A 224,523-nucleotide genomic window follows, 5' to 3' on the forward strand; every position below is an offset into this window, starting at 1 on the left:
TTCCCAGTGGTAAAGGTCTTGAATGGCTGTTTTTGTTTTATTTCTTACACTGTATGAATAAATATAATATTTGCTTTTGTTTTGATCAAATAGTCATATTCTTCTTGAATGCTTTCGTCATAATAGCCTAAATGTTCACGATGAACAAACACTTTTGACTGGCAGTGTAAATAATTTTGGTATTCCTGTAAATCGTACCTACTGGTAGAAAACAGGTGCTTACCCAAACATGTTATTTCACCTACCATTGCATTATGTACACAAAACCATTAGAAACGCTGCCAACTCGTGAATTTCCCTGTAAACCAATTTGAACTTTGTTCTTGACATATAGAAGCTGCCAACTAAAACCCCACACATAAGTCTTTATTGAAGGACTGTTTGGACAATGCTACCTAATAAATTCTCACCTTCACTGCATGGTCTCTAATGGTATCATGGAACAGAGGGTGGTGTGTCTTCTACTGCTGTCCTGTCTCATCGGGTCCTATGTCCAACAACCGTGAGTAGTTTTTAATTATCACTCATGAAGTTAGGATCTTATAAAAAAAAGCAGCCATATATTTACTGATATACTATTGGAAGAGGGCAGGCATATACAGGGAACTGGGTGAAAAAGTTCCACTCAGACCACCATACCCATACCCAAGTAGTGCTGCAAACTGCTGCAAAACCAATTTCCACACATGATCTAGCCCCTTGGCATAATCTTTCCGAACACGACTAATTTCCTGCACTGCGTGAAAATTAGTTTACAGTCCCTTAGGCCTCTCCCACACACACACTACTTAGTACCGTTATTAGTGTGGTGTCCCGAGCACTGTTCTAACTGCGGTACAATGCTCCAATTGATTTTAATGTGGTTACTCAGACATGCGCTCAAATGCAGTGTTTCTATCACTGCAATTTTCAAGAGCTGTTTTATTTTTGCATTTTGTTCAACGCACCTTCTCACACATTACAATGATGGGGTGCATTAAAAAGTGCTGTATCATGCGTTCAAAACCGCCACTCGAAATTGTGGTAAAAATGCCACGATTTCAAGCTGTGTTTTCTGAACGCATTTGTGAGAGTGGCCTTAGCGTGTGTTCATGTTTTTGTTGTACTTTTGAACCGCAATAAAGAAAAACACATTTAAAAAACCTGCATGAGGTATTCAAAAACCACAAATGTTTTTAAGAAACTGCATACACTGTTAAAAACCACATGTGTTTCTGATGTTTTTTTAATTGTGTGTAAATGTGCAATTATATACAGTATATACAGTATATAACTTATACCAGCCATAGATAGATATGAGAGAGAAATACAGGTAAATAGACAGACAGATATATAGATAGACTAGCTGATATACTTGGCTTCGCACGAGTTAATTTGGTACAGATGTTTCTCCGTTCGCACAGAAAAATTTTATGAAGTTGGAGTTACTTCAGAGGAATAAAATGTGTGTACACATAGAGGAGCATTAGATTCTCCTCAGACTGTACTAATGTCCCTCTGCAGAATGTGCCACCCCTCCCACTCTCCTCACCTTTTACCTTTAAAGGTAACGCCCCTTTTTATTGAAACAGAACCCCAGACTGCAGGTTGCAGCCCCTTCTTAGCCTTAAAGGCATGCTCCATCCCTGCAGTCCATAGCCACTTCCTTATGTACTTTATAGCCTTTCAGTATATGCACACAGAGGTCAGTTATATTCTCTTCAGTATATACACATAGAGGTGAGGTAGATTTTCCTCAGTATATACACAGAGGTCAGTTATATTCACCTCAGTATATAGCCATAGAAGTAGATTCTTCTCAGTATACACACACAGAGGTGAGGTAGATTCTCCTCAGTATATACAAACAGAGGTGAGGCAGATTCTCCTCAGTATATACACTCAGAGGTGAGGTAGATTCTCCTCAGTATATGCACACAGAGGTCAGTTTCATTCTCCTCAGTAAAAACACAGAGGGGGGGGTAGATTCTCCTCAGTGTATACACAGAGGTCAGTTATATTCACCTTTGTATATAGCCATAGAAGTAGGTTCTCCTCAGTATATACACAGAGGTCAATTAAGTTCACCTCAGTATATACCCATAGAGGTAGAGTCTCCTCAGTATACAAATCATTTCCTTAGCATTTACGGTTTGTGATACAAAAACAAAGTCATGGACCTTTAACAAATAATGCAGGAGAAATCATTGAAGATGATGGAGGGAAGGCAAATCTATTAAATAGTTTCTTTTCAAGTGTATTCACAAACGAAAAGGAAATGCCACACAAGATGCAGGGGAATAAAATGAACCCCTCACAAAATATGTCATACCTAACGCAAGAGAAAGTGCGGAACCTATTAAAAAAGATTAAAATCGATAAATCACCAGGCCCAGATGGAATACATCCAAGGATACTAAAGGAACTAAGTGATGAGATAGCTAGGCCGCTATATCTAATATTTCTAGACACTATCAAGACTGGTGCTGTACCATTGGATTGGCGCATTGCCAACGTGGTTCCAATTTACAAAAAGGGGACCAAAAGTGAGCCTGGTAACTACAGGCCAGTAAGTCTCACTTCAGTAACGGGAAAAATTTTCGAGGGGATTCTGAGAGACGCCATTGATAAGTACCTCAAGGAGAACAAGGGAATAACTCCTCACCAGCATGGATTCATGAAGGGTCACTCATGTCAGACAAATCTGATCAGTTTCTACGATGAAGTAAGCTCTAGGCTGGACCTGGGAGAATCTATTGATCTCGTATATCTGGACTTCTCTAAAGCATTTGACACCGTGCCACATAATAGGCTAATATACAAAATGAGACAGCTCGGATTGGGTAAAAATGTGTGTAATTGGGTAAAGAATTGGCTCAATGATAGAAAGCAGAGGGTGGTAATAAATGGTTCATACTCTGATTGGGCCACAGTCGCTAGTGGGATGCCACAGGGTTCAGTATTAGGCCCCATTCTGTTCAATATATTTATCAACGACCTGAGAGAGGGGCTGCACAGCAAAATATCAATATTTGCAGATGACACAAAATTATACAATATAATTAATGCAACGGAGGACAATGTACGGCTACAAACGGACCTGGATAAGCTTGGGGCTTGGACAGAAAAATGGCAAATGAAGTTCAATGTTGAAAAATGTAAGGTTATGCACACGGGCAGCAAAAACGGATGTCACCAATATACACTTAATGGGGTACTGCTAGGGAAAAGTGATATGGAAAAAGACCTGGGGGTATTAGTGGATTGTAGACTAAACTGGAGTAACCAATGCCAGTCAGCTGCTGCAAAGGCAAATAAAGTCTTGGGGTGCATTAAAAGAGGCATAGGGGTGAAGGGCGAGAACATTATCCTTCCATTATATAAGGCACTAGTCAGGCCCCATATGGAATACTGCGCACAGTTCTGGTCACCGTTGCTCAGGAAAGATGTTACAGTACTGGAGGGGGTTCAAAGAAGAGCAATTCAACTAATACATGGAATGACGGGACTGGAATACCCAGAGAGGCTATCCAAATTGGTATTATTTACTCTAGAAAAAAGACGGCTAAGGGGTGAACAAATAACTATGTATAAATACATTAGGGGACAATACAAGGATATCTCCCATGATCTGTTTATACCCAGGACTACGACGGTAACAAGAGGGCATCCGCTACGTTTAGAGGAAAGCAGGTTTCATCACCAACATAGAAAGGGGTTTTTTACTGTAAGAGCAGTTAGACTGTGGAACTCTCTGCCTGAGGAAGTGGTGATGGCAAAATTCATAGAGGAGTTTAAAAGTGGACTTGATGTCTTTCTGGAGAGGAAGGATATTACAGGTTATAAATCTTAGGTTAATTGTTAATCCGGGTATACAGGCAGGTAGGAACTATTAGGGGTTGATCCAGGGAACAGTCTGATTGCCATTAGGGAGTCGTGAAAATTTTTTTTCCCCAAAAGGGCTAATTGGCTTCTGCTCTTGAGGTTTTTTGCCTTCCTCTGGATCAACAACACAGGAGGATAGACAGGCTGGACTAGATGGACATTGTCTTAATTCGGCCTTACGAACTATGTTACTATGTTACTATGGCAGATTTTCAAAGATTCTTATGTTTAGAATTAAATATTGAAGTTGCAACCCCTTTACATTTCCTATTAGGACATAAAAGAATCGTTGTGTCAAATTTCTTGCTTGTACGACATCGGGAAGTTAGAGAATTAGATTAGGTACATTACAAAGGGGTGCACTTACTTTTGCCCTTTGCGTTGAATAATCAAGTTGCAATCCCTTTACTTTTCCTAGTTAGGGCCTATAGAATGCTTGTATCACATTTCAAGTTTGTACGACACAAAGAAGTTAGAGAAACAGACTACATACATTTCATAGGGGTGCACTTACTTTTGCACTTAGAATTGTATGATCAAGTTGCAACCACTTTACTTTTTCTATGTAGGACCTAAAGAATGGTTGTACCAAATTTCAGGTTTGTACCACACCAGGAAGTTAGAGAGATAGATTAGGTACATTACATAGGGAGCACTTACTTTTGCACTTAGCATTGAATAGTCAAGTTGTGACCCCTTTACTTTTCCTATTTAGTACCAAAAGAGTGCTTTTGCCAAATTTTACGCTTGTACGACATTGGGAAGTTGCATAACATAGGCGGTCTCTCAATTTTGCACTTAGCATGGAAAAAGCAAATTGTAACCCCTTTACTTTTCCTATTTAGGACCTACAGAATGGTCGTGCTGAATTTCAAGTTTGTACGTCACCGGGAAGTTAGAGAAATAGATTATTAATAGAGATGAGCGAACGTACTCGTCCGAGCTTGATGCTCGGGCGAATATTAGCGTGTTTGGGATGCTCGTTACTCGTAACGAGTACCACGCGATGTTCGGGTTACTTTCAGTTTCCTCTCTGAGACGTTAGCGCGCTTTTCTGGCCAATTGAAAGACAGGGAAGGCATTACAACTTCCCCCTGTGATGTTCCAGCCCTATACCACTCCCCTGCTGTGAGTGGCTGGGGAGATCAGATGTCACCCGAGTATAAAAGTTGGCCCCTCCCGCGGCTCGCCTCAGATGCCTTGTGAGATAGCTGAGGGACAGTGCTGCTGGTGCCGGAGCTGCTGTAGGGAGAGCGTTAGGAGTTAGTGTAGGCTTCAAGGCTTTTTTTGTATATCGGCCGTGCAGAGCATTGCGCCCTGCAGTAATTATACAGGGACAGAAGTGGTGGTTAGGCAGGGAGAGTGTTAGGAGTTAGTGTAGGCTTCAAGAACCCCAACGGTCCTTCTTAGGGCCACATCTAACCGTGTGCAGTACTGTGGAGGCTGCCTTTTGCAGTGGTGCACATTTTTTTTTTCCAAATCGGCCGTGCAGAGTATTGCGCCCTGCAGTAATACTACAGGGACAGAATTGTGTAGGCAGGGCCAGAAGACATATTTTATTGATTGAATATACGCAGTGGGCCTTTCCTTGAAAAAAAAGGGAAAAATTTCTATTTGGCCTGCAGGCTTGCGCCAATTTATTTCCTGCCTGGGAAATCGCCGCTCTGCTGTAGTTAATAACTCTGCAACCCTGCAGTTCTGTGACACATTTGCAGGGCCACCACAACACATTTATTATTGATTGAATATACGCAGTGGGCCTTTCCTTGAAAAAAAAGGGAAACATTTCTATTTGGCCTGCAGGCTTGCGCCAATTTATTTCCTGCCTGGGAAATCGCCGCTCTGCTGTAGTTAATAACTCTGCAACACTGCAGTTCTGTGACACATTTGCAGGGCCACCACAACACATTTATTATTGATTGAATATACGCAGTGGGCCTTTCCTTGAAAAAAAAGGGAAAAAATTCTATTTGGCCTGCCTCTGACAGTCCTCAGCGTTCTGGGTACGTGTGTGCTGGGTGGAGAACATAAACAAAAATCATACGCAGCCAGCTAAGTTTAACAGCAGGCTTGCGCCAATTTATTTCCTGGCTGGGAAATCAAATCACTGGTAATACAGCATGCTGAGGGGTAGGGGTAGGCCTAGAGGACGTGGACGCGGCCGAGGACGCGGAGGGCCAAGTGAGGGTGTGGGCACAGGCCGAACTCCTGATCCAGGTGTATCGCAGGCGACTGCTGCGCGATTAGGAGAGAGGCACGTTTCTGGCGTCCCCATATTCATCGCCCAATTAATGGGTCCACGCGGGAGACCTTTATTAGAAAATGAGCAGTGTGAGCAGGTCCTGTCGTGGATGGCAGAAAGTGCTTCGAGCAACCTATCGTCCACCCACAGTTCTGCGCCGTCCACTGCTGCAAATCCGAATCCTCTGTCTGCTGCTCCTCCTTCCTCCCAGCCTCCTCACTCCACTACAATGACACCTGCTCAGGAGCGGGAAGACTCCCAGGAACTGTTCTCGGGCCCCTGCTCAGATTGGGCAGCAGTGGTTCCTCTCCCACCAGAGGAGTTTATCGTCACTGATGCCCAACCATTGGAAAGTTCCCGGGGTCCGGGGGATGAGGCTGGGGACTTCCGCCAACTGTCTCAAGACCTTTCAGTGGGTGAGGAGGACGATGACGATGAGACACAGTTGTCTATCACTGAGGTAGTAGTAAGGGCAGTAAGTCCGAGGGAGGAGCGCACAGAGGATTCGGAGGAAGAGCAGCAGGACGATGAGGTGACTGACCCCACCTGGTTTGCAACGCCTACACAGGACAGGTCTTCAGAGGGGGAGGCAAGGGCAGCAGCAGGGCAGGTTGCAAAAGGCAGTGTGGTGGCCAGGGGTAGAGGCAGGGCCAGACCGAATAATCCACCAACTGTTTCCCAAAGCGCACCCTCGCGCCATGCCACCCTGCAGAGGCCAAGGTGCTCTAAGGTCTGGCAGTTTTTCACAGAGACGCCTGACGACCGACGAACAGTGGTGTGCAACCTTTGTCGCGCCAAGATCAGCCGGGGAGCCACCACCAACAGCCTCACCACCACCAGCATGCGCAGACATATGATGGCCAAGCACCCCACAAGGTGGGACGAAGGCCGTTCACCGCCTCCAGTTTGCACCGCTGCCTCTCCCCCTGTGCCCCAACCTGCCACTGAGATCCAACCCCGCTCTGAGGACACAGGCACTACCGTCTCCTGGCCTGCACCCACACCCTCACCTCCGCTGTCTTCGGCCCAATCCACCAATGTCTCGCACCGCACCGTCCAGCCGTCGCTAGCGCAAGTGTTTGAGCGCAAGCGCAAGTACGCCGCCACGCACCCGCACGCTCAAGCGTTAACCGTCCACATAGCCAAATTTATCAGCCTTGAGATGCTGCCGTATAGGGTTGTGGAAACGGAGTCCTTCAAAAGTATGATGGCCCCGCGCTACTCAGTTCCCAGTCGCCACTACTTTTCCCGATATGCCGTCCCAGCCCTGCACGACCACGTCTCCCGCAACATTGTACGCGCCCTCACCAACGCGGTTACTGCCAAGGTCCACTTAACAACGGACACGTGGACAAGCACAGGCGGGCAGGGCCACTACATCTCCCTGACGGCACATTGGGTGAATTTAGTGGAGGCTGGGACAGAGTCAGAGCCTGGGACCGCTCACGTCCTACCCACCCCCAGAATTGCGGGCCCCAGCTCGGTGGTGGTATCTGCGGCGGTGTATGCTTCCTCCACTAAAGCACCCTCCTCCTCCTCCTCCTCCAACGCAACCTCTGTCTCGCAATCAAGATGTGTCAGCAGCAGCAGCACGTCGCCAGCAGTCGGTGTCGCGCGGCGTGGCAGCACAGCGGTGGGCAAGCGTCAGCAGGCCGTGCTGAAACTACTCAGCTTAGGAGATAAGAGGCACACGGCCCACGAACTGCTGCAGGGTCTGACAGAGCAGACCGACCGCTGAGCCTCCAACCGGCCATGGTCGTGTGTGACAACGGCCGTAACCTGGTGGCGGCTCTGCAGCTCGGCAGCCTCACGCATGTGCCATGCCTGGCCCACGTCTTTAATTTGGTGGTTCAGCGCTTTCTGAAAAGCTACCCACGCTTGTCAGACCTGCTCGTAAAGGTGCGCCGGCTCTGCACACATTTCCGCAAGTCCCACACGGACGCTGCCACCCTGCGGACCCTGCAACATCGGTTTAATCTGCCAGTGCACCGACTGCTGTGCGACGTGCCCACACGGTGGAACTCTACGCTCCACATGTTGGCCAGGCTCTATGAGCAGCGTAGAGCTATAGTGGAATACCAACTCCAACATGGGCGGCGCAGTGGGAGTCAGCCTCCTCAATTATTTTCAGAAGAGTGGGCCTGGTTGGCAGACATCTGCCAGGTCCTTCGAAATTTTGAGCAGTCTACCCAGGTGGTGAGCGGCGATGCTACAATCATTAGCGTCACCATTCCTCTGCTATGCATCTTGAGAAGTTCCCTGCAAAGCATAAAAGCAGACGCTTTGCGCTCGGAAACAGAGCCGGGGGAAGACAGTATGTCGCTGGATAGTCAGAGCACCCTCCTGTCTATATCTCAGCGCGTTCAGGAGTAGGAGGAGGAGCATGAGGAGGATGAGGAGGAGGGGGAAGAGACAGCTTGGCCCACTGCTGACGGTACCCATGCTGCTTGCCTGTCATCCTTTCAGCGTGTATGGCCTGAGGAGGAGGAGGAGGAGGATCCTGAAAGTGATCTTCCCAGTGAAGACAGCCATGTGTTGCGTACAGGTACCCTGGCACACATGGCTGACTTCATGTTAGGATGCCTTTCTCGTGACCCTCGCGTTACACGCATTCTGGCCACTACGGATTACTGGGTGTACACACTGCTCGACCCACGGTATAAGGAGAACCTTTCCACTCTCATTCCCGAAGAGGAAAGGGGTTCGAGAGTGTTGCTATACCACAGGACCCTGGCAGACAAGCTGATGGTAAAATTCCCATCCGACAGCGCTAGTGGCAGAAGGCGCAGTTCCGAGGGCCAGGTAGCAGGGGAGGTGCGGAGATCGAGCAGCATGTACAGCACAGGCAGTGCAACAGTCTTTAAGGCCCTGGACAGCTTTATGGCTCCCCAGCAAGACTGTGTCACCGCTCCCCAGTCAAGGCTGAGTCGGCGGGAGCACTGTAAAAGGATGGTGAGGGAGTACGTAGCCGATCGCACGACCGTCCTCCGTGACGCCTCTGCCACCTACAACTACTGGGTGTCGAAGCTGGACATGTGGCCTGAACTCGCGCTGTATGCCCTGGAGGTGCTTGCTTGTCCTGCGGCTAGAGTCTTGTCAGAGAGGGTGTTTAGTGCGGCTGGGGGAATCATCACAGATAAGCATACCCGCCTGTCAACCGACAGTGCCGACAGGCTAACACTCATCAAGATGAACAAAGCCTGGATTTCCCCAGACTTCTCTTCTCCACCAGCGGACAGCAGCGATACCTAAGCAATACGTAGGCTGCACCCGCGGATGGAAGCATCGTTCTCTCTCACCATCCAAAACGGGGACATTTCTGCTTCATCAATCTGTGTATAATATTCCTCCTCCTCCTCCTGCTCCTCCTCCTGAAACCTCACGTAATCACGCCGAACGGGCAATTTTTCTTAGGGCCACAAGGCTCACTCATATAATTTTTCTAAACAATTTTTATACGTTTCAATGCTCTTAAAAGCGTTGAAACTTTAACTTGAACCAATTTTTCGTTCAACTGGGCTGCCTCCAGGCTTAGTTACCACTTAAGCCACATTAACCAAAGCGATTAATGGGTTTCACCTGCCATCTTGGTTGGGCATGGCCAATTTTTTCTGAGGTACATTACTACTGTTGGTACACCAATTTTTTGGGGCCCTCACCTACAGTGTAATCATAGTAATTTCTATGTTCTTCGCCTGCACTCATGGTACAGAAAGGTGTGTGGGGTTGGCCTACACTTTAGCTACATAAATGTAACTGGGGCCTTGTCTATACTGCAGCTACTGAAATGTGAAAGAGACTGTTATCTCCCTAAACTGCTGCAATGGGAATGTTACTGGGGCCTGTCTTGAGTGCTACTATTACTGAAATGGAACTAAGACTGCGCTCCCCCTATACTGCTGCTAGTGATATGTTAGTGGGGCCTGTCCCTAATGCTACCGCTGAAATGTTAATAATTCTGGGCTCTGCCTATACCGCTGCTAATGGTATGTCACTGGGGTGTGGAAACAGAGGCTTCACAAAGACATGATGGCGGCGAGGCCATTTCCCACCAACGCTGTTACTGTTAAGGTGCATATAACCACGGACACGTGTAGAGGACACATAGTGCCTCCAAAACATCCCCCTCCTCCTCCAACAATGAAAACATTCTTGGCAAATACCTTTGCATTGGTCCGTCTGGTGGCAGTCCAAGAATTTCACCTTTAACGACACAACAAGAGAGCACCACCACCATCCCCCCGCCACGGCCCACTTAATCCTGGCCACATTCCGAAAACCAACTACATAAAACCGCGCTACCAGGTCCGCAGTCACCACCACATTACCACCAACGAGGTTACTGTTAAGGTACATATTACCAGTCTGACTGGGGCATGCAGTGTGGGCCGAAGCCCACCTGTATTAAGCACGACATTACCTCAGCTGTAATGGGCAATGCAATGGGATATTTTTATGTACCGCCGGTGGCTTCCTGGCACCCACCCATGCTGTGGGTCCACAGAGAGTTGTTACTACATCTGTCCACTTGTAAAGAACCCCAGTCAGACTGGGGCATGCAGTGTGGGCCGAAGCCCACCTGTATTAAGCACGACATTACTACCTCAGCTGTGTTGGGCAATGCAATGGGATATTTTTATGTACCGCCGGTGGGTTCCAGGGAGCCACCCATGCTGTGGGTCCACAGGGAATTATAAATGTATCTGTTTCCACTTCTAAAGAACCCCAGTCAGACTGGGGCATGCAGTGTGGGCCGAAGCCCACCTGCATTAAGCACGACATTACTACCTCAGCTGTGTTGGGCAATGCAATGGGATATATTTATGTACCGCCGGTGGCTTCCTGGCACCCACCCATGCTGTGGGTCCACAGGGAATTATAAATGCATCTGTTTCCACTTCTAAAGAACCCCAGTCTGACTGGGGCATGCAGTGTGGGCCGAAGCCCACCTGCATTAAACATGACATTACTACCTCAGCTGTGATGGGCACTGCAATGGGATATTTTTATGTACCGCCGGTGGGTTCCAGGGAGCCACCCATGCTGTGGGTCCACAGGGAATTATAAATGCATCTGTTTCCACTTCTAAAGAACCCCAGTCAGACTGGGGCATGCAGTGTGGGCCGAAGCCCACCTGCATTAAGCACGACATTACTACCTCAGCTGTGTTGGGCAATGCAATGGGATATATTTATGTACCCCCGGTGGCTTCCTGGCACCCACCCATGCTGTGGGTCCACAGGGAATTATAAATGCATCTGTTTCCACTTCTAAAGAACCCCAGTCTGACTGGGGCATGCAGTGTGGGCCGAAGCCCACCTGCATTAAACATGACATTACTACCTCAGCTGTGATTGGCACTGCAATGGGATATTTTTATGTACCGCCGGTGGGTTCCAGGGAGCCACCCATGCTGTGGGTCCACAGGGAATTATAAATGCATCTGTTTCCACTTCTAAAGAACCCCAGTCAGACTGGGGCATGCAGTGTGGGCCGAAGCCCACCTGCATTAAGCACGACATTACTACCTCAGCTGTGTTGGGCAATGCAATGGGATATATTTATGTACCGCCGGTGGCTTCCTGGCACCCACTCATGCTGTGGGTCCACAGGGAATTATAAATGCATCTGTTTCCACTTCTAAAGAACCCCAGTCTGACTGGGGCATGCAGTGTGGGCCGAAGCCCACCTGCATTAAACATGACATTACTACCTCAGCTGTGATGGGCACTGCAATGGGATATTTTTATGTACCGCCGGTGGGTTCCAGGGAGCCACCCATGCTGTGGGTCCACAGGGAATTATAAATGCATCTGTTTCCACTTCTAAAGAACCCCAGTCAGACTGGGGCATGCAGTGTGGGCCGAAGCCCACCTGCATTAAGCACGACATTACTACCTCAGCTGTGTTGGGCAATGCAATGGGATATATTTATGTACCGCCGGTGGCTTCCTGGCACCCACCCATGCTGTGGGTCCACAGGGAGTTGTAAATGCATCTGGTTTCCACTTCTAAGGAACCCCAGTCTGACTGGGGCATGCAGTGTGGGCCGAAGCCCACCTGCATTAAACATGACATTACTACCTCAGCTGTGATGGGCACTGCAATGGGATATTTTTATGTACCGCCGGTGGGTTCAAGGGAGCCACCCATGCTGTCGGTCCACAGGGACTTCACAATAGGGAGTTGTACCTGCCTGTGTCTATGAATTAAAAAGCCCGGTCTGACTGGGGCATGCAGACACCTTGACAGAATGAATAGTGTGTGGCACATAGGTTCCCCATTGCTATGCCCACGTGTGCAGCTCCTGATGGAGGTGGCACAGGATTATATTTCTCATTGCTTCTGTACAGCATTGTGGGCTATCGCCCCGCCCCTTTTAAAGAGGGTCGCTGCCTAGCCGTGCCAACCCTCTGCAGTGTGTGCCTGCGGTTCCTCCTCATGGCAGACGCACTTATAAATAGACATGAGGGTGGTGTGGCATGAGGGCAGCTGAAGGCTGCGCAGGGACACTTTGGTGTGCGCTGTGGACACTGGGTCGTGCGGGGGGGTTGGGCAGCATGTAACCCAGGAGAAGTGGCATCGGAGTGTCATGCAGGCAGTGATTGTGCTTTGTTGGAGGTAGTGTGGTGCTTAGCTAAGGTATGCATTGCTAATGAGGGCTTTTCAGAAGTAAAAGTTGTTGGGAGGGGGGGGGGGCCCACTCTTGCCGGTATTGTGGCTTAATAGTGGGACCTGTGAACTTGAGATGCAGCCCAACATGTAGCCCCTCGCCTGCCCTATCCGTTGCTGTGTCGTTCCCATCACTTTCTTGAATTGCCCAGATTTTCACACATGAAAACCTTAGCGAGCATCGGCGAAATACAAAAATGCTCGGGTCGCCCATTGACTTCAATGGGGTTCGTTACTCGAAACGAACCCCCGAGCATCGCGATAATTTCGTCCCGAGTAACGAGCACCCGAGCATTTTGGTGCTCGCTCATCTCTAATTATTAACATTACATGGAGGTGCACTAACTTTTGCAGTTAGCATTGAATAATCAAGTTGTGACCCCTTTACTTTTCCTATGTAGGGCCTAAAGAATGGGTATGTCACATCTCACGCTTACTTTTGCATTTAGAATTGTATAATCAAGTTGCGACCCCTTAACTTTTCCTATTTAGAACCTAACAATGGTCGTGTCAAATTTCACGTTTGTACGACACCGGGAAGTTACAGAATTAGATTAGGTACATTACATAGGGATGCACTTACTTTTGCACTTAGCATTGAATAACCGGGTGGTGACCTCTTTACTTTTCCTATTTAGGACCTGAAGAATGCTCCTGCCAAATTCCAAGCTATGTCTCAATCTATCACATATCTATCTCTCTCATATCTATATATGTGATAGATGTGAGAGAGGGAGAAAGATAAGAGATAGATACATATGAGTTAGATAGATTCACATAACGATAGATAGATAGATAGATAGATAGATAGATAGATAGATAGATAGATAGATAGATAGATAGATAGATAGATAGAACCAGAGGAGGACTTTAAAAAAAGAATCATAGAATGATAAAGTTGGAAGGGACCTCCAGGGTCATCGGGTCCAACCCCCTGCTCAGTGCATGATTCACTAAATCATCCCAGACAGATATCTGTTCAGCCTTTGTTTGAACACTTCCATTGAAGGAGAACTCACCACTTCCCGTGGTAACCTGTTTCACTCATTCATCACCCTCCTTGTCTAATATCTAATCTGTGTCTTCTCTCTTTCAGTTTCATTCCATTGCTTCTAGTCTTTCCTTGTGCAAATGAGAATAGGACTGATCCCTCTGCACTGTGACAGCCCTTCAGATATTTGTAGACAGCTATTAAGTCTCCTCTCAGCCTTCTTTTTTGCAAGCTAAACATTCCCAGATCCTTTAACCATTCCTCATAGTACATAATTTGCAGACCACTCACCATCTTGGTAACTTTTCTATGAACTTGCTCCCGTTTGTCTATGTCTTTTTTAAAGTGAGATGCCCAAAACTGGACACAGTATTCCAGATGAGGTCTGACTGAGGAAGGGTAGAGGGGGATAATTACCTCACATGATTTAGACTCTATGTTTCTCCTAAGACATCCCAAAATTGTGTTTGCCTATTTGGCTGCTGCATCACATTGTTGACTCATGTTCAGCCTTAATATTAGTATAACAAAGTATTTTTCACATGTGCTGCTTAGCCCAATTCCTCCTATTCTGTATTTGCTTTTTTCATTTTTCTTTCACAGATGTAGGACTTTGCATTTCTCCTATTTAAATACGATTCTGGTAGTCGCTGCCCACTTTTCAAGCTTTTCTAGATCTTTTTGAAAACTCTCTCTTTTCCCTTGGGTTAGCTATCCCTCCTAGCCTTGTGTCATCAGCAAATTTGATCAGTTTTTCATCAATTCCTTCCTCCAGATCATATATAAAAATGTTGAACAACACTGGGCCTAGGACAGAGCCTTGTGGTACCCCGCTTGATACATTCTTCCATTTGGATGTGAAGCCATTTATTACCACTCCCTGAGTACAATCACCCAGCCAGTTGTGAATCCACCTAACAGATGCCTTGTCAATCCATATTTGGTCATTTTTTCCAATAAGTATGGTATGAGATACTTTGTCAAATGCTTTACTAAAGTCAAGATATACTATATCCACCGCATTTTCCTGATCAACCCAGTCGGTGATTCTGTCATAGAAGGAAATTAGATTAGTCTGTCATAACTTAATTGTTACAAACCCATGCTGGCTCTGGTTAATTACTCCATTTTTATTCAAGAACTTGCATATATGCTGTTTAATAATTTGTTCAAAGATCTTTCCAGTTATGGAAGTCAGTTTCCTGGATCTACCTTCTTCCCTTTTCTGAAAATAGGGACATTTGCCTTTTTCCAATCTTCTGAAACTTCTCCTGTTCTCCAAGATCCTCGTGAGTGGTTCAGCAATTACCTCTGCTGCTTCCTTCAGCATCCTAGGATGTAATTCATTTGGACCTTGAGACTTGAATTCATTTAAGTTAGCTAAGTGTTCCCTCACTATCTCTCTGCTTATAGATAACCTGCATTATTTTATTCCCCCAATAGCACAAGGGAGATCAATTGATGTTCCATCGACTTTCTGAGAGATAGACATGAGATAGTTATTAAATAAATAGATAGATATGAGATAGAGGATAGATATTAGATGGACAGATATGAGAGAGAGAGACAGACAGAAAGATAGGCAGACAAGCAGATAGATACATACCTCGGGGCCCGGACCACTTCTCTGTGTGAGGAGAGTAGCTGTACACTGTGTCAGGAAGAGGGGAGCAGCAGGGAGAGGACATTATCATCCCTGTTCCACTTCATGCCGCACCTTGTGTCTGTGTCCCTCCTCCTCCTCCCTACACTCTGGCTCGTACTATCGGCCAGACCGCACTAATCATGCGGCCGGCAGTGTAACCTGAATGTGTATTTGTATATGGCAAAGAGCAGCCTCTGTGTCCCCTTAAGAGAAGGGGCCAGGTCACTAATGCGACCCCTGATTGTACATCTATGTATACACCATTTAGTTAAACATGTGAAGGACATTGACGAGACAGACAGCCACTCAGAAATCCTCTGTATACTGTAGGGGTGGCTGCAGAGTGCTTATTCCTACACACAAGAATAGATACAGGGTGTCAGGCCAATAATACATGTAGTGAACCAAGTAGAGGGTTTCACAGTAGCAGGGTAAACACCTAGATGTCAATAATATTTTTCACAGAAAGGGTTTAGTCTATCCCTCTTAAAACATAACTTTTATTGGTAAAAAATATATAAAAAGGATTTTTTGGATCCTAAAACAGACACAGATATACACAAAAAGATTCAATAGAGCGTGACCCCCGTAATGTCCCGGAAAATGTGAATCAAATCCGGTGTCTGGGAAGAGGGTTTTGCGAGAAAAAGCCCCCTTGACAGGTAAGTAGGCCCTATAACCCAGTATCCATACAGTCTTTTATTGGCTGGGAAACCTTCAAGGGTCACTTTAGAAAGGTCAAGTTCCTAGCTTGTATATACTTATTTATAGAGAGACAGCTAACAAGCTAATCAAGGGAAGAGGTTGTGCTGCAAAAAATAGTGCACAGTTTCCTCTTATATATGTCGCTGTCTAATTATCAGGATACACAAACATGTCATCAGCAGCATCCAGGGTTGTTTGAATAGATGTATAGAATTCCTTGAGTTTTAAAACTTCACCTTTAATCCATTTCGCATAAAAGTACAGCAACGTTTCGACTGTGCAATATACAGTCTTTATCAAGCCCATGCATTGGCTTGATAAAGACTGTATATTGCACAGTCGAAACGTTGCTGTACTTTTATGTGAAATGGATTAAAGGTGAAGTTTTAAAACTCAAGGAATTCTATACATCAATTCAAACAACCCTGGATGCTGCTGATGACATGTTTGTGTATCCTGATGTATTTTGGATGTAAGGTCTGCGTCCATTCTCAGCTTGGCATCCATCAGCCCATTAAGCTCTAGTGAGTATATTTCTCCTATACATCTGTTGTGCTGCGATTGCCTTACTATATTTGGAGCTGTCTAATTATCCACTTATCTTGGACATATATCACCAAATAAGGGACCATTAATTCCCAGATATCGATGCATGTGCCAAGAAAAAAAGAAATGGTGGAGATGCCGTGGTCACTGCCACTCAAGTCCCTATGTTCCTTGTTGTAAAATCAGCAATACCCGGCTTCACCCGAGTTAATTTGATACAGGTGTTTACCTGTTGCTCACACGAAAAATTTCATGAAGTCATGGTTACTTTAGAGGAACCAAGGAATAAAATATGTATACATATAGGGGAGCATAAGATTTTCCTCAGACTGCATGTACCAATGTTCCTCTGCAGAATGTGCTACCCCCCATTCTCTTCACTTTTTACCTTTAAAGGTAACACCCCTTTTTATTCAAATTTAAGCTCAGACTCGAGGTTACAGCCCCTTCTTACTCTTAAAGGCATGCTCCATCCCTGTAGTCCATGGCCGTTTCCTTATGCACTTTACAGCCTTTCAGTATATACACAGAGGTCAGTTAGATTCTCCTCAGTTTATACACATAGAGGTCAGTTAGATTTTCCTCAGTATATACACACAGAGGTGAGGTAGATTCTCCTCAGTATATGCACACAGAGGTCAGATAGATTCTCCTCAGTATAAACACATAGAAGTGAGGTAGATTCTGCTCAGCATACAAATCATTTCAACAGGCTTTATGGTTTCTGAGAAACTACGTCATGTATCCTGGATTTTCACAGGTTTTTTTTGCATAGAATTGAATATTGAAGTTGTTAAGAAAATTGTAGATCAATGTATCAGTTAATTGTTCTTTTATTGGATTGTAGACTCGAAAGATATAGCATGATGCTAGTATAAGTAGTGAAGGGGTTAAACGAAAGCTTTCTATAGCGTTAAAGGTACTGGGACAGACAGGAGGTAAGTCAGTCTCCCAGACGCCCCTTGCATTCCTTTTCACTGAACTCATAACGGTCTTATTGTATGTTATAGTAACACCTCAAAAGGTGTAACTTATGTTAAACATTTTAGTTTCAACCTATTATGTATTATTATTAATCTTGGAGGTGTATACTTTTTCTGTGATGTTATTTATAGTATAAAAACTAAATACACCTTAGAGTAAATTAGAAATCATCTGATACCGCACAGGCTGGTGTGATTTGAATTTCTCCTGGGTCCAGACTTCTGCACGAGATCTGGGATCATCTTCTCTTTGATAAACACATAAATTCTCCTTACATTGGTTTACTCTTGCCTTATAAGCTATTTATCAGAACACTCTCTTGACCCTCTACAGTCTGGCTTGCGCCCCCTACACTCGACAGAAACCGCCCTGACTATTGTGTCAAATGACCTCCTAATGACCAAATCAAGGGGTGACTACTCCCTACTGATCGTCCTCGATCTCTCCGCAACATCTGACACTGTCGACCACAAACTCCTCCTCAGTATGCTTCACTCCATTGGACTAAAGGACACTGCTCTCTGCTGGTTCTCCTCCTACATATCTTACTGCTCATTCAGTGTTACCTTTGCTGGCAATACCTCTTTTTCTGCGATGTCATTTATAGTATAAAAACAAAATACACCTTAGAATAAATTAGAAATCATCTGATACCGCACAGGCTGGTGTGATTTGTATTTCTCCTGGGTCCAGACTTCTGCACGAGATCTGGGATCATCTTATCTTTGATAAACACATAAATTACATTTTTGGTCCTTCAAGCCGGAATGACTCACTGCAGAGGGAAAGGACAGCCTGGCTGTGAAAAGGTGGGTCTGAAGTACTCTCCGATCATTAAAAGACCTCCGTCTTGCTTAGACGTCATTAGAAGCCAGTTGGGCATCCTGTCTGAAACAGTGACGTTTTTCCGAACTAGCCTGAGAATTTAGAAGCCTCCCAAATAATGTGTAGTAAGTACAACAATGGTTAAATTTTTCTTTTCTCTTCTTCTTCTTCTGTATACTTTAGTGTTAGTAAAATTTACAATGTGTATTGTAAATGAGAGGCAAGTATAGACGAATGGGTTGTCAAGGGATAATAGCAGTAGTCTATGTGCAATGTGTATTGTAAATGAGAAGGAAGTATAGTCAAATTGGTTACCAAGGGGCAATAGCAGTAGTCTATGTGAGACCATAGCCATTGTGAGAAGGCTACAGGAAAGAATTACTCTGTGCCACACGTTAAATAAGAGGCTAAATGATGTCTAATGACACATGGGTGTCACCAAGAGTACAACGTTGTGATAAGTTTTGTGTTGAGGGAACTTTACTCATTATTTTCTTGCTACTTCTTTTTTTCCTTGATATTGCGTTATAGAGTAACTAAGAATATAAAGAGGGCGACCGCTTACTAACATATTGTAATATTTATATTGTTGTCTTATACTGCATGAAGCGAATGTGTGAGTGATTGAGATAAGCGTATCCGATACGTGGGCACTGACCTCTAGGACACCTAAAGGACCAACCTCGCTGTGCAGGTTGTTTTCGGACAAGCCCCTTATTGTGTTCAATGTTCACAGGCTCTACTTGGTAAAGCAAAAAGGAGTCTTCGTGTATATAGCGAAGCACTGATTCTGGTAAGGAACCCCTGCGTTTTCACTATATATTTTAGTGGCCAGAGGCTTGTTTTATGTTGTTTGTCTTGTAAATCGGCACCAAGAACATAATTACTAACAATGGGAAATACAAACTGTAAGGCATTCTCCTGTGCATGTTTCTGTTGTTACCAATGACAGGAAGTCCTTGTAGGGGCTAAGAAGTACATGCACAAGTTAGATCCTGACTATGTCAAATATTGAGAAATAAGTGGGAAAAGAAATATGGATTTAAAAAATAAATTAAAAGTTTCTAGTTGTAAAGAATTATGTGATAAAATACGGACAAAAAGAGCTAAAGATCAGCAGAAATACGGATTATCCGCTGCTGAAGCCTGGTTAAAAGAAGCCCCAAACTGTCACGCCCATATAAAAATAGACCCCCGACAGTTTGATAAACAATTCAAAGGGTTAATAAGGGGTTACAATTGAATGAAAAATGGAGAGAGCAGATAGCAAAATCCTAGGACCAGATTGGAGTTCTGTAGAAGGAAATTAGAATGGGAGGGGAGGAGATGGTAGACCCCTTCCATAGGATAATCAGGGGGAGAGAGATGATCCTAATGCTGCATATAATCAGCCATTAAAGAATGCGTTTGTAAGCGGAGTAAAGAAGGAAATAGGAGGTTATATAATGAGATACATGGTTACCCTTAGGATGGGATCATTGCAGGATGTTTTGGAATATGCTAAAAATTCAGAAAAGTTTTACAAAGAAAAGGGTGAGAAAGTGAGAGTTTTTATGCAGGGAGAGGAATGTGATACGGGGGTTCAGGAAAGTCATTGGACAGCGAGAGGATGTGAAAGTAAAGGCAGAGGAAGAAGCAGAGGTGGGATGCAGCTCGGGGATTTACATGTGTGTTTGAGCATGGACTGAGTGTCTTGTTTCACCTATTATACGGCTTGAAAAAGACCATGTAAGGTTGAAACGTTGTCCTATTTTTAAGATAAAAGTGTCTGCTGTTTTTTTATGTCAATTTGAAGCATCGTGTATGTTGCCGCCTTCGCTTCATACGTTTGATTGATTTTGAATGGTTGAAGATCCACAACCTTTTTGGTGGCTTGGCATCTTTTTGCGCTTTTTTAGACGCATTTTTTTGCTTCTCCCCCGGTCTGGCTAGTCCAACTGGGTTGATTTGGGTGCTGCTGACCTGCTCATCAAGATTATATGGTAAGAGGGGTTAATGGCCAGACCCACAGGGAATCCCTCTCTGAACCAGTTATAACAGACCTAGAGACAAATAAGCCTGTGAATGTCAGATTATATTGTCTCGAATATGTCCAGTAAAATTGTTGAGATGAGATATTATGACAAAATTAGGTATACCTTCACCAGAGTACCTCAGGGCTGCTGTGAATCTCCAACTATTTTCTCCCAGGCTATGTCACCAAACTTAGCCCAGGTCCAGCCTCCTAGAGGTAGTCAGCTACCTCATGTTGGTAGCTACCCTGTTTCCCCGAAAATAAGACAGTGTCTTATATTAATTTGTGCTAAAAAAGATTTAACTTTTTTACATGTATAGCTGTATGGACACTATTTAAATTGAGTTTTTTTAATTAACTGTAAGCAGGGCTTAATTTTGGAGTAGGGCTTATATTTCAAGCATCCTCAAAAATCCTGAAATATAATTTTGCATCCGCAGAAATCCTGGAAAATCATGCTATGTCTTATTTTCAGGGAAACAGGGGTAGCAGCAGACAGTGGAGAGAATTGTGGGGGACACAATCGCACCCTTGAGGTTTCTTTATGAGCAAGGCCATAAAGTAAACAGGTAGGAACTCCAATACGGTCAGCAAACGGTTAAATATTTGGGGTATAACCTGTCAGATGAAGGTAGGCAAGCAATTCTGGAGGTCCAAAAACTACAAGCAAATTATGTCCTTTTTGGGAATGACAAACTTCTGCAAAGCTTGAATCCCAAATTATGCATCTGACAGCGCTTCTTACCAGACTCATCTATGATGAACCTCTGGCTGCAGCTGACAGGATCCAGTGGGATGCACCCTCTGAGAAAGTCTTTGTCAGGTTAAAGCAGACTCTGGTGGGCACATCAGTCTGGGGGGCTGCTGAACTACAGCAAGCCCTTTGTGCTAACTGTTGATTCAAGGGAAGGATATATGACCTCTGTGTAAACTCAGAAACATGGTGGGAAACAGACCGCTGGCATACTACTCTTGCAGACTAGATCCAGTGGCCAGGCACTCCCACCCTATGTACAATTGGTAGTAGCGGCAGCTAAAGCAGTCAGACCTTCTGCCACTATAGTGCTGTTCCCCCCACACACTGAAAATACCGCATGCAGTTAGTTATACTCATAGCTTAGTCTTTGTAGACTTCCCTCCTGCATGACACTACTGCTCTCACAGCCACACCTGACAATTGAGGGATGTACTACGCTCCATCCATCTACCTTACTGCCTATTTCTTCAGAAGGTTCTCCATACAACTGTCTAGGAAAGATGGCACATAAGGTGTTACTCAGACCAGATCTGCAGGATGTACCTCTTGTGGATGCTGAATACACTCTTTGTAGATGGGTTGTACATCTCCGTAGAACAGAAAAAAAAAAAACTATCTTACCAAAATCGTTCTTCAGATGTACATCAGTTTTGAGCCATGGCCTGTGTCAAGTCTCATCAGCGGGGATGGTAACATTCATATGGAAAGTATTCACAGCCTATGAGTTTACAAACTACTCTAAAAAAAATTTTTTTGTTTGTCTTGTATTAGTTGTGCTAAACACAATGCATAAGGGAATATAAGACCAAGGAGGGGCGCTGTCCTACACCTCAGTATCCCTTCCAACACATTTGTATAGACTACATAGAATTATACAAATGTGAAGGTAAGAAATACTGCCTAGGTATCATGGATGCTTTAGCCAAGTGGATAGAAGTGTTTTCCACAGGTCAGCGGATGAAGCCACAGTGGCTAAAGCATTACTAAGGGAAATAATACCAGGTGATTGGGTTCTCATCAAGGTGATAAAGAAAAAAAGAACTGGAAGACCCCAAAGTGAGAAAGACCTTACCAGGTACCACTTGTACTTACCAGGTACTGCTGATTACTTTTACTGCAAAAAGGATTGCTGAATGGCAGATCTAGATTCACCATTTTGCCTGTAATAAGGTAACACAGGCAGAGCAGGGACAGTGTGCCGAGGGGTCTAGTTTAGCCCGCTACAAAGGGGGGGGGGCACATTAGGTGGTCTCCGTCTCAACCCAGTGAAGAAATCCACATCCCTTCCCCAAGGGCCTCCTCGGTAAGGACAAAAATGACAGGAATAGCATTTCTTTTCAGTGTATTGGTGGGTCTGGGGAACGCCATTGATGACAGTCCTGAAATTGTCAGAGGTCATCATAATATTACCCGATCCTACACGATGGGGGATGCTGGGAGAGCTCTGAATGTAACTTTTATAGAAGGAGTGACAAGCAGCATACTGTTAGATATGCTCCCTGACTTACTGACTGCAATCCTTGCTAGCCGTCATAAACAGCTCCTGCAGTCATACCGTTTCTGCCGTCACACCATTGTCTATGTGTATAGCATCCCTCACTCTCCACCTCGCCATACCGTGCACCCCATTACTTGTAGTATGTAAGCTCGTTGGAGCAGGACCCTCACCCCTATTGTTTTCATCAGTTGCGGAATAAGTTGGCGCTATACAAATAAAGATTATTATTATTATTATCAGCTGATTACTATGTAACCGTGGTTCTGTAATTTTGTACTTTTCTCTTTCTGTATTCCCCTTGTCTATGTAAGCGCTATGGAATATGTTGGCGCTATACACATAAAGATTATTATAGATATGTGTCAGATGAAGGACTTGTTGGCATTGTACACAAAGGAATAAGGCGTGGCTAGATGCTTACCTGGCTTGATCATACTCTTAGTCAGGCCACGTCAATGGTGGCCATTTCAGTGCTAGTCATGGCCTGCGGCCATTTTAGTACCTGCTGTAATACCTTTGGCTGCCGCCCAGGCGCCATCTTGGCTTCTCGCATCCCATAGATGTACCTTTTACCTAGCATCCCAATGCTTGCACTTGTAGTACGCAACACCAGTGATTAGTGCCTTCTCTGAATTGCGTAGGAATAGTCAGAACCCTCCATCAGTGTCCTCTGTGTCTTGATGATATGTTGTCTATCTTAAGTGTGTGCTATAAGATAGGGTCAGTATGATACTGTGGGATATTTAGTCGTAGCAGAAGAATATGTATGGTCTCCTTCAGAAAAGTGTCAGGTAGTGAGGCAACAGGTTGCTATGGGTGACGGTAGTGCTGACAAGGATCAGGGATAGTAGGCTGCAGGACAGAAGGGATGATTACATGATGTATATAGTCCTGGGATGAGACAGTGAAGGAATGAAAGTTTACAGTAGTATTAAAGGGGTTGTCCCGCGCCGAAACGTTTTTTGTTTTTTTCAATAGCCCCCCCGTTCGGCGCGAGACAAACCCGATGCAGGGGTTTAAAAAAAAAAACAGATAGTACTTACCCGAATCCCCGCGCTCCGGTGACTTCTTACTTACCTTGCGAAGATGGCCACTGGGATCTTCACCCACAGTGGACCGCAGGTCTTCTCCCATGGTGCACCGTGGGCTCTGTGCGTTCCATTGCCGATTCCAGCCTCCTGATTGGCTGGAATCGGCACACGTGACGGGGCGGAGCTACGAGGAGCAGCTCTCTGGCACGAGCGGCCCCATTCAGAAGGGAGAAGACCGGACTGCGCAAGCGCGTCTAATCGGGAGATTAGACGCTGAAATTAGACGGCACCATGGAGACGAGGACGCTAGCAACGGAGCAGGTAAGTGAATAACTTCTGTTTGGCTCATATTTAATACACGATGTATATTACAAAGTGCATTAATATGGCCATACAGAAGTGTATAGCCCCACTTGCTTTCGCGGGACAACCCCTTTAAATGAAGTTGACAGACAATGGCTTGAGTGCTGGCTCTGTGTGGCGGGGTTAGCTCACAAATGGTTAAATCATCTGTTACATTGGAATGCTTGTTTCACATTTTCGGCCACCTTTCAGCTTTAGAGTTCAGTGAGAAGAAGGGAGGGGAGTGTGACTGACTCTAGCGATGCTCTGTTTGCTTGAAATGAATAGACTTGTAATGAAGATGATCAGGAATAAAGTTTATATATATATATATATATATATATATATATAAACATGCGTATATATATATATATATATATGACATGACATTGTGAGCGAAATGGAAGTTCTATGATATTATTATCTTTATGTATATATATATATATATATACATAAAGATAATAATATCATAGAACTTCCATTTCGCTCACAATGTCATGTAAGAAAAAAAATAATAATAATTAAGTTGTTGATAATGTGAGACCTGAGTGTTCCTAGTAAGGGAAAACTATTCCAAGGATACTGCAGTTAGCTGTAGGAGTCTAGACACAGTTAAAGCGTTGTTTATCTTACTCCATCACCTCTCCTTGATAAGAGAAATTCCAGAGGGGGGTTGTTTAGGTTGGAGGATCAAGCGACTCTGCAGATGATTGGAGTAGTAGTAGTTGTGTGAATCTTTATGTTATGCAGTAAACATTGTGTATGGAGAATTATATGTTTTTAATAATTATATGAGATAGAAAGACTTGACCCCACGGTAGATAAAAGTTAATGACAAGTCCTCAAGCTGTGATGAACGTAAAATGTGTGAATTAAGCTTCTTAACTGTACCTACACCCCACAGATAAGTGATCCATGTTATATATTGAGTTTGCTGTTTCCACCTGTGGGTGGGGACCAAGTACCTGCTGTTGTCTCCGATCCTGGGCTTATACTTCCTTCGCGCTACCTGGTAATGGGACCAAGGCAGACTACGGGAGACTGCCTGAGGGATACTGTGCGGAGAGGAGAACCATGGAGGCACGCTGTTTTCTGGGATATGGCCTAAGCTACAGAGAGCACGCACAGACGTGTGATGGTTGTGTGGGGACAGATGCCTAGAACAGGTGCCAGGTACAGGCCCTAACGGTATTGTGCTTTGGTACAACTGATAATGCCTGTGCACCTCATGACCTCCGAGGGCAACAGCGAAGGCCGTGTCCGGAGAACTAGGAACTCCTCTCCCAAAGGTTCCTTTGACGCCATCGGGGTCCCAAGGGGGGTACCAGACGAGTGTAGGGCAAGAAATCAGATGGCTGCAGGGGGTTTGAGTCTCTTCTTGCATAGTGGGCAACAGTGGATAAAAATGTAGACTGGATTAATTACACATACTATAACCAACAGAGATTTGTTAATTATACAAGAGATGCAATCAGGGGCCTAGAGGAACAACTAGGAAATACCTTACTTATGGCATGGCAAAATAGAATGGCTCTTGTTATTGGTTACTAGCAGAAAAAGGAGGAGTTTGTAAAATAATTGGAGGATATTGTTGTACTTTCATTCCTAATAACATAGCACCAGATGATACCTGAGCACTGGAAGGGTTAAATGCATAATAAAATGAACTAGCTGATAACTCTGGCATAGACGATCCATTCAGGGACTGGTTGAAAGCTTGTTCGGACACTGGTCACAAGTCATATACTCCACACTAGTCTGTGTCAGTATTTGCCTTCATTCTAGTACTCTGTGGTTGCTGCTGTATTCCATGTATTCGGGGACTGTTACAAAACCGTATTAACACTTCTATCACCAAAACTATGATCCAAAATATACAAGATGACGGAGAACAAGATGACTTACTGCGTCAGGTGACCACCTCTGTCTGACAAGTGATGGGTAAAAGTTCTACGAAGGAAGCACCATTTTACTTTGAGGATTCTAAAGTGTGACATTTTGATTCCAGTCTGTTCTGATTGTACTGGAGGATTGCTCGACACTTCAATAAGTAAGATTTTATATCATGATGGACAATCATTTATATATGAAGAAAAAAAACATTAATTGGGTAATAAATCAAGACCAAGATTCTCTTGGGGGCGGGCGTAATTTTGGATACAATTGGTGGAAGAACTATATAGATATATATGCATCAATGTAATACTTTTATATGAAATAATTACATACTTAGTCTTGGAGTGTGAACCAAAACCTTCTGGTAATAAAGCTTCGGGCCTGCGGAAGCCAGGGGTCTGTGGTAGAGTCATTTTATATGTGTATTTACTATTATACTGTGTTGATGTATTGATCTAAAGTGGGGAATGTTAAGAAAATTGTAGATCAATGTATCAGTTATTTGTTCTTTTATTGGATTGTAGACTCGAAAGATATAGCATGATGCTAGTATAAGTAGTGAAGGGGTTAAGCGAAGGCTTTCTATAGCATGAATGGTACTGGGACAGACAGGAGATAAGTCAGTCTCCCAGACCCCCCCTTGCATTTTTTTTCACTGAATTCATAACGGTCTCATTGTATGTTATAGTAACACCCCAAAAGGTGTAACTTATGTAAAAGATTTTAGTTTCAACCTATTATGTATTATTATTAATCTTGGAGGTATATACTTTTTCTGTGATGTTTTACTTATAGTATAAAAACCAAATACACCTTAGCATAAATTAGAAATCATCTGATACTGCACAGGCTGGTGTGATTTGTATTTCTCCTGGGTCCAGACTTCTGCACAAGATCTGGGATCATCTTCTCTTTGATAAACACATAAATTCTCCTTACACATACCCCTTCACTTTACTTAGGACCTAAGGAATGGACGTGACAAATTTCAAGTTTGTATGACACCGAAAGTAAGAGAATTAGATTAGGTACATTACATAGGGGTACACTTACTTTTGCACTTAGCATTGATTAATCAAGTTACACACCTTTACTTTTCCTATATAGGACCTAAAGAATGCTTGTGCCAAATTTCAAGTTTGTACGACACCAGGAAGTTACATAACATAGGGGTGCTCTCACATTTGCATTTAGCATTCAATAATTGAGCTGTGACCCCTATACTTTTGCTACTTAGGACCTAAGGAATGGTTGTGTCAAATTTCAAGTTTGTACGACAGCAGGAAGTTAGAGAATTAGATTAGGTACATTACATAGGGGTGCACTTACTTTTGCGCTTAGCATTGAATAATCAAGTTGTGACCCCTTTACTTTTGCCATGTAGGACCTAACCAATACTCAAGTCAAATTTCACGCGTGTACGACATCGGGAAGTTACATAATATAGGCGGTCACTTACTTTTGCACTTAGCATTGAATAATCTAGTTGCGACTGCTTTACTCTTGCCATTTAGTGTCAGGACCAGCGGTGCACGGGATCTCCATGCCCATGCCGTCGGTCCTATCAGCTAGGCTGGTAATCTCCCCTGGCCGCAATATTCATGGCCGCCGCCGGGTAGCTAGGAATGCGGCAGGTGCCGTACTGTGCTGTGTCCTCATTGCTTTGGCAGCTGAGCACACCTGCTCTGTCACTCTCTGTTAGCAGGGTCCGGAGGCTCGTGCTCCCAGTTTCCCTAATTGGATCTTGTTGCTGTCAGACTCTCTGCCCCAATCAGCTGCTGGGGCGGTAGTTGTGATAGCATTTAAGCTGCTCAGTTTCAAGCTTTATTGCCAGTGTATGTTAGGTCTTCCAGCTGCACCCGCGTTTACTTGTATTGACTCCCGTTTTTGACTCTCTGCTTTCTGGACCCGACTTTGTCTTTTGCCTGACCCTTGGTACTGCGTTCTTGCCTGTTGCCGAGCCGAACTGTCTGACCTGCCTCTGTGTTGTTTGTCTCCGTGTTTGTTTGTGGTCTGACTCCCTGGGATTTAGCCCAGGAGGGCAAGTAGGTAGGGACAGGGGTTGCGGGCAGTTCAGGGACTTCCCGTACCTAGACACTACCTTGACACTTAGGACCTAAAAATTTTCATTAAACCCAGCTTTGTATGAAGGGGTGGAAGAACATCTTTTGGGTTCACGAGAGGCTTGGCAATGACATTTTTCTCGGTAGAGAATCAAGATTTCCTGCAGGCCAATCTTCTTGAATGTAATGTGATTTCCTATCCCTACTGTCCCACATATATAAAAAAGCAACAGTATTTAAGGTACCCCAGTTGCATTTCTAAGAGTACAGCGATGACTTTTATATCGCCACAGATTTTCCACTTGTGTTCACCATATTTGATTGAGTCAAGGAGGGCTGTCATGTTTGCATTACATTTGCACTTAGCATTGAATAATTAAGTTGTCACCCCTTTATTGTACCTATTTAGGACCTAAAAAATGCTCGTGCCAAATTTCAAGTTTGTATGACATCGTGAAGTTAGATAATTTGATTAGGTACATTTTGTAGGGGTGCACTTACTTTTGCACTTAGCTTGGAATAATCAAGTTGTGGCAGCTTTACATTCCATATTTAGGACCTAAAGAATGGTCGTGCCAAATTTCACATCTGTATGACACCAGGAAGTTACAGAATTAGTGGCGAATCAGTCAGTGAGTGAGTCAGGGCTTTCGCCTTTATCTATATATAGATAAGGTGATAAGGTAGGTTGGTCTGCACCTCACAGGTGAATCATACTTGGCACCCTGGGCTCCCCCAGTGTTGAAAGACTTCTATATCTGCTTACTTCGTATTCATGGTCTAATAATCTTGGCTAGTGAATCTTAGATTTATTCACCAGCCTCTAGCTGCCTTCTTTGGTATATACAGGGCAATTGAGCCTCAGGTATATATTAGGAACTCCAGGGTGTCAATGGAGATGATTGGGTCTCAACCCTGCATCTTTTTAAAGACATGTTAGGGGGCCTTCGTTTTCCTTAGGAGTTACCTGATCGTGGGTTAACATGACTGAGTTTTGGATCCACCTAAAACCACATACTACATTAACTATAAAGAGTGCTTCCGTGATATTCTCTCCACATTAAACCCCTGATATTCTGTTGCTATGGCCAGAGAAACGCGTCGAGCATTCTAAATTTCTGTGGATTTTAAAATTAGATTATTGAGAGCTCGGTCATTCTTAACACAGCATCCTAATATCATACTTTGGAACTTAAGGGACTTTTTGAGCATCAAATGTATCTACAAACTGTTTAAACATCAATCCAATAGTTATTAAGTATACTGTTCAGTCTGTACCCCTCTGTGGGTCTGGTTTACTCGTCCTCGGTGTCCCACTGAGGGATTTTGCTGGACACCGCTAAGGGTGTTATGTGCCTCCGAAACAAATCAAGAGCCTCTTTAGCGTATATGATCAAGCATTTTTTTACATCTTTGGCTCCTTGGTTGTGGATCTTTGGCCACAGTCCTCATCCTCCAATCTGAGAGATGAGGTCAGATACCACAACAAGGTACTAGCTAGCCTGGTGATATTTATGAAGGTACCAGCTAGCCTGGTGATATTTATGTGGTTGTGGAGGGTGTGGGGGGGTGTGGGGAGACACTAAGCAAAAAAAGTGTTAGTTCTTCCTACTAGCTATACCTCTCCTTCAGTAACCAAGCTAACCAGCTTGCATGCAAGTAGTAGGAGCAGCAAGTAGGATATAAACAGGTTAAAAAACTGTAAGCCTTAACCCCTTAGTGACAGAGGTTTTTTTTGCTTTTTTCCTTTTTCTTTTTTCCTCCTCCCTTTTAAAAAATCGTAACTCCTTTATTTATCCATCGACGTCGGTGTATGAGGGCTTGTTTTTTGCAGGACAAGTTGTATTTTTCAATGGTAGTATTTGTTGTACCTTATAATTAGAGATGAGCGAACGTACTCGGATAAGCACTACTCGTCCGAGTAATGTGCCTTATCCGAGTACCGCTGTACTCGTGCTGAAAGATTCGGGAGCTGCCGCTGCTGACAGGTGAGTCGCAGCGGGGAGCGGGGCAGAGCGGGCGGGAGAGAAGGAGAGAAAGATCTCCCCTCCGTTCCTCCCGGCTCTCCCCTGCAGCTCCCCGCTCCGCAGCGCGTCCCGAATCTTTCAGCACGAGTACAGCGGTACTCGGATAAGGCACATTACTCGGACGAGTAGTGCTTATCCGAGTACGTTCGCTCATCTTTACTTAGAATGTACTGAAAAACTTTTAAAAAATTCTAAGTGGAGAGAAATGGAAAAAAAAAACAACATTCCACCATCTTTCGGTGCATCCTGTTTCCACGGCGCACAAACTGCAACATAACTTTTTTCTATGGGTCAGTATGATTACTGCGATACCAAACTTAGATAGGTTTTTTTGCATTACTACTTGTATTTTTTTTCTAAGATATTTAATTTGTAAAAATTATTTTCTCTCTCCATTTTCTGCGCACAATAACTTTTTTATTTTTCTGTTGACATAGTTGAGTGAGGGCTCATTCTGTGTGGTACGTCCAGTCGTTGCCGTTGGTACCATTTTTGAATGCAAATGACTTTTCAATCGCTTTTTATTACAATTTTTCTTGGAAATAGGATGACAAAAAAAGCGCACTTCTGGCGTTTTTTTTCTTTTTCGGACGCCGTTTACCGTGTGGGGTAAATAATGTATTATTTTGATAGATTGGACTTTTACAAACGCAGCGATACCATACATGTATTTTTGCTTTATTATTTAGATAATTTTATTGCAAATATGGCAAAAGGTTTTTTTTTTACTTTTATTGCTTTTTTTTATAATTAATAAAACTTTATTGTTTTTATTTTTACACTTCCTTTTAGTCCCCAGAGGGGACAACAACCAGCGATGCTTTGATCGCACCTGCAGTATGATGTAATGCTATAGCATTACATCATACTGCATTCTGACAGGCAGCCTACCAAGCCACCTCACGGGGATGGCGTGATGGGCTGTCTGCCAAGACACCAATGGGGCCTTTCAGAAGGCCCCGGCTGCCATGACACCTGCACAGCTTCCCCAATCTCACCGTGGGGGCGGGCCATACAGGACCCCCAAACATCTCTGTTCATACACTTCCTACAGTGGCAGGACATAAAAAGACTATGGGGCCGTCACTAAGGGGTTAAACAATGTAACAGAGTTTAGAACTTTATGTGCAACTCCAGGGAGGTATATCCTCAAGGTTCGAACGAAGCCCATATTGTGAAGAGCAGATTCCCTTAAGTGCTTGGCGGAGAGATAGAAGAAAGGTAAGACGATGTCTGTTTGCCCTTCTCAGTCAGCTAACAGGGAGAGTCTAATGCCAGCTCTGTATTCCCAGAGTCAAAAAGGTGACAACTGTAGACCGATGAAAGGAAAGGTCTACCTCATGCGGACACTACGCTATAACTAGTTAGCTTGGTGTCTGCAGGAGGAGTACAGCTGGTAGGAGGGGATAACACTTTTTTTGCTTAGTGTCCAGTAGCTATAGCCATGGTCTTCAGCGGTGTCCCCCAAATGCAATGGATCAGAAATGTAACCCCTGAAGAACCAACCCCAAACTTTTAAATATCAAGTGTATGTTGGCATAATGTCCCATGGGAAATTTTTTCTTTCTTGCGTCACCACATTCAAAGAGCTATCATTTTTTAATTTTTTATCCAAGTAGCTGTATGAGACCTGTTTTTTGCTGCATAGGTTGTTTTTCAATAGCACAATTTTGGTGTACATATAACTTTTATGGGGACGAGAAAGGAAAAAAAACAATCCTGCCATTGTTTTTTGCATTTTAAATTAAGTGTCAGGACTCAGGGTCCGGGAAACTGAAAGTCCCTGAAAATATCCGCAACCCCTGTCCCTGCCTACTTGCCCCCCTGGGCTAAGCCCCAGGGGCGACAACTGGGCGACGGTCCCTACACTCACTAAGGAAGGGGAACACTGGGACTAACAAACGGACAGACACTGGAACAAACAACAACAAGGAGAGTCAGACAATCTGGGTCGGCAACGAGAGGGAACGCAGTACAAGAGGGTCAGGCAAAGGCAACGTCAGGTCCAAAAGCAGAGAGTCAATATCAGGAGTCAGAACACGGAGTACGCTGGTGTAGCAGGAAGACCAAACTAACACTGGCACTGGTCTGCAGACACAGGCAGGTTTAAATGCTGTCTGAGCTCCCACCCCAGCAGCTAATTGGGGCGGGGAGTCTGACAGCAGCTGAGTGCACCCAGCAGCACTGCGGAACACGCCCCCAGCCCTGCAGGAGGCAGGAAAGGAGACACATGCCTGGTTGCCATAATACCGAGGACACGACGCGGGGCAACACCCACCGCGTCCCTAGCAACCCGGCAGCGAGGAGGAGCTCGGCGGCCAGGGGAGGTGACGAGGACTGAGGCCTCCCTGAGCCGCACAGCAGCCGCACGTGTGACAGGACCGGCGGTGCGGGCACGACGGACCCGCGAACCGCCAGTCCTTACATTAAGACGCTCACTGTGTGGCCTAACTAACATGCTACTTTTATTCGTAAAAAAAAAATGTACGTTGTACTACTTCGGCACAATGATGACATATCTCATTGTTTTTTCTGAGACGAATCAAAAGATTTGATACTGTTTTGTGTTACAAATAAATTATTGATTAATTTTTTTTTTTACTTTTTTGGGGGGATGAATAAGTAACAGCAATTTCTCCTTGATTTTTATAGAATTCACCATGTGGCATAACTAACATACCATTGTACTTTTTATTGTATAGATCAGAACAATTACAGTCATAAATATGTATAGTTTTTAAAAAATATTTTACAACCGTAAATTTCAGCACCTCTCATGCCATCCAGAGTACAGATGAAGAAGAGAAAAAGACAGATACAAGCGGATGCCGGCTGGGCACAGGGTCGGATTCTACTGCAGATTCCAACATGCGGAATCCGACTTGCTCGTATGCAGCAGGTCTTAGAGAGAACACCAAATCCATCTTTAGATTGCATCTGGGAAGCATACTCAGTTTTATTGATATCAGTTGAGCTATGGAAGCTTATGGCTCTGTCCATGAAAACAGGATTCAGATGGAAATCCAGGATGGAACCTGGGGACATACACCAAAATGTAGTATGACTGCCTCCTACAGTAAAGTCTACCTTGGACTGCAAATTGGGGATCACACGTTGGTTGGGCCCTAAGTGGAGATGCCCCAATTGAATTCCAATTTTGGAGTCATGCATTTTACATTTTTTCCAAAAAGTTGACTAAACCTAAGCCTGCCACTAGCATCATTATCAGTAAAACATCTTAACAGAGGATAATGAAATAATTCTACAGTGACTAGAAGAAATCGTTGGAGATATTTGAGCCAAGACATTCCCTACCCATATCAACTCTACGTCAAATCTGCACATTGTAAAGTTTTCCTTTATTTCTAGAGACCCCTCCAGGTCTTATTTTTAGTGTTTCCTTTCGGCACAGCAGCTTACAGTTTTGTCTCCTCTGAACAGATGCACTTTGATTACTCCTGGCATCCTACGTGTCGACACTAAGGAAACCATCGTACTGGATGGACACAATACTGGATTTGAGGCCGAAATCAAAGTCCAGGATTTTCCACAGAAGAAACGATTGTTTGCTGAAGGCAAGATCTCTGTCAACAGTAACAATGATTTCTTGGGAACCACTACAATAGAGGTAAGTTGCTGTATAGGCAAGAAGCAAACTTTTAGTATTCATTGGACTCATTATTTGTTGTGCTGGTGGTGCCTTCAATAAACATGATCTCTGTATACATCCTACAGTACACCACTGGAAGACTCACAACTCTGCAGCCTTCATGCATTGGGACAATATTTACTTCCCTGACCCCCATTTCTGCAAGTATAAGCGGCTGGCTGTTTTTGTAACTCACATGTTCAATTACCTCTTTGGTTGGTCATCTCCTGGATGCAGCTATCAGCCACCTTAGCTTGCAGAATAGGTGGTTAAGGAGATTCCAGTCTCCTGGAAGATGTGGGTCCCACTCTGAGACTTATGGCATTTCCTTCTTATATAAGTCTAAAGTAGGACTACTCTAGAGCAACCCGACGATCGTGGTACAAAATTTTATCCCAGAACCACAGGAGGTTAAGCCATCAATCTGTTGGTTCCTACGGCCCCACTTACGTGATCCAAGATAATATACACCACTTCTTAGGCTACTTGATGCACACTGTGTATTGGTAATGAGCCACTTCATGCTGTTTTATGATTGGGTAGGACTGCTTAAGTGATAGCGTAGTCCAAGAAACAATGAGGCCATCTGGGATCAGCGAAGCATTCGGAGCTGGCAGATCATCGACTTTATGGCAATTAAGAAGAACATCAGGTAATATGACCCACTCTCTGGCTCGGGGTGAATCAGAAGGTCACTTTGAGGCTGTACACATGGTCATATTACATCTTCATGCATAAAGTGGGGCAGGATTGGATCCCGTTCTCTTAGACTATATTATTTCTATAACTTCCATAGACTTCAATAAAGTTATATGTGTGTCTACCTTTGTAGTTTGTCTCCTCTTGGATGCAGCCAACGTCAGCCACATCTGTTTACAGAATGGGGGTCAGCAGAAACCTTGACTTTATTATTTGGCTATTTGTACTTCAAGTACAAGGTTCTTCTTGATTTAGTGAAGGATCTACGGATTATTTTTTATTTTTTCCAGCATCCTTGTTCCCTTAATATTTTGGTAAACCAAATGTTGCCCACAATAGTTCTTCCTAGTAATGTCAAAGATCACACTTCTCCTACCTTCGTGATCCACATAGATATTTTCCAACCATACAATTACCCTATGAGTGGGACAATAGTAACTGTATGGCCAAGATGTACAATATATCAGCTCCATACCTTATGAAGCCACGTCCTCTTTTCTGACACAAGGAGCAAAAGACTGTAAAAGTGTCTAAAACACAATATAAACGTGGTTATTGCAGAAATCACACCAGAAAACCGAAACATTCTTAATAGTAAATCTACCCCATTGTATTTTTTATTGTGTATTATATACTAAATCAAATTATTTTTATTGAATAAGGGGTTTAATGGAATTTTTTCTTTAGAACTTTTGTTTGCTTGTAGTTACATTTTATTAAGTCCCTTTAAAGATGTTGTCAGTTTTGGCATTAGAGGGGTTCTGTCTAGAGATGAGCGAGCATACTCAGTTCGGGTGTTTTTGCACTCAGCACCGCTTTTTCCGAGTAACTGACTACTCGGAAGAAAAGATTCGGGGGGCGCCGCGGGGGGCGTTGTGGTGGAGCGGGGGTAGCAGTGGGGAACAGGGGGGAGCTCTCTCTCTCTCTCCCCACCCCCACTCCCCTCTTCAACTCCCCGCTCACCCCCGGCGCCCCCCGAATCTTTTCGTCCGAGTGGTCAGTTACTCGGAAAAAGCAGTGCTTGAGCACAAAAACACCCGAACCGAGTATGCTCGCTCATCTCTATTTCTGTCATTAGAATCTTAGAATGGTAAAGTTAGAGGGGACCTCCAGGGTCATCGGGTCCAACCCCCTGCTCAGTGCAGGATAGAAAAAAATCAATACTTACCTATTCCTCCCCAGGCAGTCTTCTTACCGCATCTTCTTCTTACCCATCTTCTCTTGGCTCCTCTAGTCCCCAGGTCACCTCACCTCCAGTCGGCTGGTTCTTCTATTTCTTGTGATGAAGCATACATTTGCGGCATTCTGCTTCCTGTGGGTCAGTGTAGGTTACATAACTAGTGACGTAATGCTCACTGCGTAGCGGGAAATGCCGAATCTTATGTCGGACTATTGATTTTTTTTTCTAGTTACAGAACCCCTTTAAGGTATGTTCCCACATAGGTACTTTGGCGCACCGAAATCCACAGCATATTTTGCGCTGCGCATTTTAATGCAGATCAGCACCAAAAATTGCATGAAAATTTGCACCAATTAATGCAAACTTTGATGTGTTTTTTTACTACGGATCAATTGAAGGGGTGAGGTCTGTTGCTGATCTGCGGCAAATTCTGCAACAAAATACGCACCAATGGTGCTGAATTTTGTGTGGATTTTGGTGTCGAATTTCCAGGGCAGGAATTTTGCAACATTTCTGGTACGTGTGAATGTACTATTAACCCCTTTAGTGGAACGCCTGGAAAATCTCCTTAAAATCAGTGTTGAAATGTGCTGAAGACTACCTAAACCTGCCACTGAAAGGGTTAAAGGAGTTGTCCCAATATATAAACCTATGGACCATCCACAGGATAGAATACAAGAGTCTCATCGGTGGGGTTCAACTCTGATTATCCCCACCCATCACGAGAACGGTGAGTGTGTGTTCCCCCATATGAATGAAGAGGCATCCAAGCACATGCACAACCATTCCATACATCTCTATGGAACTGTTAAAGAAAGCTGAGTACACCACAACTAATAAGTGTATGGGGAAAACTGCTATTCAGGTGTAAAGTGCGACATATATTTTGATGTAGAAATAAATATATAATCAGATACAGGCGTGAACTGATACTGCATTGATACCATAATGAATGTAACTGTGAATACAGGAGGAAGCACAACATCAGATATTCACTTCAGACATTACTTTAACGGGGTTGTACAGTTGTATATTTTTGATAGCCTATCCTCAGGATAAGTCAGCAATAGTAGATTTGCGTGTGTCTTTTGCCTGGGCCCCCTGCCATTCAGTTGTTCACTGGGCCGATGCACTTGTGTGCTGAACTGAAATCTGCAGGAAGCAGACAGTTCTGTTCTTACTGTAGTGGCCATGCTTGGTATTGCAGGCCAAGCCCCATTGAAATGAATGGGAAGTTTGCCTGCAATACCAAGCCTGGTCACTACAGTGGGAATAGAGCTGTCTGTTTCCTGCAAAAATCAACTCAGGGCATGGGCACACGCCTGGCATACAGTGGACTGGATCCCACAAATCTAGTATTCATGACCTATTCTAAGGATGGGGCATCTATAGTTTACAACCAGGCAATCCCTTTAAAGTTTTAGATTTCAGCCTTTTCTATGTTTGTTTGCTTGTGCTTTTAGGTCTTATAGTTAAGCTTTACATCAGGGGTGTCAAACTCATTTTCACCGAGGGCCATATCAGGTTTAAGGTGACCTTCAAAGGGCCGATTGTAAGACTGTACAGTAAGGGCCTGTTCACACAAGCGTATTTGTGTACATAATATGCAGTGAATAGAAGCCATTGATTTCAAAGAGTTAATTTACACGATGTATATTTTCACATAGCATGACATATTTGTTGCGTACTGCGCACCCCAATAGGCCATTGAAGTGAATGGACCGCGCAAATACGTGGTAAATGCGCAGGAAACCTATGTATTCACTGCATACTTGCGCACAATTTCAGTGGGCCCATCTGTGTTCTTTTTTGCGTGCCCATATATGCAAGCATAAAGGATTTTCGATTGTAGTAATAGTGACCCCTATAGTGCTCGCAGTAGTAATAGTGACCCCTATAGTGGTCGCAGTAGTAATAGTGACTCTCATAGTGGCCCCAGTAAACATATTGACCCCCACAGTGCGCCAATTAGTAATAGCGACCCCCACAGTGGCCCCAGTAGAAATAGCGACCCCCACAGTGGCCCCAGTAGAAATAGCGACCCCCACAGTGGCCCCAGTAGAAATAGCAACCCCCACAGTGGCCAAAGTAGAAATAGCGATCCCTACAGTGGCGCCAGTAGAAATGGCGACTCCCACAGCAATATTATCCCCGTCAGTAATATTAACACACACACACACACCGGCAGCAATATTAAACCCCCATCCCTGCCCCCAGGCAACAATATTAACGCCCCCCCTCGGCCAGGCAACAATATTAACAACCCCCCCAGGCAACAATATTAACATCCCCCCAGGCAATATTATTAACACCGCCCAGGCAACAATATTAACCCCCCCCCCCCAGGAACAATATTAACATCCCCCAGGCAACAATATTAACAACCCCCCCCCCCCCCAGGCAACAATATTAACACCCCCCAAGCAACAATATTAACCCCCCACCCCCAGGCAACAATATTAACCTCCCCCCAGCGGCAATATTAACCCCCCTCTCAGCAGCAATATTAACCCCCCCAGCCAGCAGCAATATTAACCCCCTCCCCCCCAGTCAGCAGCAATATTAACCCCCCCCCAGCCAGCAGCAATATTAACCCCCCAACCCATATACTTACCTCCTCCTACCTCCTCCTTGCTGTCAGCGCTGCTCCCCCTTCCACACGCTGACGTCAGTGTGTAACCCGGAATGCTTCCTCCATAAGTCCTCTCCTGCGGAACTGTAGAGCAGGGGACTCAGGGGAGGAGGATCCAGGCTGCACACTGACGTCAAAGTATGCGCCAGGATCAGCGGTAACTTGACAAAGGCTCCTTGAGCCGAAACGTCGTCTGTCTGTGTTGGGAGGAATAAAGGATTTCTTCATTGCACCGCCACTGCTGCCTTCATCTTCATTTATTGGACAGTTTATACTTTTGGTCTGCGTTGGATCCAGACCACATTGGGCGCTGCACGATCCCTGTCTGGCCCAGCTTGGGCATAGGAAGTGCTGCTGACAATCTAATTGTGTAGGATTAGTGGTAACAGCGTGATTACCAGCGGGGAACTTCAGCACCCCAGCTGTTAATCGCTTCAGTGGTGAGCGGCCGTCGGCACGCCACAGGCCACATAACATGAGGCAGCAGGCCGGATACGGCCCGCGGGCCTTGTGTTTCACACATGTGCTTTACATCATCCCATATAATGTACTAATAATATTATTTTGTTGTTTTTGTGAATTAAGATTAAATCTCAAGATCTCCTGAGTGAACCAAAGAAAACTTATTATGTATCTGTCCAAGTGAGTTCATCGCAGTGCACCATGAACAAGATCATCCTTGTGTCTTTCCATAGTGGTTACATCTTCATTCAAACGGACAAAACTATTTATACTCCAGGATCCAAAGGTAACAAACATCCACCACCTTCTTGTACCAGCGCTATCGGCCTCAGGGTCATAGGTTTAATGTAATTCAGTGATGGGATGCAGGGAATTTGCGTACGAAAAACAGAGCTTCGACCCCTAAACAGAATGTGCAGCTTGGCTGGGAGCCTCCAGTAATGGGTAACAATATATTTTGATAAATGTTTTTCAAGACCCAGAGAGTACAAAATGCCATGGGCTATTAAAGGCATGGATGGCCTTAACTACAATAGCTTCAGAAAGTCTCTAGAGCCTTACACTTTTTTTTACATTTTTTTACGTTGTGACCTTTTACAAATACAAAAAAAATGTTTTCCCCCATCATTCTGCACTCAATACTCATAATGACAAAGTGAAAACAGAATGTTAGAAATCTTTGTAAATTAAAAATGAAAAACTAACATTTTGCACTGACAAAAGAATTCAGACCCTTTGGTATGACACTTAAAATTTACCCCAGGGGTCTCCCATTTCTCTTGATCATCTTTAAGATGTTTCTACACCTTAATTGCAGTCACCTGTAGTAAATTCAGTTCATTGGACATCATTTTAAAAGACACACCCAGACAAATCATTCGAAGGAAGCATTTTCCATGAGCTCCCTGAAGCCGTGTGGAAATCCACTGCATCCAGCAGTCTAGAGACTCCAAAGGCACGGGATTTGAGACTCATCACCTTCCCACAGCACTAGGCAGCAGAACGAGGGGCATATCAACTCTATATTCTTAATCAAAGGTCAGAAGACACACAAGGCCTGATGAGGCCAGCCAATCCCTAAATTTCTACGGCCCTATACAGAGCTGCTCCTGATGCAACCCCCTGCTGGAACACGGTACTGTTGAACCTTGATGCCACTGGAAGCTAGGGGTTTGACAGGTTTGGCATGGAGAAACGCCCCTGTCACGCTCCTAGCTTCCGATTGGCTCAATTTTCGAAGGTCCTTGAAGGTTCTAGCAGCGTATCTATTAATTTGTGCCTGGGTTGGAAGGTTAGGGTTCCTTTTTCTGTTAGGCTTACATTAGGAGCTCTAATGTAACATGGAACATGGAAGCATTTAGAGCTAATCATGTAGGGATAACAGGAAAACTATCCCTAACCCTCCAGCCCAGGGAAAAATCAATACACATGCTGCAGCTCTGGGTGCCCCACTCACTGTCTGTCCCAATGTGCCTCTGCCGCCACCGCCGACGATGACGCTGTCCTCCCCAATGGACTACCTGTCAGGACGCCACCTGCCTCTGCCGATACTGTCCTCCCCGACCGAATGCCCTGTCCGGATGGCACCTGCCTCTGCTGTCGCTCCTACAGTTGCCACTGTCCTCCCGAATGCGCCCCCAGCCAATCAGAAGCTGGGGGCATTATTAAATTTGAAGACTGCTGCATTATGTCGCCACCCCTAACTTCCAGTGGCGACATACAAAATTAACCTACAATAATATGTTAATGCATAATTAAGCACTGCACCAACATGATTTCTGAGGGCGGAATGTCTAGTACAACCACATTTTAAGAAAAAACTGCCATCCTGATCCTACCTGAATAATAAACGCTCATCTCTCTACTGAAGCAGGTGAGACTGCATGGCCAATTTACTCTTTGGAAATCTATGCTCCTGGGGCTCACAAGGAGTCGGAGGCATCCTAACACAATTATCTATCAAAAAAACCTGATCTTCCCCTGACCTAACAGCCCCCATGTATACGAAATAGCTTATATCATCAAGAAGTCACATCCATACCATGAGCCTCCGGACAACTCTTTACTGAACTCAGAGACCAAAGGACGCCTCTCTCCCCTACATATCTGGCGTGACTCCGTCAGGCCCAGAGGGGTTTAAGCATGGACAAATATCTTAGTGAATGCAACAGCGGCAAACCGAAATGATTAATCTGACAATCAGAGTCTAAGAAAACAAGCACAGCTGGAAAACAAGAAGCCAAAGCCTCCAAAAACACGAAGGAAAAAGAACACAAAAACTCTCAGCAACCCTCATTTCCCCCTAAGCCTGCACCACCCAGCAGTACAGACGCATCCAAACAAAATGGAAGAGGAAGAGAGCATCTTGTCCCCACCGGCTTTTCCATCAGACGCCTGGTCGCCTGAAAACATGGAAACAACAAAGCAACTCTGGTGTAACAGGAGGTGTCAAAACTACTCCTACCCCTGTTTGACAGCAGACTGGAAACGCTGCACAAATCCATCAATTCAGCATTATCACAACGCCCAAAAGATTGCAGAATTAGAGGCAAAGTCTCAAACCATAGAACAAACCATCACAACATTGGAGGCCTCACTACAAAGACAACAGTCAGAGAGAGAAACCCCACAGGAAAAAATAGATGACCTGGATAACAGACATTGCCGCAACAATTTACGCAACAACCTGCTCGCTGCATACCTGGTGAAAGACCTAACACAGGCTTTACAACTCGACCTGCCAGCGGATCCCTTAATGATACAGAGAACACAGTGTATAGGACCACCTAGAGGTGAACAGCTCAATGGAAGAGATAGACCACAACCTGTCATCGCTAAGTATATGCATTGGGCGACCAAAGAAATAATCTTGCAAACATACAGACGCTAAGGAGACTTGTCAATACAGGGAACAAAGATCTTAATCTTCCAGGTCTTCTCAGCTGCTGTCTCGCAGAAATCCAAATAATTCACTCCAATATCTCATATTTTACACACGTTTCCACCTTCTGCAGCCCGCAAAGCTCCGTGTCCAAGAGGGAAACAGAACCCTCATCTTTAACACCCCAGAGGAAGGCAGAAGACACATGCATCTGGAGGATGTTGGAGACTGATGTCCTACAACATGGGGAGAGGAGTCTTTGATATCATATTTGAGCTCTAAGACACATGGATGTGGCAAATTATATGTATAGTAATGATAATGTTAATTGTTATGGTTTTTCTTTGTTCTAGCCCGACCTGCTTAATCCTCAGAGATTGGTTTTACTTAGGAGATATGGACTCCTTTCTGTCCAGTACGAGCTATATTCTGTTGTGCCTGCGGCTCGCTGGGACCAAAAGGGACAATGACAATCACAAGGCTTACACAGAGGTAACTAACTCCACACAACTCACATAATCATGCCCACTCAAATAGGAATAGGTGAACTCCAAATACTCACAACCCTATGACTTCTACTTTGAAAGGTTGCGGGGCTCAACACGCCGATTAAATGGAAAAGTAGTCACACATCTAAAACACTGGAAACAGGGAGGACGGGGCGAGCTGCGGGCTCCAAGGATAGATTCATGCTGCACGTCGGCAGTTTGAGGGGTACCGACACTAATTAGGAAAATAATGGCATAGGTACTAGAGAACTTCATAGCAGAACCGCAGGACAGATAGCTCATACTGCGAGTAAGTATAGACTCGCAAATGTACTGTTTGGTGAACATATATGCCCCTAATAATGGCTAATCAGTAGTTTACTCTGTCGTCACACAACTATTACAACTGTACCTGACAGACGGTTTAATCATCAAAGGTGACTTTAGTGGTGTGCAAGATAATTTACTGGATAGGACAAATCCCACCATACAACCACTGTCAACGACATACACATTACTACAACTGTTTGATCAACTAAATTTATGTGACCCCTGGCGACTGCTTAACACCACTAGCAATGAATATACATGCTGTTCTAATGTGCACCACACCTTCTCACATTTCGACTTTTTCCTTATGTCAAGTTCCCTGTTTGATCACCACCATCAATCCACAATTCATCTGATTATCCTCTCAGACCATGCACCGGTCTCACTGGAGCTTCGGATGGTCCTTTCTCAGTGATTGTCAAAGATATGGAGATTCCCCACTTATCTGGTAGAGTCAGAGGACTTTCGGGACTACCCGAAGCTCCACTGGAACAACTATGCAGATGACAATAGAGAACACAAGGAAAACTTAGCGCTGTTTTGGATGGCTGTCAAGGCAGTAATGCAAGGTCATCTCATAGGCTATATTTCCCACAGGAGGAAAAAATTATACGAGAAATTTGCCGAATTTGTTGAGGGCACAGACAGAACACACAAACTCCCAAACAGCACACTCCTACCAAAACATTCTTAACAGCAAAACATCTCTTTTATGCACACTCATTCACACTGGTAAGTCCAATTAACAAAGAACAAATTTTATAGATGGGGCAATAAAATAGGCCGCCTACTAGCTAGTCTTACCAAATAATGCCAACCGCACAAACCGATCTTGACGCAAAAACACCCCACTACGGGTAACATTGTGACTAACCCCGAAGAGGTAGCTCAAATATTCTATAACTATTTTGAAAACCACTACAGAGCAGACACTTCTAACACACAAGACATACACACCTTTATAGACATGGTTGGACTGCCTAAACTCACAACAGAACAAACACAAACACTGAATACTGAAATACTGGGGGAAGAGGTGCGTAGGGCAATAGCAACATTGAAGCCTGCTGGTGGTAGCATCATGCTGTTGGACAGGAAGACCGGTCAAGTTTGATGGAAAGCTGAATTTAGAAAAGTACAGATATATTCCTAATGAAAATCTGATCCAGAGCGCATGGGACCTCAGACTGGGCAGAAGTTTCACCTTCCAACAAGACAATGACCCTGAGCACACAGCCAAGAGAACATAAGAGTGGCTTAGGACAACTCTGAATGTACTTGAGTGGCCCTGCCAGAGCCCTATCTTGAGCCCAATTGAACATCTCTGGAGAGACCTAAGAATGACTATCCACAAACGGCCCCCATCCAGCCTAACAGAGATTGAGATGATGTGCAGAGAAGAATGGCAGAAAATCCCCAAATCTAGAAGTGCAAACCTTATGACATTATAACCAAGAAGATTGGAGGCTGTAATCGCTGTGAAAGGTGCTTCAAGTCAGTACAGAGTACGGGGTGTGAATACTTATGTCAATGCAAAAGGTTCGTTTTTCATTTTTTAAAAATTTACAAAGATTTCTAAGATCATTTTACTTTGTCATTATGGGGTATTCAGTACAGAATGATTGGAAAAAACGTTAATTTTCTTTTTAAATTTTCAATAACATAACAAATAGTATAAAAAGTGCAATGGTCTGAAGACTTTATGGACCCACTGTACTTGCAATCTGTACAGTCACACAGGGCACCAGCCACTAGCTTCTAGGTGGGGTAGGCTGAGAGTGATTATCCACCTTAGGTCCACTTGGATGATCTTCTTCCTCAGTGTGGCAGCATCTTGTGGAGCTACATGTATCATTATCCTCCTGACTCTTTTTCCTCCCCTCTGATGTTCTGAGGCATTGCTGTCAGCTCACCTGAGCCCTTACAACAGTTGCTTAGTTCTGCTACTGTGCTTTTGTTATGAGCTTGGTGCTTGGTTCTGGTACTGTAAATTTCTGTTATGCGTGTAGTTTGTGCTGTACAGTATTTATGTTAAGAGCTTTATTCTAGTGCTGTATTTATGTACTGAGTTTGATTCTAATGCTGTATTTATGTTATAAGCTTGGTTCTGGTGCTGTATTTCTTCACTAATCTGTTCTGGTGTGGGTTTACTGCTATCATGCTGCTTTCTACACAAGCAGAATACAGGCAGACTGCTTATCCATGCAATATATATTGCTTTTTAACTTTTGATGGGACAGGGCACCAAAAGAAATTTAGCACGAAGTGCCATCTAACCCAAGGTCGGCACTGATTAAAGGCTGTGCGTTATCAATACAGATATAAGAGCCAGAAATAATAATAGGCGACCTTCTGTTTCATCAGTTCTCTGCCGTATTTACCCTCTGAACTACCTGATGCAACGGACAAAACAGACAGTAACCCTTGAGATTATGGTGAGTTCTTTCTGTGTGTTTTTTTACCCCAGGGTTGTTTCCTAATCTATGTGACTCCTTCTTAAATGTTTTAATGCTTTTTTGTTTCTTTCTCAGAACCCAGATGGGATGGTTACATTAAAAGATCAATTGTTCCCTGCTAAATCCGGCATCATCTCGAAGAGCTATGATCTGTTTGAACTAGCAAAGTATGGATTAGAGTGACACAAGACTAATTTGCCCTGAAGAGATTTCCTTTACATTACAACAGGAAGGTTGAAGGATCTTAAAAGGGTTGTACCAGGATTACAAGTTATCCCCTTCTCCCCACAATAGGGGATCACTTGCTGATCAGTAGGTTTCTCACCACTAAGACCCTCACCGATCCTGAGAATGGGAGTACCATGTCTCTGGTCCTCCTCACTGCGAGTTTATTGTATTCCCTACAGTGAGGAGACTGAATGGATAGCCAGTTGCAGATGTGCGTTGACGCTCCATTCACTTTCAATGGGACCACAGAGATAGCTAAGCGACAAGCGCCCGGGTATTTCCATCAGCCCCATTGAAATGAATAGAGTGCTGGCCTCGCATGCTTGGCCCAGGTTCCATTCATTCACTGCGAGGGGAGAAACAACCCCACAGTGACAGGCAGAAGGGCACATGGGACCCCTGTTCTTGAGATTGGGGGGGTCTCAGAGGTGAGACCCCACCAATCAGCAAGTTATCCCCTATCCTGTGGATACGGAATAACTTGTGATACTGGTACAACCCCTTTATAGAGAACCAATCATCCTGACATATCTATTTAATTAAAAACTTGTATTTCCTGTGAAATAATAACTGTGCTACTCCTCTGTTATCCCTCTTGAATATTTATGAATAAATTAACAACTTGGTGTTAGTGTTACTATTCTGCTCATCAAAGGGGTGTGTCCATATAGCCTAACACTGCCAACACTGATTGGACAGTCTCAGAGTGTGCAAGCACCCCTCCCCCACACTGGTAACACCCAGTTATTAATTTATTCATAGGTTTACAGGAGGCATAACAGAGGAGCGGCACAACATAGGGGCTCTAAGAAAAGATGCCCCAGAATTGCTATTTGATAAAGAATACAAGTATTTATTAACCCCTTAACGACCAGCCCATAGTGTTTTTACGTCCTCCCGAAGTGGGCTCTATTCTCTGAGGACGTAAAAACATGCTTCCTGCAGAGAATAATGCCCCTCGGGCTGTGGACGTGACAGCTCCATGCTGTCGGTGTCCGCAGGTAGCTGACAGCATGGAGCTGTCATCCCGGGCTGTTCGGACACCCCCCCGGCATTGCGATCGGCGCTATGCAATGGATAGCGCCGATCGCAAAAAAAGTAAATAAAAGTACACAAAAGTTAAAGATTCAGCTGCTCTGATGGATCGGATCCATCGGAGCAGCTGAAATTACTCACCCAGGTCCAGCACGCTGCTCCCCGCTCTCCTGCCGCTCCGGGGCCCGAAGCCGGTCTTCTGCGCATGCGCGCCAGGCAGCATTACGTCAGCCGCATGCGCAGAAGGCCCGGCGGCGCGGGAGATTTAAAATCTCCTGGTTCCCGGCTCCTGTAGGTAGCCGGGAGGCAGGAGATGTCAGCGGGGACTGCGGTGAGCGGTCCCCGGTACCGCGATCGCCGTTATCCAATGGTTAGCGGCGATCGCGAAAAAGTAAAAAAAAAGTTTTAAAAAAGTCAGTTTCACCTCCCCTCATGGATCGGATCCATGAGGGGAGGTGAAAATACTCACCCCCAGTCCTCAGCGGTGTCCCGATGTCCCGCGACCCGAACCCCCGTCTGCGCATGCGCGCCCGATGATTGACATCGGGCGCGTGCACAGACGGGCTCGAGCCCCGGGGAATTGAAAATCCCTCTGCTCCTAGCTGCCATGTGTAGCCAGGAGCAGAGAGATTATACCGGGGACATGATCACTGTCATCCAATGGATGACAGTGATCATGTAAAGTGAAAAAAAAGTGTAAAAAAGTTTTAAAAAAAAAAGTAAAAAAAAGTTTTTAAAAGTTTAAAAAGCGTACGTTTCATCTCCCCTCATGGATCATATCCGTGAGGGAGGATGAAAGTACGTACCTATGGCCCCCAGATTTATCCGCGGACCTTACCACAGCTTCTGCACACGCGCCCGTCGCCAAAATGGCGGGCGCATGCGCAAAAGCTGTGGATTGCCAGGATAATTTAAATTCTCCCTGCTCCTGGCTACAAAACATAGCCAAGAGCATGGAGATTTAATGGGGGTCCGCGGTGAGCGGTTCCTGGTCACGTGTTCGCCATTATCCAATAATGCCGATCACGTAAAAGTTAAAAAAAAAATTTAAAGTTTCATCTCCCCTCACTGATGCGATCGGTGAGAGGAGATGAAACTTTTTACCGGAGGCCTGCGTATTTGAATCCCGACGCGATCTTCCTCCGTGGACCTTCCAGGATTCTGCACATGCGATTGCCGGCAAAAAGCCGGACACATGCGCAGGAGTCAGGGAGCCCAGGAAACTTAAAATCTCCTTGCTCCCAGCGACCAACGGTCACAGAGAGCCTGGAGCAGTGACGGGTGGCCTCGTTGAGCGGTCCCCGGTCACGTGATAAAAAGGTAGCGATCTACCTTAGGCCGGTCTCACATGACCGGATAGGAATTACGGATTCTGCATGCTTCTGATCCACGGTATTACGCAGATCAATCGCATTGGATTACACAATTCCGCTCACATTAGTGGGTCGGAATTGCGTAATCCACTCGCAGAAAAGAGAACGCAGCAGGTTCTATTTTACTGCGGATATCGGCAACATAGAGCCCATTGTGCTCCATGGTCGCGGATATACCAGCTGCCCATACGCAACTACATTGTATACGGGCTGCGGGTACCCGCGTCATCGCTAAGCGACGGTGCGGGAAATGCAAACAAAGCTGTACTGTGCATGACCGCCTGTGTGAGTACGCAGTTATGCGCAGTACATTACGCAGCCGTACGCAGGGTCACAGCCAGGCTCACAGATGGGATCCGCTGTGGGCCTCCGCAAGCGGATTCCGCCTGCACCCGCGTGAGCCCGGCGTTATTCAGACCGCTACCTGTGATACGTATTTTACAAGAAGCCCCGGGAACGCTCGCCTTCCTGCAGTTCCAGGAGCACCTTGTTGAGCGCCTTCTGTGAGACCGCCGCACCTCATCAAGCTTACGGAGACTCACGGAACGCCACTTTTTACACCCCATACCCGCCACTGAGGTCATGAAATACCCCCAAAAGCATGAGAGGAGGGGGGGGGGGATACCCGGTTTTATTGCCCCATGGGCCCATTCCAACCAGCCTCCGTAATTACCCCTGTCTTCGGAAATACTACACAGTTCACATTTTTACTTTTATCTAAGATTTGCGAACGCCAGAAAGGGCGCGGAGGGGGAGGGGGGGAATTTTTAGGGAGTCAATCTTTATTCTGTACAAATAAGCAATGGGGCCTGGAATTTATTCAGTTGTACCCTAAAATCCAAGGTGTTCCATCTTTTATAGGCCTTGCCATGCGTCCTGTAAGTAGATTAGGGCCACAATGGGTATGTTTCTGAACTCGGGACAAACGGGGGTATCCATTTTGGGGTGAACGTCTTCATTCCTGTGTACAATGTACAAAAAAACTGTTTTTAAATTGAAAAAATTGCCAAAAAAATTGAAAATCGTAACTTTTTCCTTCTGCTTTGCTTAGATTTATTCAAATACTGTGGGGTCAAAATACGCAGTACACCCCTAGATGAATTCGTTAAGGGGTCTAGTTTTCAAAATGGGGTCATTTGAGGGGGTTCTTTATAGTTTTGGCCGCTCAATGGCTCTATAAGTGGGCAATGGGGCCTGAAATTTATTCAGTGGTACCCTGAAATCCAACGGGTATTCCTTTCATTGTAGGCCTAGCCATGGGTCCTGTAAGTCTATTAGGGCCACAATGGGTATGTTTCTGAACACGGGACAAACAGGGGTATCCATTTTGGGGTGAAAGCCTTCATTTATATGTGTGCTGTACAAAAAAAACTGTTTTTAAATTGACACAATAGCCCAAAAAATGAAAATCCTATTTTTTTCCTTTTGCTTTGCTTGAATTTATTCAAAAACTGTGGGGTCAAAATATGCAGTACATCCCTAGATAAATTCGTTAAGGAGTCTAGTTTTCAAAATGGGGTCATTTGTGGGGGTTCTCTATGGTTTTGGGCGCTCAAGAACTCTACAAGTGGGCAATGGGGCCTAAAAGGACTTCAAGCAAAATTTGTGTTCCGAAAGCCACCGGTCGCTCCTTTCATTTTGGGCTCCGTTGTGTATCCAGACATAAGATTAGGGCCACAATGGGTATGTCTCTGAACACGGGACAAACAGGGGTATCCATTTTTGGGTGCAAGTCTTCCTTCATATGTGTGCTGTACAAAAAAAGCTGTTTTTAAAATGACAGAATTGCCGAAAAAACGAAAATCACAATTTTTTCCTTTTGCTTGGTTTGAATTCATTCAAAAACTGTGGGGTCAAAATGTGCAGTACACCCCTAGATAAATTCCTTAAGGGGTCTAGTTTTCAAAATGGGGTCATTTGTGGGGGTTTTCTATGGTTTTGGGCGCTCAAGAACTCTACATGTGTGCTATGGGGCCTAAAAGGACTTCAAGCAAAATTTCTGTTTTGAAAGACACTGACTACTCCTTTCATTTTGGGCCCCGTTGTGGACTCAGATATAACAATAGGGCCACAATGGGTATATTTCTGAACACGGGAGAAATAGGGGTATCCATTTTGGGGTGTAAATCCTGATTTTCATGTAAACTATAGGAAAAAAATATGTCTTTAAAATGACAGATTTGCAAAAATATGAAATTTTACTTTTTCTCCTCTAAATTGAATTAATTCCTGAAAAAAAACTGTGGGGTCAAAATACTCATGACACCCCTCAGTGAATACATTAAGGGGTGTAGTTTTTAAAATGAGGTCATTTGGGGGGGTATCTATTATTCTGACACTCATGAGCCTTTCCAATCTCGGCTTGGTATAGGAAAACAAAGTGTTCCTCAAAATGCTAAAAAGTAATGTTAAATTTGTACGTCTCCTAAATAGTTAAAAAAAAACCGAAAGTTTTTCCAATGTGCGCCCAAAATAAAGTAAACGGGTGGAAATATAAATCTTAGCAAAAATTTCTATATTATGTTTGCACATATTTAAGATATTGCAGTTGGAAATGTGAAAAAATGACGATTTTTTCAAAATTTTCTCAATTTTGGCGCTTTTAATAAATAAACACAATTTCTATCGGTCTATTTTTTCCGCCTAAATGAAGCACAACATGTGGCGAAAAAACAATGTCAGAATCGCTTGGATATGCAAAACCTTTCTGGTGTTTTTCCATGTTAAAGTGACACATGTCAGATTTGCAAAATTTGGCCTGGTCATTAAGGCACAAACAGGCTTGGTCACTAAGGGGTTAAAATAGACATGTAAAAAAGAACTGACAGATTCTCTTTAAGGTTTTCACACCAATCAGCATTAAAGGAAAATTCAGGGAGTGAAAAAAATTATAAGGGCAGGGAAAGGCTAAATAGGATAATGAGACAAACTCACTTATCTTGGTGTCCTCTGGACCAACACAGGAGTACTGATCCTAGCAGAAGCTGAGGGGGTTACTTGTCGTTTATTGGGCACCATGTGACCACCACTCAAACACCAGTTTCAAAGGTCTTGTGCCTTTGAAGGCAAAATGAGCATTGAACTCTGTAAAATGGCATCTGGTCATATCAGCTTCTTACGGGATCGGAGTGGTGGGGACCAAGACTCCTGTGCAGGACCAGGACTGTGAAGGGCCACAAAAGAGGTAAATATGCCTTCATTTTCTATTAGCAATCTTTCCATGTCCATACAATTTTTTTCACTCCCTAAAAATCCCTTTAAATGTGATCGTATCTTCCTAAGTAACATAAAGTTATATCATTTGACTTATTTTGACCACAAACATCATGCCCAGACCAATACATCTTCCTTCTTTTATACTGCTGTGTGGCCTGTAGATATTTTTACATTTTTCAGCTAGTTTTAGGAGAAGGGAGGTCAATATTTGGAACCTTCCCCTATAATTAGGTCCATGTCCAACATGTTGCTTGACTTTGGATTACCATAGGAGTCCATGGAGTTCAACGGATAACCTAAAAATGAGTATTTCCACTATAGTTATCCGCATTATAGAAGCTGATGGTTGGGGCAAGTAGTAGAACAACCAGAAAGTCACACTAGGGGCACATAATGTGCAAATAGGTTGCCCACTAAACTTGCACTAGCGTGCGGGAGTTATTAGGAACACTGAATCTTTAATTATGCTACTCTGTGAAATGCACAAGTCCACAGTGTAGTATAAAACGTTGGGATGAGGGCTGATCAACAATCTTGATCTACAGCAGGTTTCAAAGATGAATAGAGGTCTACATCCAAGTCATATCCAAAAACCTGAACAACAAAGAGGTCTATCTTAAAATGTATCTGCAATTAAGGTAACTGTTAAGTCTGCGGCATACTTGCAGTATAGGGGACCGTGGTTGAAGAAGCTGCGAGGGGTGGGGCTGGCTTTACTGTAGCTAGGAATTGGGCCGGGTTAGGAGCTTTGGGAGTGGGTTTTTCTATGATGTGATTGGTAGGCAGTGCTTTGAGGCGGGGCTTGAATGAGGCAATCGTTTGGGCAGGAACCTACATCCCATAGTGACAGAAAAATGTGTGCAGAAGCGAAAATGAATGTATTTGAAATGAATAGGGTTTGTAAGGATGATTTATCAGCTATTGAATACTTGCGCAGCCACAAAATTCTACACAAGAAGGTAGAATGTATTCCTTGTCAATGGGAATATTCACAAATAAAAGATTCAAGTAAACGTAGTGCCTATGTGTGGAGACGTCCGGCTGCAGAAGCAAGCAGTCCGTTTTGAAGAACAGTTTGATTGAAGAAGCCAAAATTGCGCCCGCCAAATTCCTATATTTAGTGTTCTATTGGGCGACTGAAACGCGTCAGCAAACAACAATGCAGCATTTGGATATTGCGGCGCATACTGCAGTGGACTATTATCAATACTTCAGAGATATATGCTCCTAGAAGTTATTAGCGGAGCCTATTGAGCTTGGCGGTCCAGGAAAAGAAGTGCAAATTGATGAGTCCCTTCTAGTGAAAGCAAAGTATCATCGCGGCCGCAACTTGCAACATCAGGACAGATGGATTTTTGGACCCTATGATGTTGAGAATCGAAAAGGTTTCATCAGTTTTGTCACGAAAAGAGATGCAGCGACTCTGCTGCCAATAATTCAGTGAGTCATCGCTCCAGAATCAATTATAATTTCTGACGAATGTGAAGCGTATCGAAACATCGCACAACTGCCAAATAATTACTCATCAAACTGTCAATCACAGCAGACATTTTGTCGATCCGATCACGGGCGCTCATACCAACAACATTGAAAATTATTGGAAATGAGTAAAATCAATTTTCAAGCTCATGAACAGCACACAAAAAGACATGATTCCCAGTTACCTGGATGAATTCATGTGGCGTGAAAGATTTAGCATATTTTAATATGTTGACTCATATTTCTGAATTCAAACCATGTTAGCTACTGTCGTCGTAGATTATTTGTTAGCTACATCAATTGCACTACTAATTTACCGATCCCATTAAGCCCACCTCATCCTTTTCATTTCAAGCACACATGTATTTTGCCTTAGCTGCACACAGCACAGCTTCAGCTCATTCGTTTTGTTGGTTCCCGCCCCACCAATCACGTCATACAAAAGCCCCACCCCCAAAGCTCCTAACCCAACCCAATTCCCAGCTTCACTAGAGCCAGCCCACCCCCCTAGGTCCTTCAACCAGGGTCCCCTTTACTTTATAATTCATACCTAGAATATACCATCTCTGATGATTCTAGTAAATTCATAGCCCTAGGAGATGAATCCAAAACTGATAGATTTAGGAGAGGAAGGGGGGCGTAAGGGGTGAGATACTGTTAGGTCTACTACTTGTGTCTGCCGCCCTCTTGCGGTTCTGGACAGATGTGAGCGGGGTTAATAGGCATTACTCTCCTATATAAGCTGGGCTGAGGCATTTTCTCTTTGCCTGAGAGTTGTTGTGTGTTAGTCTCTAACACTCAACTTTCCTAAGTTGCCTATTCCTGTCTCTAGTGTCTATTTAATCCTGTACCTGTGTTCCCTTTACTGGCTGCCTCCCTGTCTCTGCACCTTATCCTGTTTCTGTGTTTGGCTCTGTCATCCTGCATAGCCTCCTACTTCTGTCTTCTCATTCTGCTCTTTCTCTTGCATGTTTGCTGCTTCCTGACTTTTCTATGTTAGCCTAGTGTGAGCCTGCTCCAGTCACTCATCATAGGCATCTTGTACCCATTTCTGTGTGTACGTGTTAGGGTTTGCTGCTGGTATCTGTTATTCTACATGGGCTTTCAGCAGCTTAGCCCCACAGGTGGTAGTTGATTGAGCTGGCTGGGTGTGGATTACTTCAGCAAGCCAACCTCCAGGTCTACTGCTCATATAAATAAATAAGCTCCTCTGCTAGAGGCTGCGAGTCTTTACATGTGGCTAGACATGAGGTGTCTGTGCAGCGTTAAGTATGTTCAGTGTGAACAGCATCATGTTCCTGTGTGTTGTGCACCGTTCTACATGTGTAGTGTGAATTGTATCTTGCTGTGGGTCCTTTATCATCTAGAATGAGGTAGATCTCTAGGTTCCAGCGCGGGGCCATCCCTGTTGAGATGATCTCCCCGCATTTTAGGCATGTTTCCAAGGTTTGTTGTCTTGTTAGAGTAGGGATCTGCAAGACAATGAGGACCCATGAAGTGGGCTTGCGGGCTTAAGTATCTTGGCCAAAATACGAACTAATACCTTTTATTGTATCCATTTCATCTGTTTATACATATGGGTATGCTTGGTGCATGTTTTGAGCGTTCATCAGCCGTTGGTTTGTGTCTGTCCATGAGTATGAAGTCCGTTTCGCACTTCTACTGTTTGGTCTGGTTTCACCAGTTCGTGAGTGTGGATAGCGTAACATTTATGACGGTTTCTCCGTCATGTCCGCTAGTTTTGTGTCCAGTTCGCAGTTCTGCAGTTGACGTGCAGAGTGTTCAGATCCCATTTGACATTACGTTTGTTTATCATCTGATCCTGTCCGTGATTTAATGTCCAGTGTCATCCTGTACTTATACGTTTCAGTCAGACCCTGTTCCTGACCTATGGTCCATCCCTGTCCTGGCTTGTGTTTTTGTGCATGTCTGTCTGCTGCCAGATCTGGGTTTGGTATCATTCCTGGTTCCGTGGTTTGTACAGCCCTGTCCTGCATCTTTGGTGTGTCCTCTGTCCAGTTTTTTTTTTTCCTGTGTCCCGTCAGGCATAGCCAGGTGAAGACCGTGGAGTCATACTTGTCAGGATGCCAGCCCCGTTATTAGGCAGGAGCTCTCCCATCTTTCTGTTTAGCAAAGGGTAAGATTTGTTCATACGTTGTTCTGTTTCGTAGCGACTCGTGCCAGTACCTCTGACTACAGGGGGTCAGCTGCCAACCATACTGGGATTAGCCCAAAGCCTAACCAGTTTGCTGGTCTAGTGGTCCACACTCTGTGTCCGTAGCAGTAACATGTCAAATTGTTTTCCTACTTTTTTCATTCTGGAACACACTTTTAATGTTTACTCCTTTGCTTTGTCACTCGAGCTTTACCGGTCTTTAGTCTTCACTCATTGATTACAAAACCCCATCTAGTGGCGCTTTGTACCTACTTTGGCTGTTATAACTACAGCAATTCATCATGACATCTATCCACAGGTATCAGAGCACCAACGGTGTGCCAAGAAAACCTTCCCCACTCCATTACTCCACCTCCACCAGCATAACAGGAAGGGGTCATTGATTCATGCTGCTTGCACCATATTCTGACCCTCCCATCAACACAATGTAACAGAAATGTGGATTCATTTGACGATGTTTTTCCGCTGCTCGGTGATAAAATTTTAACACTCTTTTTTTCCACTGGAATCTCATTTTTCTGTTTCTCTTAGATGTAATGGTGTAGAAACTGATTGTCTGCTGTTATAGTCCATCTGTGCTAAGTATCGATGAACTGTGCATTCACACACATTAGCTGGAACACCAGCATTGTATTCAGTTACTCTTGATTATGCATCACTTGTTGGTCAAAACAATTCTTGACATCCTCCTCTGATGTCTTTCAGCAAAAAATTGTTTCCATACGCAGGATCTCCTATTGCTGAATGTTTCCCTCGATCACATCATTCTCAATATATTTTGACACAAATGTGCGAGAAAACTCTACAAGGCTGGCAGTGAAATCCCGGCCCTGACTAGTCTAGCGCCGATGATCGGCCTCGTTGGAAGTCACTCAGATCGCTGGATTTTCCCATCTAGTGTGGATTCACACTAAATCCGATCCACAGAAAACTTGTCACTTGATTTTAAATTGCACTCAACGCTTGTGGGTCTAATTTCCACACAGGGAAGTTCAAGACGTGAAAGGGACAGAAGCTCTAATAAATTAGCCATTTAGTGTTTAACAATAGGGAGAATTGTCATTGAGGCACCAGATTATCTCTAAATTGGGACCATACAGAAAATTAAACTGTAATACTTAGTCATATCCAAATGCTGATGGAGTTTCCTTTCCTTGCAGGATTGGCACCTGGAACATCACAGCCCATTATGACAACTCACATGAGCGGTTCACTGCACACTTTGAAGTGAAAGAATATGGTAAGGAGAATTTGTAGGTGAAATTGATGATTAGCAGTTTATACAGGGATTTCAAACTAGCTTTCTTATAGTTCAGTTTGGCAGGTATGTAGAATTATGATGGTATACAGATTCAGCAAATGTTAACTTGACATTTAACATGTTAACAATGTACTACATTGCTGCAAATTGAGTTATCACGATGCGCCAGTCATGGTAAATATTGCTACATCTGAACGTGAATGTTGGGATATACAACCATCAAAAATAGATAAACTTGGTCTTAGTGAGTTTGGCCCCCTGCACATGGGCTGAAATTCTGTGGCGGGATTTCCCGCAGAATTTCCGCCTGTGGAAGCTGGCATAGGATTGCGTTAAGGAAAGCAATCCTAGGCAGACGGCCGCAATTTGTCTGGCTGAAATCACACGCAGAAAACAAATCGTGGCATGTTCTATTTCTGTGTGGGACTGGCAGAGCACAGCACAGAAATGTCACTCCTGGGCCACCGGCTCTGCTCTGCCCATGCGCCGGCACATCAGAGAGCCGGAGCCGCGGGAGAGGTAATCGCCGCACTGGTCCTTGCAGGGGCGCGGGTCAGGTCCCGCTACGAGAATTCTCACAGCAGGATACAACCCAGCCGTCTGCAGGCGACCTTTGTAAGAACTTTGAGAACTTTTTTGCAAGAACTTTAAGGGTGAGTGCACACACAGTGGAATTGTTGCAGAATTGCGACTGCAGAATGTTTGCTGAAATTCAGCAACAATGCAGAGTATAAAATGAGTGAATGGGGTTTTAACAAACACAGCAGAAAAGATCCACAGCGGAAGATAGACATGCTGTATTTGTCCTGAAAAAGTCACAGATCTTCAGTGTGGATTTCATTTATTGCAATGCAGTAAGTGAAATCTGCACAAGAATTCAAAACAAAATCTGCATACAGATAGTGATGTCAATTTACTCCGCGATATGTGATCACAATCTAATGGTTACTATGATGTAATCTGACATTCCACGAAATAGATATTATATATTTCATTACAAAGGGCAGTGGGATCCAGTAACATATAATAAGAGCCAATTATTTATGCATCTGTATTTTTCCCCCAGTGTTACCAAGTTTTGAAGTTACCATAAAGGCGGAGAAAAGTTTCATGTACCTGGATGATGAAACATTTTCTGTAACAATTGCAAGTCAGTAAGTAAATGTGTGATCATAGTAACAAAGTCCAACATTATGGATTGGAGAATTCGGCTGATGCAGACTGCATTTGGGAAGTCTTCAGATCCCTTCACTTTTTTTTTACCTTTTCTTATGTTATGGCCTTGTGCAAATTTAAAAAAACTCAAAATTCCCCTCATTATTCTGGACTTAACCCTTTCCAATCCCCTGTCTGATGTCTAAAGACTTTCTAATTTAAGGCTGTACAGCTCCAATGTCAGAAAACGTCCGGCAGGGTATTCTTACTGTAGATTACTGTCTCCTCTGTTGTCGGGGGCCTCTCCATCATGTCCCAGACCGCAGTACTGGCTCTAGCCAGCAGATGGCGCCATTGTATAATGGCAGAAAGAGAAAGCCCCCTAGGAAACCCTGATTACAAAATTGGATTGCAAAGGGTTAATACTACATAATTACAAAGTGAAAATCCAGGCCATGAGGGGGAAAGAACTGCCTGTAGCGCTCAGAGACAGGATTGTGTAGAGGCACAGATGTGCAAAAGGCTATAAAAGACTTTTGCTGCACTAAAAGTTCCCAAAAGTACAGCGGCCTCCATAATTCTTAAATGGAAGAAGTTTAGAACAACTAGAACTCTTCGTAGAGCTTGTTGGCCCACCAAATTAAATAATGGGGAAAGAGAATTGACCAAGAACCCAAAAGTCACTCTGGTGAGCTGCAAAGATCCTGTGTGCAGATGCAAGAAATTTTCAGAAAGTCAGCCACCACCTCAGCACTCTGACAATTTGGGCTTCATGGCAGAGTGGCCAGAAAGAAGAGCCTCCTCAGTAAAAAAATAAATAAAAAACATATGAAAGCTGCCTGGTCTTTGATAAAAAAAAGCTCATAAAGGACCCTTAGACTGTAAGAAACAAGATTCTCTCGTCTGATGATACCAAGATTGAGCTTTTTGGCCACAATGCTAAGTGTTATGTCTGGAGGAAACAAGGCGCCGCTCATCACCTGCCCAATACCACCCCTACAATCATTCATTGAAGCGGAAGTGACGTCAGACGCCAGGAGCAGCGGCACGAGACGGAGGCACGAGCGAGCAGGGAGCTGAAGGGGACAGCGAAGCAGCTCAGCAGCCGAAGCAGGTGCGGGGGCAGCGGCAGCCGAAGCAGGTGCGGGGGCAGGAGTGACCAGTGTGACCGGAGCACAGCAGCCGGCGCCAAGAGGCCACCAGGAGTTCAGCTGAGACAGGAGGGCAGAGTGAGCGGCCGCCGGGACAGCGGGTGACGTCACCAGGAGGAGCGGAGGAGCTGAGTATCTACCTCTGTGTGTGTTTGTGAGCTGTGTGTCTTCTGTGTATCTGGTTAGTTGTGTCTTCTGTGTGTGTGTGTGTATGTGTGTGTGTCTGGGGGTCTAAGTGTTTGAGGGGGAAAAAAAAAAATAAAATTTTTTTGACTGCTTGCGCATAAGTGTCAGCGGGTAAGAGGTTGCGCGAGAGAGGCAGCGGGTGAGGGGTTGCAGCAGCGGGTGAGGGGTTGCGGTAGCGGGTGAGGGGTTGCGGTAGCGGGTGAGGGGTTGCGGTAGCGGGTGAGGGGTTGCGACAGCGGCACAGCGGTTGCGACAGCGGCACAGCGGTTGCGACAGCGGGTCAGCGGTTGCGGCAGCGGGTCAGCGGTTGTGGCAGCGGGTCAGCGGTTGCGGCAGCGGGTCAGCGGTTGCGGGTCAGCGGTTGCGGCAGCGTGTGAGCGGAGTGTGAGCAAGTCTATCTTCACTACTTCCACAAGTAAATTGTAGATCCCCATTAGGATGAGCTCCATGCCTGGCAATGTCATCCAGTGTGCTACTTGTGCAATGTATGCGGTCCTTGATCAGCCGATCGAGGGTGCATACTGTTGCGCAAGATGCATGCACGTTGCAAATTTAGAAGCCCAAATTCTGGATCTAAATGGGCAACTGGCAACACTGAGAGCCATTGACATCATGGAAAGGAGTTTGGTGCTCACTGAGCAGGCACTCGCTGGGGTAGAGGCGGGGGCGGATGGTAGTACGGAAGAGCAGGGGGAGCAGGCAGTCAGCTGCGTGACAGAAAGAAGGAGGGATAGAGGGAAGAGAACCAGGGAGGCTAGTCCTGAACTGGCACAACCCAACAAATTTGCAAGATTGGCAGATGAGGGGGATGCCATTACAGAGCCAGCACCGCTGCAGCACGACGCACCCTCTGAACGCCAGGGGGATGACTGCTCCAGTGAGACGGGGACGGGGAGCGCAGGGCAGGCTAGACAGGTTCTAGTGGTGGGGGACTCAATTATTAGGGGGACAGAGAGGGCAATCTGCCATAAAGACCGGGATCGTCGAGCGGTGTGTTGTCTTCCTGGCGCTCGAGTTCGACACATCGCGGATCGGATTGACAGATTACTGGGGGGGGGGCTGGTGAGGATCCAGCAGTCATGGTGCACGTTGGCACCAATGAACAAGTTAGAGGTCAATGGAGGGCCCTCAAAAATGATTTCAGGGGCTTAGGGTCCAAGCTCAGGGCGCGGACCTCCAGGGTAGTTTTCTCGGAAATACTACCTGTACCTAAAGCCACACTAGAAAGGCAGCAGGACCTTAGGGAGGTAAACAAGTGGCTCCGGAGTTGGTGCAAGAAGGAGGGATTTGGGTTCCTGGAGAACTGGGCTGACTTTGCGGTCGGCTACAGGCTCTACCGTAGGGACGGGCTGCATCTAAATGGGGAGGGTGCAGCTGTGCTGGGGGAAAAGATGGCTAGAAGGCTGGAGGAGTGTTTAAACTAGGGACTGGGGGGGAGGGTAAAATGAGAAATAGTGGGGTAGCCAGTGTAATTAGCGATCTGGGTCCAAGCAAAGGGAATGGGGGACGGACGAGCAGGGGGTGGGGTTAGTACAGTTAGAACTGATAGATCAGCCATAAGTACGAATAGCAACAAAACAAATTTAAAAAACAAAAAAATGAAATAAATTGTATGATCACGAATGCACGAAGTCTGATTGGTAAAGTGGGCGAGCTTGAAGCAAGAATGACTGATGAAAGTTATGATATAGTCGGAATTACTGAAACATGGCTTGATGATAAGTGCGATTGGGCGGTGAACTTGCAGGGGTACAATCTCTTCAGAAGAGACCGAAGGAACCAGAAAGGGGGAGGGGTATGTCTGTACGTCAAATCGAACTTGAAGCCGAGGCTATGGGAGGATATAGGGGTAGGAGACGAACAGGTGGAATCTCTGTGGGTAGAAATACAGGGAGGAAAAAATAACAAAATCCTGATAGGGGTCTTCTATCGACCACCAAAAGCAACAGAAGAAACTGAAGACTTACTACTAAGGCAGATAGAAGAGGTGTCAAAACGATACAAAGTAATTATCATGGGGGACTTTAATTACCCAGATATAACATGGGAGAACGAAACCTGCAAATCTCACAGGGGTGATAAGTTCTTGAGAGTAATTAAAGACAATTACCTGAACCAACCTGTGCAGGAACCAACAAGAGGGAGGGCCATTCTGGACCTAGTGCTAACTAACAAACCGGAACGTATAAAGGGGGTGCAGGTTGAGGGGCACTTGGGGAACAGCGACCACAATATAATCAACTTCCAGCTGTCAATCAATAGGAAGCCTTATCAGGGAGTGACAAAGAAACTAAACTTTAGTAAAGCAAAATTTGATGAGCTTAGAACTACTATCGGTAACATTAATTGGGACAACATCCTCAAAAATATCAGTACGGAGGAAAAATGGGAAAAGTTCAAAAGGATCCTAATCGCCTCATGTGAGCAGTTCATTCCCTTTAAAAATAAAAGAAACTCAGCTAAAAGGAAACCAATGTGGCTCGACAAGACGGTACGAGGGGCAATAAATGAAAAGAAGAAAGCGTTCAAACTACTAAAGCAACAAGGCAGCGAAGAAGCGCTAAAATCATACAGGGAAAAAAACAAAATATGCAAAGATACGATTAAAACTGCCAAGGAGGAAGCAGAAAGACGGATCGCAAAAGAGAGCAGAAACAACCCGAAGCTATTTTTCAACTACATAAACAGCAAAAGGATTTGCAGGGAGAGCGCTGGCCCTTTAAAAAACAATGCAGGAGAAATCATTGATGATGACGAAGGGAAAGCAAATCTACTAAACAGTTTCTTCTCAAGTGTGTTCACCAAAGAAAAGGAAATGCCACACGAGATGCAGGGGAATAAAACGAACCCCTCACAAAATATCTCATACCTAACGCAGGAGGAGGTGCGGAAGCATCTAAAGAAAACTAAAATTGATAAATCACCGGGCCCAGATGGATTACACCCAAGGATACTAAAGGAACTAAGTGACGAGATAGCTAGGCCGCTATACCTAATATTTCTAGACACTATCAAGACCGGAGTAGTACCATTGGACTGGCGCATTGCCAACGTGGTTCCAATTTACAAAAAAGGGAGCAAAAGTGAGCCTGGTAACTACAGGCCAGTAAGTCTCACTTCAGTAACGGGAAAAATTTTCGAGGGGATTCTGAGAGACGCCATCGATGAGTACCTCAAGGAGATTAAGGGAATAACTCCTCACCAGCATGGATTCATGAAGGGTCGCTCATGTCAGACAAATCTGATCAGTTTCTACGATGAAGTAAGCTCTAAGCTGGACCAGGGAGAATCTATTGATCTTGTATATCTGGACTTCTCTAAAGCCTTTGACACCGTGCCACATAATAGGCTAATATACAAAATGAGGCAGCTCGGACTGGGCGAAAACGTGTGTAAGTGGGTAAAAAATTGGCTCAACGATAGAAAGCAGAGGGTGGTAATAAATGGTTCGTACTCTGATTGGACCACAGTCGCTAGCGGGGTGCCACAGGGTTCAGTATTAGGCCCCACTCTGTTCAACATATTTATTAATGACCTGATAGAGGGGCTGCACAGCAAAATATCAATATTTGCAGATGACACAAAATTATACAATATAATTAATGCAACGGAAGACAATGTGCGGCTACAAATGGACCTGGATAAGCTAGGGGCTTGGGCAGAAAAATGGCAAATGAAGTTCAATGTTGAAAAATGTAAGACTATGCACATGGGCAGGAGAAACGGATGTCACAAATACTCACTTAATGGGGTACCACTAGGGAAAAGTGATATGGAAAAGGATCTGGGGGTATTAGTGGATAATAGACTAAACTGGAGTAACCAATGCCAGTCAGCCGCTGCAAAGGCAAATAAAGTCTTGGGGTGCATCAAAAGAGGTATAGGGGCGAAGGACGAGAACATTATCCTTCCATTATATAAGGCACTTGTCAGACCTCACATGGAATACTGCGTACAATTCTGGACACCGGTGCTCAGGAAAGATGTTACAGTGCTGGAGGGGGTTCAAAGAAGGGCAACTAAACTAATACATGGAATGACGGGACTGGAATACCCTGAGAGGCTATGCAAATTGGGACTATTTACTCTAGAAAAAAGAAGGTTAAGAGGCGACCAAATAACCATGTATAAGTACATGAGGGGACAACACATGGATCTCTCCCGTGATCTGTTTACACCCAGGACCACGACGGTAACAAGAGGACATCCGCTACGATTAGAGGAAAGTAGGTTTCATCACCAACACAGAAAGGGGTTCTTTACTGTAAGAGCAGTTAGACTGTGGAACTCTCTACCGGAGGAAGTGGTGATGGCAAAATCCATAGAGGAGTTTAAAAGGGGACTTGATGTCTTTCTGGAGAAGGATATTACAGGATATAAATATTAGGTTAAGTGTCAATCCTGGTATATAGGCAGGTAGGAACTATTAGGGGTTGATCCAGGGAGCAGTCTGATTGCCATTAGGGAGTCGGGAAGGAATTTTTCCCCCAAAAGGGCTAATTGACTTCTGGCCTTGGGGTTTTTTGCCTTCCTCTGGATCAACACAGTAGGATAGACAGGCTGGACTAGATGGACAATGTCTTCATTCGGCCTTACATACTATGTTACTATGTTACTATGTTACAGAGAAGCCTGGCGGTGGAGCATCATGCTGGGGGGGGGGGGGAGTGTTTTTCATCGGCTGGGAGTGGGTAACTGGTCAGGGTTGATGGAAAGCTGAATTTATCAAAGTGCAGAGATATTCTTAATGAAAATGTGATCCAGAGCGCCGGAGACCTCAGACTAGGCAGAAGATTCACCTTTCAACAAGACAATTACCCTGAGAACACGGCCAAGACAACACAGCGGTGACTTAAGGAACTCAGTGAATGCCCTTGAGTGGCCCAGACAGAGCCCTGACTTGAACACAATTGAACATCTCTGGAGAGATCTGAAAATGGCTGTCGACAGACGACCCCCATCCAACTTAACAAAGCTTGAGAAGATCTGCATTGAAGAATGGCAGAAAATCTGGGTGTGCAAACCTTGTGGCGTCATAACCAAGAAGACTGAAGGCTGGAATTGCTGCCAATGGTGTCATTATGGGGTACTGAGTGCAGAATGATAAGGAAAAACTTGATTTATTTTCAATTTGCACAAGGCCACAACATGACAAAATGTAGAAAAGGAAACGGTTTGGAGACTCTTTGAATGCATTGTATGTTATATTAGAACCATCCCAAGTGAACAATGACTTCTATAGAGATGTCCACGCTGGGCTATCTAAAGACGTATTCCAATTTCCAAGCAAGTAAACTTATGGCATATCTACAGGATATGTCATAAATGTCTGGTAGATGCAGGTCCCACCTCCAAGTCCGTCACCTATTGGGAGAGTGGGGGTTCTTTGACTCCACCAGCCACCACATTCAGATGCAGAATGAATGAAGAGGTGGCCAAACATGTGCCTGGCTCTGTTCATTCACATGAGAGTTACAGAAATAGCCGAGTCAGTTCAGGGTTGAGGGACCCCTTTTTCCCAAAGGTAGGACCTGCATCTATCAGACATTTATAGCAGATGTCCATGGAAATGAATTTGTTTAATGTGACAGCAAAAAATTGTCCATTTGAGCACTGCTTTACCATAAACTGCTTTCTGAATTACAAGAGTATGTGGTTTTTCAGCCTACATAGACCTGATATTTCTCCAATACTTAGGTACCTTTACAAGAAGCCCGTTGACGGTGTAGCCTTTGTTATCTTTGGGGTAAAGAAAGGTGATGAAAAGAAAAGTCTCACAGACTCACTGAGGAGAATTGAGGTAAGGTAGATCAGTTTTAGGGAAAAGGCAACTATGAGAGGAAATGAGAGCAAAACCCATTAGCCATTGCATGTAATGCGACTGACCGACTAGATCAGACGCTCCCAATCTTTTGCACCTTGTGAGCCAAGTTCAACTTTGAGTGACAGCTGAAACCGACATTAAGATAAAAAGGGGAAGACGTTATAGCCAACAGCCTTTTACAATTAGAGCTGTCCGGTATGGAAATTAGACCGGTTACCCCGGAGTACAGCATAAAGCCATGTGACAAGTTTTCCATGGATCAATTTCAATGTGAATCCACATTATGTGGGAAAATCCAGCGATCTGACCAACTTTCAAGAAGGCTGGTCATCAATGCTAGACTAGCCGAGGCCAGGATCTCACTGCCGACTTTGTGGGGCTTTCTTGTGCAGTGGTGTGGAGAATATACCGAGAATGATATTATCTAGGAAAAACATCCAGCAAGAGGAGATCCCATGGAACTTTGTGGTGAAAACGATCAAAGGAGGATGTCAGGAATTGTTCTGATGAATAGGCACTACAGAGTAAAGACATTGCATCCAAATACAACTCTGGTGCTCCAACTACTGTATCTTAACCCAGAACTCATCGCTCCTTAGCACAGATGGGCTATAATAGCAGATGACCAGTTCTAGCACCACAGTTTCCAAGAAAAACGGATTTGTGAGACTCCAGGGGGCAAAAGAGTGCAAAAATGTCATTACTGAGCAATGGAAAAATATCACCTGGTCAGCTAAATTGGTGACCCGTTCCAATTAGCTGTTCAGAACATGTGCACTGGATCATATTTTTCTCCAGCAGGTTTCAGGGTATTCTGTAGCTTCCTAATTGTATAGTGTGCACACATAATGAAAGAAACCAATCGGACACGTCATCAGCCTTGAATCTCAACCAGCTCTCTGGAGTTACAATCCCAGAGCCCTAATTTATTGAAACACATAATACCTGCCCTTTATGGGCGTTTAACAGATTACATCAGTAACATATATATATATTCTTATTCGCTGGGTGGTATAGAATTCCCCGCCCCCCCTCCCCACACCTCTCTCAAGTCCAGTGTGTAAGCCAGTCTTTGTTCTATCAACATGTGGTCAGTTAAAGCAGTTATTTGTCTGAGAAGTTGGAGAGTGGAGGAGGGGCTGGATACACTTCTTCAGTATTGGAATGTGACTTAACTCTTTCCTTATGCAGTGGAGCTTTATATTAGGCTGAAGTTATAAAACACACATCTTTCACCATGCCATTGTCCAGCAATTACCATAATGAAATTATGCAGCCATTAGCCTCTACAGAGTTAAATCACTACAGCTGCGCAATACTTCTAGTTTATTACAAATCAATAGACATTTTACGCTAACTAATTATCATGTCTACAACAATCCCCCCTTAAAATGTCTATTCTCTAACTCTCCCCGGTAATTTATATAGTTCTCTGCCCGTGAGCCTATAACTGGAGCTCGTTGAAGGTTCGTTTTAGGGTCTTCAAGGGGGTGTAGGACTTGTCCACTCCTTCTGGACATACATCCAGCAAACTCATTGTGGGAGCGGCTTTTTCCAGTGGCAGTTTCACAGGTCTCTCTGACATGGGATAACACAGCAGACTAGAATGGAAAAGATAATCAGTACACATACAACAGCGACGCCCATCTGAGCCAGAATCCTCTGCCACCTGCTCATCCATGGCAAGTACTGGTCCCAAAGGTTAGTTCTTTTTAGTTAGTGCGGTCAGCTTCTTAATGGCAACTGCATCTTTACCCGTGGGTCCTGTATTGTCTGGGATGTAGGTACAGTTTCCCCTATCATCTTACAGACACCCCCCTTTTTAGCTAAAATCATACCTAAGGCCATTCTATTTTGAAAAGTCATAGTCGAGGTAGGTCCTATTGGTCGACTAGTCCCTATAAGGCATCTCTAGTGTAATTTATAAACCGCTGCTAACTATAATAAACATAATTAATCCAGTCAACATTTTATTTACCATAATGATCAGAAAAATGGACTTGAATCTAGCTTTAACTTGGTCTCTAATTTTTAAAACTCGTCAGGTAGCCCCCTTGGCTGTCCTATGACGTCAATGTACACGTGTAGATCAAAAATACCACCAGGAGTCTCTCTTCTCGCTCTAGTATAATGTTACAATACTAGTAGTGTGCACAGGTACGCACGGCGTGGGACTCCCTGACCTTCACCCACACCAATGTCCCTTCCTGGAGATAGCCCTGAAGGTGGACAGGTCCTGGCCGCCAACACTGACCCTACACTGCCTAGTGACAAGACTGGAAGGAACCGCCGTACCTATGCAGAAAACAAGGATAGACCAACATGACAAGAAAACCACAAAACACAGACAGAGTTGGATCAATATAAAGTAACTATTGGGGGTAACCTCATCCTCAATGCTGTCTGACAGGATGTGGAGGAGCATAAGGGCTTTACTAAGGCACACTCCCTGTCCAATTACCTTCCAGGCGGGTCCTCCACCTCATGTTCCCACAAAGCCAGTAAATATCTCCTAAGGACTGGACCTGATCCTGCTTCCATTCCCCTCCTATCGTACTGTAGGAGGAGAAATACCCGTTAGTGAGTTCCCCAAAAATCTCCCTCCACCCTGCCCCTTTGCATGTCAGGTGTAGTTTCCAGGGTAGTCAGTAATACTCTCTCCAGTGCAAAGCACTTAAGTAGTTATAGAGTATTCCTTTTTCCACTTCTCACATGTAGTGTAATTAGTGGAAATGTTCATGAAGAGACTAAGGAAACACTCTTCAGCATCTACAGGGAGATTTAGGGGGACCATCCCCGAGTGTGATCATGCACTACCGCACACGCAACAGTTAGACTTGTTGCTCTTGTTAAGCATTGTACCTCATCAACTCCAACCAGAGATTCTGGTCAGAGTAGCCAGTCTCTACTGTCAAGGTGTCCTCAAAGGTAGGGTCGGCTATGACCATCATGTTCTTTTAAAGTCTTTATCTTACGGCGGAGGGGGTTAATTATGGGCACAGGACTAAGTGAAGGCCTCCATTCAGGAGCATCTACCATATCCCTTATTTTAAACTTCCCTAAGGGATCTGTCCTCCCGTACCGGTATGTCCCCAAACTGTAAGTCCCCCGGGCTTGGATTTTCCATGGTTAGTGTAAGAACCATATTAAAACCAAGCAACATACTAAGTTCAGCCTTCCAATTCCCGCTTTCCTTATTATTCTAAAGGCTAATTAGGGATTTCCCGCTCTTATCTTTCTTATTTAAGGCATTTTGCCATTTATAGGACCAGTCTGTTCCTGTGTTCCATCCCACTGATCCCCAATAACGGCAGTCTTCTCCCCAGACATTATCAGTGGCGCAAACATATTGTATTCCCCGGGTATATAAGTCATATAACCAGCTGGACTGAGCTAAATCTGGTCCGCGGTGGGATTTTGCGCCTAGACACGGGACCACAGTACAATAGTCGAAGGAATATGCGGCTACTTGAGTGTTGGACGAGTTATACCAGAAGGTAACCATACCCTCATATCCTTCCGACTAAGGATTCCAGTTGCCACCCTCCTCTCTCACTAGCCCTAACCATGTCCACAGCATAACTAAGACTGGTCTCCAGGATCTGAGGCTTTATTACAGTATGAAGCGTGGATACATGTAAGTCTTTCGGCTAGTTTCACAGCTGTGGCAGTAGTCAGAAGCACCTGGTAGGGACCATCAAATCGGGGCTCAAGTGGGTGCTTCCTGAAGAACTTCTTGACACACACCCAATCCCCAGGCTGCAAGATATGTGTCCCAGTGTCTGCCTCTAAGTCTGGAAGAGAACACCTGTGCATAGGCTTTGGTTAGTGCTTTAACAACGGAAATCACATACTTAGTCAACACATCAGATTGTAATTGTAACTACTGAGGATAGTAGCAACCTAGCCTTGGGGCTAGCCCAAACAATCTCGTAGGGAGATAATGCATGATCCCCCCTGGGTTCATATCTAACACTGAATAGGGCTATTGGATGACAGTCTTTCCAAAGCAGCCCCATTTTCGGTGTCATTTTAAGTATCTTGCTTTCTAGCGTGCCACTAAGTCTCTCCACCTTTCCACTACTCTAAGGGTGGTAGAGTGTGCAAAAAGCCTGGGATACACCCAGAGCAGACATGACATGTTACATTCACCTGCGAAGTTTGTACCTCTGTCTGACTCTGAATCACTTCTGGTAATAATAATAATCTTTATTTGTATAGTGCCAACTTATTCCGCAGCGCTTATGGTACCCCATATTCACAGTTTACCTCGTTCATGAGCTTCTTTGCGGTTACCTACTTGTTTGCCTTGGTAACAGGGTAGGCCTCCAACCTGCAAAGACATCAACAACAACAAGCACATATTCATACTTCCCAACAGGGTGGGAGCTGAATGTAGTCGATTTGCAATCCCTGAAATGCATAGAGTGGTCTAGGCAAGTGTGATGTGGCAAATTTACTTCTGCCCTGTCTCACCTATGGCATAGATCATGCTAAACTGGACAAATGATGCAGCAGCTACAGAGAACCCAGGAGTCGCTCGTCCTCTTTCAAGCCTCGACGTCATTGCTGCTTTACTAGGTGGGTCTTTCCGTGCGTCAGCTGGGCCATCATGGGATACAGGAACTGTGGTGGGAAAGTGCTGTTGACTGTTCACCATACACGGTCCTGTTTCTGCTGCTCCCATTTTAGTCCATTTATCCTTTCCTTCCTTGCTGGCTTGTAACTGTAAAGTCTTTAGCATATCAAAGTCCAAATTTTGTCAATATCCAAGTTTTTGCCTCTGACTCATGCTGTCAGTATCTTTTTTTCTTTCTTCCACGACTTGAGGGCCGCTGCCTTTGCTGTGCTGTCGGCGAGGGTGTTGTCTCTCGCTTCTCCATTGTAGGAATCGGTGTGAGCTCTCTCCACTGCCAGGTAGTAGTAGGGCCTCCATTCTAAATTGGTTGTCCTGCTAAGGTAAAAAACTGTCTGGCTCTCCATATTGGGCCATAACCATGAGCTATGCCAAATGCATACCAGGAGTCAGTGTAAAGGGTTGCCGTCTTACCTTTCGGCACTCTACATGCCTCAGTGAGGGCCTTCAGTTCTGCTTCTTGCACTGAGACATGCGGAGGCAAAGCTTCTGCTTCTAGGACATCTTGTTGTGTGAGCACTGCATATCCGATGTGGAGTCGTCAATCCTCACCCTGGTACCATCTGCAAAAAGCTCAACATATGCATTGTCAACAGGGGTTGTGGTAACTGTTTGCATACCTACAGTTTCTTGCTGTATCAGTACTAAATAATCATGTTGATGTTCTATTTCACATGGATCAGAATCCTGTAGCACAAAATCATTTATTTCCTCTTTATTTTATTTATTTATTTTTTTTAAAAAACCCAATAGCTGATCTACAACACCGAGATCACCTATGACCTAGATCACCTATGCCTCCCCCCTTTTGAACCGGAATACTCAATTGAAAAAGGAGTGGTCGGGTTCAAACTAGTACAACGTTGAAAAAGGAAACCAAGAGGCACAAAAACAAGCACTTTGTAGGTCAAGGTCACATTATATGCAACAAAGTCTGAGCAAAAATATCCTTTAGATTTTTTTTTTCCAAGTCGGAGTTAGCATTTCTAACACAAGGGGGTGCAAGGCAAGCAAAATTCACAGCCACCCAGTCGCAATGGTATCTGGGAATTGCACCACTTTAACTTGGACCATCCTGTCTAATTAAAATTATAGCTTCAGTGGAGACTGACGCTAGAATATACAAAGACATAAAGAAAAAAAACTAAAAAAGAATGCGGATGAATTGACATCCTACTTTGAGCAATTAAGTCCCTCTTTCTCACATAAAAAATCAAGACTATTTTGTCAAATTGCGTGAAAAAGTTTGCTGGGTGACTGAAGGGAAGTTATTCCATCTGTAGGAGCCTTCCTTAACATCATCTGTCTGAACATCCATTGGAGAAGCAGGCAGCGGAAAACAGAGCCCCTGGGAACACACCATGAGAGGGTGTCCCCTGCTCATGGGTCCCTGGCCTCTGTCCCCCATGCATCAACTCCCATCTTCTATACACTATAAACCAGCTTAGTCATCTACTATGTCCAAAGCTGTATCTTCACAAAGAACAAAGGTTTGTTTCCCTGAACTTATCAAACATCCAAGGTGGCCACATTTTGGAGTGTAGCAAAGTCTGGTCAAACAAGACCTTACTTTGGACAATCATGATGTTAGCACTGAATACAGTGGCATTGGGAAATGTAGGCCTCCCAAGTGCAGCAAGATGTCCGCCTGAGGCAGAAAGGGGCGGGGCTACAAATCTCTGAGGTGAGGCAAGAAGGCTGCGGGAGGAGGAAGGGGCGGGGCTTAGTCCTGTCGCAGATTGGAACGTCACACACCTTGAAAGTGAGCACATGGGGGGAAGTAATTTCAGGATGGGGGCAGGGCTCACCACACTTGCTGCAGAGTCACACTATGTGGGGGTTTTAAAACATTGCAAGTGCGGCCGCCATTATAGTGATGGGCTATAGTCAACACAAAGGCACATTACATTGTTCATGATACAGGCAATACACATCCCCCACTACACTCTCTCCTCCTCCCCCCACCCAATTCTGCTCGTGAATCCCTTTCCTATATTATACAACCTCCTAGCAATCTAAAGCCCCTTTCTGTCTGCCAGGGCCCCCCTGCTTATCTTCTGAAAACTTTTCTGCGGTCTGTCTACAACCCAACATTCCTTTCTTTTACCAACTAAGTTACATGTTCTATGCTTCTTATCTTTGCTTGCTTTTTTTTTTTTCGCCATTCTCTAAACAACCTGGATCTATGCCGAATAGAGATGAGCGAACGTACTCGGATAGGCACTACTCGTCCGAGTAATGTGTCTTATCCGAGTACCTCCCCGCTCGTGCAGAAAGATTCGGGACGCGCTGCGGAGCGGGGAGCTGCAGGGGAGAGCGGGGAGGAACGGAGGGGAGATCTTTCTCTCCTTCTCTCCCGGCCGCTCTGCCCCGCTCCCCGCTGCGACTCACCTGTCAGCAGCGGAGCGCCCCGAATCTTTCTGCACGAGTACAGCGGTACTCGGATAAGGCACATTACTCGGACGAGTAGTGCCTATCCGAGTACGTTCGCTCATCTCTAATGCCCAACCTTCTCAATCTGCTCAACTCTATTCTATTTGAAATTTCTGGACACAGTAAAACTCCTTTACCAAATTTCACCTATCTCTTCTTATATCCCTCGCAAATCACAATGCACATTAACACTATAAACACAAAACAAAGGAACAAACGGGTTTACTAGGGAATGCTCAGTGGCTTATCATCAGCCCACTCACTATTAGTAAAACTCCCAGTAATAAACACTGCACATTCTTTAAACAAGACCTTTGATTACACACAAAGACTGACGATTATATTCAGTGACCAAGACTTCAACAGTATTTGGAGCCTTCAGCCATCTAACACCACGGCTATAATCCCCGCGTATCCCTTTCTACATATGAGAACATAACACTATCGATCATACAGGTAAATACGCCTATTTTAATCACTGCGTATCTCTCCTTACGTATGAGAGCACATACCACGCTCGATCATACAAGTGCATACACCTATTTTAAATTTTCCTGGCCTCGCTCTCCAAGTGTATTAGTGCAAACTGTCCACTATTACATAGGAGAGTGCACCCCGGGCGCACTCCCTCAGGCTTATACAGCCAAGTCCGCCCTTCTGACACATTAACACTCACAAAATCTGTCTCTTGGTCTTGTATACACAATCTTTAACCGTCTCAGACACAACATTCCCAGCATACAGAATCCCCCTAGACAGGTTACACGGTGATAATCGGGTAGACAGAACTAGAGTTATTACCTGCCTTTCAGTGAACGGACTAGTCTGGATCAGATATAGGCAGATTAACAGTTAGAAGTCAGCTGACACAGGTAGATTAACATAAAGTAATCTTACCGTGTTCTGTAGATTTTCCGGCCCCCGAGTTCCGCATGTTATCTGCCGATCTCCATATTTTCCAGACTCCGACTTTCACAAATCCACCCGCCCACCCAGGGACGCCAATTGTACTGGATCATATTTTTCTCCAGTAGGTTTCAGGGTATTCTGTAGCTTCCTAATTGTATAGTGTGCACACATAATGAAAGAAACCAATCGGACACAAGTCATCAGCCTTGAATCTCAACCATTTCTCTGGAGTTACAATCCCAGAGCCCTAATTTATTGAAACACATAATACGTGCCCTTTATGGGCGTTTAACAGATTACATCAGTAACATATACATATTCTTATTCGCTGGGTCGTATAGAATTCCCCGCCCCCCTCCCCACACCTCTCTCAAGTCCAGTGTGTAAGCCAGTCTTTGTTCTATCAACATGTGGTCCGTTAAAGCAGTTCTTTGTCTGAGAAGTTGGAGAGTGGAGGAGGGGCTGGATACACTTCTTCAGTATTGGAATGTGACTTAACTCTTTCCTTATGCAGTGGAGCTTTATATTAGGCTGAAGTTATAAAACACACATCTTTCACCATGCCATTGTCCAGCAATTACCATAATGAAATTATGCAGCCATTAGCCTCTACAGAGTTAAATCACTACAGCTGAGCAATACTTCTAGTTTATTACAAATCAATAGACATTTTACGCTAACTAATTATCTTTGTGGTGGAGGTAGGTCAGTGTGTTCTGTCAGGACTGCTGAGTTGTGTCTGACATAATAGCGGTTTAGTTGTATTCTCATTTTGTTATTTCTGTCCTCCCATTTTCAAGAGCCCTAACTGTGGTGTTCTTCTGTCGGTCAGACTGTGTTTTATAGATGTTGTAGGACCTTCAGTGATGTCACCAGGGGTGGAGCATAAGAATCACACACACACACACTCACAGACAAGTGGTCCTTAGTAGTTTGATTGTCTGCAGAATTTATTTGGGATAGTAAAATGTAGCCAGTAGTGTTAACACATATTTAACAGTAGAAGACATGCTGAGTTTAGTGTGTAGCAGAGGTGCAAGTAGTGTCACAAATAGTAAAAAGCGTCAAATTGGATGTTGGTTTTCTGAGTAAGATAGATGTAAATATTAACAACACATTTAAATATATCAAATTGAAACCTTGGTGATAAAATAAAAGCTTTGTCACTTATTATAGAAATATCCAATGTATTAATATGTTTTTGCATAGAACTGAACGTAAATACTGCAATACATATTTTTACCACTAGGCGTGGTAAAATATGTCGCATTCTGAATAGGCATATTATATAATTACAGCAATCCGTGTGGTTAGCCATGGCATTGCAAATGAAATGAGTGCTGATTTTATCATAATTTTGTGATGATTATGGATTATAATATTAAGGGTTCTCAATAACCGATTGATTCCTGCCACCGCTGTCTTTACTTCACATCTCAGTTATTTCCTTTTCCTGAGTGTTCTCTAATTGTCTAGTTTGTTGAAGGAACTACTGGACCTGTACAACTATTGCGAAAAGACCTCATAAAACCTTTCAAGAATCCCGAAGAACTGCTGCAGTACAAGCTCTACGTTTCGGTGACGGTCATCACTGACTTAGGTTAGAAAATTGATTATTAAAGGGAAGTGACTAAGAAAATAATCGGCAAAGGGAATGAAACCACTTCATGGATGTAAAAGCTGGACAGTAAGATGATGTTCTGTGCTGAAGGTCATCAACCGGTAGATTGCTGAACATTCCTCTAGTTCCCTTAAAGGGGCTGTCTCGCGAAATCAAGTGGGGTTATACACTTCTGTATGGCCATATTAATGCACTTTGTAATATACATCGTTTGTCACCGTGACAGAAAGGAAAACCCTGTGTGTCAACAAGCCTATCACCGAGGGAATCACTAAAATATAACTTTTATTAGGTAAAGATAAAAATAAAAATGTATAAAAGGCGTGGACTCTTATTCCAGTTACACTCCTACTGGACAAGTAGATATTCTAACAGTAGTAAGTCCATATAAGTATATACCAGATGATGCGCTAGGTTCTAACTCCACAACCACAATGACCCAATCTATATTGTTGGTGCATGGGTCGAGATATATATTATGGTTGTGTACAGCTCCACGTGTATAAATGGCCACAAGGGCTAACAAAGCACAATGTAGGTTATATTTTTTGTATTTATACGTTGGAGCCGATAAATGGGTAAAGGCCAGAATAATAAATGTAACCCCCGTCTGGCAGAGTATTGAGGCATATATTAATGCCCAGGAAATATAGCATCAATCAGGTATATACTATGTGGTATATCCCCTATTATGATGGATTATACCCTGATGCGATAACCAGCTATAGTAAACACGGTCACTAATTTTATCTATATAGTGACTCGCTTGACTGACGTCATTTAGCGTGTTTATCTAGTTTATATAAAAGCTGGCAAATAGACTGCAGCGCTGAGTGGTCTGTAACTAGGAGTTAAATGGTGCAAGAACATATTACAGCACCAAACGTTCCTTTGGTTTTACCACATTCCCATTAGGGACAGACACAGCGGAGAGTCTTAGACCAGGGTCATTATCTCATAAGACCCTGTCACATGGACTAAACACTGCTGAGTGCAGCTAATAAAAACAGCTGATCACTGCTTCACTAGAGATGAATGCTGCTGTTTGTGAGATTTTATAATCACCAGCAGCTACGAGCAGCTGAACTGAAGAGAGTTCAATAAGATGTATAATGAACCCTCTTTGTCAGTAACTGCTGCATTCACTATCACCATTTAAGCATAGATAGCCCGATATACAATGATGTGGACATCTGTGGCATGTCAAGCACAACAATAAGGCTATCTTAGGCTGGCTAACACCATCTACGCGTTTCCGCGGTCCTTAATGCAGTGACCGCATCATCAGGACGGTGAGTCTAGCTTATAGAACCGAACAGCCTGAACGGCTGTGTGAAAATGAGCAGCAATTTCACACAGCCGTTCAGGCTGTTCGGTTCTATAAGCTAGACTCACCGTCCTGATGATGCGGTCACTGCATTAAGGACCGCGGAAACACGTAGATGGTGTTAGCCAGCCTAAGATAGCCTTATTGTTGTGCTTGACATGCCACAGATGTCCACATCATTGTATATCGGGCTATCTATGCTTAAATGGTGATAGTGAATGCAGCAGTTACTGACAAAGAGGGTTCATTATACATCTTATTGAACTCTCTTCAGTTCAGCTGCTCGTAGCTGCTGGTGATTATAAAATCTCACAAACAGCAGCATTCATCTCTAGTGAAGCAGTGATCAGCTGTTTTTATTAGCTGCACTCAGCAGTGTTTAGTCCATGTGACAGGGTCTTATGAGATAATGACCCTGGTCTAAGACTCTCCGCTGTGTCTGTCCCTAATGGGAATGTGGTAAAACCAAAGGAACGTTTGGTGCTGTAATATGTTCTTGCACCATTTAACTCCTAGTTACAGACCACTCAGCGCTGCAGTCTATTTGCCAGCTTTTATATAAACTAGATAAACACGCTAAATGACGTCAGTCAAGCGAGTCACTATATAGATAAAATTAGTGACCGTGTTTACTATAGCTGGTTATCGCATCAGGGTATAATCCATCATAATAGGGGATATACCACATAGTATATACCTGATTGATGCTATATTTCCTGGGCATTAATATATGCCTCAATACTCTGCCAGACGGGGGTTACATTTATTATTCTGGCCTTTACCCATTTATCGGCTCCAACGTATAAATACAAAAAATATAACCTACATTGTGCTTTGTTAGCCCTTGTGGCCATTTATACACGTGGAGCTGTACACAACCATAATATATATCTCGACCCATGCACCAACAATATAGATTGGGTCATTGTGGTTGTGGAGTTAGAACCTAGCGCATCATCTGGTATATACTTATATGGACTTACTACTGTTAGAATATCTACTTGTCCAGTAGGAGTGTAACTGGAATAAGAGTCCACGCCTTTTATACATTTTTATTTTTATCTTTACCTAATAAAAGTTATATTTTAGTGATTCCCTCGGTGATAGTAATATACATCGTGCATTAAATATGAGCCATACAGAAGTTATTCACTTACCTGCTCCGTTGCTAGCGTCCCCGTTGCCATGGTTCCGTCTAATTTCGGTGTCTTCTTGCTTTTTTAGACGCACTTACGCTGTGCGGTCTTCTCCCTTCGGCTCCGCTCGGCAGCATCGGCGTTTTGGCTCCGCCCCCTTGTGCGCGTCATCGCGTAGCTCCGCCCCATGACGGAGGCTGGAACCGGCACACGTCATGGGGCGGAGCTACGCGATGACGCGTACAAGGGGGCAGAGCCAAAACGCCGATGCTGCCGAGCGGAGCCGAAGGGAGAAGACCGCACAGCGCAAGCGCGTCTAAAAAAGCAAGAAGACACCGAAATTAGACGGAACCATGGCGACGGGGACGCTAGCAACGGAGCAGGTAAGTGAATAACTTCTGTATGGCTCATATTTAATGCACGATGTATATTACAAAGTGCATTAATATGGCCATACAGAAGTGTATAGCCCCACTTGATTTCGCGAGACAACCCCTTTAAGGATTCAAATCTTTGGGGCTTTTCTTCCCATTTTAGGACAAAATTCTGTCCCAGGACCAGAGGAAGAGGTATATCACCTGCAGTTGTTCTTTCCTCTCATCCCTTCAATCCCCTACTTTCAGACCCCATTTTGTCTGTCAAAGCTAACACAATCTTTAGACTCCCTAATTCCCACAGGGTATTGGTAGGGTTAGACTACTAATGCACTATTCCTGTTCTCTGATTGGCCAGTGCTGCTCACATGATGAACCCTGGCCAATTAGAGCACAGTGTGTATTTGGTAGTGAGAAAATTGCTGATGCCGATGGCTGAAAATGCGGATCGGAACCAGTGCATCGGAGGGGCAGCAGTGAGCAATTACAGGTACTATAATCTCCTTATGTCTTGGACAAAATTTTGTCCCAAAACCAGAGGGTCACTTTAATGAGGTGGCAATTATTTGTTCATACTTGCTTTCCCAGTGCCATGACTTTGTATTTTTAGATTTGCATACTTGCATGAGGGTTCTTTTTGTGCAATGCGTAGTATTTTTCAATAGTACAATGTTAGGGTATATATAACTTATTGATTACCTTTTATTAACTATTTCTGGGCTGAATGAAGAGAAAACCATCTTAAATTTTGAGTTGCATTTTTGAATTTCTGCTCGAGATCCTCTTTTCCTGGCCAGAAAGAGAACAGTTAAAAAGAACATCTCTGACTCTGGAGGACTTGTCTTCTCCTGACTTAAAGAGAAAGCCCACTGATTTGTATGGACGCTGTGTAATACTTAATTTCCCATGTGGTGCTGCTGTAGGAAACGCTTACTGTTAAGTTTACAACAGATTACTGCAAATCACTGGGGGTCCCAGCTGGAGACACTTTGTGATCTGCTTATTGCCAAAAGACCCTTCTTTTTCACTTGTAAATGTGCAGCATGAATGCAAGCAATGAATGCGATTCTTTCTATTGTAGGCAGTGACTTTGTAGAAGCCGAGTTGGATGACATTTACATTGTGAATTCTCCATATAAAATTCTGTTCACCAGGACATCCAAATATTTTAAGCCCGGAATGCCATTTGACCTCATGGTTTGTGTTTTCTATATATATTCTATTTAAAGTACAGTATCAATTTTCGATCAAGGTTGGGATTGTCCCATAGAGCCGTCCAAAGATATACTTATCTGAATGCTGCTATTTTACAGACTATCTATTGGTGCTACAGCCAAAGTTTGGGCTATTCATGATAACTCGAAACTGCTGAGAAGCCTGGCATGTAGAAAAGGAAATTCTACAAAAGCCAATGGACGTGGCTGTGAATTGGAGTATTTATTAGGTAGCCCGCCAGGGGGCTCATGCTGGTGTTTAGGTGCCAAGTTCAGCACAGGCTTCAACTGCTGCCTATTAGAGGAAAGTCAGGGATCTCCATAGTGAAATAAAACATGTTGTGCCAAGATGGCATTCCCTGTTGGTATCCCCTATTAGGCATATGAACAGGGTCCCTGTCAGGGTTCCCCATCTATGACCCAAAACAGAAAACTGCTCAGAAAGGGGGGCTTTCCTCCTGGCAGACCTTGTGTGGTTGGACACTACATTTCCCCCACAGTGGCCACAGCACGAAAAATGCTTGGATGACCGCAGCTTTCCCCAGCATAATCAGTTTATTAGTGAGAGCAGAACCCTGGATTATCAGCTCATCATCACAGGCCCTGCATTCAAGGATGATGAGCACAACCCTATAAGTAGGCTAAGGTGACAGAACAAATTGAAAGTAGTGGATAGGGACTATCAGGGAAAACTACCAGTTTCTTGGGGTAAAAACGTCACAAATTTGCACAAAAAATGTGCAACTTTTTTGTGTGTGTGTGTGTGGGGGGGGGGAGATTCTGCCACTCTTGTCACTTTCCAAAAATGTTCGAGGGTCATGACCTCTCACAGACTTACTAGAATTTAAACTAGTAACTGGCATACAATATAGCGCAAATCTATAGCTCATAACGTTTCTGGCACAGGTACAGAACTCCTCCATGCCTTATATTTCTGTACATTCGATGCGGCATTACCTCCCTGCATTTATAAGGAGTTATTTTGTATTTTTCTTCCATGCAGGTGATGGTAACCAACCCAGATGGTTCTCCTGCAAATAATATCTTGTTGGTGGCAAACCCAGGTGGTAATACAGGTACAACTCATCAAGATGGATCGGCAAGACTGAGGCTGAACACAGCTGTAAATCTGAAATCTTTACATATAACTGTAAGTCTTACTTTATTGCTTTTCTGATGGACTTGACACTACTAGACCTTACCAGAGAGCTACATTTAGTTTGATTAGACCCAGCAATCTTGCTCAAATCTCCCCCATTTTTAATGTTTCTGTAATCTGAGTATAATGTAAAAAAGTTTAATCTCAAGATCAAATTCCTCCATCAAGATCAAATTCCTCCATCGATTGTAAGAATGTATTGGGCTGTTTTCACACAAAGACACGAAGACTGACTGGGTTCAGTCGAAACGTTGTCTAGTTATGCAAAGCTGTGGCAATAAATAAAGAAAACTGGTGAGAAGATTCTATTTGCCTTTTGTAGGTTTTGCTGTACCTTTGATGCTGCTCTACTATTACAATTATACTCCATAAGGGTAGGCACAAAAAGGTAAAGATCCAAAAAGAAAAAACTAAAATCCAGCGCTCAGCAGGAGACCGATGTAGCGACCCTTAGTCGGAATATTTATAAACTTGTTTATTTGCAACGCCGCGTTTCGTCGCTTTCAGGCGACTTTTTCAAGTAAAACATGCACAAATACATACACAATACTTATATGGAAAACTTACTTTTGCTTTAAAGTAAGTAAAAATAAGAAAAAATGTAAGTTTAAAACTGCATTTATTACGAAATACATTTCGGATTATAGTCAGATCAAAAAAAATTGAAGAATGATCCTTATCTAACTGGAGATCTTAGGGAAAATCCAGCAGTTATTTTCCATTGTAATAAAACATTAAAAAACATATTGGCACCTTCGTGCCCAAATGGGGAAAATAAGAGAAAGACGAATGGCAATAAAGATAAAACACAGTGTGTGGGGAATTTCAAATGCAAAAAGAAAAAATGGAAATGTTGTGCCCATATAGAGCATGGTAAAATAGAAATAGATATTAACAAGCCCGAGGGTTTGAAATTTAAACAACACCTTTCATGTGATACCAATTTGGTAATATATTTATTGGAATGTGGGAAACGCTACGTGGGTAGAACTATTAATGCACTATTTACGAGGATGTGCAAACATAGGAGGAATATAAAAATTGTTTTTTTGAAACAGAGTGTGTTAAGACACTATAAAATGCACCATGACAGCGATTTTTCAAGTGTACGCGTCACCCCTCTAGAATATGTATTCATACCAACTCTGTAAGCAATTTGCAAATAAACTAGTTTATGAATATTTCGACTAAGGGTCGCTACATCGACCTCCTGTTGAGTGCTGGATTTTAGTTTTTTCTTTTTGGATCTAATAAAACATATGTGCAGATGCTGTGCCCTTAGTACAACCCCCTGGGTAAAGCCAACCGTTCTTTCTATGGAGGTTTTTTTTCAAAGGTTTCTATGTTTTCCCCCTTTTATAGATATTTCTGGTATACAAACTGGGTGGCACAAAAGTGCCAAATTTCCTTCAGTCTCGAAACAGAGTCAATTTACATTTTTTTCCCAACAAGGGTTACATGGTCTATTAAGGTGACCATATTGTTAGGGCTGGCCAGGGCAGATGGACCAGGAATCCCTACGCCAACCCTCTCCCGTGTCCATACCTACTTGCCCCCCTGGGCTAAGCCCTACGGCGAGAACTGGGCAACGGTTCCTGCGCTGCACTAGTGTCAGGGACCCCAGGAAGGAGGGACAGGGAAACAGACTGGTGGGAACCTGAATAGCTAACAGAAACCAAACAGCAACCAAGGAATAGTCAAAGCACGCCGGGTCAAGACCAGAAAGCACGTCTGCAGTAAAGAGGGATAAACCAGAGACGAAGTCAGAGGAACCACTGGAAGGACGTACCTCTTGAGGAGCGATTTGTGGAACACCCTGTGGATTCTCCACGTGTCCGGTAGTGCCAGCTCGTATGCCAAAGGACTAATCGCTAGAGATGAGCGAGCGTACTCGGATAAGCACTACTCGCTCGAGTAATTGGCTTTATCCGAGTATCGCTGTGCTCGGGTCTAAAGATTCGGGTGCCGCTGCAGCTGACAGGTGAGTCGCAGCGGGGAGCAGGGGAGAGCGGGCGGGAGAGAAGGAGAGAAAGATCTCCCCTCCGTTCCTCCCCGCTCTCCCCTGCAGCTCCCCGCTCCGTGCCGGCACCCGAATCTTTAGACCCGAGCACAGCGATACTCGGATAAAGCCAATTACTCGAGCGAGTAGTGCTTATCCGAGTACGCTCGCTCATCTCTACTAATCGCTTTAGTGATAGGGAAAGGGCCCACAAATCAGGGAGCCAGCTTCAACAAAGTAACCTTTAACTTTAGATTCTTCGAAGACAGGTACACCAACTGGCCCACAGACAAAGGTTCAGAGATAGCATGAGTACCTCTACTCCTCCTCAGCACTGCATCCCTGGACCGCTCCAAGTTGCCCTGCACCTTCTCCCACCCCTCCTGTAGGTCCTGAACCTGAACATCAGCAGACAGATTGTTAGAAGAGGAGGGGAAAGACACCGAGAACCTAGGATTAAATCCAAAATTACAGAAGAACGGAGACGCACCAGACGCCGAATGTGTATGATTGATAGCAAATTCAGCCAACGCTAGATAATTGACCCAGAGACTCTGACTATCACTCACATACATTCTGAGGTACTGAACCAGTTCCTGGTTCATGCATTCCATCTGCCCATTGGACTCCAGGTGAAAGGCAGAGGAAAACAACATTCCGATACCGATATTCTTACAAAACGCCCTCCAAAACCGGGCAACAAATTGGACCCCACGGTCGGAAACAATATCCTCAGGGACCCCATGCAGGCACACAATCTCCCTGACAAATATGGTGGCTAACTCAGGTGCGGACGGAAGCTTCTTAAGAGTGGTAAAATGCGCCATTTTGGAAAAATCGGTCGATGACCACCAAATGACAGGGCACCCCTGGGATGTGGGCAAGTCGGTTTATAAAATCCATCGACAGATGGGTCCATGGCCTCTCTGGAATCGGAAGAGGACAAAGCAGACCTTCAGGTCATCTCCGTACACTCTTGCCTCGAGCACAGATCGGGCAGGACTTGACAAACTCCCAGATGTCCCGAGACATTTGTGGCCACCAATACAAATGGCCACACAGCTTCAGGGTGCCTCGGACACCTGGATGTCCAGCTAACACCGACGAATGAACTTCCTTCAGTATGAAGAGCCGCAAGGCATGGAGTACAAATAGCCTCCCTTCCGAAAGGCCTTGGGGAATCGACTGCTGGGCCGAATGGAGTAAAGCAGAGGTGTCAGACGTAAGAGCGGCGACAACCACGCCCGGACCTAGAGTGCTCTCAGGCTGAGGCTCCTCTACCTCGGAAACCCCGAAGCTGCGTGACAACGCATCAGCCTCAGGCATTCTTAGACCCCGGCACATATGTGACAACAAAATTGAAACGCGAAAAACAATGCCCACCTGGCCTGATGTGCATTCAAGTGCTTAGCGGACTCCAGATAAACCAGATTCTAATGGTCAGTGAGGACCGTAATATAATGACAAGCGCCCTCTAAGAAATGTCTCCATTCATCAAATGCCCATTTTATTGCCAATAATTCCCTGTTGCCAATACCACAGTTGCGTTCAGCCTGATTGAACTTTCTAGAAAAGAATGCACAGGGTTGGAGACCAGGTCGGCCAAGAGATTCCTGAAAGAGAACTGCTCCCACACCATGCTCGGAGGCATCTACTTCAATGATGAATTGGCGATCCAGCTCTGGCTGAGCCACCACCGGTGCTGTGGAAAAAGCCCTCTTGAGAAGTGCAAAGGCCTCCACAGCCTCCCGCGACCAGGAATCCACTCTAGCCCCCTTCTTGGTCAAGTCAGTCAAAGGTTTGGCCACCACTAAAAAGTTCTTAATGAATTTCCGATAGAAGTTTGCAAACTACAAAAAGCATTATAACACCTTTAAGTTGGTGGGTTGCACCCACCCAATCGGTGATGGCCTTGACCTTGTCCTAGTCCTCCCAGATGGCCGATGGGGAAATGGCAATATCCCAGAAAGGCAATTTCCTGTACATCAAATAGGCATTTCTCTAACATAGCATACAATTGATGGGCTCGAAGACAGGACAGCACGGTCCTTAAATGCCTGACATGGCTTTCCCGATCAGGAGAGAATACCAGAATGTCATCCAAATAAACAACCATAAACGCGCCCAGAATGTCATGGAAAATGGTATTCATAAAACCTTGAAAAATAGCTGGCGCATTACATAACCCGAATGGCATGACTAGACATTCAAAATGCCCCAACGGAGTATTAAACGCCATCTTCCATTCATCCCCCTCTCTGATACGGATGAGATTATAGGCCCCCTGGAGGTCTAATTTGGAAAACAAACGGGCCCCTACAACCTGGTTGAGATCAGGGATCAGAGGCAAGGAGTACTGGTTCTTAATGGTTATCCTGCTCAAGACTCTATAATGAACACAGGGCCAGAGCCCACCATCCTTCTTTTCTACAAAAAATAACCCTGCCCCTGCGGGTGATTCAGAAGGACTTATATGTCCCTTGGCGAGGCTCTCAGTGATATACTCCTTCATTGCCTCACGTTCAGGGACAGTTACGTTATATATTCCCCCCTAAGGGATCTTGCTCCCGGGAATAAGATTGATCTTACAATCCCATTCCCGGTGCGGGGTTAATGTCTCAGAAAGTTGTTTGGAGAAGACATCAGAAAAATCCTCAATATACGGGGGTAACCCCTTTACCATACACTCTGTGGAGTGCACCTGGACGGAGACCAAATGCTCACCCCAACCTTGCCCCCACTGTATTAATTCAGAGGTGGAACAATCAAACTGGGGGTTGTGCTGCCGGAGCCAGGGTAACTCAAAGACCAGATCCACAGAAAGGCTCTCCATCACCAGGATTGAGCACACCTCTGAATGTAGCACCCCTACAGAAAAAACTAGTTCAGTGGTCCTTGATTAACTGATTAACCCCGCTGATAACAGGGTGGAATTGATACCCGAGACCCGGATGGGAGGGTTCACTGGTAACAGGCATGCAGACATAGACTTAACAAACTCAAAATTAACAAAGTTCGTGGTGGCCCCTGAATCAATGAAGGCCAGACCATTAGGGATATGGGTGTTATACGTAATAGAGAATGGCACCAACACTTTAGAACATTCTGGAAGTACCTGAGCTCCTAGGCGATCCCTCCTGACCACCTAGGAGCAGAAGTTTTCCGACTGCTGTTTCTTGGGGCAGCTGGCGACCCAAAGACCTGGACCTTCACAATATAGGCATAATTGGTTCCTTGCGCTCCTTCGGGGACAAGGAGCCCACTTCCATTGTCTCTACTCCGTTGGTAGTTGAGGTCACAGGCAGATTCTAGAATCGGGTCACAGCCAGTTCGGTCTGAGTCTTGCGTCGAGCCCTAAGACGACGGTCGGCCTTTACAGCAATAGTCATAGCTTGTTCTAAGGTCTCGGGTTCCGGGTACGACAACAACAGATCTTTTACTGACTGACAACCCAGTCAGAAACAAATCTTTCAGAGCACGGTTACTCCATCTAGACTACACACAAAACTGCAGAAACAGAGAGCAGAACTCTTAAGCAGGACGACTACCCTGCCGAAGACCTAACAACTTGCTCACGGCATATCCCGCTCTATCTGGCTCGTAATATATCTGCCTGAGGGCCATGAAAAAGGCATCGATCGATTGGCGGGATGGTGAGTTGGAGGACAGCGAAAATGTCCAGTGTTGCGGGTCGCCTCTCAAGCGTGAAATTACTATGCCCACCCTTTGGTATTCTGAACCCAACGAGTGGGGGCGTAGATCGAAGTATAACTTGCACACTTCATGGAAAATGAAGAATGACTTACGGTCACCCGAAAACACGTCAGGTAGCGCAACCCTAGGTTCGACCCCCAAGTCTGGAACTGCAGCTATGGTGCATGGAGTACCAGCACCGGTCTGCTCCTGATGCTGAAGCCGAGTGGACAAATCTTGGACCAAACCAGTTAAGGCTTGTACCTGATTAGCAAGGGCCACAACAGCTTCCATGTCAGGGTTTAAACGGGAAGGTCAAAACAGGTTCCCAGCAACAGTAAGGCCAGTGTTTCTGTTAGGGCTGGCCAGGGCAGATGGACCAGGAATCCCTACGCCAACCCTCTCCCATGTCTCTACCTACTAGCCCCCCTGGGCTAAGCTCCAGGGTGACAACTGGGTGACGGTCCCTGCACTGCACTAGTGTCAGGGACCCCAGGAAGGAGGGACAGGGAAACAGACTGGTAGGAACCTGAATAGCTGACAGAAACCAAACAGCAACCAAGGAATAGTCAAAACAGGCCGGGTCAGAACCAGAAAGCACGTGCGCAGTACAGAGGGATAAACCAGAGGCGAAGTCAGAGTCAAGCAGAAATCAGAACACTAAAAGTCAGGACAATGATAGCGGGTGTCGGCAGAACGGAATCAAAACCAAACACTGGCAAAGAAGGACTGGCTGAGCAGGTCAATATGTATATTTCCCCGCCCACAGGTGGGGAGAAGCCACACGACCACCAGGGGAAATCATGGAACCACCTCCCCCCGGCAGCGCACACTGACCAGGGTGCCGCGCAGCCGACTAGTACATGGGCGCGCCCGCATGCGATGCGGGGCGCACCGCCGGCCGCTGCGACCAACTACCAGAGTGGGGGAACCCCGGACAGAGACACCAGCCCTGGTCCCCGCATCCCTTGTGGTAACCCCAATTCTAACACATATACATGAAAGAAAGTTTCTTCGTAATTGAATGATTTGGGACATTTTTGGTGACCATTGGCTGCAAAATTGACGTGAAGGATAATTCACGATGGGCTATGGCAGATTATAGTCTGCTACAGACACTCTCGATCCTGCTAGAAAATTAAATCTGGCCACAATTAAAATTGTGAGTGTATTCAATGATTGGCCGAATCCAGCTGATCCTTTGCCATAATGTTCAATCTCCGTGGAGTCAGTTTTATTTTACAAATGACTCCCCGATCATCCATCTTCATGTACAGTGTTGCTGATGGGATCGTTCATACAGATGATCATTGTCCAATTGATATCTTAAATCTATGTTCAGCTTTAGACTCTTTACACCAACCTGGCGCTCTCTATCTGGAGAAACAATCAACCCCTCCCCACACATAAACACAGCACAGACCTTCATGACTGGGTGTTTTGTACTGTAACAATGGTAGACTCCAGCTCCAAAAGTGAAAAAGAGTCAAATGTGTAAATCCAAATTGATCTGGAAATGTGTCAATTTGGTGTTTTATGGTCTGCAAACCATGAGTTCCTAAGCCAGTTTACCAAGAAAGCATGGAGTTACGGCATTTCCTTACCTGGGAACCAGCTCAGTGTTTATGCCTTCTTGCATTGGACTTGCACAGTGTGTATCCTCTCGTACAAGTGGCGGTGAGCTGACGTGGTTTTACCTATACATGGGGGGTTTTGTGTCTTCATTGTCAAAGTAAAAATTCCCCTTTTCAAATGCTGCATTATAAAGCGATATTTTATTATTTCTTGGTTAACCCCAAATTTTTTGTTCCTTTTTTGGTCACATAGGACTTATTTAAAATTAAGGCAAATATCAATTACATTTGATTTCCAAAAATATTAATTACTCTTTTCTGCAAAGCTTTCAGACACAAGTGGACAGAATGATATTTAAAGGGTTTTCCTATGCCTTGCAATTGTTTCACAATCACTCTATCCTTCCTGGTAGCTGCTTAACAGAACCTGTGACCTTCTAAAGTCAGTGATTGGCTGCAGCAGTCACATGTCCTGGTCAACAGCAACCAGGAAGGAAAGAGTGATTGTGAAGCAATTTGGAGTAATGGGAAAATCCCTTTAAATAATAGTTCAAGGAAGATTCTCCATCCACAAGGCAGACTTTGTCTCTCTGATGTATTCATTGCTCACAGGTAAGGACAGCTGTGCCCGGGTTACCTGACAACTTGCAGGCATCTGGAGAAATGACAGTGACAGCATATAAGACACCGAGTACACAGTACAATTACCTGCACATTGGCGTCACCAATACCATCCTGGAACCCAGAACAAATATTTTTATAAACTTTAATATCTTGAATAGCAACATTGGAGTTCAGAATCAGATCAACCACTTCACCTACTTGGTAAGTACACTTTTAAACAATTACAGGTAATTCATTTAGAATAGTAACCGCAAAGATTATGTAGTACTGTATTTGTTGGTGTAATGTAAGCACTGTACTGTTGAGTTCTGTTGAGTTGTTTGGCCAAGCTACAGCAATCTTATTTGGCCGCTGTCCTGTATGGCTGCTAAATTCCCTATGTATTCTAGTCCAGGGTGTACCTGGATGCTGGTAACTGGTGGGCTGGCAGCAGGTATGCCAATAGTAGGTATGCCAATGGACAGGGAAGGAGAGTTACACAAGTGGAAAGTGAGGTCCAGTTAGACTTAAGGGTGTTAGAAGAAGTTTAACAAGAAGACAGGTTGGCAGAGGCTAAGCTGAGCAGCAGAGACCCGAAGACCATTCAAGGAGGTGTGGACTTTACTGGACAAGAACTAGGATCATGGTCCATAGGATAGTCCCCAAATGCGGGTTGCAAACAGGCAGGTGAATGTCAGGTTCAAAAGTGGTTTTGGAAGACAGTCTGAAGGTTAGGGTGAGGTCAGTATACAGGATATTCAAGAACAGTCATGCATATTGGGTCAAACACAGGAAGATAGCCAAGAAACTCACCAGAGAGATGATAACAAAGCACTGAAAAAGTGGAGCTGGCGGTACCCCTTTAAAGGTCCTGAAAGAGTGACGTCACACACCATGCAGGGTCAAGGATGTTGCGACTAGATTATACATTCCGAAAGGCAACAAACAATCCTATCCTATTGTCATGATGATGTCATGGCTCAGGACAGGCCAATTTGCTGACCGCTGAGCAGAGAAAACTCCATAGTGGCTCCTGACGGCCAGTGGCTGACAAGAGCACTATTAGTAATCTCCATATGTTGACTACTACCTTTTAATACATTTCTCGCTTATGTGAAATGCAGGTCTAGGTAAATAACCTCCAATACTCCTATAATACAACTCCCACATTCTACATGCTTATGGCAATACTCTATAGACTTCCAACAACAATCCAGTAGCGTGCCACCAATGGGAGCAGAACATATGACTGCTATGGGGCCCATGTGGCAGGGGAGCGCATAGACAATTGGGGACATAATAACTTTGAGCGACAAAGAGAATGCTATAACTTTAAGGTGCCACTGTCACCACTCGATGGCCCATGGCTGACAATGACGCTTATAGTTGGTTCTTTGTACACTGTATACTAGTACATACAGGTGCAACAAACTTTACCTTTATTGTGATAGCATGGTGCAGAAAGTTATCTTATCCTAAACTCATTAAAAAGCTATTGTTCTCTTATCATAACCATTGTAAAAGGAATTTATAGTGTAAAAAAACACCCTGATAGCAGAGCACTCCGTGATATCACATTGTCTCAAGAGTCAAGCTAAAGAAAAACTTATCTGTGATATGAGCGTAGGGCACCAACAGATAGTACAGCAAAGGACTTCATCCAAAATAAGAACAACCAGATAATTACAATAAGGAAACAAATATGTTCCCAATCCTAGAGCTGATAAGGGGTAGGTAATAGCAAAAATATACAGTATTTGAGTCTAATAATTACTTCATATTTCCCCAGATCCTAAACAAAGGCCAGATAGTGAAAGCGGGCAAGCAAAGCCGACTGGTGGGCCAATCCCTGGTCACCATGTCACTGTTCATCACTGAGGATTTCATACCATCTTTTCGTATTATTGCATATTACATAGTTGGAGGCGAGATAGTATCTGACTCCATATGGGTGGATGTGGTGGATAAGTGTATGGGAACGGTAAGGTTATAAAAGGAAAAGTGCATGAGTCAAATTATTTGGGATTCTGTTTATAAAGTGCAATTTTTCTCCTTGGTATCTTAATGTTTCAGACAAAATCTCAATTTTAATTTAAAAAATACTACTTGTAATGCCATCTAGTGTGCTGTTAAAATCAAACATGCTTACAAACATTACAGTATAACGCCCTGTAATTCATATATGTATATTCCTAAGGGCTCATTCACACAGGAATATTTGTGCAGTGTATTATACGTACGTGTCAGTGCAATGGAGCTCTATACATATCTTTTTGTGTTTCAAATCAGGGTTAGTACGAGCTCTTCTGAGAATCACAGACAAAATCTAAATTTTGATTTCTAAATTTTAAAAATACTACTTGCAATATCATTCCCAGCTATGTAGTGTGCTGTTAAAACCAAACATACTTGCAAACACGCAAGGTACACACGTTTCAGCGCAATGGAGCTCCTTAGGTATTTTCTTGTTTTTCAAATCAGGGTTAGGACGAGCTGCACGGATGTCACACAGCATTTGTGTAAATTGGAAATGATTCCATTTATTTGTTAACAAGCCAAAGTATTTATAGTCCTTTTAGACAAATATATTGAAAGCGAGACTAAAGGTCACCTGACTTATACATACACATAACTTGTTACGCCTCTTTTTTGATTACAAAAATGCAGCATGGGCTGTTTGCTTACTGTCTGAGAACGTTAATTTGTAATCTTTAAGCATTCCTGAGCTCAGTTAAGGTTTACATATATTAATAGATCAAATAAAAAACGTCTTATCTGTTTTACTATTTGCTAAGCAGAGTACATTTCTAAAACAAAGCTCATATTTAATTAGCCTTCTTCTTCCCCTGAATAGACATTTGTGTGAGTGAATGTCAGTCGCAGCTTTCTTCTTCAGGCCTTGTAATCTTCTGATTGGCAAGATGGTGTTCAAACACTATGGTCTATCTCACACACGTGATACACTAAGCTGAATCCCTATTGATTTACATTGGGGTATTCAGACAAGCGTATTTTTCAAGCAATTTTTAGTCTTGTGAAAAAATATGTAGCATATCTTATTATGGTGTGTGTTACGTACCATAAAAGGCCATAGACATGATGAATGGGCTAGTGCAAATACACATGAAACATGTATTTACTGCTATTTGTGCATCAAAACAATGGACCATTCTGTGTATTTTTTTCCATGCGTAAATACACTTGTATTTATGCAACAAAACCCGCAGAAGGGCCAAGATACACAGGGAATAGGCATCTTTAGGTTCGGGATTACGCTGCACATTCAATAATAGGTGTAGAGTCCAACAGCACTCACAGAAACAGCAAAGAGCCCATACAGGGTAGAGAGGAAAAAGAATGCAGAACCAGAATAGGGTTAATGAACCAAAACCCAATGTACAAAGACCTACGCTGCACATTCAGGGACCAAAATATGTTTATGCCCATGTGAATGAGCCCTTTGTATGATACTCCACCACCTAGTGGGTAAATAAGGTAGTAATAGATGATAATTTGGCAAGTGATGCAAGATGAAGTTCTCTAGATGAAGCATGATTAGTTTCAACATACATATCTGAATATTAAAAATATCACAAGCCTGTACAAATGTTGGGGTTCCTGTATGACATATAGGACTGTAGGATAATAAGTTGCAGAATGGCATGCTACCTTCTATGTTCTTAAAAAACCATAATCACTCCTAAGGCTAGTTTCACACAGGCAAGAGCGATATCAGGCTGTGATTCACGGCTCAATATCGCACTTTCCACCCTGCAAAAGCCCTGTGGATGCAAGGTGTTTTTATAAGAAAACAGCCTCACATCACTATGGGGAATCCCTTCATCCCATTACTTTCAATGGGGTGGCAGCATCGCTGGCTCCATTGAAAGCAATGGGAGAACTCTGCGATCCTGTCAGCAGAGACGGGGGATTCTTTCATCTCTGTCGTGTCTGAAGAGATTCCCCGCAGGGTTTAAGGATTCCCCTGCTGCTGCTGTCAGAGGATTGTGGAGTCCTCTCATTGCTTTCAATGGGGCTGGAGACGATTGGGCAGACCCAGAATTTGTACAGATAAATTCATCCTCAGAAATAGATGCATGGTTTTGGTGTAGGACTGGTATATATTCTGTGACGTTGCTGTCAAGGGAGGAACATCCTGTCCAGCAACAGTGCCCCAATCTGGATTTGTGCTTGCTACTCTGGTTTGCAACCCATTGGGACCTCAGGTCAGTAAGTACTGCACACTACAGAAGCACTGCAATTAATGTTGTCCATGGTATGGACAATGGAAGGGAGACCATTTTTGTCTTGTCCCTGTTAAGGCCCTTTTACACAGGCTGACGGTCTTTTAAGCGACTGCACGAGCGCAGACGTCACCGCCTATGGGAAGCATTAAACAGGGAGCATTTACACAGGACTAGAAGCCAGTGATCTAACTAGGTTTTTTAGAGCTGACTGAAAAGCTTAAACAACCGCTAACAACTAGTGAGCGGGTTTTTTTTGGGTTTTTTTACACATTCACACTTAACAATTATCACTTAAAATCGTTCTTTTGACGAATTTTGAGCGATAATCATTTCATGTAAATAGGGCTTAAAGGGCAACATGATCACAAGGCTTGACTGGGGGAAGAGCTTCCATCAGCACTGAACTAATACTATGGTAGACATGTTGAAAAGTAGATGAATATTATTTGATCCCATCCAGTCAGTCTCTGATTATCATGGCTATTTGTATATTTAAACCTCTTACCCATAGCTGACACTGGAAGCTGATAAAAAAATCGGAAAACCTCTGGATTCTATAACACTGACCTTGAAGGCGGACTATCATTCCACCGTTGGACTGGTGGCAGTGGATAAAGGTGTCTTCACACTAAACAGCAAGTATAAGCTGACTCAGAGTAAGGTAAGAACTTGCACATAGTTTAAGAATTAGTAACATCTATGGGATGTAGAAAACATTTCTACCATTGATTGCATGGGGTAAGAAATGAGGAAACAACATGGGATTTATGCAGTTCTATAATACCTGGGTGACTGTGTGGCAAAATGTTAGCCCATTAGCTGCTAAAAATGATGTCGGTAGCTGAAAGACTTAGTGGAAAAGAAGAATAAGACTAGAGCCCTGAAGTAGGGTATTGGATGAGCTTACATGGGGTTGGTTTGCGGTTGTTCTGGGCCTGGCAGGGCATATTTCAGGTTATGTGCGGTTTGCAGGAAGTGATGGAAGAACTCCCGGCAGCCAGAGTTCTGGGATCTCAGGCAGTGCAGAGGTACAGGCATGTCTTGGGCCACATACTTGCAACTTTCATTGGAAACCAGAACACACTCCAGCTTAAACACCCAGTAGATGACTTCAGTAATAAATCTTGGGTAGCAGTTTCAGCGTTTAGCTCAGGAATCACAGCAGATTAGATCAAGTAGTTCTGTGTAACTTCTGTTCAGCAGACTTGTACAACCACAGCCCTTGCAATGGCCTTCACAGCCCCTCACTGTGCCCTCACACTACATTCTGCTGATTCACACCACTTCTAAGTGGCATTTCATAACAGTAGAGTCTGCCCGTAAGACATAGGTGCATTTATACAGGCAAGTGCAATATTGGGCCGAGAAAGTCGCACTTGCAAACCCACAATCTTTTATGCCACTGCGATGCGTTTTTCTAGGAAAAACACATTTTAACGCTGCACTTGCAAGTTCAGCTCTGTGAAAATTGCTTGTTGCTTCAATAGTAAAAAAATTTAAAAAAATCACATAGTACTCACATGAAACTTACATTTACATTGAGTGTGATGCGATTTTTTACATTTTTTTTTGCTCCCAAGGGGAAGAATACGCGATTCTTAAACGGAATTGCGCCAAAATAGGACGCGCTGCAATTCTTCTATCATCCAGCACCGCGGGCAAAAGAAAAATCTCTCATATAAATACATCATTTAAAATAATAGGTTCTTTTCACGTGCGTGACCACTTAGCCAATCACAGAATTCAGTGGCTATACTGCCATGACCTGTGATTGGCAAAGATGTCGCATGTACAAGGGGGTAGTAATAGTAACATCCCATAGTGGCCCACAGTAGTAATAGTGCCCCCCACAGTAGCTCCCAGTAATAGTGCCCCCCACAGTGGCATACCCCCCACTAGTAATCGTAACATCCCACAGCAGCCCCCAGTGGTAATAGTGGGTACTGGTGTATCTTGTCTACACCAGATGTTAGGGTTTGCCAGTCCTCAGTCAAAGGCAACGCCCCCCAGTGGCTGATTGGCTGCCGCAGACATGCCTTCCTGAGCTCTGCAACGCCCTCAGCGGCTGATTGTGCCTCCTGAGCTCTGCCTGCTGCCTCATACTCCAGGCACTGAAGCTGCAGCCACAGCTTCAGCGGGGTGCTGAGGTCCGCGATCTCCATTGGCTAACAGCCTGCTGCTGCAAGTGTCTAACCCCCAGTGTCATTTTAAGGGCTTTAATCAACTAGCCTTTTTTTAATGCTGCAATATCGCTGCGTTTTTTTCAATTGGACTTTCTAATGTTAATATCGCATTGCACAAAAATCGCAAGTTTGTGCTTTTGCGATTTTTGTGCAATGCAATTTTAAAATTAGAAAGTCTCATTGAAAAAAACGCAGCGATAGTGCAGCGTTATAAAAAACGCTAGTGGGTAAAAGCCCTAATAGTTGCTAATTAGGCCGCTGTCACAGTTCCCTGCTCCACTGCAATCTCCACTCCCAGCACCTTGCACTCTGCTCCCGGCCACCCTCAAATGCATGGGACGACGCCAGCAGATAATAAGGACAGTGGGGGAGAAGGACCCATGACAGCGGCGACCTGTTGATGAGCACACGGTGCTTATCTTTTAAAAAACACCACTAAGCGCAGCGGCTGGCGCAGAAGCACAATCCCTAGATCGGGGCCAGGAGCTAGCAGAACAAAGCTCGTATACGTACTTCAACTCCAGGGATCCCAGGCAACAGCACTCAATCCACTGCTGGGAGTGTGAGCAGGGCTTTCCCTGTCACTGATCCCGGCCAATCCATATGTCTCCACCCATACTTTCGGTGGAGATAAGACACACCAGTGCCGTAATAGTGACATCCCACAGCGGCCCCCAGTAGTAATAGTGACATCCCACAGCAGCCCCCAGTAGTAATAGTGACATCCCACAGTGGCCCCCAGTAGGAATAGTGACATCCCACAGCGGCCCCCAGTAGGAATAGTGACACCCTACAGCGGCCGCCAGTAAGAATAGTGACACCCCACAGCGGCCCTCAGTAGTAATAGTGACACCACACAGCGGCCCCCAGTAGTAATAGCGACACCACACAGTGGCCCCCAGTAGTAATAGTGACATCCCACAGCAGCCCTCAGTAGTATTACTGCCCCCTGAGACCCATATACTTACCCCCTTCTTCTCATGGAAGCACTGCTGCTACTCTGCTCGGCGTTGCTAGCAGTGCTGATCCCAGGTGCACACTGTGACGTCAGTGTGCTGCCGGATGTCTCGTACCCCTGCTCTCACGGAACCTAAGAGGAGACCTCAGAAGAGGGGAGAGGAGAATCCTGGCTGCACACTGACATCACTATGTACACCAGTATCAGCATCGCTAGCAGCACAGCTGAGTGAATACAGGCAGGGAAGTTGTGGCCCCTGCCGGTATTCATCAACGTAGTGAGCAGCCGACAGTGTGCCAGTAGGCAGGGCTCTGTGTGCTGCCTCTGGCACGTGTACCATAGGCTTGACCCCACTGCGCTATAGGAACCCCTGGAGAAATGAACTGACACCACAAAGCAGAACAATAAAGATAACAAAAATACAACTGACTGGATACAGCAGCACTTATCTGAATAAGGAGCAATTCACCCAGCATAGAGGAACACCAACAGGAGTCTGGGTTTGCTAGTGAGAAGCCTGAGGCAGGGGTCAGAAACACTATCTTTTCTCCCTATGGAGAGCACCTAGACGGTGAGTGAGGAGACTCAAAAGGCCATTCATGCTCCTCTGGGTAATATGCAAATAAGAGAGAGGGAATAATACCTCCACAGTGCCACCTATTGGAAGGCAGCATTCCTTCAAGCCAAAGTTAGACTCTTTATACAAGCCTTGTAACAATGACTGGGAATTAAAAGAGAAGAGATAGCCTGTTGCCTCAGTTGCTAGGGATACAACAGTACTCAGTCTGGAAGTTTGTAGCTGGTTGTGACACAGCTGCACACCTGTGTGGAGACTCCAAATTTACACAAATATAGCTGGTATGCCGACAGGACCTGTGATTATGTCATTGTCATGTGATCAAGAATACAAAGGTCCAAGAACAGCATGGATGGTACAAACAATAGCATCAATTAAAATGCATCTTTATTTCTCCACATGAAGACAGGACGTTTCGACCTCATACAGAGGTCTTTATCAGGTTTTTGATAAAGATCTCTGTAGGAGGTCAAAAAGTCATGTATATATGTGGAGAACTAAAGATGCATCTTAATCAATGCTGTTGTTTGCACAATCCATGCTGCCCTTGGACATTTGAATTCTTGGATATTTGAATCTTGACTCCAGATTCCAGAGGTATAGAGATTGTGCTGCTTACTTACCACTATATTTTGACCGTCATGTGATCCCCCTGAATGAGGGATTATGGGGGGAAATACGTCCCCCACAATCACTCGTGGCCTCACTTGCTGTGGATACAGCAGTACTCAATCTGGCAGTTTGTAGCTGGTTGTAAGACAGCTGCACACCATTGTGGAGACTCCAATAAATGACACCTCACAAATGTCCACATACATAGCTCACGGTACATATTAAAGGGGTGGTCTCGCGAAACCAAGTGGGGTTATACACTTCCGTATGGCCATATTAATGCACTTTGTAATGTACATTGTGCATTAAATATGAGCCATACAGAAGTTATTCACTTACCTGCTCCGTTGCTAGCGTCCTCGTCTCCATGGTTCCGTCTAAATTCGCTGGCAGCTTGCTTTTTTAGACGCGCTTGCGCAGTCCGGTCTTCTCTATTCAGCACGAGCCGCTTCAGTGTGCTCCCCGCTACAGCTCTTCTGCGCATGCGCAGACGAGCTGTCACTGCTCGGGAGCGCGCTGCAGCGGCCATTCTGCACCTTCCTCTGTTAGAGGAAGGTGCAGAAACTGGAGCTGCCCAGCGGAGAAGCCCAGCCCAGCCCAGCAGCCCCGAGAAGCGTCCCAGGTAAGTGATGGGTCGGGGGGGAACTAGCGCTGCGCCGGGGGGGGGGGCTGTCGCTGCGATGGGGGAACTAGCGCTAGGCCGGGGGGGCTGTCGCTGCGATGGGGGGGCTGCCGCTGCGCCGGGGGGGGGCTGTCGCTGTGATGGGGGAACTAGCGCTAGGCCGGGGGGGCTGCCGCTGCGCCGGGGGGGGCTGTCGCTGTGATGGGGGAACTAGCGCTAGGCCGGGGGGGCTGTCGCTAGGCCGGGGGGGGGCTGCCGCTGCGATGGGGGGGCTGTCGCTAGGCCGGGGGGGGCTGCCGCTGTGATGGGGGAACTAGCGCTGCGCCGGGGGAACTAGCGCTGCGCCGGGGGAACTAGCGCTGCGCCGGGGGAACTAGCGCTGCGCCGGGGGGGGCTGTCGCTGCGATGGGGGAACTAGCGCTAGGCCGGGGGGGGCTGCCGCTAGGCCGGGGGGGGCTGCCGCTGCGATGGGGGGGCTGTCGCTAGGCCGGGGGGGGCTGCCGCTGTGATGGGGGAACTAGCGCTGCGCCGGGGGAACTAGCGCTGCGCCGGGGGAACTAGCGCTGCGCCGGGGGGGGGCTGTCGCTGCGATGGGGGAACTAGCGCTAGGCCGGGGGGGGCTGCCGCTAGGCCGGGGGGGCTGCCGCTAGGCCGGGGGGGCTGTCGCTAGGCCGGGGGGCTGCCGCTAGGCCGGGGGGGCTGCCGCTAGGCCGGGGGGGCTGTCGCTAGGCCGGGGGGGCTGCCGCTAGGCCGGGGGGGCTGTCGCTAGGCCGGGGGGGGGGGGGCTGCCGCTAGGCCGGGGGAACTAGCGCTGGGCTCCGGGGCCTTCACCTGGGCTGAGGGTCTAGCGCTGGGGAGCCGGGGGCTAGCGCCTTACCTGCTGCCTGGCGGTGGGCGTCTGGTCGGCGGCTGCGGGGCGTCTGGTCGGCGGCTGCGATGCGTCCGGTTGCCATGGAGACACAGCTGGCGGCGTCTCGGGAGCGCGCACGTCGGGCTGCAGCGAGCGACGGGGAAAGAGCCGGCGGCCATCTTGAGAAAACTTTATAAGTTGCTGAAACGCTGGAACGGTAAGTACAAACCAGCTAGAAATGTCATTTACAGGGGGGCTTAGTAATGTGTACTTAATGGGGGGGACTGGGCAAAAAAAAAATGTAACTGCTTCCTCGAGACATCTCCTTTAACCAACAACATTGAAGCATAGTCCTTCACCACTATCTTCACATCTCCTAAGCGTAATATCATGTCACCTGAAGTGCTAATGCCGCCAGTCGAGCCTTCATCTAATCGTGAACCGATGTCCAGTGTTGGTAAAAAGGATTGCTGTCATGCAAACATGTCACCGCAGAGGGTTCAACGCAGCCGTGAAGCTAATGCAGCTTACATGACACATGAGTGAACATGTCTCCTCAGCGAACAGCTGATGTAAATCACATGTATCTTATATGCGAAAGCAACATAGCAGAGCTGTATGTGTGAGACGTGCATGTAGCAGAGCTGTGTGGCATAGAAGCACTGGTACAGTGGTGCCTTAACAGTTTAATTCGTTCCATGACAGAGCTCTTAACCCAAAACACTCTTATGTCAAATCAATTTTCCCCATTGAAATTAATTGAAATGCCATTAATCTGTTCCTGACCTCCCCAAAACACAGCAATTTTTTTGTTACATGTTTTTAAATAAGAAAAAATGTACTTATAAATAACGACTATTATTATATAAAAACACAATACAATAGAATGTACTGTATTAAACAGTTTTTATGACGTATAATGTACGGCATTTAATTGTGAGATCCCTGCAGACAGCGGCGGCACTGCGCAGTGACGTCATCAGTACTGTTCTATCTAGTCTCCACCAGAATGATGGGTGGAGACCTAGTGACAGACAGTATCTGCCCAGGTAACACACCCAAGCTCGTGATTGGCTAGGATGGTGTCTTGCCATGGCTGTAGTGTTACGGTTAGGGCTGGAGGGTTAGGATTAGGGTATGTTCCACTTACTCCGCGCTGTCAGTGTCCCTGCTAGGCGATGGATCTGCGGCTGGAAGGCTTCAGCAGTGGCTGTGCTCGGGGTCCCGCTGTGACTCCCCGGTGGCGGACTAACAGTGTGCGGCCTCTAATCATTGCTCGCCTGTGACAAAATCCAGCCGCCTGTGATCTCACGTCCCGCAGCCTTGCAAGCTCTGTGCCCAACAGCAATCTGTACTGACCTGCACGCAGTGAGTGTCCCCAGCAGCCTCAGCACTCTCTTCCTTGCCGCCCCTCTAATGTATAGCATTGAGGACAGTACTGTCCCCAGCAGCCTTGGCACTGTGGTTCCGCCAGCACTCTCACTCTGCACCACTGCTGCCCACCAACGCATGGGACTGAGGAACGACATGCCAGGGGCCGGAGATAGCAGCGCACATAGGCACAGTGGCGGAGGGCTCAGTGAGGAGTTGGCAGCGCTCATCGCACGGCGCAGCCTAGCAGGACACCCTGGCAGCACAGCTGCATGAAAGGCCATTGGGTAAAGTGAGAAACTCCTGCAGCCAACTAGGAACTGGGGGCATGACCTGGCTGTCAAGCAGACTATCCCTTGTCTCCACCCATCACTTCCGGTGTAGACAAGATACAACAGTACTGACGTCACCTATATCTGGTAGAATGCGGAAGCAGGCTCGCAACCCGAATATTTGCTCTTAAATCAGAGCTAAAATTTGGGAGAGAGCCTGCTCGCAAGTCAAGAAGCTCGCAAGCTGAGACACTCGCAAGCTAAGGTAAGACTGTATTATAATTTCCTAATAATTACTAGTCTTCTTCTAGTGGGCAGGGCACTACTAGCACAAGCTTCTGATACTAGAAAAATTTGCACGGAGCGAGATTGTGTAAATATGGAGGGTTAGGCAAGGGTGCCATGCCATTTTTTGTCAAAATACTCAGTTCTGTGTGGGTATACAAGTGAGTGGCTCTTCCAGGTGCGTTATCATGATGGATGAAGCAGTCACCTACACAGCGCTGAGGGTTAAAGGAGTTCTGTCATTAAAAGAAAAAAAAATCAATACTTGCCTATTCCTCCCCAGGCAGCTGTCTTACAGCATCTTCTACTCGACGATCTTCTTTTGGCTCCTGCAGTCCCCCGGGTCACCTCACCTCCAGCCGGCTGGATCCTCTTCCTCCTGTTTTGGAGCATCCATTCTCTGCATTCTCTTTCCAGCAGATCAGTGTACGACTGTACGTTACGTCACTAGTAACATAACGTTTACCAACTAGCAGGGAATGCCGAGCTATTGCCGAGACTGCGCATGCATGCTGTCTTGCTGCAAGTGTTCATATACAATTGTTGCGAGGCAGCGCGCATGTGCAGTCTCTGTAATAGCTCGCTCTTCCCTGCTATGCATTGCATGCTATTTAATAGTGACGTAGCGTACATTGCCCTGCAAGAAGGAGACTGCCAAGAATGGACACTTCATCACTAGAAGAAGAAGAATTGTTTGGCTTGCGGTGAAGTGACCTAACGGACTGGCTGCAGCGGCCAGGAGAAGATTAGTGGGGAGAAGATGCAGTTAGAAGCCTGACAGGGGAGGAATAGGTAAGTATTGATTTTTTTTATGACAAAACCCCTTTAACCCCTTAATGACCTGGCCAAATTTTGGAAATCTGACATGTGTCACTTTAACATAGAATAACTCCGTAAAGGTTTTGCATATCCAAGTGATTCTGACTTTGTTTTTTTTCTCGCCACATGGTGTATTTCATTTAGGTGGTGAAAAACTTCATTTAGGTGGTGAAAATAGTCCGATATAATTTGTGTATATATATTAAAAGTGCCAACACTGGGAAAATTTTGAAAAAAATCTCATTTTTTTTACATTTTCAATTATGATATATCAAATATGTGCAAACATGCTGGACAAACTTTTGACAAGATATATATATTTCCAACTGTGTATTTGATTCTGAATGCGCATTTAAAAAACTTTTATGTTTTTTTTAACCATTTTAGGAGACATACAAATTTGACATTACTTTTCAGCATTTTGAGGAACATTTTGTTTTCTACACCAAGCCAAGATTGGAAAGGCTCATGGGTGTCAGAATGATAGATACCCCTACAAATGACCCTATTTTAAAAACTACACCCGTTAATGTATTCACTGAGGGGGGTCAGGAGTATTTTAACCCCACAAGTTTTTTTCAAGAATTAATTCAATTTAGAGGAGAAAAAGTAAAATTTCATATTTTTGCAACTATGTCATTTTAAAGACATATTTTTCCTATAGTGCACATGAAAATGAGGATAGACACCCCAAAATGGATACTCCTGTTTGTCCTGTGTTCAGAAACATACCCATTGTGGCCCTAATCTTATGATTGGAAGCACAAGGGGGCCCAAAATGAAAGGAGCAGTCGGTGATTTTCAGAACTGACATTTAGCTTGAAGACGTTTTAGGCCCCATAGCACACATGTAGAGTTCTTGAGCGCCCAAAACCATAGAAAACCCCCACAAATGACCCTATTTTGAAAACTAGACCCTTTAGTGAATTCATCTAGAGGTGTACTGCGTATTTTCATCCCACAGTTTTGAATGAATTCAAGCAAAGCAAAAGGAAAAAAATTAGATTTTAGTTTTTTGGCAATTCTGTCATTTTAAAAACAGCTTTTTCTGTACAGCGCACAAATGAAGGAAGACCTGCACCCCAAAATGGATACCCCTGTTTGTCATGTTTTCAGAAATATACCCATTGTGGCCCTATTCTTATGTCTGGATGCACAACGGGGCCAAAAATAAAAGGAGTAGTCGGTGGCTTTTAGAACATAAAAAAACATTGAAGGCCTTTTAGGCCCCTAGCACACTTGTAGAGTTCTTGAGCAGCCAAAACTATAGAGAACCCCCACAAATGACCCCATTTTGTAAACTAGACCCCTTAACGATTTTCATTTTTTGGGCAATTGTGTCAATTTAAAAACTGTTTTTTTGTACAGCACACATATAAATGAAGACTTTCACCCCAAAATGGATACCCCTGTTTGTCCCGTGTTCAGAAACATACCCATTGTGGCCCTAATCTACTTACAGGACACATTGCAGGCCTATAATGGAAGGAGCACCCGTTGGATTTCAGGGTACAACAGAGTAAATTCCAGGCCCCATTGCACGCTTCTAGAGCCATTGAGCGGCCAAAATGATAAAGAACCCCCACAAATGACCCCATTTTGAAAACTAGACCCCTTAACGAATTCCTCTAGCAGTGTACTGCATATTTTGACTGGATAGTATTTAAATGAATCTTAGCAAAGCAGAAGGATAAAATTACGATTTTCATTTTTTTGGCAATTTTGTCAATTTAAAAACAGGTTTTTTTTGTACAGCGTACATAGGAATGAAGACGTTCACCCCAAAATGTATACCCCCGTTTGTCCCGTGTTCAGAAACATACTCATTGTGGCCCTAATCTACTTACAGGACACATGGCTAGGCCCATAATGGAGGGAACACCCGTTGGATTTCAGGGCACAACTGAATAAATTCCAGGTCCCATTGCTCACTTATACGGAATAAAAATTGACTCCCTAAAAATATCCCCCCCCCCCTCATCCACACCCTTTTTGTCATTCCCCAAATCTTAGATAAAAGTAATAATGTGAACTGTGTGGTATTTCTGAAGACAGGGGTAATTATGGGGGTAGCAAAGATGGGGTGTACAAAGTGGCGTTCCATGAGTTTTCGTAAACTTGCGGAGGTACAGCGGTCTCACACAGAAGGCACTCAACAAGCTGCTCCTGGAACTGCAGGAAGGCGAGCGTTCCCGGGGCTTCTTGTAAATTACGTATTACAGGTAGCGGTCTGAATAACGCCGGGCTCACGCAGCCATAGGTGGAATCCGCTTGCGGAGGCCCACAGTGGATCCCAGCTATGAGCCGGCCGTGGCACTGCATACGGCCACGTAATGTACTACGCATAACTGCCTACTCACACAGGCGGTCATGCGCAGTACACCTTTTTTTTGTTTGTATTTCCCGCACCATCGCTTAGCGATGACACGGGTACCCGCAGCCCGTACACAATGTAGTTGCGTATGGGCTGCGGGTATATCCACGACCATGGAGCACAATGGGCTCTATGTTGCCAATATCCGCAGTAAAATAGAACCTGCTGCGTTCTCTTTTCTGCGAGTGGATTACGCAATTCCGTCCAACTAATTTGAGCGGAATTGTGTAATCCAAAGCGATTGATCTGCGTATTACGGCGGATCAAACGCATGCGGAAACTGTAATTCCTATCGAGTCATGTGAGACTGGCCTAAGGTAGATCGCTTCCTTTTTTATCACGTGACCAGCGACCGCTCAACAAGGTCACTGCTCCAGGCTCTCGGCGACTGTTGGTCACTGGGAGCAAGGAGATTTTAAGTTTTCTGGGCTCCTGCGCATGTGTCCGGCATTTTGTCGGCGGTCGCACGTGCAGAATCCGGGAAGGTTCACAAAGGAGGATCAGGTCGGGGTTCAAATACGCAGGCATCCGGTAAAAAGTTTAATCTTCTCTCACCGATCGCATCGGTGAGGGGAGATGAAACTTCAGGGTTTTTTTTACTTTTACGTGATCGCCATTATCCATTGGATAACGGCAAACACATGACCAGGAACCGCTCACCGCGGCCCCCCGTGAAATCTCCAGGCTCTTGGCTCAGTTTTGTAGCCAGGAGCAGGGAGAATTTAGATTACCCTGGCAATCCACATATTGTGCGCATGCGTCCGCCACCTTAGCGACGGGCGCGTGCGCAGAAGCTGGGGTAAGGTCCGCGGATAAATCCGGGGTTCTTAGGTACGTACTTTCATCCTCCCTCACGGATATGATCCGTGAGGGGAGATGAAACGTATGCTTTTTAAACTTTTTTTTTAAGCTTTTTAAAACTTTTTCTTTTTAGTTTTTTACATTTTTTTTTTATTTAAATGATCCCTCTTATCCATTGGATAGCAGTGATCACGTCCCGAGTGACATCCCTCTGCTCCTAGCCACACATGGTAGCCAGGAGCAGAGGGATTTTGAATTTCCTGGGGCGCGAAGGTGACTTCATGTCCCGTAACACCAGAACATCGCGGAAGACCTGAGGTGAGTATTTTCACCTCCCCATGGATCCGATCCATGAGGGAGGTGAATCTAGCACTTTTTTTTTCACTTTTTTAAACTTTTTCGTGATCGCCGCTATCCATTGGAGCCGGGAGCCAGGAGATTTTAAATTTGCCAGGGCTCCCGGCCTTCTGCGCATGCACGTGACATCATCCGTCTGGCGTGCATGAACAAAAGAGTGGCGGCGGGTCCGGGAGGACCAGATCAGCTAGGGACAACGTGTAGAACGGGGGTGAGTAATCTCAGCTGCCCCCATGGATCCGATCCATGAGGGCAGCTGAATCTTTAAGTTTTCTTTAACTTTTTTGCACTTTAAGGCGATCGGCATTGCCGGAGGGACTGCCCGCAGCCTAGGATGACAGCTCCATGCTGTCGGCTACCTGTGGGCACCGACAGCATGGAGCTGTCACGTCCAGAGCCCACGTGGCTTTAATCCCTGCAGGACACATGTTTTTACATCCTCAGGGATTAAAGCCCACTTGGGCAGAACGTAAAAACAGTATGGGCTGGTCACTAAGGGGTTAAGCAATTTTTGACGAAAAAAAGGCATGACACAATTGCAGTGGAAAAGGAAACAAAATTTCCCAGCTGCACGTTGTTCATATGAATCAGTCATTGCAAAAAAATTAACAACTTCTTGAAAACAAACAAAAAAAAAACCTATGAAACGCAATCTTCCCCAATAACATTGTCTGGCATAACGACCTGGCAGAGTTGCGCAGACATTCACCTAGCAACAGAAGCCGATAATTGTAACACTCCGCCCACCAGAAGCAGATTCCGGTTTCTCTTGGGTACCTCCCCCAGACATTTTTTTGGCCTGGAACCCCCATTTAAAATAGTCGCTGACTATAGCAAACCCATCCAATCTGGTTTTTATCTAATTGGCTGATTTGGGCTCCTTTGTCCCTCAGCCCGGTTTTGATAATTTCGCCCAATGATTTATTAAGGTTCATAGAAAAAAGTGATAAAGGGTAAATTCAGCTCTGCTGTGGCTTTAAGTAATATTATAAAGGACATTCAAGGTGTCAGGTTTATGTGACTATTATTTATTTCTCAGGTTTGGGACACTGTGGAGAAATCTGACATTGCATGTACCCCGGGGGGCGGTGCTGATAACATGGGAGTCTTCAACGATGCTGGGCTTGCTGTAAAGACGAATTCAGGAGCGACCACTGGTAATTGGCAGATCTGGTAATTGGCTGTGCATTGTAGGGTTACTCATGGTGGCTCTGTGGTTTGCACTGTTACCTTGTACACTAAGTCCCGGGTTCAAATGCAATCAGCAGAAACATCTTCATGGAGTTTCTATGTTTGATCCCATATTTTCATTAGTTTCTTCTGGGCTATAAACTTAGTTGCATTGCATCTAAAAACTCTCCAGGCAAAAGTGATACAATGTACCATGTATTGTGCAGAGTCCAAGGGGTGGAGCGTGACATAGGGATTGAAAGGTCACCAAAAAGATAATCCCTGTCATGCTCCACCCCATCAGGCCCACATATTAGATAGGATACAATGTATTAGATTTTCCCAGAATGATCCTGTAAAAAGCCATTCATGGTTGAGTAGTTTATAGCTGTCCATCTTTTGATATTTCTCATCCCATGCTATATCCGCTCTCATTTTTTAGATTCATCATGTAAGGGAATTAACAGGCGTAAAAGAAGTACATCAGCAGCCCTGCTGGAATACAAAACTGAGAAGGGTAGGAGACATTTTATTTGTCAGATATCTATTTGTAGCTACATACAGTAAATAGCCTCTCTTTGTCTTTCCTACTATTTGTTGCCAAATTATATCCCGTATTATTAATTCCACACCTGACATTAGTTTATGTATATGCACCAAACACCAGACAAATTCACCTTTTAAATATAATAATGGTTAAAGTGCAGACGCTTTCCAAAGGTGATATCATCATTTGTGGAGATCTGAATGTAATACCAGTCAGGAATTGTGACACCACAGAAATTTGCAACAGATATAGCCCTTCTCCTGGGCAGTGGCTTCAAAAAGAGCCACTGTATGATACCTTGAGGCCTCAAATCACACAAGCGTGCGTTTTGCATGCGCATATTGCACTCTTCTAAAAGAAACAATGGGTTCGTATAGAAGCTTTCATTTGTGCGGAATTTGAAGCGCAAAATTCTGAGCACCTAAAAAAACGATAGGACATGGTGCGAGCCGTTGGTGCGCATTTTGCAGGAGTTTCTAACGACTCCTATGGAAAAAGGAGTTAATGGAAGCTCCTGCGCTGCCAATACGTTCCCCGCTACTTACAGCAGCATCTTTTAAATGTCCCACTGTTAACTCCTTAGTCCCTGCGGGAATGAGGGGACTCCCCGTGCAGATTTCCCCTCATCACTGGACACTGTCACAGTGTTCAGTGATGAGGGGATTCCCTGCGAGGATGAAAGAATCCTCTGCCACAGCTATCACAGCTGTAGCAGAGGAGCACAATGCTATCCCATTGCTTTTAATGGGGCTGGCGCTGCTGCCGCCCCGTTGGAAGCAATGGGATGAAGGCAACCCCTGCAGCGATGATTTTCAGGGGGGGTAGAGAAGCTTAAAATATAAGATAAAAATCTTAACTCACCTAGAAGCACTTTCCGGCTCTTCTACCTGTCCATCTTGGGGGGGGTGGGGATTAGGAAATCGAAATTTTTGGCAAGGAGATCCCCCTCCCGGCTATTTCTAGGGAAGTAAGTGCAGCATTGGAAGCACCCTTTTCTCTGTTGGAATTAAAAGAAGCAAACCTATGAAAGCCCCAGGACCAGACGGGTTCGCTAGGGAATATTTCAAACTCTTTGGAGAACAATTAGCTCCATATTTAAACAGAAACATTGAATAAAGCAGCACTAACGGGGACTCTCCCAGACAAATTTCTCCAAGCCACTATTGTCACCCTACCGAAACCTGGTAAAGAACCGAGTTCCCCTGGAAATTTCCACCCCATCTCCCTGCTTAATACAGATGCAAAGATTTACGCCAAAATAATTGCCAAATCGTTTACGTTACACTTTGCCCATTGTTATACATTGTTATACATTCTGACCAAGTAGGTTTCACAAAAGGAAGACAATCCCCAGATAGACACGAAGAATTATAAATTTAATACATAGTGTGGAACAGTCTCATACACAAACAGTCGTCCTAGCACTAGATTCAATCGAGTCCATTGGGGTTTTGCGTTACCGGATATTAAAAAATATGGTTTTGGAGAAAAATGTATTAAAATGATCAAAGCACTATATACAAACCCAACAGTCATAGTACTAGTAGACGGTACCCTATCGGGATCTTTTAATATCGACAATGGTGTCAGGCTGGGTTGCTCGTTAGCCCCGCTTCTCTTTACCCTGGCTATCAAACTGTTGGTGGAATTAATCCGCCTCAACCCAAAAGTATGTGGAATTGATGCCAGTCATCGTCAACATAAATTAGGCTTATTTGCTTATACTATTTAAATGTTAACCCTTTCCAATCCAATTTGTATGCTGGTTTTCCTAGGGGGCTTACTCTTTTTTGCCGTTATACAACGGCGCTATATGCTGGCTAAAGCCAGCACTGTGTGAGGTGACACGTTGGATAGGCCCTGACAGCAGAGAGGCTGGCAATATACAGTATGAGAACCCCGGCAGACGTCTTCCAACATCGGAGCTGTACAGCCTTAAATCAGAATGTCTTCAGACGTCAGACAGTGGATTGGAGAGGGTTAAATGCCGACCACAAAGCTTCAATTATAAACCAAACTAAACAATGGCTATGCCTAACAAAAGGCATAGGCTGGGAGGAATTGAAAAAAACAATGATAGGTCAAAAGTCTTTGAATGCATTATTATGGGCAAATATCACATATCTTTCAAGAAATGCCCCACCACTAAAAATCAACATCCCAAATTTATTCCCTACAATACAGGACTCTTTGGAAAATTGGAAATACTTAATTCAAAATCTAAGTGTCAATTCCCAATCAACCAAACCCAATCCACCTATAGAAATATTAGAATTTTATATCAAAAATACGTCTTTAAAAGTATGGAAATCAAAAGGGATTTCACATTTAGGCAAAATTTGAGAAAGGCCTGGGGTCACGTCTTTTGACACTCTGAAGAATATAACCTCCCGGAAGTCGAAAGTTTACGTTACTTTTGGGTAATTGAGATACATAAAATGGCCCTTAATTTTTAAATTAAACACCCCAACAAATAAATCCCACATAGGAGATATTTACGACTGCTTGACCGGTAACCACATGATTTCTAGAAAGGTTCATATGTTAAACTGTTAAAAAGAGCTAAAGGCAGTGTTTACTGAGGAAACTTGGGGAGCTGCACTTAAACTAGCATTACAAACAACTAAAGGAGCAGGGATACTTGAAGTTTACATAATAATCACATATTGATACTTGACTCCGGTTGCCCTAAAAAACAAAGTATTTGACAGACGACGATCTTTGTTGGAGAGGTTGTGGCCATGAAGGCTCACTTCTCCATATATTTAGGGAATGCCAAGATCGGAATACCTATTGGAAAAAGATATTTTCCATGATACAAAATATTTCAAACTCCATTATCATTAGATGACCTGAAAAAGCTCTTTTACTTCGGAATTTGGAGGATATTCCTGAGCCACATAAAAAATGATAGGGCATATCTGTATGACGGCAACCTACCTAATAGCTAAAGAATGGAGGAATGCAACACCTGAGTGGAATGATCTCCACACCCTGTTAGCTCCACATTCCACTATGGAGAAATTGATGGTGATCCGAACAAACAGTTTTGCGAGGTACCGCGAAATGTGGAGCACTTGGATTTTAAAATACTCAACATGATTGCATAGAGAGCAAGTTAATGTTTTGAATTGCTAGCAGGCTATTTTCTCTCTCTTTTTGTAAACATTTTTTATTTATGAAGGCTAGAGGCTCTGTCTCTTTATCTTTTTATTTTGGGGTGTGTGTGCTATTTAGGACTAGCAGCTATAGATACAGCTACATTACGGCACTATTGATAGCGCTCTAGCTCACAAAGTGCAACAGTGAACTCTCATCTCAGCAAATAATGGTGGGGTTGAATATGGCAGAACCTTTAATGGCCCTAGGTTATTGTTAATCCGAGGGTCATATCAATACTTCTAAAAATTTCTAGTACAATTGATCAAATACTGACAGATATCAAAAGGCATTACATATACCAGGGCTGTTAGTCCACAGGTGCATTCTATATGGTAGACGATATCCGTGTCCCTACCTGCTGTCATTACCCCTGAGAGCCAACTGTAGTCTCTTTTTGCTCTTTAGTGTTCGTCTCTGTCTCTTGCCCAACTGTGAAAGCAGGCGTCTTGTCCCTCTCCCCTTTTGGGATGTTTGTGCCCTTTAGTGTGTATATGTTATTTTAATTTTGCACAAATAAATAAGTGTGTTAATCAGTCTATTCTGTTAAGGAGTAAAGAGGGACACTATTACTTTGAGGAGCACAGAGGGGGTACTATTTGAGGGGCAAAGTGGGACACTAACTTTTAGGTGCAAAGAGGGGGGACTATACATTTGAGCGGTGCAAAAGAGGCACTAAAACTGATAGGGGAAGAGGAGGCACTATAATTTGATGGGTGCAAACGCGGCACTGTAACTTTGAGGACTACAGATGGAGCACAATAATTTTCTTGGGTAAAGAGGGGGTACTATTTATTGGTAAGTCCACAGAAGGGGCATTATTAATCCTTGGAGCTATGGAAAGGAAGCTAGTACTATTGAGTGGAGTACTGAGAGGCACTATTATTTTGTGGAGTCACAGAGAATGCAGCACTATTTTGTTGGGCCAAAGAGGGGGCACTATTACTATTTGAGAGAACTGAGAACAGCAGTGGGAGTAGCAGGAGGAGGGGATGAGTGTGCAGAGACTGTAAGCCTGCTGTGTTATAAAATTCATTATACTTTTTTGCCATGGGGTTAATTAGTTACTTACCACATAAAAATGGTTCCCAAGCCAATAACGGACCCCCAGAAACACTGTAACCAGTCTGGCCATTGAAGGGTCAGGCGGTATTGGAAATGTCTGATATGAGCACCACTGTTTGGTCCTAGTCATACTGTCCTGGTCCTTTCTATGATAGATACATTTCTGCCTTATTCACATTGATGTGGGTTGTAGAAATAACTTCTTTTTTTTTCTATTGCTTAGCCTCTAATTACACGAGTCAGGAGAAGCAATGCTGCCATGATGGTATGGTCAGCAACCCGATGGGTCACAGCTGTGAACGGCGAGCTCGTCTCATTCAAGATGGAGATAAGTGTGTGGAAGCTTTCCTGGACTGCTGCAAATTCTTAAAACTGAAAGTGGAGAGTGAGAAGTATCTGAAGGACAACGATGACCTGGAAAGAAGTGAGCAGGCGAGGGGCAAGGAACTGAGCCGGGTTATACAGGGTTGGAAGACATGCTTCTTTTCTTAAAAAAACCTGCCCTACTTATCTATAGATTGTATTTGGTATTGCATACTCAGACCCATTCACTTCCATGTAGCGGAGCTGCAATACTAGCCACAATCCATGGACAAGTGTGGCACTACTAGAAGAAAGCAGCTACGTTCCTCTAATCCTGTATGATCTCCTTTAATTGGAGCACATTCTCGAATTGTGAGAACTTCTGAGATATTTCTTAAAAAGGTTATGAACACAGAGTCCATGTCTATGAAAGTAGCGGGAACAGCTGACCACATTTGCTAGATTGCTTGTGCAACTCCTGTAGAACAGAATGTAGAATGCAGTATACATGTGCAAACAGCTCCCAACTTTTTATCTGCCAGCGGCCACCCATTCATGCAGGGTTAGGGAACCTTAGTCTCAATATAAGTGCGAGTCACGGGGGCCGGACCTGTATCAATCAGACATTTTTGGCATATCCTGCAGAGATGCCATATATATGTGGGATGGAAATACTTCATTGACTTTCTGAACCGGTTGTTTCCTACAGGCATTTCTGAGAGTGATTATATTCCAGACGGTGAGATTTTGGTTCGGAGTGACTTTCCAGAGAGCTGGTTGTGGAAAATTGTAGAAATGGAAGAAAAACCCAACGCACAGAAGTGAGTTCTATTATGATTCCCCTATTTGACTCTTAGCCAATTGATGTGTTTCTATTTAAAGAGTGATTCCATTAGCAATGTGTAAAAAGGAAAATACACGTCAGTTGGTTGATGTGGTGCTCGGCCTATGGTTGAGTACCTCTGAATCTGATGCTCACAACTGCCAAAACTTCCCATAAGCAACAAGATTCCTTGGTTTTTATTAATTTGTAAAGGTGCATTTGTACTTCACTAACTGCCCCGACCTACTGTATATCTGTTGTGTCTCATGAACTCTGCTGTCCCCATCCTTGGATTTGCATAACCACTCTTGCGTTCATTCACTCACTTTGGAAATACCATCTGTAAACCATTAGACACTATTTTAGACCCACTATGCAAAATTCATACCTCGTGAGAATTTTTCCACTATCGCTTCTTTAATTTAGATATGATTTCTTGTCCTTAAAAGAGATGAGCGAACGTACTCGTCCGAGCTTGATATTCGTGAGAATATTAGGGTGTTCGGGATGCTCATTACTCGTAACGAGTACCACGCGGTGTTCCGGTTACTTTCAGTTTCCTCTCTGAGACGTTAGCGCGCTTTTCTGGCCAATTGAAAGACAGGGAAGGCATTACAACTTCCCCCTGTGACGTTCAAGCCCTATACCACCCCCCTGCTGTGAGTGGCTGGGGCGATCAGATGTCACCCGAGTATATAAATCGGCCCCTCCCGCGGCTCGGCTCAGATGCCTTGTGACTTAGCTGAGGGAAAGTGCTGCTGCTGGTGCTGCTGTAGGGAGAGCGTTAGGAGTCAGTGTAGGCTTCAAGAACCCCAACGGCCCTTCTCAGGGCCACATCTACTAGTGTGCAGTACTGTGTTAGCACAGTATTTTTTTTTTTTTTAGTCCAAAATTGGATCTGCAGAGCATTGCGCCCTGCAATAGGGACAGAAGTGGGGGTTAGGCAGGGAGAGTGTTAGGAGTTAGTGTAGGCTTCAAGAACCCCAACGGTCCTTTCTAGGGCCACATCTATCTGTGTGCAGTACTGTCCAGGCTGCTGTTAGCAGTGTTGCATTTTTTTTCTTTCTCAAAACCGGCTGTGCAGACCATTGCACCCGGCATTAATACTACAGGGATAGAATTGTGTAGGCAGGGCCAGAAGACATTTATTATTCATTGAATACACGCAGTGGGGTCTTCCCTTTGCTAAAAAGGAAAAAAATTATATTTGGCCTGCCTGTGTCAGTCCTAAGGTCTCCGTGTACGTGTGTGCTGCGTGGACAACGTACAAAAATCAGACGCAGCCCAACATGTAGCCCCTCGCCTGCCCTATCCGTTGCTGTGTCGTTCCCATCACTTTCTTGAATTGCCCAGATTTTCACACAAGGAAACCTTAGCGAGCATCGGCGAAATACAAAAATGCTCGGGTCGCCCATTGACTTCAATGGGGTTCGTTACTCGAAACGAACCCTCGAGCATCGCGAAAAGTTCATCCCGAATAACGAGCACCCGAGCATTTTGGTGCTCGCTCATCTCTAGTCCTTAACTCCTTCCCACCCTGTGTCGCAATAATACTTCGTTATGAGCAATTTGTTTTGATGTATGGCTGTATTATTACAGTTTAGTGATTGTGCGAATACAGGAGCTTTGCCTACACCATCACTTGTAGGTGCTATCTGTATTATACTGTTAACACCTTACTCTAATGACTAAGATCAGAGATAACTCCAATCCCGGCTGTTTAAACTGTTAAGCATAGCTTCTGTGTAATGCTTAATCTCCCCTGTAGAGGCGCTGTAGGGAAATTGAACACTCACTGCTAGGTTTTCCCCACAGATTATGATTGATCAGTAAAGATCCCAGCTAGAGGATACTTTTTCACCTGTTTATTGTTCAGAAACCCTTCTAATAAATATGTAGGGATTGACAGAAAAGGAAAAGCCCTTAACATGATATTTATCTTTCATCAGCATCTCTACAAAAGTCTTAAAGAACATCCACCTTAAAGAGTCCATCACAACATGGGAACTTCTGGCCGTGAGTCTATCAGAGAATAAAGGTAAATTTAATATGTAAAAATAATAGTTTTGTTCTGCTGTAAGTTTGATGTGAGAATCTGGCTTCCTGGAAGACTCTGGTCACCCTGGGATATCACATGCTAGGGTTCCTTGATCTCCTATAAGTCTGCCCTTTGAAGACAATTTGACTCCAAAGGCTAAAAGGTCTAGGAAAGCTAAAATTCACCAGTCATGGCCATTACTTGAGGTTCTCCAACATTCTAGGCCAGGATTCTGAACATTGAGGTGTTTCTGATTTCTGAGGTTGTAATGAAGATTTATGCTTCTGGCAACTAGACTATTTCTGAGTCAGACTCTGCCTATAGACATTTCCTTCTTTACTTATATAACAAAATGGAACCACCTTACTTCCAACCTGAACAAACTTCACTGTCTCTAAATACTGCTACAACCTGTCAGGACTCGGGGTCTGGGAAACTGGAAGTCCCTGAAAATACCCGCAACCCCTGTCCCTACCTACCTGCCCCCCCTGGGCTAAGCCCCAGGGCGACAACTGGGCGACGGTCCCTACACTCACTAAGGAAGGGGGACACTGGGACTAACAAACAGACAGACACTGGAACAAACAACAGCAAGGAGAGTCAGACAATCCGGGTCAGCAACGAGAGGGAACGTGGTACAAGAGGGTCAGGCAAAGGCAACGTCAGGTCAAAAGCAGAGAGTCAATATCAGGAGTCAAAAACATGAAGTACGCTGGTGTAGCAGGAAAACCAAACAAACACTGGCACTGGTCTGCGGACACAAGCAGGTTTAAATGCTGTCTGAGCTTCCGCCCCAGCAGCTGATTGGGGCGGGGAGCCTGACAGCAGCTGAGTGCACCCAGCTGCACTGGGGAACCCGCTCCCAGCCCTGCAGGAGGCAAGAAAGGAGACACATGCCTGGTTACTATGATACCAAGGACGCGATGTGGGGCAACACCCACCGCGTCCCTAGCAACCCGGCGGCAAGGAGGTGACGAGGACCGTGGCCCCCCTGCGCCACACAGCAGCCGCACGTGTGACAGGACCGGCGGTGCGGGCACGACGGACCCGCGAACCGCCAGTCCTTACACAACCAACTATTACTAGAAATCAGCTTTTGACAGTTGAGGGCTCCACAGTGCCGCATACATCATCATGATCAAGATCATTATCAAGATATGAAAGTGTGTTACCAACATATTTACATCTCTGCTCACTCTAAGTTTAGGAGTCTCATGGGCAGTTCTATCAGTGATTGGCAGCTATCGGTGTTTGACCGTGCATACAGATATAGCTGTTAATCACTGATAGGACCGCCCACTGGACACATAAGCTCAGAATGAGCAGAGATTTAGACAAAAAAAACAAGTTCTGTTGAATCTTTACCAACAAAACGATGTATCAATCTGCTCTGCTCCTCCTGCTCTATGACGTGCTGCCCGCAGAATGGACTGCATGTTCACTTTGACCTGTTCCATTTAATGGGTATGTAATAATTATTTTATGCCCTTACTTACCCTGGGGCAATTTTTTCAATATTTTGGACAACCTTTAATTTCTCCTTTATTTATACAGTGAATGAATGTTATGTAGCACTTTATATCACTTCATACTGGAAACCGTTTTAAAGGCGTTTTCCATGCAAAAACTAATAATGATTCATCCTCAAGATAGGTCATCAATAGCAGATCGTCAAGGGTCCACCGCTCCATACTCCTGCCGTTCAGCTGATGAGAAGATGATGCATAGAACTGGAATTTTCAGAATACAGTGCATATCACAGAGGCCCAATTTGGCATTGCACCTCTTTCCAATTCACTTCAATGGGAGTGAGCTGCAATACCAAACCAGCCCACCGCCAAATGGACTTTTTAAGAACTCTGGTAGTCCACAGCATCTTCTCATCAGCTGAGCCACCCCCTGACGATTTGCTATTGATAACCTATCCAGAGGATAGAACATTCATAGTTTTCGCCTGAAGAGGGAGTTTTTTCCTCCAGGTTTCAACATGTTTTCCATTTTAGTTTGATTGTTTTTATTTTCAGGGCTCACAATCGGAGCTTCCTTCTTTTGAGATAGCTATTGATTGGGGCATCAAAAGTGTTAAATAGCCAGGATTGGGTTTTTTATAATCCAGGCTATTACACTGTGGTGATGACTATGAGATATAGACACCCCGTCAGTAACTGTGTTGATACAATAACTATACCCCTGTAATCACATTGACATAAGTGTATGGTCCTAGGTGCTAAATAATATGCTGTGAGATGCTAATTCTCACCATCTGTCCTATTCCATCAATACAGGCATCTGTGTGTCTGAACCATATGAAATCCAGACCTTCCAGTCCATGTTTGTAGACCTAAAACTCCCGTATTCTGTGGTGAGGAATGAGCAGGTCGAAATTCGAGCCATCATTTACAATTATGAAGCAAAAGACATACAGGTAAATGATTTCACACTAACCAGTTTTTTGGATTTCCCATTCAATTGTTTTATATTGTGCATCACAATATCATTGTTAATAGGGAGCTGTACAGGTTTAGAAAACTATGGCTGCTTTGTTCCTAAAACAATGCCACACTTGTCCATGGGTTGTGTTCGCTATTGCAGCTCAACGTATTTAAGGGAGGGAAGACAGACTCAAAAGTTATCCCAAAGAAATGGGCTTGTGACACTGGGGAAAGTGTAGACTCAATAACGGATAGTTTGGGTAGGAGATGGGGAAATGATGACGAATTCAGTTTTGTCCATGTTGAGTTTAGGAAGCAGAAGAAGAAGATAAAAACATATAGAAACATCGAGCCAGAGAGATAAATTTAAGTAGTCAACGTAAAAGTGGTAAGGACAGTCAAGAGATTTTAAGAGCTGTCCCAGATCATAGGTATAGACTGAGAAGAGGAGTCCCAGGAGAGAGCCTTGAGGGGCACCAGGAGAGAGAGGGCAAGGTGAGGATGTGTTGTGCGAGTGGAGACAATAAATGTTCGATCGGCAAGGTATGAGGAGATCCTGAGAGCGCCAATTGTGAGATGACCAAGTGCGAGAGGATTTGTAACAGAAGGATGTAGCTGACTGTGTCAAAGGCAAACGACAGGTCTAGAAGGAGGAGCAGAGATCAGTGTAGAGAATCCGTTAACAGATCATTACTGACTTTGGTTGAGGCCGTTCAAATACAACTGTAATACTGAATTCAGATTGTAAGTAGTCAAAACGATTAGACAGTTGGAAAGACAGTTCAAGGTGGACATATTGTTAATGAGTTCTTAAACAAGAAAGAATAATGAGATGTGGCTTTGGTTGCACAAAAGGACGGGTCAAGAGAAAACTTGTTAAAGGGTTTGTCCAATTTAGACAACATACATCCCTTTAGGGAAATCCTCATTCATAGAGAGACACCTGCTGTTGAGGATCCTCATATTTTGGGTAGAGCAGAAATTGGTTACAGAGAGCCTTCCTCCTCTGGAGGTCCTATATGACACAGACAACCCGATAATATGAATGAGCACTGTGTAATTCATCATTTCTCTAGTGGGGGCGCTACAGGACATTTAAAGAATTACTGCCAGGTTTCCCCAAAGAATACAGCTGATCGCTTGGGCTTGCACTTTGTGTTCTGCTTATTGTTAAAAAGCAGAACTTTCTAGCAAGTAGGGATAGTCCAAAGCTAAGAATCACTTTAAAGCAAACCTTAACCCCTTGAGTGGCGGGTTTCTTACCACCCTGTCAGACCCACCAGGGCAGGTTTTTCAAATGGTCTAATCATTTAATTTCAACTACGGTAATTTTGCAGTCGCGTTCCAAGAGCCGTAACTTTTTCATTTTCTTATTGACGCAGCCATATGCGGGCTTGTTTTTTGTGGGACAAGTTGCACTTTTTGATGGCATCATTTTGGGGTATATATAATGTATTGCATAACTTTTGTAAAAAAATTGTAGGGAGATTGGGGGAAAAAAAAGAAATTCTGCCAATTGTTTTTTTGGATTTCATTTCATTTCATGATAACATTATTCTCACGATTCTGGTGATACCAACTTTATACAGTTTTTTCATGTTTTGCTATTTTTGTACATTTCAAACTTTTTTTTTTCTTCAAGGTTTGATTTTGTGTCGCCACAGTCCAAGAGCCGTATTAATTTTTTTCATTGCCAGAGCTCTAGAAGGTCTTGTTTATTGTTGGACGAACTTTAGTCTTCATTTATCTAATTTTTAGGATCATGTAAAATTTTGATCGCTTTTTATTCCATTTTTTCTAGAGGCAAGATTAACAAAATCTGTAATTCGGTCATGTTTTTTTAGTTTCACTGCATTCTCTGAGCAGTATAAATAATATGTTAAAGTAATTCTACAGGCCAGTACGATTATACCAATACCAAATTGTAATAGTTTTTTTCATTTTCACGACTTTTTCACAGTTTAAAAAAAAAAAAAAAAAAAAAGTAATAAAAGTTTAAATCACCCTCCTTTTGTCATATCTATAATAAAAAAAAATCTAAATCATAAAAGAAAAATACATATTTGGTATCGCCGCATCCGTAAAAGTCCGATCTATCAAAGTAATGCATTATTTACCCGTCCGTGTCATTAAGGGGTTAAATAATGTACTAACTTCTTTCTCTGGATCATTATGACGCAGGGATACCACATGTGTAATTTTGTTTTTAATTTTTACAAAGTAAAGGGAGAAAGGGGTTTTTATTTTTTTAACTTTTTTTTTTTTTTTACTTTTTAAATTTTTTTTGCCCCTTTAGGGGACTTCCACAGAGACCCATCAGGACCCTCTGATCACATTCCAGGGTCTGATGGTGACAGCCCTTTGCATGCTGCAGTTGCATAGACCGCAGCATATAAGGGGTTAACACAGCAGAGATTGGAGTTTTCTCCATTCTCTGCTGTGTAAGAGCTGGTGCCTGACTGTCCTCTGACAGCCAAGTACCAGCTCTCCCTGCTGCAAAGATCACTGGCTGGCTTCTGACAAGCCGATAGTCTCTGTGGCAACCTGTAAACAAAGCAGTGCAGGAGTTTGAAATTAGAATCGGGAGGTTGCCGGCAGATCGGTAATAACTTCCTGCTTCTTTTTTCAAAGTCCTGCAATGCTCTCTGTGGGACTGTGCAGGCAGAGCACACTGCCACAGCTTATAGCATTGTGCTCTGCAGCTCCCATAGTGATACATAGCCCGGGAATCATAATCAACTGCACGGACATGAGCAAATGTCCGTGCAGTTGATTATGAACACATAAAAATAAGGAAGGGTACTTACCTGGTGCCCACGGGAAAAGCCCTGATAAGGGACCCTACCCACTAGCAACAGAATCCCTGTCTGCTGTGATGCTTCTGAGTGCCTTATAACCTGTAGGACATCAAAAGGTTGGAGTGCTGCTAGAGATTTAGAAAACCTACACCTGGCTGGTGTGGGTGGTATATGGTAGAGATGAACAGGAGAAGAAGAAAATCTCTGCACTTGTAAGGATTCTATTTGTGGTCGTATAAGTAATAGAACACCCCGGCAAAAAAATATTCCAATTGATGTATTTTTTTTTATTATAAAAATATATATATATAATAAAATAAAAAGTCTGACCAAGAAGTCAGGTATACAAATGCTAGTGCAATGCGTTTCGAGGCTAGATCATGCCCCTTTATCAAGCACAAATCTTCTGGTCGGAACTGTCTGACATCAATAATCTGCTAGTAATCTTCTAATAAGTCAATATAGACCAAAAAGAGGATCTGAATTGACAGTACCTTCATTACTGGCCAGATTAAGGTTGGTGGAAGCTCTTGGGCAAAAACGTTTGGTGGGCCTTCTCTCAAGTTAGTATCATATAATGTGTGACTTACTAACACTGATACAATCTAATTTTAGGTGCGAGTGACCCTTACTCACAACCCTCAGTTGTGCAGTCTTTCTACAGACAAAAAGCCGCACACAGTTACGGTGAAAGTGAAGAAAAACTCATCCTTTGTGGTTCCGTTTGTCATTGTGCCACTTTCTATAGAAAAACAAGAAATTGAGGTGAAAGCTGCGGTCTATGGAGAATTTGTAGCGGACGGTGTCAGGAAGACACTGAGAGTCGTGGTAAGAGAATGCAAAGTGGAAACTGCACGAATTATGTTCTGAATGGCAAATCGTTCACTCCTACAATCCTTTAACCCCTTAACGACCAGCCCGTAGTGTTTTTACATCCTACCCAAGTGGGCTTTATTCTCTGAGGACGTAAAAACATGCGTCCTGCAGAGAATAAAGCCCCGTGGGCTATGGACGTGAAAGCTCCATGCTGTCGGTGCCCGCAGGTAGCCGACAGCATGGAGCTGTCATCCTGGGCTCCGGGCAGTCCCCCCGGCATTGTGATCAGCGCTATCCAATGGATAGCGCCGATCGCAATAAAGTGTAAAAAAAAAGTTTAAAAAGTTAAGATTCAGCTGTCCTGATGGATCGGATCCATCAGGGCAGCTGAAAATACTCATCCAGGTTCCCCGATGTCTGCCGCGGAGAAAGGGTCCTCCGGAACCCGGCGCGGCTCTTCTGCGCATGCGCGCCAGACAAGAGACGTCACGCGCGTGCGCAGAAGAATGGGACTCCTGGGGAGTTTAAAATCTCCTGGTTCCGGGCTCCTGAAGGTAGCCGGGAACCAGGAGATGTCCCCGGGGACCGCGGCAGGAAGCCTCCGGACCCGCGATCGCTGCTATCCAGTGGATAGTGGCGATCGTGAAAAAGTTTTAAAAAAAGTAAAAATCAGCTTAATTTCACCTTAATTTCAGGTGAAAATACTCACCCCTGGTCCTCAGCGGCGTCCCGGTCTTCCAGGACCTGAGTCCCCTTCTGCGCATGCGCGCCCGATGATTGACATCGGGCGCGTGCACAGAGGGGCTCAGGACCCGGGAAATTTAAAATCCCTCTGCTCCTGGCTGCCATGTGTAGCCAGGAGCAGAGGGATATCCCTGCAGAGATGATCACTGTTATCCAATGGATAGCAGTGATCATTTAAAGTAAAAAAAAAAGTGTAAAAAAGTAATTTAAAAAAGTGTAAAAAAGTTAAAAAAAAAATTTAAAAAGTAAAAAAAAAAGTTTAGAACACTTACATTTCATCTCCCCTCACGGATCATATCCGTGAGGGAGGATGAAATTACGTACCTAAGGCCCCCAGATTTATGTGCGGACCTTACCACAGCTTCTGCGCACGCAGCGGTCGCCAAAGCCCAGGAAACTTAAAATCTCCTTGCTCTCGGTGACCAACGATCGCTGAGAGCCTGGAGCAGTGACGGGTGGCCTCGTTGAGCGGTCCACGGTCATGGGATAAAAAGGTAGCGATCTACCTTAGGTCGGTCTCACATGACCGGATACGAATTACGGATTCCGCATGCGTTTGATTAGCGGTAATACGCAGATCAATCTCATTGGATTACACAATTCCGCTCACATTAGTGGTTTGGAATTTCGTAATCCACTCGCACAAAAGAGAACGCAGCATGTTCTATTTTACTGCGGATATCCGCAACATAGAGCCTATTGTGCTCCATGGTCGTGGATATACCCGCAGCCCATACGCAACTACCTTGTATACGGGCTGCGGGTACCCGTGTCATCGCTAAGCGACGGTGCGGAAAATACAAACAAAAAAAAAGTACTGCGCATGACCGCCTGTGTGAGTAGGCAGTTATGCGCAGTACATTACGCAGCCGTACGCAGGGTCACAGCCGAGCTCACAGCTGGGATCCGCTGCGGGCCTCCGCAAGTGGATTCCTCCTACGTCCGTGTTATTCAGACTGCTACCTGTAATACGTAATTTACAAGAAGCCCCCGGAATGCTCGCCTTCATGCAGTTCCAGGAGCAGCTTGTTGAGCGCCTTCTGTGTGAGACCGCCGCACCTCATCAAGCTTACGGAGACTCACAGAGCGCCACTTTTTACACCCCATCCCCGCCGCTGAGGTCACGAAATACCCCCAAGCGAGAGAGGAGGGGGGATACCCGGTTTTCTTGCCCCATATGCCCAACCCAACCAGCCTCCGTAATTACCCCTGTCTTCGGACATAAAACGCGGTTTATATTATTACTTTTATCTAATATTTAGGGAATGCCAAAAATGGGGATGGCGGGGGTGGGGGGAGGGTTATTTTTAGGAAGTCAATTTTTTTTCCGTATAAGTGGGCAATGGGGGCTTGAATTTATTCAGTTGTACCCTGAAATCCAGCGGGCATTCCCTCCATTATGGGCCTAGCCATGTGTCCTGTAAGTAGTTTAGGGCCACAATGGGTATGTTTCTGAACACGGGACAAACGGGGGTATCAATTTTGGGGTGAACGTCTTCATTCCTATGCACCCTGTACAAAAAAAACTGTTTTTAAATTGACAAAATTGCCAAAAAAATGAAAATCGTAATTTTTTCCTTCTGCTTTGCTTAGATTCAGTCAAATACTGTGGGGTCAAAATACGCAGTACACCCCTAGATGAATTTGTTAAGGGGTCTAGTTTTCAAAATTGGGTCATTTGTGGGGGTTCTTTTTTGTTTTGGCCGCTCAATGTCTCTACAAGTGGGCAAGGGGGCCTGGAATTTATTCAGTTGTACCCTGAAATCCAACGGGTGCTCCTTCCATTATAGGCCTAGCCATGTTTCCTTTAAGAAGATTAGGGCCACAATGGGTATATTTCTGAACACGGGACAAACAGGGGTACCCATTTTGGGGTGAATGTCTTCATTCCTATGTACACTGTACAAAAAAAACCAGTTTTTAAATTGACAAAATTGCCAAAAAAATGAAAATCGTTATTTTTTCCTTCTGCTTGGCTTAGATTCATTCAAAAACTGTGAAGTCAAAAAAGTCATCGTACCCCTAGATAAATTCGTTAAGGGGTCTACTTATCAAAATGGGGTCACTTGTGGGGGTTCTCCATCGTTTTGGTCACTCAAAGGCTCTACAAGTGGGCAATGGGGACTAAATCTCCTTCAAGCAAAATTTCTGTTCCGAAAGCCACCGGTTGCTCCTTTCATTTTGGGCCCCATTGTGCATACAGACGTAATACTAGGGCCACAATGGGTATATTTCTGAACACGGGGAAAACGGGGGTACCCATTTTGGGGTGAAAGTCCTTATTCCTATGTACACTGTTAAAAAAAACAGTTTTTAAATTGACAAAATTGCCAAAAAAATGAAAATCGTAATTTTTTCCTTCTGCTTTGCTTAGATTCATTCAAAAACTGTGAAGTCAAAGAAGTCATTGTACCCCTAGATATATTCGTTAAGGGGTCTACTTTTCAAAATGGGGTCACTTGTGGGGGTTCTCCATCGTTTTGGTCACTCAAAAGGCTCTACAAGTGGGCAATGGGGACTAAATCTCCTTCAAGCAAAATTTCTGTTCCGAAAGCCACCGGTTGCTCCTTTCATTTTGGGCCCCATTGTGCATACAGACGTAATACTAGGGCCACAATGGGTATGTTTCTGAGCACGGGACAAACGGGGGTACCCATTTTGGGGTTAAAGTCTTCATTCCTATGTACACTGTACAAAAAAAACCTGTTTTTAAATTGACAAAATTGCCCAAAAAATTAAAATCGTAATTTTTTCCTTCTGCTTGGCTTAGATTCATTCAAAAACTGTGAAGTCAAAAAAGTCATCGTACCCCTAGATATATTCGTTAAGGGGTCTACTTTTCAAAATGGGGTCACTTGTGGGCGTTCTCCATCGTTTTGGTCACTCAATGGCTCTACAAGTGGGCAATGGGGACTAAATCTCCTTCAAGCAAAATTTCTGTTCCGAAAGCCACCGGTTGCTCCTTTCATTTTGGGCCCAATTGTGCATACAGACGTAATACTAGGGCCACAATGGGTATGTTTCTGAGCACGGGACAAACAGGGATATCCATTCTGGGGTGCAAATCCTCATTTTTATGTGTACTATAGAAAAAAGTCCTGTCTTTAATATGACATATTTGCAAAAATATGAAATTTTAGTTTTTCTCTTCTAAATTGCATTGACTCCTGAAAAAAAACTGTGGGGTTAAAATACTCATGACACCCCTCAGTGAATACGTTAAGAGGTGTAGTTTTTTTTAAAATGGGGTCACTTGTGGGGGTATCTATCATTTTGACTCCTCTGAGCCTTTGGAATCTTGGCTTGATGTAGGAAAACAAAGTGTTCCTCAAAATGCTGAAAAGTAATGTTAAATTTGTACGTCTCCTAAATGGTTAAAAAAACCGAAAGTTTTTCCAATGTGCGCCCAAAATAAAGCAAACGGATGGAAATATTTATCTTAGCAAAAATTTCTATATTATGTTTGCGCATATTTGAGATATTGCAGTTGGAAATGTGAAAAAATGACGATTTTTTCAAAATTTTCCCAATTTTGGCGCTTTTAATAAATAAACACAAATCCTATCGGTCTTTTTTTCCATCTAAATGAAGTACAACATGTGGCGAAAAAACAATGTCAGTATCGCTTGGATATGCAAAACTTTTCTGGTGTTTTTCCATGTTAAAGTGACACATGTGAGATTTGCAAAATTTGGCCTGGTCATTAAGGCACAAACAGGCTTGGTCACTAAGGGGTTAATCTGTCTGACTTCTGTGTTGATCTGGAATGAGGATGATGAATGAAGGATACTGCGATAGTAGTAATGTTACGGTGTAGGCTGTTTTCCTCTCTACAGTGGCTATATCTAGTTGCTCCACACCAAGGTATAGTGGGGTACATCAGGCTGTACTGACCCCTGGTTAGATGCATTGATGGAAGAGCGGTGCAAACAGAAGACCTAGTGCAGTATAATAATTTACTTGTCATCAAGGCTTAGCAGTTACATTCTGTATCAGAGGTACAACATTTAGCAGCAGAGGCCTTCTTAGTGTTGGTGGTAGTTTCTCTCATTCTACACAAAGACAGTTGAGTGGCTGGTTTTTCTGCTGTATGATTCCCTCTGTCAGGCTACATGCACACGTGCGCAAATCTCGCGCAAGTTTGGAGCATTTTCGAGATGCACAAAACTAACGCAAGTACGAACTTCATTTTTTTTGTATGGAGTCAGTTTTTTTTCCCTCAAAAATCACTGCATGTCCTATTTTTTTTTTCGGCCCTCGAAATGCATCTCCCATCGTTTTCAATGGGACAGTCAAACACATCGTGTGCCGTGCAATTTGCAAGCGAGTCCAATGTGTCGCGCGTGAAATAAGCACCGGAGGATTGCAATTCCCCAGACGCACGTTCTCAAGCACGATATCGGCCCGGGTTTCTCAGCCCGATAACGCACTCGCCTGCATGAAGGTAGCCTTAGGCTCACACTGCAAGCCTCGGTACTCCTGCTCCTCTCCCCAGTGTTCACTTTTCCCCAGGACTGAGGGTTACTATATTTTCCTCTCTGACCATTCTTGCTGGTACAACCTCTGGGGTCCTTCCTGTCCTGGTGGTCTCTCACTGATACCATACTGCAGTCTCTGGGTTAGCTATTCTCTTAGGCATGCTGTCCTGTAGCGTCAGCTTTGTCCTTCGGTGGTCTTCAATCTCCTTTGCATTCCCAGGCACAAGACATGCAGGTTCTGCTAGATTCTTTTCTACTCTGCCACTTTGTGGGCGGGGCATTTTATAACTTTAGCTCCTCCCACCAGATTAACATAGAACTAGGGAACTGCCTGGGCTAGACTTTGTTATGTCTGCGTTCTGCAAACTGGCTTGTTAACCCTCTAGCTGCTGCAGCACAATAATGAAAACTCAGACATTACCTAGAAATACAATATGCAGCAATAAAACTTTATAAAACCGGCGTTAAAACATTTATACATCACCATTTCACATATAATGTGATGTGCAGATTCCAGGGTACCGGCTGCATGCTTCTGGGTACAACACGTCAAGGAACCCTGAAACTGAGTCAAGATTCTGCATCTGTTCCCATGATAACACTTCCTTCACTGTTCATCGTTGATCAATGATTTACAGGCACATTACATTCAGGACCATGTGCTACTGAATAATTGCTTCATTATGAGAATTCACTTTAATTAGAAAGTAGAAGTAAGTGATGACCATCCCAGTACCCCCAAAATAACAGCGTCAACATCAAACGGTTATTATAATTGGCAGCTGACTGAAATTTTTCATGACATTGACTGATGGCTGTCTTAGCCCCACCTAGAATTTCTGTTTTTCATTTCAGCCGGAAGGTACCCGTAAGACGGAAATTATATCATCAGTAATACTGGAGCCAGCAGCAAGAAGTAAGTCCTCTTCTTTCTATTTGATGAAGGCTTCTGTCACACTTGTGTTCAGTTTTCCACCGTTTGGCTACATACGCAGAATGGAAAAAACTGAATTGCTGGGTCCATCCTATGACTGACCAGAAGAACGGACCCCACTGACTATAATGTTGGCAAACTGGACAATTACCCCCACAGATAGGAACCCCAAACTAAAGCCACTTGGTATTACTAATGCTTTGTTCACATCTGCACTGAACTCTACATTGGGAGTGTCTGGTGCAGATCTGGCATATAATCCCAGATAAAATATCCCAGCATGCTGCACGATTTCATCTGGGAGATGCCAGGCGACATGCAGGAAGCCTGGTGGACCATTTGGCTCTGTTTAGGTCTATGTAGATAAGAAGTGGCGGAGTTGAGAGTATAGAAACCAGTCTCTATCTGTAGAAGTAGATAAATCTGATAAGGCGCATAGGCTAAAGGGCCTCATGACATCCACACGCTGTAAATAGAGGGATAGAGAGGGAGATCAAAAAGAGAAAAATGCACAAGAGCAGGTTTAAATAATGGGTCAATGCTAAAAGGATTAAAGGGGGCCTAATTTATGGCCCTTTTACTCGAGCAGACAGTTTTTTGAATGACTGCACGAGCGCTGACATCACCGCCAAGGTCGGTGAGAGTTTACCCAGAATGACTTACCGCCAGCTCGCAGGCTTCTTATCTGCTTCTCGCTCAGCCCTTCCCCTCCTACGCGAATCACTGAACGGGGAGCGTTGAGAAGCCAGCGAGGCAACGGGGTTTTAAGCAACTGAAAAAACAGCTTAACAAACTACAAACGACAAGTGAGCAATTTTTGTGCATTTACACTGAACGATTATTGTTCGTTTGAACAAATTTTGAGTGATAATCAGTATATATATAAATGGACCTTTAGTTGAGAGCAGTCAACGATGAAGCATACGATCCCATAGAAAAAACCATGTCTTGGCCCAAAAGATAGTCCCCTAACAAAGATAAGTGGTATGTAGGTACAGTCCAGAATAAGGTGGGACAATGCATAGAGGACATAGTAAATGACAGCGCTTCACATCGCTTGTGATAAATGTTATGAAACAGATCCAAAATACCTGAACTGATAACCGCCTTAAGATACATGCAAAATCCTACACCCCAATCGAATAAGTGCAAACTGCAACATCATATTTTAGGCCTCATGTCCACGGGCAAAAGAAGAATTAAAATCCGCAGCGGATTTTAACTCTTCTCCTGCCCGCGGATCCGCACCCCATAGGGATGCATTGACCACCCGCGGGTAGATGAATACCCGCGGATGGTCAATAAAAGTGATTTTTTTTAAAATGGAGCATGAAAAAATCTGGACCATGCTCCATTTTTGTGCGGGTCTCCCGCGGGGACGGCTCCCGCGGGCTTCTATTGAAGCCTATGGAAGCCGTCCGGATCCGCGGGCGACCAAAATAGGAATTTACTCACCCGCTCCGGTTCTTCCCTTCGCTGCAGCTCCATCTTCTCTCCGTCGCGGCCGGATCTTTTTTCTTCGGACCGCCGCATGTGCGGGGCACGTCACCAACGTCATCCTGCGCATCCGCCGGGCCGAAGTAAGAAGGTCCTGCCGCGACGCAGAGAAGATGACGCCGTGGCGAAGGAAGGATCTGGAGTGGGCGAGAGGTAAGTTTATTCTTATTTTCAGCGCTCATGTCCGCGGGGCAGGAGGGACCTGCTACGGATTCTCCATGGAGAATCCGTAGCGGGCCTGATTTTCCCCATGGACATGAGGCCTTAGTCTAGGCCTCTGATCTTTCCAAAAAGTTTGGGGATTAGGAATTTACATTTATTAAAAATGTCTTTGTTGGAACCATTTTTTCTTGTACGTGGATGACGGTTTTGGAATGTCACCCATCCATTTAGGTGACAACTACAGGATTGCATTGATTGCAATCGCTCTTTCCAGAATCAGTCCTTACTGCATTTTCTAGATTATCTGTCCTTCCACCGGAAGGATTGGTGAAAGTGTTTTTGTGTGAGTCTGTCACTTCGGCCTTATTGCTTTTAATATAGTTATTAATAATGGTTGTTTTTAACCCTTTCTGTGGCGGGTTTCTTACCACCCTGTCAGGCCCACCAGGGCAGGTTTTTTAAATGGGACAATCATTTAATTTCAACTAATTTGCCAGACGCGTTCCAAGAGCCACAACTTCTTCATTTTCCCATTGACACAGCCATATGCGGGCTTGTTTTTTGCAGGACAAGCTGTACTTTTTGATGGCATCATTTTTGGGTATATATAATGTACTGCATAACTTTTGTAAAAAAATTTGTAGGGAGATTGGGGGGAAAAAAAAGAAATTGTGCCATTTGTATTTTGGATTTAATTTCAACGGCGTTCAGCATGCAGAATAAATAGTGTGATAACATTATTCTCTGAGTCAGCTCGATTCCGGCGATACCAAGTTTTTACAGTTTTTTTTATGTTTTGCTAATTTTGTACATTTAAAACATTTTTAAAAGGTTTGCTTTTGTGTCGCCACATTACAAGAGCCGTAGTAATTTTTTTCCCCATTGCTAGAGCCCTAGAAGGCCTTGTTTTTTGCGGGATGAACTCCAGTCTTCATTTATCTAACTTTTAGGAACGTGTAAAATTTTGATAGCTTTTTATTCCATTTTTTCTAGAGGCAAGATTAACAAAATCTGTAATTCTGGCATGTTTTTTATTTTCACTGCATTCTGAGCAGTATAAATAATATATTAAAGTAATTCTACAGGCCAATACGATTATTCCAATACCAAATTGTAATAGTTTTTTTCTTTTTCGTGACTTTTTCACAATTTAAAAGAAAAAAAAAAAGTAATGAAAGATTAAATCCCCTCCTTTTGCCATATCTATAATAAAAAATAGAAATCATAAAAGAAAAATACATATTTGGTATCGCCGTGTCTGTAAAAGTCCGATCTATCAAATGAGTGCATTATTTACCCCATACGGTGAAGTTAGTCCGAAAAAAAAATTAAGAACGCCAGAAATGCACTTTTTCAGTCACCCTATCTTCTAGAAAAAATGCAATAAAAAGTGAGCAAAAAGTTGTATGTATTCTGAATTAGTACTAATGGATACTACAGGACATCCCGCAAAAAATGAGCCCTTGCTCAACTATGTCGATGGAAAAATAAAAAAAGTTATTGTGCGCAGAAGATGCAGCTGAAAATAATTTTAAAAAATTAAATGTCTTTGAAAAAAAATACAAGTACTACAGCAAAAAAAAAAAAAAACTATACAAGTTTGGAATTGTAGTAATCATATTGACCCATAGAATAAAGCTATCATGTAATTTTTGTTGCAGTTTGTGTGCTGTAGAAACAAAATGCACTGAAAGATGGCGGGATGTAATTTTTTTTTCCTTTTACTGCACTTAGAATTTTGTAAAAGTTTTTCAGTACATTATATGATACTTTAAGTAGCACCATTGAAAAATACAACTTGTTCCGCAAAAAAACAAGCCCTCATGCAGCGACATTGATGAATAAATAAAGGAGTTATGATTTTTTTAAACGGGGGTAGGAAAAAAAGAAATGGGGAAAAAAGAAAAAAAAGGGTCCGTGTCATTAAGGGGTTAAATAATGTACTAACTTCCTTCTCTGGGTCATTACGACGCAGGGATACCACATGTGTAATTTAGTTTTTAATTTTTCTACAAAGTAAATGGAGAAAAGTGTTTTTATTTTTTTAATAATTTTTTTTAACTTTTTTTAATTTTTGTCCCTTTAGAGGACTTCCCCAGAGACCCATCAGGACCCTCTGATCACATTGCAGGGGTCCGATGGTGACAGCCCTTTACATGATGCAGTCGCATAGACCGCGGCATGTAAAGGGTTAACACAGCAAAGACCTGAGGTTTTCTCCATTTTCTACTGTGTAACAGCTGGTGCCTGGCTATCCTCTGACAGCCAAGCACCAGCTCTCCCTGCCACAGAGACCATCTGCTGTCTTCTGACAAGCCGATGGTCTCCATGGCAACCTGTAAACAAAGCAGTGCAGGAGTTTGAAATTAGAAGCGGGAGATTGACGGCAGAACAGTAATATCTTCCTTTTCTTATTTCAAAGTCCTGCACTATTCTGTGTGGTACTGTACAGGCAGAGCACACTGCCACAGCTTATGGTAGTGTGCTCTGCAGGTCCCATCGTGAAACATATATCATTATGGGTAGTGGAACTCGTCCTGGAAAATGTTCGGGCATGCCACTCAAGGGGTTAATAAAGAGATAAGAATCATTACCAAGTATTTGCCTCCTTTTAATCAATCACTTCTAATTAAGATTTTATTTTAGAAGGACCTTCAATGAATTCATGTATATAAATTGGTTCTTCTCTGCCCTTCTGTGATATATTGAGCTTCTAATCAAGATTCGTATTGTTTAATATCTCAAGTGAACTTTTATATCCCATTCCTCGTCCAAATCCATATTGGCGGTGCCTGTAGCAGGTGACTGGGCCGAGTAAGTTGTGGGCTGTTAGAGGAGGGCGAGGAAGTGGCACCTTCTGTCAGTTGTGAAGCATTATTAGGATCTATGGAAGTTGTTGAACCAAAATACTGTGCAGTGCTTCCAGCTTCAGGTGTTACTGTTGGGGTGTAACAGATGGGTTTCCCTCACTTGTCCATTTTCAATGTTTTTATTGTCAACTAAGAGATTATGAAATCATATAGTTGGCGAGTTATGAACTAGGGACCCATTTGAAGAGTTCGGTCGATTAGTCATGGGCAAGCTACTTCCGTCATAAATATACAGCTGCGGTCAAATGTAAGTTATGAAAAAAGATACAGTTCTAGAGGAAAGAGCAAGAAGACCCCATTAGCAGTGCCAGATTAAGGGTCTTTAAGTTATGAAGCACTTAATTTATGAAGAAGTAACTCGGATATACAGCATATTTATAAGTCACCCAGAGTACAGCTACATATGGACGTTCTACTGTTATCGCTTTTACTTACAAGCCACTTGTCCTCTATTAACTCCAAAAAAAGATAGAGGCATTATTTACACCAGGGTCTCCCAAAATGTACTCTGCAGAGCCCTTGGGGCTCCGTGAGCAATTGTCAGGGTCTCTAACGGAGGGTCTAGGTCTCTGCTCTATTCACCACTGTAGCAGTGTCCCGACAGGCTGTACTGAGCAAATGAACGTGCAGGACCTGCTGTCGGCATAGCAACGTGGATCACACGAGCAGTCTCTGGTCATGTGATCAACGTTGCTATGTCCACTGTGAGTAGAGCAGGGACCAATGGCGGATTATAATAGGGGCGATTAGGGTGGCCGCCCCAAACCTGAGACTCCAAGGGGGCCCACGGCTGCCCCAATCTCCCCTGTTGTAATCCGCACTGCTAAAGCTTCAGCTTGAGGAAGGGGTTAAGCCACTTCTTATTCTCACAACCTTCCATCTCTGCTGCCTGCGATCTCGCTCCGCTGCAGCAGAGACAGGAAAGGCTGCATGTAATAAGTAATTTATCCTCTTCCTCTCCCTGCATCTGAAGAGCATAAGGGCAATGGGGGACCCTATTACTATTGGGGTAGCAATGGGGGCCCCTGTTACTACTGGGACAGCAATGGGGGCCCCTATTGCTACTGGGGCAGCAATGAAAGATCCTATTACTACTGGGGCAGCAATAGGGGGAGCTATCACTACCTGAGCTGCAATGGGGAAGCATAATACTACTGGGGCCAATATAGGGGACACTATTACGACTGTGACTAATATAGGGGACGCTATTACTACAGGGGCCAATATAGGGGATGTGATTACTACAGGGGCCAATATAGGGGATGCGATTACTACTGCGGTCAATATAGGGGATGCTATTATTACTAGGCCCACAATAGGGGTCACTATTACTACTGGGGTCGCAATAGGGCTCACTATTACTACTTGGGCTAATATAGGAGACACAGTCACTACTGGGGCCGATATAAAAGGCACTATTACTACTGGTAGTGCAATAGGGGTCACTATTACTACAGGGACCAATATAGTGAACGCTATTACTACTGGAGCCAATATAGTAAACACTTTTAGTACAGGGGCCAACGATATAGGGGACACTATTACTACTGTGGCCACAATAATAGGGGGCACTATTGCTATTGGGGCCAAAATAGGGGACGCTACTACTACTGGGGCCACCAATATAGGGGGTCTCTATTACTACTGGGGCCCCCAATATGGGGGGGGGGGTCGCTTTTACTACATGGGGGAGATTTGCTGTGGAATTTACAGTAGCTGTAGCAGCAAAGAAGATAAGATTTTGAAAACCTCATCCACACGTTGCGGAAAAAATCTGTACAAAACCCGGACGGACATTGACATGTGTGTTGCATTTAATTCCGCAGCATGCTAATTTTAAAAATAATGTACATCAATAGCCCATTTTTTTAAACAGGCCCTGGAACCAGATCAATCTTACAGTCAAAATCTCTATGACGGCTCAGTCAGAAGAGCGGCGATCCACGCGGAACAACGTCCACACCGCGTGCGGGTGAAAATCCGCATGACCACGTCCATTGCCACCCATATGTTCTTTCTTTGGCAGGTGCGGATTTTCGCCCGCACCTTCGGTGCATTTTTTGTTCCGTGCGGTTCTCCGCACATGTGACCGAGCCCTGAGGAGGCAAAACTTTAGAAAGCTGCTTGGAGAAAATGAAAGAAAATTTGGAGATATAACCTGGTAACTCAACACCCTCACAAACAGAGGTATCTAAGTTCACATGACAAATGTGATTGGTACACCAGGGACCCCATTTGACCAGATCCAGAGTGTCCCAATTAATAACAGGATTGTGTTGTCTTAACCAAGGTAGCCCTAAGACTATATCCACTGACAAGTCTTTCATGATGAGGAAGGTGCAAGACTCAGTATGCAAGGCTCCTACAGTAACTCTTAACTCTGGAGTAACAATATTGACGAGGCCAGCACGCAATGGAATGGAGTCTACCCCAGAAATGTAAATCGGAGAAATCTGGGCCACAAAATCAAAATTAACAAAATTTGCTGCAGCCCCGGAATCAACAAAGGCTTGCCCTGTACAAGAGAAAGAATGAAAATCCAAGGCGCAGGGCAAGAACATCTTAGATACAACTGGGAGTACCTTAGCTCCTAGACAGTCCTCCCGACACCTGACTAGGAGTGGAAGTTCTTCCTGCTGAGGCTTCTTCCCTCAGATAGCGATCCGATGACCAGACTCTCTGCAATACAAAAAAAGGTTCTTTAGTCGGTATTCAATTTGCTGCTTAGGTGACATCGTTCCCAATTCCATAGGTTCAGCAGAGGGAGGTGAAGTTGTCTGGTTTACAGAGGAGGTGGACAGGCAGACCAGACTTTTCCTAATGGATCGTCTGGCTTTCAGTCGACGGTCAGCTCGAATAGCCAGCGACATTGCTTGCTCCAAGGTATTAGGCTCAGGATGGGCAACCAGCAGATCCTTGAGGTTTTCCGATAGGCCGGTGAAGAACACACGTAAAATAGACATTCTGTGTGCAGTCAGTCTCATGAATCTGTAACACTTTTTATTTCCCTGTCCACAGCAACCAATCAGTGCTCAGCTGTAACTTCTTAAACTGCGGTAGTAAAATAAAACTGCACTGCGATTGGTTGCTTTTAGGAACAAAGACAGGTTTTGTTTGAGACAGCTTTGATAAATAAGGCCCATTGGGGGAGATTTCTTAGAACTTTCAGTTTTTAAAAAAAATTGCTTAATTTGGAGCAAACCCCACTGGCACACAAACTTTGTGACTTTGTGAGCTGTACACCAGCAGAAGGGCTATAAGTACACCAGAAATCTATGCCAGTTCCTAGGAGCATGGATGGCTTTATAAGTCTCCTCACTCACATTCTTGGTGCTCTCCCTCAGGAGTGATGTCACCCCTCCCGACCCACATCACAGGCCTCTCACCAGCCAAGCCAGAATCCTACTGCACATTGATGTGGGGCAAACCCCCCGAAACAGCTGTCTGTGTATGGGTTCTGGCTTGGTTTTAAATTCCCAATCATTGCTCTACAGACCTGTATAAAGGGTCTGACACAGATTTGAAAGAATGCTGCCATCCAATAGGTGGCACTACAGAGGCATTGTTCCATCTTCATTATTTGCATTTTAAAAACTATTCACATGTAATAGCGATATGTCAAAGTTTTGATTGCTAGGGGTCTGGGTGCGGAGACTCCATCCCTCATCACTACAATGAATGGGCAGAAGTGTTCATCTCAGTGTTGTGTCCGTTCGGCCGTCATTGCAAGCAGTGTAGGTCTCAAAAAATTTCTATAGAGCCTGTAAACTGCTTTGAGCAGTGAAGGAAACAACCGATCTGATGAGCACTTCTGCCTGTACTTTTAAGTAATCTGAGGGGGTTTAAGCTCCAGATCCCAAACAATCAAAATTTCTGACTTGTTAGACGTTTTAGTTACAACTTAATATACGATTCATAGACCTATTGGGTCTACATTTCAAATGGTTTCTGCCAATCTGTGTCTTTAGCTGGATAGAATAGTACCAAGGACAGCACTTCTCTATCCACCTAAAAACACAGACAGATGGAAAGAACTTGAAGGTAACTGACCTGGTATCAACTGTTGGGAAAATTTACTAACCATCATTTCTCACACTGGTCTTAGCATACTTTTCCCCCAGCGCACGGTGCACTGAAAAAGGATTGGTTCCGAATCGCCAGTAGAGCAAAATGCGATTGTTCTCAGTGAAAGAAACCAAGTAATCTTGTAGATATGATACCTTTTAAGGCTTACAAAAATACGTTATGTTACAGCGAGCTTTCCAACCTACCCAGGGTTCTTCCTCAGGCTTAACTGGAATAGATATACACGGTGCACTGCGGATTTGTAGCAGATTTCAACCTCTCAATTCAAGTCAATTCAAATTGAAGTAGTAAAATCAGCTACAGATCTGCAACAAAACCTGTAACAAAATAAGCAACAAATCAGCTACAGTATGTTCTTACATAGTGGATTATATAATCTACAGCAAATCCACGCTGGAAAATCTGCACCAATTGCTGTGAATTTCACACCCCCTTCCCCCATTTGAATAGGTGGAATCTACACTGAAAATGCACAGCATAAACTGACAAATCACAGTAGTGAAGGAGCCCAAATGTTGTAACATCCAGAAGGACGACATCCTCCTCTCCCTCATTGCACACAGAGGCTGATGTACATTTCTACATAGAGGCAGGAGTGGGGGAATGTGGAGAAGCTGTCTGGGTTGGGTTAAGGACCTTTATCACGTGACTGTGATGTCACCAGAGGTCGTGTACTTATTCTGTTTGCACATTTGTGCAAAATAGCAGCAAAACTACCATTATTTTCTGCAGTTTACATAAAATTGCATCAGAAATAATGCGATTGTGTAAATTGATGTGACTTTGTAGCACTTTTGCCACGAATTTTGCACTAATCGTGACTAAATCGCAAAGTACTAAAACTTTCCTGGAGAGTGGGGCCTGGAGAGAGTGCTCCAAGTACAACAATGATAATCTGACCCTGACCATAGGTGATGTAGATAGGGCTCATATATTCACAGAAGTCTCCTCTGTGAGAGGATAAAGTATGGCTGTGAAATGTGGTGTCCTTGTAGTTCTGTTCTAGGAGATGAATTATAAAGTAGTCACTAGGTAGCAGCAGACACCAGAACTAATGCAGGTAGTAATTGTATGTGGGTAATTTAAAGGAGTTGTCTGACTTTTTGCAGTTGTCCAATTTTTATCTTTCACAATTCTTTTCCCCAAGCTGAAATATAATAAACCAGTTCATACCCACCTCTGCAACTCACTGAGGATAGGTCATCAATAGTAAAGGTCCTGGAGAACCCCTTTAAGTGATTTGTCACAGCATTGCCATGTTATACTCACACAAGTAATGGGTTTGCTGCAATGTATCAGTGTATAGTATAATTATCTTTTAGATTCTCCTAATCAGCCTCAGAATCTGGGGAGCCTTTAATCTGCACTTCCATTTAATATGGAGTTGGTCCTCTATCCCCATATGCATCACTCTTCTGGAAAGACTTCAGCTGTAAGACCATTAATGATGTTGTGAACTGATGTTGGGTGGTCATTCTATTAGGATCTCGTGTCATCCCTAATTTCCAACAGAAGTGATCCGCTGCATTGTCATGGTCATTCTTTGCTTTCATATGCCTTTCTTTCAGGTGGAGAACATGTAGTGAGGGTGCCGGCTCTTGCCAACAAGAACCTTGTTCCAGACTCACCAACTACAATTATTATCAATGTACAAGGTGAGGTGCCGAGAAATGACCAGCATTGTGGGTATTTAATGTCAGATGGTGTCCGAACAAGTGACTGTTTCCATCTTCTTTCCTTAGGAATTCCAATTGCACAACTTCTTGAAGATGCCATAGATGGCGCTAGTCTAAGCCATCTTATTACTGTACCAGGCGGCTGTTTAGAACAAACCCTGGGAAGTTTGACTCCAGTTCTTATTGCTACACATTATCTTGACAAAACTAACCAGTGGCACCGAATAGGAGTGAATCGCAGGGATGAGGCCATTCAAAATATCAACAAAGGTAACATTATGCCGTTTCCTCGGGTCACTTCTAGGAGGCCGATCTTCATGTTGTATCTACAGTAGCATCCATTTCATAACAAACTCTGTCCTCACTTCCCCAATAGGTTATTTCAGGTTATGGAGTCATCGTGGAAAGGATGGATCTTTTGGATCTTTCTCTGGATCAAACTCTGGCACCTGGTAGCTATGACTTCTCTCTTTAGGTCTCACTTATATTATACTGCAGACTTTTTCCATTTTCTGTAATCATTTTATATCTTTAGGCTCACCGCTTATGTCGTCAAACTCTTTGCTATGGCTAAGAATGTGATAAACGTAAACGATAATATTCTGTGTGATTCCGTCAAGTGGTTGATCTCAATGAGGCAGAAGCCAGATGGGATGTTCAATGAGAACATTCCTATTAGCGGTCAATATATGAGGGTAAGTTCTCTAGATAACATCCCAATGCATCCACACACAGGTTATACGGGATGGTTAGGGTGAGTAGGACTTAAGGGGTTTAGCAGTAAGGGACATTGAGGGCATATCCTCTAGATACTGTATACCATACAAGTTTGATTGGTTGATTAGTGGGGGATCACCCACTAGGGGCCCAACAGGGAGGTCCAGCTCTGCTTGGAGAAATGGCTGCACGTATGCAGCATGTGATGACATAAATATATTGCTGAGGCTGCACGTTAGGCTCTTTCTGTATCTCTTAGATCTTGATTTTTAGGTTGATTTTGTAAATTCAGAAGATAGTTAGATAACTGAACCTTTTAATGTAGTAAAAACAAGACTGTTTACGGGATTTTCCATTCTTTATCTTTGGATAGACCTCACTGTGGCCATTCACAGATGAGAATGTAAAGTTTTACGAGTTCTACAACATTAACCCCTTAGTGAGCTAAAAGGAAATACCCAGCAGCACCACCTTTTCATCCAATCATAAAGCGAAGCTTTCAAAATTGCCAGCTTGCGTCTAGATCCTGACTTCAAGAAAAGGATCCCAAAAATGCCATATCAAAAATGTGTATGCAGGCAGCACACGGGAAACTTGCTGAATAAATTAATGCATCCCAAGATGCCTCTTTATTGTGTCCAAAGAAAGTGACGTTTCGGTCTTCTAAAGGTCTGCGGAAGACCGAAACGTCGCTTTCTTTGGACACAATAAAGAGGCATCTTAGAATGCATTAATTTACTCAGCAAGTTTCCTGTGTGCTGCTTGCATACACATTTTTGATATTAACCCCTTAATGATATATGACATACAGTTACATCATGGAGGTTCTGGTTTGTATGGAGGGGGATCAGGAACCAATCCCACTCCGTACAATGCAGGTGCTATTTCTTATAGCTGACACTCGCCCGCAACAGCTGCAAACAGCACTCCCGCTGATTATGGCTGTTAATCCTTTAAATGCCCTGATCGAAAATTATAGAATAAGTGGGAAAGCGCCAGGTGGATCCTCACATAAAGAATAGTGTATATACAACAATACACTGTATAAAGATGTAGACTCACCTGGCACTCACCTGTAGTCCTGGTCTGCTTGTAAATCAAGAGATTTATTACCCTCAACAGGGAATTTTGAAGTAAAACTAATGCACGACTAGTAAAACAATAGCCAGGACATAGAGGATACTCTCACCCACTGACTGGCTGGGTACGAGTGCAATGTGTTTCTGCACTCAAAACGGCCCCTTTCTCAAGCATAGTAAAACATATCAAACAAATGCATTTATATAAAAGAATTACAAATTCCACTGATTTCCAAATAACGTAACGCATGCGCAGCAGCTGGAACACGCAGTGAGTCTCAAACGACGCAGCGTGATATCTGCTTCGTGCATGCGTACAAGGTGGAACGCACGTTGTGTTCCACTTCACGACCATGACGTGGCCATGGCAGCCGGGGGGCTTCGCAAAGCCTGCATAGCTGCAATTGCAGTTTTCCTATCAAGTCATGCCTGTTCCGTGGCTTCAAAGATTGCCTGTCAGATTGCAAAAAGCCACATGTACTCCAAGATGGTACCGACAGAAACTACAGGACATCCCGCAGAAAACAAGCCCTCACACAACTCCAAAGAGATTTTATTTTTCAAAAGTAGTACAGCAAAAAAAGAGACTATAGAAACTTGGTATCATAGTAATCGTACTGACCCATAGAATAAAGTTATGCCAATTTTGTTGCGGTGTGTACACTGTAGAAACAAGACCCGCCTTCACCCACCCGCAAAGATGACTGTGCTTTTTCCATTTCCCCTACAAAGAATTTTTTAAAAGTTTTTAAGTACATTATATGGTACATTGCATAGTACCATTGAAAAATACAACTCGTCCTGCAAAAAAACAAGCTCTCATACAGCTACATTGTGGGATAAATAAAAGAATCATTTTTTTAAAGGGAGGAGGAAAAACTGAAAATGAAAAAAAAAGGCATCCTTAAGGGGTTAATATGTTATGTTCTTTATTTGCATCTATATTTCTATTTGCTGTTTCTTTGGTTGGCAGTCTGAGAAGGGAGAGTAAGTAAGGACCCCATAGCTTACGGTAGTAGAGTCAAGGGGCACACATCTAAGGTAGGGTGTAGTAGACATGTTCTAGTGTAATGGTATGGAGACTCAGCAGGAGATGCTGGAGGGCCGCTTACTACAGAGCGAGGAGAGTAAACCCCAGCTAGGCGAAATGTTGCAAAATTTTGACGGGATGCACAGGTGACCCTTAGCAGACTTGACAGACCAGAAATATTTGGTGTGTGTTACAAAGGACTATAGAAGACTTTCATGAGCCGACCTACAGAGATTTACCAGATGTAGTCACTTTAGTTGCCTCAACAAGTAGGCAGCGTACAAACCGCCAAATGTTTCAACATTTTTTAGAAATTCACCTAACAAGAAGTAAACAGCAAGGTTCAGTAATGCAGCCGGTGTCTGAGTGATGTTCTGCATTCTTTATTACTGGTTTTATTTTTGGGCCCAGTCCCGTTCTTCAGTCGGGTCCTTACAAACTGAAGGACGGGCTACATAGCTCTAATTAAACTCCACTGCAGTAAATGGTACAGTGCTGTAAATGTCCAGCTGGCTAAGGATAGCCTGTCAATGTGAAATCCCCAAAACATCTTAAAGATAGCACGTAGAGGTATATAATGTATTCCTTTTAAAGTAAATCTTCAGACACAAAATGAAAATTTGGATTCCGTCCAGACCTGTGGAGCTCTACACCTCCCCAAAATGTTATGTGCCTTACCGTTGTCGTTTTAGACGTCCTATACTAGGACTCTGCTGAACGTAGATGACATGACAGCCAAGCAGCAATGATAAAAAAAATACCCTATTGCCAACCACTGTTCTCTATTAACACATTTTTTTCCTCTTTGTCACTCAGGGTGGTGTTGCGGGTTCGTCAGATCCTGATGTTGCCATGACGGCTTTTGTTGTTATTAGTCTACTGGAGAGTCAGAAATATTGTACCAATATCGTAGATGTAAGTGACCGGTAGAAAGAACTGGTAATAATCTATATATAATCCATATGCACCGAGCTAACAAGTATCACTCACTGGGCAATGTATTCTGTTGGGAGCTGTAGGACTTATGTTTTGCTAAAGTAGTAATTAAACTGTAGATGCTCCATCCATAAGTTAAATGTTGGCAGAGTAAGAGAAAACAAAGTTCCACCTTTGAAAGCTTTTTTAGAAAGCAGAATTACGCTCCAAAGTTTTGGCCACCTATACAGCTTGGGACATCGACTCTACAATATTCCCCTTGAACTAACTGTTGCAGAGGGTCACCCTCGGTCAGACAACCATTATCTTCCAGCTACCTCCGTGGTTCACAGTGGCAGCCAACGACTACCCAGAGCCTATCCATGGGCGAAAGCTACAACCCCAATTCACAAAAAGTTGGCACACTGTGTAAAATGTAAAGAAAAATAGAATGCAATGATTTGGAAATCTTATCTAACCATATTTTGTTCACAACAGAACATAGAACACCTATTGGAAGGGGAAGGGAGACAATAACTCATTTAGAAATTGATGGCAGCAACACATCTCATAAAAGTTGGGCCAGGGTCGAGTCCACCATTGTGTAGCATCATCACTTCTTTTTACAACAGTTTGTAGATGTCTGAGAAGTGAGGAGACCAATTGCTGCAGTTTTGGGAGAGGAATGTTGTCCAATTCTTGTCTGATGAAGGATTCTGGCTGCACAACAGCCCTGGGTTGTCTTTGCCAGATTTCTCATTTCAAAATGCGCCAAATTTACTGGTCAATACTTTTTATTAACCCTTTCCAATCCATTTATTTTTTCTCACCCATTCTCCCCAGCTCCAAATAAATTGGAGCTGGGGAGAATGGATGAGAAAAAATACATTTTCCCTGCACCCTCCTGAACTGACAGAGTTCAGGAGGGTGCAGGGAGGGACCTGCTTACCTGTGCGCCGTCTTCCGCATTCTCCTTCTGCCTCCCGGCTCGGTGATCATGTGACTGCTGGGGTCAGGTGGCACCTGGCGGTCACATGATTGCCGGGCCGGGAGGCAGAAGGAGAATGCACAAGACACCGGTCAGGTAAGCAGGTCCTCCCACGGTGCAGACTCCCGGCTCGGCGTTCATGTGACCGCCGGGGGTCAGGTAACACCGGCAGTCACATGATCGCTGGCCGGAATCTTTATGCATTACATAGCGCTAATTGAGTGCTATGTAGTGTGTAAAGGAGAAGGCAGAAAGGGTTAAAAACCCTTTCTGCCTTCTCCTCGGGGGTCCTCGATGAGGACCAGTGCAGGAGTGCATCTCCACCCGTCTGACGATCGGGTGCAGATGCACTCCTGCACTGCAGTGTCTGACCTGCCCCGACATCGGAGCTGTGGAGGAAAATGATGATGTCGGGGCAGGCCCGACATTGGATTGGAAAGGGTTAAACGATTTTAAAAAGTACAGGAATAAACACAATTAAAGGAAATTGTACATAGTCATGTACATCACAATGATAACTAACATGACAAAACAGCTTAATTCAGCATGACTATTCCATTGTGCAGGTAGGGGTTACAACAAGAATACTAAGATCAGTATTGATAGATGTAGCCCAGTTTCAAATATATAAGGTACTAGGAACTGAAAATAAAAAAATACCTATACCAGCATAAGACTAACAGCAGACTGAAAAGGAAAACAGGGAAGAGGGAGGGAAAAGTTGCAGGAAGGTGTGTTTGTGTGTGTGTGTGTGTGGGGGGGGGGGGAGCCGTGAGCCTCTCACCAGCCGAAAATCCCTAATTAGAGAGATATAAGAAGATAATAAAATCAGAAGTTAGAGATAAAAAGAGATGTTATAGTCCTGTTAAAGGAGTATTTCGGACGCAGACTGGCAGACTCTCCACCTGAAAAATATATCCACTCTCTGACTTCTTGTCCACATTTTCTACTTCCTCCCCTGTCTATAGCCTCCAACATCCGGTGTCTGTCTGCTTCAGCTGGCTTTCTCTAGGCCTCTTAGTAAAAGGGAGGTTGGTGCCAGTAAGTTGCAGGACCCGTGAGCTGTGGGCAGAGCTACAATGCTCCTTAGTAAACCCGCTCTATGCATGTCTGTTGTTGTGGTTACTGTGGAAGTGATGTATGTAAACACAGCAGATTGGTGGCTGCCCGGGATGAAGAAGAAGGTCCAGAGCGGCAGATGTAAGGTGCAGGTTGCTGCTACTTAGCTGTACCTCCTAAATTTAAGCCCTTTCAGAATTTCCATTTTGTACCCGGAAAACCCCTTTAAAGATTGAATGGCTAACAGTAAGAAGGAATATTGAATCAACGGTAGCCCCATTTTTTCAAATTTAGCATTTTAATTCAGGAAACTATTACAAGTAATACATGTGTACAGATATTATCTAAGCAACATTTAACTTCATGTCAGGGGACTGTACCTTTCTTCCAAGCTCTTGCCATGGTTCGTTTTGCAGCTAGATTGAATGTGAGCAATTTAAATTGCGATGGGGTAAGAGATGGGTATAAAGTGTTGCAGAGCCACCATGAGATCCTTATGTATTATAAAGTCAAAACAGCTGTGAATTTAACCAAAGACACGGCTCCAAAGCCTAATCAAATGTGGACAAGACCACAAGATATACAAAACATCTCCAATTTTTGCACAGTCTTGGAAGCCTGTAGCAGGGTAGTATGGTACTATAAGGGCAATACTATGAGGCTGCACAAATCTTGCACGAATATGAACCTCATTATTTTAAATGGGGTGATATACACAAGAGATTTTTTTTCTGCAATGGCGTGTGGGGCGAAAATAACGCAGCGTGTCCTATCTTTGGGTGTTCTTCGGAACGCCTTGCCCATTGTCATCAATGGGTCTGGGAAACCCCTCACACAAAGTGTGATGTGCATGCGATGCGAAGTTTCCTATTGAAAACAATGGGAAACACTTGCCGGTCCTCCAGAGCGGCTGACTGATTTGAGGTGTCTAACACAAATCCGCAGGGAAATCGTACGTTACCAAGTGCATATTGGGCAGAGATTTACAGCCTGATATTGCGTTCACCTATGTGAAATTAGCATCGGGAACCAGACACCAGCAAATAAGGGTCTTATATGCCGCCTCCTTTGTGCCAACATTGAGCAATAGGAGATTAAATCCCATATGGAACACCACTCTGTCCTGTCTATGGTAGAACTCAAATGACTATGCCAGTTATCCACATATGTCGGTGGCCATGACCTAGGACTTGCCAATGTAATCCTATAGAAGAAGAAAGGTTAAGCCTTTAGAATTTGGTTGGGAGTCACTTGATGCTCTCAAAATCAGATAGAACCTGCTAATCACGTCTGTTAATGTGTACAGAATTGATCCAGTTCTTGAGCTGGAGGTATGGAAATATTTCCTCACTTCTTCAAAAGAGGCCCAGCGAGTGTGAAGTAGTACATAAATGCTGTACTATATGAAAGCCATTAGACCACCATAAGCGAAAAGCTGCATAATTATCAAGGCCCAATGGGAAATGGAAATTATGCCAGATAGAGAGTAATGGAAGATGTGGGGACATTAATGCACAAGAATATTTAAGAGAATCCCACACAGTAGGGGAATGTTGCAAGGCTGGATTTAACGAGCAGAGGTGCAACACTACGGGTAACCATAGCAAAGATTGAATAGGGAGGGGTGGGCAGCTTTAACTTGCATTTGTGGATTGCACGGCGAACTGTGTTCACAGACCATGATTTCTGGAAGTATTCCTGAGTCCATGCAGTGATTTGTACTACAGAATCATGCCGGTTTATAATGCAGTGACGCCTGAGGGCTGGTAGATCACGAGCATGCAATACTGACCATCAGCCTTGTCCCTTGTGCACATGAATTTCTCCAGATTCTCGGCCTCTTTTGATGATATTTTGTACTATAGATGGTGGGATGTTCAAAGTCTTCACAATTTAATGTTGAGAAACATTTTTCTGAAATTGTTCCACAATGTTTAGATGCAGTTTTTCACAGATTGGTGAACCTCTGACCATCTTTGCTTCTGAGAGACTCTGCCTCTCTAACATGCTCTTTTCATATGACTTTGTAAAAAATTGACCCTTAAGCTGTTTTTCATTAGTACTACTTACTTTTCTAGCCTTTTTTTTACCCCTGTCCTAAGTTTTTTGAGATGTGCTGCTGACATCAATTTATGAAGGAGTTAATTTTTTTTAATGAAATTGAAAAATCTCAATTTACAACTTCTGATGTGTTCTATGGTCTATTGTGAATAAAATATGGTTATATGAAATTTCTAAACCATTGCATTTTTTTCTTTACATTTACACAGCATTTCAACTTTTTTGAGTTGAATTGGAGTTGTATGACCCTCAGCCCCTGGGCAAAGTTAGCTGTGCATCTTTTATGAGTCGCCCAGTCTTTGTGGATCTTTATTTCTCAGAATTGAACTTGACAAATGGACTAAATATAGAGTCCAAACCTCATTAGATACATTATTCAATAACTATAAACCATTGAAAATAACTTCATGCACCAAAGAACCCTTGTTCCAGATAATTTCATAAGGAGCACCAGTCCGGATAAGAAAGAACCCAGTCTTGTGCCCTAGAAATGCCTACACTAGGTAAAAAGATGTAATGAAACAGAAGGGGTTATAAACTGGTTAGTGTCCCCAGAAGAATATAGTCAAGTATCTGACTGGTTGGAACAGAGAAAAACAAATATTCTCTATAGGAAATTGAAAAACTGTAGGATCCTTCCTGCTAAATAACTAACAATCATTGAGATTTGAACTTCCGATGCATTTAACCTGTAAATATTACAGATTCATCAGTGAATATAATACCAAACATTACTGAACATTATACAAAGTGGTAACATTAGGCAGGTGCACAAAATATATCCCCCATATATCATCCAGGACTGATAACCAAGGGCTAAAATCTATCCAATAGGATTTACCAATGATTGCATACCAATAGATGCCAAATTATCTAGCAGCAATATATGATGCCATAGGAAATCAAACAGATATCTCAATATGGTTAGCAGCCATTCTGAGGAGTTTACATAAAATACCCCCAGGTATTTGATTAGATATTTTGATAATTCATTAGATGGTATCTGTGTAAAGGGCTTTAAAACATGCTCACAAAATCCCTTAAAACTTGAACATATCAGCATTTTATGTCCCATTTTGTGGGAGAGAGAACCACGATCGCAAAACAAGACAAAACAAAAAAACAGAATTAATCTTACCATTAATTCTTTACCATGGATCCATCATGACAGCACACATGGAGGTTGCCCTCTTGACCTGGTTGGGACATGAAGAGAAGAGTTCAAAAGGCCACCTCCTACCACCATTCTCCAGTGGCTTCAAATTCTCAAAACGAATACGTAGCCCAATCTTTTTTGTTGTTGAAAAACAACATACTCTTATGTTTACATGCACAATATACAGTAGTTTACCAGGGTGGGTAAGTATGTGCTGTCGTAATGGACTCATGTAAAAGGAATTAACAGTAAGAATAATTCTGGTTTTACCATTCCGTCCATCCCGACAGCACACATGGAGAACACCAGATTATTACGGTAACATTAGGAGGGGACCACAGCCTGGAGGACTTCCGCCAAAAGCCAGCTCCCTACTGGAATGGAGATCCAAGTGATGATGCTTAGAAAACGTGTGAACGTTAGACCACGTTGCGGCTCTACGAATCTTCTCTGTAGAGGCTTCACTACGTTCAGTCCATGAGGAGAGACCTTGTAGAGTGGGCTCTTATTTCCTCAGCAGGTGGCAGATCTCTGGTTTTATATGCTTCCTGAATTGCTGTTTTGATCCATCTAGCGATGGTATCTTTGATGCTGCTTTTCCCTTATTCTGACCCTCAAATTGAAGGAATAAGTTTCCTGATTTTCTAAAGATCTATGAGACCTGTAAATAGGTTAGGACCGCATGTCTAACGTCTAGATTATGTAGGCGCCGTCTGTGTCATTTTTTAAATCCTGACAAGAGGAGGATAGAATTATTTCCTGTTCCATATGGAACGTCAACACCACTTTGGGAAAAAAGGAGGGATCTAGTCTCATGACTATTCTATCATCTAGTACTTTAACCCCTGCTTAAGGACATGGCCTATTTTGGGCTCAAGGACGCAACAATTTTTGGCAGATTTTCATCTCTATTTTTCAAAAGCCATAACTTTTTTTACTTTTCTGTCAACACGGCCGTGTAAGGCTGGTTTGTTGCGTGGCGAACTGTCGTTTTTTATTGGTGCCCTTTTTGAATACACAGACTATATTGTAAAACTTTTATTTTTTTTTATGATAACAGGGAGAGAAAAGGCATCAATTCTGCCATAGATTTTTTTTTGGGGGGTGAGGGTTTACAGCGTTAATCATGCAGAATAAATGACAGAATCGATTTTCTGCGGGCCGGTACGATTACAACGATACCAAAATTCTTATTTTTTTAGGTTTTTCCACTTTTTTGCAATAAAACCCTATTTTTGGAAATCTTTTTTTTTTCTAAATCGTACGGAGCTCTGTGAGGGCTTATTTTTTGCGAGATCGGGTTGTAGTTTTTATTGGTTCCATTTTGGGGTACATATGGCTTTTTTGATCACTTTTATTGCGTTTTTAGGGAGGCAAAATGCTAAAAATTTGCATTTTGCATCAGTATTTTAGCGGGTTTTTTTTTCTAAACGCTTTTTTCCGTGCAGAATAAAAAGCATGTGCAACTTATTGTACACGTCGATACGGACACGACGATACCCAATAAGTGGGATTTTATTTTATTTTTTACTTTTTTTATTCTAATATGAGAAAAAGCACAATAAAGGTTTTTACTTTTTTTTACATTTTGTTTGTACATTTTTATTATCTTTTTTTTACACTATGTGTGTCCTTCTGGGGGACTTACAGCCTAGCACTGATGATCGCTGTGATAAGGCATTGCAGGACTACTGTCCTGCAATGCCTTATCGCTTATTACAGTGATAACAGGCACTGGCAATACAGGACGCCGGGATCTGGCGTCCTGTTGCCATGGCAACCAGCCGGGCTCTCTGCGATTATATTGCAAGAGCCCGGCAACTTCACAGAGGGAGCGTGCTACATAAATCTACATAGATCGCGGCAGGGAAGGGGTTAACAGTGGGGGGCGCATCTCCAATGCACCCCCGCTATTGCAGCGGGAGGCCGGCAATCACTGACAGCCAGCTCCTGCTACCAGATAGCGCGAGATCTCTTCTGATCTCGCGCTATTCCAGGACATAAGTTTACACCCTGTTGCGGCAAGTACCCCGCTGCCAGGACGTAAACTTATGCCCTAGAGCGGGAAGGGGTTAAGTAGGGTTCTCTAATCTCTACATGATAATGCCCGTATCTCACCATTCTTGCGGTTGTAATGGCTACCAGAAAGGCTACTGTTGCGTCCTCCGGACGGGCAACCTCACAAAAACACAAACAAAAGGCACAACTGTGCAAAAGGAAACAAAAACTAAGGGGAAATCTCTCGCCATTAGTCCCCTAACCCGGGAATGGGCCCTGCCTACTCGGCGGACCAACCGCTCTGACAAGTGCGAGCCCGCACGTGTGCCTGGGCCACTGACCAGTCCCTGTCAGGGAGCCCTAGCACACAAGAAAGGAAAAAACAGAAAACCAAACAAAGCATAAAAGAACTTAGCTAGGAGCTTCAGCCAAGGTGTGTTCCTCCGTCGCTGTCCAAAGGTAACTGAAGGATTGACCAGCACAGGAGATCTAGCTGGCACTGTTTAAGTAGGGGCCAAGCTACTCAGCACCAGGTGCTGACTGACCTTACTCCTGCAACTACCACACCCCTTAGCTCCAGGAGAAGCAAGTGCACATCCAAAACCTGGTCTGTCCTGCAAGCAAAGTGCAGGCCTCAGAACGGCTGCAACAGCTACTTTAATGGATAGGTTTTTAAGCAATACCGAATGTATGGGCTCAAAGGGAGGTTCGCAGAGACTGTCTAACACCAAATTAAGATCCCAGGAGGGAACTGATTTCTTAACAAAGGGTTTGAGTCTATCTGCTCCAGATAAAAACCTGCATATCCATATATTTTCTCTTCATTGGGTGTCAAAAAAAGAACTAAGATCTGCCACCTGTACCAGGGTTCTAGGGCTAAATCTTTGTAAGGTTCCGGCTACTCAGTTCTGTACTATCTGATCTGCATCAGCAGCGTAATTTTCCCCATACCCTAGAGTATATAATGGAGGTAGAGTTCTGTTGACTCCTTAAGAGTGTTTATTACCTTGGACGATAGTCCCTGGTCTCTCAATCTCTGCCGCTCAGTAGCCGATCCATCACGGCTTCATTCAGTTGTTCTCCTGGCAGAACACTGGACCCTGGCACAGAGGGTCCTGCCTGAGAGGCAGTGGAATTGCAGTCTGTATCGACAGAGAGGTCATTAACAGGTACCAGGGCCTTTTTGGCCATGCCGGGGAAATGAAGATAATGGTTACGGATTACAACTAGAGATGAGCGAACGTACTCGTCCGAGCTTGATGCTCGCTCGAGCATTAGGGTGCTCGAGATGCTCGTTACTCGAGACGAGCACCACGCGGTACTCGAGTCAATTCCATTTCCTTCCCTGCATGTTAAGCGCCATTTTCTAGCTAATAGACATGCAGGGAAGGCATTACAACTTCCTCCTGTGACATTCCAGCCCTATCCCACCCCCCTGCAGTGAGTAGCTGGTGAGATCAAGTGACCGCCGAGTATTTAAAGCGGTCCTGCCCGCGGCTCGCCTCAGACACACGCTGGCAAAGATTAGGGAGAGTGCTGTTCCTGCTATAGGGAGAGTGTTAGACTACTGTTAGCGTCTTCAAGAAGCCCAATAGTCCTTCTTAGGGCCACATCTGACCATGTGCATTACTGTTGTGGCTGCTGGGAGCAGTTTTGCACAATTTTTTTTTCTCATCTTGGGCTGTGCAGGCTATTACAGCTATAGCGTTCTCAGTCTGCAGTCAATTATACAGAGTATAGGGACAGTACTGGGGAGGCAGGGACAGTGGTAGTGTAGAATCCTGTCAACAAGTACCCCAACGGTCCTTCTTAGGGCTACCTGTGACCGTGTGCATTTTACTGCATGGCTGCTGGGAGTTGTAGTGGTTCACTATTACCCAGCTAGGCCTTTTTGCAGCCTTGCGTATAATTTTTTTCGGAGTGCAGTGTGCGTTACATAACCGCTGTCAGCCTCCAACTGCAAGCCACTAATTGCCTAATTTTTTCACCGCTCTGTGTGTGCCGTCAACTTCATGCACAGCGTGCGGCAACAGCCCCTGATAGAGGGAAAGACATATACATGCTACATAGGCTATTTGTTTTTTCAAAAAAATTTGAAAAAAAGCTCCTTCTTAGGGATACCTGTGACCGTGTGCATTTTACTGCGTGGCCACTGGGAGTTGTAGTGGCTCACTATTACCCAGCTAGGCCTTTTTGCAGCCTAGCGTATAATTTTTTTCGGACTGCAGTGTGTGTTACATAACCACTGTCAGCCTCCAACTGCACGCCAATAATTGCATAATTATTCAGACCACTCTGTGTCTGCTCTATTCGTAATACACCATGCTGAGGAGTAGGGGTAGGCCTAGAGGACGTGGCCGTGGACGCGGAGGTCCAAGTGAGGGTGTGGGCACAGGCCGAGTTCCTGGTACAGGTGAATCGCAGCCGGCTGCTGCGGGATTAGGAGAGAGGCAAGTTTCTGGGGTCTCCAGCTTCATATCACAATTTTTGGGTCCACGTGGTAGACCTTTATTACAAACTGAGCAGTGTGAGCAGGTCCTGTCGTGGATGGCAGAAAATGCATCCAGCAATGTATCGACCACCCAGTCTTCTACGCCGTCCACTGCTGCAACTCTGAATCCTCTCGCTGCAGCTCCTCCTTCTCCCAGCCTCCTCACTCCATGGGAGGCAAGTGCAGCAGTAAGACAGGTTGGAAGAGGCAGTGGGGTGGCCAGGGGTAGAGGCAGGGCCAGAGCAAAGACTCCCCCAACTGTTTCCCAAAGCACCCGCTTGCACCAAGCCACCCTGCAGAGGCCTAGGTCTTCAAAGGAGTGGATGTTTTTCAGTGAGAGCGCAGACGACCGACAAACAGTGGTGTGCAACCTGTGTCGCGCCAAGATCAGTCAGGAAGCCACCAGTACCAGCCTCACCACCACCAGCATGCGCAGGCATATGATGGCCAAGCACCCCACAAGGTGGGACAAAGGCCGTTCACCACCTCCGTGTTGCACCACTGCCTCTCCCCTGTGCCCCAACTTGCCACTCAGATCCAACCCCCCTCTCAGGACACAGGCACGAGTGCCTACCGGCCTGCACCCACACCCTCACCTCCGCTGTCTTCGGCCCCATCCAGCAATGTCTCTCAGCGCAGCGTCCAGCTGTCGCTAGCACAAGCACAAATATGTCACCACGCACCTGCACGCTCAAGCATTAAATGTGCACATTGCCAAATTGATCAGCCTGGAGATGCTGCCATACAGGCTTGTGGAAAGGGAGGCTTTTAAAAACATGATGGCGGCGGCGGTCCCATGCTACTCGGTCCCCAGTTGCCACTATTTTTCCCGGTGTGCTGTCCCAGCCCTACACCAGCACGTCTCCCGCAACATCAATCGTCCCCTCACCAACGTGGTTAATGGGAAGGTCGACTTTACCACGGACACGTGGACAAGTACTGGCAGGCAGGGCCACTATATCTCCTTGACGGCACATTGGGTGAATTTGGTGAAGGCTGGGACCGAGTCAGAGCCTGGGACCGCACACATCCTACCCACACCCAGAATTGCAGGTCCTTCCTTGTTTCTTGTATCTGCGGCAGTCTATGCCACCTCCTCTAAACCCTCCCCCTCCTCCTCCTCCAACGCAACCTCTACTTCTCAATTAAGAAATCTGAGCAGCACATCGCCAGCAGTCGGTGTGGCGGGGCGTGGCAGCACAGTGGTGGGCAAGCGTCAGCAGGCTGTGCTTAAACTACTCACAGCCTAGGTGACGAGGCACATGGCCCCCGAGCTGTTGCAGGGTCTAACTGAGCAGACTGACCTCTGGCTTTCGCCGCTGAGCCTCCAACCAGGCATGGTCGTGTGTGACAATGGCCGTAACCTGGTGGCGGCTCTGCAGCTTGGCAGCCTTACGCACGTGCCATGCCTGGCCCACGTCTTCAATCTGGTGGTTCAGCGGTTTCTGAAAAACTACCCGCACTTGTCAGACCTGCTCGGCAAGGTGCGCCACGCCTGCGCACTTTTCCGCAAGTTCACCACGGACGCTGCCACCCTGCGGACCCTGCAACATCGGTTTAATCTGCCAGAGCACCGGCTGCTGTGCAACGTGCCTACACGGTGGAATTCTACGCTGCACATGTTGGCCAGGCTGTATGAGCAGCGTAGAGCAATAGTGGAATACCAACTCCAACATGGGTGGCATAGTGGGAGTCAGCCTCCCCAATTCTTTACTGAGGAGTGGGCCTGGATGGCAGACATCTGCCAGGTCCTCAGAAACTTTGAAGAGTCTACCCAGATGGTGAGCGGCGATGCTGCAATCATTAGTGTCACCATTCCTCTGCTATGCCTGGTGAGAAGTTCGCTGCAAAGCATAAAGGCTGATGCTTTGTGGTCGGAAAAGGAGACGGGGGAAGAGAGTATGTCACTTGATAGTCAAAGCACCCTCATATCTATATCTCAGCGCATTTTGGAGGAGGAGGAGGAGGAGGAGGAGGAGGGGGAGGAGCAGGAGGGGGAAGAGACAGCTGGGCCCACTGCAGAGGGTACCCATGCTGCTTGCCTCCCATCTGTTCAGCGTGTATGGCCTGTGGACAAGGAGGAGGAGGAGGAGGATCCTGAAAGTGATCTTCCTAGTGAGGACAGCGATGTGTTGCGTACTGGTACCCTGGCACACATGGCTGACTTCATGTTAGGCTACCTTTCTCGTGACCCTCGCGTTAGACGCATTCTGGCCACTACAGATTACTGTGTGTACACCCTTCTCGACCCACGGTATAAAGAGAACCTTTCCACTCTCATTCCCGAAGAGGAAAGGGGCTCGAGAGTGATGCAATACCACAGGGCCCTGATGGACAAACTGATGGTAAACTTCCCATCTGACAGCGCTAGCGGCAGAAGGCGCAGTTCCGAGGGCCAAGTAGCAGGGGAGGCGCGGAGATCAGGCAGCATGTTCAGCGCAGGCAGGGGAACACTCCCCAAGGCCTTTGCCAGCTTTATGGCTCCCCAGCAAGACTGCGTCACTACTCCCCAGTCAAGGCTGAGTTGGAGGGAGCACTGTAAAAAGATGGTGAGGGAGTACGTAGCCAATCGTACCACCGTCCTCCGTGATGCCTCGGCTCCATACAACTATTGGGTGTCAAAGCTGGACACGTGGCACGAACTTGCGCTGTATGCCCTGGAGGTGCTTGCTTGCCCTGCCGCTAGCGTCTTGTCAGAGAGGGTGTTTAGTGCAGCTGGGGGAATCATAACGGACAAGCATACCCGCCTGTCAACTGCCAGTGCCGACATGCTTACACTCATAAAGATGAACAAAGCCTGGATTTCCCCAGACTTCTGTTCTCCACCGGCGGAGAGCAGCGCAACCTAAAGAATCTTTTCGCTGCAACCGCAGATAAAAGCACCCTTCTGTATCACCGGGAAAATGGGGCATTTATCTTTGTCAATCTGTCTCTGACATTAGTCCTCCTCCTGCTACTCCTCCTTCAGAAACAACATGTCATCGTGCTGAATGGCCAATTTTTCTGCGGCCCAAAAGGCGTAACTACATCTACCAATGTTTTTACAATTTTTCTAATTTTCAAAAGTATTGAGACTGTTACATGAACCAATTTTTTCAACAGGGCTGCCTCCAGGCTCTGTTACAAATTAAGCAACAGTGAGCTGCATCTTTAAAAAAATGTTTATGGGTTTCACCTGCCCTTTTGGTTGATACATTTTTCAGAGGTACACTTGTACTCTTGGTACACTAATTTTTGGGGCCCACGCCTACACTCTTATCCAACTAATTTTTCCGGCCTTCGCCTACGCTCATGGTATCCCAATGTTTCAGAGGTTGGCCTATACTATTACTACAGAAATTTTACTGGGGTCTGCCTGCCTATACTTCTGCTACAAGAAAGTTACAGGGGTCTGCCTATACTGCTGCCACTTACATGTTACAGGGGTCTGCCTATACTGCTGCCACTTGAATGTTACAGGGGTCTGCCTATACTTCTGCCACGTAAATCTTACAGGGGTCTTCCTATACTGCTGCCACAAGGATGTTACTGGGGTCTGCCTATACTGCTGCCCCGTTAATTTTACTGGGGTTTGCCTATACTTCTGCCACGTAAATGTTACAGGGGTCTGCCTATACTTCTGCTACAGAAATGTCCTTGGGATCTGTCTATAGTGTTACTACAGAAATATTACAGGGGTCTGCGTATACTTCTGCTACAAAAATGTTACTGGGGTCTGCCTATACTGCTGCCACGTAAATTTTACAGGGGTCTGCCTATACTTCTACTACAGAAATGGTGCTGGGGTCTGCCTATACTGCTGCTACAGAACTGATACTGGGGTCTGCCTATACTGCTGCTACATAAATGTTACTGGGGTCTGCCTATACTTCTGCCACATAAATGTTAAAGGGGTCTGCCTATACCTCTGCTACAAGAATGTTACTGGGGTCTGCCTATAATTCTGCCACGTAAATGTTACAGGGGGTCTGCGTATACTTCTGCTACAAAAATGGTACTGGGGTCTGCCTATGCTTTTGCTACATAAATGTTTCAGGGGTCTGCTTATACTGCTGCAACAGAAATGTTACTGGGGTCTCCTATACTTCTACTACAGACATGTTACAGGGGTCTGCCTATGCTTCTGCTACATAAATGTTACAGGGGTCTGCTTATGCTGCTGCTACAGAAATGTTACAGGTGTCTGCCTATACTGCTGCTACATAACTGTTACTGGGGTCTGCCTATTCTTCTACCACATAAATGTTACAGGGGTCTGCCTATACTGCTGCCACTTAAATGTTACAGGAGTCTGCCTATGCTTCTGCTACAAGAATGTTACTGGGGTCTGCCTATACTTTTTCCATGTAAATTTTACAGGGGGTCTGCATATACTGCTGCTACACAAATGTTACAGGGCTCTGCCAATACTGCAGCTACATAAATGTTACAGGGGTCTGCCTATACTTTTGCTAATGAAATGTTACTGGGGTCTGTCTATACTGTTACTGCAGAAATGTTAATGGGGGTCTCCCTAGACTTCTGCAACATAAATGTTACTGGGGTCAGCTTATACCTTTGCTACAGGAATATTACAGGGGTCTGTGTATAGTATGGGTGCACTAAGTCTTCCCATCGTGGTGTTCTACCTATCTGGCCCCCCCAAAAACCCAGACTGACTAGGGCATGGATTGTGGGCCGAGGCCAACATGTATTTCCTCTCACGTAACCTCCGCTATCCGGGGCACTGCAATGGGATTTCTTTATGTACAGTCTGTGTGTTCCTGCTAGCCACCCATGCTGTGAGTGCACACAGACTTGCCATAGCGAAGTTGTACCTGCCTGGCACTTTTAAAAAAAAAAACAGAATGTCTAGGGCATGGCGTGTGGGCCGCAGCCAACATTTATTTCCTTTCACGTAACCTCAGCTATCTGGGGCACTGCAATGGGATTTCTTTATGTATCGTCTGTGGGTTCCTGCTAGCCACCCATGCTGCGGGTGCACACAGACTTGCCATAGCGCAGTTGTACCTGCCTGGCACTTTTAAAAAAAAAACAGAATGTCTGGGGCATGGACTGTGGGCCGCAGCCGACATGTATTTCCTCTCACGTAACCTCAGCTATCCAGGGGCACTGCAATGGGATTTCTTTATGCACCGTCTGTGGGTTCCTGCTAGCCACCCATGCTGTGGGTGCACACAGACCTCCCATAGAGGTGTTTTACCTGTCTGTCCCCAAAACACTGACAGACTTGGGTAGGGTGCACAGTGCAGATGGTTTACCCCGTGCGTTGTCGATGAGGTATCCGACACCCAAACAGAATGAGTAGTGGACACATGGATTCCCCATTGCTATGTCACTCGCAGCACCTTGGGCCACACAAGGTGTTTGCTGGGACAGAGGCTGACCCAGGGCCCGATCACATACTTCCCACACCGAGTATTGCTGCATTGTGGAGATGTGTAGAAGTGCTGGGCTGGCAGCGGAGTCCCCTTTATGCCCACATTTGCAGCTCCTGATGGAGGTGGCAAAGGATTGGAATGAAGATGGAACGTCAATCTATTATCAATTCTCAACAGCATTGTGGGCTATCGCCCACACTTTCAAAGAGGGTCGCTGCCTGGCCCTGCCAACCCTCTGCAGTGTGTGCCTCCGGTTCCTCCTCATGGCAGACGCACTTATAAATAGACATGAGGGTGGTGTGGCTATGAAGCAAGCGTGTGGCATGAGGGCAGCTGAAGGCTGCGCAGGGGCACTTTTGTGTGCGCTGCGGATGCAGGGTCGTGCGCGGGGGGGGGGGGGGGGGGGGGTAGGGCAGCATGTAACCCAGGAGAAGAGGCAGCGGTGTGTCCCACTGGCAGTGATTGTGCTTGGTTGGAGGTAGTGTGGTGCTTAGCTAAGGTGTGCCTTGCTAATGAAGGTTTGTCCGAAGTAAAAATTGTTGGGGGGGGGGGGGGCACTCTTGCCGCTATTGTGGCTTAATAGTGAGACCTGGGAACCTGAGATGCAGCCCTGCATGTTGCCCCTCGCCTGCCCTATCCGTTTGTGTGTCGTTTCCATCACTTTCGTAGGTTTTGAAGATTTGCACAAATGAAAACCTTAGCGAGCATCGGCGATATACAATAATGCTCGAGTCGCCCATTGACTTCAATGGGGTTCGTTACTTGAAATGAACTCTCAAGCATCGTGAAAAGCTCGACTCGAGCAACGAGCACACGGGCATTTTGGTGCTCGCTCATCTCTAGTGGTTTCGTTTTAACATATTGAAATTCTTGCGATAGAGCAGGACCTATTTTTCAGCTCTTTTTTTTTCATACTCACATGCAATATTGCGCAGTTTGAATATTCAAAAAAAAATAGCCCAGTTCATGCACTTATACGCTCCGTAGCAGTGAGTGTATTAGCGCATGCTGTCCGGATCGTCTTTCTTTTTTACTGCAGATGTATGCGGGAACACCAGCCAGCGCGCTGTGCACATGCATAGTACATTTTTATTTTTGAACTCAAGCTTTCCCGAGGCATCCGCGGCCTGTCCGCAATTGAATTGCAGACGGGCCGTGGATCGGACAGCTTACATTGACTTCAATGGAGCACGTTGCGATTTATTTTCTGGACTGAAAGGTCTGCAAATCAAATCTGCATGCTTTAATGTACTTGTGGATGGCCCATGTTTCCCCATGGGCGGCCTGATTTGTGGAACTTCTGTGCGGCTGACCCGAGCGGATTCCACAAATCAGATCCGCCTGTGGACATTGGGCCTTATGCAGTGTTCCTCTACACATGGTATGCAGATAATATCTAAATAATCATTGCAAAGTTTGAATAACCCATCATGTATCAATTAATTCACATCAATGTTCTTTACATATTCCAAAGCCGCTTACACCGATCTCACTTGTCTTCTACAAAGACCATTCCAGCAATCACCACTACCAGGATTATATCATCCAGCTAGGGTCAAACAATGAAGTGATGGGTTACAAAAAAACAGAATGATAGGAAACCACCACAGATAATCAATGGCCAACCATACAAGTTACAGAACACCAGCTATATTGGATATAGGGAGTATCAGTGTCGCGATTTTGCCAACTGCAAAACAATGGGGATTATTTAACTAGCCCCATGCCCTGTCCTCTTTCCTAGTTAGCATAAAATGCATAAGGAATTCAGAGGTAGGATTTTAGAACATGTGGGGGACATTACCCATGGGGGAGATAAACCACTGCAAACCATATGAAGCAGTATTAGTCGAGTAGTTTTCTCTCCTTTCACGCTATTGAGGTTCTGGTATATACTGCAGATTGTCATGTCAAGAATATTCACGTGGATTGGCTCCACCGCTGTTTCTGCTTAGAACCATGAAGAATCTTTATCAAGAAGTGACAAGTGGATTTTAAATTTGAGGCAGAAAGCAAAATTACATCGAACCTGAAGCTCCCTTCCAACAAATCTATGAAATGAGTAGGAGGTGGTGTACACGGCGACTTCACAAGGATTGTGGTCTGGAATACGCATGGAAGTCCCTGTGAAACCCCAATGACTCTACAGGATCCCTACATTTATCATCATGATCGGTTTAACCTTCATGTATAAAGCATTAACATATAACATTTATCCGGCCTTCCTCAGATATGTAACTTGCTGGATCACTTGCTATAGAAGGGTCATTGATCCAGGGATTTTCTCCATATTCGGAGACTGGAAGGAATGTTTCTCCTAAGATAAGGAAATGACTTATGCGTCATGAGTGTTTTTGTCTTCAACATTGAGGGCGAAGAGGTTGAACTAGATGGAGACTTATGTTTTGGTTGAGCCTTACTATAAAGACTGTTAGGCGGGTCTAACACGATCGAATTTGAATTATAGAATCCGCGATCATCACCTGTGTGGACAATCCACAGCATTCCGCACACATTAAAACAATACAACATTCCCATATCCGCTCAGATGAGGAGATAGTGATTGTGATTTTTGCAGGTGGATCATAAATTGCAGCATACAGATAATCCCCGACTTGCAAACGTTCGATTTACGAACTTCGCAAGATGTGAACAATCTGTCCTGCACAGTGTGATGTAATGCTATGGCCTTACACCATGCTGTGCAGGGACTGGGCAGGCTTCTATCAAGCCTGATAGAAGCCTGTCCGGTTAGATCGCGGGACTCTGTGTGGTTGCTAGGCAGCCGGGGGCCTTCTGAAAGGCCCCAGGGCTGCCTATGCAGAGTGCCTATCAAGCCGTGCGCTTGATGGGCACTCTGCATAGGCAGCCCTGGGGCCTTTCAGAAGGCCCCAGGCTGCCTAGCAACCGCACAGCGTCCCGCGATCTCATCGCGGGACGCTGTACAGGCCCCCTGAACGTCGGGTGCCGGCTGTTTCTTATAGCGGGCACTCTGACAGCGGTATTTAAAGTGTTAACAGTTCCAACAAGTGGTGCGCTTGTTGGAACTGCTGCCGCCGGGTGCCCGCTGTAAGAACAGCCTGCACCCGGTGTTGTATGGAGTGGGATCCACCCGCGATCTCCTCCATACAACCATTTGTTCGGACCTGCAAAGAAATGGCCTTGCGAACAGGCTCCTGAAATGGAACCTGTTCGCAAGTAGGGGACTATCTCTACTTTTGTATGGTGTCCGCATGGACGGCTTCCATTGAAGTCAATAGAAGCTGTCGGACCCGCAGCCAATCCGCGGATAGGGCGTGGTACCTGTGTTGTTGTTTAGCAAAAACGCAAGAAAAACAAAGATTAAAAAAAAATAGTTTATACAGTGCATGACCGATGCGGTCATCCACAATACAGCAAATACCAGGTATGCAGAGTTGCCGGCCGGGGTCAAAGCTGGATTGCAGTGCAGGCTCCTGCATGTGGAATCCGACCAGTCCATGTAAGACTGGCCTTACTGTGAGGGCTCACTCACACGGGCCCTACGCATTGAATTCTATTGGACTGCTCACGCTTGAGGTTTTTTTGTCAAATGCATCTAACATACGTGAAAAAAACCACAGCTTGTCCTATTTTGGTGCATATTACACAGATAATACACACCAATATGAATTGGGAATTTAACATACACAGCAAATGCACATGCTACATGCGTATTTGCTGTGCACTGCGTATTTTATATGTCTAATATGCAGGTGACATACTCCCGTATGAGTGACCCCTTACACTTAAACCTTTTGACAGATATTGACTGTACCCGATTGTCACTGTTTTGTATGTACTGTAATGTTTCCCCTTCCCCTTTCAGAATCTGCAGATCAGTATTGATAAAGCTGTAAACTTCATAGCAGAAAACTATAAAAAGCTGCAGAAACCGCATTCTGTTGCAATTACATCGTATGCGCTTGCTTTGGCTGGGAAACTAAAGGATCCAGAAAAACTACTGTCTGCAGCAAAAGGTAAGGGTTAAAGGTGATATATCTGATGGTTAGGGTTGGTGAATGCAATAATGCCAGCTATATAGTTAGCTCTAGTGTAAAAGCTGGCGGTCAGATATGTACAGAATATTCCCATGTATGCTAATAACTCTCCTAATTATCCTTGGCTACCATCAATACTTACTATTATTTTTTTCCGACCTACCAAGAAAAAACCTACTGGGATAACCAAGATGGATCCAAGATGATTTCCATGGAAGCCTCATCTTATGCTCTCCTTACTCTTCTGAAATTGGACGCATCAGATGCCATTGATCCAGTGGTCCGTTGGCTTATCGAGCAGCAATACTATAGGGAAAATTATGTATCAACACAAGTAAGATATGGAGGCTTAAGAAAGAAATTCCCAACATGACATCTCACCAGACCTTCTCAGATGAAGCCTTTCTCTTTATTTTCTCCTTTAGTCTACCATAATGCTGTTTCAAGCACTGGCCCAATACGAATTGGCTAAAGTTAATCAGAAGACGCTGGATATGGATGTTGCTTTTAAGTTGCCTGGAAGAACAGCCACAACCACACATCGCATCAACATAGAGAATGCTCTTCAGACCCGTTCTGAATCGGTAGGAATATTTTCTGTTACTACGTTATCATCATTATATTGTTCAATAGCATTGAGTTTATTTTAAATACCGGCGACCGTATTAACAGTTTGCTTGCTGATTTATGTGATGTCCATGAATTGCCTTAATTCATCTTGGTGTTAGTTCTCTTCTTCTCTATCCAGCTCTTTCTAAAGAACACACATTACTCTATATAGCCATAAGTACATGGACATCTCACCATTACTCTAATATAAGCTTGTTGGACATCTCATTCCTTATCCATGGGTCTTACTATAGAGCTGAGGCCCTCCACACTTCTGGAAAGGTTTTCAAAAAGATTCTGGAGTGTGTTTGTGGGTATTTGGGCCCATTCAGCCAAAAGGGTGTGTGAGGTCAAGCAAAGATGTTGGAGAAGTTCTGACTCAGTCAGTGTTTCTATTTATCACAAAAAGTTTAGATGAGGTTGTGGTGGTCAGGACTTTGTGCAACCACTCAGGTTCCTCCACCAAACATGTCAGCCCATGTCATTACGAGACTTCCTATGTGCACATGGGGTGCAGTCATGCTGGAACAGAAAAGGGTCTTGGCCAACTGTAAGATTTCTTTGTAGTACTAAACCATGAATAATAGCCCAAACCATTACTACCACATCATACAGTAGGCACTATGTATTCTGGTAGGTAGCCTTCACATGGCATCCATCAATCCTAGAACACATTTTCACGGCTCCAGAGTCCAGCAGTGATTAGCTTTACACCACTCCAGCAGACGCTTGGCATTGTGCTTGCTGATTTTAGGCTTGTACAGCTGCTTGCCCATGGAGACCCATTTCATGAAGCTCCTGGCCATTTCTTGTGCAGACATCACTTCCAGTGGCAGTTTGGATGTCTGTAATGAATGATACAACAGAGGACAGATGACTTTTACATGCCACAGACTTCAGCAGTTGCTGCTTCTAAAGATAAAACGGCCATTAAAAGCATGGCCATGGTGCACTGTGGGAGTATCATAGAGTATCTATAGAGGTAAACATGTGAGAACAAGGTCACCTATTTATGCCCTGCTAAAGTGTGTTCAAGACACATCACATATTAAGACAAGAGAATAATTACTGGGATACAAGGTCATGCTCCACCCGTTGGGTTTATATATGGCACTTTAGGTCATTCACAATTTGTGATACTTATTATATGAGGTCCTGCAAGACCTGATTTGTTGGTTTGTATGTTTGTTATACTGAAAATCCCTAATAAAAGATTGAACAATCACAGAGTATCTATGCTACCTAAGTATTTTAACGAATAAACGTACATTAGCGATGCTTTGTAGGCTGCTACAAAGGTGGGTGGGCTGGGGAATCGCAGGTTGCTGAATATTGCCGTGATTTGCTGTGTTTTGTAGCCCATGTTTCCCTATGGAGCCTTCCTTTCTGTTGCATCGCATGAAAACGCGGTTTTCGTGCAATACAACTTTTACAGTAGGAAATCCTACTGTAAAAGCCCTAAATAAGCCCTAGCTGCATAAAAAAATTAAATATAAAAATACATCACCTAACAGCCACTGTTTACTCTGCAGGTCCCCGACGACACTTGCTTGTAGTTTTCTCTGTGCTTCCTGGACAGGGGATTCAATACAGATGAACCAATCACAGCCATTCAAAGTAATGCGATGGCTGTGATTGGTTCATCGAGCACTGGCTCTGATTGGCTGTGCCATGGCCCTTCGGAACTAATCAGAGGCAGCACTTCCTGAAAGCAGAGTTTTTCAACTACTGATCAGGAAGCCTTGCCTGAAGACAAGTGCTGGAGATGCAGAGAAAACTTGCGCCATAGCCGGACAGCGCCTCGTAGGTGATTCCTTTTATTTATTTTTTTTAAAGCAGCTGGGCTTATTTTGAGGGTAGAACTTATATTTCAAGAACCCCTTCCCCCCGAAAATCCCAGCAAAAGAGCGCCACAAAATGGCCCGACTTTGTAGCAACACAAAATAGCAATATCGCCGTGATAAAACACAGCTATATCACACAGAACACCAATTTTCTCGTGGCGATATAGCTGTCGCCCGTGTGAAAAAGGCCTAGTAGATAAGTAATACGCAGTTATTCAGAAACATTAGACAACCTAACTGACTCTAAGAGTATACTTAACGTGAGTAGGGATTGGTAGCAATCTGTTATAAATCGGAAAGATCAGCAATACCCTCTAATCGTAGAACACGTGATAGTACCAAATGTTTTAACCCACCAATGGCGGTCGCCTGCACACAATCCGAAAATAATGCAAATGTTTTCCAATAACTTGTCCACAACTGGCAGATGAATACGTGTTCCTCTGGCGTTGACTCAAGCTCACATATTTTAACTGGCAGGTCTGATTTTAAGTCAGCAGCTGTGTGCACACATTGGGGCTTTTCCTGAGGACCCACCTCACTTACCTAAGACCAGCGTGTTCAGTACCTTAATGTAGGTGGTGCGTCTTTGAGCGTATGTTGGAGGTACAGCGACTCGCAGGACTGCAGGATGATGTAAATACTTTGTAGTAGTCTCTCTAGCTGTAGTCCCTGCAGCTTTATTCTCTCAGCGTTCTGATGCATTTTGGAGCTGCGCTTCTCAAACCCTGGCTGCCTCCTGTCTTGTGCCACTGTCCCTCTCTAACAGGCACAGATTCATCTTACAAGTGACAACCAGCTTGAGATGATCAATGATGTCTTATTTGTTGTTGATTCTAGGATTCTCAAAAGAATTCAGAAAAACCACAGTCTTCATGTCTAGATTATCACACCATTTAACATGTAATCTGCGTTCACATACAGCAAGGATAGTCATAGTGTCCAGTTTTGGTTTCACATTGGTTTTACATATTGGTGGACACATTGGATGAGGCCCAGCGTGGTACCTGCTGTACACAGTGCACAAATAATGTTACCATATAACTCTTATATATGAATATCAGAAGGGATGGAGACCAAATAATAGTGCATACCGTTGGTCAAATGGATCCAACTGTTCCATGCAACTGTCTAAATCACAATGCTAAGCAGTTCTGTAACCACCATACACTGCTAACATAATGTACTGCACATTACTTCAGTTCCAAAACCCAAGATTGTTCCAACAGTCATATGATGTTAAAAAGACAAGAATTATTTCTTACCGATAGTTCCTTTTCCATGAGTCCATCATGGCAGCACACATGGAGGTTGCCCACCTGTGTTCCTTGGGACAGGAAGGAGAGTTCTTTTAAAAGGCTACCTCCCACTACTTGACTCCAGTGACTTCCAAATCATCACAACGGATACGTGGCCCATCATTTTTTTTTCATTTTTTTTTATTAGCACTGAAATACATCAATTAATGTACAAGCATTATAAATCATACAAGGGTGGGAAAGTATGTGCTGTCATGATGGACTTATGGAAAAGGAATTATCGGTAAGAAATAATTCTTGTCTTTCCATCACGTCCATCCTGACAGCACACATGGAGGTATACCAAATCATCAGATGTTTAGGGGGGACTACTACCTGGAACACTTTCCGGCCAGTTCCCTACTTGACTGGAGATCTAGTCTATAATGTTTTGCAAAGGTGTTAATACTGGACCAAGTGGCTGCCTTGCAGATCGAGGCTCCCCTGTGTTCAGCCCAAGAGGCGGCGAGAGCCCTGGTAGATTGGGCTCTCGTCCACTCTGGAGCCACCAAACCTCTGGCTTTGTAAGTCTCCTGGATAGTTAATCTAATCTATCTAGCTATTGTATCTTTTGAGGCTGCCCTGCCTTTATTGGTGCCTTGAAATTGGATTAAAAAATTTTCTGATTTCCGAAAAGGCTGAGTAATTCGTAAGTAGGCTTTTACTGTTCTATGGACATCCAGACTATGTAGTCGCTGTTCCTTATCGTTACTGAAATTTGGACAAAAGGACAGTAGTACTATCTCCTGATTCATAAGGAAAGGGGACATGACTTTTGGTAAAAAGTCTGGAGTATTTTTAAATATTACGCGGTCCTCTAAGATTCTTAGATAGGGTTCTATGCTCGATAAAGCCTGTAACTCATTGATTCTCCTAGCGGATGTAATAGCAATCAGAAATGCCACTTTCATGGATAAATTTCTAATAGAAATTTGTTTAATGGGTTCGAACGGGGGGCTCACAAAGGCCTTCAAGAACCACATTAAGATCCCATGCGGGTGTTAATCCCCTCACAAAAGGTTTTAACCTATCTGCTCCCTTAAAGAACCTTTTTATCCATCTATTTTTCATTAGTCTAATATCAAATAGGGCACTAAGAGCTGTCGTCTGTACCGTAATGCTCTAGGGCTGAGACCTTTATCCAATCCTGCTTGCAAAAAATCTAGGATTTTAACATAATCCATGTAATCTATATCCGGACTCTCTGGTTTATACCAGACACAAAATTTTACCCATACTTTATAATACATTTTTGAAGTAACTACTTTCCGACTCCAGAATAAAGTGTCAATCACCTAATCGGAAAGTCCTTGTTTCTTTAGCCTCTGCCTCTCAGCAGCCAGGCCATCAATTTTAACCAGTGGTTTCTCTGAAATAATACTGGGCACTGGGATAGGAGCTCTTCCCTGAGGGGTAGTGCTATCAGGGATTGTATTGCCAGGACGTTCAACATCGGATACAATGGTCTTTTTGGCCAAGGCTGGGCGATGAAGATTACAGTAATCCGACTGAGTATGATTTTTTGTAGACATCTGGCTATCAAAGGTAGAGGAGGGAGCGCATAGGCCAAGGACGTTTCCCATTTCTGGGATAGTGCGTCTAATGCTAACGGGTGGTCTGCAGGATCTAATGAAAAGAAGTCCCGGCATTTGGCATTTTTCCTTGTTGCAAACAGGTCTATCTGTGGTAGACCCCACTGGTCCGTAAAATATCGGAATACCTCTAGGTTGAGGGCCCAGTTTCCCGAATCCAACCTTTTTCTGCCTAGGAAATCTGCTACTTGATTTTGTGCTCCTTTTAGATGAACTGCCGAAAGGGATGCGGTGTTGTCCTCTGCCCACGCTAGGATTCTGTTCGCCAGATGCTATAAACGAGGGTGCCGGGTGCTTTCCTGGTGGCGGAGGAAGGAAACTGTAGCCATATTATCTGATAACATTTTTACGTGTTTACCTCGTAATAAGTCTTCCGATCTGATTAGGGCCTCCCAAACCGCCCTTAATTCCCTAAAGTTTGAGGAGTGGGCGCTAGTGAATCTAGACCAGGAACCCTGCAAGACTTCACCCGCCACTTGGGCTCCCCAGCCCGTACTGCTGGCATCCGTGGTCACAGTGACACAAGGAGATAATGACCACTGGACTCCTTTCCCCAAATTTGAGGGTGAGAGCCACCAGACTAGGGATTTTTTTACCCATTGAGGTAGCTCAAATTTTTCATCCAGGGAACTTTGGGATCGATCCTAAGATGCCAAAAGTTTTTTCTGCAGGGGTCTGGAATGAAATTGGGACCACGGTACTGCTGGAAGGCAAGCCGTCATTAGGCCTAAGATGCGCATCGCTTCCCTTACTAACACATATTTTTTCTTTTTAAATTTCCGAATCTCTCCCCTAACAAGGGAAACTCTAGAGCTTGGTAAAAAGGACCTACTTTTTCCTGAAACCAGAAGGATCCCTAGGAATATCTTTCTAGTCTCTGGAATAAAACTGGATTTCTCGTGATTGACAATCCAGCCCAAATTTTTGAGAAGGTCTAGAGTCTGTTTTAGATTGGATCTCATGGAGTTTGCATTGTTTATGATTAACAGTAGATTATCCAAGTATGGAATGATCTTGATTTTTCTTTTCCGAAGAATACTAATTGGCCCTATCGTAACTTTTCTTGGACCCTATTGTGAATATTCTTGGAGCTGAGGAGATGCCAAATGGCAAACAAACAAATTGAAAATGATAAATAATGCTATTTATGAAAACAGCAAATCTCAAATATTTCTGAAATACTGAACGGATAGGAATATGAAAATATGCGTCCTTTAGATCTATTGTGCACATAACATTACCGGAGCCTATTAAGGGGACCGTAGAGCATATGGTTTCTATTTTAAATGTATAGTTATTCATGTACGTATTCAACGATTTGAGATTCAAAATAATTCTAAAGGAGCCATTTGGTTTTGGAACTAAAAATATACAGCCGAATCTTTTTTTCCGAGCGGGCAGGTACTCGCTAAGGGCAATGCTCGATCGAGTAATTGTCCTTAGCGAGTATGTTCGCTCATCTCTAATTATAACATTATAATAGACTTAAAGACATTCAATATGATTGTGGTTTCTTTACAGACCAATATCAACGGCGATTTTGTGGTCAATGCAAAGGGACGTGGGCACGCTACACTTACGGTAAGACTATACAAAACCTTAGAGTATGCTTCGCAGATAACTATAGGGGGTCTAAAAGCCGTTATTATGTGAGACACAACTCAGCGGTCCCGACAGGAGACACCGACCTACCGCCAGCACAGATCCACTGTCCTGACAGGAGACACCGACCTACTGCTACCACAGATCAGCAGTCCTGACAGGAGACACCGACCTACCGCCGCCACAGATCAGCAGTCCTGACAGGAGACACTGACCTACCGCCACCACAGATCAGCTGTCCTGACAGGAGACACCGACCTACCGCCACCACAGATCAGCTGTCCTGACAGGAGACACCGACCTACCGCCACCACAGATCAGCAGTCCTGACAGGAGACACCGACCTGCCGCCACCACAGATCAGCAGTCCTGACAGGAGACACCGACCTACCACTGCCACCACAGATCAGCAGTCCTGACAGGAGACACCGACCTGCCGCCACCACAGATCAGCAGTCCTGACAGGAGACACCGACCTACCACTGTCACCACAGATCAGCGGTGCTGACAAGAGACAACGACCTACCGCCGCCAACACAGATCAGCGGTCCTGACAGGAGACACTGACCTATCATCACCACAGAGATCTGGCAGGCTGAAGGACCTGTGGTGATGTCACTGCTGTGGGAGGAGCCATTCTGGAGTTTGGTAGTACAGTATACTGGATAAGCCAACAGAAACTACCAGGACCTGTAATGACGTCACCGCCCTGTGATCACCTGTGTGGGTGGAGTCAGGAATCACATGACTAGGGCCTCATCACTGTATCCAGGAGCTGTGTGTGTCATGTGTGCAGACAGCATAAATGTAGTAGCGCTGCAAGTGGCTATTTGCCTAATATGCTGTGCGTGTAATGTGTATAGTCAGCATGGATGCATTTCATGTAGCAGAGCTAACTTTGTAACATGCGCATGTACTGTGGCACAGCTGTGTCTGTCACATGCATATAATGTAGCAGAGCTGTGTTTGTACCTTGCACATGTCATGTCTTTCAGGCACATGTCACGTACCAAAGCTGTGTCTGTGACGCGCATGTCAGGTAGCAGAGCTGTTTCTGTGTCGTGCATGCCATGTAGCAGAGCTGTCTCTGTCAGGTGCATGGCATGTAGTAGAGCTGTGTGTCTCTCACACGCCCATGTACCACAGCTGTGTGTATGTGATGTGCATGTAGCAGAGCTGCGTGGTGCAGAAACACTAGTACTACAATTTCCTAATAATTACTAGTCATCTGAAGAAACATCACATCTACTGCTCCTGGTTAGATATTTCTCCCTGAAAAGGGCCTTAAAAACCTGGTTGTAAGTTCCTAACAGATTTTTACCTCTCTGAACAAGCCAAGGACATGGCCCACGGCTGTAGTATTAAACTAACTGCAGACTGTTATAGTCGCACTAATTCATACCAAGGTATGTTCTTTGGTTCTGAATGCTAAGGGCTACCCAACAAGCCACTTTGTCTTGCCCAAGGTATTTTAGCTAGGGTGCAGAACTAAAACTTTTAATATAAAAGGAAACTAACTACATCTCTGAGCCATACCGTATCTCCGATTTTGTTCCATTACCTGCCATATTATGGAGGTTTTCATCCATAGAAACATTGCTTCTAGGAGGAAACACAATGCCTCGCAGAAGCAGAATATTGTGGTCCAAGATGTTCCTACAGGTCAGTAATACAGACACATAGGAACATTAGGTGTCTGGTGTAATTGCCGATCACTATGTGAAAGCATAACATTGATAAGCTTGCATAATGACATTTTCTGATTATTTCCTTAAAGGGGTTGTCCAGGATTAGAAAAACATTCATTTAGAAGCAGCGCCATCTGTCCATGGGTTGTGTCTCACACTGCAGCTCAGCTGTATTTACTTCAGTAGAGCTGAGCTACGGTGCGAGACACAACACAACCCATTAACAGGTGGCGTTTTTTATAAAAAAGCTGCTGCTTTTTTCTAATCCTTGACACCCCCAATTCCACATGCATGATGATGATTATTTCTTGTCTAGGTGATGGCCGTTTACTATGAATTAGAAAAAGAAACGGAAAAAGAATGTGACAACTTTGATCTGTCGGTCACCGTACATAAGGAACCTCTTGGTAAGTGTGAAACGTGTTCCTTGGAATATTTGTCTACTGGGTCCGCTACCCAGGACCTTGGCTGATCAGTTATTTGTCAAGTTGCTCCATCAGTGTATTGAGCCGATAAATTACAGTAATCACACAGCTCCGTTCTCTGTAGTGGTGTAACTTGGTATTGCAGACAAAGTTCTCATTCCCTTTAATGGGAAATTTACCTGAAAGACTATGCTGGGCCACTTCAGAGAAAGCTATGCATGTCCTGTAGCATATCGGCTCCAAACACTGACAGAGCAGCCAGATGGTTGAATCTAACTAATCAACTACTGATGATCCATGCTGAGGATAGGTCATCAGTAATTTACTGTGGAAAATCCCTTTAAGATGGATGTAGATATATTGTGAAATGTCTTAGCAGATCCAGGCAGTTTTTGGTGGAATCTATCAACAATCTAATGTTTAAGATGGATCTGGCAACGTATATTTCATGTCTTTGTCTGGCTCTTTACTGTCCTTTGGAAGAGATCATGGCTGGTGAAAGCACTTAAGAGCAGTTCAGGAGAAGACGCGGCTGGACATGCCTGAGACCCGGCAGCGGCGGAGAGGTGAGTATATATTTTTCTTTTATTTGTTTTTGTTTTTTTTTTTTACACATTCTAGGGATGATTTTTAGGGAAGGGCTTTTTTAAAACCCTTCCCCGAAAATCACTGCAGGCCTTGCTGGCAGCCCATTGCTTTCAATGGGGCTGCAGAAGCACCAGCCCCATTGAAAGCAATGGGAGAACATTGCGCTCCTGTGCCACAGCTGTGACACCTATGGCAAGTGAATTCTTCACCCCCACGGGCAGTCCCCTTGTCGCTGGACATTGTGACAATGCTGTCAGTGTTCAGTTATGAGGGGTCTAAGATATGAATTACTCTGAGGCCCTGGTCTGGGGTTTAGTCCGGTTTAATTATGCGGTCTGTTGTATAGAAGAGTCCAGGTGCTGAACTGGCCGCCTGCAGTCGAGATCTGTCACTAGTAGAAAACATTTGGCGCATTCTAAAACAAAAACAAATCCAGCAAAGACGACCCAGGACTGCTGAGCAGCTAGAATCCTACATGAGACAAGAATGGGACAACATCCATCTCCCAGAACCTGAGCCATTGGGCTTCTTACTTCCCAGACAATTACAGAATATTGTAAAATGTTACATGCTACATAATGGTAGACTCGGCCCTGCCCCAACTTTTGTGAGATGTGTTATTGCCATCAATCTCTAAATGGGTTAATGTTTTTAAAGTTTCACCTTCTGATATGTGTTCTATGGTAAATAAAGTAAAGTTATATGAGATTTCCAAATCATTGCATTCTTGTTTTTCCTCACATTGCTTACATTTTAGGCAGTGTCCCAACTTCTTCAAAATTGGGCTTGTATTTGGGGTTCTTGTTTGAAGTCTGAATTTATTTTGGGGTCTGCTCTGGGGGGTGAATGGTTTTTATGACCTGGTCTGGGTCTGAATTCATTTTTGGTTTTAGACAGATTTGAATTCATTTTGCAGTCTGTTTTTAGGGCTAAACTGAATTTAAGCTCTTGCATGGGGTCCTAAATTAATTTATGTAGGTATTAATTCATTATGACGTGCGGCCTGAAAATTACATAGCTTAACCTCTCCAAAAAACCTATTATCTTGTCCATCATTTTACATTAGATGGAGATTAGTATTTTCCTTCCAAGAATTACTAATTGTGAGCTGGTGATAACCTTTATAATATACTAGCTTACCCGTCGCGCATTGCTGCGAAGACAGACAGACATACATTTGTTTTTATATACATAAATAAAAACCAATCACAGAGCAGCTTTCATGTTACCTCAGCGGTATAATATATAACAACCAATCGCAGCGCAGCTTACATGTTACCTCAACGGTATAATATATAACAACCAATCACAGCACAGCTTTCATGTTACCTCAGCATTATAATATATAACAACCAATCACAGCACAGCTTTCATGTTACCTCAGCTTTATAATATATAACAACCAATCACAGTGCAGCTTACATGTTACCTCAGCAGTATAATATATAACAACCAATAACAGCACAGCTTTCATGTTACCTCAGCGGTATAATATATAACAACCAATCACAGCACAGCTTTCATGTTACCTCAGCTTTATAATATAGAACAACCAATCACAGCGAAGCTTTCATGTTACCTCAGCAGTATAATATATAACAACCAATCACAGCGCAGCTTTCATGTTACCTCAGCAGTATAAGAAATAGCAACCAATCACAGCGCAGCTTTCATGTTACCTCAGCGGTATAAGAAATAGCAACCAATCACAGCGCAGCTTTCATGTTACCTCAGCAGTATAAGAAATAGCAACCAATCACAGCGCAGCTTTCATTTTATCTCAGCAGTATATGAAAGAGCAACCAATCACAGCGCAGCTTTCATTTTACCTCAGCAGTATAAGGAATAACAACCAATCACAGTGCAGCTTTCATGTTACCTCAGCAGTATAAGAAATAGCAACCAATCACAGTACAGCTTTTATTTTACCTCAGTTGGATAAGAAATAGCAACCAATCACAGTGCAGCTTTCATGTAACGTCAGCAGTATAAGAAATAGCAACCAATCACAGCGCAGCTTTCATGTGACTTGAGCAGTATAAGAAATAGCAACCAATCACAGTACAGCTTTTATTTTACCTCAGTTGTATAAGAAATAGCAACCAATCACAGTGCAGCTTTCATGTAACCTCAGCAGTATAAGAAATAGCAACCAATCACAGCGCAGCTTTCATGTGACCTGAGCAGTATAAGAAAGAGCTACCAATCACAGCGCAGCTTTTATCTTCCCTCAGCAGTATAGGGAATAGCAACCAATCGCAGCGCAGCTTTCCTTTTACCTCAGCAGTAAAAAATTGCAACCAATCACAGCGCAGCTTTCATTTTACCTCAGCGGTATAAGAAATAACAAGCAATCACAGCACTGCTTTCATGTTACCTCAGCAGTATAAGAAATAGCAACCAATCACAGCGCAGCTTTTATGTTACCTCAGCGGTATAAGAAATAGCAACCAATCACAGTGCAGCTTTCACTTTACCTCAGCAATATAGGAAAAAGCAACCAGTCACAGCGCAGCTTTCATTTCACCTCAGCAGTATAAGAAATCGCAACCAATCACAGCGCAACTTTCATTTTACCTCAGCAGTATAAGAAATAGCAACCAATCACAGCGCAGCTTTCATGTGACCTCAGCAATTTAGAAAGTAACAACCAATCACAGCGCAGCTTTCACGTTACCTCAGCAGTATAAGAAATAGCAACCAATCACAGCGCAGTTTTCATGTTACCTCAGCGGTATAATATATAACAACCAATCACAGCACAGCTTTCATGTTACCACAGCGGTATAATATATAACAACCAATCACAGCACAGCTTTCATTTTACCTCAGCAGTATAAGAAATAGCAACCAATCACAGCACAGCTTTCATGTTACCTCAGCAGTATAATATATAACAACCAATCACAGCGCAGCTTTCATTTTACCTCAGCGGTATAATATATTACAACCAATCACAGCACAGCTTTCATTTTACCTCAGCGGTATAATATATAACAACCAATCACAGCGCAGCTTTCATGTTACCTTAGCAGTATAATATATAACAACCAATCACAGCACAGCTTTCATTTTACCTCAGCGGTATAATATATAACACCCAATCAGAGCACAGCTTTCATGTTACCTCAGTATAATATATAACAACCAATCACAGTGCAGCTTTCATGTAACCTCAGTAGTATAAGAAGTAGCCACCAATCACAGCGCAACTTTCATGTTACCTTAGCAGTATAAGAAATAGCAACCAATCACAGCACAGCTTTTATTTTACCTCAGCATTCTCAATATCCAGCAATTGTCTTGTGAAACATTCAGCGGATGCATCATTTTGTAGTTAAACACTCATCCCGTTGCTCGTAATGCCTTTTGCTTTTGTGCTTGAGGTGGAAATCAAACGATCTTTGTCTGGGGGGCAGAACTGTCGACGACGCTCGCACGCGCGGCACCTATCCTAGGATAGTTGTACTATGCCAGTAATCTTCCCAGGAGTGTACTCAACAACTTCCCAAAGTCTCATGGCAATTGGATGAATGGTGTAGTAATGCATAAAGGACAAACAGAAAGACAGACAGACATACATTCATTCCTTTTTATTTATATAGATTACAATTATGGCTGATGCACACCAGATTTCTGAACTCATCCAACCTTCATCCATTTTGGAAGAGACTGATCTAAGACCAATAAATAATCATGTTCACAGATATCTTCTGAACTAATAGGTTGATGATTAGAGATGAGCGAGCACCAAAATGCTCAGGTGCTCGTTATTCGGGACAAAAATTTCGCGATGCTCGAGGGTTCATTTCGAATAACGAACCCCATTGAAGTCAATGGGCGACCCGAGCATTTTTGTATTTCGCCGATGCTCGCTAAGGTTTCCATTTGTGAAAATCTGGGCAATTCAAGAAAGTAATGGGAACGACACAGCAACGGATAGGGCAGGCGAGGGGCTACATGTTGGGCTGCATCTCAAGTTCCCAGGTCCCACTATTAAGCCACAATAGCGGCAAGAGTGCCCCCCCCCCTCCCAACAATTTTTACTTCTGAAAAGCCCTCATTAGCATGGCATACCTTAGCTAAGCACCACACTACCTCCAACAAAGCACAATCACTGCCTGCATGACACTCCGCTGCCACTTCTCCTGGGTTACATGCTGCCCAACCCCCCCCCCCCCCCGCACGACCCAGTGTCCACAGCACACACCAAAGTGTCCTTGCGCAGCCTTCAGCTGCCCTCATGCCATGCCACACTCATGTCTATTTATAAGTGTGTCTGCCATGAGGAGGAACCACAGGCACACACTGCAGAGGGTTGGCACGGCTAGGCAGCGACCCTCTTTAAAAGGGGCAGGACGATAGCCCACAATGCTGTACAGAAGCAATGAGAAATATAATCCTGTGCCACCGCCATCACGAGCTGCACACGTGGGCATAGCAATGGGGAACCTATGTGTCACACACTATTCATTCTGTCAAGGTGTCTGCATGCCCCAGTCAGACTGCGGCTTTTTATAAATAGTCACAGGCAGGTACAACTCCGCAATGGGAATTCCGTGTGCACCCATAGCATGGGTGGCTCCCTGGAACCCACCCGCTGTACATAAATGTATCCCATTGCAGTGCCCTGGACAGCAGAGCTAACGTCAGATTAAATGCAGGTGGGCTTCGGCCCAAACTGCATGCCCCAGTCAGGCTCGAGTTTTTTATAAGTATACACAGGCACGTACATCGCCCTAATGGGAAGTCCATGTGGACCGACAGCATGGCTGGGTCCCAGGAAGCCACTGGCGGTACATAAATATATCCCATTGCATTGCCCTGCACAGCTGAGGTAACGTCAGATAAAATACAGGTGGGCTTTGGCCCACACTGCATGCCCCAGTCAGACCGGGGTTTTTAATACATAGACACAGGCAGGTACAACTCCCTAATGTAAAGTCCGTGTGGACCGATACCATGGGTGGCTCCCTGGAACCCACTGGCGGTACAAAAATATATCCCATTGCAGTGCCTTGGCCAGCAGAGCTAATGTCTGATTAAATACAGGTGGGCTTCGGCCCAAACTGCATGCCCCAGTCAGGCTCGAGTTTTTTTATAAGTATACACAGGCAGGCACATCTCCCTAATGGGAAGTCCATGTGGACCGACAGCATGGGTGGGTGCCAGGAAGCCACCGGCGGTACATAAATATATCCCATTGCAGTGCCCAGCACAGCTGATGTAACGTCAGCTTTAATGTAGGTGGGCAAAAATTTTTTATTGGATTACACTGTAGGCGAGAGCCCCAAAAAATTGGTGTACCAACAGTACTAATGTACCTCAGAAAAATTGCCCATGCCCAACCAAGAGGGCAGGTGAAACCCATTAATCGCTTTGGTTAATGTGGCTTAATTGGTAACTAGGCCTGGAGGCAGCCCAGTTAAAATAAAAATTGGTTCAGGTGCAAGTTTCAACGCTTTAATGAGCATTGAAACGTATAAAAATTGTTTAGAAAAATTATATGACTGAGCCTTGTGGGCCTAAGAAAAATTGCCCGTTCGGCGTGATTACGTGAGGTTTCAGGAGGAGGAGCAGGAGGAGGAGGAGGAATATTATACACAGATTGATGAAGCAAAAAGGTCCCCGTTTTTGATGGTGATACAGAACAATGCTTCCATCCGCGGGTGCAGCCTACGTATTGCTTAGGTATCGGTGCTGTCCGCTGGTGAAGAAGAGAAATATGGGGAAATCTAGGCTTTGTTCATCTTGATGAGTGTAAACCTGTCGGCACAGTCGGTTGACAGGTGGGTACTAGAGATGAGCGAACGTACTCGTAATGAGTACTTACGCACCCGAGTACCGCCATTTTCGAGTACTTCAGTACTCGGGCGTAAAGATTCGGGGGACGCCGGGGGGCGGGGAGCGGCGCGGCGGTGCGGGGGGGAGCAGCGGGGAACAGGGGGCAGCCCTCTCTCTCTCCCTCTCCCCCCCACTCCCCACTGCTACCCCCCGTGCCGCCACGGCGCCCCCCGAATCTTTACGCGCGAGTACTGCTGTACTCGAAAATGGCGGTGCTCGGGTGCGTAAGTACTCGTAACGAGTACGTTCGCTCATCTCTAGTGGGTACGCTTATCCGTGATGATTCCCCCAGCCGCACTAAACACCCTCTCTGACAAGACGCTAGCCGCAGGACAAGCAAGCACCTCCAGGGCATACAGCGCGAGTTCAGGTCACGTGTCCAGCTTTGACACCCAGTAGTTGTAGGGGGCAGAGGCGTCACCGAGGACGGTCGTGCGATCGGCTACATACTCCCTCACCATCCTTTTACAGTGCTCCCGCCAACTCAGCCTTGACTAGGGAGCGGTGACACAGACTTGCTGGGGAGCCACAAAGCTGGCAAAGGCCTTGGAGAATGTTTCCCTGCCTGCGCTGTACATGCTGCCTGATCTCTGCGCCTCCCCTGCTACCTGGCCCTCGGAACTGCACTTCTGCCACTAGCGCTGTCGGATGGGAATGTTACCATCAGTTTGTCCGCCAGGGTCCTGTGGTATAGCATCACTCTCGAACCCCTTTCCTCTTCGGGTATGAGAGTGGAAAGGTTCTCCTTATACCGTGGGTCGAGCAGTGTGTACACCCAGTAATCCGTAGTGGCCAGAATGCGTGTAACGCGAGGGTCTCGAGAAAGGCATCCTAACATGAAGTCAGCCATGTGTGCCAGGGTACCTGTAAGCAACACATGGCTGTCCTCATTAGGAAGATCACTTTCAGGATCCTCCTCCTCCTCCTCCTCCTCAGGCCATATACGCTGAAAGGATGACAGGCAAGCAGCATGGGTACCCTCAGCAGTGGGCCAAACTGTCTCTTCCCCCTCCTCCTCATGCTCCTCCCCCTCCTCCTCAACGCGCTGAGATATAGACAGGAGGGTGCTCTGACTATCCAGCGACATACTGTCTTCCCCCGCCTCCGTTTCCGAGTGCAAAGCGTCTGCCTTTATGCTTTGCAGGGAACTTCTCAAGAGGCATAGCTGAGGAATGGTGACGCTAATTATTGCAGCATCCCCGCTCACCATCTGGGTAGACTCCTCAAAGTTTCCAAGGACCTGGCAGATGGCTGCCAACCAGGCCCACTCTTCTGTAAAGAATTGAGGAGGCTGACTCCCACTACGCCGCCCATGTTGGAGTTGGTATTCCACTATAGCTCTACGCTGCTCATAGAGTCTGGCCAACATGTGGAGCGTAGAGTTCCACCGTGTGGGCACGTCGCTCAGCAGTCGGTGCACTGGCAGATTAAACCGATGTTGCAGGGTCCGCAGGGTGGCAGCGTCCGTCTTGGACTTGCAGAAATGTGCGCTGACCCGGCGCACCTTTCCGAGCAGGTATGACAAGTGTGGATAGCTTTTCAGAAAGCGCTGAACCACCAAATTAAAGACATGGGCCAGGCATGGTACGTGCGTGAGGCTGCCGAGCTGCAGAGCCGCCACCAGGTTACGGCCGTTGTCACACACGACCATGCCCGGTTGGAGGCTCAGCGGCGCAAGCCAGCGGTCGGTCTGCTCTGTCAGACCCTGCAGCAGTTCGTGGGCCGTGTGCCTCTTCTCTCCTAAGCTGAGTAGTTTCAGCACGGCCTGCTGACGCTTGCCCACCGCTGTGCTGCCACGCCGCGCGACACCGACTGCTGGCGACGTGCTGCTGCTGCTGACACATCTTGATTGCGAGACAGAGGTTGCGTTGGAGGAGGAGGAGGAGGAGGAGGGTGGTTTAGTGGAGGAAGCATACACCGCCGCAGATACCAGCACCGAGCTGGGGCTCGCAATTCTGGGGGTGGCTAGGATGTGAGCGGTCCCAGGCTCTGACTCTGTCCCAGCCTCCACTAAATTCACCCAATGTGCCGTCAGGGAGATATAGTGGCCCTGACCGCCTGTCAGTAACCCCGTTGGTGAGGGCACGTACAATGTTGCGGGAGACGTGGTTGTGCAGGGCTGGGATGGCACATCGGGAAAAGTAGTGGCAACTGGGAACCGAGTAGCGCGGGGCCGCCGCCGCCGCCATCATGCTTTTGAAAGCCTCCATTTCCACAAGCCTATACGGCAGCATCTCCAGGCTGATCAATTTGGCAATGTGCACGTTTAACGCTTGAGCGTGCGGGTGCGTGGCGGCGTACTTGCGCTCAAACAGTTGTGCTAGCGACGTCTGGACGCTGCGCTGAGAGACATTGCTGGATGGGGCTGAGGACAGCGGAGGTGAGGGTGTGGGTGCAGGCCGGTAGGCACTCGTGCCTGTGTCCTCAGAGGGGGGTTGGATCTCAGTGGCAGGTTGGGGCACAGGGGGAGAGGCAGTGGTGCAAACCGGAGGCGGTGAACGGCCTTCGTCCCACCTTGTGGGGTGCTTGGCCATCATATGCCTGCGCATGCTGGTGGTGGTAGCTCCCCAGCTGATCTTGGCGCGACAAAGGTTGCACACCACTGTTCGTCAGTCGTCAGGCGTCTCTGTGAAAAACTGCCACACCTTAGAGCACCTTGGCCTCTGCAGGGTGGCATGGCACGAGGGGGCGCTTTAGGAAACAGTTGGTGGATTATTCGGTCTGGCCCTGCCTCTACCCCTGGCCACCGCACTGGCTCGGCTTGTGCCCACACCCTGACTTGGGCCTCCGCGTCCTCGCCCGCGTCCACGTCCTCTAGGCCTACCCCTACCCCTCAGCATGCTGTATTACCAGTAGTGCAGAAACAGAACGCTGTAATTAAATGTGCCGCTTATTGGCCTGTGGTTGGAGGCTGACTTCGCTTACGGAACGCACAGCAGAGCCAGGAAAGAATTTTGCGCAAGCCTGCTGTAACACTTAGCTGGCTGCGTATGAATTAGGACAACTACCCCCAGCAGAGACCCAGTACACTGAGGACGGTCACAGGCAGCCCAAATAGATTTTTTTTCCCAAATGTTTTTGGAAAGGCCCACTGCCTATATACACTAAATATGTCTTCTGTCCCTGCCTCACCACTACTGGCCCTGGACTATGTAAAATTACTGCAGACTGTTTCACTGTGGACAGGAATACAGCGGTGATGTAACAGGCAACACAGAGCCAGGAAAGAATTTTGCGCAAGCCTGCTGTAACACTTAGCTGGCTGCGTATGAATTAGGACAACTACCCCCAGCACAGACCCAGTACACTGAGGACAGTCACAGGCAGCCCAAATAGATTTTTTTTCCCAAATGTTTTTGGAAAGGCCCACTGCCTATATACACTAAATATGTCTTCTGTTCCTGCCTCACCACTACTGGCCCTGGAGTATGTATAATTACTGCAGGACGCAATGCTCTGCACGGCCGATATACAAAAAAAAAAAAAGTGTGCAACACTGCAAAAAGCAGCCTCCACACTACTTCACACGGTTAGATGTGGCCCTAAGAAGGACCGTTGGGGTTCTTGAAACCTAAAATAACTCCTAACACTCTCCCTATAGCAACTGCAGCAAGACAGCACTTTCCCTGATCTCCGTCAGAATGCATCTGTGGCAAGCCGCGGGAGGGGCCGATTTATATACTCGGGTGACACCTGATCTCGCCAGCCACTCACTGCAGGGGGGTGGTATAGGGCTTGAACGTCGCAGGGGGAAGTTGTAATGCCTTCCCTGTCTTTCTATTGGCCAGAAAAGCGCGCTAACGTCTCAGAGATGAAAGTGAAAGTAACTCGAACATCGCGTGGTACTCGCCTCTAGTAACGAGCATCTCGAACACGCTAATACTCGAACGAGTATCAAGCTCGGACGAGTACGTTCGCTCATCTCTATTGATGACCGAATACATTATTAAAATGATGTAATCTCGTTATCCAGCTTGAATGAGAACGTCAACCCAACTAATGAAATCCTGAAATATTTATAATATATGTTGAAGAATTCTGATGATATACTGTATATGCCCCTATGTGATATAGGCGTGTTTTTAATATCTGATTATAACGTACTTCTATGTTTTCATCTTCTAGCACCTAAACCGGATGTTTTGGAGACAATGTCTATCAACATCTGCTTCAGGTTGGTCTACAATGATTTATGGGGCTTTTGTTAAAACAACTGAAATCAACTGACAGAGATATAAACTAAAGTCAAAAGTACTTTATACTTAAAACAATACTTCAAATGCAGAACTCTGTGGCCACACTCTGTATTAGGGATGAAACAATAAATTCGGTCTCAATCACTCGCTACCCAAAATGTGTATTCACCCCAGACTTCACAACAAAATATAAATGACACCCCAAACCAGACCCAAAAATTTACCCCCGAACAAAGCAAAAACAGTTCAGTTTCCTGACCAAACCTCTTTACTTACTTACCACTCTCCATTCCCAAGTCTTACGTAACTCTGGGCAGAGTCTCACACTACACTTGCCTTTAGCCCCTTAGTGACGGAGCCTTTTTTTCCCCTATTTTTTTTTTCCTCCCCCCAATTTTAAAAATCGTAACTCCTATATTTATCCATCGATCTAGCTGTATGAGAGCTTGTTTATGTGGGAAGAGTTATATTTTTCAATTGCACTATTTAATGTACCAAATAAAGTGGAGAGAAATGGAAAAAAAAAAAAACAGACATTCTGCCATCTTTCTACAGCGTACAAACTGCAACAAAAACGACATGATAACTTAACTCTATGGGTCAGTACTAGAGATGAGCGAACGTACTCGGTAAGGGCGATTTCGCAATCGAGCACCGCGATTTTCGAATACTTCACTACTCAGGTGAAAAGTACTCGGGTGCGCTGTGGGGCGGGGGGTTGCAGAGGGGAGTGGGGGGGTAGCAGCGGGGAACAGGGGGGAGCCCTCTCTCCCTCTCCCCCCCACTCCCCGCTGCAACCCCCCGCTCACCCACAGCGTACCCGAGTACTTTTCACCCGAGTAGTGAAGTACTCGAAAATCGCGGTGCTCGATTGCGAAATCGCCCTTACCGAGTACGTTCACTCATCTCTAGTCAGTATGATTACTACAATACCAAATTTATATCGTTTTATTTTTTTGCTGCACTACTATTTTTTTTTTTTTATTTAATTTTTTTTTATGATGTTGTGTCTCCATCTTCTGCGCAGAATAACTGTATTTTTCGTCGACATAGTTCTGCAAGGGCTCATTTTGTGCGGTACGTCTTTTTGCTTGCTTTTTATTACATTTTTGCTTGCCGACAGGGTGACTAAAAAAGCATATTTCTGGAGTTCTTTATTTTTTTCAGGGACAAAGGTTACCGTGTGTGGTAAATAATGCATTACTTCAATAGATTGGACTTTTTCGGACACGGCGATACCAAATATGTAGTTTTGTTATTTAGATTCTTTTATTGCAAATATGACAAAAGGTTTTTTTTTGTTTTTTTTTTTAACTATTACTTATTTTAATCTCTTAATAATTAGTAAAACTTATTTTTCTTCTTACATTATCTTTTAGTCCCACTAGGGAATCACAACAACTTGCGATGCTTTGATCGCTCCTGCAGTATGATGGAATGCCATAGCATTACATCATACTACGATCTGACAGGCGACCTACCAAACAACCCACGGAGATGGCTTAATAGGCATACTGTCAAGACAGCCCTGAGGCCTTTCAGAAGGCCCAAGGCTGCCATGATTCCCACAAGGCTCACTGCGATCTCATTGTGGGGGATTTAAATGTCGCTGTCAGAGTTGACAGCGGCTTTTAAAGGGTTAACAGCCCTGATCGCCCACGCGGCTTGTCGGGGTTGTTGCCCGCGGGTGTCAGCTGTAAGAAAAAGCTGACGCCCGCATTGTATGAAGAGAGATAGTATCGCGATCTCCCTCTATACACGCCCCCTCCTGTTCACATCCTGCAGCTGCAAAACACTATAGGGTCGTCACTAAGGGGTTAATATCTCAAACCAGACCCTAAAATAAAGTTACATCCTACACTAAACCCCAAAATTATTTTAGGCCCCACACTAGGTCATGAAAAGGAATCCAGACCCCTGGCCAGATATACCCTTACCATTCCAAATACTTGGGTGTGACACATGACATGTTTAAGACCAACAATTTTGAAGTCAGTTTGTGTACATTGTTAGTCAGTAGCTACAACTGGGCATTTCTGCACCTTTTAAATTTCATTCACCCCCTTACATATAAAGAGGTGGTGAGCAACTCAGACAGGGCATATATTCTGCATTGAAGTCCAATTACAAACCAGGACTTTCCTCTTTACCTTCTTTCAGCTCTACTGATGACTGAAATCCATTGATTACATATGTTGTGGTTCAGCCTTGACAGGTCAACCACCTACCTCTTGCTACATAGAAAGTGAAATAATGACGTCTTAGTGCCAACCCTGTAATGTTAGATACTATATGCTGGATATTAACATTAGTGATGGCATCAAACTGATCTATATATCCAAAGCCGTGGGTTAACAAATGCTTGGGATATTCTCAGACATCGCAAACCTGTGGATGCCACCATGTCCATCATTGATGTTTCCATGATGACTGGATTCTCCCCAGATGAAACAGATCTCAATAAGGTGAGTAGGATATAGAGCATGCATTATAGCAGATCTTCTCCACTATTTTTTGTGTACATCTGAGTATTACTGGTAAAAAGCAAATATTTCTTAAAGAAGCTTGTGGCTTAAAGATCAATGCTAGTACATTGTTGTCTTAACCAAAACATTATCTTCTCCAGCTTAAGAATGGAGTGGACCGGTACATCTCTCTCTATGAGATAAACAAGGGAGCACTTGATAAAGGATCTCTGATCATCTATCTGGATCGGGTAAGAAGTCAATTATATCTATCTTCCAACCTGCTTAGGGACAAAATTAAGAGATTCCTCCATTCTCATTGGTTTCCAATGCGTGGGAGGCAAGAAATGGGGTTGGCTAGTAGTGCTGCAGAGTTGGCCTGATCAACTTATTGGTAGTATGATTCTGCTACTGGAACAACTACAGACTGTGGACATTTCAACATTCTAACACCACATGTCAACTAAGATGCAACTCCTCAAAGGGATGTTGAGAAAGAGGAAGGAGCCGTGACCAGAGTCATGCCGTGTCCTGTGGACTCAAGAGGAGAGGGACCATCCAGCTTGTTATCAGAGTTCAGAAGCCTTCATCTGTGATGTTATTGGGTGCCTATGGCATGGGCCGCTAAAACATCTTGAAAGGCACCATCAATGCTGACCAGTATATAGACGTTTTAGATCCAGATAACGGCTCTTTCAGGGAAGGTCTTGCATATTTCAGCTAGACAATGCCTAACCACATACTGCATTCATCTCAGAAGAAAAGTCCGGGTGCTGAACTGGCCACCTGCAGTTCAGACCTTTCACCAATAGAAAACATTTGACGCAGTATGAAACAAAGAAGTCGGCAAAGACGACCCAAGACTGTTAACCGGCTGGATTCCTACATCAGACAAGAATGGGACATTCCTCTCCCAAAACTCCAGCAACTGGCCTCCTCACTTCCCAGCTGTTTAAAGACTGTTGCATAAAGAAGAAGTGATGCTATACAATGGTAGACACGGCCCTGGCCCAACTTTTCTGAGATGTGTTGCTGCCATCAATTTCTAAGGAGGAGTTTTTTTTTCATGCAATAGAAAAATGTCTCACTTTCAACTTCGGATATCCGTTTTACGTTTTATTATGAATATGGTTATATGAGATTTCCAAATCATCGCATTCTTTTTTTCTCTACATTTACATTTCACAGCTTCCCAACTACTCTGGAATTGGGATTGTAGCCAGGGATCTAATTCTCCCAGTTGTAGTCTTGGTTCTCCTGCTCTCCAATGCTGGACATGGCACAATCTTCACCAGGAACAGCAGCTGTTTGATGGAGCTTATTTAGTTTGTTCGGCCATAGAATAGGATGCAGCAGTAGCCAAAGGTCTTTCGCGGGTCTTCATTCTCCTTTAAAAACGTGGTTTTCTTAATAGCCTCTATGGAAGGGAAAGCCAGTAATTTTCTTAAGAAAAAGACAAACAGCTGCACTTGTACAATATCTCGCAAATGTAATATAGCAGCCAACTGTAGAGGTCATACACTCTTTATGTGATTGGACCAGTTAGATGACCACCTAACACACACAAATTTCCCAGGGAATAAATTATTGCATTTTTCCATTTTAAATGGGTTATTTAATGATATAAAAGTGTTGTACTACTTGGCGTATTAATGAGATCGGGTGTGTCAGTTCAAGGTTAGCCAAGAATATGTATCCCAGTGGGATAAGAACAGTTCCTTAAAAAAGATAATACATCTTTTCAAAGAAACGATGTAACCTCTAGAGTGGTGGTCTACTACCCTGCACTTGGAGGGGGAAAGTAATGTTACCGGATGCTTTCCTTTTTTGTAGTTCTGCAGGTTCTCTGGGCCCATCCTTGGTTCTCCAAGATGGTTGCACACTTTTCTGACTACACAATGCACACTGGCCTTTGATACTGTTTTACAACACCAATGCACTATACCTGCTCCCTGACTGGCCCAACGTGAGCAGTCAGTGTTGGCCAATCCAAAAAGCAGGATGAAGTATCTACCTACCAATGCACAATATGTATTAGCTAGTGAGAAAAGCGATGCGGCCATCATAGAAGACTAGAGAGGGGCCCTGAGAACTAGCGGATCTGTGGCAGAACTACGGGAAAGGAGAGTGACAGGTAATATTACTCCCATCCTCTGGTCCTCTAGACAGTAGCTTTAATTTTTATCAGATCACCTCATAGCCTTGCTTGTGGTACGGTCGTTGGATTGAGATGCTGTCATGAGACCCTCACCACCTCTGTCATCATAGAATTTGGACATCACATTCCTCCGTAGAAAAACTTAAGTCATTCCCCCTCCCTCAACACACACCCTACACATATTACCATCCCAGACTCAGTAAACCCAAAGTCAATTGTGGATTGGACAAAACCTACAGGAGTCTGGGGAGGGCTCGCCTTCTTGTAGGAACCTCCCTATGAACCTTTATCCCTCAGGCTTGGACTAGGGATACATTATTACGCTTTACATTATTAGGTTTCTAGTTTGCAAAATCTCCAAATAATTATTTGCCCATATCTGAAATGTATAATTCAGTTGGTAGTAGCAGCTAGTCCCAACCCAGTTACTTGGAACTGTATATGTCCTAGTGCCAAGTCAGGGATTTTTCTACTGAGGCTCCAGAATGTTAGAGTAATCCATTTCACATAGGGAATATGGCTGGGACTAGTTGGGGACGATCACTTACAACTTTCTTCAGAAGTTTTTTTTTTTATTTCTGCAGGTTTCGCACACAGAGCAGCAATGTTTGAAGTTTAATCTTAACAAATATTTAAATACGGGCCTTACCCAACCCGGATCAGTCAAAATCTACGACTATTATTCACCAGGTAACTTTACAGATTTAATAAACTGCCAGAAGATAAATGAAAACCTCTAGTTCTCTGATCACTATGGATGGCAATGTACTGTTAAAGCAACAAACCATACATATAAGCCAACCTTCCTGCTTCATGTTGCTTACATTCACTTATGTAGACTGGGAAAGGGTCAACAGAGTCATTTCATTATCATTGGAGGTAAGATCTACTGCACTTCTGGAGGCTGATATAAAACAGGAGAGATACTATACATACAAATAACGCTCTGTATGCAGCTGCACTGCTACTTCCTGGTCTCTAGGGTAGGTGTTGTACTCCATGTCTAGTAACACTTTCATGACCATGAAAGTTTTCCAGGGTTAATAAACAGACAGCCTATTCTTAAGACAAGTCATCAATATCAGCTTGGGGAGGGAATCGACTCTTTATTTTCCAGGCACAAATCCATACTTTTGGCAGTGGCGGTGCCTGGTACTACAGCTCATTGGATCTCAGCCCCATTCAAGTGGATATAAGTGAACTGCAATACCAGGCATAGCCACAAGCAAAAATATGGAGCTGTGCTTGGAGTGATGTAGTCCCTTCAACCAGCTCATTGGCAGGGGTGTATGTTGGAACTTCATAGATCTGATATTGATTGCCTATCCTAAGAATGACCAATTAAATTAGTAGTCACCAAAAATCCATTTACCTTTCATTTATTGCATGTGACCTGAAGCACAGACAACCTGTTGTACTGACAACACGGGATGGGTAATTGTGCCTCCAATAAGGCTGCTAAGGGAAGTTTTTAGCCTCGAGGACGCAGTGGTAACTTGTAACTGCTGGGCCCCAGTGTAAAATCTTTAACATTGCCCCTCAGCTACGGTATAATTCTTTATTTACATTACTGTTCTCCTTTATGGGCCCTCTAAGGCTCCAGCGCCTGAGTGCAACCGGGCCCTCTGCACCTACTATAGTTATGCAACTGAATGCAGACCAATTTTTATATCATTGCACGACTAATGCAATGACTCATTTTTGCTCAGATTTGAGGTTGTCTTTTGTCCATTTCAGAGTGTGTTTTTTGATTGTATAGCTTAGCAGTACATAAAAGCCTTTATAGAGGATAGTCTGGTTGCTTATGAATACATATTCTTTAATATGGGTTTGTCAGATAGAAAGTCCTCGGTAAGTAACCTATTTGAGATTCCTCGGGTCTTCTGATTAAATCAGAACTGCCATTGCCATGAGGGCGGGCAGATATTTGTTGTACAGGATGAATTTACATCCTCTTTATGATGATTATAACCAGTAAGGCTCTTCTCTCCCCCAGAAAGCGGCTGTCGTAAATTCTACCACTACGAAGAAGATAACAAATTGCTTGGTCGCATCTGTCATGATAAAGTGTGTCAGTGTGCTGAAGGTAAAGCATATTTGCCAACTCTCCTGTGAGTGTCCTGTAAGAAGCGGAGATGTCTGTATTTTGAGGTGTAGGCTGGTCTGGAATCTTTATTTGGGGGAGTCTCAGGTTCAAATGCTGTAGGTTACGGGTGTGCACCATATAAATGGGTGGGGAATAAGGATAAAATGTTGTGCACCACTGCATGTGTCTCCTTTTACAATCTTCCACATATTCCTTCTCCAAAACATTGGCAAGTATGATGTAAAGTATTCGTGGAGGTTAGTTTAATAGACTAGTTTTGTATATACGCCTTACTTTATCTTTTTTACCACTCTGTACCATATGGTTTTTTTTAGGAAACTGTTTGATGAGTCAGGATACAGAAAAACGCAGCGTCGTGGATCGAATGGTGACCGCCTGTGAATATGGAATGGACCATGGTGAGCTGTGACTCTACAATCAACTGCAGTGTTATGCCCCCACCCCACCTTGCTCATCCCCTTCCCCATCAGATCTTACTTTAACTGCATGTTTTCACCAATCCACTGGATAGGTGAAAAATGAAAGACTGATTGAGGCCCGACCACTTGGATCTCCACTGATCTCAAGCACAGGGAACCCATGGCTATATCCAGCTGTCCCACTTAGAATGAATGAATGAAACCCCACTGTGCACGCATGATCACTTCTCCATTTAATCTCATCCTCTCTGCAGGGAGTGCAGTAAGCCCACAGTGAAAATGGCGGGGGACACAGGACTCCTGTTTTTGAGATTGGTACACATTCTAGCAGTTGGGCTGCCATTGATTTATCATATTTCACCTATCCAGTGGATTGGTGAAAACCTTCAGTCTCCAGAATATCCCTTTAAGGCTCAACAGACAAAGGGCTGTAGGAGCAGTAATCTCAAGAAAAATGGACGCACTAAGCAATGTCCCTACAGTGCCCAGTGGCAAATACAGACCTGCATATGGCACTAACACGAGGCTACTATGGTGAGCCAAACAAAGTCAGACAAAATCCACATGGCACCTCATCTGCTAGATCAATAATCCATAACATAGCAGGTGATGTGCTAGATAAATATTGTAGGGTTTTCCTTACTTCAGATTTGGGTAAAAGCATAGCCGATGGTCCGCTACCATCGTGAAGGATCTTTTGTTCTTCGGATTAAGACTGGCCAACAGATTTCGGGGAAATGTTCCAAGTGGTAGAGACTAGAGATGAGCGAGCACCAAAATGCTCGGGTGTTCGTTACTCGGGACGAAATTTTTGCGATGCGCGAGGGTTTGTTTCGAGTAACGAACCCCATTGAAGTCAATGGGCGACCCGAGCATTTTTGTATATCGCCGATGCTCGCTAAGGTTTCCATTTGTGAAAATCGGGGCAATTCAAGAAAGTGATGGGAACGACACAGCAACGGATAGGGCAGGCGAGGGGCTACATGTTGGGCTGCATCTCAAATTCCCAGGTCCCAGCCACAATAGCGGCAAGAGTGGGCCCCCCCCAACAACTTTTACTTCTGAAAAGCCCTCATTAGCATGGCATACCTTAGCTAAGCACCACACTACCTCCAACAAAGCACAATCACTGCCTGCATGACACTCCGCTGCCACTTTTTCTGGGCTACATGCTGCCCAACCCCCCCCCCCCTGCACGACCCAGTGTCCACAGCACACACCAAATTGTCCCTGCGCAGCCTTCAGCTGCACTCATGCCACGCCACACTCATGTCTATTTATAAGTGCGTCTGCCATGAGGAGGAACCGCAGGCACACACTGCAGAGGGCTGGCACGGCTAGGCAGCGACCCTCTTTAAAAGGGGCGGGGCGATAGCCCACAATGCTGTACAGAAGCAATGAGAAATATAATCCTGTGCCACCGCCATCAGGAGCTGCACACGTGGGCATAGCAATGGGGAACCTATGTGCCACACACTATTCATTCTGTTAAGGTGTCTGCATGCCCCAGTCAGACTGCGTTTTTTTTATAAATAGTCACAGGCAGGTACAACTCCGCAATGGGAATTCCGTGTGCACCCACAGCATGAGTGGCTCCCTGGAACCCACCGGCTGTACATTAATGTATCCCATTGCAGTGCCCATCACAGCTGAGGTAATGTCATGTTTAATGCAAGTGGGCTTTGGCCCACACTGCATGCCCCAGTCAGACTGGGGTTCTTTAGAAGTGGACACATGCAGTTACAACTTCGTGTGGACCCACGGCATGGGTGGCTCCCTGGAACCCACCGGCGGTACATAAATATATCCCATTGCAGTGCCCAACACAGCTGATGTAATGTCAGCTGTAATGCAGGTGGGCTAAAAATTAATTGGATTACACTGTAGGCGAGAGCCCCCAAAAATTGGTGTACCAACAGTACTAATGTACCTCAGAAAAATTGCCCATGCCCAACCAAGAGGGCAGGTGAAACCCATTAATCGCTTTGGTTAATGTGGCTTAATTGGTAACTAGGCCTGGAGGCAGCCCAGTTAAAATAAAAATTGGTTCAGGTGAAAGTTTCAACGCTTTAATGAGCATTGAAACGTAAAAAAATTGTTTACAAAAATTATATGACTGAGCCTTGTGGGCCTAAGAAAAATTGCCCGTTCGGCATGATTACGTGAGGTTTCAGGAGGAGGAGCAGGAGGAGGAGGAGGAATATTATACATAGATTGATGAAGCAAAAATGTCCCCGTTTTTCATGGTGATAGAGAACGATGCTTCCATCCGCGGGTGCAGCCTACGTATTGCTTAGGTATCGCTGCTGTCCGCTGGTGAAGAAGAGAAGTCTGGGGAAATCCAGGCTTTGTTCATCTTGATGAGTGTAAGCCTGTCGGCACTGTCGGTTGACAGGCGGGCACGCTCATCCGACTATACACGCTGAGAGGATGACAGGCAAGCAGCATGTGTACCCTCAGCAGTGGGCCAAGCTGTCTCTTCCCCCTCCTCCTCATGCTCCTCCCCCTCCTCCTCCTCCTCCTCAACGCGCTGAGATATAGACATGAGGGTGCTCTGACTATCCAGCGACATACTGTCTTCCCACACCTCCGTTTCCGAGTGCAAAGCGTCTGCCTTTATGCTTTGCAGGGAACTTCTCAAGAGGCATAGCAGAGGAATGGTGACGCTAATGATTGCAGCATCCCCGCTCACCATCTGGGTAGACTCCTCAAAGTTTCCAAGGACCTGGCAGATGTCTGCCAACCTGGCCCACTCTTCTGTAATGAATTGAGGAGGCTGACTCCCACTACGCCGCCCATGTTGGAGTTGGTATTCCACAATAGCTCTACGCTGCTCATAGAGCCTGGCCAACATGTGGAGCGTAGAGTTCCACCGTGTGGGCACGTCGCACAGCAATCGGTGCACTGGCAGATTAAACCGATGTTGCAGGGTCCGCAGGGTGGCAGCGTCCGTCTTGGAGTTGCGGAAATGTGTGCTGACCCGGCGCACCTTTCCGAGCAGGTATGACAAGTGTGGGTAGCTTTTCAGAAAGTGCTGAACCACCAAATTAAAGACATGGGCCAGGCATGGCACGTGCGTGAGGCTGCCAAGCTGCAGAGCCTCCACCAGGTTACGGCCGTTGTCACACACGACCATGCCCGGTTGGAGGCTCAGCGGCGCAAGCCAGCGGTCGGTCTGCTCTGTCAGACCCTGCAGCAGTTCGTGGGCCGTGTGCCTCTTCTCTCCTAAGCTGAGTAGTTTCCGCACGGCCTGCTGACGCTTGCCCACCGCTGTGCTGCCGTGCCGCGCGACACCGACTGCTGGCGACGTGCTGCTGCTGACACATCTTGATTGTGAGACAGAGGTTGCGTAGGAGGAGGAGGAGGGTGGTTTAGTGGAGGAAGCATATACCGCCGCAGATACCACCACCGAGCTGGGGCCCGCAATTCTGGGGGTGGGTAGGACGTGAGCGGTCCCAGGCTCGGACTCTGTCCCAGCCTCCACTAAATTCACCCAATGTGCTGTCAGGGAGATATAGTGGCCCTGCCCACCTGTGCTTGTCCACGTGTCTGTTGTTAAGTGGACCTTGGCAGTAACCGCGTTGGTGAGGGCGCGTACAATGTTGCGGGAGACGTAGTCGTGCAGGGCTGGGACGGCACATCGGGAAAAGTAGTGGCGACTGGGAACCGAGTAGCGCGGGGCCGCCGCCATCATGCTTTTAAAAGCCTCCGTTTCCACAAGCCTATACGGCAGCATCTCCAGGCTGATCAATTTGGCAATGTGCACATTTAACGCTTGAGCGTGCGGGTGCGTGGTGGCGTACTTGCGCTTGCGCTCAAACAGTGGTGCTAGCGATGTCTGGATGCTGCGCTGAGAGACATTGTTGGATGGGGCCGAGGACAGCGGAGGTGAGGGTGTGGGTGCAGGCCAGGAGACGGTAGTGCCTGTGTCCTCAGAGGGGGGTTGGATCTCAGTGGCAGGTTGGGGCACAGAGGGAGAGACAGTGGTGCAAACCGGAGGCGGTGAACGGCCTTCGTCCCACCTTGTGGGGTGCTTGGCCATCATATGCCTGCGCATGCTGTTGGTGGTGCCTCCCCAGCTGATCTTGGCGCGACAAAGGTTGCACACCACTGTTCGTCGGTCGTCAGGCGTCTCTGTGAAAAACTGCCACACCGTAGAGCACCTTGACCTCTGCAGGGTGGCATGGCGCAAGGGGGTGCTTTGGGAAACAGTTGGTGGATTATTCGGTCTGGCCCTGCCTCTACCCCTGGCCACCGCACTGGCTCGGCCTGTGCCCACACCCTGACTTGGGCCTCCGCGTCCTCACCCGCGTCCATGTCCTCTAGGCCTACCCCTCAGCATGCTGTATTACCAGTAGTGCAGAAACAGAACGCTGTAATTAAATGTGCCGCTTATTGGCCTGTGGTTGGAGGCTGACTTCGCTTACGGAACGCCAGGAAATAATTTTGCGCAAGCCTGCTGTAACACTTAGCTGGCTGCGTATGAATTAGGAGGACAACTACACCCAGCACAGACCCAGAACACTGAGGACAGTCACAGGCAGCCCAAATAGATTTTTTTCCCCAAATGTTTTTGCAAAGGCCCACTGCCTATATTCAATAAATATGTCTTCTGTCCCTGCCTCACAATATATGTCTTCTGTCCCTGCCTCACAATATATGTCTTCTGTCCCTGCCTCACCACCACTACTGGCCCTGGAGTATGTATAATTACTGCAGGGCGCAATGCTCTGCACGGCCGATATACAAAAAAAAAAATGTGTAACACTGCAAAAAGCAGCCTCCACACTACTGCACACGGTTAGGTGTGGCCCTAAGAAGGACCGTTGGGGTTCTTGAAGCCTAAAATACTCCTAACACTCTCCCTATAGCAGCTCCGGCACCAACAGCACTTTCCCTCCTCTATGTCAGAACAAATCTGTGGCGAGCCGCGGGAGGGGCCGATTTTTATACTTGGGTGACACCTGATCTCACCAGCCACTCACTGCAGGGGGGTGGTATAGGGCTTGAACGTCGCAGGGGGAAGTTGTAATGCCTTCCCTGTCTTTCTATTGGCCAGAAAAGCGCGCTAACGTCTCAGAGATGAAAGTGAAAGTAACTTGAACATCGCGTGGTACTCGTCACGAGTAACGAGCATCTCGAACACGCTAATACTCGAACGAGTATCAAGCTCGGACGAGTACGTTCGCTCATCTCTAGTAGAGACCTTTTTATCCCTTTGAGATATGTATATTGTGCTGAATTTCATTGATGGTCTCCAACATCTTCCAGTAGGACTTCTTTAGACTCCACGTCCATGATTTATATGGAATAGAGTTCTCTGCAGGTTTTCTAGTGGAATCCATGTCTGTCACTACATTCATGTTTTATATACAGCTATATATGGATTGACCTACTTTCTACTGACTATTTTCACTTCTGTCTTTACAGTGTACAAGACATCCCTTCTTGACATACATTATGGAAAGGACTTTGACAGATATGAGATGCACATTAAGGAGGTCTACAAGACAGGTAATGTTGCATATGATGTACGTCAACTGAATGATGTTTTTGTAGCAGCTGTCAGTCTATTAAGATGATATACAATTATGTGATATGAGCATCCATGAATATTGTGGGTGTAAACAGGAATCGGTGTGAGGGGAAAATCAATGGCTCCCTTCATTCTCACTCACTTCTGCCAACCAGGGAAGGCCGGCCTCTTCCAGCCAGGCTCCTGCGGAATGACAGAGGCGGCACGATGATGTTATAGTGCCACTTCCATTATAGAGAAGGTGCAAGAAGCCGAGAATGACTGCTATGGACACTGCAACACCAAAAGACAGCTTTTATTCCTTCTGTGTCTTAACGACCACTTTTTTCCAGTTCTGCAAACTGGTTATTTTAACAAATGATTTGGGAGAACCATCATATACCTCCTGCTCATTTCTTGTTATGCAATAACTGATACTCCACTGCTACGGCCAGAACTTCAATCCCAGCCATTTAAACCCTCTGGTGTTGTTGTCACTAGTGACAGTGGCACCCAAGTGGTTTACAGAAACCAATTGCACATGGCAAGAGGCATAACATGTATATTGCAATAAACGTGATGTTAAATACTGTTGTATAGAAAACTATTACAGAGGGGATACCTTTATTGGCCAACCATGCTACTTTCATTGTTCATTGCAACATAGAGGATTTGAACTTGTGATCCCCTGCTCTTCAATATTTCTAACGGAAGAAAATTTTTTTAAATAAAGTGTGTTAAAAAAAATCTAAAAAAGTAAAAAAAAAAAAAACTAAATAGTGTTTCACATCTAAAATGTTGCAAATTGGAGAAATATCCCAGAAAAAGGATCAATGAAAGATGTGAGATTAGCGCTCCAATAAGGGGTGGAGAGAATGGCAATGTGTAGAAGAAGGAAAGAGTAAGATGGAACTCACCCCAGACGTAACCAGACCCTGTGGAGAAGTTCACGGTTCGTCTAATGATCCTGGATGGCAGATTATATCAGATGTTTATCCAAATTACTGGTCAAGAGGCCATCCCAAGGAAAGGGAGAGCATCACAAGGTGGCTCCAGGCAAGAAATTACCAGAGGCAGCAAGCAGCAATATATACAAAGAAAAAACCCTGGTGCTCCAGTACGTTGGAATAAAAAGGATTGACAGAAGAATGACTTACTTCGTAGGGGTGTCAGTGAAATTGACACCCCTAGAATCCTGGTAGGCGTGAATCATGCTTGATAAAGGCTATTGTATAGCCGAAACGCGTTGCGTACATTCTCCATTAAACATTGCCTTTTGGGAACCTAACGACCACGAACCCATTTTCTACACGCCTACCAGGATTCTAGGGTTGTCAATTTCACTGACACCCCTACGATGTAAGTCATTCTTCTGTCAATCATTTTTATTCCAACGTACTGGAGCACCAGGGTTTTTTTCTTTGTATATATTGCAGAAAAAGGATCAAGGTACAGAAAATCATTAAAACATAACTTTTAGTAGTATTTCATAAAGGGTAGAAAAGTCACCATAAAGCTCTATTTACACATGGATCTTGGTTGACGCACCTGTCACTTTAATAAGCATATGTGAATCATCTATTTTTGTATGTTATCTATTAGAGATGAGCGAACGTACTCGGTAAGGGCGATTTTGCAATCGAGCACCGCGATTTTCGAGTACTTCACTACTCGGGTGAAAAGTACTCGGGTTCGCTGTGGGTGAGCGGGGGGTTGCAGTGGGGAGTGGGGGGGAGAGGGAGAGAGAGAGGGCTCCCCCCTGTTCCCCGCTGCTACCCCCCACTCCCCTCTGCAACCCCCCGCCCCACAGCGCACCCAAGTACTTTTCACCCGAGTAGTGAAGTACTCGAAAATCGTGGTGCTCGATTGCGAAATCGCCCTTACCGAGTACGTTCGCTCATCTCTATTATCTATATATGCATGTTGATGTGCATTTGAGTTTGTTTATGCACATACACTACCGTTCAAAAGTTTGGGGTCACATTGAAATGTCCTTATTTTTGAAGGAAAAGCACTGTACTTTTCAATGAAGATAACTTTAAACTAGTCCTAACTTTAAACAAATGCACTCTATACATTGCTAATGTGGTAAATGACTATTCTAGCTGCAAATGCCTGTTTTTTTGTGCAAAATCTACAAAGGTGAATAGAGGCGCATTTCCAGCAACTATCACTCCAGTGTTCTAATGGTACAATGTGTTTGCTCATTGGCTCAGAAGGCTAATTGATGATTAGAAAACCCTTGTGCAATCATGTTCACACATCTGAAAACAGTCTAGCTCGTTACAGAAGCTACAAAACTGACCTTCCTGTGAGCAGATTGAGTTTCTGGAGCATCACATTTGTGGGGTCAATTAAACGCTCAAAATGGCCAGAAAAAGAGAACTTTCATCTGAAACTCGACAGTCTATTCTTGTTCTTAGAAATGAAGGCTATTCCATGCGAGAAATTGCTAAGAAATTGAAGATTTCCTACAACGGTGTGTACTACTCCCTTCAGAGGACAGCACAAACAGGCTCTAACCAGAGTAGAAAAAGAAGTGGGAGGCCGCGTTGCACAACTAAGCAAGAAGATAAGCACATTAGAGTCTCTAGTTTGAGAAACAGATGCCTCACAGGTACCCAACTGGCATCTTCATTAAATAGTACCCGCAAAACACCAGTGTCAACATCCACAGTGAAGAGGCGGCTGCGGGATTTTGGGCTTCAGGGCAGAGTGGCAAAGAAAAAGCCATATCTGAGACTGGCCAATAAAAGAAAAAGATTAAGATGGGCAAAAGAACACAGACATTGGACAGAGGAAGACTGGAAAAAAGTGTTGTGGATGGATGAATCCAAGTTTGAGGTGTTTGGATCACAAAAAAGAACGTTTGTGAGACGCAGAACAAATGAAAAGATGCTGGAAGAATGCCTGACGCCATCTGTTAAGCATGGTGGAGGTAATGTGATGGTCTGGGGTTGCTTTGGTGCTGGTAAGGTGGGAGATTTGTACAGGGTAAAAGGGATTCTGAATAAGGAAGGCTATCACTCCATTTTGCAACGCCATGCCATACCCAGTGGACAGCGCTTGATTGGAACCAATTTCATCCTACAACAGGACAATGACCCTAAACACACCTCCAAATTGTGCAAGAACTATTTACAGCAGAAGCAGGCAGCTGGTATTCTATCGGTAATGGAGTGGCCAGCGCAGTCACCAGATCTGAACCCCATTGAGCTGTTGTGGGAGCAGCTTGACCGTATGGTACGCCAGAAGTGCCCATCCAACCAATCCAACTTGTGGGAGATGCTTCTAGAAGCGTGGGGTGCAATTTCTCAAGCTTACCTCAACAAATTAACAGCTAGAATGTCAAAGGTGTGCAATGCTGTAATTGCTGCAAAAGGAGGATTCTTTGACGAAAGCAAAGTTTGATGTAAAAACAATGTTATTTCAAATACAAATCATTATTTCTAACCTTGTCAATATCTTGACTCTATTTTCTATTCATTTCACAACGCATGGTGGTGAATAAGTGTGACTTTTCATGGAAAACACAAAATTGTTTGGGTGACCCCAAACTTTTGAACGGTAGTGTATGCGGCTTGAGGCATTTACTGTTACGAGTTATTGTATTCTCTTTATGCATATATGCTATTGTTGTGCATCCAAGATCAGCAGCGCACAGTTTTGCGTCTGGTGGGCATTTTTTGTCTTAGGATGCATCGGGGCCAACTGTAAAGTTGGCTGGAGTATGGGGCTGCCCTTTCTGGGACGATTACTCCGTTATATACACAGGGCTATCATTTTATTTTCCTGTACCACCTCCCACCTCAGACTCTGACTAATTTTAATTTCTGTTATGTAGCTCTATGGTGAGTGTTCCACTTTTTAGGAGATACTAATAAAGATTATGTTTTAATGATTTTCCATTCCTTGGTGGTTTTTCTGTGACAGTTATATAGGTTTGTATTTATAGGACTTGTATTCAGGGATATGTATTCTAGAGAATAAATAAATGTAATGCATCAATCATTCCAGGGATGGGAGATGCACACCAAAGGGAGAAGGCTTGCAGGCGGAGCAAAATGTACACTGTTCTTTTGTGGCATTCCTGGACTAGTACTTTAGGCTGCCGGTCCACGGGTGAGGCGGAATATCACTAGCAATATTCCACCACGAGGGAGCACTGACAGGTCTCTACGGTGAGCCTATAGATAGGCTCACCGCGGAGAATTCGCAGCAAATCGCAGCATGTCGCGATTTGAATCGCTATGATTCTCCGCTCGTGGATGTCGGGCTGTGCTTTCCATAGTTAAGTCTATGGAAAGCAATCACTGCTTTACTCACAGCCGGAGAACAGAGGCTGAAATAGATGCCATTGGCAGGAAAATAATACTGGAAACTGGCCGATGGTACCAGTTCAACAGCCCATAGAATATAATAGGCAAAAGGTTCTCTTGAAATTTGCCTGGTGTATCCTAACAACAAGACGATTCTCAATCTCAGTGGATCAGTTTGCTTATCTCCTATCATTTAAACCTAGAGCGGTTGATCTGGACCCTGAAGAATCAAATGTGACCATTTCATCATTTCTAATTTCATCCTAGGAACGGATGCAAATGCCAAAGGCAACAACCGGACCTTCATCAGCCACCTTAAGTGTCGAGAAAATCTAAAGTTCACGAAAGGAAAAGATTACATTGTATTTGGTGCACTCAAGAATGTTTTGCATACTGAGACATTGGGGTAAGTCAAAGTCTGGACATCGAGAGGAGGACGGAGTAAGGTGGGTCAACTATGGCATGATCAACAAATATTGACTACTTACTGTCTGTTTCCTCAGCTATTACTATATCCTGGGGAGAGATACTTGGATGGAATGGTGGCCAAATGAAAGAGAGTGTCAAAACCCTGAGTATAAGGAGCTCTGCGATGACTTTCATACAGTTGCTGATGAACTCGAAATTGTTGGGTGTCAAACTTGAAGATTACAAACAATCCTAATCACATTTCCGTGACTGATTTGATTTATGTGCTGTGATCTATTCAATTAAAGTAATATTTGATGTCTGCTGTATGATCTGAGTTATTAATTTACAGAAAGTGGCCGTATACTTACTGATATACTGATACAAGAGTGCAGGTAAAAACACCACTTTTCCCCAATATGTAGACAGCCAGACTGCTAAAAGGAGAAGCAAATAACACATGTGAGGACACTGATGAAACAGCCACCCACACAGCTTCCTTTTATTGAGTGGGTCGGCTGTTTGGTGTTTATTCCTACACAAAAGAGTAAATACAGGGTGTCAGGCCACTTGGTACATGCAGTTTGGCTGTTTGCATGTTGGGGAATATGTGGTGTATATGGCTGCCCTCTTGTATCAGTATATCACTAAGAATATGGCCACTTTCTGTGATTTTTTTTGGTTTGTTTGAATAATAGTTCTGGTATTTTAACTTATGTTTGTGTAGGGACCAACAATAAACGAGGACCCATGATGTGGGTTCACGTATTTTGGCCAAAATATTACCCAATACTTCGTATTTTTTTGGTATTTATCAATAACATGCGGTGCAGCTTTGAACATGGGGGTGGGGAGGGGGGCTAGGGTGCTAGTGTGGTTCACCTATGAGTTGCAGGGCAACCTGCTGGATTCAAATATCATGTAATTAATAGGTTGTGAGCCTGCATGGTGCACTACACGCACCAAGTGGCCTGACACCCTGGTTCTACACTTTTGTGCAGGAATAAACAGTAAACAGTCACCCCCCTCAGTATAAGGTAGGTTTGTGAGTGGCTGTTTCATCACAGGTGTAATCTGCTCCTCTATTTTGCAGTCTGGCTGTCTGCATGTGTATGCCTGCCCTCTTGTATCAGTATATCAGTAAGTATATGGCTGTTTTCTGTGATTTTTTTTTTTTTTGCCTGTTTTATATTTTCCTTTCTGTGATTTTAACGTGGTTTATTTGTTTATGTTCATTAGCACTTATCATGCCAGGGCAAGTCCCAGGGCCCACTGGGTGTTATGGAGCCAAGTTGAACTGGGCAGACATGCTGTATACAAGAGTTGGGTAGATCAGTGGTATGGCAAGCATCCCTAAGGGTCAGCATGAAAGCTGTTGGATGAAAAATTAATTTATGACCCTGTGTGTCAGGCCTCAAACCCACAACCTCTTGCATTCCAGTCGAGAGCTCTCCGCTAGACTATCAGGACTTGGACAGTTCCATCGCTGAAACCTAGCCTTGTTCTACATTTCCCACTTACCTAGTTCCTCCCTCCTGGTCCTGAACCCACATTTATTCCTAATTTCACTTCCTTTATAAACCCAGCCTTGCCACTCTCCTTCAGTGCGTGATTATTGAGCTCTCAGCCTGTAATCAAGTCCCACTACTACCAGCTCCTCTGTTACTACAACTGCGATTACCTGCTAACAACCCGGCTTCCACTTGACTACGATTTATGCCTCATCCTTTGTACCACAACCGTGACCACCTGCTAACGACCTGGCTTCCACTTGACTACGATTCCTGCCTCATCCTTTGTACCACAACTGTGTTCACCTGCTAACGACCCGGCTTCCACTTGACTACGATTTCTGCCTCATCCTCTGTACCGCAACCGTGACCACTTGCTAACGACTTGGCTTCCTCTCGACTACTCTCTAGTCCGGCTTTGCTACTACACCTGGGCTCCAATCCAGCGCCAGTAAGACCTTACAAAATATTTCACACCCAAAAATGGAGTCCGTGGTGACCACACTCAGGAAACAAGTCACAGGACTTCAGAAATGTTGTGCCTCCTATCAAGAGAAGGTTGTTGTTATGCAACGGGAGATTGAGGGGCTACAGAGACAGCTCTTCGAGATGAGCAACTCTGCCAGCGTAATTTGTAGGTGACAGTCGCCAATATCAGGGTTTCTTAAATTGATGCAGGATTTATTTCCAAATGCAGCCCACATTGTTTACCAGTGATCGGAAAACGGTATTTTTTATCATTAACCTCCTCACTGATGAGGTGCTTACCTGGGCCTTGCCATACGTCGAGACCAACAGTAATCTCCTTGACAGCCTCAATGGAACAAATTTTTGATGACCCAAACCGCTGTGCCATGGCTGAAGGGAAGTTGCATAGCCTACGACAAGGGCAATGTTCCGTTGCAGAATATATGGCAGAATTTCGTCGCTGGGCCAATGATACCACGGGGAATCCTACTGCACAACAGAGCAAATTTCGGTGGGGATTATCTGAGTGGGTAAAAGACGAACTTGCCTGAGTGGAGACTCCAGATAACCTGGAGGACTTCATCAAGTTATGCATCCGGATTGACTAGAGACTTTCCAAGCAGCGAAGGGAGAGATTGTGGGGTTCAGGCACCAGCACCTGTACTCTTTTAGTCAACCCACATTTAGTCCCCACCCAAGGACTGAAGCTGCCCCGAACCTATGCAGGTGAATGTCATTCACGGACCTCTCTCTATCACAGAAAAAGAAAGGCGCCGGGCTGCAAATCTGTGCCTTTACTGTGGGAACTCGGGACATTATGCCCTAAACTGTCCAATCAAGCCCCAAAGGACTCTCGCCTTGGCCCACGCCAAGCCAATGGCCAATCCAGCCATCATGAAACAAAGAGATGCCATCCAACACACCTTTGTACCAGTAATTCAGGATGGTGTGGAAACTCTTCCCCCACTCCGCCATTTTGTCCTCCCAAATGAAATTGTAACAGGTGATCAGAAGACACAGTGCTCAGCGATGTTGGACTTGGGAGCAGAGGGGAACTTCATGGACTTAACGTTCGCTTATGACAAAGACATTACAACAAAACTCAGGTCCATACCGATAGATATGGAAATCGTGGATGGGTCACCCTTGTCTTCAGGTCCCGTCAAGCAGGAGACAATTGATTTGGAGCTCCACATAAACCCTGACCATCATGAGACAATCAGCTTCCAGCTCATCTCATCTGCAAAGTTTTCAGTGATTCTTGGGATCCCCTGGTTTCTACCCATAATCCCTCTATCAACTGGGAAACCAGGACTATTGCCTTCCTCTCAGAATGCTGTAAGCAAAACTACCAGGTGGCACCATCCACCCCTAAACCAGTACAGGACCTCGAAGATGAGCAACAGGACTTAAAAAAATTACCAGTACACTACCGGCTGTTCAAGGATGTTTGCAGTAAGAAGAAGGCTGACCAGTTGCCACCTCGCTGCTCATATGACTGTCTATTGAGCTGCTCCCGGGATCTTCTATTCCCTTTGGGCGTATCTTCAACCTCGAGTTAGGGGCCCTTTGGGAACATGTGGATGAAAATCTTAGGAAGGGTTTCATCCAGCTTTCTTCCTCTCCGACAGGAGCATCTATTTTCTATGTTAAAAAGAAAGATTCAATTCTTTGGCCGTGCATCAATTACCGGGAGTTAAACAGGATCCCCCTTAAGAATCATTACCCTTTCCCATTATACCCATAACTGCTAAAGAGGCTTCGGGTAGCCAAGGTCTTTACGAAACTGGGCCTCAGAGGAGCATACAACCTGGTGCGGATCCGGCTCGGAGACGAGTGAAAGATGGCCTTCAGGACAAGATATGGACACTTTGAATCCCTAGTTCGGGCTTTGCAAAGCTCCAGCTACCATCCAGCACTTTATCAACAATGTGTTTCGAGACCTGTTCAATCAAATCGTGGTGGCATACCTCGACGACATCCTCATATTCTCTGACAATTTGGAGGAACATCGCGGACATGTTCAGGTGGTCTTGGAAAAGAAGAACCAAAAGAAGAACCTCTATATCAAGTTGAAGAAATGTGAGTTCGAACAGACCAAAATACAATTCTTGGGGTACATTATCTCCCCAGAGGGCTTAAAGGGGTTGTCCCGCGGCAGCAAGTGGGTCTATACACTTCTGTATGGCCATAATAATGCACTTTGTAATGTACATTGTGCATTAATTATGAGCCATACAGAAGTTATAAAAAGTTTTTCACTTACCTGCTCCGTTGCTAGCGTCCTCGTTCCCATGGAGCCGACTAATTTTCGCCGTCTAATGGCCAAATTAGCCGCGCTTGCGCAGTCCGGGTCTTCTTCTGTTCTCAATGGGGCTCCGTGTAGCTCCGCCCCGTCACGTGCCGATTCCAGCCAATCAGGAGGCTGGAATCGGCAATGGACCGCACAGAAGCCCTGCGGTCCACCGACTGAGAAGATCCCCGCGGCCATCTTCACCGGTAAGTATAGAAGTCCCCGGAGCACGGGGATTCAGGTAAGCGCTGTGTGGATTTTTCTTTAGGTCCCTGCATCGGGGTTGTCTCACGCCGAACGGGGGGGGGGGGGGTTGAAACAAAAAAAACCCCGTTTCGGCGCGGGACAACCCCTTTAAGTATGGATCCCAGCAAGATTAAAGCCATCCTGGATTGGTCCATTCCTAAAAACCTGATGGAAGTACAAAGCCTGATTGGTTCTGCGAATATCTACAGGAAGTTTATCAGGGACTTCTCAAAAGTCATCTCTCCCATCACCTCCCTCATGATGAAAGTGTGCATTTTTTCCTGGTCCCCAAAAGCACAAACTGCTTTTGAGATATTAAAGACTAAGATTTACCTCAGCACCAATACTGATCCACCCAAACTCAGAGTTGCCTTTTGTCGTGGAGATGGATGCCTCTGACTCAGCAGTGGAAGCCATTTTATCACAGCAAATGGGCGATAATATGCAACTATACCCTTGCGCATTTCTATCCTACATGTTATCTCCTGCTGAGAAAAACTATGATGTGGTGAACAAGGAGCTTCTGTCCATCAAAGTGTAGACACCTCTTGGAAGGAGATAATCATCCAGTGACAGTCCTTACTGACAATAAAAATTTAGAGTTCCTCCGCACTGCCAAGAAGTTATCTGTAGAGATGAGCGAGCACCAAAATGCTCGGGTGCTCGTTACTCGAGATGAAATTTTCGCGATGCTCGAGGGTTCGTTTCGAGTAACGAACCCCATTGAGGTCAATGGGCGACTCGAGCATTTTTGTATATCGCCGATGCTCGCTAAGGTTTTCATTTGTGAAAATCGGGGCAATTCAAGAAAGTGATGGGAACGACACAGAAACGGATAGGGCAGGCGAGGGGCTACATGTTGGGCTGCATATGAAGTTCCCAGGTCCCACTATTAAGCCACAATAGCGGCAAGAGTGGGCCCCCCCTCAACAACTTTTACATCTGAAAAGCCCTCATTAGCAATGCATACCTTAGCTAAGCACCACACTACCTCCAACAAAGCACAATCACTGCCTGCATGACACTCCGCTGCCACTTCTCCTGGGTTACATGCTGCCCAACCCCCCCCCCCTCCACGACCCAGTGTCCACAGCGCACACCAAACTGTCCCTGCGCAGCCTTCAGCTGCCCTCATGCCACGCCACCCTCATGTCTATTTATAAGTGCGTCTGCCAGAGGAAAAGCAGGCACACACTGCAGAGGGTTGGCACGGCTAGGCAGCGACCCTCTTTAAAAGGGGCGGGGTGATAGTCCACAATGCTGTACAGAAGCAATGAGAAATCCAATCCTGTGCCACCTCCATCTGGAGCTGCACACGTGGGCATAGCAATGGGGAACCTATGTGCCACACACTATTCATTCTGTCAAGGTGTCTGCATGCCCCAGTCAGACCGCGTTTTTTTGTAAATAGTCACAGGCAGGTACAACTCCGCAATGGGAATTCCGTGTGCACCCACAGCATGGGTGGCTCCCTAGAACCCACCGGCTGTACATAAATAAATCCCATTGCATTGCCCATCACAGCTGAGGTAACATCAGGTTTAATGCAGGTGGGCTTCGGCCCACACTGCATGCCCGAGTCAGACTGGGGTTCTTTAGAAGTGGACACATGCAGTTACAACTCCCTGTGGACCCACAGCATGGGTGGGTGTCAGGAAGCCACCGGCGGTACATAAATATATCCCATTGCAGTGCCCAACACAGCTGATGTAACGTCAGCTGTAATGCAGGTGGGCTAAAAATTCATTTGATTACACTGTAGGCGAGGGCCCCCAAAAATTGGTGTACCAACAGTACTAATGTACCTCAGAAAAATTGCCCATGCCCAACCAAGAGGGCAGGTGAAACCCATTAATCGCTTTGGTTAATGTGGCTTAATTGGTAACTAACTAGGCCTGGAGTCAGCCCAGTTAAAATAAAAATTGGTTGAGGTGAAAGTTTCAACGCTTTAATGAGCATTGAAACGTATAAAAATTGTTTAGAAAAATTATATGACTGAGCCTTGTGGGCCTGAGAAAAATTGCCCGTTCGGCGTGATTATGTGAGGTTTCAGGAGGAGGAGCAGGAGGAGGAGGAGGATTATTGTACACAGATTGATGAAGCAAAAAGGTCACAGTTTTGGATGGTGATAGAGAACGATGCTTCCATCCGCGGGTGCAGCCTACGTATTGTTTAGGTATCGCTGCTGTCCTCTGGTGGAGAAGAGAAGTCTGGGGAAATCCAGGCTTTGTTCATCTTGATGAGTGTAAGCCTGTCGGCACTGTCGGTTGACAGGTGGGTACGCTTATCTGTGATGATTCCCCCAGCCACACTAAACACACTCTCTGACAAGACGCTAGCCGCAGGACAAGCAAGCACCTCCAGGTGCATACAGCGCCAGTTCAGGCCACGTGTCCAGCTTCGACACCCAGTAGTTGTAGGGGGCAGAGGCGTCACGGAGGACGAACGTGCGATCAGCTACGTACTCCCTCACCATCCTTTCACAGTGCTCCCGCCAACTCAGCCTTGACTGGGGACCGGTGACACAGTCTTGCTGGGGAGCCATAAAGCTGGCAAAGGCCTTGGATAATGTTCCCCTGCCTGCGCTGTACATGCTGCCTGATCTCTGCGCCTCCCCTGCTACCTGGCCCTCGGAACTGCGCCTTCGGCCACTAGCGCTGTCGGATGGGAAGTTTACCAACAGTTTGTCCACCAGCGCCCTGTGGTATAGCATCATTCTGGAACCCCTTTCCTCTTCGGGAATGAGAGTGGAAAGGCTCTCCTTATACCGTGGGTCGAGCGGTGTGTACACCCAGTAATCCGTAGTGGCCAGAATGCGTGTAACGCGAGGGTCACGAGAAAGGCATCCTAACATGAAGTCAGCCATGTGTGCCAGGGTACCTGTACGCAACACATGGCTGTCCCCACTCGGAAGATCACTTTCAGGATCCTCCTCCTCCTCTGGCCATACACGCTGAAAGGATGACAGGCAAGCAGCATCTGTCCCCTCAGCAGTGGGCTAAGCTGTCTCTTCCCCCTCCTCCTCATGCTCCTCCCCCTCCTCCTCCTCCTCTGGCCATACACGCTGAAATGATGACAGGCAAGCAGCATCTGTCCCCTCAGCAGTGGGCCAAGCTGTCTCTTCCCCCTCCTCCTCATGCTCCTCCCCCTCCTCCTCAACGCGCTGAGATATAGACATGAGGTTGCTCTGACTATCCAGCGACATACTGTCGCCCCCCGCCCCCGTTTCCGAGTGCAAAGCGTCTGCCTTTATGCTTTGCAGGGAACTTCTCAAGAGGCATAGCAGAGGAATGGTGACGCTAATGATTGCAGCAACCCCGCTTAGCATCTGGGTAGACTCCTCAAAGTTTCCAAGGACCTGGCAGATGGCTGCCAACCAGGCCCACTCTTCTGTAAAGAATTGAGGAGGCTGACTCCCACTACGCTGCCCATGTTGGAGTTGGTATTCCACTATAGCTCTACGCTGCTCATAGAGCCTGGCCAACATGTGGAGCGTAGAGTTCCACCGTGTGGGCACGTCGCACAGCAGTCGCTGCACTGGCAGATTAAACCGATGTTGCAGGGTCCGCAGGGTGGCAGCGTCCGTCTTGGACTTGCGGAAATGTGCGCTGACCCGGCGCACCTTTCCGAGCAGGTATGACAAGTGTGGGTAGCTTTTCAGAAAGTGCTGAACCACCAAATTAAAGACTTGGGACAGGCATGGCACGTGCGTCAGTCTGCCGAGCTGCAGAGCCGCCACCAGGTTACGGCCGTTGTCACACACGACCATGCCCGGTTGGAGGCTCAGCGGCGTAAGCCAGCGGTCGGTCTGCTCTGTCAGACCCTGCAGCAGTTCGTGGGCCGTGGGCCTGTTATCTCCTAAGCTGAGTAGTTTCAGCACAGCCTGCTGACGCTTGCCCATCGCTGTGCTGCAACGCCGCATGACACCGACTGCTGGCGACGTGCTGCTGCTCACACATCTTGATTGCGAGACAGAGATTGCGTTGGAGGAGGAGGGTGGTTTAGTGGAGGAAGCATACACCGCCGCAGATACCACCACCGAGCTGGGGCACGCAATTCGGGGGGTGGGTAGGACGTGAGCGGTCCCAGGCTCTGACTCTGTCCCAGCCTCCACTAAATTCACCCAATGTGCCGTCAGAGAGATATAGTGGCCCTGCCCGCCTGTGCTTGTCCACGTCTCTGTTGTGAAGTGGGCCTTGGCAGTAAGCGCGTTGGTGAGGGCGCGTGCAATGTTGCGGGAGACGTGGTCATGCAGGGACGGCACATCGGGAAAAGTAGTGGCGACTGGGAACCGAGTAGCGCGGGGCCGCCATCATGCTTTTGAAAGCCTCCGTTTCCACAAGCCTGTAAGGCAGCATCTCCAGGCTGATCAATTTGGCAATGTGCACGGTTAACGCTTGAGTGTGCAGGTGCGTGGCGGCGTACTTGCGCTCGCGCTCAAACAGTGGCGCTAGCGACGTCTGGACGCTGCACTGAGAGACATTGCTGGATGGGGCCGAGGACAGCAGAGGTGAGGGTGTGGGTGCAGGCCAGGAGACGGTAGTGCCTGTGTCCTCGGAGGGGGGTTGGATCTCAGTGGCAGGTTGGGGCACAGGGGGAGAGGCAATGGTGCAAACCGGAGGCGGTGAATGGGCATCGTCCCACCTTGTGGGGTGCTTGGCCATCATATGCCTGCGCATGCTGGTGGTGGTGCCTCCCCAGCTGATCTTGGCGCGACAAAGGTTGCACACCACTGTTCGTCGGTCGTCAGGCGTCTCTGTGAAAAACTGCCACACCGTAGAGCACCTTGACCTCTGCAGGGTGGCATGGCGCGAGGGGCGGTTTGGGAAACAGTTGGTGGATTATTCAGTCTGGCCCTGCCTCTACCCCTGGCTAATGCACTGGCTCGGCCTGTGCCCACACCCTGACTTGGGCCTCGGTATCCTCGCCCGCGTCCACGTCCTCTAGGCCTACCCCTACCCCTCAGCATGCTGTATTACCAGTAGTGCAAAAACAGAATGCTGTAATTTAATGTGCCGCTTATTGGCCTGTGGTTGGAGGCTGACTTCGTTTACGGAACGCCAGGAAATAATTTGACGCACACCTGCTGTAACACTTAGCTGCCTGCGTATGATTTTGTTGAAGTACTACACCCAGCACACACAGACCCAGAACACTGAGCACAGTGACAGGCAGGCCAAATAGATTTTTTGCCCAATATTTTTTTGAAAAGGCCAACTGCGTATATTCAATCAATAATATATGTCTTCTGTCCCTGGAGTGTGTGACAGAACTACAGAGTGTTGCACTATTAACTGCAACAGAGCTGTGATTTCAGAGCCAGGAAATAATTTGGCGCATGCCTGCTGTAACACTTAGCTGCCTGCGTATGATTTTGTTGAAGTACTACACCCAGCACACACAGACCCAGAACACTGAGCACAGTGACAGGCAGGCCAAATAGATGTTTTGCCCAATATTTTTTAGAAAAGGCCCACTGCCTATATTCAATCAATAATATATGTCTTCTGTCCCTGCCTCCACAATTCTGTCCCTGGAGTATTACTGCAGGGCACAATGCTCTGCACAGCCGATATAGCAGAAAAAAAAAAAGTGCAACACTGCAAAAAGCAGCCTCCACAGTACTGCACACGGTTAGATGTGGCCCTAAGAAGGACCGTTGGGGTTCTTGAAGCCTACAAGCACTCCTAACACTCTCCCTGCCTAACCACCACTTCTGTCCCTGTAGTATTACTGCAGGGTACAATGCTCTGCACGGCCGATATACCAAAAAAAAAAAATTGCGCAACACTGCAAAAAAGCAGCCTCCACAGTACTGCACACGGTTAGATGTGGCCCTAAGAAGGACCGTTGGGGTTCTTGAAGCCTACACTAACTCCTAACACTCTCCCTACAGCAGCTCCAACACGATAGCACTTTCCCTCAGCTAAGTCACAACGCATCTGAGGCGAGCCGCGGGAGGGGCCGATTTTTATACTCGGGTGACACCTGATCTCGCCAGCCACTCACTGCAGGGGGTGGTATAGGGCTTGAACGTCGCAGGGGGAAGTTGTAATGCCTTCCCTGTCTTTCTATTGGCCAGAAAAGCACGCTAACGTCTCCGAGATGAAAGTGAAAGTAACCCGAACATCGCGTGGTGCTCGTTACGAGTAACGAGCATCTCGAACACGCTAATACTCGAACGAGTATCAAGCTCGGACGAGTACGTTCGCTCATCTCTAGTTATCTGTAAAACAAGCACGATGGACTTTGTTCTTCTCCAGGTTTAATTTAATTGTGTCCTACCTCCTCGGTGCCCGAAGTGGCAAGGCAGATGCATTGTCCAGGATAAGTACAGAGTCTGAAGAGAGGGCAAATACAGACGATACAATTTTGTCCTCAAAAAATTTTGGGGGCATCTTACACTCTGAAAACCACCTAACAAAGCTAAAGGGAGGATATGAAAAAGACCTGTTCTTGAGTCATCCTTCTTAGGATGTGAAGCTTTCCATTACAGAAGGGCTTTGGAGGCGAGAACACCAACTGTATGTTCCCGAGGCTGCTCGGCTCAAAGTCCTTAAACTAGTCCACAATTCCAAGCTGGCTGGTCATCGGGGGGCCACAAAGACTTCAGAACTTCTACTTTGTTCCTTCTGGTGGCCTGACTACAGGAGGGATGTGAAGAAGTATGTCATCTCTTGCGAGTTATGTGCTCGGAACAAGACACCACGAGCTCGCACTTTGGGCCTAGCTACAGCCCCTTCTAGTCCCATCCAGACTCTGGGGATCCATATACATGGATTTTATACTGGATTTGCCCCCCTCAGAAGGGATGACTACTGTCCTTGTGGTTGTGGATAGACTTACGAAGATGGCCCATTTCATCCCCATAGGAAAGATTCCCACCGCCGAGCACACAACAGAGTTAATGATCCGGGAAAAGTTCCATTTGCACGGAATTCCGGATGATGTGGTCTTTGACAGAGGGGTCCAGTTTACTACAAGGTTCTGGAGACATTTCTGCACGGGCCTGGGGGTTTCTGTAAATCTTTCCTCTGCCTTTCATCCGCAGTCTAACAGCCAGACAGAAAGAACAAATCAGACGTTGGAGCAATATCTCAGCTGCTTTATCTCCCATCTACAGTGGATTATTTATCAACAGCAGAGTTTACCTACAACAATGCTCAAAACAATTCTACCATTCTATTCCAACTATGGTACATATCCAGTCTTTATTTCAGGCCTCCCTATCAACACTCCGGTCCCAACGGTTAACCATAGACTGACGGCTATGCAGAAACAACTAAAAGAAACCTTACAAGAAGCCCAGAATACCTATAAGAAGGCGTCCGACCGTCATCGTCAAGCAGCTCCTACCTTTCAGATTGGAGAAAAGGTATGGTTATCCTCCAAGAACCTGAAGATGCACGTATCCTCTCCCAAACTGGAACAAAGATTCTTGGGAACTTTCCTAATTACAGCAAAGGTCAACCAGGTGGCATTCCGGTTGAAGCTCCCAGGCAGCCTGAGGATTCACCCCGTTTTTCATGTTTCCCTATTAAAGGCATTTTATGAGAACACTTTTGTGGGAAGACCCCAACCGCCTCCTCCTCCTGTGAAAGTTCAGGGCCAGGATGATTTCATGGTAGAGAAGATTCTACACTTCAGACTTCAGAGAGGTAAAATACAGTACCTTGTAAAGTGGCACGGGTAGGGGCCAGAAGAGAACTCCTGGAAGCCAGAGAAAAATGTGCATGCTTCAAGGCTCAAAAAAAGAGTTTCATAGGGGATACCCAGGGAAGCCAGCACCACAAAGAGGGGGGCTACTGTCAGGGCTCAAACCCAAAACCTCTTGCATTTCAGTCGAGAGCTCTCTCTGCTAGACTATCAGGACTTGGACAGTTCCATCGCTGAAACCTAGCCTTGTTTCCCAGTTACCTAGTTTCTGCCTCCAGGTCCTCACCCCGCCTTTGTTCCTAATTGCGCTTTCTTTATAAGCTCAGCCTAGCCACTCTCCTTCAGTGCATGATTATTGAGCCTGTAATCAAGTCCCACTGCTATCAGCTCCTCTGTTACTACAACTGCGACTACCTGCTAACGACCCGACTTCCACTTGACTACGATTCATGCCTCATCCTCTGTACAACAACCGTGACCACCTGCTAATGACCTGGCTTCCACATGACTACGATTCTTGCCCCATCCTCTGTACCGCAACCATGACCACTTGCTAATGACTCAGCTTCCTCTCGACAACACTTCCAGTCCAGCTTGGCTACTACACCTGGGCTCCAATCCAGCGCTGGTAAGACCTTACACTGTGTCTCCTACCAATTCTCAGTATTCTTATTTACAATGCATTTCCATCCCCTCCATACAGCACAGTTCTCAATGCAGTGACAAATGGTCACCCTATATCTGTAGTAAGGTCCACCGGCTCCTTGAGCTCCTCAAATGTCTGCATTCTTTACTTCTCTAAAAAAAATTTCAGATCCCTAAATTGCACTCCCCCATTCCCCAGTGACACCGTAGTCAGCTTGCCAGGGCCAAACTGAGAAAAAAGCAGCCCTGGCACACAGACCACCAGCAAATATACAGTATCACACCCTCCCTCCGCAATATTGCGCAAAAAAACATTGGCGCCTCATGCATACGCCAATAAATTCTACTTTACTCTGTCTCTTTTTCCATGCTCTTTTTTTCTCGTTCTCTGCCTCCACCCCCCCCCCCCCCCCCACACACACACACACACTTTCTTTGACTGTCAATTGCTTTTCGTAGTCTGTCTATTTTCCGGGCCCACTGTTCAGGAAATTTTAAAGGTCCAATTTACAAGGTGCGCTAGTTTTAGCCACTATAACAAGAAAACGTTTGGAATTAGCGCTACCTTTTGGTTCTATAACTGCCAGTGAACTGATGACAGGGTCCCTTTAATGTGTCAGACAGTGACTTACAAGGTAGCTACTGCAGCCCAGGATGCCCTGCCAGTGTGGCACACTGTGGTGATACCGGGCAATACACAGCTTTACTGGTAGGGGATGTATTCCTATATTATGTGGCACACTTATCTATGGCTGACATCCTTGGCATCAGTTCATATGTGAGGACTATGTTGTCTGCAGCCCCCCCCCCCCCTTCCCAATCTTGGGTTGAGTTGAGTGGCTGCTCATTAGTTTGCAATGAACATTTTCTACTGCTGCTGTGTGTTTTTAATATGAAGAGTTTCAATGTACTTCTTATCCGTTGGCACACACTTTATCCAATTATCATTGCTATTTTTCCGTCCACATAAAGTGTGCCAGTCCCTTGGTCCCTTGTCCACAACACAAAAGCTGCAGCCAGAATTAAAAGTACACAGAGAGGGAATACTAGACAAGTCTGAACTTGGCAGTTGCATGTTTACTGTAATGGGATCAGCTAGGGGTTGTCCCCAACATAAGATTGCTTCATAACCACTCTGTCCTTCCTGGTCGCTTCTGACCAGGACATGTGACTGTGTAGTGGCCTAAAGTTAGGGTACCACTGTGTAGGTTTGTCTACACCCTGTGGACTGTCTTTGTGTGTGTATTTACGCTGGTGCTACCATTCTTGGTGGTGGTGCGTCTGTCTCCCTAACTTAACTCTGTGTGGCATGATTTGGTTGGTTAGAGAGGTTGGGGGATGGAGTTAAGGAGAGGAAGAAGTAGCAGTGTGCGGCAATGTAGTTGGTGGGGAGGATGTTTGACCAGGAGGCTGAAGCAGAGCCTCGGGCCTATCTCATTCTCTCCATGGGATACATCCCCTCAGGGAACTGAAGCTCAGAGATCGGATCCTGTTTAAGGATTCGGCGGTTCTAGTCACACATCCCTCTACTTAACTACCGAGTTGAGGGACAGGACCTACTTCTCTATGTCGGATCAGAGGACAAGTCAGGCGTAAGCGACTTCTCCGCTAAATGCCGCTAGAACAGTGAGAGAAGGAACGTAGCAAGTGGTGAAAGATCGTTAAGTGTTTCTCCATCTGTGTCAGGAGCTCTCTCCCAAGAGTTTGTCCATCAGATAACTAAGACTGATGACGTCTTTAGGTCGGGAAAAGAGTGACTTATAGATGCAAGTGTGTGGGAAAATAGAAAAGAAAAAATGTGCCAAAAGTATGCACACTCCACATAGTCCCGCAGCACTCAATTTATACACAATTTTCAGCAGAGGTATACCTTTAGATTATTGCAGAGCCACAACCCAGGGACCATGGACCTCCAGTCCCCTCTCTCACGTATCCAGTCTATCGCAAAGAGTGGCAGCATCAAAGGTGTTTAATAAAAAAATGTTTCCTTTATTGCTCCATGTAAAAAGGCAACGTTTTAACTAATACCGTCTTTATCAAGCTTGAATACAGAAGGCGTGGCTTTGTATGAAGGGGACGTGACCTTCACAAAAATATTCCACCGTGTGCTATTCGCGCAGCTACAGCTGTCCCTATTTTCATTGTTCAGAAGTTAGGAGGTATATGTACATACACTGCAAACATTATACACATTTTGTCACCCTTTTCTTTAGATATCACATGATATTATCTTGGCAATTCCTTTCCCTTGTAGCCCCTTACCAGCAGGCACTGCCCAGTATCCTACAGTCTGCTGACTACTCTGGGTAAGGACTTTTTCTGCACAGCTGACGCTCTTGCTTGAGGACCTGAAGATAGAGTCATGTGACGAAATCATGTAACCAAATTCCAAAAGGTCCTTAAACTCTGGTACATTTTTTATGTTAGGGATTGTGGTTTTCATCCATTTTTTTACTGCAATTTGTAGTAAAAAATCATGGGAAAACTGCAGTACACAAACCAGAGATTGGAGTTGCAGGAAGATCATTTGCATATTCCCTGTGCACTCTGGGAACAGCAAAGAATCACTGTAAGCAGAATGATTGCTGGGATTAGCTGGGCCTAGCTGCTCGGAGGACATCGTCAAACCAGAGATTGGAGCTGTAGAAAAACGGCGCGCAAAATTGAACACTTAGTAGTATTTTACAGTATATATATCTTCACTACAATTCTTGATTTTTAGTAGTTAGAAGTGGACATCAACTGACAACATGAAAAAGGAGAGGAGCCATTTAGTGAGCTACAACGTATGCTATATGTTTACAGACCTACCAGAGGAAAAGCTAAATTTCACATGCCAGAAATGCTAGCTTGTGTCTCTAATGGGGGAAAAGATGCGTAGTCTTCAGGAGAGAATAGCTACATTGAACATATTAAGGAGGATGAGGATTTTGTTGACAGAGTAGAGGAAAGTCCTCAAAATGTTGAAGGAAAAGAAATGTCCAGTGTACCTGCAGACGCCGAGGAATGGAAGCATATGACCCAAAGAAGCAGGAGGATCAGGAGTCAGCCAGCACCCATACTACTCGGGAACCGCTATGAGGTTCTCATGCAGGAGGACCTGGAACTGGTTCCTGAGCAGAAGGAGAAAGAGATACAGCAAGAAATGACTCTCCCCACAAAGAATAGAGCAGAGGAGAAAGGTACAGTAAGAAATTGCTCTACCTACAAAGAACTTTGTAGTAAGCACACATAGTCCTCTTGAATGGAGAAAAAGAAGTGCTGTTGTGAAGAAGAAAAGGTGGTAGTTCTGTAGAAACTGTTTGAGTAAAAATGCAAGGAGAAAACAACATAAAGGACACTATTGTAGGCAATTACTATAGGCCACCTGCACAAGCAAAAGATATGGATGAACCTTTTCTACATCAGATGGGCAAGCTCTCAAAAAAACATGACATAGTGATTATGGGAGATTTTAACTATCCAGATATTTGTTAGGAATCTCTCTCAGGTAAAAGTAATCGATCCAACAAATTCTTATCCGCTCTTGCTGACAGCTTTATCTTCCAAAAGGTCAAAGAGAAAACAAGAGGGTCTGCTATCTTGAACCTAATTCTTACCAATAGGTAGAAAATGGCTGAGGAAGTAAGAGTGAGTGGAACCTTAGGAGGCAGGGATTATGCTATCCTTGAATTTTGGATAAAAAGGGGAGGAAGACCTGAGAAAATTCAGACCTCATGTTTGGATTTCAGAAAGGCAGATTTCAATGAACTGAGAAAGACGATAGGAAGAATCCAATGGCTTTATGCTCTTAAAAACAGAAATGTCCAAGAAGGTTGAGAAATATTGCGAAATGAGATTCTCAAAGCACAATCGTTAACAATCTCTAAAAGAAAGAAGAATGGGAAGCATTTAAAGAGACCAGGATGGATGAACACAGAAATCGCACACATGTTAAAAAGGAAGAAAAATATGTTTATCAAATAGAAAGAGGGAGGAATATCTAAAGATAATGCGGTCTGCAGAAAAGCTAAAGCGAATAATGAATTGAGGCTTGCAACAGAGGCCAAAAGCAATAAAAAGGATTTTGGGGGTATGTTAAAAGCAAAAGAAAAGAAGCAAATAGGTAGCCAGGTCTTGACAAAAACCGCATAGGTCGAAACAGCGCATATCTGATGGATACCATTGAGATACAATAAATGGTTTGAATTTTTTTCATAATACCATATGGAGTGAAATACTAGTTCCTGAGTGCCGCACACCTGTTCTTATTGTTGAAAGGCAAAAGAAAAGTCAAAGAAGCTATTGGATGCTTACAGGATGAAAATGGTGACTTGGTTAAGAGTGATGTTGAGAAGGCCGAACTTTTAAATTCCTATTTTGTATCCCTTTTTTTCTCAGAAAATAGATGGAACATCAACGGATCTTACCTGTGCTATTGGGGGAATAAAAGAATGCAGGCTATCTATAAGCAGAGAGATGGTGAGGAAACCGTTAGCTAACTTAAATGAACTCAAGTCTCAAGGTCAACATGAATTACAGTATATCCTAGGATACTAAAGGAAGCAGCAGAGGTAATTACTCAACCACTTGCCATAATCTTGGAAAATTCCTGGAGAACAGGACAAGTCCCTGAAATTTGGAAAAGGCCAAATGTTGTCCCCATCTTTAAAAAAGGGAAGAAGGTGAATCCAGGAAACTACAGGCCTGTGAGCCTGACTTCTATACCGGGAAAGATCTTTGAACAAATTATTAAACAGCATGTATGCAAGTACTTGAATAAAAATGGAGTAATTAACCAGAGACAGCATGGATTTGTAACAAACAAGTCATGCCAGACAAGTCTAATATCCTTCTATGACAGCATCACCGACTGGGTTGATCAGGAAAATGCGGTGGATATAGTTTATCTTGACCTTAGTAAAGCATTTGAAAAAGAATCTCATACTTTACTTATTAAAAAAATGACCAAATATGAGATTGACAAGGCAACTGTTAGGTGGATTCACAACTGTCTGAGTGATCGTACTCAAAGAGTGAAAAATACTTGGGTATACTAATAGAACATAGACTGAACATGAGTCAACAATGTGATGCAGCAGCCAAAAAGGCAAACACAATTCTGGGATGTATTAAGAGAAGCATAGTCTAGATCACGTGAGGTAATTATTCCCCTCTACTCTTCCTTTAAAAAAGACATAGACAAACTGGAACAAGTTCAGAGAAGAGTTACCAAGATGGTGAGTGGTCTGCAAATTATGTCCTATGAGGAATGGTTAAAGGACCTGGGAATGTCTAGCTTGCAAAAAAGAAGGCTGAGAGGAGACTTAATAGCGGTCTACAAATATCTGAAGGGTTGTCACAATGCAAAGGGATCAGCCATATTCTCATTTGCACAAGGAAAGAGTAGAGGCAATGAGATGAATCTGAAAGAGAGGAGACACAAATTACATATAAAAAAAAACTTTCTGACAGTGAGAGTGATCAATGAGTGGAACAGGTTACCACGGGAGGTGGGGAGTTCTCCTTCAATGGAAGTGTTCAAACAAAGGCTGGACAAATATCTGCCTGGGATGATTTAGTAAATCCTGCACTGAGCAGGGGGTTGGACCCGATGACCCTGGAGTTCCCTTTCAAACTCTACCATTCTATTATTCTATGATCTTTTGTGCATACACAAAATACGAACTATCATTATTCCAGTCACTTGTGTAAGCTTCCATCTAGGCCGTTTTTTTGACCTGCTGGGTGACAACCCCAACTGCAGCAGCGGCCCTAGTGTGGGCTTCATCCACCATTAGCAGCAAATCCTTCCAGGGCAGGGGAGCAGGAGCCATCATTCTCCCCCCATGTCTCCTTTATACCAGATTTATCCCCCTCTCTGCTAGGGATGTGTGTGTTTGGCGGCTGCCCCATAGCTTTCTAAAGGTAGAGGCGACTGGTCACGATTAATTCTACTTTTAAAGATGCAAAACTTCTTCACAAAGCATGTATTGCAACAACTTATTGTCAAGGAGAAATCAAGTTCACTTAGAGTCAAATTAGACACCAGCCACATTTACTTCCTCTACTCCAGGTAGACAATGACATCCCTACTCGAGTGCCCACCAAAGAATGTGATATACAAAGCTTGGTTCTGCTTCATTACAACCATGTCATTTCACTTTTCATTCCATTGTATAAACTTTGTAAACAAAAAGCCATTGCAAGCTTTGTTCTTAGTATACAGCAGCTGCCAACTGAAAACCCACACATCACTTTATTTAATGAAGGCCTATGTGGACAATGCTACCAGGAAGTCGAGATACCTTATAAATTCCCCCCTTCACTGTGTAGTCTCTAATGGCATCATGGAGCGGAGGGTGGTGTGTCTTCTACTGCTGTCCGGTCTCATTGGGTCCTACGCCCAAACACCGTGAGTAGTTTTTGATTATTACTAGAGATGAGCGAACATACTCGGTAAGGCCGATTTCGCAATCGAGAACCGCGATTTTCGAGTACTTCACTACTCGGGTGAAAAGTACTCGGGGGCGCTGTGGGTGAGCAGGGGGTTGCAAAGGGGAGTGGGGGGGAGAGGGAGAGAGAGAGAGAGCTCCCACCTGTTCCGCTCTGCTACCCCCCGCTCCACCACACCACGCCCCGCCCCACAGCGCCCTCGAGTACTTTTCACCCGAGTAGTAAAGTACTCGAAAATCTCGGTGCTCGATTGCGAAAATCGGCCTTACTGAGTACGTTCGCTCATCTCTAATTATTACGTGTCAACTGAACATCTTATCAATACTCAAATCTCCAGAAAGAGAAGAACAAAAAGATTTCCGATAACCTTCTGAAATGGATAAGAAAGAAAGATTAAAGTTTCAGTAACGTGTCATCCCTAAAGAACCGACCGCAGTCCTCTAAGTATCAAGACTATTTTGGCATTAAGGACCATGGGGATTTTTTCTTTTTGTGTCAGCACATGCAGAGAGCTATATATTTTTTTTTATTCCATTGAGGTAGCCATATGAGGCTTGTTTTTAGCAAACAAAGTTGTGATTTTTCAATAGCACTAACAGTACATATAGCATGTTAATCAACTTTTTTCTACTTTTCTGGCGGGCAGGCAAAGAAAGATAAGAGCAATTCTGCCATTGCTTTTTGTATTTAGCGGTAAAAAGAACTTGTTGATTAACTTTACTAACTTTTTTAGGTAGGGGGGTGTATAAATAACAGCGATGGCCTCCACTGCTGGGCAATTCACCATGCAACGTAACAAGCAAATTATTGTACTTTTATTCTATGGATCCGTATGAATACGGTGAGACCAAGTGCAGATAGTTTCTTAATGCTTTACAACCGTTGCTCAATCATAGCGCGTCTCATGGCAAAAGATATATTTTTGTATGTTGCTGCTCACTAAGTGCAGCAACTCTTACTTTTCCATTGATAGAGTTATGTGTTGGCTTGCTTTTACTGGACAAAATGTAGTTTTGATTGGTAACCTTTTGAGATATACTTTTTTGTAATTCTTGGAGAGAAGAATAGAAACCAAACTGCACATTTTCATTCTCTACATGTAATAAGGTAACTTTATTCTAGGGGTTATCATGAATGCTTCAGTACCAAACTTTAATTTCTTTGGTAGAAAGGGATTTTTTTCTTTCACACTATGATTATCATAATTTTACCATGTTTGCCCCCACTGGAAGACCTAAAAGTACAATTTGGCATGGCTGTTACGATCGTGTGGGCAACCTAAGCACGGGAGCCCACACGATCGCACACAGAAATGGGAAGAGAGAATGGATGGGATGGAAGCACATGAGTAGTACCAGGGTCACACGGGATTCACACAGGTTTCAGGCAACTGACCCTGTTCTACACGGAGGGATGGCATGGCCCTACCTAAGCGGGGAACATTGCCCCAATAAGGGCAGCCCAGCGGTCTTCGGAACTCGGCCCTAGCTGATCCTAGGAGCCACGCCACAGAACAGGAGACATACACATGCCACATGACAAAGACAGAACAGGATACACAGCATACAAAACGCAATCACTAGCAACAGATAAGCTGAATATAAATACAAGGTATTAGTTGACATGTTGTACAAGATTTTGGAAGCTAGCAAGCCACTTCACGGCTCCTGGTTATACCGCTAGTCCCTACACTAACCAGGAGTCCAACAGAACCGGACAGCGTTCACACAGAAGGCTGCAACAGGACAGGACACAGATAGCAGGTCACGCAGCAGACTGACAAGAAACTGACAGAATTTAAACGTACAAACGGACATGAACCAGCAAGACAGAAATCACTAGCAAAGCTTGCAACAGAACAGAGCACTGGACACACAGCCAGCTGCATCAGGAACAGGACAGAGTACAGGGCACACAGCAAGACAGACTCCACTCAGAGATCACATGCACACAGATGAAACTCACAGCAAGTCTATGTGTCCTCATACCGGGGGGAATAGACAGTCAGCTACACAAGCTGACATAAGGGAGTGTCCAGTTACACCAACTGACACCCAGAGTAAGACATAAGACCTTTGGAGGCTGCACCTGTACAGGAGGAAGGGAAAGGGGGCTGCATATACTGCAGACTAGGACTACAGGTGTCCAAACAATCTTGGGGAAGCAGAGAGACAATAGACCTACTTGCAAACACAGATCAGAGTGGGAACAAGCTGAACATGACTGATAACAAGTTACAGGACACAGAAGTAACATGAGTGCTCACCCTAACATCCAGCCAGACTGACCAGGAGCTGGATTTATATGTGAACACAAATCCAGGAGATTGGCTAGCAGGAAGTACCACACCCAGCCAGCTCAATTAACCCTCAACCACCTGACTGTGCTGTTAGGAGTACATAGTACAACAAATCCCAGCAGCACACGTAACAATAGCCTTATAGGTAGTTGCCTCTGCCAGACCTATGATCAAGCCTTCTACTGCCACGGAAAACAATTAGCATCCTATATTTGTGTTGTGGGTGCCATTGGAGCGATAGGAGCCTCCTTCCTTTCCAAGCCCTATAGCATCTAATAGGTAAAGTGGCCGGGATTAGAGGTTTCTCAGAAATAATAGAGGAAGCCCGGTAGTCAGTCACCACGAGCTCACTGTTGTTCCATGGCTACAGCGTTTGCAATCCTATGACAAACATGGAGTCTTTAGACAAGGCATTCCATGACGTACATGGGCGGTATGTCACAGTGTATAAAGAGGTTAAAGGGGTTTTTACAAGATTTTAAAAAAACGTGACTGCAGTATGTCGTATTCATACTCCGCTTTTGCTCCTATTTAGGTTTCTGTCTGAATCCTGTTTATGTAGATTCACATGGAACCTTGAGATAAATTGTGGTGTGTGGTTGCAGTCTATGGAAATGTCTACCTTCGGGCTCCCACACACTTACATTTATTTTAACGCTGCATATTTTTAACGAACTGTCAATGGGACTTTCTAATGTTAAAATCGTATCTCGCAAAACAAAAAAATAAAAATTTGCAAAGCACAAACTTGTGATGTGGGGGAGCCCTTAGACTACAAATTTAGGGTTACATGTTGGTTGGAACCGAAAAGGAGGGGTCCCCAACTGAATTCTGATCTGGCAACCATGCGTTCTTACATTTTTTCCAAAAAGTTGACTAAACTTAAAGGGGTTCTGACATTAAAAAAAAAAAATTGTACTCACCTTGCCTGGCTAGGACCGATCACCAGGCATGTCACCTCCAGCCGCCATCTTTTTCTGTGGCTTGTAGAAGCAGAGCAGGAGCGGTCATTTTGACCGAAAAGGAGGGGTCCCCAACTGAATTCTGATCTGGCAACCATGCGTTCTTACATTTTTTCCAAAAAGTTGACTAAACTTAAAGGGGTTCTGACATTAAAAAAAAAAAATTGTACTCACCTTGCCTGGCTAGGACCGATCACCAGGCATGTCACCTCCAGCCGCCATCTTTTTCTGTGGCTTGTAGAAGCAGAGCAGGAGCGGTCAAAATGACCGCTCCTGCTCTGCTCCATCCGTCAGTCACTTCCGAGGTGAATGGACGGGCCGCCCACAGCAAGCACGTCACAAGCAGTGCTTGCTGTGGGCAGCCCGTCCGTTCTCGCTGAACTCCGAGATTCTGCGCGTGCGCAGTGGAGACGCGGCCCGTCCTGACTCCTGTCAGAGGGCACCACTCTTCTGCGCATGCGCACGATCCCGGAGCGGTTGCGCTTGTGGAGGAAGAAGAGGAAGAGCAGCGCTTGCCGGGAGATGACCCCCCCGATGTCAACAACAACAGGAGAAAAGGTAAGTATGAGGTTTTTATGTTTTAGCAGCCATTAAATTGTGGGTTCCCTGTGTCCATTAGGCAGACCAGGGAACAATGGCTGGTAAAGCATAAAAACATTATTCATGTCAGAACCCCTTTAAACCAATTGCTAGCACGACTATCGCTAAAATATCTTAATAAAAGTATAATGGCATCAATCTACAGTGAGCAGAAGAAATTGTGGAGAGACTCACACCAAATTTATAAAAAGTCACAATCTCCCTAATTTTATATGTGAAAATAAGTTTTCTAGAGACCCCTCCAGGTCTTATTTTTAGTGTTTCCTTTCGGCACAGCAGCTTACATTTTTGTCTCCTCTGAACAGATGCACTTTGATTACTCCTGGCATCCTACGTGCCGACACTAAGGAAACCATCGTACTGGATGGACACAATACTGGATTTGAGGCCGAAATCAGAATCCAGGATTTTCCACAGAAGAAACTATTGTTTGCTCAAGGCAAGATCTCTGTCAACAGTAACAATGATTTCTTGGGAACCACATCAATAGAGGTAAGTCATCCACATGTAGCAAACTTGTAGGATTCACTTTTAGCTGGTGGTGCTTACGAAAAACATGATCCCTGTATACGTCCTACATTACTGGAAGACTTCCACCTCTGACATCTTCACGTATTGGGAGAATTTTAGCTCCTCTGACGTTCATTCAGCAAGCAAAGGCCGCTGGCTCTATTTGTAACTCACATGTTCAGTCACCACTCCACTCATTTCCTGAATGCAGCTATTAATCACCTTGACTTGCAGAATAGGAGATCCCAATTCTTCTGGTAGGTAGGAGTTGGACTCAGAGACTCATATACAAGTCTAAAGTAGGAGTACCCCATTAGTGCAACCCACTAGTCCTAGGACAAAATTGGTTGCCCTGGTCCACAGGGCCCCGCTTTAATGATCCAAGATAAGCATTGCTTCTTTTACTACTTAATGCTCAGGCACACCATCAGTTAACAGCCATTGTATTCTGTTTTCTGACTGGTCAGGGCTGTTCAAGTGATTGGGTAGTCTAAGCAGCGAGGCTGTCCTCTAGGATCAGTGCAGCATGGCCCCAGAAACTGGCAGATCGGCGACTGTATGGTAATTAAGAAGGGCACAAGGTAATATATAGTAACAAAATTTTGCCCTGGAACCAGAGGGTCACTTTAAGGCTGTACACATGGTCATATTACATCTCGAGCCATGACTGGAGCAGGATTGGATCCCGTCATGTTAAACCATACTATTTCCATAACTACCATTAACTTCAATTAAGACAGTCACGTGTGTGGCCACCTTTGCCATGTGTCTCCTTAGAAACGTAGCCATTGTCAACAAACTTTGCCTGCAGAAAAGAGAACACTTTACTGTATTATTTGGCCATCGGTACTTCAAATGGAAGAGTCTTCTTGATTTAGTCAAGGATCTACCTATTTTTTTCCCCTTTATTTTCCAGCTTCCTTGTTTACTTAAGATTTTGGTGAAGTAGATTTTGACCACAATAAGTATTCCAAGTAATGTCAAACATCAGACGCGTCCGACACCGGGGTTCCAGATATATATTTTTTCATGATACGGCCTATCTATAAGTGGGACAAATATTAACTGTATGCTCAAGATGTAGAGCACATTAGCCCCACAAGTGTGGATACAAGTCTTCCTATTCCGATGGATGATATGTACATAGATGATAGAACTGTAGACGGGTGATTGTAGAAATGTGTATTCTAGTGTGTCTGGTATGTAGAGTAGTCGCATCGGTGGGGGATGCCGATCAGCAGCGAGTTGATGAGGGCAACGGTGAGCGTTTTTAGCGTACCCATGGTGGGAAAAGGGCAGATTCTTGTGATGTTCTTGTGGTGCAGCTGACATGTTTGGGCCAGAGATTGGATATACCGGGTAAAGGAGAGACCGGAGTCAAATATAACCCCAAGGCAGGGGGCATGCTATCTGGGAGTTATGGTGGTGCAAGAAGTAGACAAGTGTCTGATCGATGGGGGTCCGACTGCTTGGATCCCCACCAATCACAAGAACGGGGTTGTATGCCCTCCAACCCCCCATATGAATCGAACAGCAGCCGAGCAAACAAACTACTGTTCCATTCATCTCTATAGGACATAGTATTGTATAACCATGGTATAATTGAATGCAACTGACAACTAATAGGTGTGTAGGCAAAATTGCTATTTAGTGGCAAAGTGTGATAGACTTTCTGTTGTGGAAATATATATAGTTATTCTGTTGCTTTTGTGAATCAAGATTAAATCTCAGGATCTCCTGCATGAAGTAAAGAAAACTTATTATGTATCTGTCCAAGTGAGTTCACCACAGTGCACCACGGAGAAGGTCGTCCTTGTGTCTTTCCATAGTGGATACATCTTCATTCAAACGGACAAAACTATTTACACTCCGGGATCCAAAGGTAAAAAACATTTACCACATTCCTGTACATACCACGGCCATCAAGTAAAAGGGTCACTGACATCTTACCACACATCGTAAAGTTTTGCTTCTTTTACTTATAAAATCAAGGATTTTTTTTACCTTAGCTCCTTGAGTTGCACGCCCGGAAATTTTCCGGGACGAGCTCCACTGCCCATAGTGATAAAGCCCAGAAGATTTCCGGCCTATGTTTCACTATGGGACCTGCAGAGCACAATGCCATAATGCCACAATGCTCTGCCTGTACAGTCCCACAGAGGACTTAAAAAAAGCAGGAAGATATTACCAATCTGCCGGCAAGTTCCCGCTTCTGTTTTTAAACTCCTGCACTGCTTTGTTTACAGGTTGCCACCGAGACCATCGGATTGTCAGAAGCTGGCCGATGGTCTCTGTGGCAGGGAGAGCTGGTACTTGGCTATCAGAGGATAGCCAGGCACCAACTCTTACAGCAGAGATTGGAGAAATCCTCTGATTTCTGCTGTTTTAGCCCTTTAAATGCCACGGTCTATGCGACCGCAGCATGTAAAGGGCTGTCACCATCGGATCCCCGGAATGTGATCAGAGGGTCCTGATGGGTCTCTGTGGCTCCCGGAGGCTTGAATATAGCCTCAGGGTCTGCCAGCTGGCTATGATGCTCATAGCCTGTCTAATACCCTGCTATGCCTCAGCATAGCAGAATATTATAATGATAATTTTAAAAAAAGTATTATGCAAATCCACCTAAAGGGAAAAAAATGTTAAAAAGTTCAAGTAAAAAAAAAATAGTAAAGCGCTGATGGGCAGGAGGCTACACCAACTTCTACCTAATTTAGCCTAAAGAAAATTGCTCTCCTTTCAGCGCTTTAATTCAGTGTAGATAGTCAGTTAACTGAGTCAAGATTATTTGACCAAGGGCTCAGTTAGCTACACTAGCAAGTTCGCTGACCTGTTTGCAGATCTAGATTTAAGTGGAGGGGTATTTTTTCCTCCTATGTTTGCTGAGTCTAGACGGTCAGCAAACTGGGTCAAACATTTGACCGAAGGTCTAGTGAGTTAAACAAGTAAACCTGCTGACCTTTTTGAAGATCTAGATTCAATCTGGGGGGTATTGTCTCCCTAATCTTGATCTTTATTTTTTTCTCTGAGCGCTGAGACACTGGTCTATATAGCAGGAGAATGGTGTTATAAAATAATAAACCATCTCTACGTTACCGATATTATCAAATCGGTTAGACCAATGGTAGCTGCTAAGAGGCGGTGCATAAATATCAAATTGACACCTGCCAATTAGGAGAGCTAACATACAATCAAGATATATTAGCAACTATTCTCTTGCATTAACAACTAACTACCGAGATATATCTACTTTGATTCATATATCTGTCAAACTTTGCACACTGATGGACATATGTATTTTAAACAATTGACCACCCGGTTCTTGAAAAGTCGTGGGTCCGACTGAAATGCATTGAACCACTCGAACTACTTATTTTGAATCAATCATTAAACGTCTCGATTCAGTCAGTGATTACATCAACTCACTGAGGTCTAGAATTTTTTTGTTTCCTCAGGCTAATTACACATGAATATTAGAAAAAACTGGGACAATATCCTATAATATCTAACATATCACACTATAATATCTCAGATATATGGGAGATACAACTAGGGAGATTGGCGACGTCCTATCCCCCCATGTGTATATAGTCCCCCTAATGGGAAGTTCCTATGGCACGAGAACTGCGTAGCCATATTGGAGACGTATAAACGGAGTCTAAAATTATACTTCCTTTGTGTGGCAACACCGTGACATTCATTAGCACGTGTGTTCTGTTCATTGTTGTTTTGTTTTTATCTTACCTTTTCATCAGTTGATGAGTGTCTTGAGCCCAATATATGTGTTTTAATGTAATAGGAATAAAATATTATAGTTTTAAGGGATCTTCTGTGATTTGGGCGTTTTACAAATTAGTTCCCTCTGCCTGTGATTCTCTTTCTTAGTGGGGCAGCATCTAATGGAGCTACATGAATCCTCCTGCTCCTGGTTCTTTTGCCTCTTCCGATTCTTCTGATGTTCTGAAGCACTGCTGTCAGCCTATCAGCATCCCACAACACAATCACTTAGTTCTGCTACTATTTATTAGTTTAGTTCTGGGGCTGTATTTATGTATTGAGCTTGGTTCTAGTGATATATTTATATACAGAGCTTGCTTTTGGGACTGTATGCATGTTATGAACTTGGTTCTGGTGCTGGATCTATGCTATGAACTTGGTTCTGGTGCTGTATTTATGTTATGAGCTTGGTTCTGTTACTGTATTTCTTCCCTGATCTGTTCTGGTGTGGGTATGCTGACATATTGCTGCTGTTCTGCAGAATACAGACGGCCTAGCAGTGCAAAATATATAGTTTTTTTTTTCTTATGATGGCGGGAGATTCCACATCTAACCTATAGCTGGCACTGATTAAAGGACAAGGGATGATTACAGATCTAGGAGTCAGAAATCCATAGAGATAGCATACAGCATGTATTTCTGTGTGACCAAATTCTTAAAGTAATAGGAGGCTTTGTTTTTTATCAGTTCTCTGCCGTATTTACCCTCGGAACTACCTAATGCAACAGGCAAAACAAAGAGTAATCCTGGAGATTAGGGTAAGTCTTTTCTGTGAGCTCTCCATTACATTCGACTTGTTTCTTAATCTGTGTGACTCCTTCTTTTATTTTTTTTAATGTTTTTTTGCTTCATTCTCAGAACCCAGATGGGATGGTTACATTACAAGATCCACGGTCCCCTGATAAATTCGGCATCATCTCGAAGACCTACGAACTGTCAGAACTAGCAAAGTATGAAAAATAGTGACACAAGACTACTTTGCGCTGCAGAGATTTCCTTGATATTACAACAGGAAGCTTGAAGGATATTAGAGAGAAGCTGTCATCCATCCTGACATGAATATTTTATTAAATACCTGTATTTGCTGCTGTGAGATAATAATTCTACATCATCTTTCCTCAGGACTCTGCATTGGTCCGTTTCTCGGTTATTCCTACTGAATGTTTATGAATAAATTAACAATTAGGTGTTACCATCCAACTTCTGAAAGGGGTGTGCCCCTACATAGTCTGACACTTGCACCACTGATTGGACAGTCTCAGTGTGCTAAGACACACCTCCAACTGGTAACACCCAGATGTCAATGTATTCATAAATCTGATAATAACACAGGAATGGAACAACATAAAGCTCTAAGATAAGATGCTCTAGAATTGTTTCATGAAAAATACAAGTATTTACTAAAACAGACATGTAGAAGAACTGACGAAAGTTCCTCTTTCCAGGCAAGGAAAGGCAAAAAATAGAAAAACAAGTCCTACTTTTTCTGTGGCCTCCCCGTTTCAGCACAACAACCCCGATTGCTTTAATATCACAAGGAATCGCGGAACCTACATACCGTTTATTGTGCACACGACCAGCTACCCAATCACAAGTTTCAGCAGTAACATGCCGTTGATGGCAGAATAACTGCGGAGGCCTCTGAATTGGCATACGAGCACATCAGCCTTTTCCAGAATCAGAATAGTAGGGGATGCCTGTGCTTGAGCAGGGTGGCCACAAGAGAGGTAAGTATGCTTCATTTTTCTATATTCAATCTCTCCATGCCCATAGAATTTTTTTCAATCCCAGAAAATCCATTTATGTGATCTTATGTTCCTAAGTAATATAAACTTGTATCATGTGACCAATACATCTTCATTCTCTTACACTCCTGTGTGGCCTATAGAGATTTTTACAATTTTCAGCTAGTTTTAAGAGAAGGGAGGTCAATATCTCAGGTATGCTGCATATTTTCTGCTGGAGCATGCTTAATTAATGTGAGTTGTTTCCATATTTGGGACCTTCACCTATCACCAGGTCCATGTCCAGCATTATAGAAGCTGATGGTTGGGACAGGGAGTGAAACAACCGCAAAGTCACATTAGGGATGTAATGTACAAAACGGTTGTCCAAACTACATTTGCACTAACGTGTGGGAGGAATTGGAGATACTGGGTCTTTATTTATGCTACTCTGTCAAATGCTCAAGTCCACAGTGCAGTATAAAATGTTAGGATGAGGGTTGATCAACAATCTCGATCCACAGCGGGTTTCAAAGATGAAGAGAGGTCTACATCCAGGTCATATCCAAATACCTAAAGAACCTTAATGACAGAAGTCTATCTGCAATTAATGAAACGGGAAAGGTCAATGTCAAATTGTTTTCCCACTCTCTTTCATTCTGGGCACCTGATAAACAGTACTTTTACTATGTTTTTCCCTTTATTTTGTCACCTGAGCCTCACCAGTCTTCACTTATACATTAGATATCATTCATGCTAGAACATCTGCTGATCCGCTGCAGGCACAAATACCGAAAGGCCACTTTATTTGTAACACATTGTACCTTCTACATTTGGCCTTCAGAACAATCATTGTGGCGTC

The 224,523-nt window shown here is 44.8% G+C and overlaps 2 protein-coding genes across 2 annotated transcripts in view; both read left to right on the top strand.

Moving 5' to 3' along the window:
- Positions 1 to 385: 385 nt before the first annotated feature.
- Positions 386 to 194,858, top strand: LOC136612970 (venom factor-like). The gene is made up of 41 exons (XM_066593745.1): positions 386 to 502; positions 33,544 to 33,730; positions 38,848 to 39,010; positions 44,788 to 44,858; positions 44,955 to 45,046; positions 55,547 to 55,626; positions 56,714 to 56,801; positions 63,837 to 63,939; positions 73,418 to 73,541; positions 77,481 to 77,596; positions 78,617 to 78,763; positions 86,651 to 86,863; positions 88,431 to 88,622; positions 91,400 to 91,549; positions 104,009 to 104,126; positions 104,582 to 104,656; positions 109,134 to 109,334; positions 109,923 to 110,034; positions 111,986 to 112,074; positions 114,360 to 114,499; positions 117,920 to 118,132; positions 124,198 to 124,258; positions 134,460 to 134,546; positions 134,634 to 134,837; positions 134,944 to 135,019; positions 135,103 to 135,262; positions 138,210 to 138,308; positions 157,290 to 157,440; positions 157,629 to 157,795; positions 157,887 to 158,045; positions 164,326 to 164,385; positions 166,411 to 166,501; positions 177,077 to 177,125; positions 179,525 to 179,612; positions 179,774 to 179,863; positions 182,355 to 182,460; positions 183,767 to 183,856; positions 184,192 to 184,275; positions 189,727 to 189,810; positions 194,398 to 194,536; positions 194,634 to 194,858. The coding sequence occupies exons 1-41, from the start codon at positions 420 to 422 to the stop codon at positions 194,773 to 194,775; spliced, it is 4,944 nt and encodes a 1,647-aa protein (XP_066449842.1). The 5' UTR covers positions 386 to 419; the 3' UTR covers positions 194,776 to 194,858.
- An 18,828-nt stretch (positions 194,859 to 213,686) lies between these two features.
- LOC136610275 (complement C3-like) overlaps positions 213,687 to 224,523 on the top strand; it is a 133,505-nt gene continuing 122,668 nt past the window's right edge. The window contains exons 1-5 of the mRNA XM_066589507.1: positions 213,687 to 213,751; positions 217,959 to 218,145; positions 219,883 to 220,045; positions 222,625 to 222,695; positions 222,796 to 222,887. Coding sequence (XP_066445604.1) covers positions 213,687 to 213,751; positions 217,959 to 218,145; positions 219,883 to 220,045; positions 222,625 to 222,695; positions 222,796 to 222,887 — 578 coding nt within the window. The remainder of the gene's footprint in view (positions 213,752 to 217,958; positions 218,146 to 219,882; positions 220,046 to 222,624; positions 222,696 to 222,795; positions 222,888 to 224,523) is intronic.

The sequence above is a fragment of the Eleutherodactylus coqui genome, chromosome 2 (genome assembly GCF_035609145.1).
Source record: "Eleutherodactylus coqui strain aEleCoq1 chromosome 2, aEleCoq1.hap1, whole genome shotgun sequence".
Taxonomy (NCBI): domain Eukaryota; kingdom Metazoa; phylum Chordata; class Amphibia; order Anura; family Eleutherodactylidae; genus Eleutherodactylus; species Eleutherodactylus coqui.

What these genes read in the sequence shown, in the direction of transcription:
- LOC136612970 (XM_066593745.1), top strand. Translation starts at nt 420, where the DNA reads ATGGTCTCTAATGGTATCATGGAACAGAGGGTGGTGTGTCTTCTACTG. An exon ending in TTATACTCCAGGATCCAAAG is followed by an intron (nt 39,011 to 44,787) that starts GTAACAAACATC and finishes CTGTTTCATCAG; the next exon opens with TTCTCTGCCGTATTTACCCT. An exon ending in TTCAGACCCGTTCTGAATCG is followed by an intron (nt 158,046 to 164,325) that starts GTAGGAATATTT and finishes GTTTCTTTACAG; the next exon opens with ACCAATATCAACGGCGATTT.